At 36.9% G+C, this 288,358-nt stretch overlaps 5 protein-coding genes and 5 long non-coding RNA genes across 22 annotated transcripts; 4 read left to right on the top strand and 6 right to left on the bottom strand.

The window, feature by feature from the left end:
* Positions 1–12,989: 12,989 nt before the first annotated feature.
* On the bottom strand, positions 12,990–14,163 carry LOC141913851 (uncharacterized). Its single transcript, XM_074805015.1, has 2 exons — positions 13,768–14,163; positions 12,990–13,655 (listed from the first exon to the last, which is right to left on the bottom strand). The coding sequence occupies exons 1-2, from the start codon at positions 14,161–14,163 to the stop codon at positions 12,990–12,992; spliced, it is 1,062 nt and encodes a 353-aa protein (XP_074661116.1).
* Positions 14,164–80,276: 66,113 nt separating this feature from the next.
* On the bottom strand, positions 80,277–82,751 carry LOC141914091 (uncharacterized). The gene is made up of 4 exons (XR_012620692.1): positions 82,665–82,751; positions 82,117–82,285; positions 81,830–82,032; positions 80,277–80,381 (listed from the first exon to the last, which is right to left on the bottom strand). It is a non-coding gene; the product is annotated as an uncharacterized LOC141914091 (long non-coding RNA).
* Positions 82,752–88,286: 5,535 nt separating this feature from the next.
* On the bottom strand, positions 88,287–249,222 carry LOC141914281 (uncharacterized). 13 transcript variants are annotated; one of them, XM_074805555.1, is made up of 9 exons: positions 248,103–249,222; positions 247,794–247,912; positions 246,985–247,098; positions 243,211–243,324; positions 100,347–100,460; positions 95,277–95,390; positions 93,718–93,831; positions 91,264–91,377; positions 89,623–89,743 (listed from the first exon to the last, which is right to left on the bottom strand). In XM_074805555.1, exons 2-9 carry the CDS (start codon positions 247,831–247,833, stop codon positions 89,646–89,648), a joined length of 822 nt encoding a protein of 273 aa, XP_074661656.1. In that variant the 5' UTR covers positions 247,834–247,912; positions 248,103–249,222; the 3' UTR covers positions 89,623–89,645. The 13 variants fall into 13 exon arrangements, with proteins under 13 accessions (XP_074661655.1, XP_074661656.1, XP_074661657.1 ...); XM_074805556.1 differs by having other exon boundaries at positions 247,794–249,222; XM_074805558.1 differs by lacking the exons at positions 243,211–243,324; positions 246,985–247,098; positions 247,794–247,912; positions 248,103–249,222 and adding exons at positions 101,223–103,921; positions 104,113–104,459; positions 105,241–105,614.
* LOC141914153 (uncharacterized) lies at positions 108,764–114,605 on the top strand. Its single transcript, XM_074805420.1, has 3 exons — positions 108,764–108,867; positions 109,934–110,283; positions 113,643–114,605. Exons 2-3 carry the CDS (start codon positions 110,062–110,064, stop codon positions 114,603–114,605), a joined length of 1,185 nt encoding a protein of 394 aa, XP_074661521.1. The 5' UTR covers positions 108,764–108,867; positions 109,934–110,061.
* LOC141914152 (uncharacterized) lies at positions 181,660–188,515 on the top strand. The gene is made up of 9 exons (XM_074805419.1): positions 181,660–181,678; positions 181,802–182,043; positions 182,110–182,276; positions 182,343–182,535; positions 182,635–182,877; positions 182,950–183,083; positions 185,702–185,763; positions 187,601–187,687; positions 188,376–188,515. Exons 1-9 carry the CDS (start codon positions 181,660–181,662, stop codon positions 188,513–188,515), a joined length of 1,287 nt encoding a protein of 428 aa, XP_074661520.1.
* LOC141914317 (uncharacterized) lies at positions 192,113–192,839 on the top strand. Its single transcript, XR_012620770.1, has 3 exons — positions 192,113–192,141; positions 192,570–192,618; positions 192,704–192,839. It is a non-coding gene; the product is annotated as an uncharacterized LOC141914317 (long non-coding RNA).
* On the bottom strand, positions 193,593–197,350 carry LOC141914005 (uncharacterized). Its single transcript, XR_012620679.1, has 5 exons — positions 197,222–197,350; positions 196,809–197,107; positions 196,077–196,171; positions 195,856–195,963; positions 193,593–195,188 (listed from the first exon to the last, which is right to left on the bottom strand). It is a non-coding gene; the product is annotated as an uncharacterized LOC141914005 (long non-coding RNA).
* On the top strand, positions 206,044–216,592 carry LOC141914151 (uncharacterized). Its single transcript, XM_074805418.1, has 5 exons — positions 206,044–206,279; positions 214,466–214,601; positions 214,688–214,883; positions 216,157–216,303; positions 216,396–216,592. The coding sequence occupies exons 1-5, from the start codon at positions 206,044–206,046 to the stop codon at positions 216,590–216,592; spliced, it is 912 nt and encodes a 303-aa protein (XP_074661519.1).
* LOC141914033 (uncharacterized) lies at positions 233,903–234,899 on the bottom strand. The gene is made up of 3 exons (XR_012620685.1): positions 234,603–234,899; positions 234,055–234,223; positions 233,903–233,970 (listed from the first exon to the last, which is right to left on the bottom strand). It is a non-coding gene; the product is annotated as an uncharacterized LOC141914033 (long non-coding RNA).
* A 700-nt stretch (positions 249,223–249,922) lies between the features above and the next one.
* Positions 249,923–250,912, bottom strand: LOC141914129 (uncharacterized). Its single transcript, XR_012620726.1, has 3 exons — positions 250,831–250,912; positions 250,376–250,543; positions 249,923–250,184 (listed from the first exon to the last, which is right to left on the bottom strand). It is a non-coding gene; the product is annotated as an uncharacterized LOC141914129 (long non-coding RNA).
* Between the last annotated feature and the right edge of the window lie 37,446 nt (positions 250,913–288,358).

Below are 288,358 nucleotides of genomic sequence, written 5' to 3'. Positions count from 1 at the left end.
CTATATTTTTTCCTAAAATTCAGGATTCGATATTATTAAACTAATTAACGTTTTCAAACTTGTCATGTCAAATAGACCTAATATGTATGAGACTGGATGCAAAGTCAAATTAGTCCCTAATGACCGTGATTATAGGCGGATGAAACTGACTAAACGGTGGAACTGGATAACAAGTCAAAGCAAACAAGACTGTAAAACTTGATTCAGGGACACGTGGAACAAAATTACTGTAAAACTGGGTCCTTTATAGAAATCATATATTTGTTGAACTGGGTGCAGCTTCAAACCCTCAAGATTGTGAAATTGGATTTATTGACTGATAAAATCGAGTCAATTTTAATCTATGTTACTTTAGAGTTGCGATTGACGACTGCATTAACTCTTTTGGCTGAAGAATATTGGGTCTTACATTGATTCAATGTGAATGATTGTGTGTTCAATGAAAAAAAAAGAAATATAGGCTGAATTGATATATACTATTATAGGCTGAATTGGTAATGCTAAAAGTAAAATAGTCTTAAGATTGAAATATATTATCACTGAGTTGGTTCAGACATTTCCAAGTAGGTTGCCTTGAGAACACACATCTTTAGTATGAATGTAATTTTTTTGTATTTCTTTTTGGCGGGAGGCGGGTTACGGGGCCTTCCGCTGAGGATGCATAACTCAAGATGTGCCTTACATTCACTCGCACATATGGCTTATTAATTGCTAAAGGTTAACCTTTCGGGCTGAGTACGCATGGCAAATGAAATGCAAATGAATACCATCATACGCGTGGCTCTAACATTAGATATAAAAACGGGTGACGTGTTATTGTACAGGAATTCAACGGGCTGTTACAGAAAAATACTTGGCACACATCTTAGAAAAAGTTTTCTAAAAAAATCTCCAAACACAATTCACATGTCAGAATATTGGAATATTGTTGCGAAGCGGCAATTAGTTTCTACAAATATCGGTTTTTGGTCATATTCCATTAAGAATACGACCAATATGGAATATGACCAATTGATTACTGATTATCATTTCATTATCCCTACTGTTAAAAGGGTAACGAAAATAGCAAATGACACTTCAAACAGCCTATTGTAGGTTTCAGTTAGCAAAATGTTCATTAATTATAGCACGTCATTAGAGTCACAAGTCGTTCTTTTAGAACCTTTGTTATTGTCGTCCACTCCATGAAGAATTTCGCCAAATTAAAACAATCCAACATTTTTCAACTGGATTTCATCCGCTTTTTTGCTTGGGCGAAATTCGTTGCATTATACGCATCATGTGGGGCTATGGAGAAGGGTCGATTCATTGGGGATATATTTCCGAACTCCTTTTGTGCTCATTGAAAGCATAAACAGTAAAACAACCCGATCGTCGATTTTTCTACTCGCAGTTTTATTGAATATAATCATTAACACGAGATTTCACGATATAGTGACAAATAGAAATCGTATTCGAGCTATTTCATAGTCAGTTACCTGACAGCGGTTCAGTTTCGTAATCGAATATTTCCCAAATCACCACAAGTATATCCGAATATAAAGCCTTATTACCGACGATTAGCAACAAGATAAGCCTTTACAGTTGCCACTGCAACACTCACCATCATGGCCACACATTCCGGCTTTTAATTGGCAACCTATATTTCAAAAACATTATGCAATCAAAAAAGGAGTTTTGAAGTAAATTGATATCTTATTCAAATTGTTGAAAAATCTAACCCCTACGCAATATTATCTTTAAAGGACCATTCATCAAATTGTGTAATTAATTTTCCCAGTCGTCACTCACCTTCTGCAAATGACGCGACACTGACCACTATCACAACAGCAGCACATACGCGACTTATTAGATAAGCGAGCATTTTCAAATTTGCCTAGAATTTGAATTGATTATATGAGCAAATTGGCATTTTAGGAAATCCCATAGTCTGGTCATTCAATAGCTTTCAATTGGCTCTCATCGATTAACCATTTCTCAGAATCGTTCTTGCAACCCGAATGAAGTTCGATGAAGCCCAAAACTACGTTGCATATCCAAATGAAAGGTCCAGACCGTATAGCATCGATTAAACCGTAGATGACTGCAACTCCCTCCCCCTCCCCCAAAAGATTTAGATTTTCTTCATCATTTTTCTTGTCAAAGTTTTACACACAAATAATCATTGATCACAGTCATCAAAATGAAAAAGTGTAATGCAGGTTTCGATAAAGCAAAGCGTATTGAGCTGTATAGATTTGAATTGTCGGGTAACGATATTTCCATTTCATCCCGCTTATCGTTTAGGCTACAAAGACAGGCGTTATAGGCAAAGTTAGCGCTACCACTACTTTAGACCTTGCAGTAATCATTGTCAAATGATTACTCCAAGTTTAGACGCGCGTTCGCTGAAAACTCATGTTTTCTCAGTTTCAATAAAAGTGCTTATTCGACGGTTCACCAGAAAGCCATGATGAAATCATGTTCGATTGTTTATCCATACACAGGCTTTTTCTAATAACTTGGAAAACGGTTTTTTTCAAGAAAGAAAATAGCAGGTCAAAGGAAATAAAATTAAAAAGAATTTATTACAGGCGTTTCACAATGGATAGGAATAAGAAAAACAATTGAAATGTTTTTATTTGGCAGAAAACTACAGAAAACGATAAAGTGGGTGAAAATAATGAAAATAATGATCGATTTGATGGGAGAAATGAAGATGAAAACTTTTTGCAAATTTCGAGTTTGAAAAAAGAATTCTGGAAGGCGTGTTCCAAGTATTCAAAAAGGTGCCAAAATAAACGTTTAATTGCGAATAATATAGATTTCATCATCTCTCATCATTTCTCATCACTTACCTTGGTCGCTTCTTCCGAAGTATTCAACTTTCGAAATGAAAATGTCTCGTTTTCTCGAGTCAGACCTTGTCGATGAATGAATAAAACGTATTGCTTGCGATAATATATACGTTTGAGATAGAAATTGAAATTATAGCAATGATTGCACAGCATGATGTTGATTGGAACTGATATCGAGGTCTTTTTCAATTTCTATCAATACGCACCTGGCACTTGAATCGATCTACGCGCATCGCCACTTTACTTAGGCAAAGTATAAACTTGTTCAGTGTCACAGGCAATTATTATATTCAAATTTCATAAATTATTGGAAATTTACTTTTAAATGCCATTTCAATATTTTCCCTGATGTATTGGTACGTAAAAGCCTAGCCTACATCGATACTGCGTTGGAGACATCTAGTTTCAAGGCAGTTTTCGGCACATGAGAGCAACTGGCTTGATACAATCAGTTGCTCGAACGTTTCGATGTGAGCTAGCTTATGACTGGTTACCATACATCTATCTCCAGTTCCACACAGTTGCCCATGATCTACTTTTTAGCAACTAGTTGTACTCAGTTGCTGTCATATATGTCGATGTGAGCGCTCCACAATCAACAACACATGGTTGTAACTGACAAAAAACAAAGCAATTTGTCACGTGACTTGTGATGCCCTCAAATAAATTTGCTAAAACACATTTCAGTTGCAGTTGCTGATGTACGCGCTAAGGACCTAGCGACCGACATGAGCCACGCAGTTGCTGGCTTTCATGAGCTTTTCGATGTGCGCGGGGTACTCGCTCACTAGCAACTAGTTGTCTCCATTTGCTTTGTCGATGTATGCTAAGCTTAACGCGTCATTCTGAATCCAGTTCCACAGTTGTGAGTTAGAGTTAAGTTAGCTCCGAGTTAAAATCAATTCATTTTCAATGTTAACTCTGAGTCAGATCTTAACGCAGAACTGTGGAGCTGGGTCCTGGCTAGTAACGTACCGGGCTTACATCTGCGATCATAAGTGACCACATATTCACTGTCAGCTGGTCATCAAATAACGGTGACTATAACTTCGCCCAGAAACAATGGTCCATCAAATCTTACAGAAATTATTCCGTCAGATTGTCCAACAATAGAATTTCATTTGATAGAATGTATGAAAACGAAACCACAAAGTTTCGGCTGTTGACTAACAGCCATTATCAGTTGGAGACGGAAGTAATGAAGCATAAAACCTCGTTGAATGTTTGAATTTTTTTGGGCAAATTTAGACTAATATGAAATCGACGAAATGGCATATGCTGTACATTTTAAAGCCACCTGCCTTTCTTTTGTTGAGTAATTCTCTGGCCCGGAGAGTGGGGGTGGACACGTTGCTTGCGTTTGGCATTACGTGAACACAGAAACTTGTTCAACATTAGTTTATTGGGGCCCGAAACTTAAGGGGCAGACAGTGAAATCAAAGTTAAACAACGCGCTGATATTCGTAACCGTTTTTACATTAAAAACAACGTATATCATAGTCACAAAATTCAAACTAAAAGTAAAATAGATATCACAAAGAAACGATAGATTATCAAATGAGGGATAGGATTGACTAGAAGGGTAAAACTTTTACAACTTATACCCCGCCCTTGTTTTCACCATAACCCAAATACCACCCTAGCGAAATTAACAAAACAATGACAATTAATCTATTTTACTTATACATTTTGTATACTGGCATTTCTTATAATAACGTTTGATAATGAAAAATATAGATTTGAATATTACATCACTGCGCTTACCTTGATCGCTCGTTTTAACGTATTCGGCTCTCGAAAAAAAAATTCGTTATCTCGAGTCAGAACCTGTCGATGAATGAATAATAAATATTGCGTGCGTTTATACAATACCACTGAAATTATACCAATGATTGCACAGCTTGATATTGATTGAAATTTGTGTCGATGTTGAATCGATCCGCGCGCATCCTAGAGCTTTTGAGTATATATAACTTATCGATCTCACAGGAATTTATCATATTTGATTAGCTGTCGTTTTTCAAAATTTCTGAATATTAATTTGTCATATGCTACTTCAATATTTTCGCTGATGTACTGTGTGTGTATAGAACGTATGATTCTTTTCGGCCTTATATCTGCGATTGTAAGTGACCATGGAATCCGATGGTTGTGTGGATTGTAAATTTCAAGTGCGTGTTTTTGTCGACCACTGGGAACGACATGCACAGTTGTCACACCTTGTTTTAGCCGCCATCTGGTGATCATTAACAGTGCTTTTAATTATGCCAAAAATTAGTGGACTGTCAAATTTTTTATTTTTTCATTTGTCTTACTAATTTGCAAATAATCTTTTTTTTCTTAAACACGATAATCTTCAATTTCTACGTCAATTCGTTACCGATCTCCTTGAGCAATGAACCAAAATGAAACTGAAACATATCCATGCGACGGATGAGGTCAATTAGGTGAAGGTAAAACTATAGTAAGATAGTTATACGTTATAATGAGAATCATGATTTCTAAAATCGTAGTCGTATAATCAAAGGTAACCTCTTGGATGAGCGATGAAGTTCAGGGAAAGACTAGTGGGACTGCGGTTTCTATAAATAAATGAAGGCGACGAAAATAGAAAACTGCTCATGAACCAAGTTCCACTTAATACTTGAGCAATTACTCATTGGTTCGAAGAATACGCAAGTGGAAAAAAAATCATTTACCTCGTATGATGGAGTACGTATTTATCGATCTGCATATCATAGTCTATTAATCAAGGGGTTTTGCAGATGAGGTTCCTACAATTACTTAAACAATTGACCATGAACCAAATCCTTTATTTGATTCAATCTCCAGTTCCAGGGTTATGTGGGTGTTATTTTTCTCTGAATCCAGTATCCACAGTTATGTAGGTTTTATTATTATTTGTTGAACCATTTTTGTTTTGATTTGTTCATGCTATTTGTCGCTGATTCCACTTCCATAGTGTGGGTTTGATTTGACTGTAGAACCAGTTCCACGGTTTGGATGGTCTAATATGTCCATTAATCCAGTTCCACAGTTGTGTGTGATAAGATTTGATTGAGTTCAACAGTTTTGATAATTTTTGTCTTAGTGAAAACATGAAAACTGGATTCGGAATCCAATAATTTGATATGGCTGAATACTTCTCTTAGTTAACTATATAATTTTGGGTCCGGAATTTTCAGTAAAATATAACGGACGAAATAGTTTCATATTTCACGCGTTTCCACTCGGGATTCAAGTACTGAAATTACCACCTGACTACTTTAGAGAATTGATTAGAAAAGTAAATAGTGTATACGTGAGCGAATTTTCTATATAAGCGTTTCTTCATTGAATGCAGCAACCGAACTCTAACACGAAGGCAAAACTGTAAGTAGATAACATGCGCGCCGTGATGGCAACTGGGTGATATAATTGTTCATCGACGTGGCATATCGTTTAGGAATATGTAGTAAGTAATATGTATCAGTATGCCTGGATTTTATTACATAGAAATGTTTATTTTTGGCTGAATTTATTTTATTTCTCTCGTAATTCATCATACACGGATACTGTGTTTCTTCTCGACGTAATCACATTTTCTCGCTATGGTTTGCAGCTAGGCACAGGTAATGTGAAATGAAGAGAACAAAAAACTATAGAATATTGTTACGTACATCGATTGAAGAAATTATGACGAGTAGGAGAAAAAAAAAACGTTTTTATTTCTCTCTAAACTGGGTGGTCACTGTGCTAACTTTTGGTCACTGGTGTGTTGAAAGGGCTGAGAAGTGGCCTCTGTCCTGGAAAGTTTTTAGCGGCATGACTAGCTGTTCAGTGGTCGGTAAGTTACTAATGACCATTGCTAAGGCAGTGTGCCCAAATGAATCTCCAACGATCACAACCCGTTTTCGGTCAACTGCATATGGAAACGTTACTGCTACGATGTTGTAACGCGCTATTCTCCATTGTGAAATTTGCCGTGTTTTGCACCTAAATCGACTTCACTACCTTTATTCATTGTTAAATCCTCGCAAAAATATAATTAATGTTCCCCAGGTTGTCTGCTTTCGTTGGATACTTAACTTCAATTGATAATGAAAATAATGGCGCTGCTTTCTGCTTATAAACTTTTCAAGTCAGAGCCATTTTACTATGTATCGGAGGAAAAAGTGCATTTGGGCAGCTGGTTTTTACAAGCTTGACAGCTTATATAAGGATGATTAGGATAGAACACCAATGAAAACAGTTTTTAACGGAAAAGACAAGTGGCTTTTATATGATACAAGTTTGGTGGCTGTATCTTAAATAGCCAGTTTGTGCCAATTCTTAAAGGAGTTTTATCACTACGGCTGCACTCAGTTACTGTTACTGCTGCGCACAACGCGACTGAAAGGTATGTCTGTTGTGTGTTGAACCATGCTTCCATTGATAGCAGAAACGTTTCTATATGAGTTGTCAAACGTCGAATACCGGTAGCACTGGACATGTAATGGTTTAACTGACCACAGTTCACGCATGACCACTGACAGACCAATAGTAAATATTATCCCTGTCACATTATTAGGCCCCGGCCTAGTGTACCAACAAATGTGTTCTAGTGAACCTCCGGACTAGTGGTCCATCGGACAAGTGGACCCGTAGACCTGTGGTACGCTACCGACTTTGTATATCACATATAAAGCCCAGCACGCGCGAGATCTAAAGGCACTGTTTTTTTCTCAAGCCTCATCATTCTAAACTAGTAAATTTTCTGAAAACAGGTTTATTTGATGATAGCCTTTTGAAAACTGTTGAATAATCAGAATTTGGGATTGCCCACAATGCTAATATATTTAATTGAAATTCTAGGCATCGAAAATGCTTGCTTATTTAATGACTCGTGTATCTGCTATCGTTGTGATAGTGATCAGCGACGCGTCATTTGCAGAAAGTGAGTAACGAACGACCTGGAACATAATACATAATTTCATATGATTCAATGAATTGAAATTACACTTTTCAGTAAACATTCAGCAGCTGTTTATAGATTTAACGAAGTAATTTGACGAATTACATTTCGAAGATAATATTACATATCAATAATTATATTCTGACAAAAATCTACTTCATTGACGTGTAATATGTTTCATACGTAAATGTATTTCCTAAACTCATGTATTGATTTGTTTGTCATACATCCGGGAGTGGGGGTTCAATTATACCTACAATGTAAATGAAAAATTGCCTTACCTCGAAATTCCGTGTTTGATTGCATACTCTTTTTTACGAAATATAGGTTGCAAGATACGAGGCGTAGTTTGTACGGGTGATACTGATTGTTGCACTGGCAATTGTACCATCGGAACTTGTTCGTAATCGTTGGCGATAAGAGATTCTAATGGGATATACTTGTGATGGTTTGGGAAATCCGATTATGAAACTGAACCACAGTCAGGTAACTGACTGACTAGATCGCGTTCGCTAAAAAGCTCGAATTGAATGTAAATTTTTAGAATGTAAATATTTAGACGTAAAATCGTGTGTTATATTAACATTCAATACATCTGTGAGCAAATAAACAAATGATTGTTTATCTTTCGAGGGTAAATGAGGATTGTTAAGTGATCAATAGGATGCGCCGTTCCATTAGCGACAAGAAACATCAATCGCCTTACAAATTTTCTCAAATCAATTTGTCTTCCCTGATTTACATCATCTCTCGTTTTTAACTGTTATTCACATATTATAGTCATTTTCTTGAAAAAAACCGATCGATTCATGGTCAGATATGTGCGACTATTCCTATCAAAGATGACGAAAGAATCACACGATAAACGTGGTTTTCAAAAAACCGATTACTTGATCTATCTATGTGATAGATTCTAAATGAGATTCTAATTTGCCGGTAAGAAACGTTTGACAATATCATAACTAAACTATGTGAATGTTATTCCAAACTTGTTTATCACGGTTTATGCACAGGGGCTTTTCACGATTGATAATGGATGAGACCAATGATGGGGGTACCAGTATCCCTGCAACTGTATAATAAAATAACGAGGGTGGCAACAAATTGTCAAATCGTCATCCAAGATGGCGGCCGGAAGTGACGTCATCCAAGATGGCGGCCGGTAGTGACGTCATCCAAGATGGCGGCCGGAAGTGGCGGTTAAAATTCAAATTTCAAATTTTTGGCGGGAAAATTCTAAATTTTCCGTTAAATCCAAATCAAATTATTGACAACAAATCCAAATCAATTTATTGGCGGTTTTAAATCCAAATTTATTTATTGGTATGATTGAATCCTAGATGGCGCTTACGCATTCCTATGCGTGTTTATGGGAAAAGTTGAATCCTATTACGAGATCCTATGTGTACGTGGAGGTGAGGGGGAAGTGAAGTTAAATCCTAGATGGCGCTTTTCCCTGAGTACGGGCAAATTCGAGACAAAGAAAACCAAAAATTAAAAAAACAATGTAAAACAATAAAAAAACATTTTATTCACCGTTAAAATTTACAGTTTAAACACGGTTAAAATCCGAATTCCTTGGCGCACGAGACGTGAATATAAGCGTCGCAGCAGTCTGTCTTTTGTTTAGTTATTTCCAAACACACTAAACACGTGTTGATGCCACAAAATAAAGTTATGCAGTAATAACAAAAGTTTTCTTCATACCCTTCATACGTTTTAAGTTCGCTTAAACAGGGCCGGCATATAGTTTTATCACAACAATGAAGCAAATCCTCTTGCGCGTGACAACGATAACAGTCTTTTTTCGCGATATGTTTGATAATCCTAAAATGTACCATGCAATTCTCGATAGGACATTCGAAATCATGTTGAACGCCTAACCATCGAGCGTTCACTAGCCAGCAATCTTCACAAATCGGTTTCCTGCAACACGTCGTTACTCGAAAACTACCGTATGTAATTGTCGTATTACAATATTTGCAAATCGCAAATCCGGTAGACCAGTCGATATCTTCAAAGTCGACATGATTTATTTCATGTTCCGTGGTAGTTGATTTTGTTAGGAAAATGTTTTCCACGGTAAAAAAATCGCCAGACATTTTCGTAAATCACGTCTCGTTTATGCGAGTGTAAACAAAGCGAGTGCGCAGTTGAATCCTAGATGGCGCTAGTCCGTAATCCTATACAGATGCGTGCGCATGCGTGCGTTTGTGTGTACGTGTGTAAGCGAGTGACGTCATCCTAGATGACGCCATGATTACATAATCCTATGCGAGAGCGTGTATAGAGAGGGGAGCGGGGTAAAATCCAAGATGGCTTCTTTTGACGGCTATTGTGAAATCATAGACAAGTTTAGGCGAACATATTTCGTAACAACACGTAAAACCATAAAACGAGTTCGGGCAAGTCATTTCTGACAATAAAAACGCGTTGCAAATCCATAATTTAGTCATTCTGCTCAGAGACTTTGAACCGTCAACATCATACAACATCATCGTAATAATGGATTCGGCCAGCGGACAAAGTATTTTAGAAATATCTAATACACCAGTTAAAGCAAAGTCATCGCTTCAATCTAGAAAAAGAAAACACCCCTCGCTGAAACTCGACTTTAGTAAGTTTCTACTTATTTCCCGTATTCGAAACCGTCAAATATTAAGACATACGTATACTGATATATGATATTTTATTGTTCTTTTAGGTTCGATCGTTAATGACAACGCTGTCGCCGGCCCGTCGAAAAGTGCGAACTTGCGTAACACCTGGAACAATGACCCCGAACCCCATTATCTAGGATCTCTTGTTTACGCGAGTGCGAAAACGTGGCAGGGGGTAAAACGTGTAGATTTACGGTCGTACGAGTGTTGTGAACGAAGAAAACAACTGTATCCCACTAAAAACGGTATTTCGCTCGATCTCCAAGAGTGGGTGCATATAGATTATTGTAAAGCCGATATCGAACACGAAATTGCGCGCGTTAAAGAAGATATCGAATACGTGGGTGTAATGACTGTTGGTCGTACGAACTTTATCAAAATATATAGGTCTAGTCACGATCATCGTATTTACGTAGATATCCGAAAATACGATCTATTCGATGAACCTCTCACTGTTTCTCCGACTAGATGCGGAAACTAACATTGGAACAATGGAAAAAATTGAAAGACATTAATTTCAATGACGATATACCCGAACTAGCCAACATGACGCCCTGTTGGTATGATTCCAGTCACTCGAATCAGGAATACAGGTGTCCGTACTGCGCAAAAGACACTTCTGGAGTACGAAAAACACCTGAATACGGTGTAATGATCACCCAAGTATAATTAAAGTAGTTTAAAAGATATTAATTAGATAATATTTATATCATAACCGAACAACAAAATGTGTAAAAAAAATACATCAATTTATATACGTTAGTTTGCGTTAAACTCTTAGATAGAAATAAGTATCCGAAATGACTAATCCAGGACTTCATTAAGATCCGCTCTAACCAAAGAGGATTAACTAAAGTAGTGAGTTTCTATCTTTTATGAAATTTATGGTTTTTTCGTGTATAGGTATATGACCTATGTTTATCTACAATATTTATAAAAATATTTATGTTTTTAGGACTAAATAAAACATTAATTGAATAAAAGATTTCATTTTTGAATCATTCTGATTTAACAATACGTTAATCTAGCATTTCGTTGCTATCCAGACCCATGATACGATATACCGACAAAGAAGGCAATTAATTGATTTAGATCAATACACGACCACGATTGGGGAAAATAGGTGTGAGCAAAACCAATTACCAGAAGCATATGGGTCGATAGTATCCAAACACCGTTAATTATATGTGGAAGACGAAGGCAATTAAGTGATTTAGATCGGAGACACGTCCGCGATGGGAAAATAGGTGTGAGGTTTCAAACCAATTACACTAGCAATAATTCGAACATTTTAGTGCTCATAGCGCTGAGGTAATTAAGTTGTTTAGATAAAACCGAACAGATGGTCTTATATGCTGGGTGATAATAGACCAGAGTATCAAAAACACCGTTAATAATATGTGATAGAATCCTCAAATACTTTGAGTAAACTGTTAGACTATAAGAATTAATCAACTAATTAGTCGTCTGACTTAGACCCATAAATAAGGGGGTAGTTTTAGGACAAATCATTTCCAACATGTCTGTGATTGGAGCACGTTGGTTTGAGATACCGGATGATGCCGATGCAGTGCTCGAGTGCGGCATATGCTTCACGTCCGGTCAGCGGTGCTGGCTACTATGTAGCCAGTGTCAATACAGAAACTTGACGTGTGGAAGCTGCGTCTCCACCATAATACGAAGAAACCTTGAACTGGGGCGTGAAGACGCTAATGATGTATTTTTGTGCCCACTCTGCAGAAATGTTGTGCGCTGGGCACGTATGTTTGCGGGGCATATACGCAAAGAAGAACAGAGAATGCGACGAAACCGGCGCCGCCGTCACCAGAGACGGCAACAACAGCAGCAGCAACGTCGATGATGTTGATGACAACACTGCCGAAGAATACGACGACGACGAACTCGGACACTGACCCCTTCCTCAAAAGGTCCTTTTCAGGACCACTTCAATTTTCAAGAAAGAGCCAGTGTTAATTTGCCTTGCCGCGCTTTTTGCTTCAGTTTTTTCTCCAAGTTTTAACAAAACTTTTTTCCTCGGTGATTTTGTAGAATCTAAAAAACGACTAAATTCATTTACATTGTGGTTTTATTATAGAAGCTTAAAATATTTCACGATGAATTTTTTTACAAAATAATCATTATCAGTAGTTTTGTTTGACAATAGTTTCGTAATATCGCGTACATCGTTACCGTGACATAGGTGTAATAGTACAAATATAGCGTAATAACCACATACATCGGATAATACATTTTGATACATCTTACTATTATATTTCCAGTCTATACAATTTTCATCCAAGTATTTTTCTAACATTATATCATAAGTTCGGGGTAATTGTCCGAAGGAATCAAAAAAATAACCAAATCCGTATTCGTTTATATATACAGCTAACCAGTGTTCGCCGGGCTCATCGTGATTATCAGTGTTTACTATAAAACCAGCTGGATAACGCGTTATATTCGGTAGTCCGTCACATGGGAACACACCAACGAAAAACGCTTTCAGACATTCGTCTTTTTTCATAAACTCTAAAATTTGGTTTGTGTACAACATGGTCGTTAATAATCGATCTCTATATGACGTTCTTTAGTGACTTGTAGTAATTCGTCGAAAACGGCGTAAACAATCAAATTCACGTTATGCGGTAAAGCTTCATCAAATCGCATTTCGATTTTTATTGACCCCTTTTTAATTAGTGACAGATGCGTTTGATCCCCATACTCTGGCGATATATTGAATCCACAAATAAAATTACCATTTTTGAAATCCTCACGTTTTATCCCAATTCCTTCGTTTTTATACAATAAGCCCCGGGCTAAATATAAACCGTGATACACTTCGCAACCGTCGCCACGAGAGTCTATAATTAACGGCGAGTTTTGTGCATGGACATTATCAATGGTCACCCCTATATAATTCAATGAATAATCCTTGAAATTGAACGGATTCTTTTTGTAATTACCGCTCAACGCGTCGTCGTCCACTAAAGCTAAAACAATAGCCTTTGGTATCTCGCCGACGAAAACGGAGTCCTTGATAATTGTTCTATGACCTCTTGGAATATACAACGATAATAATTCAGTTCTCGAAAAATAATATTTTGCTGTATTCTTTTCCATTGCTTTAGCATGCGCTACTAAAACAGAACTATCCAGTTCTAGTTTACGAATGTATAGTTGAGCGCTTTCAATCTTTATACGAAAATCGGTTTTCGGCGGGGGAAACTAGAGCAAAACTTTCCTTTGATCGAGTTAGTTTTATTTGTAAATCTGTATTGTTGAAGAAAATCTTATTCATTCTCATTACATCGCTTTACAAGCGAGAATAAGCGCAAACCATTTTACTGCCTTTAGTGTAGTTATTCCTTCTGACCAAACCAGAATTCGCGTTTGGTAAAGTAGGATCGATATTTGACTTTTTTCCGGCTTCGTCTTCGGCATAAAGATCGCATTGTAGCCAGCTGTTGTTTTTAGTTTCCGAGTTGTAATTAACCATATTTTCAGGTTCACACTTGAACGGGTATAATCCACCGTCGTGGGTAACTACTCGGTCATTAAGCATAATTTGTACATCGCTAAATAGACTATAGGCGCCATTGATCATTGAGACAGACTTTTCAGGACCCACATTAGTTCCATCGGCGTTAACTATTTTAAACTGTAGTTTTAAATACGTGACGTTTAAATCTAAATATTGTTCAGTTTTCGGTACTCTGAATACAATCGGTCCCATATCGTTAATCGATGTAGTAGGCTCATACGCTCATACGCTTGAAATTTATCTGTGTTCCGGGAACTGTAAACAGATCGAGTTCAGACTTGACGCAAAATGGCGAATCCTTATGTACTAATAACGACATAATTAGTACGCTTCAGCGGTTGCTTTGGTTTTTCGTACACGTTTTCCGGTTGTTATACGCCTACGTCGTTTACGACCTTTTATTGATTTTGGGGTTGAGGTAGATGGTCTTTTTAAGCTTCGTCTGATAATGCGACCCATTGTTTCGATGCCACGATCTTTGAGGGCTGTCGCGATATTCTTTCCGCCTACCACATCGCTAGCTACGTGTAGACCCGTTCTCAGTAAATGATGAACCGCTTGCTTAGCCATATTTTTTAGTAGTGGAATAGCTGGTCGAGCCAGCCCTCCCAAGACTGATGCAAAGCCTGCACCGCCTTGTACGGGAGACGCCGTATATACATCAATACCCGAACCGCATTGGTTCATGTAATATTTACAAGCATCCCGATCGATTTCGCAGAGAGCCCTCATAGCAATAAATTCTTCTTTTTAAAATGTAAAGCTAAGTTAACTTTTCCTTTTCTGAACACGGGGATTCTCCCGGATTCAGTTCTTATAAAGACTTCTATAGTTTGGAAATTCCGTCTCTGTAGTGGGAAGTATTGTAACTTGGTAAATTCTCGACCAACAATTTTACCAAAATTTCTCGGATTCAAATCAATCATGCGCAAGAGTTTTGCGATTTCATGTCCGACCAGCTGAGGTTCGATAACATCTGTATATATCATTAAATTATGATAATCGACGTTTATATCCGAACTGCGGGTTGCAGTAACCTCGATGTGTTTGTAAACTGTTTTACTATCGGATGAATCTGACAGTATAGGACCATGTATTTTAGAGCCTTGACGATGATCTGTTATATCTTCGTTAATCGGTATATTTTCTTTAAAACCCAAAATCCACGCAATATCACTCGTAAAAGTTATTGTGCAGTTGTCATAAAATCGGATACAAACTTTATGACTTAGTTCATTGAATGCAAGAACTATCTTATTATCCTACCATTTGTTTAACTCTGTTTGTATAGCAACAATTAATTGGGTAATTGTCAAATAACGACCTTCGGGTATATTGAGATAATGAGTTCCTTGCTCAGACGACGTACATTGAAATCTACCATTGTTCACGTTATTGAAATCTGCCATAAAGTTCATTTGCCTTGAAGTGAAATCGGTGTTCGTAATCGAACTTTAAAACTATGTTGCGTATTATCGGGATAAATGTCTACGCTAGCATCGCTTTTGAGATACACGTAAAAATCCTGACTCATGGTAATGTCTTGATATCTCGAGCGTTCACCCAAGAATTGAATTTATCGGGATAGTTATACCACTTTACCGAGTATTGTTTTCGAGCGCCTTTACCTCGAGTTTTAATTATCGACTCGATCTTATACGTTTCATCCTTTTTATTGAATTTTATCAACTCGTAACCATAAAACACGCCATCTATTGTTACGTCTTGTAAATCTTTAATCTTGTATATAGGTGGCTCACGCATAATTATTTTCGTAACGACAAACAACTCAGTACTCCAACCGGGTAAATAGCCTTTTTGGAATTGACCTTTGAGTTCGCTTACTCGAACAGTGTCGCCAACGCGAAACTTAAATTGTACGCGTTTTTTACTACTTGTGCCGTATAGATTCTTGAAAACTTCGTACGCGTTTAACTCGTTAACATCATTTGGAGTCATTTTTATACTACGATGAAACGATTTGTTGTACGACGCTACTATATCTTTAAGTAGATCGATGTACCTGTATGAATTTCTATGCGAAAATATCTTATACATTTTCGATTTTAAAGTACGTATCCATCTTTCGATTAAAGCGCATTTTACTTCGTTTTTACTTTGGAAAAAACGTACGCCTTCATTTCTCAGATACGTCTGCGTTTTTGATCCGATAAACTCTGTGCCAGATTCCGATTGGATTACGTTAGGTTTTCTAATTTTGAAAACCTTTTTAAATCCATCCACAACGGTAGAATTAAATTTATTCTCTAACGGTATAGCGAACGCGTATCTAGACAATACATCAATAGCCGTCAATAGAAATTTGTAACCGTCATTGTGTTTCGAAATATTCGAAACGTCGCACAAGTCGACCTGAAATTGTTCGTTTACTCGATAGGCTATAGTTTTGTTTCTTGGAAATCTTTTCGTACTTTGGCGTGTAAAGTGTAAACTTCTTGGTCGGTCAACCAGTCTCGTATATCCCGTAAAGAGATATTTCTTTTTTCTTTTTTACAAATCCGTAGTAATGTATTTGCGTTTGAAAAACTTCCTTCTTTGTCGACGCCATAATATTGATTCGCCAGGAATCTTTTCTGTTCGGCTTTCATCGATCACAGTTGTGCTACCACAACACGTGCTTAATACGCAATTAACTCGATCGAAACGGCACTCGAAATTCGGCTCCTCCTGCTTCAAACAACAACAAAACGACTTTCGCCAATTCATTTTTATATATTTTATTTACACTTAAATCAATATGCTTTTAATGACTTTTTTATTTGGAACAAAGAATGGCATAAAATAGAATTTCTTCGTAGGCGTCCTGTAAATCGTTGAGTTTTTTGGCACCCGACAATATTAAAGTACCACCGTTATGTACTATAAATTTTATTCCGTTTTCACATTTGTACACAAAACCGGGAAATATTTCAGGATTATAATCGCCGTCAACTGTTTTGGAAAGTTCCACTAGGTCTACGCGTCGACCGATTTTTGCGACTCCAGTCATAGTTTGTATTTTGAAGTTATTCAAGTTCCCCGTGTATCCCATCCTTTGTATCAACTGGCGAATTTCCATTTACGAACAATAGACAGCTAGCTACCTTGTATACTTCTATGTTTCCACATCAATCCGCTAAACTTTCGGGGGTCATAAACGACATTACATAATTTTCTCGCAATATCGGTTAGGTTTAAACGGCAATTCAAATGCGCCGTAGATACAACGTTTACAATCGCGATCATCATTAACGTGCCTGCTCGACCACAAATGAAACTGCTATATCCATTCCACTAATGATATAATTGCAAAACCCGCTGACCGTTGACATGCCCAAACACGAATAATGAAGCCCGCATATATCATATCAATACGCCACGAATGAAGCCCGGTCATTGGTCAAAGATTTTTGACAGTCGTGATTAGGTTATCTAGTCGTTAAAAGGATAACCAGTTTGCGAAATTCACATTGCCATCCCGCACTCCACACAGTCCGGATCCGCTCTGATCATACTTTGGTTTCTTTCTCTTTGGAGACAACGACGTATCTAAATCTACGGTAAGTTCAATACTTCTCTTTAACGTTTTATTCGAAATAAGACTCAATGGTACGTTCAACTCGTTAAATGCAGATATATATTTATCTAGGCCGATATATTCTTGATCCATTTTAGTTTGTACTAACGACATGTGTAAAATATCGTCGTTGTTGCTTCCACGAATTAGATTGTCCTTGTAAATCAGTTCGCCTTTATCATTCCATTTCAAAATTCCTGGATTATTTTCAAAAAATGCTAATAGGGATTTACATTTTTTCCTAAATCTTAACGGTAACCGATCAATAATTTTCTGCGTAGTATATTTGCCCGAGATTTCTTTAATATCTTGTGTCGTTTGGTTAATGTCCTTTTCTGTAGACGATTTATGTATTTCTTGCTGCAATAACTGATTATACTTTAAGTATTTGAGATCGTCGGGTATTTTGTTATCCGTTAGAGGGTTGTAGGTAGCGGGTGTTTCTTTTTCTTGTCGACGCTCCTGACTCGCGATAAAAGCTTGTATCGAGGGTAACATAGAATCGGGTAAAATGATTAACTTTTCAACGTCCTTCATGCTGTTGCCTTATCTACTATTCGGTTTGCTGCGTTCGTTAAAACACTCGTCAGTATAGGTTTCAAAATAGGCAATAAAATGAATGGCAGAAATCCACCTTTTTGCGAAATTATTCCTCGTTTATGTTTAATGGCTATCGAATTGTTGGCCAACATGCGTATGTAACGCTTATGTTGTTTTAACACACGTTTATCTTTGTCGCTATGTTTTATATTCCCGGCTAAACTGTTTGTGGATATCTCGCATACACACTTGATTAAGTCTGACGGAGCCGATTCTATCAACGCTTGACGTTGTTTTTTATTACATTTACCCAACACGTGTAGATGATGTATATATTTCTTCACTCTTTGCAACGAGTTGTTTTTACGCGGAGCCATTTTCTTCTATTAATAGTTAACCGATGAATTATACTTTTAATGGATTTTCTTTGTTTTTTATATTATATGGTATTTATCGCTAGGAAAAATTCTAGTTCTCAAGCCCATCTATCATCAGTTTTCGGTTTAAAATCCAGTAAAAGATAACCGTGGGGTTCCATGGTCGCGTCTCTAAAGGCCGCTTTTATTTCGTTTTTCAAACCGGCTTGTTGAGCGAGAACGCGAACTTGATTTCTATCTCGCGCGTTTTTAAAAACGGCAATATAATGTGAGTTTAAACTAATCGTTCTAAACTCTTTGCCTTTCGGGAAAATATTTTGTACAATCGTAATAACGCTGATGTTGCGATGATGGGATCCTCGTGTGTACAAAGAAGCTAACGCGTTATTACTCCCTACTTCATTCATCAGATCGTCGACTATAATTAATGTACGTTTACTGCCATCTATTTTGTCGTAGAGTTCTCCAGAAAAACCCTCTACAAACTGCACTCCAAACTTTTCCAATTCATTGAACATTTCGGGTTGTGCCTCCGCGTAACACCAATATATCTTATCGGGATTTTTTTCGACAAGATTCTCCGTTATAACTTTTTTTGACAAACACACTTTTACCGGAACCCGTCGGTCCCGCGACTATCATTGTTAATGGGTGGGATAAGTATCTCGGGCCATAATACTCTGCCATCTTAATGTTTTAGTGTTTTCAGTGTTTTAGTTGCGAATGAAAAACACTTTTAATAGAAACAAGGGGGTGTCAATATTTAAAAAATACAGTACAAGCATTTTATTGTTTACTAAATTCTTTATTTTCACTAAACGAGGTTCTTACAATTTTCAGTTTTCTAAAATATGGTTTGCACTTTTTTAATAGGAAAATACTACGGTTTTGACAAAATAAGATTAGTTAAAATTACGGTTTGACTATTTTTTCGATTTTACCTATTTGAGGTTTGAATATTTTTCGATTTTAGTTATTCGAGGTTTGAATATGTTTTCATAAACGCTATTTGACTTTTTTCACACGTTGATATACGTTCTTTGAATGAAATATTTACATTCCGGTTGAAGATCAATCACGTCTAAACAAAATATAGCGCCAACAATTGTATAAAGGAATCGCTCCGTCATGTTTAATTCTTTCAAAACTATGCATAATCCATCTGGTTCGTCGCAATCTACAAAATCTCTGGCTAAACGTTGAATATCTGTTAAATGCCTTTGACTTAGTAACACTTGGTGTAATCGCGTGTAATCCAAAATCGTGAACAATAACCTTCGTAATAGTCCGTCCATTGTACTTGATAGTCGACCCATAATTGACTTGTAGACACTGAAGATTAGTCTCTTTTAAAAAAATAACACGTATTCAATCTTTTTTTTCTTACAGAAAATGTATTCATGCCAATACTGCCCGTTGACTTTTGCCAATGAAATCGCATTGGGTCAACACCAGCAACTTCACGCTGGGAAGAAGGGGTTTAAATGCTTAAGCTGTTGCAAAGCATTTGCTTGTGCGCGCGATTTGACGCAGCACACGGTCATTTGTATGGCACCCCATCCGATGCAGCAACAGGCGTCTGTAGCTTCGGTCAATCCGGTTAGTAGATTAAAACCGTTCATTTAATTACTATGTGGTTGAACGTATTATTAAATACCTATTTTTTATTTTCAGCAAATATGGGACTGCAAAATATGCGGTCTTAACTTTGATAACCAGCAAACGCTGACGCGACACATGGGTTCCCATTTTGGGACTTCTGATTGTCAATGCGTCACAAGTGGCAAGGTGTTTGCACGCAAAGACCACGTGAGGCGACACGCCAAAACGTGCAAGGGATACGTTGCCAAACACGTATCACTACACGCGCAACCTGGCATATCGGATGCTAAACCTGTAAGTAGTGATATTATGCGTTACTAAAACCCGTTAGTCATCTTAAATATAATCCGGGTATTTTTTTCTATTTTATAGCATTCTTGCGACAAATGCGGAAAAACGCTATCCCGTGAAGATAGCTTGGTGAGGCATATGAGAACATGTAAGCCTAAAAAGACATCGGTCTTACCACAGCCACCACCGCCACCGCCACCAGCCGTACGGGAGTTTACATGCTCGCGATGTTCGGAATCGTTCCCATCAATCGCCGAGTTAAGAAACCACAGCGAGGTATGCGCGCCACGGCCCCCAACATCGAAGCGTCCTATTGACGATATTGATGATGAGGAAGAAGTATCGTGTTCGAAGCGCCCTCACTGTGAAAACCCCGACGAGATAATACGGGGCAATATTAAATTGGTCAGGGTAAGTAATCGAATACATCAAAATCGTTTAACATAATGACGAACAAAATGAATAAAAAAGAATATTTCCATTATTTTACAGAACGGCGTACAACACAGTAAGAAATTCAACATGAAAAATGAGTTGTACAAGGTTACCGTGATACCACATGAGGACCCGATTAACGACCAACTCGACGCGCGGGATGCACAAGCCACCGTCTGGAACTATCTAACCGACGTTTTAGCGGCTATAAGTGAAATGTTGGACGCTCGTTCGAATGACATGATCCGGATATCTATCGAGCACGCAGAACTCAATGGAAACATTGAATTTCCATTCGTACCGTTGGACGAACTAACGGTAGAATATATACTCGATAGAATAATCTGTGTTCTACAGTCGAATGAGGATTTGTCTTTGGATTTTCCATTGTACATTCATTCGAATGCCGCTAGGTGGTACGCATCGTAAACGCGTTGAGGTAAATTTCGAGTCGTTTAGACAAAACAAACCATGTATTGTTTCGATCGATAATGACGATGATTTGTGTCTCGCTAGGTCGTTAGTGGTGGCGAAAGCGCGTGCGGATAATGACCCTCGTTATGACGTTATTCGTAAATGCAACCGGTCATTACAAAAGGGTGCGGCAATTACCTTACACATGAATGCCGGTGTGCCCCTAGGCAAGTGTGGATTGCGCGAATTGGATGCGTTTGCGAAACAATTATCCGATTACTGCTTACTTGTTGTAACTGGTGATGATATCGCTTATCACATTTTATACGAAAACAATCGCAATGTGCTGGACGACCACGGTGTGAATACCAAAAAGCTTATATTATTATATACGGATGGACATTTCGATGTAATTACATCGATGGCTTCATCTACCTGTCGTTCATACTATTGCTACATTTGTAAAAAGGGGGATACGAATACAGAACGACATCGCTGTACCGATAAATGTAGACTTTGCTTTGGGGATTGCGTAGAACAACGGGGAAATTATTTGTGTATAAAATGCAATATCTATTTTAAATCGGAAGCGTGTTTAGCCAGACACTGCAGACCAAGAGCAGACGGGGTAAGCGTATGCGATTCGAGAACGAGATGTTTTCAATGCGGGTCTATTGTATCTAGAAAGAAACTTGATCCTAAATCTCACGACTGCGGGCAGAAATATTGCAGTTCTTGTAAAGAGCGAAAGCCTAGCGGCCATCTTTGCTACATCGGGGTCGCCAAAAGTCAGGATCACGTGGTTTCTGAGGAACAGGGTAACCCTCATACACTAATTAACCCGTATTTGGATGCCCACAAGGCTGGCGATGAGCTAAAATATAGAAAGTTCATCGCATTCGATTTCGAAACAACGACTGTGGAATCGAACCACGTTGTAGTATTGGGTATAGCGCATAGAATATGTCAAATGTGTAAATGGTCGAAACGGACCCCTGACTCGGTTTGCGATTATTGCGGTAAACATGAACACATGTTTAAAACGGACTCTGAATTCTGCGAGTGGTTGTTTACGGAAGAGAATAGGGGCGCCATTGTTTTCGCGCCTTTTTCAATCCTTTGACGGTTACTTTATTCTTCAATATTTGGTGTCACAAGGTATATTACCAGATATTGTACCAAACGGCGGGAAAATAATGACTATGACCGTCACACATTTGGATATATAGTTTTTGGACACATTCAATTTTCTACCGATGAAACTCAACACGTTGATTTCGGCTACAAGTTTTCGTTCAGAGATAACTGCTGAGCCATTTGAGTGACCTATCATTAATGATGTTTCCTAATAGCCTGGTTAGTAATGCCTGATGTTGTGCCTTATCAAATGCTTTGTCGAAATCCACCGTTGAACTGGATTCTAAGACTGTGCAGAAAACCCGTTATCGCTGCTTTGCAGCTATATTTATTATTATTATTTTCTTCCACACTATTTTTACCAAAAGAACATAGGCTTTGTTACCTTACCGCTGTTTCATATACAATCCATATAATATCGTTCAGCTCACTGAGATCTACAAATAGCCCGCGTGTTTTTTCACGAATCATCGTTACAAAAGCGCTGTCGGGCCGTAAACATCGAAAATTTAGCCCCATTCAATGGGGCGACATGTTTTTCGAGTCGTCATCCCGAAATCAACCCGCAGGCCGACTGTCACTTCGATTATCAATTCAAGTATAAATGAACTAATTTATTGCCGCAGACTTCAAATTCAGTCGCGGTCTTCAAACAGTGATTTTAACAATAGCCCATTTTCCTCATCAAATCATATTACCGATACACTGGAAATTTACTACTTTAGATTTTAAAAGCACTGTCGAGCCGTAAACATCGACGAATCGACGTGTGTTACTACATCGTCGTTCCGGGGATCAGCTGCGAGTTTCTCCTCATCATGAGAATCAAATCGAGTACAAATTAATTTATTACTACCAGTAATTTGGCTGCGGGTTTCAAGGAGTTAGTATAACAATACCTATTTTTCTTTACCGAATTAACCGAGTATTTACTAAGATAAATCTTTAGTGTACCGAGGAATCGTTGGCCTAAACTAAACACGCCGAAGAGATATAGCGGAGAAAAGCTTTTATGTCGACGAGGTATCAAAATAAAAGAATATATTACTTTATTCGGCCGCGGGCTTCAACCTCTATATCAATACCATCAATACTCTATATTTCCTACCGTACATACCGATCATTGTCAAATGCACAAGGTATTCACTAAATACAAGTATATAACACATAATCCTTTCCGTATGCTGGACTCACACTTGACATTCGGAGTAAGCGTTCTCTGTGGGGGAAAGGGATCGTTCGCTGTGTTGCTTGAAGTGTTTATCGAGTTTGACGCGGCTTTAGGCCTACCGGTACTGAGCTTAACTGTCTCAAACAAACACAGTACAATTGTTGCGTTTATTAACGGACTCATTGGATTGAACTTCAAAACAAAATTTACGATATTTAGGTGGGTTGTTGAATTCAATGGGCCTACGACCAATCTGTCCGGATGTTAGGCCTACGCATATACATAGGCCTACATAGGCTAGTAGCCTCTACTAGGTTAAGCGTTCGCTGTGGGGGAAAGGAGATCGTTCGCTGTGTCGCTTGAAGTGTTTATCGAGTTTTACGCGACCTTAAGGCTTTAGTATGGTGGCTGATAAGGGCCATGCGTAAAAAAACACGTATAGGCAAATGAGGGCAACATTATGACAAAACGACAAAACTAAAAAAAACGCGACAAAACAATAATTTTGGTTTTGTTGCCCGCGGCAATTCATTATTTTGGTTTTATCGCCCGCGACAATTCATTATTTTGGTTTGATCGCCCGCGACAATTCATTAATTTGGTTTTGTCACCCGCGACAAAACAATATTTTGGTTTTATCGCCCGCGACAATTCATTATTTTGGTTTTATCGCCCGCGACAATTCATTTTTTGGATTTGTCGCCCACGACAATTCAATATTTTGGTTTTATCGCCCGCGACAATTCATTATTTTGGTTTTATCGCCCGCAACAATTCATTATTTTGGTTTTGTCGCACACGACAATGGCGACAATTCAAGATTTTGGTTTTATCGCCCGCGACAATTCATTTTTTGGATTTGTCACCCACGACAATTCAATATTTTGGTTTTATCGCCCACGACAATTCATTAATTTGGTTTTATCGCCCGCGACAATTTTTTTCTCTTTTTGTCGCGGTTTTATCGCCTGCGACACTTCAATATTTTGGTTTTATCGCCCGCGACAATTCATTATTTTGGTTTTATCGCCCGCGACAATTCATTATTTTGATTTTTGTCGCACGCGACAATGGCGACAATTCAAGATTTTGGTTTTATCGCCCGCGACAATTCATTAGTTTGGTTTTGTCGCCCGTGACAATTGAATATTTTGGTTTTGTCGCCCGCGACAATTCATTATTTTGGTTTTATCGCCCGCGACAATTCAGTATTTTGGTTTTATCGCCCGCGAATATTCATTATTTTTGTTTTGTCGCACACGACAATGGCGACAATTCAAGATTTTGGTTTTGTCGCACGCGACAATGGCGACAATTCAAGATTTTGGTTTTATCGCCCGCGACAATTCATTATTTTGGTTTTATCGCCCGCGACAATTCATTATTTGGATTTTTGTCGCACGCGACAATGGCGACAATTCAAGATTTTGGTTTTATCGCCCGCGACAATTCATTTTTTGGATTTGTCGCCCACGACAATTCAATATTTTGGTTTTATCGCCCACGACAATTCATTATTTTGGTTTTATCACCCGCGACAATTTTTTTCTCTTTTTGTCGCGGTTTTAACGCCTGCGACACTTCAATATTTTGGTTTTATCGCCCGCGACAATTCATTATTTTGGTTTTATCACCCGCGACAATTTTTTTCTCTTTTTGTCGCGGTTTTAACGCCTGCGACACTTCAATATTTTGGTTTTATCGCCCGCGACAATTCATTTTTTGGATTTGGCGCCTACGACAATTCAATATTTTGGTTTTATTGCCCGCGACAATTCATTAGTTTGGTTTTGTCGCCCGCGACAATTGAATATTTTGGTTTTGTCGCCCGTGACAATTCATGATTTTGGTTTTTTCATCCGCGACAATTCATTTTTTTGGTTTTATCGCCTGCGACAATTTATTATTTTCGTTTTATCGCCTGCGACAATTCATTAGTTTGGTTTTGTTGCCCACGACAATTGAATATTTCGGTTTTGTCACCCGCGACAATTCATTATTTGGTTTTATCGCCCGCGACAATTCATTCTTTTGGTTTTGTCGCCCGCGACAATTCAATATTTTGGTTTTATCGCCAGCGACAATTGATTATTTTGGTTTTATCGCCCGCGACACTTCAATATTTTGGTTTCATCGCCCGCGACAATTCATTAGTTTGGTTTTGTAGCCCGCGACAATTGAATATTTTGGTTTTGTCGCCCGCGAAAATTCATTATTTGGTTATCGCCCGCGACAATTCATTCTTTTGGTTTTGTCGCCCGCGACAATTCAATATTTTGGTTTTATCGCCAGCGACAATTGATTATTTTGGTTTTATCGCCCGCGTCAATTGATTATTTTGGTTTTATCGCCCGCGACAATTAATTTTTTTGGTTTTGTCGCCCACATTATTAGCTTTTGAATAATTAGGCCAATTAATAACGTAATAAAGACTTATGCTTTCGCCTATTTTGAAGTCGATTAATCTGATATAGTATGGAAGCGATAAAGGGCCTCGAGTTGTCATGTTCAAACTCGACAAGTCGCCATATTTATGTCGATATATCGCGATATATCGTGTCAAGTCCACATGAATATGTCTACATATCGTGACGTTTTCACGACAAATTTCGCTTATTTGCTCATTTTCCACGGGACAAGCCGTCATTTGAAGACATGTCTAAATGTAAGATGAGGACGCCAGTAATATGACGACTGAGTTTCAAGTTGTCGTGAATATGTCGACTTGTCGCGAGGAAAGTGGTCGAGAAAGCGAAATTTGTCGTGAAAACGTCACGATATGACGACATATTCATGTCGACTTGACGCGATATATCGCGATATGTCGACATAAATATGGCGACTTGACGAGTTGGAACGCGACAACTCGAGGCCCCTTATCGCTTCCGTAGCTGAGCCATTTGAGTGACCTATCATTAATGATGTTTCCTAATAGCCTGGTTAGTAATGCCTGATGTTGTGCCTTATCAAATGCTTTGTCGAAATCCACCGTTGAACAGGATTCTAAGACTGTGCAGAAAACCCGTTATCGCTGCTTTGCAGCTATATTTATATCAGATATTTCCGGTTTTGTATTATTTACCTCTGACATATTAGATTCGTGTCAGTGTACATCATTTTCCAGGAACAAATGAAAATTGACCAAGTAAGAGCTACTTCCGGTTTGTTATTAGGACAAAAGGCTTACTTATGGTTGTCGCATTGGTTGTTTGTTTCAGCCCATTATGTGATACAGTCAGAATACATATGAACGACCTATATGCATTTATACTGTTCCGCGGTCCCTTTCTCTATTGTCTTTTTCCTCTATTACAAACTCCGGTCCCTGGCGAGAAAGTCGACCACGAACACAGAAACCCGAAAACCAAGGAATAAAAGGAACTCCGGATTTAAATATGATAATACTCAACTGTAATTCTACAATTTAAATGAACTATAGTCTCAACAATTTATAAAATTCCCTACCTTTTAATTTAGAATTTTGTTACAAATCCCGCACACAAAAAGATGCAATTCAACCGGATAGCCGAAAGTTATCTGTTCTATAGTCTTCTAATGCTTCGACTGAAAATGCTTTCTAAAAGAGTCCGCTCTCTCTCGAGGTGCGGCCCCTTTTATACGGCTGCGTCCACACCCAAGAAAAATCCAGAACCCTGCTTGCGGCCAGCCGTAAAAGGGAACGAGCAACCAACGCAGCACCACGACGCAGAGCTGGGGTCCTGATTCCTAGACTTTTCATTCGCTGCTAACTTTAACCCGACCCTCGACGTCATGATACCTGCCGGTCTGCTCTCCTTCTCAACCGCACCGAAGAGATTACATATATACTATTTTTCCAACCCTCGAACTCATTTATTTTAACTTATCCAATGATTACAATTCCCACAATGAATGGTATTTAATTTCGTCTAAATAGTAATATACAATGTAAGCCGAAATATCATCTTTCTTATTTATATTCTTTATCATTGTTAGTACATTCAAATTTAAACACACAAACTCTTATTAATTAAAATAATAAAACTCTTTAATATTAATTTTTAATATTACTCTTTGATATTACTCCTTATTATCGAATTATCAGACTAAGGGTCAGCGAGTGTTTCATAAGTTGATTTCATCATTGCTCATTTCCACGAATTATTCTCATGACTACAGCGCGCGATTACCTTCAAAGTGATTTAGAATGCTCGTCTGATACAAGTATAAATGTTTCAGACAAACAACCATTAAGGCGGATAATGTATTATTGTACATAAGGAACAATGCGTGTGTTCTCCCAGGACATGCCAAGAAACCTACGTATATAAATCGTTTGATCTTTTTGAAAGTAAAATTCAGCTGCGGATCATCACTCCCCACTCAGCTTAAAATTTCGTCCCGAAATTTTGAATTTAGACAACCTCTGAAACACAAGCCGACACCTCATGAAAAACCCTGAAAAAGAAAACAGCAACAAACGGATGAAAAACTCCAAATCGCGTCTTTTTCCCCAAAGATATTAACTAGACCATATTCTAAAACTACTCGTTAAAGTTCATAGTAATAACACGCACTAAAAGTTCAGGATTACAGTTCAACAAAACCACAAATTAAAGTTCAGGATACCCGCTCGGAAAATGAAAGTATCTTGAGACCGCTGCCTCCGCTAATACCGTAAAAAGTCTAGCACTTAACACCACCGCAATTACGAAGTTTGAAAATATACCGCATGAAGACGCAACAGCAACCACAACAACACAGTACGCCATGGACGGACGAATGACGTTATCCAACGCAGTTCCTCGCAGCCTAATAATACACCATCCAGCGCGAAAACACGCAATATCAATGGCTTCAACGTAGAACCAGATTTACGATACAGCAGTCTATAACTTCTCCACAGTTTATATCGCAACATACGAGTCGAAAATACCACAACGCTTGTAGTACAACGAAGCTGAATACGGCGCGCTGGAACATCGAGTTCATACATCCGCCATTTAGATCGGTTTGACGCAAATGTCGTCGGCAAATTTCACGATTTCTTGCATGCAGCCAGGTGTTTTGCCCCCAAGGAGTTATCACAAGTCCGTGAGAATAACGATTTTCGCAAGAGGGACAACACCATTAACACTGGCTGACTGCATGACTAACAAAACACTGATACATACATCTCCAGGCCTACGCCTAAACGCAACTGTATAGGCCGGATTTCTTGTCATCGACGGCCTTGCATCTTTAAAAATGGACGTGGCTCCGAGTGTCTTATGTCCCGACCATACCAGTTGTTGGCTCATGCTGTTCTATGCGTCCAGCAATAGAGTCTCGGGATACCTCCAAACAAGTCCCAATCTCCATATGGTCACTATCAGGGAAGTACCCCTCAACGTCTATCGCAGCAGACAGGAAAAAAAAACGGTCTTGCATCCAAGTGCTGTCGTGTTGGTCGGTCTCAAACCACTCGAAACGGGTACCCTACAAGCAAAAGACAACGACATTATTACATAACAATTAGAGACAACGACAGTATATTATACAAATTCCATAATCATATTACCAGTCTAGTCTATTATATCGACATTCTTAACAATGAAAAATAAAAGAAATAGAGCCTTCTGTTTTAACCATCTATCTATCAATTTAGTCAACAAAACTTCGTCGCTATAATGACCCTACTCGTTTCATTGTTCGTTTAATTAATTGTATAAATTAATGCATAAACGTATATCCAACATAAATATTACCTAAAGTAACCACTTAGATACGCATAAAATATCATATATGGTTATTATATATCGTATAACTATCCGTAAACGAAAATGACATGATCAGCCTGATCAAATAACAATTGCAAAATAATCTTATCACGACTATACTTACAAAGCCGTCTTATAAATTCAGGAAAAAGTGCCCATAGGACACTCCTGCCAGAATATTAACATCGCGAGGAGATTGTCGGTATTAATTCTTGATTTGCAAATGCTTCGACCCATTTTGTAAGATAATCATCAAAAACTAGAATATACTTATTCCCTGAAACAGTTGTTGGAAATGGACCACATACATCCATTGAGACCCTGTCCCATGGTCCAGTGACAGCGATCGGATTAACTGGGGCTCGTATGGGCTTTCCCGGCTTATTTTTGGTTGCACAGTCTCTACAAGATTTGATCCACTTTTCCACGTATTTGTACATACCCGACCAATAATACCTAGCTCTTAATGTCTCATAGGTCCTCTTATGTCCCAAGTGACCACCGGTCATTGAATCATGACCTGCTTCTAGAATTTCGGTGCGCATATTTTTGGGGATCACTAGTTGTCGCGGACCATCTGCCTCTAACGCACTCTCAAATGTTTTGTGACTTTCTCAAAATGTATCAAAAATTTAAGTAATTTTTAGTTCATAAGTCTTCAAATATTCATAAATGAACAGTTAAAAATTGTTGAAACATGTCGACTCAGCCGTAAAATCAACCCATTCACAGTCCCGAATGTGGGATAATGTCGGGCTTTAGAGAACATAATGCCCCCGAGGTCTTCACATTTACAGATAAGATTATGTAAGCGTGTCGCGCGTTACACCGGATAGGCACACAATAGAAATATGAGCCGCACGTTCATTTGATCATCACCAATTAAGAGGACCGCTATTGTGAAAATTGACTGCGGGAGGAATATTCCTCCCAAAGTCAATCGATGGAAACTTGACCAAGGGGTCTGGTATTCAAACAATTGACTTTGGGAGGAATATTCCTCCCAAGGTCAAACGAAGAGAATTTGACCTTCAGTTCTGATATTCAAAGTATCGACTTCGGGAGGAACATTCCTCCCAATGTCAATCGATGGAAACTCGACCAAGGGGTCCGATATTCAAACGATTCCTCCAAAAGTCCAACGAAGAGAATTTTACCTTCTGGTCTTTTATTTAAAGTTTTGACTTAGGGAGGAATATTCTAAACGTTATAACATGAACTTTTAGAATTATAGGTATTGATGCGTTGGGTGTTATTTGTTTTTCTTTTTAAAAAACAGTACCCAATGAAGCCAGGTAGATTTAGGAATTTCAAATGTTACGATACACAATATCCTAGAGCATGAGATGGTATGACGCTTACATATAATCTTAGAAAACTAACGGATAGATTTAGTATTTTCTTTCTCTAACAGTAAATTGCTGTAACTTTTTCGACAATCTCTTGAAATCAGATCTAATCAGTGCGCTTCTCATTATAGAATAAACACGAAGTTGAGAAATCGTTATTAAATCACGTGTATAATATAGAAATTGAGTTTAGATTTTACAGGGGACTATATAAAGATTGGTTATAAATTTTCACAAGACAACTGCGATAAATCTAAATAGTAATATGGCTCGAGTTTAGCTAATTTCATTTTCAATGGACGTAATTTGATAAATGCATTCTTTAAATGGAAATTTCATTTACCGATCGATACAAATCATTGAAGTTACACGTACATAATCGTCATTCAATTATAAAGCTGATACATTTAATTCGTCTGAAATTTTCTCTCATTATTAGAGTGATTAGGAGATTCGCGTGTCGCGTGTGATAAAAGAAATTCGAGTCTTTCTTTCATTTTAAGGTCGCAAATTAGCCATTGTCCTAGTGTGCATTTTCTCATTTATACAAGTGTATTCGATGTTTCACTCTACACTCTTTTATATATAATTCCGAAAGTTAATTAGGAGGTTTATACTGCTAACCGAACTCAGTTTCAATTCAGTTCAGTTTTAGTTTATATGCATTGTGATTTATGAAATAAGAGAAAATACAATCCAGCCTACTAGCCACTGAACGTTATCACCCAGAAAACGTCCGGAATTTACGGAGAGAGAGAAGAGAGAAAAAAATTGTTATAAAAATATCGGATAAAATTTATTCTAAACATAAGTTACTAAGCCCAGGACTCCGGATATCGGGATGAGATGTCTGAGGCAGATTTCTCCCATTGTCGCACATCCAATAATTACTCATGTGACCATTGTGTTTAAACAACTCTCACAATCAAGCTTAGGATTAAGTGACCTGCGGTATACATGCTTTCGTATTGATTCATGTAGCCTTATATAGTCCTTACATTGAAATTAGTAGATAGAATCATCGACTCTAAACGAATCAATCCTTTTAGAGTCCATGATAGAATGCATCTTACTTTTTCTAGACGAAGATCTGTCTTGATTGACATACCATGGGTTCGGAAACTAGTTGACTTAAAAGCACATACACATTAAGTCGCTATCCTAGTAATTAATTCGACTTAAAAATCGATTGATTATTATTGAAATAAAGAAAGATGAAAAAGAAAATCATCGTTTTTAAGGATAAAGGTTTCGTTGTTCGTGATATTCAGCATACACCAATTTCCAGTTGAATATGAAAATTCAAAGTTATTACAAAAGGAGCAAATTCTAATATTCATTTAGCGGCAATTTTTCCCTAGGCCATTTTTTCCGTTCACCCAAAGATTGAAATACTTCATTAATACTAAATTAATACTAAAAGTTATCGCACAGGACAAATATATCGCTAGGAAGTTCAAATATATTACACTAGCTTTGATTTAAGCGATTTCAAATTAAAAGTTTTTTTTATTTTCAATAATTTTCGCATCGCACAGCGAAATATATTTTTGCTTTACGGGTGCCTCATAGGCCTGTCATCGCTACATTGTTCATCATAATGAATTCTCTTTAATTGAGCAATATTTACTTAGGGCTTAATCACTGACTTTCTATAGATAAAGAGCTATACAAAGACTAACCCCATAAAATTCAGTGGCTTGTTATTGTCAGCCTGCTTGTAAGCGTGCTTGCAAGCTTCGCTAACATAAACGATAAAGTTGCCCTTTTTACTGAAATCTTGACGTATCAAACCATAGATAAATAATACTAAAAAAATTGCAACAATCATTATTTCGCAATCGGAATTTATCCTGATTTGAAAGGCACTTGTTGACATGTGGGGAAAAATTGAAAATTTTCACAGAAATCAATTTAAAACGATTCCAGTTAGTTTGGACTAAATTTTGCAATACAAACGAAAAAACAGGCCAACAGCAGCAAATCATAACCTCTTCAATGGGATTTCTCGGGGGATTCTTAACGGGGAATGTCGACCATTCCCATGTAAACGAGCCAGTAACAAAAACCCTTTGGAAACATCAATTATTCGCATGTATCAATTTACGCTTCTTCTGATTATACTGCCTAATCAAATATTGCAATGGCAGCTGATGATGTGTGATAGAAATCATGGAGATGACGAGTTGATTGAGCCCGAGGCGCACAGTCAATAGTAGTTGAATAGAAACTACAAACATAATGCATTTTCTTTAAAATTGTTTCATCTATAGAGATTTATTACAACTTGTCAACAGTTTAATTTCTATAATGTAATGACCTATGTATGGATATATTTTTGTTTTTTGTTTTACGCGTGAAACTGGAGCATAATACCTCCGCCCAAACATTCCACGCCCATGATACCATTTAATGAATCCGAAATATATCCAGGCCCAACATCTAGAGTTCATGCTAAATGATGAAGACTAGGAATATCTTAGCAATATAATTTTCGGAAAGAGTTTAGAATAGCAGGCCAGACTCATTGTTAGGATCCACCATAGTTCTATAGTGAATTGATTACAAGTAGTTAATTCAACAAAACAAAGTAAATTGTTCATAATTAGTGCATTGCCAAGACCATTATTCAAAATTACTAACTACATCTATGGTTAGCGGCAAAAATCATCTGGGTAAAATTCCCCGATTCTTTAGTGTAGATGGAAATCCCCCTCCTTTTGAATGGATTGTAGATACAATCTTAAGGTTAATTAATTCATATCAGGGAGGTGGCACCTCCCTGTTCATATTATGCATTCATATATCCAATTTATTCATATTTTACTGTGAAACACCATAATGATATCATGAGTATACAAACTATAGTATATACTATTTGAATTAAACCATACTACAAAATTAACATTGTTCATTACTACTAAATGGGTAAATCAAGTGATCGCACAGCTTAATGAAAGGGTTCATCGCACATTTCAAATATATTACACTATCTTGAATCTAAAATATTTCAAATCAAAAGAACATTATTTCTAATAATTTTTGGCATCGCACAGCTGAAATATACCACAGTTAAAAGTCCGCAGTTCAAAAATACTCCTGTTCGAATCTTTAGATATTACAAAATAAAAATTTATCATTCTTATCAATTCTAACAATTTATTTTATGCTAAGAGTTTTACTTAAGAATTTATCGCAACGAAAGATTTCATTGCACAGTTCTAACATATTTCAGTCTCATAGCAAATTAATAAAATTGGAGAAACATTTTGCTTTGAAATGTCTTTGAAAATCACCGAGTGGGGATTTTTACCTACTTTGAATATTTTCGGTTTTACACAGGGGATATTTACCTAGGGGAATTTTACCAGGGAGATTTTTACCTACAACCATATTCTTATGTTTTTTTGAATGGTTGAAGGTTTTTTGAGGGAGATATTTTGGTTCGGATATTCTGGATATGGGACTCATTATCATCTCTAGCTACGGTAGATACTTTTCTCATTGATTATTCGCTACGATATTTATTACATATCACGCAAATCCGCATATACGCTTGAATTTATACTGTTAGCAGATATCACAAAGTTTGCTCATTTTGTAATAATTTTGAAATCGTCAAATTTTATTGCAGAGATTCCCTGATATATCACGAGTAATGAAACAGATATCTCATTTAAACGTAGATTTTTCTTTTATTTTGAAATCCATAGCAAACATTTATAGGAACCTAATGTTATTGAGCATAAAGCCTCTGACCCTCCTTGCATTTATACATCGAGAAATCCAACTCTAAACTATAAAAGGCTTTTCATCATGGTGTAATATAGCTTGTCCAACAGGACGCCACTCAGTCATTACGTAAATTGTGAGAGGTGTTTATACATAATAGTTCCATGTGCAATTCATATATTGGGATCACAATCGGAAAAGATCTGCTTAAAACACTTGAACACCTTAGGGAGTTTGTGCTTCTTGATTACTCGATTAGCAGTGACACCGCAGATAAAATTCCCCCTTCAAAATCGCCCTTTCCAATATTTAATTAAAAGCCATTCGAAGCAAGATATTTTCTCAATTCTTTTTGAATTTATTCATAATTAATAGCTATTTCTTAATAGTAATACATGTAATATCATTAGGAATCTGATTTTATGCACTTCTAGTTGTAAAACGTAGCTGTCGGATCTACGAGCAATTATCTCATTAATGAGATAATTGCTCGTATGTCGGATGGATGGACATATTGGTGTGTACCGGTCAACAGTGTCTGTAATCAAAGATGCCATTTGATATCTGTCGAATTTCTATGAAAGAGTACAAACAGAAATATAAACCGGGCTATACAGGGTAGAAATCAGAAGTTAAAACTAGGACAATGGCTAATTTGCAAACAAATTTGCTTGAATCAGGGTCCGACTTTAATTGTTTTCATGGCTTACCAAAGAGCGCGCTGATTTTCATGTTCAAATTTATTTCACATTCAAATGCAAACCCATTCATTCGATACTAAACAATGCTTGAAGAGACTCTAAAACGAGTCCATACTTAAGCAAAGCGAAGTGACTGACTTCCAGAACCAGTTTAAATTAACACGCTCTAATTTGACTCGGCTTAATTTGACTCAGGTCTGGTCGGACTATTTGGTCGGGCAATTAGGCATTGGGTCGATTTGGCGCCCATATCGTTTGTTGTTTCTTTTCGTCAGATCTCTCCGCCCTACCTTCAACTTATTTTTTATTATCCACGTATTTCAAATTCGATTTCTTCAACTTGTGTTAATTTTATACCCATGAAAAGCACACTGGTTACAATTTGCAGCAGTGGGCTATATAATGATGAGTAATATTGATTATTAATATCAATATCAAATGTGAATTCGCAGTTGAAACATAATTGATTTGATCAACAATATAATTTGATGTAGACTTCCCAGCGTGAATCAATCAAGAAAAAAATTTAACTAGTCGTCTCAGAACAAAACAAGAAAAAGGAAGATGCATTCTAACAACTGATTGCGATGTGAAGACTATATTAGGCTCATTATTAGAACCTGTACTACAGCTATTTAACTTTCTAAAATTATTTGTCGCAGACCCTCAAATACAGTGTATATTAACAATCAAATTGCCTAAATATGTCTGGTTTCGTCGCTATAGTATACTATTTATTAAAAACAATTACATCAATATCATTTATGTAGACCTATCATTCTAAAAGCTCAGGTTTTTAGCGTTAGAGGTTTGGACGAATATTCATCCCAAAGTCAATATTTCGAATTATCAGACCTAGGTCCATTTTCCTTCGTTTGACAGTCGGAGGAATATTCCTCCCGAAGTCGATACTTTGAATATCAGAACTAAAGGTCAAATTCTCTTCGTTTGACCTTGGGAGGAATATTCCTCCCAAAGTCAATTGTTTGAATATCAGACCCCTTGGTCAAGTTTCCATCGATTGACTTTGGGAGGAATATTCCTCCCGCAGTCAATTTTCACAATAGCGGTCCTCTTAATTGGTGATGATCAAAGAACGTGCGGCTCATATTTCTATTGTGTGCCTATCCGGTGTAACGCGCGACACGCTTACATAATCTTATCTGTAAATGTGAAGACCTTGGGGGCATTATTTTATCTAAAGCCCGACATTACCCCACATTCGGGACTGTGAATGGGTTGATTTTACGGCTGAGTCGACATGTTTCAACAATTCTTAACTGTTCATTTTTGAATATTTGAAGACTTATGAACTAAAAATTACTTCAATTTTTGATACATTTTGAGAAAGTCACAAAACATTTGAGACTGCGTTAGAGGAAAAAGGGGGAAATTCCCTTTTGAGCAGTTCCGCCTCTACAAGATTCTTATGGGTAAGCAGGTTTCTTCACAAATCATGCTACTTAATTCTTTTTCAATGCTTGGAAATTTTTTACACCCTTACTTTATATGCTAGTTTTGCTGGAATTTGCCATTCTCAAATACAGGTGTTGCTTGCGGCTACCCTGACTCAAACATGTCAACACCCGTTTGAAAATCATGTGAAAAATTCCACCCGACATTGATCTATGACAAAAGTACACATGGGTACTGCTTAAAGCTAAATTGTATCCAAGTTCAATTTCAGATTTATTTCACGGAAAGCATATGACAGGCTTTGTACAGATATTAATAGAAAAAACAAAAACAAACAATAGAATTTACCATTTTTAAACAAGCACAATCTATAACCAGAAAGAAACTTTCCATGATGGGTTTCTGTGTAATTGTTTCTGTTTCATTCACCGAACTCGCTGTCAAAAAGGCGATTCTCGATATAAATAGTAATGGGTTTTTTCCCACGGGATACCCGCTTTGGGAAAGGCACCTGAATCGATGCTACGAGTTCGAATCCCAATATTTAGACGTAATTTATTATTCTTTGAAATAAATTCTTAGAATTTCTATTCATGATAGGATGTGCAGGTTTTGATTTGGTAATAATGTTAATAAAAGTTAACCTCTTAAGGTATTGTTTTCTATCTATTATTTGTGACGGATTAGTTTCGATGCTCCTCACAACCCGCCCCACCACGTGTCACTTATTCACGGACACGCGGATTGTATCATTTGTAATAGGCCTACCACATGAAAGAGTCCATGGCCTACCGTAGAATAGTAGGGCCTACCGATCACGCTATGTGCGATGAAAGTAGTGTTTGAATAAAACAAATTTTTAATGAAATAAACATTATTTATCATAATTAATCAATAGATCAGGTGCCGCCTAAATAATTGTTTGTTTCGTGAAATTTGTACAAAACTTTGCGACTTCGTCATGTCTTGTGACCCTGAAAATACTAGAAGAATCATCGGTAAGCTTATAAAACGGCGAGGTCAACATAGTAACAACAACTTCGGGGATTGAAAAAAAAAACTCGAAAGAATTATTTCTTATACTGATGAGTTATACTGATGGGGAGTAGCGACCGTCATTGACACCGGTTATTTATCCATTCACTATCAAATGTGACGAGCCCAATAAATGATTGCGCATAGATTCGGCTTCTCAGCATTTAGCACAGCAGTTCCGAGAAGTGTTAAGACCGATCAGCGCGCGCGCTATCTAAAACCGGTGCTAGTACGATCAATATCTACAGGTATATACGTGTTCAGTATTACACAGCGAGTACCAGTATGTTGATCGAGCGTCGTCGTAGCAACGCGCTATACAGCGGCTTGAACTAGCGAGTAACGTTAATTATCTTTTAACCAAATTAGAGCACTTATAACCATCGGAATCAAATATAAACCAAGCTGCACCATCTACATCAAGTAGAGAATACCTGTGTGAAATTACAGAATTGTCGGTCCACACAAACAGCTTAAATCGTGTCATATAGAAACATCCACAGACAGACAGACAGACATGACGACGATGCCATAGATGGGTTCGTCTGACGACGAAACCCATCAAAAAGAGAGAAAGAAAAGTAGCTTTCTCAGTGGGATCCTCGGATTGTTGTAAGGTTTTAGAACCACAAATCGGCTGGATTGAGGTCATGCAGAAAATGGGGTAGAGAATTCACGTGTCAAATGATATTATCTACTAGCTTGCGAAATATGGTCATGATGTCATGCAAGATGGTGATCGTTTATGATTCTGATCATAATTGTTGACCCATATATACCTTAGTGCATTCATTTTGCATGTGATGATGTCAAACATCGATACAACATGTTTATTTGTGTATTTAGGCATTACTTTTCTCTACTTTCAGATGTAGCCACCAGGAAGTACCGCATTACTGAAAAAGACTAAAATATGCTCCATACAGAAAGGGAGGGAATAAGCAGTGGAGTTCAAAGCTCTGCAGCAGTCATGTATATTATATAGGGCATCATGTATATTCTTAAGCTAAGCTCAGGTCGACTTAAATCGGAGACCATTCCGATGAGATGATTGGTTCATAAGTCGACCTGAGCTTAGCTTTATAGTTGATTGTTTTCGTCCCAATTGGGGCACTACCTGTTATTTCTATTTGTATCAACACATCTTAAATTGCATTTTTGTTTTGATTATTTTATTGTCATGAAGTAGGGTAATAAATGATTGACCCCTTCTCTCCACCAGGGGAAGTAATTTATTGACTCAAATACAATCTCCCATTTATAATGGTATGTACATGTACATATTGACACCACGATCAAGTAGCTTATGAGATGTTCTATGATTGTGGCAAGTTCTTAAAAGTCAATGGTTTCTGTATATATTGTGTTTTCAAGGAGGCGTTTAATAATAAAATTGTCAGATTGTCAATCATGTCACCTGTGGGCATGGTGTCCTCGAACTTAAGAGATTGTTGTGTAATCTGAATGCTACCTTTAACAAGCAATATTGAGGCTCCCTTACAGAAAAAAACAATTTGGTTATTTGTAGAAATAAAGGTTTTTTCTCGACTATTTACAAGAATAGTTCGATCTCAAGCACTAGAAGACTGCCTGTACGTTATTCTGATTACTTTACGTAAAAGTCATATCAAGTTCAAGGAGGGATATATGCATGTCTATTAATGTTCGAAGTTGATTCGTTCGGTTTTGGTTCGTAACTTCGCTGGTATTACCAAATCACTTTTGCTCAATGCATATTTGTGTACACCGGTAATTCATTGTTTTTGTCCTTGGGGACAGAATTTCGAGATGAGTGATGTATGATCTGAATACTACATTTGATTTCTGGCCTTATTGGTGAATGCAATTGGGTTAGCAGACCGGTCGATTGGGTAAATGCGCTGTCATTGTCCGTCAAACTCAATTTAATTGTATTTTGTAAACGAAAGTCAATTTTATCAGATCTCAAGCACAAGGATACTGCTGTTATGTAATTCTGTTTTATTTTTATACAATTATTATGAGATTTGTAATAATAATCTTTATTTTACAGAAGTTTAGGTTTTTGATTGGTGATTTTGGTGCATTCTTAGCATCAACGTTGGATTAACGTTTTTACGTTTGAGATAAACGTCACCCAACCTTTCATTTCAACCTGAAAATAAACGTCAACTCAACGTTTCTTTTAAACGTCAACTCAACGTTGAAAAAGGACTCGGATGCAACGTTTTTTTAGGACCTTGATTCAACGTTGATGACTTACGTCATCTCAACTTTCATTTTAAACTGGAAATAAATGTCGGTGCAACGTTTCATTTCAACGTTTTTTAAACATTGAAATTAGGTTGATGTGTTAGCTGGGTATGTCCTCTGAGACCGTGTGTCTGTGTCGTAATGTGTAATCTTTGTTTGTCTCTTCAAATGGCGGTAATTGTTGTTCGTCTCTTAAAATTGCGGACGCCCTGCAGGTGCAACGTCGATCTCTCCACTAATAGAAATAGTCGCATATCTCAGAACACGAATTAATCGGTTTTTTAAGAACATGACTAAAATTTGTGAATAAAACTTAAAGACGAGAAATAGAGAACTGATGTAAACCATGGATGACAAATTGATTCGAGAATAGTTTGACAATTGATGTTCCCCGTCGCTAATGGGACGGAGCGTCCTTTTGATCACTTTACAATCTATTCAACCTCTAGGCTAAAGATAAGTAATCATATGTTTATTTGCTTACAGTTTTATTCAATTCGAGCTTCTTTAACGTACACGAAGTAGTCAGTCAGTAACCTGACTGTGGTTCAGCTTCATAATCGGATTTCCCAAACCATCACAAGTATACCCGATTATAAACCCTGACCACCGACGATTATGAACAAGTTCCGATGGTACATTTGCCAGAGCAACAGTAATTAGTACGGCTAGAACAAGCTACGCCTCGTATCTTGCAACCTATATTTCCGAAAAAAGGTATGCAATAAGAATTGAATTTTGAACCCCCACTCCCGGATATATGACAAAACACTGTACGTCAATTAAATACATTTTTAGTAAGAATATGATTATAACTAATATTACTAATACTTATTAAGTAATGTTATCTTTGAAATGCAATTCATCAAATTACTTCGTTGATTCTATGAACAGCTGCTAGATGTTTACTGATAAATGTTACTGTAATCCATGGAATAATATGAAATAATATTATATTGTGTTCCAGGTTGTTACTCACCTTCTGCCAATGCCGCGGCACTGATCACTATCACAACAACTGCAGATGCACGAGTCATTAAATAAGCAAGCATTTTCGTTTCCTAGAATTTGAATTAGATATGTCAGCATTTTGGCAAGTTGAGGAATCTCTAATTCTGATCAACAGTTTTCAAGAGGCTCTCAGAAAATTAACCTGATTTCAGCTAATTTATTGATACATTAATCAGTATATAATTGATTCGTGTATCAATATTCTTTAGTTATTTGTTTTCCTTATTTCATCATACCCGTGCCATTATAAAGGTCGCCTATTGGCTGCTGGCAAACCATAGCGGGATTACAGTGATTACATTCTCACAAGGATGGATCTGTACTCTTATAGACGTACGCCGCGCGTTCTTTCTCATACTTTTGTAATAAATACAAGTGTCTTTGTTTTAAAATACAGTTATACTAGCATTATGATCTGTCAATGGTAAGATACCTCGGGTACAAACGAATTAAGGATAATGTGGAAAAACATTGCGAGACTAATGTAATATATCAGTAGTGTTGGTTACCCCGACTATAGTATTGTGCTGAGTTCCTATGACAGGCAACGTGTATTCAGCTCTCAGTGGCGGTTTGTGTATAAAAATCATATTGATTGGATGTTGAAGTGTGTCTATCCACTAGCAGACAATTGATGCTCATACTGGGGCGCCAATAAACACATGCGAGTGGTGGGTTAAGCAACGCCTAATATTATGCAAAAGATGGTCGGAGCGTCTTAGCCATAATACGCGAGGCAAGCGCGCGCTGGCAGAACACAGTGTCTCACACTGCATACAATAAATTTTTTTGAACCAAATAAACTTTATCATAGATTTTCATTTAAGTGATTATCCGTCCAATTATTATGAAAAAGTCCTTGAAAGTGATACGCATTGGTCAGTCGAACTTTTTGTAACAGGCCATAATCGATCTGACGTATTTGTTCCTAGCATACCACTGTCTGATGCGCCCAGTCACCGTAGTGCCCGTAGACCCAGTTCCACAGTTCCGAGTTAAGATGAAAAGTTGAAAATGAACTGATATTAACTTCACGATCACAAATGTTGAAGGCAGTTGTTAGAGCGTACAGATCTGCATAATTAAAAGGGTAGTAGAATGAACAATGTGTATATGTTTTCATTGATATTTTAAAAAAAACTGTGCCTCGAAAGCACAGGACCTTTGTTCCTGTAGTAGCTTAATAGTACAGCTAATTACTCTAGTACTGATTTAAAGTTTGTGATCGGCTTAACAGTAATACTAATTCCAATAAATTAGTCAACGTTAACTAATGCAATAATTAATGGACTTACTATGAATTTCCGTTGATTTGGTAAGTGAATTATAACTACTCGATGACATTTTTTGAACGAATAACTATGTGGAAGGGTGGCACCGTCGCTTCCAGTCAAACATTGGAGCCTATCATCCAAATTTCTCGAAGTTCATAAGATATTTCAAACGTGAACAAGCGCTAGCCGAATTGGCAATTAAACCAGATGATTGGTGGGCAAGCGCTTCCGCCAATACGTTGAAAGTACCAAGATCACGTGTTTTTTGAGACGGAAACACGGAGTGTATTATGTAACATTATTACGTAACATAGTTAATCATTAATAATTCATTATAATCTTAAGTACACGTGATTCGTTTGATCAATCGTTTCAAATTAGTTCCTAAGCCCTCACACGTCCTCTTTATAACACCTCAATGATTTGATTGGAATTCGGTCCTCAGCTCAGATATAAGAAAAATTAAGTATGAATTTTATGCAGCATAGATCTTAAAATCTCCATCAGTTAAAACCTATAAATACTTAGAATATACATGTACTACTATTCTAGACGGCATGATCAGTACCACGTCATTGTATAATCATCACCCACTTTCTATCACACCACGTTTGTTATCTACTTACGGTTTTGCCTTCGTGTTAAAGATCGGTTGCTGCATTTAACATAGGTTCCTTTATGTAGAAAATTCCCTCGTTAATTTTACACTTCAAATATTCATACACTATTTACTTTTCTATTCAATTCTCTCAACTTATCGGGTGCATATTTCAGTACTTAAATCCGGAGTGGAAACGGGTGAAATATAAAACTATTTCGTCTGATATATTTGTGGATTTTTCAGAATCCGATATTCTCTAGTTAACTAATGAACGTATTCAACCATAACGAATTAAACTCACATATTTGTGGGACAGGATCTTCAGTCAATATTTATCCCTCAGAATGGCGGTTTAATCTTTGAATCCAGTTCAAATATTATGCAGGTTTAATTTCACTTTTTAATCACTTCCACAGAAAGGGGGAATTTTTTCTCTACTCCAAATCCAGTTCCACGGTTTTATCCGTTTGATCTGAGAGTCAAATTAAGTCAAAGAGTCAAATTAAACCAACGACACCGAGGAACTGGATTCAGAGAAAAATCAAACCAAAAGAACTGTGGAACTAGATTCAGACACAAAAACCAACAAAATTGTGAAACTGGATATAGAGTTGAATTTGAATTTGGCTAATTGTCGAACCAGCAGGATATCTGTGATCATAAGTCTACGAATTCTAAATCATACACATTTTAACGTCTTATTATCTGGTTATAGTTTTGCCTTCAACTAATTGACCTCATCCATCACTTGCTAGAGAAATATATAGGTCTGACATTCGCAATCACACCCAGCCTAAAATTGATTTATCGAGTCCAGTTTCGCAGATGAGGTTCCAAAATTTTGTACAACGTTTGACTCGGGTCTAAATTGACCTAGACAATAGTATACGGGTTTTAGGGTCTAATAATTGTCACTGGATTTAATTCAAAAGTGTTGTGGGTTGTACACTCGAGACCGCTTGCACAGCAATGTGGCTTTAATTTGATCGAGTGAACTACGTTCATTATTAATTAACTACAGAACTACAGAAACGGGTAGAATATTTTCCCAAAAATATCGAAGTCCTGAAAATCAAATCAAATCTAACCGAACGAGATTTGGACTTTCCTGCAACAGCTCAGCTGGCTAGAAATATAATCGAAATTTTTTCCCGGTATTCGAAAAACGCCAAATGAAAAACACCGAATCGGAAAACGCTTTTCGAGTAGGCCTACCGCTTTTTTCCACCGCTGTGAGAAATCTTAATAATACTATTCTATTGTATGAGTCATTTTGTGTTTTCTCTTAGTTATTGAAGCCCCGAGACGACAGCTTGAGTTCATGAGTTCATAACTTTCTGAGTTCCGAAGTTCATGCATGAGTTCCTGAGTTGTCCGTTGTCAGTCTCGTTTGTTTGGGAGTGAAATATTCGAAATAATCTCAAACATCATTTAGCGATCCCAAAAACAAACGTGTTCCTAAAGTAAATCAGACTCTATTGGAATCACGGCGATATGGTCATGATGGTGGTGGTGGTGGTGGTGGTGGTGGTGGTGGTGGTGGTGGTGGTGGTGGTGATGGTGATGAGTTGTCTTCGCTGTCGTGTTGTCGACACCGCACCGGATTAAAATTTCTCTTATTTACTCCCACCACTACTAATTACCACCTTAAAGGATTTAGTTAATTACCCACCCCTCCTAATTACCACAACTAAGGATAAACTTAATTGCCACCACAAAGCATTTACTTAATTACCGCCACTGAGGATTAACGGACCACCACCACCCACTGTGACGTTCATTGTTATCAGAGGGATTAACGACTTTATTAGGGTAATTACACCACCACCACACCACCACTACTGTGTTCACCCAACTACGGGTACCTCAACACATACTACTCATATGATTATATGCCATAACCTCATCTACCTCAAGTACCATTTACTCAGACTAGAGTGATTGAACAATTGATTACCTTGGTCTAGTTTTGTACCGGTACCAGTAATAGATTCTAGATTTTCACTTCAAACGTCCAGTTTTATATCATTTTTAAATTCTAATTTTAATTTGTTCTCTAAGTGTGTTTTAGTTATATTATGTCTTGGTTTTTTAGATTTATCTATATCATATTTTACAAGTTGGACAGTAGTACTTCTTATTTACTTCCATTTATTTAACAAAATTTTTATTAAAATTGATTTTACATATTTTTTTATTCGAAATCTATGTCATGGTGCCTTTTTCATTCTTACCTTTTCATATGAAGTAGAAGTCACCAGAAGATAATTCTTCAATATCTTTACTAGGTAATCTGTGAAATCTATCTGGTAGATATGTTATGAATTAATATTTGTTACCTTTTAATCCTTCATATTCTAGATGAATTGTTATTGTATTACCATATTTATTAGTAGTTGTTTAGATATAAGTAATTAAATATTTCTTATGAATTGTTAACTCCGCTAATTTTTTTGAATTTATTATCTACTGATTTAGCATTTGTAGTAACTTTTATTCTAGCTAAGGATGATTTGTTGTTCTCACTGTATACTTGTTTACTCTCCATTTTAATAACACATTTTTCATCAATATTGATTTCATTAATATAATATTCATTTATATAATTTTCATATACATGGAATTACTAGAGTAATTAGATAATAGTTGATTCATTTCAAAAGGTGAAGGGTTAAGTGGATGAAAAATAAAATAAAATTCTACTTTTTATGAGCTCGACCCTTCGACCTTTAAAAATAACTTTTAATCTAATCATAATATAATCGCATGATTTTAAAAATAAATCTTATTCCTCTTTCTGTTATTTTATATTATATTTTAAAACATATGCATTTTTTAAATTCAATTTCTTCAATTACTTTAAGATTTCTATCTTATTTTAATAGTTCTGATTCTTCATTTGATTTAAATAATTCATCTTCTAAAGTGTTAATTTTATGAAATCTAATCAGTTTATCGTGCGCATTTCCTATACCATTAACTTCTCTAATTGTCGTTTACTTATTATTTCTCTTATTGCTCTATCAGAAAATATTTAAATCTTGATCTGTTGCATCCATTAATCCATTCGGTAAAATTTTTTCAATTTGAATTTGTTTTGATTTAGGTTTATAAGTTTTTGAAGGTATATTCTGTTTATGAATTGTTTCTGTTTCTAAATTAGTATCAAATATTTCAAATAATTCATCAATTCTTTGAATTTATACTTTTTTATTTTTATTCATTTCTGTTTCAGTAACTTTTTCTATTTCATTACAATTATTTATTTTCTTAATTATAGATTGTTCTAAATTAATAAAAGTTGATTCTGCTAATATTTTGTTTTTATTTTTTTCATGAGAGATATTAATATAATAATCATCTTTCAAATGATTGTAATATTCACCATCTAAAGATTTCAATTATCTTACTAACAGCACTCTATCATAAAATATCCAGATTTAATTGTGAAGGTCGAATTAGACCCGAGTCGAACGTTTTCCAAAGTGTGAACATCTTCGACTGCGAAACTGTAATCGATAAATCTATATCACATCAGTTGGCATAATCGTACTAATGTACTTACATATATTGAACAGATGAATTGAAATCATTGATTTTACATTGAGAGTTATTGCTAAACGTCAGGCATATATATATTACAATGGTAACTGACAGATGAGGTCAATTAGTTGAAGGATAAACTATAATTAGATAATTAGAAATTATGATGAGAAGTATGATTTTATGATAAGTCGTAGTCTTGTGACCAAAGGCACCCGGCTGGATGAATGAGGATTTTCATGAAAAACCAATGTGACTGGGGTTTCAATAAATAAATCAAGGCTTACGTAACATAATATTTTCCCCGGATCCTACTATTTAATTTGACTCAGTTTTGTTCGTTTTATTTTACTCTGGATCCAATTCTCTGAATTCCATAGTCATGTTGGTTTGTTGGTTCTGGATCTAGTTCCACTGCTGTATGGGTTGAATTTGACTCCGAATCCACAGTTATGGGAATTAATTTGACTTCGGATCAGCTCCACAGTATGTAGAAATAGTCGAGTAAGTTTATTAGATAGCTTGATAATTGTGGCTCCTGAATTTTCAGTAAAATATATCAGACGAAATAGTTTCATATTTCACTCGGTTCTACTCGGGATTCAAGTACTGAAAAAAACAACCGACAAGTTGAGAGAATTGAATAGAAAAGTAAATAGTGTATTACATATCTGAAGTGTAAAATTCGTGTGCGAATTTTCAACATAAAGGTTTCTATATTGACTGCAACAACCAAACGTTTAACACGACGGCAAAACTGTAAGTAGATAACATACGTAGTGTGATAGAAAGTGGGTGATGTTTGTACAATGATCATACCGTCTAGTATATTAGTATATTCTAAAAATGTCTATTTTTTACCGATGGTGATTTCAATTTAAGCTGCCTAAAATTCATGACAATTTTTCTCTTCTTAACGAAGGGAGCAACTAATTTCAATCCAATCACTCCCGTGTTCTATAAACAAAATGACTTATTAATGATTATCTATATTACATATATAAAGTCGTGCACTCGCGGAAACAGGAGACGGAAACATGTATCCGTTTTGCTGTGACGCCAATCGCGAAAGATGTGGCACCCCGCACTCAGGGCCGGAGAAACACTTCACCACTATGCTTATCTTGTCCTCTTGAGTATCAAGTGGACTAGATTAACGTAGCAGGGTCAATCTAAAAACATATTTAAGACATGAATTACCAATCCATGTTCGAGTTCCCGCTAACTAAAAGTTTTGTTTTTCACAACATTTTGACTTAGATAAAGAATGAATGAGCAGTGGCACCATTGGTTTATATACAGAATCACGAGTATAATGTGAAAACTGTGTCAGACAAGTTATATACATTATTATTATTATTATCATTAAGCATTTCATGTTGTAAGAGATATGAAATATTATGAACCATTCGATATGAAATTGTAGATATATATGATTATAAAATATGCAACTTAAATCAGGGTGACATAAACCTGACATGTATCTATAATGTCAGATGAAATATTTCATAACGCTGGTAGCCATGTCGTTGTTTGTGACGTCATGCATATCGCAGGATAACCGTAGTAAGTTTCAATGTACTGAAACTGTGTAATACGCCCGAGTGTTTGACATCAAATATTGTTTTAATACGTCACCGACATGTTGCATTATAATTTCTTTTGTCCGATTTCGATAACTCCTTTTTCATATTTTAGGGTCATCGTGCGGTAAGTAAGACTACGATTACTGTTTTAAGTGTTTATTTATTGAAATTCCGTATTCAGAATATATTGTATACATGCTAATGTTTAAAGTGAAACCACTTGTAAAAATTCGCGAGACTGCGTACGGCGATAGCCCTTGGAGACTGGTGTTTGTTGCCAGTGAAGGGACTAATAAAGGTGTTTATGAAGCGTGGACAAAACCATACAATGACCAATGCCCGCCCAGTAGACCCGAACCGACGATAGAATGTAACTTTGTTTGGAAGAGTCCTCATGTGGATGCATGGGGCAACATGAATGTAAATGAATGAAAGAGGTCAGTGTTTTAATCACGTGGTGTTGATAGTTCGACTTGGCGTCGTTTTCACAATTATTGTCATTTATAGGAACATTTGTTATTAAAAGATATAAAACTATCGTGAAAACCAACCATTATAATATTGGTTCATTGAAATGACAGTTTAATTTACATGTCTATCTAGGTACAAGTAGAGCTCTACCAGGCTGGAAAAACCGTTGCCTATGTCAGATTTAATGGAGCGAGTTCTTCAATGACTAATTGGTTCAATAAGGAACGATTGCTAGGTAGTAGTTGGAACGATTTATCAAATGAATCAGAATCTAACATTTTTTCAATGGAAGGATATAAGTCTCTTCTACGTAGTATGTCTCACTAGCTACGAAGTAGAGAAGGCATATTATCATTGTTTAAAGGAACTAGGTAAAAAAATTTCAACGAAAAATAAAGGGGCAAGCCAGAAAAGGGAAGCAGGCAGGGCCCCGGGTCCAGAAGGAATGGTCGTAGCCTCTATAATTGCTCATTACAACAGGCTTTTTGTCCAACGCGTTATTCAACTCGATCTAAGGCCCAAATTTATGCGATCTAGCAACTAAAATATATGAAATTACTTACCTTTATATCAAAATAATGTAGATAATGAGTGACAAACTGAAAAACGGCGTGAGGTTCGACGGGGTTCGGCAACGTTGAAAATGGTGGACGGATCTCGTTCGCTACGAAACCGAACGCGATAGCCTGTACCTGTCAGGTTCGAATCCCCATGCCGAACTTTCTCGTAAATCCATTGTTGCGCATGACAGCCATCGACGCATTGTTGAAGCTCGCGCGCTATTGAGTTTTGTGTTAGTGATTTGATTTAAACGGCAGTTAATCTTCCATGATGTTTTATTGTAAAAAGTTGAGTATTGATAAATTTACTTTAGAATAATGTGATTCTCGTGATGTAAAAATCATTTACCGACTGCAGAGAAAAGTTATTCCAAATTAACCGTAAAAATTGATCGGTAAAGTCAAGTGTTTTTCCCATTACGGGCACGCGTTGAGTGGTGTCTTAGTGTGTTTCGCTGTCAATAGATGGAGCAAAAATGCATTTTATGCATGAGTTGACTATACAGTCGCCATATACGGGTCTCTACGGTCACAACGGCGTAAGACAAATTCGGATAGTCGCAGATTTGATTTTTCCATTTTAGAGCCAAAAACCGGCCTTTCTGTAAAAATCAGAAAAATTTTAAGGTTTTAAATGGACGCTTAAAATCACAAATTTGACGACACCGTGGACACGCCACGCAATTTTTGCCTTAGTAAATCCTATGACATCATCACCCTTCCCATTTAATAAAAATCTCCTCTGAAATAGGCTCGTCCCTCAGAATATAATATTCTCAAATGATTTTTTCAACCGTAGGCCCTAATTTTCTCGGTTTCCGTCCACCTCGTCAATGCCGATACCGCACCTTCCCCCTCATGACCCAATATAAATCATTTCAAATACTTACTGATAATTATTAGACCGATAATTACTCTAAAAATGATAATTCATGTAGTATATTGCATTCAAAAAAACTGTTTTCATTCAAACACTGTATTAAAACAAAACGTATAGCGCGAGCGCGCGCGCGCGCCCCAATATATGAGCACTGGATGTGCTGCCAGCATGGTGACTAGAGCGTGTATGTGATGGTGTTTGTAGGCCTCTATACATCAGTAATCTGCATATCGAGCGCTTAGCCCCGTGTACACTGACTTACACTGACATCACGAGGCGCTGACTGTTGCTACGCATTGAATTGTCTTCAGTAAATAAATGTCCGTACACCATACAACTCGGCGATAATCGATAACATTAAAGACTTCCAAAGACAGGCTTTCAAATTTAAAGATTCTAGTATTTCCCCAGCAACATAATTCAAAAACCTTCATGGAATTTAAAGACCGCTACGGACCCTGGTATTAGGCTATTCCATCAAATTTTGTCCAAAAGCAGTTTTCGAAAAATAAATCCTTTCCAAAATTGTTAATATTGAATCCACCATCTGATCCAGATAAATGTAATTGAGAATACATGTAATATAAGCAAACATTTTATTTTTAAAAACAGAAAAATAAACATATAAATACAAACATTAGTAATTATTTTGAGACAAAATACATAACACAGAATGGACAGAATACATAACACAAAATGAAAGACAACTTCATCAATCAACATCAATATACTCTTCTCTCATGAAAGGGGTCATGCATTTAGTATGTCTTATGTATTTAGAGATCTCAGGACCCACCCTCTCCGAGCCATGCGTATATACATACTAAATCGATGGTTCCACAAAATCATCACATTTTTACAACAATTGGTCAAATTCCAGATAATTTTTGGAAAAATAATTTAAGTTCATACATGTTCAAATTAATTTCTTACTACATGTACAAAAATTCTGAAAATGGGTGTCTGCACCTTCAAAATCATCGCATTTTTACACTATAATCAAAATAATTTTGGAATTATGCATGTCAAAATCCCGAAATCAGGAAAAATTGGCAACACTCATGAAAGAAAGAAAAGGGCACCACTCATTCATGATGGCTATTTTCTTAGCCCAACCACTGATTCGCAGGGCTTTCGTACCTCATTTTGAATTGCTAGGCTTTAATAACATTAATAATCAATTTAATCTCTCTTTTCATCAAGAATAATTTATTCAAGGGTTCATAGGTTCTACGCATACTTTTAAGACCCATTTTCAAAAGATCAGACCTTAATCCCTCAACACTTTCAGGTACAGGATCACATGGAACACAATTTTCCTGTATCTCCTGCAGTATTCTACGCTTTTTTCTTTGAGCCCGGGAGTGCTTTTCCCACAACCAGTAATTTGATCAGTTTTCTTATATGCCCTTTTCTTTCTTTCATGGCCAGAGTCCTTTAAATGTTCTATTCTTTTCAGGACCGTTTATACCTCCTTAGTTGAATCAGCCTTACAGGTCTTAGCCATGTGTACCTTTTGATAATCGCATTCAACTTTTCTATCCCTTGTCCTGTATACCTTTTGAGCGGACCAAATTTGTCCAAAAAGAAAGGTACATCGAAAAGAAGCGCATGCATATAGGGTGTGATATTGGCCTTCTTGTATCCCTTCCTTTGAGAACCAAGACTGAGAAAATCAGTGATCCAATTTTTCACATTTTTAAAGAAAACCAATAGTTCTGGTACATGTGTATCATCAGACAAATATTTGTACAAATCAAAGAAATTAATCCACAGTTGTAATACATCATGTTTTGTCTGTGCATGCATGACATCTGACCCCTGTAACATCTGAGGTAGAAGTGTCATAATGGTTTTTACATCGGGTCCTTGAACAGATGTCCAATCAAGTTTGCCAGTACCTTTATGTGTTAATGGATCTCTGACTTCCCATATCCTGAAAGTCACACCACATGAGTTTATCAGTTTACAAAGATTTTGTAGTTTATCTCCTATTAGTGGTTGATTAGCAGTATCTAGCTGGCCAAGTCTGGCAAAGTCATCAAGATCCTTAACATCAGTGATGATATTACGCAATAATACATCAAATATTCTTAGTAATAGATGAAGCTCATCAATAACAATGTTTCCTGGATCTATCTTTAATATATGTAGATGGTCTACCCCGTTTTTGGATTCAAGGGCATCATTCACTAAATTATCATAGGTTCTGACAAGAGGATCTTGATGAAAATGATCCCAATTATGATTACACTCATGTCTGTTGTCTTTGTGCACTTTGCACCATGGACAACTTTGATTGGCTGTACTGCCTTTTAAACCACACAACAGTTGTAAAAATTTCATATCGCCACCTAATACAATTTCAACCTCATATGATAGACCATTAATAGCCATTTTCTTTTGAATCAATATTTCATTGATTTCTTCAATGAGTGGCTTGAGACCATTCTTGATAGAATCATACGATTCAGACTGGTTAAGAATTGCAATAGGAATAGGTACACCTGTGTTTGCCCCTTCTTTCAGAATGGCAAGTGACATAGTTAGGAAACTACTAACACGACTCATGTTTGCTCCATCACCACGCAATTTTATGACAATTTTCTCAGCAGACTGAAGAGAAGGGTCATTCTTAACCAGAAGAGCTACTTGCTCATGGAAACTTATGTAAGCTCCTGGTATTCCCCCAACAGCCCTATGTATGGAATATATATCTGACAGAGATTCCCTACATTGAACTATAAGTGACTTCTTTGGTAATTCTGAATCAAGAACGGTCAATTCATGGTAGGCAGCATCGCTGATACAAAATGAGTCTAGCACATACAAAATATTTTTCAATTTGTCCTTCACGGAGTCTGACAATTTCTCATAACTACCTATGTTCCTGCTGTTGTCAGATTTAAAATTGATATTATGCTCGTTAGTTCCACTAGTTACAGTCAAGGAGTCAATTTCCAAGCCATATGTTTCCATAAACCATAGAGCCCTTTCAATTTCCCCATGTAGCGAATGAAGTCTACGCTTTTGTTGCCAATCACTAAGATCATGAAATAATTTCCCACTATTTGTCTTGATAGGATTGTTATAAACCTTGTCTAGATAATTACTTAATGATGAGCTCAATCTTTCAATTTCTATTTGCTGTTCCTGACATTTGGTAGACAAGGAGTGGGTACTGTTTTGATATTCAATGATTGATTTCAAAAGTAGATCAATCCTTCTGTGTAGGTCACAGTTTTCAGAGGTCAAAATTTTACAATTCTGAACTTGCCCCCCAACATCAACTAGTTCATGGGCATATATGCCCATTGACCACACTTTAGCATTCAGTTCCATGTACCTTCTACCGGACAAGTTCTGGTACTTGTTTTTTACAGAGGAACAGATTTCTTTGATTCTTTGATTCAGACGTTCAGTATGGTGCAACTGAACAAAGTTTGGAAGGGCTACATTCAATAATAAAACATAGCTAGCATCTTTGTATTTTTGCTTGAAGTTTAGAAATTCTTTGATTAGACCATAGTCCATTTGTAAGCTAAGTACAACATCAGCAGATGTACTGAAACTACGTGTAACTAAATTCAATTTGTACTTATATTCGATATCTCCAAGAGACATATTGCAAGTTCTAAATATGATTGTAAACAGAAGTAAATAACTAACACTCCAGTTCTGTAGTGTCATAAGTACAAAAAATACAAAACCAGTTCTGCAGTTAAACCTTGCCTAACTCGGACAAACTGGGACTGGCAAAATTGGTCCGAGGTAAGTGAAGTCCAAATGAAGGATAGGAAAAATTACAAAACCACAAACTGCAGTCGAACAATCGCAAAAAAAGACAACTACAAGTTCTGATGTCAAATATTCATGAAAAAAAAACACAAATACAGTTCCAATCTGCAGTCTTAAAATGAAATTCTTGAATAAATGACCACTCACTACAGCTTGACATTAAAGTCAACTAAGTTCAATACAAACTACGAATTTTCATCATTCAATGTCGCCGTATCGCACGCAATAGTTACACATCGGACGATTATTTTCTCGAGTGGGTGATTGTTCCCAAAATCAAGATTTTTGTTCTCATTTACGTAATAAATTCTTCGACTAAACCATAGTTTTGCTTTTAATTCTACAGGGAATAGTATTCTGAGTCCCTGCCCATGTTTATTGATACGATAATTCTAAGCAGCGTCGAGTTGTAACTTATCAAAGTCGCGTTTTTGAAGAGACAAGTATCCATTTTTAAGAAGAGTTCCCTTTCCGTAAAAAACATAACGATAAATATCCAGCGGAAATTCGATGTTTGCCCTTACTACTCATTCAGTTAGGACTAATCTTCTAACAGCTTCCGAAAAACGATCGGACCAAAATGAAATTCGTGTGGGTTCAATATTTGGTTCCTCGTAATTATCAATAAAATGACGTGGCAGATGTGAAGACGGCTCCCAGGAACAATGAGTTATACTATAAGTTTCCCACTTGACAAGAAAGAAAACCTGAAAAATACAACAATTTGTTTGTACCAGTACTTCAGCATCTTGATGACATTTAGATCTTATGAAATAAATTATTTGATTCTTATCAGCGCCCACTCCGAATTGTAAACACTTAAGATAATAGTGACACATAGCACTCAAATTAGTTCACATTTAATGATTATTGAAAGCTAGTTCAGTTCAGCAAACATTGACCCACTTCTGTTCAGTGACAAGCGGTTTTGGTTTAAAAAAAATCGCAACCTCAATGGGCCTTGCTATTGTGACAGAGTCGTTTTTAGATGAATATGACGGATATAAAATCATCATAAATCAATATTATTTCATACAAAATATAAACCTCCCTCTCCGATATGTTGATCACAACTGATGAGAATCAAGTAATTTTTTATGGCCTGCAGAACGTGTGGTATCACTTAACAGTCACCTCAAAGTTGATGAGGGTTTTTCATTATTCATTATTTTCAGCCACAAAATAGGCAACAGTAACAAACCGAAGAACCTTCACAGACAAGTAGGCCTGCATACGAATAATATGTGCTATTATATGCTGTATTTATTCATAGGAGTTCTATACTTATTCGAACCCTAGACGCCATGACCAGCATGAGAGGGGAGTATCTCCAGATGAAAGGCGATCTCTACAGAGATGAAGCGGAGGGAGCGTGATTTGTTACCGCTGCCACGCCCCGGGACATTACGCCCGTAACTGCCCTACTTACCTGGCAAGTGGATCAGGGATATCAGAGGCGCCCAGATGACAGGAATCTTAATAATTCCAGCCCGGCAAACTCAAGACGTTATTACAACAATAGAAGATTTAGCAATCAACGCCCAGGTTTGAATTGGCCAAATAAGGGAACCGCCATGGGACCTCATCCTGTAGGAGACCAGCAAGGGTGGGGTCGAACAACCACAAATGGTCGCCCCAGTGTAGCCAACGAACATCCTATGAGGAATGGCCGCCCAGTGACGAATCGACAATACGGCCCGCAACAAATGCGTCGCTAGGGGAATCTGATTTCTGGTGGGATGATAGTCACTACTATCAACACTGGTATTACGATGATTCTTCCTGTAGAAATGGTGATTCTTATAATGAGGACATGTATTTGTCGTCGCAATCGTGTCTAGATGATTGCGAATTTTTTGATCCATCAGAATATGTTCAAGACTTGAAAACTGATTGGACTTATTCTTATTATTTTGATGAAACTGAACTTAAAGATTATTCTGGAACGTTGAATTTGAAAATGACTTAAAAGAAGATGAAGTTCGATTTGGGGATAAATTCTATGGAGAAGGGCATAAAAAAGTCAATTTTTGTGATCCGGTGGTTATAGATGAGATTCAAACGAAAAAAATGATGCCTTAATGTGTGTTATGATAGTAGGCCGCGCTGCAGTCTGAATGTCGATCCGGGGAATTCGACGACTGGCGACGGTATGCGGGAACAGGGTTCTCCGATAATTAAGGGGCATGAAGTCGCGCAACAGAGTTGCCCTGCGACAGTTGAATCAGCGGTACAATGCGAAATTATGCCATCAAATAAAATTGATCACAAGGTAAAATACTCAGAGAGTGGTAAAATACTAAATCAGGGTGTGGTCGAAGATACAAATCAGTCCGAATTGAAGTCACCAAGGTCAGCGGAAGCTGCCTTCTGCCAAACAGGACGGCAATGGCAACTGTTGCTAATCGGGTAGTTGGTCATCATTCTGGTATACCACTTAATATTCTTATTGACACCGGCGCGGAAATATCAGTTTTAAATAGTGGTTGTTTACATAGAAATCCGCAGATTCAGTCAGGTGAAACGCGAGAAGGACTATTCAATTCCGCTCGTTGGGTAGATGGTAGTAAGTTTAACTTGCGAGGATTAGTAGATATAAACTTTCAGCTGGGTAATCTAGATCTCATCCATTCTATGTATATTGTCGATGACGTGAGCTCCGATGTTATTCTCGGAGCAGACTTCCTAGAACAGCAACATGCTGTTATTGATTACGGCAAGAGAGCTCTCCTGCTGCCAGGTGCCGACACAATCCATTTTAGTAGCAATACAGTCAATCTAGGAAAACCCTCGACAGTTAAAGTGACCGAAATGACAATTGTCCCACCTTCGTGTGAAGTAATTGTGAACGGGAACTGTTAGTCGGACAAACCTCCAGCGCCGTTTGCTGTATTTGAGCCATCTAACCATCTTCGCACTCAGGATTTGTTAGGCGCTAGGTCAGTAGTTGATGTCACTTCAACAGGGATTCCCATTAGGGTCATGAACCCTACATCCCGACATGTGACCTTGTATGAGGGTACGTGCTTGGGTCATTTATGGACAGAGGGATGGACGGTCCATCAGCCGCTGTCAACTAAGGGGGATTTTGGCCAGCTTCCAAAGCCACCAGAGGTCAATTTTACTCAGGTTAACGAGCCGCAGACATCAGCTGACATAGGATTGCCTGAGATCGATCTAGTCTAGTCAGACCTATTTTGATTTGTATTCCGTGGTCCTTATGCCGGTCCCAATAAACGCCACATCATATAACACTTCAATGATCGTGGGGACGCCCCGTATTTTGGCGCGACCAGGGATGGTAACTATTATACAGAAATGGGCCATGATATCTTTTCCACTTGTCATGTTACCGATGTGATGACTTGCCAGCAGCGCATCTCCATGCGCGAAATTACCGTTGATTCGTGCCTAAGTAGTCTTTTCTTCGACAGGCCCTCACGGGTGTTAGCGCTATGTCACATAAGGTACGAGGTCGGGGGCCTCGCCGAACTAGCGGCTGATGTGGGCGACGGCTATTTCCTTGTATCAGGCAGTGATGACTTTTGGACTCTCGCATGCCCCGGCAAGTCACCACAAGCGATTCCAGCATGTCGTTTTTGCTTGATTAAAATTGGTTGTGCATGTGCATTGCGGGGTTCAACGTTTTATGTCCCTGGTCGAATTAATAAATGCATAAAAAAGGACACTGTAACTATTGCACACGCTGTGAACCTTCCCGTCCTTCATAGTTTCTTCGGGAAAAATGCAGTTTCAAATGTTACTGGAGCCACGATGTTCCAGGGTACACCATACGCACCGCTGCCTGTTTTGGATTTTAAAACCAACAATTGGTCAAAGGTGGCGGCAGTTGATACTAAATTTAGTATGGATTTTAAGAAACTGGCCCAAACTGTCAGTCAAAAGTCAAAACTTTACCGTTCCCAAGTCGATGCATTATTTGATCACCAGGAGCCAGTTATTTCAAATGGTGGTAGCACTGGTTGGATGACTTGGCTTGCAATAGGTCTATCCGCAGGTAGCATGTTACTGTCGATATTTGTTTTGTTAAAATCTCAAGGATTAATACCAGTGTTAGGAGCAGGATTTCTTCCGCCCGCTCAAGCCATGGTCACAATTCACCCCTCTATTCACGATTTACGTTCTGGAGGTTGGAATAATTCAGTTATCAAGGAAGTGGTCGTGGCTGAAAATATTCGGGTGGATGTTTTTGTTAATCGTAGGAATTTTGATAATTGTTTTTCGACCATTGTTACGTGCTTTATTTTATAGATGCAGGCATTGTTTACCTGCAGCATGCTCGCCTGGTATGTATCCAGTTAGATTGATGCTGCGAATTAAGAATGGAATACATAGGCTCGATTTACCTTTACTAACGCTGTCTGGATGTAAATCTGAATGTTATTTAGAGCCACCAGCTCTTACTAGAGTCGCCTTACAGGTCACTTGTGGGGTTGCTCGATTGAATTTAACTTGGCACGAAAAACAAATGACCTGTTCACAGGGGACGGTTTATAATTTACCAAAATCATGCTCGGTGCCTCTGAAGATAAGTCTGTTTGAAATGAGGCAGATGTTATCGGTATCTAGTAAAGCAATCATTGTGGCTAGTTATCGTTCGTTGAGTGTGGAACTGAGAGAAGCGGCGAAACTCGTAGTGTCATCAGTTGAACCTGAAATTGTCGCTGTTGACGTTGAAGCTCAGACCGACACTCAACAACCGAGCATTCTGGTCCTAGAATCGTCGTTGGCCAATCATTTGCCATCAGGTCCTCCGTCCTTCGACATACCTAGGCGATCGATGTTGGCAAATGAGGGTCGTCTGTATCCACGTCTTTATTGAGATTTTGAATCACTTAGTAACATCGCATTTGGAGGAGTTAGTGTTATACTCTCCTCGCGATGTTAATATTCTGGCAGGAGTTTCCTATGGGCACTTTTTCCTGAATTTATAAGACGGCTTTGTAAGTATAGTCGTGATAAGATTATTTTGCAATTGTTATTTGATCAGGCTGATCATGTCATTTTCGTTTACGGATAATTATACGATATATAATAACCATATATGATATTTTATGCCTATCTAAGTGGTTACTTTAGGTAATATTTATGTTGGATATACGTTTACGCATTAAGTTATACAATTAATTAAACGAACAATGAAACGAGTAGGGTCATCATAGCGAGGAAGTTTTGTTGACTAAATTGATAGCAGTAGATGGTTAAAACAGAAGGCTCTATTTCTTTTATTTTTCATTGTTAAGAATGTCGATATAATAGACCAGACTTGTAATATGATTATGGAATTTGTATAATAGACTGTCGTTGTCTCTAATTGTTATGTAATATTGTCGTTGTCTTTTGCTTGTAGGGTACCCGTTTCGAGTGGTTTGAGACCGACCAACATGACAGCACTTGGATGCAAGACCGTTTTTTTTCCTGTCTGCTGCGATAGACGTTGAGGGGTACTTCCCTGATAGTGACCATATGGAGATGAGGACTTGTTGGGAGGTATCCCGAGACTCTATTGCTGGACGCATAGAACAGCATGGGCCAACATCTGGTATGGTCGGGACATAGGACACTAGGAGCCACGTCCATTTTTAAAGATGCAAGGCCGTCGATGACAAGAAATCCGGCCTATACAGTTGCGTTTAGGCGTAGGCCTGGAGATGTATGTATCAGTGTTTTGTTAGTCATGCAGTCAGCCAGTGTTAATGGTGTTGTCCCTCTTGCGAAAATCGTTATACTCACGGACTTGTGATAACTCCTTGGGGACAAAACACCTGGCTGCATGCAAGAAATCGTGAAATTCGCCGACGACATTTGCGTTAAACCGATCTAAATGGCGGATGTATGAACTCGATGTTCCAGCGCGCCGTATTCAGCTTCGTTGTACTACAAGCGTTGTGGTATTTTCGACTCGTATGTTGCGATATAAACTGTGGAGAAGTTATAGACTCCTGTATCGTAAATCTGGTTCTACGTTGAAGCCATTGATATTGCGTGTTTTCGCGCTGGATGGTGTATTATTAGGCTGCGAGGAACTGCGTTGGATAACGTCATTCGTCCGTCCATGGTGTACTGTGTTGTTGTGGTTGCTGTTGCGTTTTCATGCAGAATATTTTCAAACTTCGTAATTGCGGTGATGTTAAGTGCTAGACTTTTTACGGTATTAGCCGAGGCAGCGGTCTCAAGATACTTTCATTTTCAGAGCGGGTATCCTGAACTTTAATTTGTGGTTTTGGTGAACTGTAATCCTGAACTTTTAGTGCGTGTTATTACTATGAACTTTAACGAGTAGTTTTAGAATATGGTCTAGTTAATATCTTTGGGGAAAAAGACGCGTTTGTTGCTGCTTTCTTTTTCAGGGTTTTTCAGGGTTTTTCATGAGGTGTCGGCTTGTGTTTCAGAGGTTGTCTAAATTCAAAATTTCGGGACGAAATTTTAAGCTGAGTGGGGAGTGATGATCCGCAGCTGAATTGTACTTTCAAAAGATCAAACGATTTATATACGTAGGTTTCTTAGCATGTCCTGGGAGAACACGCGCATTGTTCCTTATGTACGATAATACATTTTCCGCCTTAATGGTTGTTTGTCTGAAACATTTATACTTGTATCAGACGAGCATTCTAAATCACTTTGAAGGTAATCACGGCGCTGTAGTCATGAGAAGAATTCGTGGAAATGAGCAATTATGAAATAAACTTATGAAACACTCGCTGACCCTTAGTCTGATAAATCGATAATAAGGAGTAATATTAAAGAGTAATATTAAAAAGTAATATTAAAGAGTTTTATTATTTTGATTAATAAGAGTTTGTGTGTTTAAATTTGAATGTACTAATAATGATAAAGAATATAAATAAGAAAGATGATATTTCGGCTTACATTGTATATTACTATTTAGACAAAATTAAATACCATTCATTGTGGGAATTGTAATCATTGGATAAGTTAAAATAAATGAGTTCGAGGGTTGGAAAAATAGTATATATGTAATCTCTTCGGTGCGGTTGAGAAGGAGAGCAGACCGGCAGGTATCATGACGTCGAGGGTCGGGTTAAAGTTAGCAGCGAATGAAAAGTCTAGGAATCAGGACCCCAGTGGTGGTGCTGCGTTGGTTGCTCGTTCCCTTTTACGGCTGGCCGCAAGCAGGGTTCTGGATTTTTCTTGGGTGTGGACGCAGCTGTATAAAAGGGGCCGCACCTCGAGAGAGAGCGGACTCTTTTAGAAAGCATTTTCAGGGGAAGTATTAGAAGACTATAGAACAGATAACTTTCGGCTATCCGGTTGAATTGCATCTTCTTGTGTGCGGGATTTGTAACAAAATTCTAAATTAAAAGGTAGGGAATTTTATAAATTGTTGATACTAAAGTTCAGTTAAAATTGTAGAATAAAATTTGAGTATTATCATATTTAAATCCGGAGTTCCTTTTATTCCTTGGTTTTCTGGTTTCTGTGTTCGTGGTCGACTTTCTCGCCAGGGACCGGAGTTTGTAATAGAGGAAAAAGACAATAGAGAAAGGGACCGCGAAACCCGGGAACTCCGGAATAATATATAATAAATTAGCTACTTTAAATTCCAATTTAAATAACACAAAACATTTCTGAATTTCTTATACGATAGTAATATATATAATTTCTGAATTATGGATGAACAGATCATAGAGGCCCAAGAAACCTATGATTTTCTGTTAGAAGTATTTACGGATGGCCTAAACGGTCTCTATTGGGCGGAGCAGGATGCGAACGCATCGGTTGACGAGGAATCATTTGAGCTTATTGTAAATGCTAATGGGCCAAAATTAAGGCACCTTAATATAGTAATATTAATATAGTAATAATCGACGACGACGACGACGACGACGACGACGACGACGACGACGACGACGACGACGACGACGACGACGACGACGACGACGACGACGACGACGACGACGACGACGACGACGACGACGACGACGACGACGACGACGACGACGACGACGACGACGACGACGACGACGACGACGACGACGACGACGACGACGACGACGACGACGACGACGATCGGGGATCCGGGTACGGCTGCTGATAGTTCGGTCAGCAATGACACAGTCATGCGGGCGCAAGGGCGCTGACCGGGCTTCAGGAGCATATGGGCTCAGCAGCAGCGTTTGTAAATTACAGCCTCCTTCCGAAATTCACAGGCCGGGACAATGAAGATGTGGATGAATGGTTTAGGGGATATGATAGACCACTGAGGACTAAAAGAAACAGATTTTCTGGTTTCTGTCCGGACCAGCTTTGGTCCTTTTCAACGATCTGCACATCGATCAAGAGACTGATGCGGCTGGCAACTTTAAAATTACCCCTTGGGATGATATCGTTGCTGCTTTCATAAAACTGTTTAGCCCGACAACTTGGGCCATAGTCAGGGAATCTTCCCTGACAACCATGAAACAGGGGGAGGGGCAACCGATTGACCAATTTGCTGAGGACATCGATCGGTTGGCCTCTAGCTTAAAGTTCTCTGATCACCAAAAGAACATGTTGTTAATTAACAACTCGAAACCGGGAATTTCCTTTTATCTGCTGTCCCAGCGGCCCGCTGCTTTTACAGATGCCTGGGAGGCGCGCAGGTAGGATGGCAGAACACATAGAGAAAAAAAAAGAAAACTGCCCCCTCGGTTAATCAGCTTGAGGCAAGCCCGAATCAGGAGGTACGAGAAGTCGTGGCTGCATTGCGTGACATGTTTAAACAACTCATTTCAACTCAGAATAGGGATTCGAACCCTAGACGCCATGACCAGCATGAGAGGGGAGTATCTCCAGATGAAAGGCGATCTCTACGGAGATCAAGCGGAGGGAGCGTGATTTGTTACCGCTGCCACGCCCAGGGACATTACGCCCGTAACTGCCCTACCTGGCAAGTGGATTAGGGATATCAGTGTCTCCTTATTCCTCAGAATATAGACGAGTTAGGCTTGTGTTTAATAACAGAACTTTATTTACTCTATGTACAACATAATCTACTGCTCACAGCGTGCGTGCGTGCGTGCAGCTTGACAAGAGAGGTAACCCTGAATCACAAAACGTACAGTAAACGCCCACTGAAAAAGGCGCGAAAACCGATTACCCGTGAAGCGTGTCGGAATACCGACACACTCCGGCCCAAATAAGTTGAATATTAATAAAGAATAGGCCTTAATTTTAAATAATAGATTACATACAAACATACAACCATACAAACAGATAAACAAAGACATATCTCATCACACAACAATGTAAATAACTCTTAATCTTACAAATTTCCCAAATGCTTGCAAACGATATTATTTGCGGCAAGACGGCAACCTAATTATCGAACGAATTTTTAATCAATTCTCTTGCCCGTTTTGCGGCAAGACGTTCCCGGGCGAGCATGCATATTGCACCTACACAAGTGCCTCCATCGGAATCGACCGTATTTATCTCGTTAACTGAGTCAGATCTAGAAAACTCGAGGGGATATAATTTAGTTATTGGCCGATTGGTCACACCTGTTGACGTGCGGATATCAACATGCCTAATAAGACCGTCGCAACCAGTATTAAGGCGTGTGACAACTGCAAGTCTCCAACTTAACCGAGGACCTTCGTTGTGCACAATTACAACATAACCCTTCTTGATACTTTTAACCGTGGTACCAGAGCGAGTGTGTTTCTCTCGTAAAGCGGTCAAATATTCATTTCGCCAGCGGTTATTGAAATGATGTAGTAAAAAGGCACGATGTTTTGCTCTTTGTCGTATGACAGTAGCATCAATGAAATCAGGGTCTGCTAATTCATCGAGATCAACGATAGGATAGGGAACAGTGACGATTTTTCGACCTTGAAACAATTGAGATGGCGTGATGGCATCTGGATCTCTTAGATCAGTCGAAACGTGTGTCAAGAGTCGGTCATTTAGCATAGATTCTATCAAACAAAACAAACAAAAGCGTTTGTAATTCATCTCGGTCCAGTTAATTTTTCCGCATGACTTTCTTAAGTAAGGTTTTTGTCATGCCGATTTCCCTTTCCCAAAATCCACCAAACCACGGTGCTCTTTTCGGTATGAAAAACCAAGAACAACTATTTTTAGCAAGATGTGTTTTGATGGCGTGGTTTTCGATGAGAGATTTGATTATCTCAGCCGAACATTCGAACATTGATTGATTATCAGACATCATGAGAGAGGGTACACTACGACGACTACAAAAACGACGAAAAGCTAACAAATGAGTGAGTCGTCATGTTAGGTGTCAGTTCTAGATTGGATGCATCTTGTTACAGCACAGTTAAACAAACAGATGTAAGAATCTTCTCCGCTTCGACCTGTTATTTTGCCGGTATAGTCTACCCCAGTAATTGCAAATGGAGCGGCGCTTTGAACTCTATTTGTCGGAAGAGGAGGTGGATTTGGATATGCATATGGAAGCTTTTTGCAAGGGATGCAGCGATTAAGAACCTTTTTTTGTGAGTTGAGTCAAACATGGAATCCAGATATATTGCCTTACTTTAGCGACAGTATTGTTATCCATGAGTGCAGGATATCTTCGTGAGTCTGCAGAACGATTAGTGTTGATAAGTGATGATGTCGAGAGAGTAAAATAGGGAATTTAGTGCGATCCTGTAATTGTGCATTATGAATGCGACCCTGCGATCTCAATACAGAGTCTTTATCAAGATATAAGCTGAGTTTTTTGATACGATCGTTCGTTTTGTGTGTAATAAGCAATCTGATCTCAGAGTCATAAGTTTGTCTCTAACTGCATTTAACCCAACAAGTGAAAACTGTTGTCAGTTCAATGAACGTTGGAGGACCTGTTTCCACAGGTGATTGCCCCCTACAAATGGTCAGAAATCTGAACACAAAAACGGATGTGACAAGTAAACGCCGTAGACTTGAAAATTCTTCAACGTTCATGATTGCGTCAATGCGATGTGAAAAATTAATCAGAGTGGCAAACGAAGATAAATCGCTGTCTATCACCCGTACCAAGGAAACTGATGTCAATTGGCTATTGAAGTCAACCAGGAAGGATGGACCCTGCCACCTGCCACCGCAACAACCTCTACTTACTAAATCTGCAGGATTATCTGATGATGAACAATGTTGCCAAGAAATTGTGAGGTTACCCTTATCAATCTCAGAAGCGATCTCCTTCAAACGATTAGTCTTAAACTGTCTCAAAATCTTATCACCAGTGATCCAAGCAAGAACAATTTCGCTGTCTGAAAATATGGTTGCTTGTAGCTTTAAGACTGGAAACTACGTTTGAAAGTAAACGCATACCAATGCAAACAGCCATCAATTCTAGTCGAGGGATAGATAATTGTTTGATCGGTGCTACTCTGCTCTTGGCGGTTAACAATGAAACAGATGGACCACAGCGTATATAAATAACAGCCCCGTATGCGACCTTACGAGCATCACAAAAGACAAAATACTCATCTTCTCCAGAGAGAGAAACACTGACGCGGGAACTTCAATTCACTGAATTTACTGAAATCAAATATGATGCTGAACCATTCAGCTTGAAGTTCTTCACCGATCGGATTGTCCCAGTCACACTGTAACTGCCACAATTTTTGAACTAGCAACTTTCCTCTAAGTGAAACCGGTGATACTAAACCTAAAGGATCGAAAATCTTCGAAGTGTCACTTAAAACCTGACGTTTTGTGACAACAGATGCATCAGTATTAAAATGATTCCTCTGAAAGAACATCTCATCAGTTGTGGCGTCCCACATCATACCAACAACGGATGTGTTGCCTGGATCATGAATGCCGTTTTCTTGAGCGATCTTAACAACTTCAGAAGAATTTGAAGACCATGCTCGTAGATTGAACCCACCAAGCTGAAGTAAGCTCCTAGAAGTAGAAAAGAAATCTACTGCCTTGGCTTCAGATTCTAAGCTGCAGTAGACATTGTCGACGTAGATGTTCTGCTTGATCTGAAACTTCACATGGATTTAATTTGATGTGCTTCAATATTGTTGCATTGAGGATAAAAGGGCTACAAATTGCTCCAAACAGAACGACACGAAATCTCCAGGTAATGAGTCTACTATTTGGATTAGCTGGGTCTTCTGACCATAAAAACCTGCAAAAATCCCTGTCATCTGGATGGAGATCAACCATGAGAAATGCCTTCTCAACGTCCGATACATTTGCGATGGAATGTTGTCGGAAACGAAGCAAAATACCAAAAATGTCATTTTGTAACCTTGGTCCAGCTTCAAGACAATCATTTAGAGAAACTGAATGTTTTGAACCTCTACAAGAGCAATCATAAACTATGCGAACTGGTGTAGATGCCGAGTTACGATAGACTGCATGATGGGGAATATAATGACATGCACCTTCGGCCTGAGCATTGGAGACTACCTCGATAAAAGCACGTTGACACTGTTCTTCGATGATAGATGCATACTGCGCGAGATGACCTGATTTAACTAATCTATCAATTGTAGAACGAGTTCGATGTAAACAAATGCTATAATTTGTCGGTAATTCTGTGTGGTTCAAATTCCAAGGAAGTCTAGCGATGTACTTTTTATTTTCGTGGTTGTAAGTCAATGAATCTTTACAATAACGTTCAGCTGTTAATACCTCATCGTCAGAAGCGAGTGTTTGATTCTAAAGATTCTAAAGACCAGAAATCATGAAATTCTTCTAACTGCACTTCGACCTTGGATGTAGACTCATCAACTGTCAAAAAAGAAGCTGATAAAGGAAATACAGATGGAGTAGATGGCATCGGACCTGATATTAAATGTCCAACCCGACTAGGAATAACGACAGGTTGGACCTCATCACCACAACAGGTAAATTAAAACCCTTTTCTATAAATCTATAGTAGAAATCAGAACCTATCAACATTCCAACATTGAAAAGTTTTTCAGCATTGATAGGATGAGCAAGAGTGAGTTTCTTTATTATAGGATAATGTAATAAGGTAGTTCTATCGCCGAGAAATATTGGTCTCGCAACTTGACGTACGACTAAAGCTTCTATTTCTATTGTTGAATTGTCAGAACAAACGACCTTCACCCTTACTACATCTAAAACTCGGAATTGTGGTTCTAACTCTTTCCCTCCAAACCCACTGACGTTAACATTTTCAGTGCGAATGGACTTCAGCCCAAGCGTATCTACTAAGTGACGATTTATGAACGAACGCTGTGAACCGTCGTCAAAAAGGACACCTGAATCATGTGAGTAAATACAACCAGAAATGCGTACAATTGCGGTCTTTAATAGAATCGAAGCATTAACTGTGTTTACTACCCTACTAGAAATGCTTTTTGAATCAGTTCGTTTAACTCTATTTGTGTCGTGTTCGCACTCGATAAATGAGACTGAACTATTATTAGAATTCTGAAATGAAGTGTTTATACCGGAATCTAGCCGATTTTCAAAATTCGATCTTTTTGCTTCAAACCCTTCACATATACTAGTGTGGTGTTTTTTGTTCACACCTGGTTTCAGATTTGCAATCTTTGATAACGTGATCATTTCGCAAACAATTAAAACACAAACTCGATCTTTGATTATACGTTTTCTAGCCAGAATTGAACTACATTTCATACAATTATTTGAGGAGTGATCACCTTTGCAGTACGCACATTTCCTATTGGAAAATGGATAAAGCCTAGATTTACCAGTAATTGTGCCAGTAGCTACAAAAGAATTAACCTCGTTTCGTTCTTCAAATGAAATATTTCTGCTATCTGAGTAACATAATTCTAAGATGTCAATTTCATTGTTTAGACATAATAGAAGATCCACCAATGTCCAATCGACGCATTGTCGACCACGCGATATATTTTGAACGGTAGATGACGGTAACTTTTCGAGAAGAACCGGCACTAACAAATCATCATACGAATCTGGTTGTTTTCCTAGGCTTTCGAGCGAACGAATGTAGATGTTAATATTATCGTAAAACGAACGCAATTCCGATACGGATGATGACGGTTTTCTGATGTTAGGAAGCGCTTTCATGTAAACTTTTACGAGCTTTTGCGGCTTTCCAAATCGATCGATGAGCAATTCTACGGCGTGGTTGTAACTATCTCCTGATAACCCAGAAACACACGACAACGCGGTTCCTGATAAACACGATTTCAGATACGCAAATTTATTAAGTTCTGGCAATTGGACATTATTATGAACGCACGATTCAAACGAATCCCAGAAATTTCTCCATTGTAACGGATCGCCATTGAATTTCGGTAACGTAAGTTTCGGCAACTTTACTGACGAACTGAAACTACTGGTTGGGACGCAATGGTCGGGTATATTTCCCTGTTTAATTTTACGTATTAACGCCCGCGCTTTCCACAACGCTTCATCTGCGGATTTTTCTTAGGTTTCGTGTTCCGCCCAGCACGATTCTAACTCGCTGGGATCCACAACATTTACAAATTCTTCGTGGTTACAAGACAACGTATGGAATTTCGATTCTAATTTCGTTGTAATGTCTTCCAACAAACTGGTATCGTCGGAATGGGCAGACACTAAACGATCACGTTCGTTGACGTACCTTGTTACTGCTCGTCTGATTCCCGTTCTGTTTGCCTTCAAACGGAGTTTCTCGTCTGAAGATGACATTTTTAACGTTTCGAGGGACCATTTATGTCTCCTTAGTCATCAGAATATAGACGAGTTAGGCTGGTGTTTAATAACAGAACTTTATTTACTCTATGTACAACATAATTTACTGGCCACAGCGTGCGTGCAGCTTGACAAGAGAGGTAACACATAATCACAAAACGTACAGTAAACGCTCACTGAAAAAGGCGCGAAAACCGATTACCCGTGAAGCGTGTCGGAATACCGACACATCTTGTTGACTGTAATAAGAGTAACGAACCGCACACGTTTGACGCGTCCAATGTTCATTTTCCCATTTTAATTTTTTTCCAAAATTTTCTTCGTAATAAAACATATCTATCATTTTGAAAAGTGGAAGTTGTCGCAGAGTTTTTCAATGACACTTCTTCCTTTGAACGGCGAGGTTTTATTTTCTGTTTCAAACATATAATACGTAAATCGCAATTTACTTCCTGGTAGACCGGTAGACGACGTTTTTGTGGATTTCACGGTGCGACGCATATATTCATTTAACACCGTGCACCTTTTATATTGTCAGTTATATAACACAATCCTGAATAGAAACACGTTTTTTTAACTCATGTGACAGAACATTCAAGTATAATACATAAGAAAGCAGTTTGCTTGTACATTGTAACATCGTTTTGCGGCGTTAAAATCAACTTTCTTAAGGTTTATTTTCGCTCTGCTATTGTTTTTATTTGCGTAACGAAGGTCACGTATCTCCATCGCTAAAGGTAAGAAAAACACATTCTATTCTTTCTTTTCGTTTTTTTTATTATGTTTATACAATTCACTATAGTTATGCTAATATAGAATATTAATACTTTGTTTCTCCTAATCGGCTGAGGGTCACATTCCTAAAATATGATAAAATTTGTAATGAGTTCATTTCTATAACTACCGAGTCTGCTATTGTTAGATTGATCACGTTATAAAAAAACAGTTATGTACAGGAGAGATAGGCGGACGGTCAATTTATAAGCTCTGCAGAAATGAGAAACAAGGTATCAATTTTTAGCCAGTGTAAATTAAGGCTTATTCGGTTGACCCAGTTCTTTTTTTCAATTGTTGAAGTTACTGAAAAGCTTATCTGGTAGCTATCATAGAATCTAAGGTACATGTATTTTATCATAATGATTACGATAACGATCCTAAACTGACCACTAGTAGCCCCTAGACATCACGGTGTTATCATCCATGATATTTGTATGTATACTATTTCTATTATAGGCTTTGTGCGGTTACAGTATGTATAGGAAGGTAAGGATTAGCACCTACATTTTGTGGGTCGATTCAGCCTGTGAATTCAGTTTTCATTGGTTTAAGTGAATGTGGCAGATAAGTGCCACCATACTGATACGTGCGTTTTGTTGATATAATCCTGAAGCCGGGTCGTGCTACAGATATAATTCTACATGCTCATAATCTCGATCGCGGTTTAACTGGTTACAAAACGGACTAGAATATCTAAAACTTCTTGCCCACTCACAGCGGTACCTGCAATATATTCTAAATCAGTGTTCATCTTCATTACAGAAGTGTTTGATGTTGGTGTTGTTGCTAATGACGCAGTGCACAGGAATAAACGGTAAATTAAATTTGCTACAGTTTTTCGTAATGTCGTTTGGGAAAATGGGAAACGGCTATCTTCGAATTTCCACTTGTAAATTGGTTATTTTGTTAATTGTTTCTAGGACAGCAGCAGAACTGTATAGACGCAGCAGATACGATAATCACGGCAGTTGCAACACCAGAGGCCTTTTTATGAACCAGCAAAATCGAAATAGATTAGCTATTTAGATTATATAGCCGATTAGTGTCAATTAGCATAACCGAGTATGTTGGTTGATAAAAACGCCAGCCATAGAAATTATCCAATATGGCGCTGGTGCGAAATTCGAACCGAAGAAAAAGGATATTAACAATTGCATTAATATTAATGCAAGACAGCCAGTTGGCTTCGCTACCGCAGGTTTATCTGGAGAAGCAAGTGGAGGAACTTTTGAACTATACCGCATCTGCAAATACCGTTCTTACTTATAGTGAAACGATAAAACATTTGAAATTAAAATGCAAGCTGAGAGTTGAAAATTACTGTTGCTACACTGTTGCTAAATATTGTGATGACGAATTTCGAGCGAGATTTAGGATGTCGAAACAAACTTTTAAAGTGCTTCTTCAGTTCATGATTCCTTATATCGATGCAGAAAATGAGATTCGAGATTATAAACTTACCATACAGAAGGAAAAGCAGTTATTAATTTACATACATTATGCAGCCACATCAGATCCTTTAATCAGAATTGCTGATCTGTATGGAGTATGTGAAGCAACAGTGTTCAATATTATTGGTGAGTTGTTTTAATTAATGTGCATTAAATTTATAAAAGAATATTATAACTATGCCAGTCACTAAAATGATACAATACTCGGGGTCTCATGACTGTGAATATGTATTGCTTTTAATTATGATACTGTTATTTCAGGGTTTATTTCGTCGGTAATCGTGAAGCACGTAATGGATCGAGTAATCAAGTGGCCACAAGGTGAACGTCTGACTCAGGTGATGGCTGGATTTGAAAAGAAAGCAGGATTTCCAAAAGTAGTGGGTGCAGTAGATGGAACGCACATACCAATTAAAGCACCTGTCAAAAGCCCTGAATCCTATATTAACCGGAAAAAGTTCCATTCATTAAATGTGTGCGCTGTGTGTGATGATGAATATCGGTTCACTCATGTAAATGTTGGATGGCCTGGATCTAGCCATGACTCCAGAGTCTTTAAAAATACTGAAATTTGGCTTGCTGCTGAGGACATGGTTAAAAGGAGAATTCTATTCCCTGAGAGCTCACATCTCCTTGGAGATTCTGCTTATGAACTGAATGACTTTACTATGGTACCATTCAAAGACACTGGACATTTAACTCGGAATCAAAAAGACTACAATTACAAACATAGCGTTTCACGTGTTGCAATTGAGAATACCTTCGGAATCCTTAAAGGGAGATTTCGAAGATTAAAGTACATCGATATGCATAATGTGGATAGACTTATTGACTTTGTAATAAGCTGTTTTGTATTGCACAATGTGTGTCTTGCAACTGAAGATAATATCGATGAACTGTTGAGGGAGGGTCGCGGACTTGTTGCGGATCACGATATGCTCGATATTAATGAGGCAGTTAGGCCCAGTGCAGATGGCAAAAGGCATGCCATTGCAATTATTTTGTCTACTTTGTGAGATTGCTGGGTTACGCACAGCTCACTTACGATCATAACTGTTTAGATAGATTAATTATAATGCAGCACAGTCTGTCCTGATCAAATCTTAAAAACCCGAAAATACATATGTTACTTGCATTACTAAGAATCCTCTAGGTCATTTTTGATTTTCAAGAATACATTTTTTTCCATTTTAAGAAAATCTTTTGTTCACTTTAGTCAACACGTGAGGTACCAGTATAGCATCGGTGCAATAGTAAATGGTTAAAGGTTTTTCATGCCACATGACAGGATGACCAATGCCGTGTGATATGACATTCTTTCTGCTCGAAGTTAAGGAAAACAATCAAAGTATGCAAATTTAACAAATGATTTATTAACAAAAAGTAAAATCACTAATGATATAGCTTTATCAAACAGTATATAAACAAATGAACCAACATGTCCCAACATTTGGATAAGCACATAATGTTATTAAGCTTTACAGCTGCATCAAGAATATGCAATTATAAAAACATACTCCGAGAGCTTTCTGACAATATTAAAGTTTTACACCTTGTCAATTAGACACTTAAGTAATTCAAGTTTTTTCTGCTCTGATGCCTCCAATAATTCTCTCTGTTTTCTCATCTCCTCAAAAAATTTTTCCTGGCTCTGTTGACGAGATGCTTCCATGTCCTCCAACACCTTCAGGAATTTAGACTGTCGCTCTGACATACGTTGCTTTTGGCGACATCGTTTCGGAAGAATATTTGGGACGGGGATATCTTCCTCATCGCTAGAACTAAAATGCGAGTATAAGTATATCTAGCAAAAGCAAAAAAAAAAAAACAGAAAAAAAATAAAAAGCAATAATAATACATCGCTTTCATTGTCTGGTAGCCTTATATTCAAGAAATGCATAGTTCAGTTTACCTCTGTACAAAAACGCTGATTTTCTATGGCATAGTAGATGGTTCTTTAATCACGACTTTTTTGCTGGCTTAAAGACGGTAGTTGGACCGCTGGGCAGCTGTGTAGAGGTTGCTTCGGTAGCGACTCCAAATACGTATCAACAGACTTTTATGATAGAGGCATCCGGCTGCAGCGAGAATTACATTATTCATAATATTAGATGAATTCAACTTATTGTCACTGATTATATCTTTAGTTTCAATTTATTATGTATTTTTCATGATATAATAATCATTAGTCTTAGAAAACAAAACAAATACTGCTAGAAAAATCGCAATCGCTCCTAAAACCACGCTGTCTTCTACATGGCGTTACAGGCCCCAAATGTTCTGCAGTCAATATGGCGTGAGAGGAACCGAACGGTTTTCCGTACAAACAAATGAATAATTGTCACATGTTATCGTAAATATTCAAAGATCTATCATTCTACCTGGATTGTCTTTCATTTAGACTTAGAAAAAAGGCAAATATTGTTTCAAAAAGCTCCTAAAATCACGCTGTCTTCTAGATGGCGTGTCAGGCCCCAAACGGTCTGCAGAATAGCTTCAATTGAGACATGGCGTGAGAGGAACCGAACGTTTTCCGTACAAACAAATGAACAATTGTCACTAATTATCATGAATATTCAAAGATTTATCATTCTATATTAAGGTTTGTCAATCATTTAGACTTAGAAAAAAGGCAAATGTTGTTTCAAGAAGCTCCTTAAAACCACGCTGTCGTCTACATGGCGTGTCAGGCCCCAAACGTTCTGCAGCCAATATGGCGTGTCAAGCTTCAATTGAAACATGGCGTGAGAAGACCTGGATTATTTTTCGTTCAATCAGTAGTACAATAATCAGTATGTCTTAGAAATAGGTTTATAAATCGTTGTTTCTATTTTGTTCATATGTAAAAATATACAAAAATTGCTTTGGTAATAAGTTTAGAATAAATAGAAATTCATTACACATTGATATACCGGTACTTGAAATTATCTCATTCAGGTTTTACACGTCGTATCTGACTAAATAACGTGGTCCGTTCGACGCGAACATATATCTTCGTTCCGCGTGAATTATATATAATCTGCATTCTGCTCGGGGCTTGTTACGCCCTTTACGGATGAAACTCCATGGCCGAAATACCCAATTCCTTTTCGGATCCAAGCTCCAGGGTCGAACTAAACCCATAAAACTAACGACGACACCAGACGTATAATATTACAACGTACGTACATTTATTAAAGTAATGTGGCTGGGACTGACTGTGGTCAGTAAACAGATATTTTATACGTACAGTTTATAGGGGTAAGTCAAGTATAAAAACTGAATGATTCACACTGAACAGACTGAAGTCAGTATACCATATAAACACTATACATACAATAACTATACAATAACTGGGTAACACGCCTTGTCAGATATGGCGTGACAAGCCCCAGGGCCTGTTACGCCATGTTTAGCTGATTCTTAAGATTGAATACACTCAATTTTTCAGTCGGCGACGGACGTTTATCGTTGTTAGTGATGTAATATGTAAAACAAATACAGGAAACTATCCAATTTTGTTTTGTTTTAGCGATGCAGCGGAACTAATGAGGAACATTTTAACATGACCGTAGTACTGTAGCGTAATGGGGGAATTATAAGCGGGCACGCAGCGTCCGCTCCTGTGTCGTAGCGCGACACAAAGTGTCCTCAGGGAAACGGGTTTGCACGCTTCCGGTCTCGTGATCCCTCGAGTTCCTCGTGGTAGCATGAACGGCTAGGGGGAAAGTGGACGTCGCTTCATAAGTTCGCTAATGTCGAACGGATTCTAGGAAAAAGTTGAAATCAGAAGTGGTTGGAAATGCCTCGGAGAAACGGACCAAAGCCCAAAGAACGAAATTCAGAGATGTACGTATATCTCGATATGTCCACGATAGTGGCTTTAATTAATATCTTAATGTAAATAATGCAATTATAACTTTATGATGATTAGATTAACAATGATCAAATGAAATAGAGTGTTAATAACATACAGGGCTGGTGACACACAGTCAAAAGACACACGGTCTCGAGAGGACACACAGTCCCACAGCCTCAAAGTACGACTGATCTTGCAAGATCTCAAATAAAACACGGAAATGAAGGATAATAAATCTTATTTCAATACTATACACCGAGTCATGTTATCTGATGAAAAAGGAAGCCATCAACTGAGGAGACTCCTTGAAAGTTTGACTAATTCTACTAGTATCTACAATATATCTTAAGCGTGCGAAACGCGATCAATAGGATAAGATTTCGTCAAACAATTATACAAAGTGTCCTCGGACGGGACCGAGGGCAAAACGCGATAATACGGGAACTAATGATGTTCGACCACATGATTGGCTTCAATGTTTAATACAAACAGTTAATAACGGCGCCCTCTGACGGAACCGAGGGTGAAAAGCGATAGGACGCTCTTATAATATACAACAATAAATTAGGCCCATCAAAACAGTAGATAGAAATAACAAACGGGACCGGTTCAGGACACGGCGGCTTCCCTTCCAACTCGTCGACCCATGCAATCTACTCCGGTCAGGTTGAGAGGGAAGACGAGAAGGTCCGCGACACCGCCGGTCCTTCCCCTGTCTCGATAAAAAGGTAAAAGGGGAGAATCGAATCTCCACGCGTTTTACCCTCACGGAATCAGAATGAATACCCCCATAAACCAACCATTCAAAACGTTAACCGCAACCGGCCCGGAGTCAAGAAATTCCAACAATAGATACCTGAGACTCCCCTCGCGAGCGGAACCTAGCGGGGGAAGCCCGATAAATAATACATTTGGCCGCGAACGCAATGGAACACGGAATATACAATACGGAAAAGACAGGATTGTTTACATTCAAAGTCCGGTAATAGGGTCGAACAAGTTCTAAAAGAGGGTGGGACCGGAGTTGGACTCTGTAGCAGAAAGAACCCCCGCTGTTACGCTACAAAGCCCCTTCTAGCCCCGAACGACAAAAAGGTTAGAATTCATCAGCACTAGATGGTATCACATAATAATTTAAAGAGACGTTTTTCCTGCGCGGACAACATCCCGCACGATTTCGCAATATGTACAAGGAAGAAGCTCATCTGACGGATGTTCAATACGGATGGTACTGTTGAGTAACGTATGTTCGTGTACTGCGATACGACGACGCGGGTCAGGTAGACACTCGCATGTCTCGAGGGGGATCAACCTGTACGTTTCTGGACGAAGCGGCATCGAGTCCGGAGTCTGCGATGCCGAGACAGATTTGGTCAACGGCAGACCAGGAAACAACAGCTGGAGTAACTCGTCGATGTCGGGTATTTTTAGGACATCTCCGTAGTCGAGTATCGGTTCAGTCGCGTCGGTAGGCACCGGAGCCGCGGCCGGCTCTGTCATAACGATCCGTGGTGGTGTCGCTGGCACGGCGGACGCAATATCGGCGACGACTCTCTCGGGTGGCTCGGTCAATGGCGACTCTGTAGCCGGCGAACGTTTTGAAGCCTGGCTCGACAGCGCTTGTGCAGAGGGCCCGACCACGTATGAACTTGGTCTCGACCGGCGTCTAATCAGTCCCGATAGCGAATCGCGGTTAGAAGTGACGTCGCGATAATGTGGAGACGCTACATGGCGGTGAACCGTCGCGTCGTTGGTCGTTTCGAAACCGCATAGTAAACATGGGTCTCTTAACGGTTAATCGTTAAAAGCTGGAAAAACCGGAAGTTATAGAAGCTGGAAAAACCGGAACTTATAGAAGTATTAACGAAGTTTATGCCGTTAATGGAGTGGGGGAACTATCGATGGTAGAACCTTAAAAAGATGAGTTAAATACAAATAAAGTTTTGACGTAGAGAGTTGTTTATTTGCTGACGTCCTGAGTCAGAATGTTTGATTTTCCTTCTCAAGATACTCAGCTGGCCCATCACCAAGGGGCGGGTCAACAAACAAACAACACTCGTTGATTGGTCAAAACTAAGTCCAACTTCTCAAAACAATAGATTGATCTGCTAATTGTACATAGTAACCGTCTAGGCAGAAACAGATTGAGCATGCTCAACAGGTGCAAAAAAAGCTGGTAGACCTGTGAGATACTAACAATTAGTTGAATAACATGATATTACTAATTAATGGTGACTGGAGACAGAGCGTCCAGTGTGAAAAGTAAGAAACAAAGGTTTAATTCTCAAACAGGTTGACACTGTCTATACTTGGTAACGATTATGAATAATGTACAAAACGTGAAATGATGGTCTAAGGTGTGAATAATGAATGGCCCTTCTGACATGATAATTGTTGATATTTGAGGAATAAAATATAACTAATTTTGAAATAATAAAATACTAAATCACATTTTGAGGCCTAATATAATGGTTAATGGAAACCGGCCTTTCCTCTGATAATACTCTCCCACACTCCGGTTAGAATTTACTTTATACTATAAAAGTTAATTCTAGCGAATACTTGAAAAAGTATTCCAGAAAATAAAAAAGTAAATAGATATGTTACAAACGTTATGAGTAGATGGCATACATATCAAAATTATATGAGGCGAGATATAAATAGTCATGACGAAAGGATAATACAATGGATTAGATACATTAGGATTAACATACAAACAATGAAATAAGAATAGTGAGTAACTGTGTGGACCAGTTATACTAATATACACCAAAATAAAATATGAGCTAATAGTCTTTTAGTCAATACACCTATTAGGTACTAGAGTCCAGTGATATCATAAATGCAGTACACATGAAGTTTTTTTTGACTAATCAATGAACGCAACAGGTGGAGCCGAAGGTGGTTTACCTGCGGGTTTGAGAACTGTGTAAGTGTTACGGTGTACCAATATAAGGTATGCAGAGTAGGGATGATTGACGAGATGATTAATCTGATGGGCTTGAAATATAGAGATTGGGATACTAGAGGGTACAGGTATAGTAGATCCTGGAATCAGGTTTGTGACAGTACAACTTTCAATCTTGAAATGAAGCCTGGGACTTATGAATCAGATAGTGAAAAGTTATGTAGTGAAAATGTATGTATGTATGTATGTATGTATGTATGTATGTATGTATGTATGTATGTATGTATGTATGTATGTATGTATGTATGTATGTATGTATGTATGTATGTATGTATGTATGTATGTATGTATGTATGTATGTATGTATGTATGTATGTATGTATGTATGTATGTATGTATGTATGTATGTATGTATGTATGTATGTATGTATGTATGTATGTATGTATGTATGTATGTATGTATGTATGTATGTATGTATGTATGTATGTATGTATGTATGTATGTATGTATGTATGTATGTATGTATGTATGTATGTATGTATGTATGTATGTATGTATGTATGTATGTATGTATGTATGTATGTATGTATGTATGTATGTATGTATGTATGTATGTATGTATGTATGTATGTATGTATGTATGTATGTATGTATGTATGTATGTATGTATGTATGTATGTATGTATGTATGTATGTATGTATGTATGTATGTATGTATGTATGTATGTATGTATGTATGTATGTATGTATGTATGTATGTATGTATGTATGTATGTATGTATGTATGTATGTATGTATGTATGTATGTATGTATGTATGTATGTATGTATGTATGTATGTATGTATGTATGTATGTATGTATGTATGTATGTATGTATGTATGTATGTATGTATGTATGTATGTATGTATGTATGTATGTATGTATGTATGTATGTATGTATGTATGTATGTATGTATGTATGTATGTATGTATGTATGTATGTATGTATGTATGTATGTATGTATGTATGTATGTATGTATGTATGTATGTATGTATGTATATATATATATATATATATATATATATATATATATATATATATATATATATATATATATATATATATATATATATATATACATATATATATACTTAAAAACGCCCACTTAACGGGACTTACATATGAGACCTGCAAATCGGGCCCTAGTAGAAGGACATGTTTTTGAGCTACCAATGAAAGTCAAATCGGTATAAAACCACCTGAAGAGACGATGTATCACTTCAGTTAGTCGATGTATTGCTTTCCCTTTATGAAAATGACTTTTCCTTTCAGACCGATTTTTTGGGCCTGTCCCCGTAATCCCTTTGGGTCTTTAACCCTTTCACACCTAAAATTTTTTATTTAAAAAAAAATATTAAATTTCCGTTAAATCATCATCAAGCTAACCATAACACCCCCGGCAGCTATAGAAATGAACAGAATACATATTCTATTGCAGTTTACAAAATTACTCGGCCAATTTAAAAGGAAAGATGGTATCATTATCTTAGCCTTAGAGATCCTTAGACCAACGAAATGATTAATGATGAACTAGTTAATTCTGGGCTTGGGTAATCTAAATAAAATGCCGCTGACACATAATGCAAGATTGCTGAGAATTCACAAATTGTTAGTAGAGGCTAAATTTGTCACGTAAGAAAAATCATATCGTGACGTTGGCATACAATGGTGCGCGCCGATTGGCCGTTCCGTCACGCAAATGCTTTAAAGGTGCGGCCGGAACTGCATCCGAAAATCTGCATCCCAATTGTATCTCATTTTGGAGTTGTGTCATGCAGATATATGTAGCCTATATACTTTAGTGTTACCCCTTTATCCTGATGCTGTTTCATTGTTTGAGGCCATATTTTATACGGAAATATTATTTTGCAATTAAATGGAGTGATAATTATTTAGATCGTAACTTTTCTGCTTTCTTTTTCTTCTATTTCGTTTTTCATTGGTCATCGTTCGTATCAAAGCTTGCTCAATTCGAATCGGTCTATCCCAGCTTGAAGCCAAAATAGATGCTGGATCAGTCGGATTAATTTGTTTTTTCACCCATTTTAAGAAAATTTGACTATATCGAACGTGCAGGTATCTGGATCCAGGAAATCTGGGTAGCCGCTCTATTTTTGTGACGGTACCGAATTGGCTGCAACGTGATTCCATTGCAGTTTTGATTCATTCATCGCTGATTTTGTAATACAGTCTGGAACAATTCTAGAGGCCAAATGCTCACAGTACTAACAGTGCTCACAGTTGATACTTTTTACTGATTCAAGGGGACTTGTCAGTTTAAAACCAGTAACCATGGGTAGTGTATTAACATATAATGATTAAACATTATTTTTTCCAACAAATTTACACAATTTTACTGTGTGCAATGGAGAAATGCAACAATTATTGTGAGTACATTATTGCCTTTCATTTTTCGTTAAATTTTAACATCTGGATATGTGCAAAAAGTGCAAATATTGAAGTAATGCTCTCTAATAATATGATTTGTTGATAGGATCATGTATCCGTAGATAGCTTTAAATTAGATGAAAGTGGCAGAAATCCCTTAAAATAAGTGCAATATCATCAATATCAATATAATATCGATATCATCGAGCCAGATTCATCTTACGAAAATGGTACACGTGTAATTGTAAATGAAAATACACGTGTAAAATTGGCCCAATTTTACACGTGTACTTTATCCCAATTACACGTGTACTTCATCCTAATTACACGTGTATTACACGTGTACTTCATCCAAATTACACGTGTACTTCATCCTAACTACACGTGTAATTCATCCTTATTACACGTGTATTTCATCCTGTATTACACATGTACTTTATCCTAATTACACGTGTATTACATGTGTACTTCATCCAAATTAAACGTGTACTTCATCCTAACTACACGTGTAGTTCATCCTTATTACACGTGTATTTCATCCTGTATTACACATGTACTTTATCCCAATTACACGTGTACTTCATCCTAATTACACGTGTATTTCATCCAGTGTTGCACGTGTACTTTATCCTAATTACACGTGTATTTCATCCAATATTACACGTGTCTTACACGTGTACTTCATGCTAAATACATGTGTCTTTGATTGCCATTTTTTGTTGAATTCAAATCAAACCACCATGTGAGGAAATCTCCTTAATCTATGTGCTGTTTAGAATGAACACTCAAGAGATTCACATTTTCCATACTAACTGATTTATTCATCTTCATAAATTTTATAAATTTTTGAGTAATTGCATGTCTTATGTTGGCCTCTTTTGCACCCTTCTCCTTTCGACATTGTTCTGAAATGATAACCATTTGAAAAAAATTAAGCAAAAGTATACAATGATTTCTTTACGAGGATAAATAAATCAACTTCAGCTGCTTGGGATGATGATTACATTATATAGCTTTTTCTAACAGTCTTCTGCATATAACAGCTAAGTTTTTTCACTCTTAATGACTTGATTTTAAGCCATATGGTGAAATGCTTGACAATCTGGAAATTTCAATGTTCAACGCCACCTGATGAAAAACAAGGGGTCTAGGGACACCATGCCCGTATGGTTACGAATGCTAAACAATCAACATAATGAAATAGAAACAGGACATTGAAACTCACCACAATCATAGAACATGTCACAAGCTACAATTTTACAATTGATCGATGTTATAATGTATTCATAGGTACAAAAATAAATTAGACAAATTGAATATAATTCAATACTCAACTCCCCCTGGTGGTGAGAACAAAAACCTGGGTAACCCCAATTCCACATGAGGTGAATACTACAACAGTGGTAACAATTATCAAATATCAAGACTATAAGTCAAAACCTGTCGATATTTTCCTTCAAAAACCTTCTTCTATCTACGAATGAGAACTGATGACACCAAGATGGCTGCCAAATGTGTCATGCTTGACTGATCGAAAAATCTGTCTCGTATGTTTCAGATTGTTAAGAAATGTATACCCATCTCAAATTTCAAAGAAAAATTGCAAACCATTAGGCAGCTACAAGGCAAAAATGACCTTTTTGGGTACAAAAAAGGTCACATGATGGCCATCTTGTGTCAAGATGGCCATCTTCATCTTCAAAATCTCCTTTGAAAACTTCAAAAAATTGCATAAGTGATGATTTTGGGGAACGAAAATGGCCAATGCAGTTGGCCATCTTGATTCGGACCAGTTTTGGGCTGAAGACATGTCTAGGATAGCTATGTGTGTAACTTAAATATCAAGAGTATTAAAACTTCCCAAAATACTGGATTCCATCTACAGACGAACAAAGGGTGAATGCAATAGCCCGTTTGTTTGGACTTACGTCTCAAATGGGCTAAAGCTGGGGACACATTAGGCAATTTCGTCGAGCACTTAAGTTGTGCAACAAAATCGTCGGTAAAATCACCTAGTTTGTCAGGGTCTGCGCCGACTGAATCGCCCGAATCCAACACATCCTGCGACTGAATCACCCAACGCATCAGGCCACAGTGATTGTGCGCCTTGAGCGCCATATTAAACGTTAAACCCTCCCCTTTTCTGACCAAGTGCCCTTTTGAATCACAGGTGAAAAATTCCACCCTATGATCAAAGTGCACAAACCCCATACAACCGTTTCACACAGGGAGACCTGTATTGACTAGTGCCCTTTTCATAAGAGCTGAACCCTCGTTCTTCCAGCTTGGATCCGCCCCTGTAAAACAACAACAAATGAATGCTAGCCATTATATATTGAATTCATGTACTTACGTATTATTTAGCTGACCCGGTTTGGGTCCAACTTTTTTCCTCATGGAAGACTTTCATTGCGTCACATCCAGTCCAATGCCTTGACAATTAGTTCTTCTTTTAAATGAGTGGACAACAGCATGCATGCACCCAACAGTATTAGGTTTTCCGACTAATCAGCGTATGGCAGCAGCTGTTGTATCATCCAATAGTGAGTAGGCATCCTAAAATGAGAAGAATTTACAATGCTTACGCTATAATCTTTACTAAAACCATTCCGACGCTCATATAATATATAATGTAAATACCTGATTTTCATCACGCTGTCGTTGTTGAGAAATCAGTGGAGAATTGAAGGCTCTCTCGCGCTAACATCGTTTTCCAACAATCCCCCAGTGGACACATTTTTAAGCCAAAAAAACGTGAATTCCAATTTTATAGTGTCTGTCCTTGGATCAATTCTTATTGGTGTAGACCCTATAAAGTTTGAAAAAAAATGGTCAAGAATTGATTGCACTAACGTCGTTTTTGCCCCCAGTCGAAACTCCGACAGCGACCTAATTTCATGTCCAGCATACAAGTTTAATGGCGATGATGGGCGCACAACAAAATCTAAATGACCCTGCAGTTTTTAGATTGGATGCATAAACACCAAAGACACTCCATTTTTATCCCTCACAATTGGAATGATCATTTACAATTTTTTCACTGGACATTCAATCATTTAAGGCCTACTAATACTATGCTAACTAATTCAAATTCAATTCAATACTAGGTCATGTTGCTTTTCATTCAAATAAACATATTCTTTTAGTGACCTATAAACCTTTACTTTACTACATAACAATAATCATACCTGAACAATCCACAACGCGTCCTTTATACGCGGGATAATAATAAATGGCCTTCGACTTTTTTGTTCTTCCACTTCCATTCCATTCTAATGAATCTAATTCAATGATCCATTCAATGATCCACTATGTGTTTGACCTCAAACAAAGAAGCAGTGTCACTTTCGGCCCAGTTGTCAATGATCCCCTTTTATGGACTGATTGTCATCCATTATTGCGTTTTGCAATCATTATGAGAATAGAATAGATCGTGAAAACCTGAGAAAACGTGTTGCTTAACAATGGCAATATGGCTGCCACCGCGCAGGGGTGCTTGGGAGTTTAATTGAAATAAATTATTTAATTATTAATAAGTTTTATGTCTGCATTTTAGTTCTATTAGAATTAAAAAATAATCGTGTTAAGTGATATTTAATTAGCAAAAATTACTTATACTAAGGGTTATTATGAAGCTAAGGCAAAATCAATTAAGTAAATTGAAAATAACGATTCAGTGAAGAAATGACGCTCATTTTAATATACGCTGTATTATAAAAATAGACAAAAAGGTGCATGAATAAGGCCTCTAACTATTTAATTCAACATTTAGATGAGATTATTTTGTCTAGGTTGTTTTTCTGTTCATGAAAACCATTTATCTAGAGCTCGTCAGTTCGTCAGTGAGGGTTTCATTTTGGTAGTGTTCCAAAATGGAAGACAAATAACACAAAGATGCGCTTTTTAGTGGAAAATTACCCGTAAATATCGATATACACCAACCGAATTCGTCTTTTGCAAGCATGGAGTTTGAAAAAGAAATTGCAAGTAAAAAGGCCAGTTAAAATACGCGAGTAGGCCTACATGTTAAACATTTGAAGGTAAGATCATTTTAAATGTAAGCAAATCGAATTGACTTTATTGGTCCTTATCAATATCAATAAACATGTATATTATTGGTTTGACAGTTCAATAAAGTTGACAGGACAAACAAGAGACATGGAGAATTATGCGATTGCATAGGTCAATTGTTTAGTTTAATGTTAATGTTGTTAGTTGATCTTTTTATCCAGGTCCGATCTGGTATGTTATGCATGAGGTTTACTGTTCATCGCAACAATAGGCTACAAAATCGCTAGCTGGAAATCAACCTACGTCGTATAGGCCTACTGTAGCCTTAAGTTCTATATGGGTTCTATTTGGGAATAATTTAATCTCAAATTACTTTTTGTTTTGTAGATGGTAATATGTTGCTAAATGATGGACATTTCGATTTTTCAAGAAGTGGATTTTGAGAATCTGGATTCCTGGAAGATTTAAGAATTGAAAATGGCCACAATCCACCAATAATGCAGACAATGGTTATGACAACGTAAGTTAGTAATACAGTGCCTTATGACTAAAAATGCAATCTTAATTGCCAATCTACTCATCCGATATGAACTTGACCAATCACAAAAATGTTTAATCTGTTTTGCAGCCACAGCTCATTGATGGAAATAGATGATCCTCTCCACACAAATGCTGAGGTGAACCATCGTGGGGCTGTTACTACTATTATGGTGTTCTCCCTCAAAGCTGGATCCACATCAACTGTTTTGACTGGATTGTTGGATCAGTTGAATTTACTGTTACTGAGAAGCGGTTCTACGCAGTTCTAATTAGCCTATTTTCAAAAGATTTTCTCTATGTCCGGAGGTGAACAAATATTACTGCCCTGTATATAAGACATTATTCAAAAAACTGCAGGTATGATACAAATGTTCATTATGTGTTATACAGTATGATAAGGCAACATTAGAGGAAAAAGGACATTTTTTGTGTACATGCCCGTTAATGAACAACTGAAAAGACTCCTCGGCTAAGAAGAGCTAGCTAGCAAAATTAATGAATGGGCCTACAAGGAAAGCAGAAGACTTCGAGCTGGTGACAGCAATATATTCAACATTTTTCATAAATAACATTGTAATTCGGGGCTTGGGCAGTCCCCTAAGCCTCTAGTTATCTTGATAATAAATGAAAAATATCCAAAATTTTTTGTTCAGATCATGATTTTTGTGAAACAGTTTTTGGATTTATTCAAGGGGCAACAAAGACATGTGCTTCATTCATACAGGATCCAATCTAGTCAATACAGGACAAACAACATGACTTTTTTGACACGGCATCCTGGAAAAAACTACTAAATGAGGATCAAACAATTAAAAAGACAGGAGATTCCTTCAATTCCTCGAACATTACATGCACAATCTTACTTTTAATAAAATCATGTGAAGCTAAATGATGTAATTACAAATTTAATTGCAGTTTACAAAAGTGACCAATTATGAGAAACAAGGTACATGTATAATTTTTTAAGCCTAGTACATGCATCCAGATTGCACGTGTATTTCAGAAGCCACATATGAATTTACACGTGTTTTTAAAATACACGTCCTAAGTTACACGTGTATTTAAAAATACACGTCAAAAGTACACGTGTAATTTCATATTACACGTGCATTTAGCTAAATACACGTGTACCATTTTCATAAGGGATCCTACCAGGCCTTCGTTATGCGACCGGTTGACGATTTTGTTATACAAATATGCTGTTTCATGTATTGTTCATTTTGATGAAAAAGGTATGGCTGATTTATTAATGGACAGACAAATAAATGAATTTAGACTCGGATATTGCGAAATAAGTCGACGCTTTCGTAACAAATATATACTCCACAATAATCTGATACAGTATTAGTCGGTCATGTTTTTATACGAAACTGATCCATAGGACCATTACAAACACACATACACACACAGTCCCTCGAATATTGGGTTTTCAATGTGTTATAGCCCATTGCATGCCATTCCACATGATAAATAGAACGACCATTTGAGACCTGGGACTCAAGCACCAGCAGAGAATTCGGGGCACGACAGTCCTTATTGGGTCTTGTATAAAACTTAAATAGCATACCGGTATATCGGGTACCCGGTATATGATTTCGAGACCAACAGAACGGTGTGTTTCCTTTGTAATAGTCATCTCCATACACCCCCGATACACAACCAGCCTCGCACCCTCCGATACACCACCGGCCTCGCAAACAGACGACGCTTTTCAAAAATACCGAACGCGAACGCCTAGCTACTCGATCAGGGACGTGCCACCTGCGACCGTAAAGCGACATGCCGCACCAATAATTGAATAACCCAAGACGCCATAATAAATGTTATTCTGCATTTAAGGGGGGGGGAGTATCAAATTAGTCCGAATTGCAAACAGCAGCATTTTGTTCTGAGGCACAAATACGGTGATATTTAAAGCAGTTGGGATTTTCTGTGTACGGGCCACATGCAACAAGAACAAGTTTGAGTTTGGTCATATATGAGCTGTCCAATTTAAGTTGTTGTAAGCATAGCCCTTTGACAGTGAAATGCCACAATAATAACCACTGAGATAGTCTTAGCTAATTAAAGGATTGCTTAATATATGTCGAATAAACACTATAATCCGTGTATACTGTAGATAAATGAAGAAATCCTACACTTCAAATTTAAAATTATACGATCAAATTTATTACTATGAAACCACAGCCATCATCAGGTGGAATGACCAGAAAAACAAGTGTTTACGGTAGGCGGCCGCACTGAACCAGGCAGGTTTTTTTCATGAAAGTTGCCCAGTAAACGGATTTAAACAAATCTAAATCTTCGATCCAATTGAACCATTTGTTTTCGATTTTGATGAAGTTTTGACTCAATAGTATCAATCGTATACCCGGTACCTAAGATGACATTTTCATTACCAGGCGGATCTAGGAAATTTGGAAGAAAAGAAAATGTATTTTTAAAAAAATTAGCTCTTATGGCATCTAGAAAATTGGTCAAAGTGGTCAAAATTAGCTCTTATGGCCTCTAGAATTCATCTAAGATGTGAATATTTAATCACGAATCCCCGATGTCGGCTGTGTATCCTGATATTACTGTACGGTACATAATTTTATATATATTCATATGGTAGACTTTACTTACCTATTGGGACCTATATGGTTTCATACTAAAAATTATATATTCCATAGATTTAACAGACTTATTGGGTGCCTCAAACTGCGGAAACATTATGTACAGGTCTATTGGGTCATCACCTTATGAGTCCCAAGTTTGAACTGCTTATTCAAATTAGTAAATTAAACATTATTTCGAGTCAAAGTTTAATTGTAGTGACGACCCAGAAGTGGTTCTAATCTCTTAAGAATTACAGTGATGGAGCTGTCGTCATAATGACGATCACCTAATCGGATTTTACAATCTTAAAATTTCGTCTTGTACGTTTTCTGTAGCGCAGGTGATCAAGTCTTAGGATCAACTTCATTGTAACAAATGATTTCAAATATCAGAAGCCCAATGCGTTTAATGATTCAATTAAATGGTATCGTGCTGATTGGATGAAAGTTGGGGTAAATCATTGTATTGTGATCTTATTCTTTTTGAATTGGTCATTGGTGGTCAATGGTCAATTTATGAATCTTCAATGGCGAATCTTTTCTAGTTTCACACCAAACGCGATATAGCGTTCTCATGTTCGTGAAATTGTAATTCGTCAGTAGTGGTCAGTGTTGGTCAGCTTATGAATTTGCAATGATGAATACTTGGTAGTTTGTAAACAAACATGGCTTGAGAAATTTCCGGTATTCGAAGTCTGAATCGTTCAGACTCGGGGATCATATCTCAATTGGTCAGTTTCTGACCATCACGGTGTCAGCATTGTGGTCGATAGCTTATATGAAACATTTGTAGATAACCAACGAAGGGGCCCAAAAGCACAAGCCAATTTCCAGTGATGTGATCCAAAAAATGCCCTACTGAAAAAAGTAGTCTCTCAATTGTACGAAACCAAATCGCACTGGAAAATTAATTTAGAAATTGTCGACTGGTAGCCACAGGCACTGGTTTTTTCTACGTAGTCTCTCATTTCATATCATACGATTTCCCCCGTTTCAAACTGTTGAGCTTATGAGATAATATTAAACAGACATATTGGGGCCCTCAGTAATAACTAATATATTTCTTTTGATATTTGTACCTATCTGTTGGGTCCATCAAACAGTTGGTTTTCTGTAGTAACTAATATATATCACATGATACATGATTGTACCGATCTATTGGGTCAAATATGGTCTTATATCAAACTTATACATTCCGATACCCATATGGAAGACTTTAATAGACCATTCTAAGTGGTTTCCTGTGAAATAATTGTTTTATTTTCTGTTTTCACGGTACTGCATTGGCATAAATCCAAGAGAATGGAAGGGATGTATGGATTCATGTAATATGGCATATTCAAGTGCCGCTGCATATCCACATGGAAACGTTTGGCAATGTGAGGATGTCCCTGCACTGTTCCTTCCTTTGAATTCACCAAATTACTAAATCAACTCAGCATAGTCATCAATATACATGTAGTTTATCCTTCAAAATCGAAGAGTGCTTGCGCATACACGTAGGCCTTAATCCTATAATTCCACTATGTCTTGTATTATCGAAACCTATATCCACCCCATCTGACAAAGTTTAAATCAAACTTTGTCAGAAGGGGTTGAGAATTGAATAGGTTTCAATTGTTATCATTGGCTAATCGGGATCAGTTCAATTTTGATCTCATGTTTGTCTATACATCAATAATTAGGAATTATCCAAGTTTAGCGCAGTCTAATGTGTATACGGTTCCTAGAAAAATCAAATCGATATTTGGGTAAAGCCTGTGAATTTAACACAAACACTTGGATTATACATCATTATAAGTTTATTTGGAATCTTTCTCTTTTTTATAATTTTCTTTGTCAGCATTTTAGTGGCTTCGTCCAAAAGTTCACAATAAGCCATTCTGTTGGAACGAATGCAAGATCGTATGAAATATTTTATCTTCATCTGATGACCAGCGCCTTCGTGTTTTCATTCTGCCTATTAAAAGAAAGAAAATTCATTTATTTCTATATTTGGTTTAGGTTAAAAAATGATACTTTGTTTCTCTGCAGCTGCCGGGAAATAGTGTAAATTCCTATAAAATTTGTAATCAGTTCATTTCTATAGCTGCAGGGTCTATAATTGTATGCCTGATAGTGATTAGAAAAATAATGTACTGGGTAGATAGGCTGCAGGGTAAATTAACTTTAAGCTAGGTAGAGCGGAGAAACAAGGTATCATTTTTTCCCTTAATTGACCAATTTGAATACATGACCCGTCAAATTATATAAAACATACGTGCACAGTCAAAGTGGGAGGCACTACTTGTTCAGGTACTTGAGCTATTTAAATTAACCTTTTTGAAAGTAAGCTACCTGGGTAGGGATATCAAAATTGTGACATTGAAACTCGGGAAGTGCACTATTATATTGTATGTATATTAAACATCGCCTCAGCCTGGCAGCATATCGAAAAAGGTATGACCTTTAAACTTTATATATTCTTTATGATATACTAGTAAAACTAAACTGCTTTCAAATGTTATTACGGTTAATTTCAACCATTGATATTTAGCACTGCTTGGTGGCCATGATGAATAATGCATCCCTGTAAAACTTGATGTACATGTTCATAGGGACATAATCTGCAACTTTGCACTACATCATAATATTGAATTTCGACCCGAGAATAATCTGAAGAATATGTATTGGTTATGTTTTAAATTACAATTGCTCATGTGACCTTGAAACTCAGGACGGCCATGTTGCATCCGATTGACCCAAAATCTCTCTCATGCTGACGCACCCTTCAGGAATGCAATCTGATAGATCAAGCAGAGTGTCCTCAATATTTCCCTTGAAAACTTCAAAAATAAGTAAAAAATGCTGATTTCAGCAAACAAAAAATGGCCGCCAGTCAACCATGTTGATTCTGACTAAGCTAGTATTTTGTAAAAAAGTGTATCTAGGGTAGATACATGTATATAAATAAATTATATCAATTGCATTAATATATTTTTATAAATGTTATAGGGCCTATTACATTTTATAGATTATAGATTATAGATTGTACCTATCTATTGGGTCAATCAAACAGATGGTTTCCTCTGTAATAACTAATACATTCCACATGATAGTTTGTACCGACCTGTTGGGCCCTAATAATACAAAATAATCCATATGATAGATTTGACCAGACCAATCTAACTTTGGGTTTACTGTGTTATAAATACATTCTATCATAGATTTCCCTCAAACGGGGCATGTGAAAAATAATATATATTCAGTATGAATATAGACTTTAACAAACATATTGGGTCCCTCAAGGTGATTAGTAAGTACTTGGTGAAATACCTGACAATCTGCAAATGTCAAGAATTACCATTACGATAGAGCATTTCATGCACTGGCACAACTTGCAATTTCTTGTGGTAATAACGTCACATTTTTTGGTACAAAAAGGTCACAGGACGGCCATCTTGTATCCGATTTTCCCAAAATCTCTCTCATGCTGACGCACCCTTCAGGAATACAATCTGATAGATCAAGTAGAGTGTCCTCAAAATTTCCCATGAAAACTTCAAAAATAAGTAAACTAACAGTCCAGTGACACCATGCCAGGTAGTTTCAAATGCTCAACAATCTAACAATTTCAATATTCAGCGCCCCTGGTAACCAGATACAAAAACCAATGACCCTGAAACTCACCACAATCAATTAGAATAAGTCAACAGCTACGATTTTGTAATTGATTGTGATAACAAAATATGCCTCGTTACCGATTTAATATGGAAATACTAAGTTATTCTACTATTCAATGCCCCCTGGTGACCATATGCAAAACCCAATGACCTCGAAACTCACCACAATCAAAGAACATGTCATGAACTACAACTTTGCAATTGATCATGGTAACAAAATATGCCTAGATACCAATCTATAAGGAAATACTAAGTTATTCTACTATTCAACGCCCCTGGTGACCATATATAATAACTCATGTCCTTAAAACTCACCACATACATAGACGATGTCATGAGCTATAACTTTGCAATTAATTGTGGTAACAAAATATGCATAGGTACAGACATAATATAGAAATACTAAGTTATTGTATTATTTAACGCCCCCTGGTGACCATATACAAAAACCGATGACCTTGAAGCTAACCAAAATCATAGAACACCTTATGAGCTACAACTTTCAATAGATTGTGGTAATACAATATGTTTAGGTATCAATATCATGTCGAAAATGGAAAATTTTGATAATTAAGGGATAGGAGCACCCTTAATACGACCAGTCAAACTGCGCAGTATTAATAAACCATCGTTTTTATATCCACTTTACACTGTATTGAAGGATTGCCAAAAAGTTTTCATTTTCGCATGTTGAAATGAGAAAAAATAAGCCATTTTTGAAATTCTAACAATATGCGTCCTGAGTTTCCATACCTACGAACCATTGATTTTTGATGATTTGATTATAATTTCAAATGGTAGGCGCGGAAACATATTGTTAAAATTGATTTACGGTCAACCCCCAATATAACAGTTTCACTGGTAGTATGAAGATCAAATTCAGGTATGTGTTCAAAAGTTTTAGAGAAATATCCCAAAAAAATTGACTTTCGTTCCCTAGTGGGCTAAAAAGGTATGAAATAACTAAACTGATTTACCATCGGTTGCGGAAAGTTGACTCATATCTACCATAAGACTCTCTCTATGTGATTCAACTGCGGATTGATTGGAATCTTTCACACCAATTGTATCGAACTTGGTGGTCCATTTTCCTGTGAAAATTAAAAATATGAACATGCATAAGCAATTGAGTAGTGGTTGAAATTGAGACCAAAATTGATATTTTTTGGGTACGAAAAAAGGTCACAGGACGGCCATCTTGCGTCCGATTGACCAAAAATTTCTCTCATGCCGATGCACCCTTCGGGTATACAATCTGATAGATCAAGGTAATTGATCAGAGTCTTCAAAATTCCCTTGAAAACTTCAACTAGGGGTCCAGGGACACCATGCCCACTTGGGAAGTGGTTCCAAATGCTCAACAATCTAACAATTTCAATATTCAACGCCCCCTGGCAACCATATACAAAAACCAATGACCTTGAAACTCACCACAATCATAGAACATGTCAGCAGCTACGATTTTGTAATTGATTGTGATAACAAAATATGCCTCGTTACCAATTTGATATGGAAATACTAAGTTATTCTACTATTCAACGCCCCCTGGAGACCATATTCAAAACCCAATGACATCAAAACTTACCACAATCATAGAACATGTCATGAACTACAACTTTGCAATTGATCATGGTAACAAAATATGCCTAGGTACCAATATAATAAGGAAATACTTAGTTATTCTACTATTCAACGCGCCCTGGTGACCATATAGAAAAACTAATGTCCTTAAAACTCACAACAATCATAGATGATGTCATGAGCTACAACTTTCCAATTGATTGTGGTTACAAAATATACATAGGTACAAATATAATAAAGAAATGCTAAGATATTGTATTATTCAACGCCCCCTGGTGGCCATATACAAAATCTAATTACCTTGCAACACACCATAATCATAGAACATGTTATGAGCTACAACTTTCTAATTGAATGTGGTACCAAAATACGCTTAGGTATCAATATAATGTGGAAAAACTTTTTCCCATTTACGAATGAGTACTGGTGAGACCAAGATGGCCGCCAATTGCGTCATAATTGGCTGATGAAAAATACCTGTCTCAGGTATAAAACATCCCTTTCCAAAGAATACCCATCACAAATTGCAATGAGAAATGGCAAACCAGTAGGAAGCTACAGGACTCAGAATTCGGGCAAAAATTAACATTTTTGGGCACTAAAAAGGTCATAGGACGGCCATCTCGAGTCCGACCGACCCAACTTTTGTTATGTTGATGGGCCCTGGGGGGATTCACATATATCCGAAAGATCAAGGTAATTGATCGAAGCGTCTTCAAAATTTCTCTCAAAAAGATCAAAAATGTGTAAAAAGTGCTGATTTTGGCGAACAACAATGGCTGCCAGTCGGCCATCTTGATTCTGACAGGGCCAGTTTTTGGGCTGAAGATGTGTCTAGGGTAGATACATGTGTATCCCAAATATCAAGACGTTACCTTGAAGCGTCTTCAAAACTTCCCAAAATAACTGGATTCCGTCTACAGACGGACGGACAGACGACGGACGAAAAGTGAACGCAATAGCCCGCTGGGACTAAAGTCCCAAGTGGGCTAAAAATGAGTAAGAAAGTGCTGATTTCAGCAAACAGAAATGGCCACCAGTCAACCATGTTAATTCTGACCAAGCTCAGTTTTTGGGCAGAAGATGTATCTAGGGTAGATACATGTATATAAATACATTAAATCAATTACATTAATATATTTCTATAAATGATAATGGGCCTATTACATTTTATAGATTGTACCTATCTATTGGGTCCATCAAACAGCTGGTTGCCTGTGTAATAACTAATACATTCCACATGATAGATTGTACCGACCTATTGGGTCCTTTGTCTTATAGTACATAATAATCCACATGATAGATTTTACCAGACCAATCTAACTGTGGGTTTTCTGTGTTAAAACAATACATTCTATAATAGATTTCCCTCAATTCGGGGATTCCTATGTGATGAATAATATACATTAATATACATTAATGTTTTGAACACATACGTCTAATTGGTTTTAATACGACCAGTGAAACCGTGCAGTTTTAATAAACCATTGTTTTTATATCCATTTTACGCTGTATTGAAGGATTGCCAAAAAGTTTTCATTTTCGCATGTTGAAATGAGAAAAAATAAGCCATTTTTGAAATTCTAACAATATGCGTCCTGAGTTTCCATGCCTACGAACCATTGATTTTTGATGATTTGATTATAATTTCAAATGGTAAGCACGGAAACATATTGTTAAAATTGATTTACAGTCAACCCCCAATATAACAGTTTCACTGGTAGTATGAAGCTAAATTCAGGTAGGCCTACAATGTGTTCAAAAGTTTTAGAGAAATATCCCAAATAATCGACTTTCGGTCTAAAGTCCCTAGTGGGCTAAAAAGGTATGAAATAACTAAACTGATTTACCATCAGTTGCGGAAAGTTGACTCGTATCTGTCATAAGACTCTCTCTATATGATTCAACTGCGGATTGATTGGAATCTTTCACACCAATTGTATCGAACTCTGTGGTCCATCTTCCTGTGAAAATTAAAAATATGAACATGCATAAGCAATTGAGTAGTGGTTGAAATTGAGACAAAAATTGACATTTTTTGGGTACGAAAAAAGGTCACAGGACGGCCATCTTGCGTCCGATTGACCCAAAATTTCTCTCATGCCGATGCACCCTTCGGGTATAGAATCTGATAGATCAAGGTAATTAATCAGAATCTTCAAAATTCCCTTGAAAACTTCAAAAATGAGTAAGAAAGTGCTGATTTCAGCGAACAAAAATGGCCACTAGTCAACCATGTTGATTCTGACCAAGCTCAGTTTTTGGGCAGAAGATGTATCTAGGGTAGATACATGTATAATAATACATTTAATCAATTACATTAATATATTTCTATAAATGATAATGGGCCTATTACATTTTATAGATTGTACCTACCTATTGGGTCCATCAAACAGCTGGTTTCCTGTGTAATAACTAATACATTCCACATGATAGATTGTACCGACCTATTGGGCCCTTTGTCTTATAGTACATAATAATCCATATGACAGATTTTACCAGACCAATCTAACTGTGGGTTTCCTGTGTTATAACAATACATTCTGTCATAGATTTCCCTCAAACTGGGCTGATTTCAGCGAACAAAAATGGCCACCAGTCAACCATGTTGATTCTGACCAAGCTCAGTTTTTGGGCAGAAGATGTATCTAGGGTAGATACATGTATATAAATACATTAAATCAATTACATTAATATATTTCTATAAATGATAATGGGCCTATTACATTTTATAGATTGTACCTATCTATTGGGTCCATCAAACAGCTGGTTGCCTGTGTAATAACTAATACATTCCACATGATAGATTGTACCGACCTATTGGGTCCTTTGTCTTATAGTACATAATAATCCACATGATAGATTTTACCAGACCAATCTAACTGTGGGTTTTCTGTGTTAAAACAATACATTCTATAATAGATTTCCCTCAATTCGGGGATTCTTATGTGATGAATAATATACATTAATATACATTAATGTTTTGAACACATACGTCTAATTGGTTTTAATACGACCAGTGAAACCGTGCAGTTTTAATAAACCATTGTTTTTATATCCATTTTACGCTGTATTGAAGGATTGCCAAAAAGTTTTCATTTTCGCATGTTGAAATGAGAAAAAATAAGCCATTTTTGAAATTCTAACAATATGCGTCCTGAGTTTCCATGCCTACGAACCATTGATTTTTGATGATTTGATTATAATTTCAAATGGTAAGCACGGAAACATATTGTCAAAATTGATTTACAGTCAACCCCCAATATAACAGTTTCACTGGTAGTATGAAGCTAAATTCAGGTAGGCTTACAATGTGTTCAAAAGTTTTAGAGAAATATCCCAAATAATCGACTTTCGGTCTAAAGTCCCTAGTGGGCTAAAAAGGTATGAAATAACTAAACTGATTTACCATCAGTTGCGGAAAGTTGACTCGTATCTGTCATAAGACTCTCTCTATATGATTCAACTGCGGATTGATTGGAATCTTTCACACCAATTGTATCGAACTCTGTGGTCCATCTTCCTGTGAAAATTAAAAATATGAACATGCATAAGCAATTGAGTAGTGGTTGAAATTGAGACAAAAATTGACATTTTTTGGGTACGAAAAAAGGTCACAGGACGGCCATCTTGCGTCCGATTGACCCAAAATTTCTCTCATGCCGATGCACCCTTCGGGTATAGAATCTGATAGATCAACGTAATTAATCAGAATCTTCAAAATTCCCTTGAAAACTTCAAAAATGAGTAAGAAAGTGCTGATTTCAGCGAACAAAAATGGCCACTAGTCAACCATGTTGATTCTGACCAAGCTCAGTTTTTGGGCAGAAGATGTATCTAGGGTAGATACATGTATATAAATACATTAAATCAATTACATTAATATATTTCTATAAATGATAATGGGCCTATTACATTTTATAGATTGTACCTATCTATTGGGTCCATCAAACAGCTGGTTTCCTGAGTAATAACTAATACATTCCACATGATAGATTGTACCGACCTATTGGGTCCTTTGTCTTATAGTACATAATAATCCATATGATAGATTTTACCAGACCAATCTAACTGTGGGTTTCCTGTGTTATAATAATACATTCTGTCATAGATTTCCCTCAAACTGGGGGATTCCTATGTGATAAATATTTTATATTCAGCATGATAGACTTTAACAAACATAATGGGTCCTTCAAGGTGATTAGTTAGTACTTGGTGAAATACTGAACAATCTGGAAATGTCAAGAATCACCATTACCATAGGGCATTTCATGCACTGGCACAACATGCAATTGTTTGTGGTAACAACGTCATATGTCTAGGTACTAATATACTGTAGTACCATATTCTTCGGCTAATTTACGCCACCGGTGAACATAAACAATGCCTAGAAACTCACCACAATCTTAGGGCAATTCATGTTAGAGCAAGTCATGAGGCCAAGTTATTTACTGCGAATGAGAGAAATTGAGATAAATGATCGAAGCGTTTTCAATATTTCCCATGAAAACTTGAACTAGGGGTCCAGGGACACCATGCCCACTTGAGAAATGTTTCCGTATGCTCAACAATCTAACAATTTCAATATTCAACGCCCCCTGGTGACCATATACAAAAACCAATGGCCTTGAAACTCACCACAATCATGGTACATGTCAGGAGGAATGATTTCATGGATTGTGATGACAAAATATGCCTTGTTACCAATTTAATATGGAAATACTAGATCATAGAACATGTCATGAACTAAAACTTTCTAATTGATCATGGTAACAAAATAAGCCTAGGTACCAATATAAGGAAATACTAAGTTATTCTACTATTCAATGCCTCTTGGTGACCATATAGAATAACTAATGTCCTTAAAACTTGCCACAATCATAGATGATTTCATGAGCTACAACTTTCCAATTGATTGTGGTTACAAAATATGCATTGATACGAATATAATATGGAAAGATATTGTATTATTCAATGCACACTGGGCCATATACAAAACCAATGACCTTGAAACTCACCACAATCATAGATCATGTTATGAGCTACAACTTTCTTATTGATTGTGGTAACAAAATACGCCTAGGTATCAATATAATGTGGAAAATTTTTTTCCCACCTAGGAATGAGTACTGATGACACCAAGATGGCCGCCAATTGCGTCATAATTGGCTGATCAAAAATACCTGTCTCAGGTATAAAACATCCCTTTCTTAAGAATACCCATCACAAATTGCAATGAGAAATGGCAAACAAGTAGGAAGCTACAGGACTCGGAATTCAGGCCAAAATTGACATTTTTTGGCATTAAAAAAGGTCATAGGATGGCCATCTTGAGTTCGATCGACCCAATTTTTGTTATGCTGATGGGCCCTGGGGGGATTCACATACATCCGAAAGATCAAAAAGTTCCCTCAAAAAGTTAAAAAATGTGTAAAAAGTGTTGATTTTGGCGAACATCAATGGCTGCCAGTCGGCCATCTTGATTCTGACAGGGCCAGTTTTGGGGCTGAAGATGTGTCTAGGGTAGATACATGTGTAACCCAAATATCAAGACATTACATCGAAGCGTCTTCAAAACTTCCCAAAATAACTGGATTCCGTCTACGGACGGACGTACGCTATGACGGACAATGGACGAAAAGTGAACGCAATAGCCCACTGGGACTAAAGTCCCAAGTGGGCTAAAAAGGTTCAAACAATGTCTAAAAGTGCTGATTTCAAAATGTATCAGAATAACTGGATTCTGTCAAGCTCGGGACAATGACACAAAGCGGATGCGATAACCCGCTTAAGTCCATTTCATGTGGCTAAAAAGGTATGAAATAACTAAACTGATTTACCATCGGTTGTGGAAAGTCGACTCATATCTGTCATAAGACTCTCTCTATGTGATTCAACTGCAGATTGATTGGCATCTTTCGCACCAATTTGTATCGAACTCGGTGGTCCATCTTCCTGTAAAAATTAAAAATATGAACATGCATAAGCAATTGAGTAGTGGTTGAAATTGAGACCAAAATTGACATTTTTTGGGTACGATAAAAGGTCACAGGACGGCCATCTTGCATCCGATTGACCCAAAATTTCTCTCATGCCGATGCACCCTTCGGGTATACAATCTGATAGATCAAGGTAATTGATCAGAATCTTCAAAATTCCCTTGAAAACTTCAAAAATGAGTAAGAAAGTGCTGATTTCAGCGAACAAAAAAGGCCACCAGTCAACCATGTTGATTCTGACCAAGCTCAGTTTTTGGGCAGAAGATGTATCTAGGGTAGATGCATGTATATAAATACATTAAATCAATTAAATTAATATATTTCTATGAATGATATAGGGCCCATTACATTTTATAGATTGAACCTATCTATTGGGTCCATGAAACAGCTGGTTTCCTGTGTAATAACTAATACATTCCACATGATAGATTGTACCGACCTATTGGGTCATTTGTCTTATAGTACATAATAATCCATATGATAGATTTTACCATCAGACCAATCTAACTCTGGGTTTCCTGTGTTATAACAATACATTCTATCATAGATTTCCCTCAATTCGGGGATTCCTATGTGATGAATAATATACATTAATAGGCCTATACATTAATGTTTTGAACACATACGCCTAATTGGTTTTAATACGACCAGTGAAACTGTGCAGTTTTAATAAACCATTGTTTTTATATCCATTTTACGCTGTATTGAAAGATTGCCAAAAAGTTTTCATTTTCGCATGTTGAAATGAGAAACTAGGGGTCCAGGGACACCATGCCCACTTGGGAAATGGTTTCAAATGCTCAACAATCTAACAATTTCAATATTCAACGCCCCCTGGTGACCATTTACAAAAACCAACGACCTTGAAACTCACCAAAATCATAGAACATGTCAGCAGCTACGATTTTGTAATTGATTGTGATAACAAAATATGCCTCGTTACCAATTTAGTATGGAAATACTAAGTCATTCTACTATTCAACGCCCCCTGGTGACCATATTCAAAACCCAATGACCTCGAAACTCACCACAATCATAGAACATGTCATGAACTACAACTTTGCAATTGATCATGGTAACAAAATATGCCTAGGAGCGAACTCTTTTATCAGATCGAAGAATCCGTTTGCCTCCAATCGTACTCTTTTATTGGTCACGTGACTTTTTGGAGTCTCCGAAACCTCCTATCTGTCGAGGTGGTGTGATTCGGATTTTGTGTGGAGCCAACCGGAGATTTCGGACGGAGACTTCGGAGGTCATAAAAGAGTACGCCCTTGGTACCAATATAATAAGGAAATACTAAGTTATTCTACTATTCAACGCCCCCTGGTGACCATATAGAAAAACTAATGTCCTTAAAACTCACAACAATCATAGATGATGTCATGAGCTACAACTTTCCAATTGATCGTGGTTACAAAATATGCATAGGTACGAATATAATAAAGAAATGCTAAGATATTGTATTATTCAACGCCCCCTGGTGGCCATATACGAAATCCAATTACCTTGAAACTCACCACAATCATAGAACACGTTATGAGCTACAACTTTCTAATTGATTGTGGTAGCAAAATACGCTTAGGTATCAATATAATGTGGAAAAACTTTTTCCCACTTACGAATGAGTACTGGTGACACCAAGATGGCCGCCAATTGTGTCATAATTGGCTGATGAAAAATACCTGTCTGAGGTATAAAACATCCCTTTCCAAAGAATACCCATCACAAATTGCATTGAGAAATGGTAAACCAGTAGGAAGCTACAGGACTCAGAATTCGGGCAAAAATTAACATTTTTGGGCACTAAAAAGGTCATAGGACGGCCATCTTGAGTCCGACCGACCCAATTTTTGTTTCGTTGATGGGCCCTGGGGGGATTCACATATATCCGAAAGATCAAGGTAATTGATCGAAGCGTCTTCAAAATTTCCCTCAAAAAGTTCAAAAATGTGTAAAAAGTGCTGATTTTGGCGAACAACAATGGCTGCCAGTCAGCCATCTTGATTCTGACAGGGTCAGTTTTTGGGCTGAAGATGTGTCTAGGGTAGATACACGTGTAACCCAAATATCAAGACGTTACCTTGAAGCGTCTTCAAAACTTCCCAAAATAACTGGATTCCGTCTACGGACGGACGGACGGACAAAAAGTGAACGCAATAGCCCGCTGGGACTCCCAAGTAGGCTAAAAATAAGCCATTTTTGAAATTCTAACAATATGCGTCCTGAGTTTCCATGCCTACGAACCATTGATTTTTGATGATTTGATTATAATTTCAAATGGTAGGCACGGAAACATATTGTTAAAATTGATTTACAGTCAACCCACAATATACCAGTTTCACTGGTAGTATGATGATCAAATTCAGGTAGGCCTACAGTATGTGTTCAAAAGTTTTAGAGAAATATCCCAAATAATCGACTTTCGGTCTAAAGTCCCTAGTGGGCTAAAAAGGTATGAAATAACTAAACTGATTTACCATCGGTCTCGGAAAGTTGACTCGTATCTACCATAAGACTCTCTCTATGTGATTCAACTGCGGATTGATTGGAATCTTCCACACCAATTGTATCGAACTCGGTGGTCCATTTTCCTGCGAAAATTAAAAATATGAACATGCATAAGCAATTGAGTAGTGGTTGAAATTGAGACAAAAATTGATATTTTTTGGGTACGAAAAAAGGTCACAGGATGGCCATCTTGCATCCGATTGACCCAAAATTTCTCTCATGCTGATGGAACCTTCGAGTACACGATCTGATAGATCAAGGTAATTCGATCAGTGTCTTCAAAATTCCCTTGAAAACTTCAAAAATGAGTAGGAAAGTGCTGATTTCAGCGAACACAAATGGCCACCAGTCAACCATGTTGATTCTGACCAAGCTCAGTTTTTGGGTACAAGATGTATCTAGGGTAGATACATGTATATAAATACATTAAATCAATTACATTAATATATTTTTATAAATGATATAGGGCCTATTACATTTTATAGATTGTACCTATCTATTGGGTCGATCAAACAGCTGGTTTCCTGTGTAATAACTAATACATTCCACATGATAGATTGTACCGACCTATTGGGTCCTTTGTCTTATAGTACATAATAATCCATATGATAGATTTTACCAGACCAATCTAACTGTGGGTTTGCTGTGTAATAACAATACATTCTATCATAGATTTCCCTCAATTCGGGGATTCCTAGGTGATGAATTATATACATTCAGTATGATAGACTTTAACAAACATTGGGCCTAATGGGTCCTTTTAGGTGATTAGTTAGTACTTGGTGGAAATGTCAATGTCAATCTGTCATGTTGACTCATCTGTCATGTCTCTCCATGTGGTTAACCTGTGGATTGATTGGAATCTTCTGCACGACTCGTACCGAACGCGGTGGTCCATCTTCCTATGAAAATAAAAAATATGAACATGCATAAGCAATTGAGTAGTAGGCCTAGTTGAAATTGAGGCCAAAATTGACATTTTTTTGGTACAAAATAGGAAACAGAACGGCCATCTTGCATCTGAAAACATTCGGTTGGTTTTCACGAGCTCGGTGATCTAGTGGGATGACGCTGCGCTAGTAATTTACTTGCCCGGGTTTGAGTCTCGCTCTAGCCGCTCTATTTTCTCTAACTCTGTTCTCTACACTTTCCTTGAATTTTCTAAGTTGCGCACCTCCGTGCGCATGTGCGGCGTAAATCAGCCAATCAGCGACAATGTACGTTAAATAGCGGAACTAAATGTCGCAGCCGAAACACTCCAATCCCTCTTAGGGGACCGGCGGCTGCTGTTCAGGGTCGTTCTGCTTTTGCCCGGAACTTGTTGCCAAGACGTCCCCTTCTACTTCCACTCTCTGTAACAGTAAAACGGTCAATGTCGGTCGACGTCGGTACTCGCGTTGAGAACGGACAACAGTGCTTAATTCAGTGAACTCCCTACACAAACGTTATCGGTCGTTGTCGGCCCTCGTGTTGAGGACACTAGACTCGTCTTTCCCACGCGAACAATGTCGAGAGACGTCGGTTCCCGCGTTGAGAACCGAACGGCGGCATTCTCTTAAGCGAACGTGAACGGTAGACACGTCTCTCTCGCACAAACGATGTCAAGCGATGTCGGTTCTCTCGTTGAGGATCGAACAGCGGCGCCTCCTTAGCGAGCTTCTCGCACGATCGATCTCGGTCCTCCCGTTGAGGAACGAACAGCGGCATCTCCCTAGCAAGCCTTTTGCACGATCATAGTCGATCCTCTCGTAGAGGATCGAACAGCGGCGACTCCTTAGCAAGCTTCTCGTACGATCAATTTGGAGACATCGGTCAACATCGGTCCTCTCGTTGAGGGTCGAACAGCAGCGCGCCATTAGCGAGCATCTCGCACGATCCATGTCGGTCCTCCCGTTGAGGATCGAATGGCGGCGTCTCCTTAACGAGCTTCTCGCACGATCGATGTCGGTCCTCCCGTTGAGGATCGAACAGCGGCGTCTCTTTAGCGAGCCTTTCGCACGATCGATGTCGGTCCTCCCGTTGAGGATCGAACAGCGGCGATTCCTTAGCGAGCTTCTCGCACGATCAATTTGGAGCAACGTCGGTCCTCCCGTTGAGGAACGAACAGCAGCGCGCCCTAAGCGAGCTTCTCGCACGACCGATGTCGAGCGATGTCGGTCCTCTCGTTGAGGAACGAACAGCGGCGTCTCCTTAACAAGCTTCTCGTACGATCGATCTCGGTCCTCCCGTTGAGGAACGAACAGCGGCGTCTCCTTAACAAGCTTCTCGCACGATCGATCTCGGTCCTCCCGTTGAGGAACGAACAGCGGCGTCTCCCTAGCAAGCCTTTTGCACGATCAAAGTCGAGCGAAGTCAGTCCTCTCATTGAGGATCGAACAGCGGCGACTCCTCAGCGAGCTTCTCGCACGATCAATTTGGAGCAACATCGGTCCTCTCATTGAGGGTCGAACAGCGGCGTCTCCTTAACAAGCTTCTCGTACGATCGATCTCGGTCCTCCCGTTGAGGAACGAACAGCGGCGTCTCCCTAGCAAGCCTTTTGCACGATCAAAGTCGAGCGAAGTCAGTCCTCTCATTGAGGATCGAACAGCGGCGACTCCTTAGCGAGCTTCTCGCACGATCAATTTGGAGCAACATCGGTCCTCTCATTGAGGGTCGAACAGCAGCGCGCCATTGGCGAGCATCTCGCACGATCGCTGTCGGTCCTCCCGTTGAGGATCGAACAGCTGCGTCTCCTTAACGAGCTTCTCGCACGATCGATGTCGGTCCTCCCGTTGAGAATCGAACAGCGGTGTCTCTTTAGCGAGCCTTTCGCACGATCGATGTCGGTCCTCCCGTTGAGGATCGAACAGCGGCGTCTCCTTAGCGAGCTTCTCGCACGATCAATTTGGAGCAACGTCGATCCTCCCGTTGAGGAACGAACAGCAGCGCGCCCTTAGCGAGCTTCGCGCACGACCGATGTCGAGCGATGTCGGTCCTCTCGTTGAGGGTCGAACAGCAACGCCCCTTAGCGAGCTTCTCGCACGATCGATGTCGATCCTCTCGTTGAGGGTCGAACAGCAGCGCCCCCTTAGCGAGCTTCTCGCACGATTGATGTCGAGCGATGTCGGTCCTCTCGTTGAGGAACGAACAGTAGCGCGCCCTTAGCGAGCTTCTCGCACGACCGATGTCGGTCCTCTCGTTGAGGGTCGAACAGCAGCGCGCCCTTAGCGAGCTTCTCGCACGACCGATGCGAGTGATGTCGATCCTCTCGTTGAGGGTCGAATAGCAGCGCCCCTTAGCGAGCCTCTCGCACGATCGATGTCGATCCTCTCGTTGAGGGTCGAACAGCAGCGCCCCTTAGCGAGCTTCTCGCACGATCGATGTCGATCCTCTCGTTGAGGGACAAACAGCAGCGCCCCCTTAGCGAGCTTCTCGCACGATCGATGTCGAGGGATGTCGGTCCTCTCGTTGAGGAACGAACAGTAGCGACTATTTCAGCGGACGTGTACGGTGGACACGCCAGCACACTCCGCCTTGGAAGACTCCAACTCCTGCTCCTGAGAACTAGAGATTAAAATAAAAAGCATAGACTGATAGAATATGCCAGTAGTTTTATTACGACTGTCTCCCCGAACAACCAGTTTTCGACTGGCTAAACAACTCTGGAAGACGACTCCCCTCTGCCTGCGGACTACCATCCGGACCCAAGATGGCAGCACCATCCAATACCCGACTGTACAAGTTAAACTACCTACCACATAAACACTCAGCCGTAGGCCTATACGACACGTTACTAGATCTTGGTCTTATATTTCCCAATAAAATCAACTTAAGGTCTTAAGTTCCAAGTTAGTCTGAATACCAGTCGTTGTTACCGAATACCGGTTCCCTACAACCAACGGCTAGGTACTAGACCAGTTCCAAGTGGGCTAAAAAGATATGGAATAACTAAACTGATTTACCATCGGTTGCGGCAAGCTGACTCATAGGCCTATCTGTCATAAGACTCTCCATGTGGTTCAACTGCGGATTGATTGGAATCTTCCACACGACTTGTAGGCTTATCGAATTACTTTATAGGCCTAAAGCAATTGAGTAGTAGCTAAAATATATACATGATCAGGGATGAAAACGGCCCATACTGAAAAAGTTGGAAAATAGGCCTAGGCCTAATGGAAAAAAAATTTTTTGGGAAACAAAAATCAGTAACTTTTAGCCAAAAATCTTACTTTCTTTTGGTCAAAATGTCAATAGTTTGGGCTTGAATTACAGCCGCTCTTTGAATGAGATGCCATATTGGTTTCTCCGACTCCACAGTTGTGCTAACTACTGCCAAAAGCCGGCTTAGGGAGCACTCCTAACTACGGAGCACTCCGATGTGAATCCTTAGTTATGCCATCCAATATAAGCCTAAAAGTTCCACCATAGACCTAGGCCTATCTCTTCACAATCACACCCCCAAGATAAATTGGCTGTGACTGTGTTGGACTACCGGTGCCGACCTGATTACACCTGCGGTAGGCCTAAAAGCCTGAATTAAAATATCATGCCAAACGAACGAAATCAAGAGTAAAAGTCGCCCCAAATATGTCCGGTTTGTTTAGGCCTACTACGGTCCATGGGTGTATTGTTTGGCAACTGTTCAGTGACATAGAATTGGCCTGCTGAATTGAATTATTCAAAGAACATTCAATGAATCTATTGTTAACGTTAGGCTAGTTAACGATAGCCTAACCTGTCAGTGGTTTAGTTTCACGATCGGATATTTTCACAAACCACACGTTGATATAAGCCCATCCGATTATAAAAAGCTTACCACCGACGATTAGGTAACTAACTCAGTTGATACGAGCAAAAAGATTTCATTTATCAATAGTACTTACCCAACAAGCCGTGCATAAACGCTAAACATAATTCCGAATCGAAACAACGATAATGGCCGCCACGTTGATGTGATCCTTGAATCTGATTGGTCGAGTCATACGAATCAATCTGATTGGTCGATAGATATATATCAAATCTGATTGGTCGAATCATACATAACGTTTCCGGAGTTCACCACCAGAGGGGTGTTGTGTCGCTACTCAACGACCCAATATGCGTTTCTGCCACATACGATATAATAATGTATGGGTGCTAACCACATCAGCTAAATAATTGGGGCCAAAATTATTGGGTCCTAGTCCCAATAAATAGAAAATGACCCAATACGACAGAGAGGCCCCAATACTCCGAGTCTCAGAATCACGCATGTCCCGATAAGTTGGCGTTTATAAAACTATATATATATATATATATATATATATATATATATATACATATATATATATATACGGTACAGCCTAGATAAAACCTCCCTTGTGGCTGCGACTAAATCGCGACTAAGTATTTTGGTGCGTCCACAAAGCTAACAAAAGAGACGCGCCTTAAGCGCGTCTCTCGCTGCAAAAATCGCGACTTAAACGCGTTCTGCAAAAAGACGCGTTCGCGATTTTGCGCGTTTCGTTCTGGCGAGCCAATCAGAGTACACGACGTTGTTAAGGCGAAAGATAATTAATTCCTTGTTTCTCATTTCGGGCTTCCGGTCGCCCACGTAGGAACTACCCCATTCCTTACGTAGCTTCCCTATACGTAGGCCTGTCCTCGGAACAACAAAAACAGACCTGAAATATAGAAATTAACTGACTGCAAATTTGATTACAGTTCATACTTAATAGATGTACACGTACCCGGCCGAGTAGGAGAAACAATTAGTAACATTTTTTTGCCTTAACGCTCCTGTTGCATTGGCCGCTTACCGCGCACACTTGTTAGAGTTATGCAGTAGGGCGAGGACGCGCACGCAGAAAAAAAGAATGGAGAATATTTTACAGGCCTGGGATCCGGTAACTGGGGTATGGTATTCGGCACTCGCCACCCCCAAAGATGACTCCGATGGTTTGTTTGCGGTTAAATTCTCAGGATTTAAAGGGAAACACAGGGAAGCGATTCTCGAAAAAAGTAAGTCATGGATACAATCGTAGACCTACTCGTCACGGTTCAGGTGGGCTTGTTTGATGTGATAGCATGTGTAGGGTTTTTGTTGGACGGGCGATGAGTGCGGGCGATTGTAGTGCCTAATCAACAAGCAACTTGATTGGCCAGGTCTGCATTATACCAGGGAAGTGTGATGAGATGGAATTCGGACGCTATTGTGCAGCTCTTGTCGAATGTGCGTTGTAATTGCCCTAAAGCCGATAACGGTTCGTCGGCGAGCGCTTTGTTACGTAACGCGCCGATAAGCGATAACCAGCGAGATCGGGAATCTACGTAATAATTCAGTTGTTTCCGAATATCGGTTTTTCATCCCATAATAAACTTATATAAAAATTCCTCTGTAAACTGGTTAAACTCAAACCTGATTTCCCCTCATCAATTTTAGTCGATCAACTTGTATTCACAATTGTCTTAAATTTAAGTGCCCCCTAGTTTGTCTCTTAACTGCTTCTCTTTAATCTGTTTTAGCGTGTAACTGTTTCTACGTTAATTTTCCTTTAGTTTGTATCATCTGTGATTACTTGAATTAGTCTCTTTGTCTCTGGACTGTATATATCTCTCATAATTTCTTTAGTATTCATTATTTCTGAAGATGACTATTAGGACATAGACGAAACGTTGAATATACTACTAACATTTTTGGACTTTTTCGTTATCATTGTGCGATCTCTACATCGCTTCAAACGGATATAGTGTTTTATCAATCGTGATATCGGTTCTTTCCGCTGTATTAAAATGGCAACGGTTGTCAACGAAATTATAAATGATGACGATTTTGACGAACTATTCTTTGATTGTGACGAATTGGTTCAGATCGATACGGAAATATTAAGGGAATCCTCTGGATCAGGATCAACTAATTCGGCCGATTCTAGTGAGTTTTATTCCTTTTGAATCAATGAAATATCGGAATAGTTTCCACCTAATTGCAGGCACTTTATTCTTTCCTTTTCTTTTTCATATAGCTACTTCTCAGGCTCAGCTGACCAGAGACTGCGATCTGAACACGAGAAAACACACATACAGGTATTTTTTACATTTATTTTTATAATCAATACAATCCTTTTAGGTTATAAAATAATAAACGAATACAGAAAATAATATATAAACATAATATAAAAAATCCAGATAAGTACATGTTAAAATAATAATCATTATTATTATTTTCGCAGGAACACTATATATTTGGAAAAGGCTATGACTGAAGTGATTAACCATCGAGTATTTAAATTCAGTTCAAATGGAATGGCAGCAGTACATTATGGAAAATCGATCGATAAAATTTTGACTACAAATACGTCGCCGTCCAGACTTGGAATTAACCAGTGGTTTACATGTCCATTGTTTTAATTTGATAGTCACAGGGACAGTTTTTTTAACGTTTTTGTTCTTACGCCATTTTTGTAATTTGACACGACACATATTAGATATATATCGGGTACTGTTCAGTATCATCATCAAAATCAATGTTGAACAACTCCTTCACATGGCTTTTGAAATTATTTTTATCGATAGGACGACGATCCGGAGGTTTCGCATTTTTTCCACACAATCGACAAAGATCCATGACTAAAAACAAGAAAAGGTTAATTAAATGAGATTGCTGATGCTATTTAGGCAACTTGGTTTATATGGGGGACAATAACTTGTAGGCCTAATGTAAGCGTTATTAAGTAACATTATTATGTAGTAAATACACATTTTAAAGATCACTTCGTGTATATGTTTGTGTCGTAACATAGCAACATGACGTCAGAAACGAAAGCTGCGCGAGTCTGGGCCGAAATATTTGACATCTTCAAGGCCCAAATAACGCTAAACCCGGAATTGGAACGAACTGGCAAAAACATATGTTTAACACATAAAAACAGACTTTAATCACAATATAAATACTTAATGTTCCGATACCGGGTTTCGGAGATATAGAAGAATAAAAATACATACCTTTTTGGACAAATTTTACGAGAAATTGTTGAATTTCAACCGATTTTCTAAAGAAAAATATGTGTATACACAGCCACTTCCACGTTGTTCAATGAACTGCAGTGCGCATGCGTAGTATCGATCGCAGAACATTTATCGGGCTAAAACTATTGCGGGTTGTTCTGCGACCAAATCAAAGTTGATGTTGACTGGTGTTCAGCTGGTAACACACACTCGATAAGCGTAGCTTACTGCTGTTGCGGTAACCTTTGATGTACGGGCTGAATTGAATAGCCTACATCCGGCAATTAAAAGCGTCCGTATTCCATCTCATCACACTTCCCTGATTATACATACAGTATTTGGGATTCGAACCGTACTACGTACGTTTATTGTTACTTCGTGGGAATTCCCTGTAGAGGGCACTGGTATTCGCTCGAGGCTTTCCTTCCGACGATTTGATTTGTTTTTGAAAATTTCAGGAAATGACCAATTACCGGGTAATTTTAGTTCTTTTAGCGGATAAATTGGCTAAAGAATATGAACACAAGGTATTTCTTAGTCTAGTATCTAGCCATTGTTCTTGAAACAACGTCTAGGGCCAGGCAAAGTGTCATATAGAGGTTAATTTTTGTCCCGAATTTTTACTTGGACGACCGAAGCTTTGAGCATCTATTTCAGCCCTTAAAACACAATCAACCTCCCTCAAACTTACTGTTCTTTAATCCGATGGATGTTGACTGTTGTTATGGCATACATTTATAATCCAAAGTATGTTTTGATGACAGTAGTAACTAAAAACATTTGGCTAGTCGCCTCAAAAAACTGTTGAAGTGACAAACATGGCAGCATTGAGGGCAAAAACCGTAATGTTTCCAATGTCTCCATTTTTAACGCATGCGCATGATGTATGTGTTGGGAAAATTCTCTGAAATTCTCTAAGTCCAGAAAGCAGTCGAGTGCGCAGGCGTCACTACATGTCATTGAATGTCAGTTTTTCAAAAGTGGGTCATGTTAGTACGCTGCTGAAATGAACCTGCGTGAACTTTTTTTAACTGGATGAGGTATTCTTTTTTTAACTTATAAAGTTCCGATAAACAATTGGCCATTAAGGACCAGTATTGGCGGGCGTGACGCTTTACTATATAAAAATAACAAGGCATGAAACGTATTTGCCTGTGAGTGTATTGATGCGGTGGATACCACTGCGCATGCGCAGCAACTTTCCGAGCTCTCGTGAGCTGTCAATCAAAGTATGTAGCAGATATTATAGTTTTCTTTTTATGTCAGTACAAAAATTATTGATTTTCTTATCTATCTATGTAATTCTACTAATTGTATTCGTGTGACAGAATTTTTAAAATGAAAAATCAATTGAACTTGAACTGATCATGAACTTCGGAAAGTTGCTGCGCATGCAGCAAGGTATTTCTGTATTATTTCAAATTTATTTGCTGTTTAAATTTTAGTGCCATTCTCGCGAGATTATCAACAACCCCAAAGTAAAATCCAAGCCAGTTTACAAGCCCCTGTGTTATAAATCGGTGTTTGTGGCGGTTAGAAATGAAAACTTAGCCAATCAGAAGTACAACTAGGGAATTTCTCATTTACTTTTAGATCACATTAGAGAGCCAGAAGAAGAAAGATTGATCGCAAGGAATACACTCAAAGTGAATAGATTAGACCTGGCAAGACTCCTCAAAGATGATGGCATCACCTACCGCCGGGAGGATGATTCGCACGATATGCACGACAAAATTATATCAAACGATCCGTTTAAAGGTGAAGTAATTCTTGCTTCTTCAATCAGGGAATCAGTCCCTTACGAACGAATAAAAACTATTGTCGGAAAGTCTGGGACAACAAAGACTAACAGCAGATATAATGATTTCTACACCATCGATGAAGAGGATGCACTTTACACTAGCAGTGCAAAACTAAATCAACCCCCCAAAAAGAAGAAGAAGGTAGGATGCTGCTTAAGTTAAAAGGCACGTGTTTTTCATCTCAATGAATTTATTGCTGATTAGACCACCTAAGTCGCAGCGGGGCATTGCATTCACTTTTCGTCCGTTCATCTGTGCAGACGGAATTCCAGTTATTTTCCGAAGTTTTGTTCAATGGATTGGCTTGATTTAGTTTAGCCATTCCCCGAACTCCTTGACCTCAGGAGTCGTTGGAGTCGTTACAAGCAGACCAGAATCAGTTCGGGCCAATCACAGTGCTTGTAGGCCTTACAAACGACATAAGCTTCTGTTGGAATTCCCGTTAAATGGACCAATCAGCGAACATTTAACCAAACAACAAAGTATTTTGCAAATCGATATATGACGTCATGCGCAAAAGCGGCAGTAATGAAATCATTCGTCGTGAGGCCAGGGGGCTGGTGGAAGCGAGTTTGTGGAGTGAATGTATTACATTATATAGAATTTATTTATTGATATTTGTATCAATTATGTAACAAAAATCAGTTGCAAAATTGTAGCGCATGACATATTCTCTCGTTGTTGTGAGTTTCAAGGTCATTTGTCCATTCTTAAAACTTTTAGCGCTGCTGCAACTGAAGTTCAGTGGAGCTGATGGGTTTGGTAGATCATCCGTTGTCGTCCGTCCGTCAACTTTTGCTTCAATTTGGTACTAGTGCTACAGTTCTTTTCTGATCTTGATCAAACTGTATGAAGCTAAAATAGGCCAAGCACTAAGTAGTTATCAGAGATGCTAGTTTTCCGGAAATATCCGGAATTCCGGAAATTTAGGATCGCCGATGTCAATTCCGGAAATTTGGTGAGAATTCCTCGCGGCGACCAGTAATGGCACGGACCGTAAAAGCGTTCGTTTGCTTGTACTCGTCGTCGCTTCTGTGTTATTTTATCTTGGTCTCCGTTTCCGAGGAAATCTGTGGTATCTGTGCGTGCGTAGGTGGAGCGCCACTGTTGTGACGCCATTTCCAATTATCTTTACGCGCCGTTGTACATCGTCCCGCTGACGGCCAACAATGTGAAGATGCACGTGGTAATAATTAAGATGATATTTAATAAATATCATCTTAATTATAACAATGCGCGTGCTATTTCCTGAGGCACGCAGCTTTGTAACTTTCTTTTTGCCTGCAGCTGTCAAGCGGGACGGTCTGCAAAATGAGCACGCACGGAAAGATTGTCAGTCGGGAGTCGGCCGATATAAAGGCAATTGACAGCGGTATAAAAAATAAATTTAACTGGCACTGGCTAGAGTGTAAGGACAGTAACGGGGACTACTTATCGAACTACATTCGTAAGTTAGACTTAGCTGGCGTGGCGTACTGCGTCGTTTGTAAAGACCAGGTCAAATACGGTAGTGGCGAGAAAAAAGATATTCTTCGTCACCCGGATAGCGCGCGGCATAAGAAGGCAGCGAGGGATGTGAAGCACAACGAATGCCTGCCGTCGTATTTTCAGATGAAAGATGCCGATCGTGATACTGCATCTCCGGTGATGCAAAAACGCAAAATTTTTCCTGGGGGAGAATTTTTCTGACCCTCGTTCTAAATTCCGGAATTTTGGTACTTTGGCCCTAGCATCTCTGAGTTATAGAGCCGTTTTCCCCACTTGACCTTTAGGGGGCGCTGTACAGGTGGGACATAAAATCTTTATAATACCACCGGTCTTACAATTATTAATCTTAATCTTAATCCTTTCAGTACTGACCATACTTAGCAGAAATAGAATTTTTTTGTAATTTTACTAAAACCCCTGGGGCAAGTTTTATAGACTTGTATTAACTATAACCCGGGGGTTTACTCAATTCATTTACAATGAGTTAACCCCCCGGTTAAAGTTGATACCACTATAAAACCGAGCCCTGGTATACAGATACAGAAGTGTTATGAAAGGGGTACTATACCACAGAGAGCAATGTAGTGGGCAAACATTTTGGTGATATAAGAATCAATTTTTATACTAATTATGTGCATCACGTGACCTAATTAGCATAATTTATATAGTTTTTCAGAAATTTAAGCTAAAAAAAATATTCGGATATTTTACCAATTGCTTAACAAAGCCTCTTTTTAGCCCACTTGGGACTTTAGTCCCAGCGGGCTATTGCTTTCACTTTTCGTCCGTCCGTCCGTCCGTCCGTCCGTAGACGGAATCCAGTTATTTTGGGAAGTTTTGAAGACCCTTCAATGGATCTTCTTGATCTTTGGTTTATACAGGTATCTACCCTAGATACATCTTCTGCCCGAAAACTGGCCCGATCAGAATCAGGCCAATCAGAAGATGGCCGACTGCCAGCCATTGTTGTTCGCCAAAATCAGCACTTTTTACACATTTTGAAGTTTTCAAGGGAAATATTGAAAACGCTTTGAGCATTTATCTTGATCTTTCATATATGTTTGTTTCCCCCTATGATGCATCAGTATAGGAAAAAATTGGGTCGATCAGACCCAAGAGGACCGTCCTGTGACCTTTTTTGTGCCCAAAAAGGTCATTTTTGCCCTGAATTCCAAGACCTGTATCTTCCGAATGATTTGCATCTTCCGAATGATTTGCCATTTTTTCATTGAAATTCGCGATGGTTATACCTAAGGAGAAGGGCTCTTAAACATGTCAACATGTCAAACAGATTCTTTGATCAGTCAAGCGTGACGCAATCGACAGCCATCTTAGTGTCATCAGTCCTCACGAAAAGGTTTTTGGAGGAAATTATCGACAAGTTTATAGTCTTGATATTGAATGAATAGTATCACTGTTGTAGTATTCATCTCCGCACGTGGAATTGGGGTTATCCAGGTTGTTGTTCTCACCACCAGGGGAGTTGAATATTGAATTTTATACAATTTGCCTATTTATATTGTTACCTATGGATATTTTGTAACTACAATCAATTGCAAAGTTGTAGCTCATAGCATGTTGTATGATTGTGTTTGAGTTTCAAGGTTGATGGTTTTTGTATATGGTAACCAGGGGGCGTTGAATAGCGAATAACTTAGTATCTTCCTATTATATTTGTACCCAGACATATTTTGTAACCATAATGAATTTTTAAATTGTAGCTCATGACATTTTCTATGATTGTGGTGAGTTGGAAGGTCATTGCTTTCTTAATATAATCACCAGGGGGCGTAGAATATTGAAATATTCACCAAGTTTCTGATTGTTTAGCATTTCAAACCACTTCCATGGACTCGGCGTCCTTGAAACCATAGTTATTTAAATTTGCAATGGATATACATGTACATTGGATTCTTAGCATATCATTTTAATCAACTTCCCAAGTGGACACAGTGGCCCTGCACCCGTAATTAATGACCTATATTATATCATTGCGTCCGTGTTATTTTTAGGTGTCGATTGTGGCAAGTGGCAGTGCTGATACTTCATCTGTTACAGAAGAAGATATCAAGAAGATGATACTGCAAGATAGCCCCCTTAAAGTTAATCTCTCAGAAACGGAGCTAAAACAAGTAAAAACTAAAGTTGAGGATTTCCAAAACAAGAGCAATGACGTGCAGATAATAAATCAACTTAAGGTCACCAACTCAAAAATGGATTTATTACTGGAAATTGGGCAAAAATGTCTTGATATTGTGTCTAATTCTAAAAATATATCGTTGCCAGATCCAAGAAATCAATCAGCAGATGAACCATCTGTAGAGTCCGATTTAGGATCAGATTTCGATTTTGGTGACTCCCTCTTAGATATTCCGCCTTGCCTATCTATAACCACAAAGCCATCAACTTCAACTACTCATACAAGTAGTATCCCGACGCAGTATCCCGGTAGTTGTATTAATTTTTCTTCCCCAAACTATTGTCACGCGAGCACACCATTTGCACCATTACACATAAATGATAGCAATAATTCGGAAGTTATCTTAGAATCTCTGAGTGAGTCATCATCAACAATCGATAGGTCTGGTCCTAATGAAGAAAATCATTTCAATATCGGGATGATCTCTTATACGCCCAATCATTCGTCAATAATCAAAAGTTTAGATTCGAATTATGAATATATTTCATCTGAAATTTCGAAGATTATGTTCGACAAAAGTAAACATTCTAGAACGGCATTTGTTGCTAAACTGAAAACAATTTTATTTCCAGATGTCAGTAATATCGTCAATAGAAATGTAAATGGCTTACAGCGTAAGGCAAAATTAGATGATAGAAAAATAGCATACATCAAAGAAAAATGTTTTAGTTACTTCCCATGTCCACCAGCTACTATGGAGATAGTGTGGAAAGAGTGTGTAAAAGCTATCGATCGAAGAAATCGTCAGCGTTTGAGAAATTTGGTAGAATGTTAAACTTTCCATTTAAATGTGAAGCGAAGATTTTCAGATAGTGTGCCTGAATGGGTAAACATAGATGAATAGAGTTATCAGGCAAGGGCTGCTTGTTTTAGTAAAAAGCTTTTTGATATTTTAGTAAAAAGCTTTTTGATATTTTAGTACTCTTTCATATGAGGTTTTTATATACATCTAGGGGCCAGTTGCTCAAAAGTTGGTTAAAGATAACCGGCAGATAAATAAAACAGTAACAATAAACTTTTATTTGTCTTCATGTCAACAGTCCACTTGGTAGCTTTAACCAACTTTTGAACAACTGGCCCCAGGTATTGCCTTATGAAATTAATTATTATCGTTCTACTTACTTCCCATGTCCACCAGCTACTATGGAGATAGTGTGGAAAGAGTGTGTAAAAGCTATCGATCGAACAAATCGTCAGCGTTGAGAAATTTGGTAAAATGTTAAACTTTGCATTTAAATGTGAAGCGAAGATTTTCAGATAGTGTGCCTGAATGGGTAAACATAGATGAATAGGTTTTTATATACATCCAGGGGCCAGTTGCTCATAAGTTGGTTAAAGATATCCGGCGGATAAGTATAAAAGTAACAATGAACTTTTATTTGTCATTATATCAACTGTTTTTTCCAAATAAAGTTCTGTTTTTACGGATCTATAATTTTGAAAATACATGGTTTTCTGATGTTGAATATAATCTTGATACTGGTGTCTCTTAAACTAGTGGATTTGCCTGAATTAGTTACTGATTCAACCTTTAAGGACTATTGTATAGTCAAAGCCAGGTTAATTTGGATCATAGAATCAGTCTTCTTTTGAGAAATTTAGAATTGAATATTTTACTTATAGGTGAACCACAATCAGTATCCAAATCAGGTCAAAATCTAGATAAAGCGTGTTTGTAATAGAAATGTGGAAAGGAGCTGTTTCTCAAATTGCCTGCCAGAAGTTTTGGTCTAGATCCAAAAACTCTTATTTTCTTATAACTAATGCCACTCAAAATTTTAAAATTTCTAACATCCCATGTTCAAAAAGCGGGTAGTTGAATCCAGCTGAAATAGGTTCATCCCATGTTTACCTCCAGGTAAATTGACAATTTCCATAGTATTTCTATGAATTTGTCCATTTGTTCTGATCCTATTCCGTGCAATAGATGGCATCCTGATCGATTATTGGCTGTCAAAATTTGATGAGGTTTAATATAACCTCAGTAACCTTATCAAGGATTTGTAGAATTTAATTCTGAAATGCGGTAGAACTCACTTAATTCTGATATTGAAATCCAGATTTTTACTTAGTCGGGATGAAATTATTGGTACTATCAATCAGAAACTATGTAAACTATTGTTCATTATTCAGAGAAATCTGGACAGTCCCTAGACATCAGAAAAAAGTGAGTTATACTGTATCACAAATGTCGGAAGCATTGAAGGAAGTTTCCATTGGATTGAGTCGACTGTACATGGATTTCAAGTCAGTAACATATTTATTCAGGTCCTTTGAGTCTTAAGAAACAGCTGGGATCCATAGTTACTGTTGTGCATGTACAGCCAGAGATGACAAAAGGGTTAATTCCAACTGCAGAAGAGACTAGAGGACAAATGTAATGAAATATATAGTTTTTGAACCAAAGAGTAACTTGAATATTTTTTTTCAAAACAAGAGGGTCCTGTAAAGTCGAAGTCGCTTAAGTTGTCAATAGCTGGGACGATCATTACGTTAGCGAGTAATCCAAATGACATAGAACTGAGTAAATTAAACTAGAATACGACTTATCCGAGTTGGACTATATGGCCGATGTAGGTGAAGGAATACTTATTCTTAAATGGACCTAGTTTGAGAAGAGTCTGATGTACATCGAAAGTCAAAAGCAAGAAATTAATCTAAACATGATTAAATGACAATGTTGGTAGTTAATTTATTTTGACTTGTTTGCATAGCAGGTAGAGCATCTCAAAATTTCGATGGTTGCTTCAATTAGAGGCTAACTCGCAGAAGGGGGTGTAGGGTTGAAGGTTTCCCATCGATTGATCACTACTATAGGATTCGAACCCGCTCTCATAATGGGCGACTTCATATCAAATTGTTTTAATAAAATCAATTAGAGTTTGATAGGTTTTTCAAATTAATTTTTCTATTCCATTTTCAATAAAAAGTTGTTACCAAAATACATTCATAAGAACTTATCCTTAGCGGAGCGCAGATGAGTGACGATCGATCGCCGGTCGCAGCGATTAGCAATCGCGTGCGATTCATTATCCAATGATGGGTAAAACCAGGGACTGTGTGCACGTGCATGCGACTTGCGAGCGGCGATGAGAGCGATTGATAACAAAATGGCAGACATCGAGGATGATTCCTTCAATGCTTTGTTGGGAGCTTATTTGATTTTGTTGTGTTCAGTCGAACGCTCTAAATACTTGGTTCGAAGTTGGATATCAAGCAGGCACAGCCGTGGGCTTTATGGGCTGTGTGGCATATTTTTGTAAGAGAAAATATTCAATTACATGTAATTATGTTCCATGAAAATAAAGTCAATGAATCTTAGCTTCATAACAATCTCATAAATGACCTGGAAGATAGATAGCGTATCCTTTATTGGAAGTACCACGTGATGTATCGGTGGTCGCTGATTGGCTTAAAATTATTTTTCCATCGTGTCGCTAGCTCCCACGACTGATGAGCGATTTCACTGCGACGTGCGATTTTCCGTCGCACAATATTAACATGGTTCCCACAGAACAGGGAAATTGGGAAAAACTTGGGAATTTTGAAATAATAATTCCCGGTTTGGAAATATTTGGGAATTTGAAAAATTCTCATATCAGGGAAATATTTGGGAAATTCATTACATTTCACGTATTGCATTTGCCAAGGGCAACTTTCTTCAGCAGTTTCCCTTGAAAATCACCTTTATCAACCAGTCACTACTAAAATGTTGACTGTAGCATGACAATATGTGTTCATTTGCATTTGGGAAAATTGAAAAGTCACCCATGAAATACTTGGGGAAAACTTGGGAATTTTGAATTCATATAACTGTGGGAACCATGTATTAAACATCCTATTTCTCGAATCACACTAAAATCGCACGAAAAAATCGCCCGTCGTCGCCAGACTTTTGTCTTTGTTCTCATTAGAAAACCAATTGTTCCAACGTTTTCTTTGGCATGTTTATAATCGTATGGTGCGGTGGGGGGTATACCAAAATAAGACAGTAACTCTAATTGACAAAACAATTGAAAATTTTGAGATGCTCCTTTATGTACATACATGGACGACTGCCTACAAAATACATTTACCAGTACTTCATCATGTTTAATAACCTGATGCTCTGCCGTAATTAGCAACAACAACTGGAAGTACTTTGTGTAAGTGTCTAATATATTTTTGACAGGTTTCTGCGGTCACTGTTCTCCAAAACTGACATATACCTGCAACCAATTGTTCTTTCGTGGTGGGTTTAACATGACGATTCACGTGTTGTTTTAGTGCTGCCCACATTAGCTCAATCGGGTTAAGGTCTGGAGATTCCGGTGGGGTCGGCCAATGGTGGATGTCGTTGTCTCTGAGCCACTGAGCGGTCGCTCAAAATCAAGAGAAAAATGAGTTTATTACACAAGGAGATACTGGAATTATTAAAGTGACTAGCAACATTTGAATTAATAGAATTATTGAAAGACATACAAACACTACATTGGGAGGTGGTATGAAGGCAATGTATTAATGAGAACAAGATACAAGATGAATGGCACGTGGTGAAATGGGGGACCCACAGTGCTACTGTAGGGCAGGCGATGATCCGCCAGGTTTGCTAGTAGATAATTAGTCGTCCGCGTTTGATTTCTTCTACATTTCAATTGAATTTAAATGATCTTTTCTCTGAATCAATTATTCATGAAAACTATAGCCTACCGATATCCGAGTAGAGGAATGAAAGTATTGTTTATTTGGTGGGTGCTGTGATAATATATAGATTGGTGACGACCTTCTGCTTATCACACCATCTGGCGGGGCTGGTTTTGCAGGTACCCCATTGTTTGTAGGCCTATGATACTGAATAAATATGTACGTACCTGGATGTGTGCTTAGGATCATTGTCTTGCTGGAACCTATGGTGTTCAGGATACTCCCTCTGAATGAATGGTATGAGATGGGTTTCGAGTATGTTTTGGTAGAAGTCTGAATCCATTATACCTTCAAATATGCAGATATTTGTACATCCTCGCATGGAAATACCAGCCCAAACATGAAGCTGAAAAATCAAAGATTAAAATGCTATTTTAACTCAATTCTGCACACACTTGCCACCTATCAGCTAAATTGAACGCAATAACCCGCTAACAGACTAAAGACAATGAAGTTGTACGTGACATCCAGAAAATCAAGTATTGATCGTCAAATAAACATTATTTAAAGCTCGCCAGCGATTGGCTCTATCAAACGATTGTGAATATTGCAATCAGATGAGCGAACACTCTGAACTTCGGTATGAAATCTAAGAATTTATTTGAATACAATAATGTGTTTGCCACTTAAATCACTTACTTTAAGCGGATGCTTTGGTCGAGGGATTAGTTGCCTGGGTTCGCCAACTTTTCGAAAACATTGGCCAACATTCTGTCCTAGAGGAACACTACATTCATCAGTCTCATTAACTGCCAAGCACTGTACAGCAAAAGTATATCTCACAATAGTGTTGACATGCCTGACCAATTGGCAATATCTCGTTCCTGTATAGCGCCATCCGAGATTTCTTCTGACACGTTTGATGCTAGAAATCAAAAATTGAATGTCGTAATTCAGTTGAAGTGCACGTTGAACTTCCCTTGCAGTACGCTCAGGATCCTGTCTCATAAACCGGTCAATAAAACTTAAATGATGTAATCCTAATTTTGGTTTTCTACCTGTTTTAGGTAGATCCAAAACACTATTGGTAGTTTGAATTTTCTGGATCAATTGCCGCAATCCTTTCTTGCTAATCACTATTTCTTCCTGAGCTAGGGCACTATGAACTGTAGACAGTGTTGAATTTGGTTGTTCCCAAAGAGTACTAGCTCTTTGTCGCTCGTATAAAGACAGCCTACCCATTCTAACAAGCACTGACAGTCTCGGTTCCTGAACTTCGCTGAAAAAGCTGAAACACTGAAACGCTGAATCGCTGAAATAAAAACGCTGAAATTTCAGGGAATTTCCGAAAAACGCCGAAATTTCAGGGAATTCCCGAAAAACGCTGAAATCGTGCTAGGTACCGACAATACACGTTTTGAAATAATTTCCGGGCCGGTATCCGCTGCCGAGTCCTGAACCGTCTTTTAGTCTCCACCTTCGGTTACAGAGACATGCATGGGCAGTATGTGTGGAGTATACTTCTAGAGGGCCACTTGTTGAACAAATTAATTCGCTTGAAATCCGGATTTTTAATGCATACAGGCAGCATGATGAGGAAAACCCATTCACAAACCGAGCAAGCCAACTTAAACACTATGCTCAATATTCCAAGAATATGGTTTACTTCTATCGTTCATGTTTAAAACAGGATTATAAGCAACTTTTCTTTTGTCAACACGTTGATGGGCGACGGACTATGGTATTCTCTGAAGGAGGTAAATTAAATTTGACAGCTAGTTATATAAATGATGCAGCTTTTGGACAAAAGGGATCTAACTAAATTTCTTTTTAATTCACCGTGGAATGGAATGGATTGACGCCAATGACATGCAGTAGGCCCCTACTTATAGGTCATACTAATTAGCGTCAACCAATTAATCTAAATCGGGCAAACCATTCAACAACTGTAATTTATTTGCTGTGTTGTGATAATAATAGGTTTTTTTTTTTTAAATGACATACCAACTGTTAGAAAAATGTACCGATTCTTATTTTTAGACTACTACGGTAAAAGGAGGAGTCATAGATAAAGTTGATTTGCTCAGCTGGACACACTTCTTGTCAAGTACATCATCTCAAGTATTGGGTGTTTTGTAAGTTTGATTTCAGTATTTATTTACTAAGTGCTGTTCCCTCGGACCTCAGTGCTTTTAAACTAGGCCCACCCCATAGGCTATATCTCCAGAGTGTGTTAGCCACTATTCTTTTATTTCCTACTTTAAATGCACATTTTTTCTATTTTTAGACTCGGGCTAAGAATGTGCAAATTTGAGATACTGAGAAATCAGATGGCACTAGTTAACTTGAACTGCGAAATTTGCAGCAGGATAGCTGAACGACACAACTTTTAAAAACAAAATGGCTATTCGAATGCTATTTCAGTAATAACTTGATTCAACCAGAGAGAAATAAGTCAATTGGGGATGTACAGTACACCCACTTTACTTCCCCGTTTTCCTGGTACCAAATTTTTTATCTTAAGCTAAGCAATATTCTAAGGTATGCTAGTGAATTTCATTAGAATATAAAGCAATGGAACCAGAATTCAAGCCCGAGTTAAGCGAACTATTGATTCTGATATAATGTAAGAACTGATTTCTTTTGTGTATTCTTGTAGAATGTGTTAAGTATTATTTTAAGCTGTTAAATAATATATTTAGACAAACGTCAAATTATTGGATCTTTCTTGTTGACTCGTTTAATTTTGTGAGTTTAGAGTTCCAGTCAATCCACAATGTGCAGTGCCTAGCCTTCATCTAGTACTAAAGCCAAGCCTGTGTATGGGAAAACGTTGTTCGACTCTCATAAGCCAGACAAATAAAAACTTGCAATACATTGCAGATAGTAGTCTCCAGCAAGTAGACAGAGAAAGTAAACCAGGTTTTACCCCGTACCCTACCCGGCATCTTCACCTGTCAAGGGATTCGAACCCACTACACTAAAGCTGTTCTCCGAACCGCTTGACCTCGAGTCGTTACTAGCCGACCAGAATCAGGTCGGGCCAATCACAGCGCTTGTTACAAACGACATTTGGCATCTATGGAATTTCCCGGTAAATGGACCAATCAGCGAACACGTAGCGAAAACGGAAGTATTGTCGCGTGTTGATATATGACGTCATTCGCTAAAACGCCGGTAATGAAATCGCGCGTCGTGAGGCCAGGGGGCAGGTGGAAGCGAGTTTGGGAGCGATACTGGTCTCCTGGCAAGCGAGGATGCCTACCCGGGAACGAAAGACACTCCAAGACTCCTTCCTTGAAGAGATTGTAGAAATATGGAACCCAATCGTAGTAATGCTAAGTACAGTATACTATGACGGTTGAACCTTTATTCACACCAAAATAGAATCAAAGTAGTCATAAGTTCCATGATAGCACTTAATTTGGGTTATCAGGTTCAGCCTTACTAGCTGTACTTTCATTCAGCTACTACTTTTGTATGAGACTTGGCAATGATAAGTTGGAAGAAATCACCAAATATAAGAAAAAATATTGAGAATTAATATTACTGTAATTAAGAATTTATTCAAATGAAGTGATAATTTCATTGTTAGATCGTACCGGTATATGCATAAAACAAAAAACACATCTAACAATCCACGCAATCGATCAAGTCGAACATGACGACGACCTCAAGGCATGTCTCTGTAACCGAAGGTAGAGTCTAAAAGACGGTTCAGGACTCGGCAGCGGACACCGGCCCGGAAAGAATTTCAAAACGTGTATTGTCGGTACCTAGCACGATTTCAGCGTTTTTCGGGAATTCCCTGAAATTTCGGCGTTTTTCGGAAATTCCCTGAAATTTCAGCGTTTTTATTTCAGCGTTTCAGCTTTTCAGTGTTTCAGCTTTTTCAGCGAAGTTCAGGAACCGTGACAGTCTGGTTGCAAAACTGAAAGTGAGTAAAAGAATATGATGAATGACTATCCAAGATAAAACAATTGAAGAAATGATACCACAAAAAAGAATGAGGAATAAAACTAATTTGTGTTGAAGTTGATTGGCTTATCGCACTTATGTATCATCCATGGTTGCCAGGGTTTGATTCATTGCAGTTCCTTCTATTACGCCACCTACGAGTGCGAGCTGATTGAGGCCTGTGAGGCCCACCAGTTTATTACGTAGCTGCCTTAAGACAATACACCGGGGGGGGGGGGGGCGGCAATAGGGGTTATGAATTCACATTTTCAAATAGGATAGGCCTATTGCAAAAATATATTGCCTAAGCTCAGGCAATGGAAATAATTGCTGATTTTCAGGGTAGTTGTAGTTGGCATCGAACCCTGGCAAGCGAGGAGGCCCTATCAAATATTAAAATGGTATTGATCACAAACAAAAATAAATGTGTAGGCAGCCTGTTTCGTAGTTAGTTATGGTATCATGGTATTTTGGTGGTAAGCTTATATTATAATCGGATGTGTGTGAAAGTATTCGATCGACATCATGAGGAAACCAACGCAACATGTCATAAAAAAGCAACAGTCCTAAAACATCAACACGTGAAAGTTACCTAACCTGTAGATACCTGCTGGTAAAACTGCAGATCCGCTTTTATTAGCCGTTGTTGTAACAAATAGTCAGGGTTAACATATGTTTCCTACAACACTATGAATTCATATCATATATTACGTATTTCTGCCATCATACCACCTTTGATTGTAAATTTTATTTCCGGATCCACAAGATTTAACGACGACCTTGAATTGAATTGAACATTATTGACGACTACACTTGCCGCAGGTGGCACTTACGTATGATGATACTGAATAAAATTTAATTGATAATTTGTTCATCGCGATTAAACGCGAGAGGGCAAAATAGTCGCGACTTTTAACACGCGATTTAGGCGCGTCTTATACGCACTCGCGTTTAATCGCGCCTGGAACAAGCGCGCAACGAAGTTGCACCTGCGTGTAAAATAATCTTGTTTTAACCGCGGTTTAAACGCGTTTTGTGGGAAGTTTTATCTAGGCTGTACCGTATATATCTTACCTATCGGTATCTCTTGTTACCGATAACCTAATTGTAAACGATTTGCCTAGCTCCTAGAATCCGGGATATAAAAAGTATACTTAACTTAACTCAGTACTTTGTCCCTCGTATTAGTTCTGTGGAGCATTCGCACCATTATACAAGTGTGTTTAAACCTGGGGTAAAACATATCGGGCCAGTAGAATGCAGATATCAGAACCGGGTTGGAGTTAAAAGAGATAAGGCTCACATTCGAGGGAAACCTCCACCGTTGCGTGACAAAGTTGTGGTTAGTAGGATGTGTGATGGCAGTGACCCTGTGCTCAAGAAGCATTATGGGCACCCCAGTCATACATACCACAGGAGCCGCATTAAAAGTTAATAAGATCCGCAGGGGCATCGTTGTAAATAGTCGTGCATGAAAAGAATCGTGTTTATTTAATAGAATTTTAAGTTGTGATAAGCGGAGGGTGTGATGGCAGTGACCCTGTGCGCAAGGAGCATTATGGGCACCCCAGTCATACGTACCGGCACCACGTGTTGAACTCGGACCCGGGGCTAGGGGAAATAGTCTGTCAAGACATGTGGGCATGTCAAATTTAAAATGCCCAGGCGGGGGGTCAGATATAAATTGTCGAGATAAATATTGAAAATAGAGTTCAGGTAGAAATTTATTGAGGTATGAGGTATAGGATAGAGCCAAGTGTGGATTTTTGTGTTGAAAGATGGGCGGTCATTTATAAATAGTCGAGAATTTAGAATATAGTTAACCATAAAAGCCCAGGCGGGGTAGGACAATTTTACGATTGTACAGATTTAAACTCATTAAATCATTCATTCGGTAATGGTATCGGTCGAACTTCCATGCGCAGAGAATTGGCTTTTGTTCTTTTGCTTTCAGGGACACTGTTACAATAGACGCAACAGAAGATTGATTAATTTTGGAAAAGCTGATCCTCTTAGGTTAGGGCTAGAATGGTCACCTATACATTTATTCCAATCCGTCCCCTCCCTGAACAAAGTCTATATCTAGGCTGGGATGCATGGTAGGCTCTACTTGACATGCGCGCGCGACTGCTGACCAAAAGACCAGGAGCTGATGACCAACCACCGTGGATTACCAAGGAATAAGATGTACCAGCCCCCACATCGAAGTCCACGATGAGATGAACCAGGATGATCCACGTGTCAAGTAGGGAGTTGGAACGTCCAGTTCTACTGGAATTGCTGACGGATAAATGTATTGGTTTCCTCTGGAGACTACACTCCAGCACAGAAAAGCAGGAGTTTACCCTCTTCTGATTTTGGATGTCAGATTTAAGACTAGGTTCTAGATTTTTGGTTTTGCCTTCAACAGAGAAGCACTGTATATAGTTAATTGTATCGAGGATTAGCGGAATCGTGTGTATAGTCCAAAGCAATTGTCATGTGCGTAATGTTTTTTTCGATTTCCATCCCTCAAGGATTTGAATTGAATTGAATATTTTGTGCGTATGATTTCTTTATTTTTGTTGCGAGACATGATGGTTTCCTTTGTGAAGTACCTGAGGACAGGCACTTAATTAAGCCCAGGCGAGTGTTACGATTTAGCTATTTTGGCTAAATAGTAATGCTGTTTGTAAAATATTTTTCATGTAACTTTAGGGCAGAACATCTGCTGTGTGTTTATAACATTTAGTGTAGATCGACAATTAAGACCCTTCAAACTGGCATCTTTAGGCTTCATTGTTCCAATTCATAGTATCCATTAGGCTTATCATTATATAAGCATTGGTTGAAACCATGGTCTTGAGTGGCGATCTCTCTACTTGTAGAGATTTATAGAGTATTTTAGTAATACTATTGTATATAGAATGTTTGGGAGTTTATTTAGTAATTAACTAATGGAAAGGGATTGAGACTTGGGGTGATATTCTGGGGATAAAAAGGGTTAGTTCAGTAGATTCGGGGAGAACGAGACCAAGTAAGAGAGGAGAAATAGTAGAGTAGTAGAGAGAGGATAACCGAGAGATCAGATCGGGATCGTACGGGAGATTAGCCGAGGGATTGGATCTGGATCAGACGGGTCGACTATAGGATTGTAGCCACACCATGGAAGAAATTATATATCGGATAATGGAATAAACATATATCATATTATACCAGATAAAGGCAAACTACTGAGTTAAGTTAAGTACACTTTTTATATCCCGGATTCTAGGAGCTAGGCAAATCGTTTACAATTAGGTTATCGGTAACAAGAGATACCGATAGGTAAGATATATAACATAAGTCGTTCACTTAAGAGATATCGTAGCGAAAGCGACGAAGCAAAAAGAAAACAACGACCACTAAGATCGAACGACACTTAAAATCGTTTCACTATCACGATATGTAACTCCATATTTTGATTAATTAGACTGTAAGTAATCCCCTTCAAGACAAGCTGCACTGACCCCCCAGATTTTAGAAATAATTTGTATTGATCACAGGGACAGATCAATCAACAACCCATGCCAGCATTTTGACAGCAAAAGCAACATGCTTCAAGATGAAATTTGTTGAAATGCTAAGAATCTTCCATCCAGTGAATACCAGATTTGCAAAATCCATTGCATCTCCACTGAATACACAAACAATTGTTCAAAATAACAAACTTTTCAACAGAATGCTGTCACCATATATCAAAACTCTAGCTAAAAAGCCCAGGGTTTTTGCTTTACTTTGTCAGCGATATGAAGTTGGCATTGAGCTAATTCATGTAAAATCGCGGTACGTTTTTTTTTTATGTGAGCATTTGTTTCATTGGTTCTCGGCTTAAACGACGTATAATCGATGCGATTGAGGTATGGCGAGCTACCATCGATGACGTGGTCAACATTGTTAGAATTCTACGAAAAACCGTTTTTGGCGGAACATTCTTAGCTCTCGCGTATGAAATTAGACTGTTGCACACACAAACACAGGCGCGTACAGTATACACTACTATAGTGATACGGTAATGCTGCTTGCTGGCGCGTTTGACATTTCATCAGCAGAAGATGAGCGCTGTGTTTTCTGTTTGATAGAATTTGTGATAAATTGTAATTTCTTGTGACCTGAAAATACTAAGCAGCAAACTATAGGTATAGGTCGAGGTCTGGATATTGTAGTGGTAAATTCCAGGGTTTAAAATGATCTAATACGCCGATTTTTTACTGCACTGGTATTTTAGCTTCCGCGGCCATACATTCATTCACCCTCTGATATGTGACATCATATGATTTTTATTTGGATATTTTTTCATATTATGAAAAATGTTTCTTTGAAAATATAAAATAGTTTCCATGCCGCGCCTACCTGTACCCTACAAATGTTGGATGTGGACCGTAAAAAAATGTATATCTTTGGTCTTATTTGACTACAAAATAATCCTTTAAGAAAGTTAAAATGCAATATCTAAACTTGTAGAACATTGAATTCACGAATTAAAAAGATTTTCAAGCTATGCCCTTATTCCAAACAACCTCTAGCTTTCAAGGTAAACCACACTTCGCCAATGGGCAATTTCTTTCATTTTTTCAAACATGCCACCCAAAGATTTTGACTGGGGATGCCTCTCGCTCATGTTACTTACGTATTTGTTTCGGCCTGATGAAGGACTCTGAATCTTCCGAAGACGGTTGTGCGCTGATCATGGTACCGCTACTCAATAGTTCACCAGCCATGTGAGCACTCGCCATGGCCGAGGGGGTCATCTTACTTATCGGTGATAGGTCGGATGATGATGTGGTCTGTAGATTTCGACTGGTCAGCGTGGCGTGTAGAACACGCGGCATTCGCTGACATGATTCAGGCTGCTCTGTACTGACCGTTTAACATCAGAATGTTGGATTGCATCCGAAAACTAGGGTTCCACGGACCTTTTAAACTTTTTTAAAAAAATCACAAATTCCAGACAATTTGGGAAAATTTACAAGATGGCAAGCATATTCAACAGATTTAGACAGATTAATGCTGAACATACAAACCTAGCCAATCGAGGAATGTTGTCAGAGGAACAACTCGACTCCGAGAGGGAACTGATGTCACCTAAATATCCCGAACTTGATCCAGTACTTCCCAATGACAATGAAGACGATGACGGAGGATCCGTTTGCGAATCAATTATTTTTTCCTAAAACCATAAAAGTTGATGAATATGAGGGTTAAAATTCAGGGTTCGGTTCATCGAATACATGTATACCTAACCCCAACAGATGACAGGGATTTGAACCTGCTGGAATGAATTCCTCCTGCACAGCTAAGTCATGATATCATTATAAGCAAATCAGAATTTCACTTCCGCCCGGGTTATTCAATTTAGGCCAATAGGTTACTAATTTGTCTAAGCAATTGTACAGCAGGTTTGGCTAGGCCCACAAGTACACATACGCGCACTAAAGCTAATCAGACAGGCAGGGTCTTGCGATGCCATCAGGTTTAAATCCCTGCCGAGGATGAGAGATGGTGAAAGGCGTACCTCGACAACTTGCGATGTCAACATTTTTTACCCTTGAAAAAACATTTACTAATTCGCAAACTAGTTATTTCACTTCCACATTGGAGTCACAGTTTTCATCCTAGAAATATCAAACATAGGCCTATACTCGAGTACAGCAAATTTAATTCATGCATCACTTAATAACCAGCAGTTTTCATTTTTTTTTCTTTTTGCTTACCCTGACTCATTTTTACGACATTGAGCGCGAGTTTCAGGTTTCAGGAAGTACATATGATGTCGTACAAATTTTACAGAACTAAATCTGAATAAGGTTGAGAAACATATAAATGAAATGAATGAAACAAGCAGCCTGTCGGCAGATACAGCTCCGCTGTTTAATGATGAGATTTTACAAGGACCACTTGCACAGCACGCTCAAGTGTTCAAATCCAGAAAACGGCTTTAACTTTTTAGCCCTTGACCCATAGTTTCTACATACCAAGTTTTGTCAAGATCAGATAATTGTTGTAAGACAAGTAGCAATTGAAAGATTTTACAAGTGTGACCTGCACATCATCCCCTAGAGGTCAAATTGGGAAAACGGCTCAATAACATTTTAGCCCTTGACCCAAATATCAACATAGCAAGCTTTATCAAGATTGGATAATAATTGTAGGACGAGTAGCGATTTTAAGATTTTACAAGTGCCATACGCGTACAGGACCCCCTAAAATTTGGAAGGCGGCTTTTTAACTTTTTAACCCATAGTATCTACATACCTAGTTTCGTCAACATCAGACAATAATTGTAGGACTAGCAGACTTAAATATTTTACAAGTTTGACTTGTACAGCGCCCCCTAAAGGAAAACGGCTCTATTTCATTTTGTTCCTTGGCCTGTAGTGACTATATACCAAGTTTCGTCAAGATCGGATTGTAATTGTAGGACGAAAAGTGATTTAAAGATTTTACAAGCGCCACCCGTACAGCGCCCCTTAGAGATCAAATTGGGAAAACGGCTCTTGAACTTTTTAGCGCTTGGCCCATATTAGATCAGAAAAGATCAGAAGAGAATTATAGCACCAAAAAAGCACAAAATGTACAGACCTCGTCCGTTGTTGATGAGAATCCTTCAAATGCTCGCTATAACGAAAATGTAAAAAGGCATTGATAAAGAGGCAGTATATCAATAATAAAGGTTCAGTGGCCCTGTGGCTCACCATTAAATCATTGAGTGCATATATTGTCAAAAATATTATACTAAATATAGCTGCAAAGCAGCGATAACGGGTTTTCTGCACAGTCTTTAAATCCTGTTCAACGGTGGATTTCGACAAAGCATTTGAAAAGGCACAACATCAGCCATTACAAAACAGGCTATTAGGAAACGGTATCAATGATAGGACGAAAACTTGTAGCCGAAATCAACGGAACGCCTCATCTTGGAATAAGTCAGTCTAACTAGTGGAGTCGCAAGGTACTATCCTAAGTCTTCTTCTGTTTAATGTCCTGACAAATGACATGCACAGTAATCCAAAATAAACCAGACCGATTAAATTTTTTAAAACTACCTTAACGCGCCGTTCTACCAAAAAACCATTCTTAGTAATAATAAATAACAGAATAAAACCAGCAAAATTTGGAATAAAAAAGTAAGTCGATGTTTCAAAAGAAATTGAACATAAAATATTAAAATTAGAAAAGATAAAGATTAAATACGGAGAAAAAAATTTGAGTTACTGTGACGTTAGTACAATGAGAGAATTTAAGGTATTTTTACCTAATAAATGGGTTTCATTAAGTAAAATAGGAATTAAGTAAATAGGAATAAAAAGATTTAGAAGGCCTTAAAATAATCTATCACGGAAGCAAAGAAAGATCATCATGACTTAGAAATTGTTGAATAAATAAAAAAATAAAATAATGAAATGATGAAATTAATTAAATATCATGAATCCTAAACGACTCATCTGGACAATGCAATTGCTCCGCGTAGATAGACAAAAGTAGTGAGATATTTAATTGATTAAGAATAGAAATATTGTTAAATAAATAAAATTATTTTTTGCCTTCTTTCTTAAATATTAATCCATTTTTTATTGTGCATTTTGGAATTTCAGAAGTATTTTCATTTTCATTAGTAGTTTCAGAATTATTAACAACACAAATTTTATTTGATTTTTTTTACCAACTAAATCCAATCAAAATGAATACAATCTCAAATCCAGATGTAAAATATAAATATTTATCAAATATTCTATTATTAGAAGGAGTAGGAATGACAATATTTTCACCGTTATTATTACCATTTTCATTATTCATTTTTTCTTTTTTAGCTTTTTTAAATTCTCTTGATTTATTTCCTAATTGCCGAGAACATTCAATTTGTTTCTGTATTCTCGGCTTTTTCTTCACAGTTAATTCCTTCAATTTTATTGTAGAAAAATTTTTACTTTCAATATTTGAAAATGGTGATAAGGGTCTATAATGGGATTTAATTGTACTTGTTTGGGCATTTATAGGGTTATAAAACTAAACCAAAGTCGTCAAATCCCGTGTAACAATTATATTCAATAAATTTGCGAGTAATAAATCAATGATCGGCTTGTAAACTGTTCATGGTGATTCTTGGATGTTGAAATATGTTCAAATTGATCGATAACGGCCATAGAGCTATTTTAACAAAACTAATTTTTCTAACTCGTCTTTCGGGGAAGCTCCAGCTACGATTAAATCTTGAGTTATGCAACAATGAGAAAGCTAGTAGTTTTCAGCACGTTTTTTCTAAACGTAGACGATTTTATTCTTTAGATTCTTAATCGAGTTGCTTGGGAATTTGCCTGCAAGATGTATCAGGCTTCAAGACTCGTCTCAAACTCAACTGCTTGTTCATGGATTTACATTCTATTTATATAATACTACAAAAGTTGACAGACATGTTTGAGCACACAATTAATTACAAAACAAACTGTTATCACAGGTGTCGAATTGACAGATGTCTAACTCATTGTGTGAGTAATAATTAATTAATGCTGAATTAAAACAACAGCGCGATTAAAAGTATACATGTATATTATTTTTGCTAAACTATTGCTAACTATAACTGACCTTGGCAGTTGAATTGTATCGGTAACAGCAAGCCCAATTTATTGTTCCCAAGAGACCTGCTCATGCACAGACAATGTCTTTCGCTAGACGTAAAAAATAAAAGTGATAAAAGCCACGTTGTCTATCATGAAATGAAGAGAACCTCTACTTGAGAAAAAAAAACAAACACCGCACCTTAAGAAATTAACAATTTCTGCATCAAAAATAAAAGTTTTTATGAGTCAAATTGTATAACAATTTTCAAATATCTCAAGTTTAGATTCAGCGTTCGATTCACTGCATGAGTTGACTGAACTGAAAATCGATCCATTAATTGCCCATCATTACCTAGCTGCATATGACTTGTATAAGAAATGCCAAACTATTTTTTTCGAAGAAATATGAAGAGGAGATAAGTGATTATTTTCCAGTTCGATTATTTTCCAGTTAGTGATTCCAGTTCGAATAAGCGCGAGATTGTAAAAGAATTTCCGTCAGCATTTTTACAATGCCCCCATTTTCGGCGTAGACTGAAACGTGGAAACGGTGGTGAAATTTCTATTCCGGTGTCTCGATGTTCATCAACAATTAAATCAGACATGTATACCCTAGTGGAATCTGTAGAACTGATTGTTGGTGACAAAATAGCGGAACGGGATTTTACAAAAACGACAATTTCTCAAGAAGGCGAGATTGTGGAAGAGACTTAAACTTTGACCGGTCGGTGAATTCCGCTCGTTAATCTTCGGAAAGATTCAATAGTTTATTTTTCGGAACTAGGACTCCGATGCTTATTTTGACTTTCTTTCGCGTGATGAAATTATTTCTAAACTGTTACTTTTGAAATGTGATGTGGATATTGCTCCTAAAAAAACTCCTCGTTGATTCGGTCAGGATTCGCCACCTGATAATATGGCATGATGAAAGTACGATTGCGAATCGTTCACATATATTACATACTGTTTCTTCCATATATGACCCTGTATTTTTTCTAACTGATGAGGAATATTTACTTAAAAGCGGAAAATCTATTGATGTGCAAGCTCTTGTAGAAAATCCAATGTTATACATATTTGGTCGTTGTCGTGCGAATGAGTAAGATCAGCTTGATTTTACCACTGCTCGACAGGAATGTTTGAAAGAAATGTCGATCGCGCTCAATCTTCCCGATGGGACTCCAGTTCGTGATGTCATACGCCCTTTCCATGGACATTCACCGGCTCAACAGTTTGAATTTGGACATCAAAAAGGTGGATATTTTCCGTGTGTTGATTGTAAATTGAATGCGAAATTATTTAACTTTTTACCTGCTGCATTGAAAGCTAAATATATATATATATCGGCCGATTAACGGATATGCACTCTAAATATATATCCGCTTAGTTCACTTCTAGACCACCGTAATATTCAATATGATGAAAACTCAACCAAGAGCGATCTAACCGATCTATTACGTGACGAACTTTCAGGTATTCAGCGTGTGCCATATTTATTATTTTTTAATCACCGCGAAACACTATCCTCTATGAATATGGATACGTACGAAAATCTTGGTTGTGAACCTCTTCATACGTGTAAAGAACATTCTAAGAATGTTTTACTCGAGCTTCAACTTCACTTGCCTGAGAATGCTATGAAATTATATTGTGCCGCGTACAATGCATTATTTTCGGGCAAAAATGTTTATCGTGGATGTGACTATAGAGAAGCCGTTATTTCTCTTTATTGCGTTATTAATCGTTTATATTCACAGGATCTTGTTAGCACTGATGTCGAACAATTACTTAAAACGCTTGTTTTAATTAATAACCGTTGTATGTATATATCCGAAAACAATCGTGCGCCAAGACTACAGTTCTATAATCTAACTTAATCTCTAGGCCTAAACTAACGCGTTCACACGACGAAACTTATACCGGTCTAAATTTTGTTCGGTCCAATTTAGACCGGACCAAGCGTTCACACGGGAAAAATACCGTTCAAAATTATACCGGTCAAGTTAGAGCTTCGGATTGTATGCCTTTACGGGGCTAAACACGTATCTGCTAAAATTTCTGGTTATTAGCGCGTCAGACTTTATACGGCAGTAAGAACGATACGTACACACTATTGTCCGAGAAAGTAGGTGACATTGACCAGAGGAAATGAACTGGAACAAAAGTTTATTATGGGGAGAGAAACCGAAAAGGTCACCATTGAGACACGAATTGAAATGCGAATTATATGTCCACGCAGTGTTGATGAATAAGATCTTGCAATTTGAATAAATCGTAAATTGTAATATTAGGTTAAATTAGCTGATATTTATACGGGAAAATATTCCAATTAAAGAACAATTAATGATTTATGTAGTAGTAGTTTATTCTTAATCAAAGTGTGTACTACACTTGTATGACAGATAATCAAAATTACAAATCTTAACAAAATAATTTAATACAAAATTACAAGTTGAAAAAAACAGAAATATCAAGTAGATGGGGGTAGCTATTTTTACTCGGTTTCGTCGCCTCGAAGCATTACCTTGAGATCAAACATCTTCCAACAGATCTAAGTTTTCCGATTGAATTAGTAGTTAGAAATTGAATAAATTTTGCCATGCTAGAATGCCATGCGTTCTAAAATAACGAGGTAAGAGATTACTTCGAAGCGAGTTGTATGAGGGGCAGGACATGAGAACGTGATATTCGTCCTCAATTTCGTCAGTGAAGCAAGTTGTACAAGTGCGGTTATCTCTCGGCGTTAAGGGCCTGGTCCATCTACCTGTTCCAATGCTAAGATCGTGACTGCCGCATCTAAAGTTAGAGATTAGGTTAACTATTTTTGTGTCATTAATGTCAAGGTTGTAGGGTTCCGTCAGTGTGACCGATGTCCTCCGATGACAGCGACAGACAAATAACTACAACACACGATGACCAGACATCGTACCAATTTTATTATCATAAACCGCGACGACCGCGCACGCCATGTAACCGGAAGTACTCTCCTCAATACGATTTACAATTTATTGTTAATGATACCGATACAATGATAGATAGCGCTTCCAATCAAGCCCACTACAACTTCTCGTTGATGTATTGTGAATACGAGTCAAGGAAGTCATCAAATACGAACTGTACCCCTTGTGATAATGTGCACTATCACCTTGGTTTATATAGCCGTCTTGCCACTATAGCCGTCCTGTGTCGCATGTGGTGATGTAGTGAGTACCACAGGTAAATGTTGTTGTTGGACCAGTTAATGCTGCAGCTAAACACCACATCGTCGTCACTAACATAACTTGTGGTATATTGTACGCCTTCTACATCGTTTCAGTCCATTGGTTCATCTCTTTTGACAGAATTTCTCCCGATGGTATTTTGGTCTTGAATGCTGCCTGATAATTTTTTCTGACGCTGTAGTTTTCGTTTTGGTTGCCATTCTGAGTGATGTTTAAAAGGCACGGGTATATGGAGGGTATTTATATCAATTTGTCGATAAGGTTTCTTGAGGTTTGATTATTGAAGCAATTCTGTACCACTGTGAATTAGAAGAGAGTGGCAAGGGGGTCACATCCCTGTTTTCCTTTTGGTACTCTTTCCCTGAAACCCCAAAAATTGCGGTTCCCGAATGTCAGCACTAGAAACAACTTAAATCCAGGCACTCATTGTATAACAACTTTCATAATTAAGCCTCGGACTCTTAAACGAATTCATGCATGCTTTAATATAGGCTCTGATATAAAGGATGTCGTCTCGATTTAGAACATGTATGCACACTGGCCCCAATGAAATTAAAAGAATATTTATAGAGGAATCGGCGGTTCCTGAACTTCGCTGAAAAAGCTGAAACACTCAAAAGCTGAAACGCTGAAATCAAAACGCTGAAATTTCGGGGAATTTCCGAAAAACGCCGAAGTTTCAGGGAATTCCCGAAAAACGCTGAAATTTAACGGTCGTTTCAGCGTTTCAGTGATTCAGCTTTTTCAGCGAAGTTCAGGGCCCAGTTCCACAGTTGTGAGTTAGTGTTAACTCTGAGTTAAAGTTAGTTCATTTTCAATGAGTTAACTCAGAGTTAAATCTTAACTCAGAACTGTGGAACTGGACCCAGGAATCGAGGAATCAGACAAAGGTTCAAGGTTAAGTAATTCAACAACAAACACCAGAAAAACAAAGGAAGAAAAGAAAACAAAGATGACAAACGACAAACTGGGGGTAATAAAACGCGAGTTTTAAGTTATTTAAACAAAGCCCGAAACCATAGTGATTATAAGGCAGGGAGGGGGTAATCGGCAGACGTCATTGGCACTCTAAGTCATACTTGACTCAAGTAAGGAATCGTATTCGCCACCGTAAAAGCGCGCCGGTTTTGCACGAGCAAGCATGGCTTAGCGCAAGATCAGCAAATCTTTTCACATTGACTTCGAATACCTTCTGTTGTCCGTTAATGAAGAATAATTAAGAAGATGGTTATTTTTCGTTCGGTTACGGGCGTTCCGCTGGGTGGCATATGGGTCCGGTTAACGGTCATTTTCCAAATTAAAATTATCTGAATTTTTCCCCATCTCTGCCATATCCAATTACAGTCCTATGACATGTAAATTATAATGACGAATGTTTGATAAATGATGTGTGCTAAGTTTCCCCAATTCATCTTATTTAAATCATCAACTGCTGCGTGACTCGCTGGTCACAGTCTCCTCATAACGTTTACTGTCAGCCACCTCTGTTGAAGACTACCCACATTTAAAAATCCTGTATCCACCCCTGAATGTTTCATGCGGGTCTAAATTTCGTCTGCCCACCAGGAAAACTACCGCAAGAATTTTGACGGCTAAGTATAATGAGAGCAGGTGCGGGTCCAGAGGGAGACGATGACAGGGGTCAAGACAAAGCAGGCTGAATCATCCCTGAATATCGAGGAACAGTTTCGTCGATCCTGTCGATCTTGTTAATTCATTCATTTTCAATTTCCATCTATAGCGCTAGCACTTTTTTATCGGCTTTGTTCATAACGATATGTGATAAACCCGATTACCTCGCCACCATCGATTCGTAGTGGCAGGGGCTGTATATTGCAATGGCTTTGCACTAAAATAAAATGCTATCAGCGAAATTTCGCTAGCTGAGAGAAATTTAATTTCAAACACGCATTATCATCTTTTACTAGCGTTCCTTTAAATCATCCGGCAAAAGAGCTCGATAAGCTCGATTATTGGGCCGCGTTTATGCCATTCAATGAGTGGATTTTATCCTGTAACATGATGGTTTTATAACATATGTGTCGGTATTCCGACACGCTACACGTTTTCGCGCCTTTTTCAGTGGGCGTTTCCTGTACGTTTTGTGATTCAGTGTTACCTCTCTTGTCAAGCTGCACGCACGCACGCTGTGGGCAGTAAATTATGTTGTACATAGAGTAAATAAAGTTCTGTTATTAAACACCAGCCTAACTCGTCTATATTCTGATAATACATGTCAAACGTGTAATGTGATACATGTCGACGCTCCTGTGATAAAAGAACAAGCACCTAACACACAACACATCGGAAGCAAACATTAGTTGTGTAGGCTCGACCCTGATGATTGAAGGTAAAAGGTGAAAATGAAAAAATACTTTCTATTGAGGAAATATTTTAGGGGCCTATTTTCTCCGCGTATGAACCTCTGTGAAGTGTGTTAGAGAAAGCCTCCGTACTTTAGTGTCTTAGAAGTGTCTTTAGATGAGTCTTATACTGCTAGAGAAAGTGAATCACAATCGGTAAAACTATGCGTGTTCCATAAACCTGGTGTATAAAGGGAAAATAATCTTGAACCAAATGCCATCAAATTGAACAGCGGTTCACACAGTTTACGCTGATGAGCTGAATGGAGGTTTCCGTAGTAGTGCACCAACGTAGTTGTGGTAGTGGTAGTGGAAGTGGTAGTGGTAGTAGTGCACTAAAAGCAAAAATCTGGATATAAATTGGTTCAGTAAATAAAGAATAACTCAATCGTAATCTACACTTAGGTCAGAAATGAATTAGTGAATATTTATTTGCAATAACATACACGTATTATACGTTATTGATTGGATAAGTTTATTCAATTAATCATCGTATCATTTGTTATCTAGTAACCGATCGAAAGTGAGCAGTTCGTATTCAGACAGATCGTACGTTGGGCCATTTCAGCTGCAACAGAAAACAAAATATAGTATCAATCCTAAATCAATCAATATCGGCATCCAAATCACCTGCTAGGTACACTGACGTCAGTTGAACGTCAAGATCATTCCGGATTCTTAAAATCATGCTCTATTGAAATCTTCAGCTTTCCGGTGAATATGGAGAATGAACTATCGGTTGTGTGAAAATACGGTATATTGAGACCCTGTGCATTGCGTAGAATTCTTACCTGTCTCTCGATTTAAAAAGACAATAAATACATGAAGGCACTAGATGATGGACTAGTTTATACGTAAAGACCGCTGTAAGAAACTTATTGATATTAGTAAAATTAATAAATCTACCAAGTTTAAACAGAGGGGCCTAATGTGCAAGAAATGGGGCATTGAATACAACGCGGATTGCTCTTTTTTGAGGAATGATTAATCGATGGAGTCGAATAGGGTAGGTCCGTGCCCATACAATGTTGCAATACAGGAAATAAGGGAGTGCAAGAGAGTAATATAGGATAGGTAGAAAACATATCGGTAGAACTCTACGGGCTTTGTACATAAAATCAATCGCTCGTGAAACTTTACTAGAAATATAGTTTATATGAGGAAACCTATGTAACTTGCTGTCAATTAACACACCTAAGAATTTCGAGGTATCACTTCGTACAATAACGACATCATCTAAAACTATATTCAAATCCTGGGGTATACGAGCATTACCAAAGATTATATAGCTTGTTTTATCTATATTTAGGGAGAGTTTGTTTAATCTAAACCAGAAAGAGAGCCGATTTAGTTCATTGTTAATTGTATGAACGAGAGCCATTATTGCTGTAAAATATCGTAGTGCTAAAGTTCTAAATAGCTTTTAGCCAACGGTTAACCAAGAATTCTGCGACTAGATAATCGTCTCACTTAAAGCATAACGAAGTTAAGGGAACCTTAAAATGACATGACTGATCAAGATTTGACAACCCTTAAGAATATGAAGCTGTTTTTTTTCAGTTGGCTTCAGCCCAGTCATTGATTGTCACAGTTTTTTGTATGCGTGTGAAGAAAGATAAGACGACCGCGGAGGAAGATCTTACCTTTTGAAGCTTTGGCCTTACAACTGTAAGACCTTCTAATCCTTTCTGCATCCCAAAAACTGATTCCGACTTTTTTATGATCTTTCCAATAAGCCAGGGTTTGTTTCTCCGCACTGTCTGGGTATTCCTTCTTTAAAGCTTCTAATATTTTATCTCTTACCTCGGTTAAGAGTTTGAACTTCAATGGATAAACCATGACGGAAGAGACATCGAGAGGGGTACCAACCCAGTATTTACTCCATTTATCTATAGAGTAATTTGAAAAATAATTCTAAAACATCCCTTGATATTTTCCAGCAAGACATAGCAGAAATATGGTTTGTATATCAAATACTGTAAATGTAATAGGTAACCATTTTAGATAATTATTGCACCGTATATTAAAACACTGGTAACTCTTAAGATACCTCCAATATCTGAATACAACGAATTACGAAATAACAATTCTTAGTAGTGAAAGTTTCTTCCATAGCAATTGATTTTCGTTAGATTTCTTTTCAGAATATATTTTTCTGGATCCATGAATTTAATGTGGCCATCTAGTTTTTATGATAAGCTTTTTTTACCTGCCGGTTCCTTCAGTTGCAGGTATTTCTCCGCACCAAATTTTTCCCATTCATGACGATACCCGAGTGTATGCAGGATTTCGTGATAGAGCAAATGACTGCCGAATGTGCGACACCGATTTTTCAGGCCAATACGACCACCACTGTTCAGGCCCGAATAGCCGATGGTGCTATAACACCTACTATAAGAAAAAAACAAAGTGGTGTTACTAAGGAACACCGATTCTGGGATGTTATGATAATTATAATTCAAGACTTGAATAGTCGTAACCGTTGCATCCAAAAGGGATAGTTTGATAGATGTCCATCACATTTAGTGAACAACAATGGATTCACCGGAGTATATTGGAGCCTCTGGGCATTTTGGAAAAAATAGATGCATTTTGATAGTGTTTTAAAATATAAATTTACTTTGAAAGTTGACAGGAGCACGCACTTCTTTATAGAACGATGACTACACTCAAACTTGGTGAACGGATAATAAGATAAAATCCCACTATTTACAGATTAAAAGATTAATTCTTTTAATCTGTAAATAGTGGGATTTTATCTTACGCACTACTTTGTCCACCCCCCCCCCCCCCCACGTCCAAATTTGCATTACTCAGGCAGGACGTCTTAAGTATCTATAGTCTTATTAAAAAGACAATTTCAAATGCCAATTCGTTATGTGAGCGCGGCTACCTGAATGCATCGTCCAGGGTTACACGTACCCTGAAGTTGCAGTTAACAAACGGTAACCATTCACTCCAGTGGTGTTAGTTATCTCTATAAAATTCAAACATCCGGCTTGTTTGGAAATCTGTGCGAACGCTTTACGTATATCAGCCTTATGCGAGTCATCTGTTCAAAATATGTTTAAAAAGCCAACAATAGAAATGAAATACGTATGCCATCCGTCCAGTTGTATGACGGATGCCATCCCCAGTAAGACGTTAAATTCCATCATTTATATCTGATTATATAGGCAGGTTTTGTGATTTATACAAAAATAACTGCATTGCAAGTGTAAAAAACGAAGTTGAAATGATTTTCATCATCCGATGTTGGTAATAAGTGAAAATATAACAATAACCAACAAACTTCACTGATAACTATTGCGTCTTATACAGTGATATAACACGTTGTTTAATTATATTCATCGTTAAGTTGATTGTTTAATATTCATCAGATTTTGAGAATCTGAAAGACCTGCAGCCTGCAATTGCTTTGAGAATTTTCCTTCAGGTTCATTCGGTTATTTCAAACAACTTACTGTAGGAACTGTCAAAAGCGTATCGTATATTTCCACCGGGCCAAGTATTATCGGGAAGTTCATATGTCTGAAATAACAATGATCAGACTTGCATCCAGCAAGGAAAAAAGAAAATAAAACGTTAATAACAATTAGGGGGGGGGTATTTAGCCGAAACGTTGCTTGAAATACGATCATTTTGATATAGAATTTCTCATTTTTGGCTAAACAGCTGGTCGAGATCAGGAAAGCAATGTAGATTTAAGATTGACACGAATGCTAAGCCTATACTAATTGATGCATCATTGAAAAAAAAAACACTTTAAATTGCCTATAAATACTACTGTGATAATCAGATCAGCAACCAGCCATATCAGACTAGCAAACGACGTAATAATTTGCTAAATATTTACCATGTTCACCAAACTTTCATAATCAGGTCTGCTTATCGCTACCTCTGCACCCTCTATTGGTCACCACGAAATACAAAAAATACAACATCAAAACTTTCAAAACCGTCATTATCGACTACATGAAGAAAATCACGAAAGAAAATGCGTCCTAGCAATATATATGCAGAATGAATAACTTACCCAAACCCACAACGAAAACTGCCATCGACAAACATACAGCTATCAAAGATTGGTCCATGCTGTGCATTCGTTTGGAATATAATCGAATAAATTGCGTTCAAATAGGCAAAACCAGCGACATAATAGCAATCACATAGTGGCAAAACAATGGAGTAAATAGCTTTCAAAGGGATTTATTATTTGCAGCTGAAAACTTACGACGGTGGAGGTAGATATAAATTCACAATAGAAATAGTGAACTCATTTTAATGAGTACAATAATAAGTGTATATTGTAGACCTAATAGGATTGTGTGTAAAAATGTCACTCGTTTTGTACTCATTCGACTTGTTTATACTATTGTAAACCCCTTAGTTCACCTGTCTTCAATTTCGCACTTTAATCTATGCTTTCATCACACTATTTTATAGCAAATGTATTCAATTACACGTATTATATCAGGTTATCCTAAATGAAATTAGTATTGAGCCACTCCCATTTGTATCTAATTTTTATCACTTCCGATAACTGGATTAATCTCTATGTTTTGGATAAACGTTACGGTTGATTAAGCCTACGTACATAGGTTTCCAGCTGGCACGTGTAGATTGTAATAAAAAGTGACACATCATTATGAATCCGTTTTTACCCTAACACTAGTTAACAAACGCACTCCATAACCCCGCGTGTCTTTTTGTAAACGCTTACTATAAAATGTGGTAATGATTGCTAGCGATTTGTCATTAAACATAGTAAGAACATAGTAATAATCGATATTTATCCTGATCGTTAAGAGAACTTATCAAACTGTGGTGAGAGTATTTACGCGTACACCTGGTCAGACGTGAGCTATGAATGGTGCAAATGTTTGATAAAATAGTAAGATCTCTGCGTTAATATCAGGATAGAATACTGAAAAAGTGATTCTAAAACGTACTGGTGCGATTCGCAAACATCATCAATTTACCATTTCCAACAATCAATGCCTCTTATCATTTCCTTGTGATATAGATAAATTACCCGTATTGCACTTACATGATAGATGTCTGGCTGTCTGACAAACTAAAAAATTAAAGATCAATGCCTCAGGGTTGCTATGACTGTTTATCAACGCTGCTTCCCGATTGACAAGATCACATCATCGATAAAACATCATTCTGAATGAAATTTAAATTGAATTTCAATTTAAACATGTATGCATTCGTAATTCCACTAGAATTATTATCAAACTAATATAACTGACAAACTTAACCATTTACATTTACAAAGTGACAACCTTTGGACTTTTAGTACCGGTACCTTAATTAATTGCATGGTTTTCGTTGAAAATGGTTTTATTTCATTTATGTTCAAACAATTCCAATGTTTCTCTCCTTATTGATCAATAATTTTTAGCTGCGGTGCCCTAAATTCTAACCTACCCTTATCATATATAAATATGTTTTTTACATTTACCAATGCCAGTAATGGTTTGAAATTGGTTGATCAACGGCAATATCTCGTGTGGGGAAAATCAGTGATAGTATGGGACAGAAATGATTAAAGAATTACGATAAAAACGAAATGGATTTTTAATAGAGAAATATCAAGGGCGCATTTAATGTTTGCACACATACACCTCGATTTTTTCTTCGATGGTGAAGATCATTTTGTGATGTGAAGTGATATAAGATCTCAAACTGCAGTGTCCGGTCGGAATGGCTGACAACAAATGAAACGAAAAATTGTGGAGAACCAACATTTAAAGCGCTTAACTATAATTCTCTGTCTCGCGAACTAATTAGACCCATTTCTATATTTGCTGTTAAATACTAGTGAAAAGTGGTACGTGACCAACATAATATTTGACTTGATTTGACGTCTATTTCTATTGATAATCAGCTTAAATGTTTTCTGACATTTACCAGAAAACCTCATTTCAATATCGACTATTATATTTTTTTTCATTCCACAGCATTATGCTAAAGATCAGTCTTGCTTACTTTTCACGATTCAACGTTATAAAAGCACTGTCGATTTGTAAAACATTTTTTTCATATGGATACATGGGTGGGTTGCGGTAACTATACGACGCGAAAAGAGCGACTAGGACAAATTAATCTATAAACGTGTATTGCATCCGCATACCAGAAAATGCGCTGATCGCTGCAGCTACACATGTACGTTTGAGCTGAATAACACAAACCTACGAGCAATAATCTCAACCTGAGATAATTGCTCGTAGCATAAACACATCAGAGATTTTATAGATTAGTGCACCTGCTGCACTCAAACACTTCAATCACGAGATGAACTCGAGAATACATTTACTAAACATTGAGCGATTGAACTGAACATTTCTGAAGCCGAATGCACTGGCTGCATTGCCGTATACAGATATGAGTCGATTGAACGTGTGAACCGATATAAATGGACGGCAAAACATAAGTATCAACTCACTGTTACACATTTTTTCATTATCATTGTGGGGTATATAAACAAACGACCGGTTCTTAGAGTAAGACTGTAAATTTAGTTGAGTACACAAATGTACTGCATATTGTTGTCGAGAAAAAAAAACAATTAACAACATATTGCTGCACTAAGAATATTTCTAATCCGTCCATAACATATGAATATTTCCAAGACGCGCCTCCGGTGTCAACATTATGCTGGCTATGTGGATCCATAAGGGCTACCACGTAAAAATACTGATGTAACAAGTCTAGCCAAAGTCTGCTCTGAGGATACTGAAGATATGGTCCCCTGGTAGCAGTGGCATCAACTTGATAAAGTCTCGTGACGAGGCAGTTTGTGCCGAGGAAAATAATTTTTATTGATGACGCGATGCAAACACACTTATCGATTACCTTTTTCCTATCCACATTATGAAATTGAAGTATTGTAATAAGCAAAGATTTAGTTTGGCAGGTCATCTTGCTTTGGAGTCTGTTTATCAACGCATCGAAGCAATACAGTCTAACTTGTTTATGTCTCAGATGCAGCGGGGCAGGGCAGTCATTGTATTGCTGACTTATCCAAATTACACTAACACAGCCCAACGTGTTTCAGTGTGTAAACTACGTCGTACTCGGCATCATAGGACAGTGAGAAATTGAATTTTAGCCACCTGAGCCCTCGGCTTGATTCGAGCGAAAGACCTTAAATGACTTCACAGATTTTTATTATGAGTCTAGGATTTTCTAAATTTTTGAAGAATGCTTTCTTTGGTTTTGAGATCAATTCAAATTCACTCTTGAATACATGAAAATTAGTTAAACTACTGTATCGCAGAGCATAGACAACATTAAGCCATGTGGAATTGGTATTTTAAGGGCTAATTCAGTTTACTCCAAATCAAGTCTGATAAACTTTAAAAAGCTTCATATCAAGGGTATGTCGCTGGACTCTTGACGCCCATGAATTATCATCCCATTATAACAATGAATCCAATTCTGCATGTACGTTGAGCACGACTTATCCAAATATTGTAAACATGGCAATTGAAACAAGAAAATTAATTTAAATAAATTATTTGACGCCTGCGAAAAAAATGTAGAATTTCTGGGATAATCTAATGTGGAATTGCAAATTTAAAATCGAAATTTTAAGAAATTTGGGGAATTATGGGATTTGGCGATTGGGTAGATGATACAGGTCTTCGACTGTACTGAGTAGTGGTTTGATTTTTTATTGAAAATAGTCAATGCAACTTCATTGCCTCCATGGTTGAAGAACGAGCTCTTCTGATGTCTGCTTCATCATGACTTTGAGTATATCGTCTGGTCTAGCAGGACGGCCGGGTCCCCGGGCCCGAGTTTCGTAATTAGTCTCATCATGACAAAACATTATATTGAGAATATAAATGATGATTAATTCTAATATTGGAATACTTTGAAGTCGATGAAACGGGGTTAACTAGTAATATATATGATAATTCATTAATAATTGTTGTTAAGATGATAATGGGTTAATTGAAATGAATTCACAGCCCCCGTTATAAGAATCTTTTGATTGAAATGAGCTCTACGCCTCAGTCGTGCTAGGAGAAAAATGTCGCGATGAATGGAAATGGTAAAGCCACTAGGGAATGGTAAAAACACTGTATCACCGTTCTTCCAAAGTTATTCTAAACGATCGGATTCAGTAGTGACTTAATTTCAATTCCACGTCTATAAGTCCAGTACGTTAGTCAGAACGATGTGTTCTATGCATGCAACGCACACGAGGTGACAGTTCATTAAAATAATTATATCCTGTTATCGAAACATACTTATAGCTATATCAGTGTAGATATCGATTCGCGTGGATCAATTTTGAAGAGCCGGGTGGGAATTGATTAGACACATCGACGTCAAATTCAATCAATATCAAGTTGTACAATACATTGGTACATGTATAATTTTTCACGCAATATGTTTTTTTTTATTCGTCGAATACGTATTATTTATGCTCGGAAAAACGAGATTGTTGCATTTTAAATGGTAAGTACGTGGTAAATAAGAGGCACCAATAAGATTGCTCGTTGTGTAATCGGTCTTTTCACGGAAGAACTGAATTGGAAAACCCGGGCTTAAATAAAACGGGATCTCTGATTAGCTAATATTCGGTTTTCGTATTTAGTCGACTAGTGGTCGGAACTATTAACCGAATGCGCTTGATTTTCGAACTATTTCCGCAATATAGTTCATACTAACGGACATTCGGTTTCGTTTAGCTCAACTATAGTCGACTAACTCAGATAACCGAAGGTGGCCTAAGCTGCGCGTGTAGCTAGCTTCGCACTCGGTATAGTGTGTCAAGGTTCCGTACCACAGCATTTTCGATGCTATAAAGTTCGAATCCCTGACGGGGAGGTTGCATTCTCCATATCTGTGAGCCATAAACTTCTAGAACCGTGTGTCGTGGGATAGTCCATGTCAAGAGTACCGGATTTGACCATTAAAAATGAGAGATTACTGTGTTAGAAAGTAGGTTTTTAGAACTATTCATGGTTTGATCTCTAAATAACTTCAAGGATGAAATATAAGTTCAAAGTACAATATTTCTCCAAATGAGAAAAAATATGCCTTTCGATTACAAATCTTCATTTTCGCAATGCAATGCTAAAGCAATAACTTCCGCTCAAAACGTCTCTTGGAAAATGCAAGGCAAATCAATCCTATAACAATATTTTATTTTCAAAAGAAATGGATAATCTCGATATTTTATTGTTAATAAATCGTGTTATCAACCCATTATATCTGTTTTGCAGCTACATCTATCATCATATACGTATGGAAGGATTACATTATTTGATGTGGCACAGATCAATACTTCGAGGCATGTGTAGAACCACCTGTTGCAGTACATCTGCAATAGAATTTAGATCAGTACATTTAAGATAAGTCTATATGTTCCGCAATGACCTAAACGCGGTGCGCACCCTAAAACGTTCCGTCAAAATAGGAAATACATTAATTTACAAAACGTTGGAGTAAGCGTTAACAATCAACACCTTCGACGCACATGGTATAACAAAACACGAGGAACAGTTGTTGGGCTCTGGAATCCACATGGTGCAATAGCAAACTCATTCATTCGCATCAATTTTTGTGTCATGTCTTGTGATGCAGTTATGTGATGCTTGCTGATTGGTTTCTAAGCTAAAGTTGTGCAAGACAAAAACACGAATCGCAATCGGGTCGAAAAGCGTTATCGACGCAACAAAACGTTTTACACAGTTAATCAGTTCTTGTTTCGCAAAACCTTTTGCTGGTTATTATATCCGGTATATTTCTGGGGTGTTAACTTCAAAATATTCTACCCTTTCTACACATGATTGCCTCTAACCGATGTCTAAAGGCATCTGGTTTGGTGGGATATGGGGAAAATGTACATCAAGCACAGTAAATGTACCCGTACAGAATTTAGTAAGCGTAAGATTAGCAAAGATGGTTTTCAATATTGCTGTAAAACTTGTTTTAAACTATATACCAAACAATACCGAGAAGATAATATAGAACATTATAATTATTATATGACAAAATATATGAGAGAAAGATATCAAACAGATCTTAATTTTAGATTGAAACAATGCTTAAGATCTAGATTAACACAATTATTCAACAAAGAAACACATTCAGAAACACTATCTAATTTATTGGGTTGTTCAGATGAATTTCTCAAATCATGGATTATATTTCAATTCGATGATAAAATGAATATAGATAATTATGGGGATTATTACCATATTGATCATGTGTTACCAATATCTAAATTTAACATGAATGATGAATACAATAAAAAACTTATTTGGGGTTGGAAAGAAAATCAAATCAAATCTAATAAACTAGATTTACAGTTATATTTAGAACAGTTAACAAAGGCAAAGAAATTTATTGATCAATGGAACAATAATCCAAATAATGAACGATACGTTGAGGAATTTGATATCTAGGATCCGAAATGACTTATCTGGACAGTTATAACTACTGCTCCTAATAGATGGTGCCATAAACGGCACCCACACAGTGATAAACAAAAGTAGTGAGATGGTGCTGTACAGCACCCACATGGTGATATCAAATAGATTTTAAATAAAATATAATAAAAATTACATACCTTCAACTATCTATTATTTCTATTTTAATTTTTAATATTTTTTTTTCAAAAAAGAATACTTTATATCACAAATAAAAAATACTAAAAAAACAATAACTAATACTAGAATTCTTTAGCTTTAACTAGCTAGTATCATTTGAAGAATACTTATAATACTATTCTTATTAAATTTCTCTAATATAAATGTCTAAGAAATCGAATAAGAATAATGTTAAAGTTGAAAAAACTTTGGAAGATTTAGGCCTAACAGATGATAATGATAATGTGGCAACTAAATGTGATAATAAAATTGATAGTAATATTGATTACGAGTACTATTTATATTCTAAGCATCAACTCGAACTATTGATTGCGAGTGGCAAATCTAAAGAGTTTATTGGCAAAACAATAACTTTTCAAGAATTAGATAATATAAACAAAGAAAAAGTAATCAAATATTTTAAGATTTATGAAGAGTCAAGATTAGCTAGAATAAATGATTCTATTTCTAATGGTATTATCAAATGTTATTCAAAATTATGTAACCGGCTAATGCCAATTAATGATGAAAATAAATTATATAGTGATTTAAAAAATGACTTCTTAATTATGACTGAATTACAAAAATGGGTTGGATACGCTTCATTCCAATTAGGATCGGTTATGACATTGATTTCTACTGGAGTTATAACATTTTCGAATATCAAACCTATGGAAAACAAAGATAAAAGTAAATCAGGTAAGAACGAAACAGATGTACTACAACCAAACCGCGAAACAGAAGATGAATCAGAACAAAAATTAAGTAAAATAAATGAGTGATGATGGTGTCGTTCAACACCCACACGGTGATATTAAAAAAAGCCTAGATCTGAGAAACAAATTGAATGGGCAAAGAAATTAGGTAAAAGATTTGCAGAATTAAAAAAAGCTAAGAAAAAGAAATTAACTGATATAAATGAATCTGGTATTAATTCAAATAATAATCCATCTAATTCTTATAATGCTGGAAGTAATAATAAATTATATATTACAATTGGATTAATCACAGTAAGTATATTCTCTGGTGTAATATATAAATATAAATTTAATAATAATGAAAGTGATAATGATAATGATGAACGGAAACTTCGTTACCCATGTACAGACAATAAACCACCAGAAAATAAATCAAATGAAAATAAATCTAAAATATTATTAATGGATTAAAATATGATGAAAAAAGAACAATATTTAAGAGATTTATATTATAACCCAGAAAGTGAAGTTTCATATTCAAGTGTTTCGGAATTATGGGATAAAATTAAATCTGATAAAGAAAAAATAAAATATAGTGAATTAAAATCATGGTTACAAAATCAACCAACATATCAAATTCATAAAAAGATGGATAAAAAATATTTAACAAGAAAAGTAATGGTTTCATATATTGACCAACAATGGCAAGCTGATTTAATTGATATGAAAAACTTAGAAGAATATAACAAAGGATATTTTGGATACTAAATGTTATAGATATATTCAGTAGATACGCATGGAGTATCCCGATTAAAAATAAAACTGGTATAGAAGTTACAAATTCTTTCAAATTAATATTTAAAGAAGCTATCCCAGATAAAATACAATTTGATGAAGGTAAAGAATTTTATAACAAACATTTTAAAAAACTATTAACTGATAACGATGTAGAATATTTTTCAACACATTCAGATAAAAAAGCATCTGTTATAGAAAGATTTAATAAAACATTGAAAACTAGAATGTGGAAATATTTCACCGCTAATCAAACATATAAATATATCGATGAGTCTATAAATATATTAGATGATTTAGTTAAAGGTTATAATAATTCTAAACATAGTTCTATAAATATGAAACCTATACAAGCTAGAAAAGAAGAAAATTCAGAAATAGTTTGGAATAATTTATATGGAGCATTTGTTACACATGATTTTGGAGAACCTAAATTTAAAATAGGACAACATGTTAGCATTTCTAAATATCGAAAAACATTTTATAAAGGCTATACCCCTAATTTTACTGAAGAAATATTTAAAATTAAAAAGATAATATTAACTAAACCATTTGTTTATAAATTGTTTGATTTAAAAGATGAAGAAATATTAGGTTATTTTTATGAACAAGAATTATCATTAGTACCAAATCCAGATGAAATAGAATACAAAATAGAAAAGGTATTAAAAACTAAAACATTACGCGGTAAGAAATATTCTCTGGTGAAATATAAAGGATATGATGATAAATTTAATGAATGGATTTTATCTAGTAAAATTAAAAGAATAAATGAATAAAGATTTGTTTATATTTGAACCACATAATATGTTAGTTACTGGAGTTACGAATTGTGGTAAAACACACTTCATATTAGATTTATTAGAAACTATTTATAAAAATCATTTCGATAATATAATATTATTCTGTCCCACTTATGAAATGAATGAAACGTATAATAGAGATATAGTTTTTAAAGATAAAAAGTTTATTATATTAAATTCTAAAACAGTGAAAGATAATTTAGATAATTGTATAAAAATTGCATTAGATATTTATAAAGGATCTAATACATTATTTATTATCGATGATTGCGAAAATTTACATGATTCTAAAATTAGAGAAAGTGAGTTGTGTTATTTAGCTTTCTCTGGTAGACATTTTGGGATAACAACATGGGTTTTAAATCAGAAATATAATTCAATTGTGAAAGATTTTAGAGAGAATATAAGATTTCTAGTTTTATTTTATAACAAAGATAGAAAATCTATGCAACAATCGTTGGAAGAAATTCAAATTATACCTCCTGAATTACACGATGAATATATGAATAAATTAAAAAATAATAAAAGTTCCAAATTACTTCTGAGACTACAATTTCCCTATGAATATAAATTTATAAAATAAAATCCTAATTTGGAATATTATAGAAACTAATTTATATATCTATGTACTAGACGTACGAGTAAGAAAGTAAGATTCTTACCTTTTTACTTTCTTGGTAAGAATTTTGGATTCTTACGTACGTCTAGTCCATAGAAATATGAATTATTAAATGAAATATATAATAATGAATATATCATATATTAAAACTATGTTTATAATTTATGATTATAATTTATGTTTATAATTTATATTTATAATTTATGTTTATAATTTATGTTTATAATTTATGTTTATAATCTATGTTTATAATTTATGTTTATAATTTATATTTCTTGGCAAGGATTTTTGGATTCTTACTTTCTTACTCGTACGTCTAGTGCATAGATATATAAATAGTTTTATAGATATATAAATAGTTTTATAATAATTATTCTAATTTTGTTTCTAATACATTTATAAAATCATCTTCGTTTATATCAAATTCTCCATAAGTCTTTGGTATATTTATTGAGTTTAGTCGAGCCATCATTAATCTATAATCGGTAGGCATATTAATTTTTTCTTTCATTTTTTCAAAGTTTTCATCAAAATCATAATAATAAAAATCAATATCATATCCAAAATTAATTATCAAATAAGTTGAATCTTTTCTTCTCAAATATAATAATTTATACATTTGTTCAAGATTATCGTTTGCATAATCTAAAAATTTACGTAATAACAAACTATAGAATATTTCATATTGGTTAATATTATAATCAAAATATTTGATATATTCTAAAGGGTTATTTAACAATGGTAACATACCCACTTTTTTATAAACATTAATAAGATGTAATTTTGATTTATAATGAGTAATTTTATCAACAGGTTCAATTTCTTTATTACAATAATCACATATTAATTCTTTTTCATTTTCTATGTGCCACTTAGATTTTTTATGTTTAGAAAAATTACTTTTAGAAATATCTAAATTACAAATGTTACAATGTTTTTTAGAATCATCAATTATTTCATTATCTGTTATATCATTATCATTAGTTTCAATTAGGTTAACATTATTTATTACATTATCTGTTATATTTTCTATGGTATCATTAGTTTCAATTGGGTTAACATTATCTTTTATATTACTAAGTGATATATTATTATCATTATTATTCTTTTCTTTTTCTATATGTTTCTTTGATTTCTTATGTGATGCCCAATTTTCATATGATATATATTTCTTACATACATCACAATATTTTTGATTATAATCTTTTTTTGATTCAATATCATATATAGAGGGTATATTATAAGATGTAGATGCTGTTACATCTTCTATTTTAGTTTCAATATTATTACTATCTTCTATTTTAGTTTCAATATTATCTTCTATTTTATATTCAATATCATTCTTATCTTCTATTTTAGGTTCAATATTATTTTCTTTTTTTGTTTCAATATTCTTATCTATTTTACTTATTCTATATTTGAATTGATTAAAGTAATCTCCAAAATATCTAATGTATTCATCAAGGTAATATATAATATATATCTGATATCATTTCACTTGGAGTTTGTATTTCATATATTCCACCTTCCATTTATATAATAAATTTTTATTAGAGTTAAAATTTTACATAACTAATACATAATTAATACATAACACTATCTAATTGTGAATTTACAATATTTAATTGCGCGTCAGATATAATATAAATGTGCATTTTAAAATTTTTGATTCCTTTATTCTTTGTCATGAATAATTGTATTCCATCTTTAGTGTTCTGTAGTTTTTTTCCAGAACCATGTAATGAATTATCCTCTGTTGTTCTAAAATCTAACCATAATGCATATTTATTACCGGTATAATAATTTATTTGATTAATATTACAATCTTCAGATGATTTTATTTTTTCATTCATAAAATGTTTTTTAATTTCTACCCATTGATCTATCATTCTCATTCCTTGACAAAATATTTTATTCGCTATTCCTTCGATAGTTATTTCTACTTTTGTTATTTCAGGATTATAATAATTATCAACATTTATTGCACCATTAGAATATGTTGCAATAGTAAAAAATATTAATATACCTTTAATAGATCTTCTAGGAAAGTTAATATTCTCATTAATTATTTCATCATTTGCATTAATAGTTACAGTTTTAAATTTATCAATATAATCATATAATAATGAAAATCCTTGATTATATTTAGTTTGAATTATACTTGAAATATTTTCATCTGTATCATATTCTAAACATATATTCGATAATTTATAACTCATATCTTTATTAACGCTAGATAATACAATTTCATTTACAGGAGCAAATGTTATCTCAAATATAATATCTTCTTGAATTGCGTATTTATATAAAGGTGCATTATTATTTATCAATTCAAAATCTAACGGAATTTTATATTTGCTTCCATATATACTTTTTATCAATTTATCTACATCATTAGTTAATATTGCGCTATTAGCTTCTGATCTTAATTTATTTTGGTTTTCTGATTGAATTCCTTGAAATATCATATTATTTCTATTTTCTTTAGTTAACCATAAATCTTTATAATGTGAAAATAAATTATAATCATCTAATGAGAAAACTGTTTCTGGACCAATCTTTATTTTTAACTTTTTAATCAAATATCTTCCAACATTATCAACAACATAATTATTATTATTACCGATTACTTTTATATCGGCCGATAAATAAATACTATTTGGAACATAAAAAGTATTTTGTGTTAATCGAGGGATTCTAACGTATAAAGTTTCATCGGGATTAATATTTGAAGGGTTATGAGTAATTATATGATGTGTGATCTTTCTGCTTTAATAGCATTAGATATTCTATGATTCTTAGAAGGATTGATATAACTCCCACTCATTTATTTAACAAAAAAATTAACTATTTCTAATGTCTATCCGGAAGAATTCCAAACAGTTTAGCTAAAGGTTTTCTTACTAGAAATCTATGTTGTTCATTAGTTAACTTTATTCTTATTTTATTCGAACTATCACTTTTGATGAATTTAATTTCAAATCGAGCAGCTGAGCCCATTTTTAAACGAGCTCTTTTATTAATTTCTTGCGCTAATGTTTCTAAATTATATAATCCTGGTTTTAGATAAAGATGAAACCATTTATTCAAATTTCTAAAATAAATTTTAAAAGCTAAATGATCAAGACTTTTATTCGATATATTATGAAAAGAATTACATAAACTTATATTAACTAATTTTAAATCTACACAATTCTTGAATTCTCTATCTAATTGTACTAATGAATTATGAGATTTATAATTTGTAAGTTTTCTAGAATCAACAAATATTCTGTATTCTTTTAATTCCGCCATTTATTTTACATATTTTCTTATTCGAAATCTATTTCATGGTGCCCTTTTTCATTCTTACCTTTATATATGAAATATAAATCACCAGAATATAATTCTTCTAGATCTTCACTTGATAATCTATGAAATCTATCTGGTAAATAAGTTCTGAATTTATATTTATTTCCTTTTAATCCTTCATATTCTAAATGAATTACTAATTTATCTCCATATTTATTAGTAATTGTTTCAATGTTAGTAATTAAATATTTCTTGTGAATTGTTAACTCAGTTAGTTTTTTAAATTTATAATCTACAGATTTGACGCTTGAAGTATCTTTAATTCTATCTAAGAATTCACTGTGTACTTGTTTACTCTCCATTTATTATACAAATTTTTATTGAAATTGATTAACACGCTAGAATCCTTTTCATAATCTCATTTTCTTTTGTTTCTTCTCTTTTGAATTTTATATATTCATCTAAATTGCAACCATAGGCAACTGTGTGGATTCCATCATCTAAAATATATCTTTTATCATCAAATGGGTTTAGACTTATCTTCTCTATCTCTTCAATATACATTTCATGATCTTCAGATCTTAAACATTTCATTTTATGTTTTCTAACTTCTTCATTAAATATACAATTGATGTAATCTTTGAAATGAATGTTCTTTTCAACAACGCTTTTGGTAATTCCTTTTAACTTTTTAGCTTCATGAGTTTTAGTTTTATAACTATACATTTTAGATCTAATACCAATGAACTCTATCATTTCTTCACCACCTAATTCATCCTTAAACTTCCCAGGAACTTTTTTATTATCATTGGTAAACAATTCATGATTTTTAGGATAGTTACTGAAATCAAAATGATGTTTTAATGTTTTTAAATCATCTGTTATATTATTAGTTTTTATCTTTAATATGTAACTGTCAGTATCAAAGTATAGAATTTCTATATGCTTTTCTCCAAAATGAGGTTGTAATACGTTATAGTAAAATTGATACATTAATAATTTTGAAATTTCTAAAACTGCAGCTCCAACATAAATCGGTTTATTAAATTTCATTGAAGTTCTTCTCATCTTAACTGCTGCTAAATTTTCATCAAATATTCTGTTACCTATAAACTTAGGATATGATTGTAAATGCCTTATCCTTTTACCATTACTAACTAACTCAATATCATTTCTATTTCGTATGTTTTCACAAGTCTTACCATAGAACGCATTGTTCATTAACTTAAAAAAATCTTTTTCAAAATCAGTTTTAGATTTAGTTCTCTGTGTAGTATTAAAATCTATATATTTTTCTAACCATTTAGATTGACTGAATGAAATATATCTATGTACTTTTTTTAATATCATTCCTTGATTCAAATAGAATTTTAACATTCTATAATGCACAACGTAATTATATTTATCTTCTTGAGTTACCATTAACTTTTCAGTATGAATATGATTATCGGGTTTAATTCTTTTTTGATAATTTGATAATTCTTCATGTTTAACAGTTTTATGTTCGGGACAATATGCTAGATTTCTAGATTTGAATTTAATATTTTCAGGGTATTCTAAATCTACAACGAAGAAGTAACCAATATCTGAATCATCTGCAATATCTAGGATTCTTTTCTTCCAATCAAATTTATCAATTTGTAAAACTTCAGTTATTTCAAACATCCCATAAGGTTGTGGTTCCATCATTGCCCAACCATAAAGATTATTTGCATCTATGTATAATAATTTATATCCAGGATTATCATTTACATTGAAATATCTATCACCCAATACACCTGAAACACCTCCTCTTATAGATTTTTCAAATAATAGTAATTGATCTATATTTGTTAACAAATCCATTTTTATATCTGTAAATTTTAATCCACAATCCCATGTTAATCCTGGTGATGAATAACAATGACAAGGATCAATATTGAAATATTTTAGGTTTACATCTCTAAACTTTTCGAATATATCGGTTAATAATAATACATCTGATTTTAAATATAAATCTACTAATTGCCCATGATTTTCTATTTTGAAATGATTCCAAATATTCAATGTTCTATTATAGACTTCATCTTTAACATATTCATTTTTTAATTCATCATAAAATTGTTCTTTCAATAATTCAGTTATTTTAAAATTATTATGATTTTTATAGAAAGAATATGGAATTGCTCCTTTATATCTCATTAATTTAAAATCATCATTATTTGGGTAGTGTTGTTTTAATATTTGTAATTCATCATCAACTAATGATTTTGATAAGTTATCTAATGAACTATTTAAAAATCTATATGAATCTATAAATCTTAGACAACCAAATTGGAATGATATATAATTCTCAGATGTTTTAGCTAACATTCTAAATTTATAAGTTGGTATTTTATCTTTTGATCTATTTGAATTTAATATTTCTATTTCATTATTGATATCTTCTATTTTATAACATAGCTGTTTGATAAATAAATGTGCATCATATCCTGATAGATTATGAAATATAACTGGTACAAAGTTAATTTTCTTAGCTTGTAAGTTACAATTCTCATGTGCAGCGCCTCTAAACTTTCCATTCAAATGATCATGGTCTCTTACTTTTTTATCTTTATAATTAAATATCTTTTCACAATAATAACATTTATCTGCAAACGCAAATACTTCTTTATCTTCTTCTGTCATTATAATTTCTATATTTGTATTCAATAATTTACTAAATCTTATTTCATATTCAATTAATAAGTCACAAAAATGATTAATAACATTTTCATTTCTATAATTATAATATTCACTTTCAATTAGTTCTGGATAATCAGATTTAATATATAACCCGAAAGCAGCAGCTGATTGATGAATCTTTTTAATAGTATTTGTTTTTGGTGGTTCATCTGAAAAATCATTTTCATTAGAATTTAATTTCTTTCTTTTATAATATATTTCTTTTCTATCTTGATCAGTTAGTTCTTTATTTAATGATTCAAAATCTCCATATATTACAAATGGTACTTTATTTTTGTAATCATATTTTTTGAATTCTAATATTTTATCTTTTTCATTTGGTAAAACTAATTTACAATAATCATGATTATCACATAGTTGTTTATGATTTAATAATGTACTTTCATTACTGAATCTATGTAAACATTTTCTACAAAGATATATTTTATGGTGATCATTTTCTGATTTGAAAAAATAAATCGATTTGTTTAATCCACATATAATGATTCTCATAATATAGTATATCTATAACATCGTTTGAATCATAATCTTTTGATAGATATAAAGGTTCTAATGTATAATGTTTTATATTGTTACCTTTTGTATTTGGTAATTTAATTAAATCAAATACATTTATTTTAAGATTATTATCTCTTTCTATTTTTGGAATATTTTTAATTCTAACAGGATACTTATCTATCTTATAATTATTTTCAAATTGTTTATAATTTGTTAATCTATAAGTATGTTTATTATAATCTTCAACTGGGTGTAAGCAACTTATAATTGTCCATAGAAAACATTTATTATCAAAATTTTGTACATTTATTACAGCATTAGTTTTAAATGGTAGTTTAATATAACTTGATGCTTCAATATCTGGTTCTTTATAATATGATACATTATTTTCATCAATTGGTTTCGATTTAGTTAACTTATTATATTTTGTGTTATAGACATGTAAAGTCATAAATATTATTTCATCAAATATTAAACCTGATCCTTCAAAATATTTCTCTTCTATTTTACTTTTTATTTCATTATAACATTTATATAATTTATCATCTATATGTTGTTTAGATATAATATGTTGTGAATGAGAATTTATATTATATATTGGTTTATCTTCAGATTTTATAAACTTTACTTTAACTGATATACTAATTTTAGGATATTCAACATCTGTAATTATTTTTATTATTTCTTTCATATTTTCTAAATGTTTTTTATTTTCTTCTAATGTTTTACCTTTATGAAATTTAAACTCGATAGCTGCTGGACCAATATCACTTTTAAATGCTTCGGTTATCTCTATATCTTTTTTATTATCTAATGAATTAATATAATTTCTTACATCTTCCATGTATGGTCTTTTATTGTTTAATTTATTTTTTATGCTTTTAATTGTCTTCTGTTTCTTATCGTTATCATTATCAAAATAATCTTCACCTAAAATATCATTATTCTTATTTCTAATATGACTTATAGATTTTAAATGTTCTTTATAATATCTTTTATCACTGAATGATTGATTACATGTATCACATTTGTATGTTTCTTTTTCATTCTTTAATTCTTCTAATTTAGTTTCTAATATATTATCTTTATATTCTAATTTCAATTTATTCTCTAAATGTGTTATAGTTTTATTGTGTCTTGCTTTTTGAGACTTATCTATACTTATCTTACATGTTGGGCAGTAGTACTTATTTGCTTCCATTTTAATACTAAATTTTTTATTAAAATTGATTTTAGAAGTTCAATGATTTAAATGTTATTCATTTATATGAATATTTTAAGAGTAATAGGGATAATGGGCTTTCAGGTTAAAGGTTGAATGGTCGAGTTCATTAAAAAAACATATATTAAAAGTAATTAAAAACTATAATATATTTTCATAACCGCGTGCATTTCAGTTGAATAATAGAATAATAGAATAATTATTATTATTAAAATATATTTGATTATTTGAATTTGTGTATTGTAAATAAATCAATTGGTCGCGGAGCGGAGCGGTAGCGAAGCGGAGCGACCAATTGATTTAATACAATATGCATTTAAAATTATTAATATCTTAGAATAAATATTTAGTTTTAATATAAAATACACACGGTTATGAAAATATATTATAGTTTTTAATTACTTTTAATATTTGTTTTTTAATGAGCTCGACCGTTCGACCTTTGGCCTGAAAGCCCATTATCCCTATTACTGATAATTGATAACAGTACTAGATTAAATGGAAAGGACAAATGTAGAATTCTTACCAATTTTTATGTCCTTTCAATTTTTCGATGACCTTAGTCCTCGCATATTGGTTGACCAGAAAATGGGGAACAATTTGGGATGATATTGCAGGCTTTTATAAAACCTCGATAGTAACATAACAGTATGCAGTGTCGCCTATACTACTTCCGGCCGTCAGTAAAAATATATATTGATCAAGATCCTATTTTAATATCATTTTAGATGTGTTCAGTTGCAATGAAAAAGGTGGACACTGTCATTCTGAGGTCAATTCCTGCAACCCAGCATCGCTTTGTTTCGGAACGTGTACATCATAGATTGAGAGAAGCTAAAATAGTTGGTGGCCAGTTTTTATAATCGGATGTAGGTTTTTGGTGGTTTGGGGAATATCCGATTAATGAATTGAACCACAGTCCGGTTATTGACTATAAAACGTCAAATTTCGTGTTATAATTGGGTTAAATAAAACTGCGAGTAAATAATCAATGATCGGGTCGTAACTGTTCATGATTTTAAGGTGAATAGCTTCGTGAAATACGAGGTTCCCTCTCAGTGGCGAGGACCAAACACATCATCCTCAATTCAAGTTCCGCATATAACTCATTACCAACTTTTTGGAACATCGCTATGTGCGCATGTGCAACAATGCAATAATAAAATTTGGCTCCGCGTCATTGAAAATGCTATAGTCGTTGTGAATAAAATTAGAGTAGATGAAAATTGATTAAAATAATCTTCGAAGTGCTGATAGATTCATGTTGTGGCTGTCTTTCTGCGTCGAATGGACTAATTTTGAAGAATATCTAAGGAATTCTACACTTTTACTTTTGATTATGAAAAAAATGGACAGAAATCCTTCACATTTGCAAGAAAACCATGCATTTTCGAGCTTTCGGTACGATTTTAAAGCGTTATTTAAAAACAATAGAGGATGATAGAGTTAAAGTGCTGATAGATTCCGTAAATATAAGATATTTTTACCAATCCCTGTTGATATTGAGCAAATCAAGATAATGTTGATGATTTACATTTAACCGCGAACTTAAGAGTAGGGGAGGATAGCTCGCGCTGGCGGGTCACTATAGTCGGCGGACAATTCGTCGCGCGCGTTATCGCTTATTTCTTTTTTAAACCGCCTTGTCTCCTTGGATAATACTTTAATCATCCAGTGGCTGATAGATTTAAAAAACCCTTGGGTTATTATCGAAAATGGTCAAATATCGGCTTTAAAAAGAGGTATTTTAAAGTGAAATCCGAAATTTTCTCATTTAATTATTGTCGCCATGCACTGAAAAAGTCAATAAAATGTGTAACGAATAAACGATGTGTGGGCTCGCGTGTGACCCAGTTTATGTTCAATAAATAATACGCGCCGTGCTGTCAGTTCAGATGTATAATTGTAATTATAGACTATCACTGTATCAAAACAATGTTACAGTAGAGTACTATTCATGCAGTCACAATGGCCCAGTTTCAGTAGGGTACAAGACTTGCACTTGATAGATCAGAAGTTCAAATCTCGCATAGTCACATATTTTGTACACCTCCGATAGTTCCACGGGGAAGGTTTATATATGTTCAAACTAAATTCCATAGCTAATAGATTGAACAGTTCTGGCTTAAAAAAATCAGCCGTGGTTTCCACTTACTCACAACGTCAGCAAGCAGCTAGAATTTCAGTCAAATCAAACTATCCCAGATGATTTAAAGTCTGACTCTGACTTTAAATCATTTGATACTTCAAATGCAAACAAATGAATGGATATTAAATTAAGACAAAAAAAACCAAGAAACCGAAAAAAAACATTAAAATCCTGATCCGACTTGCCGGCTCGACGTTTCTTCATAATATTAAATCATTCAGGAAGAGATTGGGAAGACAATTTATTTATTAATATTAATCTTTATTTTAAACAATAAAAAACAAAATAAAATCACCAAATATTACAAATATATAAATCTGGAAAAATAAACACCGAAGAACTCAATTTATAACAAAGATAATTTCTCTAAACAATTTGACGTGAAATACAGACAGAGACAATGACAATTAAACAAAGCCTTGGGAAAAGATTTAACTAGAATCGCAGTAGTTGAGTATTTAGGCTGTCAAGGTCAATAAATTTAGGCTAATTTTCATTCAACTCTCGCCTCATTAGAAGAAGCTTTTTCAATCGGTCATAGCTACGAAGGTTTGTCTTGAAACCCATATTTTCGAGTTCAGATTTTATTCCAGCTACAGTGTCTGGTACACCCTCTGTGACAAGCACTGTACTTTCAATTTCGTCCGAAACTTTTGATTTCTTTCGTTTCGCCCGTTCAGCTTTTTCAGTGCACCAGTACTTTTCATTTCTCTTAACATAAGCTCTCTTATTACGGGCATGGCCTTGACCGGCTAAATACTCAACTCGTTTTATAACATTTAGGGCATCAGTTGGCCCATCCGCTCTGTTACACTTCTGGAGATGAATTCTCTTGAGAATATCATTAACCTTTTCAATGCCCTGGCCACTATAAGAACACAAAGAACCAAAATTGGATAACATATACGGCACATGATACAGCATAATATGCATATAAGGAGTAATGTTGCTTTTCTTAAAACCTTTTCTTTTGGCTCCTAAATCTAAAAATGCTTCAATCCAAGTTTTAGCTCGGTCAAAAGCTGCTGTACAACTACAAGACCGGGAATCAAAATAGCTAATGAGATTATGTAATTTCATGAAATCTCCGCATAACTTTAACATTGCTAATTTTGTATCCTCATGTACAACATAACTTTCACTCTGAAATAAAAAGACATGAACATAGGAAAAAAACTGGTCGTTAAAGTTATTTCTATGGCCAACCCAAGCGACCCACCTTAACCCGTCAAGGGATTCGAACCCACTCCGCTAAAGCTGTTCCCCGAACCCCTTGACCTCACTAGTCGCTGGAGTCGTTACTTGCCAACCAGAATCCGGTCGTACCAATCACAGCGCTTGAAACAAACGAAATAAGGCTTCTGTTGGTATGCCCGTTAAATGGACCAATCAGCGAACGTTTTACCGAACAAGGAAGTATTTGATAGTATATCGATATACGACGTCATGCGCAACAGCGCCAGCGATGAATTCGAGCATAAACAATTAAACAACCCGATTGTCGATTTATCTACTCGTAGTTTTATTGAATTTAATCATGAACACGAGATTTCACGATATCGTTACAAATAGAAAGCGAGCTATTTATTCATAGTCAGTCGGTAATCTGACAGCAGGTCAGTTTCGTAATCGGATATTTCCCAAACCACCACAAGTATATCCGATTATAAACCCTTATTACCGACGATTAGCAACATGATAAGCCTTTACAGTTGCCGCTGCAACACTCACCATCCTGAGCACACATTCCGGCTTTTACTTGGCAACCTATATTTAAAAAACACTATGCAATCAAAAATGGGGTTTTGAAGTAAATTTACATTTTATTCCAATTGTTGAAAAATCTAACCCCAACGCAATATTATCTTCGAAGGACCATTCATAAAATTGTGTATTTCATTTTCCCAGTCGTTACTCACCTTCTGCAAATGACGCGACACTGACCAAGATCACAACAACAGCACATACACGACTTATTAGATAAGCGAGCATTTTCAAATTTGCCTCGAATTTGAATTGAATATATGACAAGTTGGCAGGTAAGGAAATCCCATAGTCTGGTCATTCAATAGCTTTCAATTGGCTCTCAGCGATTGTCGGGTAACGATATTTCCATTTTATCCCAATTATCGTTTAGGCTACAAAGACAGGCGTAATTGACAAAGTAAGCGCTCCAGAATATATAATTTAATAGATATGTCCCCACGACTCTTCCGTATAATCTGTTTGAAATGCACAGAAGTATGAAAGATGTTACTGAGGGTCTTACTCTTCTTGATTACTGATTAATTCGAAAAATATTTTGATGAAATGTCGCGTTAAAATCCAATTGATTACTGATAACACTTTCGAAAATTGCAGAAAACGATAAAGAAATTGGTGAAAATAATCATCTATTCGATGCAAATGATAGGAGAAATGAAGATGATGACTTTTTGCAAATCACGAGTTTGAAGAAAATATTCTAGAAGGCGGAATCTTAGTATTCAAAAAGGTGCCCAGATAAACGTTTAATTGCGAATAATATAGATTTGGCTATCTCATCACTTACCTTGCTCGCTTCTTCCGACGTATTCAACTTTCGAAATGAAAATGTCTCTTTTTCTCGAGTCAGAACTTGACGACTAATGAATAAAACGTGTTGCTTGCGATAATATAAATGTTTAGGAGAGAAATTGAAATGATAGCAATGATTGCACAGCTTGATATTGATTGGAACTGATATCGAGGTCTTTTTCAATTTCTATCAATACGCACCTGGCACTTGAATCGATCTACGCTCATCGCAATTTACTCAGGCAAAGTATAAACTTGTTCAGTGTCACAGGCAATTATTATATTTATATTTCATGAATTATTGGAAATTTAATTTTTAAATGCCATTTCAAGATTTTCCCTGATGTATTGGTACGTAAACGCCTAGCCTACATCGACATTGCGTTGGTGACAACTAGTTTCAAGGCAGTTTTCGGCACATGAGAGCAACTGGCTGGATACAATCAGTTGCTCGAAGTGTCGATGTGAGCTAGCTTATGACTTGTTAGCATACATCTATCTCCAGTTCCACCCAGTTGCCCATGTTCTACTTTTGAGCAACTAGTTGTACAGTTGTACACAGCTGCTGTCATATCCGTCGATGTGAGCGCTCCGTAATCAACAACACATGGTTGTAACTGACAAAAACAAAACAATTTGTCACGTGACTTGGGATGCCCTCGAATAAATTTGCTAAAACACATCTCAGTTGCAGTTGCTGATGTGCGCGCTAAGGACCTAGCGACCGACATGAGCCACGAAGTTGCTGGCTTTCATGAGATTTTCGATGTGCGCGGGTACCCTCTAAAACAGGGAACATATTTCGAACTTAATGAACATGCATACACTAAAAAAACGTGTTCACATCTTGTGAATGTGTTCTGAGCGCTTCTATACACCGACTCAGAACGCCTGCGGGAAACCCATGAATTAGCCGTGTTCTCAAAATGTCCGATCCGTTACAGAACATCGCTTGAACATTTTTCAAAAGTCATGTGATTGTAGGACGCCATTGTGCAGTCGGGAGAACTTTTGCTTTCGTCAGCGAGAATATTTTGGTTAGGGCGGTAAGTTTTGTCTCTCTGTCATCTTCTCCCCTTGCCTTACGTTAGGCCTATGCTGTGACTTATTTTTTCGCCGGCACGGCAGTAAATGATCATCGAATCGAGTGAGAATGACAGGGACTCGACGCTAAAAAATTCCCCCCGGCGGCCTACTAGCGTATAGTAATAGTATAATACTACTATAGGCTATAGGCTGGAGTCTAGAGGGCCCTAGACTTAAAGAGACAAAGATAATGTTTTATCTTAGGCCTATGGAATTAAGGTATCAGTTTACCGTCACCGCCCACGTAGATGGCCGGGTCCCGCATGGAAATTTTCATTATTTTTCATCTTTTATGTTCTAATATCCAGAAAATGAACATAATGCACCAAACACATAAAAGTCATTGATAAAAAGTTTTTTAAAGCAATATTTAATATGTAGATTGGCTTTAGAAGTTTGGATTGCGATGTTTATATCTTGAAATTTAGAGATTATTATTGGAATATGAATGCCTTGTCATCTATTTTATTTTGACAACTGAGCTACCTCTAGCGCCATCTATCAAACATTAATTGAAGCTGTCATTTTTAAAATTCTAGGTAATTAAAGATGTTAAAGGCCCTATTAAGTATCAACTTTTGACTTATAGGGTGACGGTAAACTGATACCTTACTTCTATAGGCCTTACATTGATTTTTGGGTATATTTTTCTTAAACTTATGAACACATAGTCATAGGCCTACCACCTCCTCAGTCTTTTTAATACAACCACAGTTAAACTGTGCAGTCTAAAAAACCCATCTATTTTCCTAGGCCTTGGCCTAAACCGAAACAATTTGAGTTTAACAAACTGATTTCAAACAAATGCGCCTACCTACATGAAATGGCAAGTTGGGTAATGTTGAAACATGAACTGTTGGTAATGGTAAATATCAAAATCGGATTCGAACCTAAAGGATATAATATCCAAGAAATGGCATACGCTGCTCTGAACCATCGTGGCCAGCTGAGAACCCTTGTGAAATGTAATTGAATCATATTTTGAACCAACCCTTACCCCATTTCTTCACGTTTACAGTATAATAGGTCTATAGCAGATTGGATAAAGTATTCAACATTGCCTAAATTGCCATGAAATGAGCTTTGCAGTTGTTTGTTTTAAGATTTGAAAGTGGTTTTTAGGATACTTGTATGCTCAAAATCCATTCGTTTAGACGGTGGACTCCAAATTTCTTGTATCAAGCATGCTAAAAGTGAGAATTCTGTGTCAGAATTTAATAATCATCATTGATATTTCAGGTCTTAGGGCTTTGCTCTTATGTTTAAAAACAATAAACTTCTGCGTAGTTACCAATGGGTGCAGAAATTCACTTCAGACGCTCAAACGATTTTATAAAGCCTTAGAGTTTTGTGCATATTTATCTCTTGATGTAACTGACTATTTGTGTCCTAATAGCCATTATGTGATACGTGTGTGGTCATATACAGATCTATGTGTTTTGATAAACTTTATTACACTCTTGAGATGTGAATATCAGATTAGAAACAAAGCCTAAAGTGGTAAGTTTAACATTCCATAAAATGCTGTGGCATGGTAACATCTGCAATTACTTTAACAGGGATCCTTATAAATTCCAAAAACATTTGTTGGCGAAACACAAAAATGCTCCAAATTTTAGAATAAACTGTCAATTCTGTGGGGCCACATATGCTAATTTTTCATCCTATCGTACTCATGTAAGCAGGCACCATAGAGTAGAACAAGATAATGTGAATGAACAGGAACCTGTTAATGATGCTGGTACGCACAATGAAGATGAGGGGATGGAAATAGACAATTATAATGCTGACGTTGAGCAACATGCTAATTTCAAAAAGCGTATTGGGCAGTTTTTGCTCAGTTTACGTGAAGGTGCTCAATTGAGCCATCAAGCTACCCTAAGGGTTATTGAAAATGTGGAAGATTTATTGCAGGATATGAATTTCATTATAAAAGAAAACCTTTTTTAATCAACTTCCTAATTTGACTGATGAGGAAAAAGATATTGTCAGTGGATGTTTTGCTGATAGAGAAAACATTTTTGAAGGTTTAAGATCGATTCATAACCAGGATAAATACTTTTCTGAGGTTTTCGATATAGTAAAACCAATTGGAATTGTTTTAGGTTATCAATTAAGAAAAATTAAATTCAAAGGGAAGTTTCGGTATAAGAGAGTACCTGCAATAGGATATTATATACCATTACTCGAGACCCTTACAAATTTACTCAATCAGTCAGATGTAAAGCAATGTGTAGAATCTGGTCCGTATGATAGTGCAAATGAATATTTACATGATATGTGTGATGGAAAATTTGTGAAAAATCATCCTGTTTTTATTGCAAATCGAAAGACATTGTCTTTTCTTGCATACGATGATGACATAGAAATTGTTAATCCCATTGGGACTCACACTAAAAAGCACAAAATCGTTCTTTTTTGTCTAATGCTGTGCAATATTCCCCCAAAGATACGTTCCAAATTACCAAATATAGTGTTAATTGCAGTGGCAAAGAGGAAAGACATAAACAAATTTGACAAAACTTTTAAGAAACTTCTAGCCAATTTTGTGCATGATCTACTAATAAATGTTTTCGTACATTATATGATATCAACATTAGGTTTAGAATGATATCGTGATTTATATGCATTAACAATTTGCTGTTTTTCAAAAGACTGTGGCGCGCAAAACCCTCGTGAGTAAATCTGATATGGAAGCATGCATGAAACATATGTACTGAACGACGCGAGGCATTTAACATATACGCCTTGCTGTAAAATCTATTCAGTATCTTTTCAGTGACAGTCGATTCTAAAAAAACGCTGAAATATGCAGGATATTTCAAATAGGAATGGATGTGCTAGATCCTTATAACCAAAGTAGTTTGAATCCAACGCAATCTTCAGATTCTGTCGATGATAAATCTTGATTTTCAAACAAATATTTTTTTTCTCTAAATCACAAAATAAGGCATAAACACGACACTACGCGATACTTTGCACGAATCACTACCTATGCATTATATAATATATCATGCATTATATATAATATGATTAACCTTAGATTTGAACATCCAAATCTCTGGTGAATGGCTCTGCAAGGAGGCTGAGGAATATATCAGATAGGCGTATCAATTGAATTTGATTTAAGTTTCATTTTCTGAATATAAAATAAATAAATTGCGGTTTCAATTTAAATTTAATGACTTTCAGCATGGGACCTGCGTAATTATAGTAGCGTGAAATACAATTTCGGAAGCGCGTCCAGTATAGTTAGGTGGTAGTAAAAATGCAAATATCAAAAACTTTATTGTGATCAAATTATTTTATTAACACGTTTCATAACAACGCTCCTTTCTACGCAGCTATGGATTCAAAATTGATTAGAATCCAACGTTTCAAAAATCTCCGAACACTTAACAATGTTATATGGGTGTTTGGAATCTTTGATCATAAAGTATATTGGCGATCATATACAGAAAAAAATACATGTTTGACGATGAATATTCATTAAATTGGAAATTTGGATTTGAATATTTCCGCGCGTATTTAACTCGCTTTTGTCGAGTGTATGAGCTTCGATGGTAAGATGACCTCATAACATATATAGCAATCATTGAACAAACTTAAACGAGGATAACTGCAAACACGTGAATTTCGGTTGCTTAATCATTTTTTCTTGAGTTGATTTACGCACGTATTTTTACTGCAAGATATTTGAAGTATTTTCGACTCGCTGAAATGAGTAGCAGAAGCGGCAGTAGCGGAGACGTAGAGAGAGAGAGACATTTTTACGGTCCAGCGGTTCCAATAGAGGCATTGCTAATAACGTTATTCAAAAACCTGTTCAGGAAAGGGACCATAAGGCATCTTCCCAGGGCAGGGAGGGGTCGCAGCCTTGGATAATGGCAGCCTTCCTAGGTGACGGAAAACACTGATTTCAAACCCGGGCAGAAAGGATAATGGCAGCCTTCCTAAGTGAAGGACATCACCGACCTCAAAACCAGGATAGATCAAATCCTTAAAGCGCTACAAGGCAATTGACCTGCATCTGCTCCAGCCTCCAGCTTGTGGTCCCAGTGGCACCAGATGTACCATGACTGCTGCAGACGTGAGAGTGGGTCTTGCTCTGCACAAACAACACCCACTTACAATACGTGCAGGTCAACAGCTTCTCAAAGCTTTTTTTCACAAGTCCTTCGGCGATGGAGAAATACTGACGGTAGCAGGTGGAGGATACTGCTGGAAGCTACAAGGCAAGACTCTACACGTAAGGCGATCTGGATAGGATGGTCGCTCAGCCAAGAATCGTGACAGATTCGTATCCTGTCCCGATGTCAAGGCAGGCCTCTTTAGGATTAACGCTGCTCTCCTTGAATGAGGAAGAGACTAGAAAAGATGTCTCAAACATCGCCTGTCACACCTAAACTTATCAGGCAGCCGCGCCTGGTTAGTAATCCAATCATGCGGTAGAAACGGTCAGAAGAAACTATATTTCGCATCTTGGAATGTCAGAACACTACTCGAAAATGATCGTCAGTTAGAACGCAGAACAGCGATCATTGCTAAAACACTAGAAAAGTATAGTATCGACATCGCAGCACTAAGTGAAACGAGATTTAGTGGGGAAGGCAAGCTGTCAGATTCTGGCTACACTTTCTACTGGAAAGGTCTACCAGAGGGTACCCCAAGGCATGCTGGAGTTGGCTTTGCCATCAGAACCGACTTGATGAAAGACCTAGAGATAGCCCCAGAAGGGATATCTGAACGTCTATTGGTACTACGCATAAAGTCGGGCTCGCATAACGTGACCGTTCTGAGCGCATATGCACCCACAATGATGCACAGCGAGGACACCAAAGAGGAGTTCTACGATGGGCTAAACAGAATAATCACGGTAACCCCTGAAAACCACAGATTATTTCTCATGGGGGACTTCAATGCATGAGTTGGACGTGATCATGCCACATGACCTAAGGTACTGGGCCATCATGGAATCGGCCACTCGAACACCAATGGTACACTCCTACTCTCCACCTGCTCTCAGCATAGTCTTGCCATGACGAATACTTACTTTGAGCTCCCTGAAAAAACACAAAGCGTCCTGAATGCACCCAAGGTCTAAATACTGGCACCTGATTGACCACATCATCACACGCCAAAAAGATCTAAAGGATGTTTGCATAACCCGAGCGCTGCGCGGCAGTGGTTGTTGGTCCGATCACCTTCTCATTAGAAGCAATGTCAAACTCCCACGGACAGCGAAACCCAAGCGTCACCAGCGTAACACTGCAGCAAGAAAGTTAGGCTTAGAGGTCCTGAAGGATGAAGAAAAGCGCACAGCCCTTCAGAACAATATCGCATCCCTTGAAGACATAGAAGCATCTAACACAATTGAAGATGCCTGGAAAACCTTCCGTGACTCAACCAATAAGAAACGGTACCAAACAGGGCTGTGTCCTAGCCCCAACCCTGTTTGGGATTGTCTTCTCACTGATGTTACACCATGCCTTTAATGCACCCGTCAATGAAATCCCTGTACCCCCCTATATAGGCATTCGACATAGATAGGCCTACGACTCATACGACTGTCATTCGACCTCGTATGCCTTACTAATAAAATTCCACTGCGATCGTTTGAAAGTCGTATGTCTCTCTTCAAAACAGCAAAGATTTTCGAATGGATATCGAGTTGCAAGCGAATGGATGTCTAATGGTGCATAGATGAAAGCGATTGGATGTTGTATGCCAGTAGAATGCATTTCATGATTTGGGATTCGAACCTTATACATTTGATTAGACTGGTTCCCTGTCGATTCTGTTCAGAACTGAAAGTAGAGACCGGGGACCAGTCTAACATAGATGTCGCATCTATACGGACAAGATCAATCCAATTTACGACTCATCCAAAATGGCTGAACTTGCCGAATTGCCGATGAGGTAATTTCTTTTTGCTTTTGGATGCATGTGATGGCAACTTCTTTATGAATTGTTATAGCCTACTTTTAAACTAGAATAAGTAATTAATTGATATGTGCAGCGTCAGATAAGCGGGCGTGGTTGTCACCATCCTCTACGTATCAGATTTAATGCAAGTCCCAATCTCAATATTCAATTTAATTCAATAATAAAAACTTTAATGATTTCATTAGAAAAAGTCATGTCTAGGCCTATATTTCTTATATTTCGGTGTTGGTAACTAGATTTTGGATCAGTTTCACGATTGGTATTCTTATACAACCTAATAATAATAATGATAATAGTCCAATGGCATAAGTCTAGTATAAAAAAGGCTACCTAGTTTTTCAGCCTGGTAATGGTAGGCCTATTGGTAATCCCTGTGTGTTGGATTGGTAATCCCTGTGTGTTGTTGATTTGATTGTTGCTTACACCCCTGCCAGAACTTTGTAAAGTATGATTCAAGGGTCGGTTTTTTTTATCCTCTCCTTCACATGCAAGAATAAGATACATTTTCATGAAACTCTGGACTCTCGTCTCAGACGGTATCTCAATGTGCAGGCCTAGGCTTATTATTGGAGATCCCGTTGTCGTCTGATTAATCAGTTGCTCCCTGTGGTGGAAATTTTTAAACTATTTGAAGTTTTAAATTTTAGATTTCGTCGTATATGGAACGCCCCTATAACATATCTGAAAACATGGTATTAACTTATAAATTTTTTTCAGGTTTTTCCGGGTACAAATTGGAGATGAAAGGAAAATAATGAAAGTAACATGTTACGACGAAATCGTCCAAAAAGGTATCTAAATGTCACTGACATTAGTATTACATTGTACAATATCAAAATCACCATAGAATTAGGCCTATAGTTGACATAGCTTCATGGCTTGAATTTCATACTATTCTGAGAATATCGCTGATGATTATCCTTTGGTTTCCTGTACCTGTTACATGAGCCAGCCACCAAAATTATCTCTAATAGGCCCACTTTAAGATTTCTTCTATATAGGCTTAATATGTTCATTTTTTAGCTGCGTCTAAGCTGAATATAGAACCGCAACATGTAAGAGTATATCTCTCAGATAGAAAAACTCAAATAGATGACGAATCATTCGATGTCATTGCCAATGACAGTGTTCTCGTTATCGATGATATAACTACATGTACAGTGAAAGAAGATTCTAGTACTACATGTGGTAGCACCATAATTCTAAGTGAAGATGAAGGTATGTGTTCAAGGCTCCATTAAAATTCAGATAGGCCTATGTAGGATAAACTGCATCCGTTTGATTTGTATATTTTGTGTCACGTTTTTGTAGAACCCTTTGAGATATTGTCATGAAACTTGGTACACATGTTCAGGGTGATCCCTGTTGTTTGCTATTTAGATTCAAGTTGATTCGATTATCGGTTGCACCACCTTGTTGGGACTTTGTATTTTGTGATATATATGATACATTTAAATATAGGCCTACAATGTATTTTGATAAATGTGATATATTTTCTGTATTTTTTCTCATATTGCAGGTTCTGACCCTATTCTGGAGCCGAGACCAATCATGTTGTTGAAACAACAAAAATTACCATACAATTTAATGTCATGGGTACAGAAATCTTCAAAGATATATCCTGAGACGGGAAAAATGCGAATTACTATAAACAGATTAACAAAACGTGTGAGGGATTAGCTTTAGATCAACCAGACCTATTGGATAAAAAAGGTGAATTATTAACTAAGGCAAGAAAAATTGTAAATGAGACATACAAATTTCAGAAAGGTTATACCAAATCAAAATTGGTAGAGAGACCCGAGAATCCAGGAAAACGAAAACGGTGGCTTAATAACGCTGTAAGGGCTGAGGTCAAAGCTGAAAAACTGAAAAAAGTTGAACATTTGGAAACAGACATTAAAATTTTAGAGGGCTCGTTAAAGTCAAAAATTGCCCATGAGAAATGGGAAGATGCCCAGTCTATTCAGGATAAAATTAAGGTTTTATCAAGTGAAAAATTTGGGCTTATAAGAAAATGCAACTTAATCAATAAAGCTGAGAGAAAAGCGAAAACTGACAAAAAGTGCTTAGCTAAAAGGAAGTCCTGTACTATTACAAAGCCGAGTAACAGTACCAGTGGTTCATCCGATGATATAATTCCTCTTGACCAGCAGCTCATTCCAGAAGCAACTTCAGTGATAGAGGTTGCTACAACCGATATTCAACCGAGTACTTCTGGCCATCAGAGCGATCACAACTATGTGGACTTTTCTGTCAATGAATATCACAATGATTATGATACTGATGACCAGGTAAGTCAGAGTATATATTATTCTGAACGAAGTGGTGTTCCTCTCATTAATGGTGATGTCAAGATCTCTCCATTTAAAAAATTAACATTGGATAAATTCATATCAGTAACAAGTTCCATTTGCAAGTCAGAAAATCATGAAAACTGTTCTTGCCCAGAGAAATTAAAAGTTGCTCAATATATCTTACAAAATCAGCCTGTAACCATGGAACAGATTAGAAATGTTTGTAAAAAGAATTTATCACCCCACAATTTCGATATGTTCTTGTTAAGATTGCCTGTAGTTATTTTGACATTAGGAAGGGATAATCTCGGTGTTGTTATCAATGGTGCAACCACCAAATACGTAGTAGAAAAAGATCCAGAGATCGATTACTCCAAGCTTTATTTAACACTAGAAAAACTAGGGCTGATACAGAGACAGAAGCCAACATCCTCGTTTACTGGTCTTACCTTAGAAAAACTAAGAGACTTGAAGGCACTAGCATCTTCGGAAATTGATAGACAACTGATTTCCTATGCAGCCACTACTGGTCTAGGCACTCGTAAGTCGAGAGAGATTTTTCATGTTACCACTGATAAGAGGCGCATAGATGAAGCCATATTCGAGCATAAGAAATTGGTTGGTATTTATAACAAGTTAGCCATTTGCGAAGACAAAGTATTTCTCAGTGCCAATGGTATCAGTGATGATGAAAACTTACTGTATAATATGGACTCAGACACAGAAATAGGGAGTATTGTTGATGAGGATTCAGACAAAAATGATGGCAATTTGGAGGACAACTCGTTTCCTTTGGAATTAAGTAGCTCATCATCCGAAGAAGAGACTGTCGACTGGTCAAATATGAAAGGTGTATCAGATCCTACTTTCCGTAGTATTGTTATTAATCATCGTAAGAAGATTAAAGCTAAAATGCAGCGACGCATTCAGCGCAAAAAGTCCGAAATGAGAACATGTGGGCGTAAATACAGGAGGAAAGCTAAAACAATACTACAGCGACATCCAAACATTGGACAGTTCATAGAGGAATGCGTCAGAAAATCAGGTGTGGGAGCTGATAAGTGGAGATCCTCCGGAAGCCTTACATGGGAAAGAAAACACATAGGACAAAAGATGACATTCGAGAAACTACGGAAAAAAGTGTCTGAAGAAATTAATGAAAAAATCAGTCATGGGACATTAGTCCAGTTATGTTATCCAAAAAATAGAAGGAATAAATCGGCTGAAAGGTATAAAGGGGTGGCAAATATTCGAAGCAGGAGAGCCAGGAAGGGGTTTGACATCAAGCTCGATGTCGATGAAAAATGGTCAAACGCTCTTTATAAAAGTCTTGACACCCTTCAAAAAAATAACCCCAAGGAAATACTCTACATAAACCGTGACGACACAACTGGTCACCGACTGGACACCTTGACCACATCAGCAAAGCACAGATCTTTGATGGTTCAAGACAACGTAGACATGGCAACCAGGACTGATTTTACAAATAAAGAACAGTCAGTAATACAAACTTCATCATATTATTTTGCTGGGCACAATGATTCTACTGTTGATGATCAATATGCTGGTGTGGTCAAACTTACAGCGAAAAATGCATCTCAGCATAGTGCAGACCTCAGAATGTTGAAAGATCAACCAGAATTTAAAGGCCGTTTCGATAAACCCATTGATTGCATACGCGTTGATGGGGGCAATGATGAAAGTCCTTCTCACCTAGAGAATCAGTTCATCTGGGCCGAATGGCACTTGGAACAAAGTAAGTTGGTAACCATGGTAACCACTCGCTGTAGTGGAAACAGTTATTTAAACGAGGTTGAGAGGCTGAATGGAGAAATCGGCAGGGCAGCAACTAATCTATTTATTCCATCCAACATTCTTGGACGAAACAAAAATCCTCAAACAGGAAAGATAGATGATGAAATGGTTGCCAGAAATCAACGTGCTGCTGCAGACTATTATGTTGAACGTGTAAATGGTGCTTTATTTAACAACAAGCCTATACTCATGTATAATTGTGCCACAGATCAAAGGGCAGTTGATTATCAGGAACGCAGGGATTTACTCCTTAATTTTCTGAAATCTGGAACTGAAGCGAGACAGCGGTTAATTGATCAAAGCAATGGCCAAGAAAGCGATTTACTCAACCATTTTGCTGATGTATGTAAAATTATGTCTACACACCAAGTTCAACCTTCCTCCAAGTACACCTATATTCTCATGTGCTGTTTCCAAAAGGAATGCATTCATCCAATGTGCAGCAGATATTCAGATAAGAAAATTGAGGACTTCTCTTGGTTCAAAGATGGCCCTCCTATAAACTTCATACCGTGGCCATTGAAAGATGAGCAACGCTTACCTGAAATGTGCAACAAATGTAAGCCAGTATGCACGGGACACTATCTACAATGGGACAAGTTGTATGACATATGGCGTACCAACCAGAAAATAGATCCAAATGATACTTTACCCAGCGAAGTATTGAAAAACTATTTCAAAAATGAAACCAAAAAGATTCGAGGGCACGCACAGGTGAAACCAGTTGATTTCCAGATAAATGACCAAAAAGCCAAGGAGCTAGCTTCACGCCTCTGTATCAGCGAAGCAATGGTCAAATATGAAATAGAACATCTCAGGCTTGTAGCTATTTCTAGGTCTCAAGGAGCTATTCAAGCTGCATTAACACGAGCAACTCGTAGGGATTAAAAGTTTTATAAATTTTAAAGGTTAAATTATCAATATATATGTTATTATGATAGTGTGGATTTCTATACCATTGACAAAGAAATTCTGTGATTGTGTGCATGGACCCGACTTGAATATTTTGGAAAAATGTCAATGTTTTCGGATAGTCCTGAAGAGCCTGTAAAAAATATTTTGGATATGTGGAAATTGGTTCATGCATCGGGTCACTGAAACCCATCATCCTCTATAGCTTAATAATTGGCGGTAAACTGATGTGATTGATTACTGTCATTTATTTTGATTTCAGACATGGGCATGATGTGGTAAAGTAAGACCTTTGAAGCCTCGTATCAACCTTAAAAAGTTGTGACTGTCTCAATTTTGTCAGTTGATGGTTCAGAATCACAGATTTATACTATTCTGGCTTAGGATTAAGCATTTTTAAGCCAAAATGGGCATTTTCTGTTTTGGCGACATATTCGCCTCTCAGGGAACTGCCGCCTATACATGTATGTTGTGCAAGGATCGTGCACTTAATTTTTATTTCCAGCCCAAAATAGATATTTTTTTCTTTTCATAATTTTGGTGACGTAACTTCTCAGGGAACTGTGAGAATACATGTATTATGTAATGCTCTTGAATTCTAATACTAAGATTACTGTATCATAACCTTGGATGTGAAATTCTGTATTGTGAAGTGTAGTGTTACCATTGGTTTAATATCCGTGATGAACAGTGTGAGGAATCTTATTAATTGTATACTATTTGATATCTCTTTTATATTCTGCATTTGAGCATATGGTAGGGGAAGATGAGTAGAATCGAAAAAGGGTGATACTTACTCATGACCAAGGATTCAACTGTTGCCTGTCGGAAGTGGGATCTGCTAATTGGGTAAATTTAAAGTTCTTGGTTAAAGTATTATACGTACTCTTAACATCTATCAAAACAAGTGACAAATTTAAACAGTTTTAGCCTATGCATTTTTCTTGAACTGTGAAATTGTAGATGATAATACGTTCTGGCAGGAAACAGTTGAAATTTAAATAATTGATAATTTTGCATTTAACCAATTAGAATACAATAAGATTTGTTGAATTTATATTTTAATTTTATAAAATTAATTTTATGATGCCCCAATGGGGATTCATTTTAATAGATGATCAATAAAGTTTCATACCGTAGTTATATTAACTCTAATTTTCTGACAGAGAAATTTTTCATTCTGCTGACACAATGCAGGAAGTTGTGTCAACCAAAATCGGTTAAAATGAGAAATAATTAACTCCTTGCATTGTGTTTCGGCCCTATTATGATAGAGACATCCAAGAATTAGAATTAAGAAATTAAATTTGAAATCAACTTTGCCAGAAGCTCTGTAACTTTCTAGAGATTGAAAACTATTGTAGTATAATTTAAATCATTTCATGTCTCCATCATAGAAAGGTGGTTAGGGTGCTTCATCGAGCCGTGGGCCAGCTGTACATGCATTAGTATACGCATCTATTATAGTGAAGAGGTAACTATAACTAAAATATCATCAAGACAACAATATTCTTTGAATTTTATTATCTATCTAATGGATATACAGCATCATCATCAGAGCAGAATAACTCGATGATTATAGCACAACGAAGGTTAGTTTAATGAATGAGATATTATTCTAGTAGCTTTCATCAACTGGTTGTCCAAGCATCTAGCAAGAACAACAAGCCTCTAGGATATATATCTTCGTAATGTAGCCTTGTGTTTATCATTTGCCAGAAATAATTCATGAACATTTTGGGGCAATTGTGATAAACACCCACTGAAATGAAGAAATGATATGTATTAATTGGCCAGACTAGAGCCCCTAGGCTACATCACTGCAAAAATGGATGGATGTTAGTGTTATTAGTAGCATGCTGAAAAGGTAGGGTTTTGTTTGTTATCTGCTGGAACTGCTGGCATGAAGAATCTTATCAGCTAAGATGCGGCTATGTACCCCTGCCTCGGGGTCATAGAAGATGATGTCGAATACCTGTAGAGTATGCCTCTTTAACTGTTCTACTAGGCCTGCTATGATCGCATGACTGTCGAATGGCCTACACAGGTGATTATGATGTTGAGTCGAACCATGAGCGAATGGCATGTGTAAGTTATATGGCAAGGAATCTTACACTGGTAGAATACCTGACTATTTAAAATCACACTCTGGTGAAGGATTGTCGAATGCCTGACGTATGAAAATTATTTATAATCGAATGCCTATATAGGGGGGTACAGGGATTTCATTGACGGGTGCATAAAGACCTGGACACGGGTGTCTTCCTGCAAGTTCGAACCGATGGCAAACTGTTTAATCTCCGTCGGTTCTCTGCTAAACGAAAGGTGTTCGAGATGATCATTCGCCATCTACTGTTCGTTGATGACTGCGCTTTGTCAGCTCACACCCCGGAAGAAATCCAGCTTCAGGTTCACTGCAGCAGCAAAAGCATTTGGACTGACTACAAGCTTCACCAAGACTGAAGCGATGTTCCAGCCAGCCCCAGGGCAGCCCTATGTACCACCAGCCATTACCGTCGATGGTCACACCCTGAATGCAGTAGATTGTCCTGATTGTCTTGCTACTTGGGCAGCATTATGAGTCATGATGCAAGCCTTGATGCAGATATTGCCCTACGCATTGCCAAAGCCAGCACTGCATTCGGCAGACTCAATAAGAGACTCTGGAATGATCATGGCATCAGACTGTATAACAAGATCCATGTGTACCAAGCGACAGTACTCTCATCCGTGCTATTTGGCTGCGAGACCTGGGCAATCTACAAGCGCCACATTAAGCAGCTTGATAGCTTCCACATGCGTTGCTTAAGGCGCATCTGTGGAATAAAAAGGCAGGACTATGTACCGATCACAACCGTGCTTGAGAGATGTGGCTGTACTGGCGTAGGCAAATATCATGAAAGCTCAACTCCGCTGGTGCTGTCACCTTGTACGGATGGATGATAGCAGGATACCCAAGGCCCTTCTATACAGCCAACTGCGTCATGGCCGCCGTAACACTGGCCGCCCACGCCTCCGCTTCAAGGACTCACTCAAGCGTCAACTCAAAGCCAGTGGTATGGACACTTGAGACATGGGAACGTTCTGCCCAGGACAGATTGCTCTGACGCACCCACTGTCATAATGCTGTCGTATCCTTCGAAGCCGAACGCATCAACAAGCTCAAGGACAAAGGCAAAGCTAGAAAGGCTGCTGCTCATTCATCATAGTGATGAGAGATTCCAATAATAACGAATATGCAGTTAGTTTTTTTCGATTTGATATTACGATTCGATATTCTAGATTTCGTGTTTTGACCCGCTAATTTTCGTCACAAATTTTGATCAAAATCATTTTGATCAGATATAATTGTTAACCTAATGTTGCCAAATACTCTATTTTACATAGAAATTGATGCTCTTACTAAATCCCCATATTACAATTCCCGCAACACAATTACAGGCTGCTGCAAATAACTCAATTTACAATTCAGAATTTTGAAATTCAGCAAACACTTAGGTTTTAATAGATAACTGCTTGCTCATGATTGATTTTTTTAAAGTCCAAACAAAAAATTCTACTCACACACGTCTCCTGTCTTGTCTCGGAGTTAAAGATTCACCAAATTCCACAAATACACACACTGAGTTCCCAACCTTCAAAGAGTCCACCGCTGACCATTTTTGCGAGTATCAATTAACGAAGTTTGGTAAGTTGACTATTAGTGATCACAAGATCAAGATCGCATAATTCGGCTATTCCACTAGTGCAGTTAGTTCACGTGTAGTCCGGTTAGTTCACTAATAGTCCGGTAAATTGACCGATATGTAGAACTGATATCAATCCACATGAATTTCACTTGAACACCTGCACGTCCAGGATTCACGATGACGTTTACAAGAGAGTCCTAGAAGAAAACATGAAATCTTTAGAATCCCACTGGTGAATACGTTCATATGCAGAGTGGATGAGCAGTTTAGGGCGGATGGGTGATTAAGGGAGCAAATGATTACGGTTATGTGGCTTTTTTACATAAATTGTAGAATTGGGTCCAGGGAAAAAAACGAAAGAAGTATGGTTCGTATTTCCGATGACCAGTAGCAGGTTTAACGGAGACCCGGTGAAAAATTGATATTGGTTTAAGGAAAAGATCTCTTCGTGGGAACGAAACCACTCGCCCACACCACTTGCTCTTCCATCTTAATATTCTCGCTCTACCTCTATACATTTCGTGGACTTGTCTTGGAAAGCCCGTCGCGGAACCTACTTTACTCGTTGTCATGGAAACTCACCAACCTGTCCATTGTTGTGTTGCTATGGCTACAAACATGTCGTCTGCATCTGCAGGTGTAAAGACGGGTGACTGCTTTCACATAATATGAATGTAAACGCCTGACATGCGGCTTCGCTTTCAGATGATGAAAAAACTGGGTTTTTCGGTTACCTGGAAACCTAGCATTACAGGATGCTTTGCAACATAATCTAAGAAACAATGTTAAAGGTCAAGTGCCCTCTAATTCCTACGTTAGAGTATAATATGTTGATTGATAAAACATTGAAAAATGTTTAGGAACTCTGAAAAGTTCTGTTTAAAGGAAGAGACAAGTTTAGCTTCTTCCATAGTATTTTAAGTTTATTCAGTTAAGGTTGAGAAATTGTGTACATGAGAATTTCAAGTGGTTATTAGTATTATGTCTATTTATCAGAAGGTATTGCTGTGGTTTCTAAGAAGTTGCAGCCTCGTGTTTGCGAAATAATCGCCACGCAGTACAGTTAGTTCATTTGACGTTTACATGACTTTTTTGTACTTTTGGCTTTTGTGCAAATCTAACTTGAAAAAACTGTGCTTGTTTGCAGTAACATACGTAAACCCGAATATTGCGTCGGCACTTGCCAGGCTCGAGGAGCAATATACTAATGGAGACGAGGATCGTAAGTAACATCATATTCCACTGTAGGAACTTACTTTATTGTATTGCGCTTGAACATAATAACTGGCACTTATTTTCAGTGATGGAGCGAATGCGCGATAAAATGATGCAAAACGAGTTGATCGGTACGCGAATTGAATGCGATTCGAACACTTTCTCGTTTCATTTTCTGATCTAATAACTATTTGAAGTTTTATGCTTGAAGATTAGTTTGTTTAGTGTTTCCAGCTTGTATTCGTGAATAACCGTAACCTAATATTGCATTATAGAAATCAATTAAGATTATGTAAATACGTTTATAGCCGGACTTTCAAAAATGGTAATAGTGACATCCACGCCGAAAAAGCCAGGCGAAAACGAGTCAACAGGGTCGACCGAGAATACGATACGAACCGAAAAAAGGATCAAAAGGCATAAGAGTGCGTAGATATATTATTGTTATCCATGGACTGGCCCTCTAATCGTTGAACGTTGTGCACCTCCTAACCCGAACCCCCTACCCTAACTTTGTGCACCTTCTACTTACTGAAACTACTTACCCTAACCTTGTGCACACTCAGTGGACCTTGCGCACCTTTTAATCCAAAACCCCCTACCCCTGTGCACCGTTCACTGATATTAGCCCCCGGCGTTTGTGCACCTTATACTTACATTACCTCGCAAACCCCGACCTTGTGCACCGCTTTACCCTAACTCGCTACCCTTGTGCACCGTATACTGATATTAGCTCCCGGCGTTTGTGCACCGTTTACTCCCTAGCCTTGTGCACATTCTTTTTGAAACTTGAACTACTAACCCTAACCTTGTGGACACTCAGTGGACTTTGCGCACCGTTTGACCCTAACCTTGTGCACCATCTACTTAGAAATCTTCACTAACCCTAATTTTGTGCACCCTCTGCTTATTTTTCATACATTTTCACGTTCTTTATTTCTACAGCGGCGCAAACATGCTTGCCCCGTTTGCACGCGGCCAAAGACACACATGCCGCAGCACCTCAGAGTCGGCCACAAGTGGGGGCGTGTTCGATCCAGAAACTGGAATCGGAGAATAGAGGAAGACGTCACAAAGACGCAATACAAGACCATAGCCCCATATAACAAGCGGAGATAAATGGTTCAGTGTAGAAAATGCGGATTTCCTTCAAGCCATTCTAAATGTCTATCGCGAGGTAACATCAGATGCTATTGACTTTGCAAATGAAAAAGTTATCGAATTACCATCTTTCGTTTTTATCTTTAGATCAGAGCAGTGATTCCGTGAAAGATTCAGATTCGGAAGTGAAATATTCTGATTCAGAAGTGGAAGAAACTAGTCCCAAAGATAGAGATGAAAGCAATGAAGAAGAGAAGGCAGATGAAAGTAATGTGGAGGAGGGTGAGGTGACTGAGGAAAGTGGTAAAGAGGAGGAAGAAGAGAAAGAGGAAGACAATGTTAAACGAATGAAGAAAGTCCATCCGATGAAAAGGGTAAGTCCTACATATTTTACTCTTGTGTTTGTTCGTGATGACCTATTTTTTATTTGTCTGATAGATTTTGATGAGGAATTCCTACAATGGCTTCGCCCAATGGCTGAGGAGAAGAAAACTTCAGAGGCTTATGTGCGCGATAGTTGCCAGTTGCTGAATTTTTGCAATGGCAAACTAAAGCCTCAAAACGTAGTTGGAAGCGGAAAAAGACAGCGGTAACACCCCGGGGTCACTGAAGGCCTATGTTCATACCATAAAGAATTGATTAATCCAATTCATTCTCGATGTGAGTATTAATGCATGGACCTCCCTCTACTCCCTCTAGGATGTTGCACCTAAAACCCTTCCCTTGTGCACCGTCTATTTCCCTTCCCTTGTGCGCCGTCTACTTCCCATCCCTTGTGCACCGTCTTCTTGGAAAACTTTTTACCCTAGCCTTTCCCTTTTGCACCGTCTACTTTCCTTCCCATGTGCACTGTCTACTTCCCTTCACGTGTGCACCGTCAAGTAAGAAATCCGGCACACCCGACATAACATGCTACATATTGATGAAACTTTTGATTTCCAGCGTGGACACAAGGTATCGGGTATTCGACAACACACATTGAATCGTGTCGAAATGCGTCTAGCTACGTACGCCCAGAAGTTACGAAAGGATTCAAAAGCTAGGCAGCACGAAGTCCATGACAAGCAGCAAAGTGGGCATACATACATACATACATACATACATACATACATACATACATACATACATACATACATACATTGCATGCAAGGACTAAGGATGAATTTTTCCTGTTAACACATGTTTAACCTTTTTTGTAGAACTACTGCTTGACGGTGACGACGTGAAGAAAATACTGCAATCTGAAACATCGAAAGCGGCAGTAGAACTTTTGCAGAAACGGACGGCTTCACTGAATGCAGAGGAATACGACACAGTACGGAACTTTCTCTTGTTCGTGGTTACAGCACTAGGAGCGAGCCGCCCTTCGCTTGCCGTAGGCATAACATCTAGCACAATAAACGATGCAAAGGAAGATGCTGACAGTACATATACGATCAAAGTATAGCCCATTCATTGTTCAAAGTATCTGAACTATTCAGGGATTATTATCTTTTTTCTTTTTCAGGTTTTACCGCACAAGACAACGGCAAAGTACGGAGCCGGTTTGATTCATCTTGAATCCGTACCATTTGCATTTCTTAGATCATTCGCCAAGCGATACGCCAAAGAACCGGACAAAAAGATTTGGCGAAACTACGAGGGAGGTCTTCTACCATCCGATTACCTCAATCGGTCAGTAATTTTATCAATCATTTTAGGAAATGAAATTCAGCAACTAATTATTCATGATATGTTCAGACCATTACAACAGTACGTGAAGTCAACAATTGGCAAGAGACAGGTGACTCCTGCGATCCGAAAGTCTATCATGACTGCTATGGCGGACAAGAATCCGGAGTTGCGAAAACAATTGGCCCACTATATGCTGCACAGCGAAAAGACCGCATATAGCTTTTGCAACCTGAAGGATGGCCACAAGGGGACCATCGATGTAAGAAAGGCAGTTAAACGGACATTCGGGGTAGGCATATTGGCTGTAGTAGACACAATTTTGTTTCACCAAGCATAACCAGTTCTTTCTTTTTGTCAGCTCGAAACAGGTGTGTTGAAGAACAAGGCTAGAATCGAATCGGAGGCTGGAACGAGTGCCCCCGGAAGACACAGGCACAGATGTCGGCACCAAAGATGTCGAAGTCAACCAACCGAAGATGTCAAACGAGATCAACCAACCGAAGATGTCGAACGAGGTCAACCAACCGAAGATGTCGAACATGACAGTTCTGATGGAGAACAGAATGTGACCGCCTCATCAAGTACAACCGATGTATCGGTGGTAAGTTCATTTTTATTTGTTTTCGCCAACCAAGAAAGTTCCAGGATCATTCTTATCCATTTTATTTTGCAGTGCGTAAGAAAGCGAACCAGATACACGACCGATGAGGTGAAGGCGATTCGCGCCGCATTTAAAACGTACTTACCGGCCTGGAAAATAATGCTAGTCGCTGAGAAAATCAAAGACATACAAAGAATCGTGAAAAAGTATCGTGTTGAAAAATTGAAATTGAGGCAGTACCTCAGAAATGTTTAAATGAATGAAATAGACATATCGAATTTCACTCTTATTGTTATCACTTTTCGGTCATCAAAGGAGGATTTCTAGCAAAAACCAGGAGACATCTGAAAAATGAGGAATTTTAACGATTTTGATCCTAAAAAGAAAATCACTAATCCGGGATTCGAACCGGATTGAATAGGGATACTTCTAATGGGATGGACTTTAGACACATTCTACTTAGAGGCTGTCAGTATAGGGATCCCTCTAACCGGATTGCTTTTCTGCACACTCTATATCAAAAGCCTTTTTCGAGTACTCGGTCCCGGGGCCGACCCCTGGGGTCTAACGCGTCGTGCTACGCATGCACGGACTCCTAACGAACTCGGGCGGCGTCTAGAGGCCTCGTCCGCTACTAACGTGAGCTGGGTCTCATGAATAGGCCGGGTACCGTTTGGGAGGGTTAAAACATTTTCAGTGCTGTAAAATAAACGAAATATCTCCGGAAGCATACGTCAAACGACGCCCATTTCTCGTGTGTAGATTCCCTGTGGGGTCCTTAACGCGTGACCGGTAGTTCAAATCTCCAAACCCGACACCTCCGGCCGGAGAGCTGTTTCGAGAAATCGATTTGGCCCTTACGCACATCGACCCCCCACCTTTTACTCATCCCTATTAGCCTGCAAGCCGGTGTTGCCAGTAGGCAGTCCGAACGGTTCCATCTTGCATCGACATTATATCACACACCGTTTCCGATGTGTAATTCCTCGACTTAGTGGTCAGCCAAGCAAAGGTGGCGTTGCCCCTCTCCGCCTACCATAACTTCCCGTGGATCGTCTTTGCCCTAATTTTGGCTCGGACTTCCCCGGTGATTCTGGCATTGATGTCGTTCTTGGTTGGCAAGATGTCTGCATCCTTCCTGTCTCCCGACCAGTGGGTGCGCTCCGCGCCAGCTCGCTTAAACACTACACGGACCACATTGTCATTGTCTTTATTGTACTTAGCCAGGTAGCAGAACACATCCGCCAGATTCCTGGCGAACGGGTACTCGGACTGTAGTACGTACTTAGAACTAGCAACTGGAGCGCTCTCAGATGTACGTGCTCCCTCTTCCCTACACTGGCAGTGGCGCATTGTCTGCCTCCTCCGTCGTCACTCCGCCCTTACGATCCATGTGGGCTTCCCCGCATTTCTCGTAGCCTAGTTCCTTCCCACAAGCTTCCGCAGCATCTCCGCAAACTCTGGCCGCCACATGCAGCGTGAGTTCGTTGGACTGTATGTACTTGATGTCGTACTTGATTTTCACGTGGATGCGTCCCGAGAAAATCAATTAGAAATAAAATCAAAATTGCGTTTGGCGTCGCGAGTTTTTATCTCAACATTAATTCGTTTATGCTAAAGGAGGTGTTTACGTAATCACTGTCTGATTTCATGAATTTAACGCAGCTTTGGAAGATGTCCTTTTTAGCGAAAAAATTATTTTTTTTTTTAAATGAAATCAGGTGATTCATCTATATCATTCTTTTTCTGTAATCCTTAGGTCGAAACAGTACGCGCACATACACCCGGGACATACACATTTACTAAAACTATAAAAGCATGATATACGACAGGAAAAGTTGTCCATTTTATCCTTTTAGGTGTTTTTGATTGAGAGATCATCAGTTAAAGAAAAGGTATTATGACATTTGCTGATATCTGAACAAAAACTATTCAAAATTCATCTATTATAAGTATAATACTACACTGAATTGTTATTTCAAATGTCTTCCTGCCATTTCATATGCAATGTTTTCAGGATATTGTGTCCACCGGCTGATTACAATTACTCTCAGAATGTGATGTTAAAATCAATAAATAATAAAAATCAATCAATAAAAGACTGCATAAAAAGAAAATACGTTACATTGTCAAAAAATCTTAAGATAACGAAAATAATGATTACCACCATGATAAGCAACAAAATGGCATTCAACCATGTATAAGCTTAAAATGAATAGTTGGTTTTTTAGAAAACAAATGACAAAGTAAGAATATAGCTGCAAAGCAGCGATAACGGGTTTTCTGGATGTATGTGATCGAAAGTAAAAATTAATTACCGGGTATTCGATGGAAAAAATAAAATGAGATGATTTGGATATTATCGGAGCAATCCTCTTTTTGGTTGAATGGTCTAACCCCAGTATAGTCCCCCGTGATTTGGAAATTCTCGGAGCCCTCCTTTATTTACTTACTAAATGACGTCACAAACTGTTATTTCGCCGGTGCTTGTTGTCTAACAATTTAATTCAATTCTTTATTTACAGTAACCTAATAAGTAATTTTAAGTTTCAAATAGGATGGAAAGTACATTCAGACAATCTGTTGGTTCAGAGAGACCGTTATTACAGTATCAATTTATACATTTCGTTTCGAAGCTGTCAGTTGCCGAATCTGAATGAAGATAAATTTTATTTGACGAAATCGGCGGAAAATATATAATAATAATCAACAGAATTTCAAGAGGGTTTTCGACGAAAGTCAGAAAACCCTAAAAATTCGTCGTCAATCGAATTAATCGTATAATCCATTGAAATTCATCAAAATGTGTATATTTCACTTTCAGAATGTTCACTAAATTCTTGTTCCTCGCCTTGATCTTGTTTATTGTCATCGGAGCTATTGAAGGTATATGTATATAACCTACTTATTATTAGAGAGAAGTTTTGTGTACTCGGAAGTGGAAATACGGTGTTGTCATATCGCGGAAAGACGGAATCGCGGAATTTTCCAAAAACGCGGAATTTCTTCATTTTTACTATAAATACTATACGGGTTTTCCCACGGGGATACCCACTGTCGGACAGGGCACCGGACCCAGGTTTTCAACACCGGGAATTGGTATTTGATAATTTATTATATCGCCAGTCAACAACTTAACGATACTGTTCCAAATAATGGAGAACCTAGGCAATACGTGCTTTGCGAATTCAGTGATACAGAGTATCGCTGCATTAACTGAAGGAATACAAATCGATGGTACGTAAACGTAGGATTTTTGATGACACCATGGGTCATTCTCAAGGACTCACTTCCGAGTTAAGATTTGACTCTGGTCTCTGAATTTAAAACATTGGAAATGAATTGATTCTAAGTAACTCAGAGTTAACTCACAACTGTGGAACTGGATCGATGTCAGACGAAAATAAATAGACATTATGTATATTTCATTCTGGCTTAGGATTGTTCATGCGTGTTGTGTGTCTACATTGTTGTTATAAGCGAAGAATGTGGTTTATCTTTTAGAATTAAATGATATGAAAGATTATAAAATGGTTTTGTTTTTTTAATCTTTACTTTGTGACTGCTATAACATATATGTTCCTATGCTGATTATTTGGATCAAAAGAATCTTATTGGTACCGGTACTGGACGGCCGTAAAATTATAATAATTTCAAAGGAATTTGAACCGGTACTTTTTTGGTCGTAGGAATTAATGTTTGCAACCATCTACAACTACGGTCCGACACCGCGAACGTGCTCAATATTTATCTGATAATATTCGTTTCTGAAGTTCTCAAAAAGTCGATGAACTTCGATAACCGAAGTTTGCCTAGTAGAAATAGACATTAGGTTCCTGGTCTTTTTCACCTGACTTGATTCTGACTTCTTCTACAGGTGGCAGCCAGTCAACGGTGTCGTAATATAATGATTCCATATAAAATTGCCTGCAAATAATGGTATTCGAACCTAAGTCGTTGCATCGATCGGTCCGGTGCCCTGTCCGACAGTGGGAAAACGCGTTTACTATTTAAAGTAAAAATGAAGAAATTCCGCGTTTTTGGAAAATTCCGCGATTCCGTCTTACCGCGATATGACAACACCGGTGGAAATAGTATTGCATGTCTGTTCATATATTTGAGTTGACCATGTTGGCTTAGTGGAAGTCGTTGATTATCAATTATGTAGTAATGGCATTCCTCACTAATTCTGATTATATTTGAATTGATTCAAAACGGTCAATTTTCAAATTTTGATGACACCGTCGTTTTTTTTCTCATCAGGGTGTGGGAACTATCTCGGATGTTATAAGGACGGCCCTTAAAGAGATTTTACTAGTCGTGCAGCCGATACAAAGAAAAGAACAATCCAATCATGCGTGCAAACATGTAAGGATAAAGGTAATGACAATTCTACTTGTATCTTAGACCAAAAGACTATGAGAGGTAAAATGACGAGATTTTGAATTTGACAAGTTCGCCATGGATCACAGCCTTAAGCTCTGCAATGTACCACAAATTGAAACAAAAGTCATTTATGATTAGTGTCTTCCTTGAAATGCGGCGACACAGACAATCGCAACTACTTTTTCAACTATATCTACAATAAAAACTTCGATGAGGACCGTGTTAACAAAGTTAAACTAATAACTACACATAGACTTTTCACGAACCTTTAGCCCCTCACACCTTTGTTTTTCCGATGAATAATGGTTGGATTTACTCAAATTTATCTTTTTTTCAGGATACAAATTCGCTGGACTTCAGGCTGGTTGGCAATGTTTCTGTGGCAATCGTGTTGGCAAGTATGGACCAGCACCAGAATCTGAATGTAACATGAAATGTTTAGCAAACCCGAATGAAACATGTGGAGGTGGCTATTGGAAGAATTCCGTATACGTTACTTCAATCATGTAAATATAAGATGAATTCGATGTTCGTCGATTTAGAACCTCAATAAAAATTGATTAAAAATGCATGTATTATGTTTTCTTTGATCAACTTCAATTGACGTCAGAGACGGGGATGAGTCCTTTGTGCTGGATCTAAACAGGGCTACCCCATCACCGGAAAAATTTTTTTCCGATAAAACAGTAAAAAAATCCAGCAGCAGATGAACCAGAAATTTCCGTTTAGAAATCCGTTTTATATTAGGTCGTTTTATAATCATAATCCGATAGTCAAAAAATCTGAAAACGGATTTATCCGTTGAAAAAATGCAACGGAAAATCCGTTGAATTACAGATTTCTGGTTCATCTGCTGTCGGTTTTTTAAAATGTTTTCATCCGATGTATCCATGAATTTTCCGTTCTAAAACGAACTCCTTCCGCGCCTAAAGCGAGCAAAAATCCATTGAACAGACTGTCACGAGGTACACGTGACCGAGAGTGACTCCTCCGAAAAGGAACACCGAATTACGAGATAACTCTTAAATATAATTACAAATAGTTAAATTAACACAAAAAAAACGGAGAAAAAAAAATAAAATAGAAATACTACAATTTGAATCTGATTGAAGGCAGTGGTCACATTGAAGATGGTCGTTTATGGATCAGCGGAGATATCCGTCTACTTGAGAAAAGTTATTCTGATGATAAGGCGACGTCCGTATATGACGGCGTTTACGGTGACGATAGTCATCCGGGTCAGTTCGGTTAATAGCTGATTGCTGACTGCTGACGAATCTCAGTCGAGTCGGATGTAGTGATATGAGTATTAATGATTACAATATACTATTGATACTAACAACAGCAAGAAGAAGGAGCTGCAAATATACACATAACGAACATTTACAATTCAAATATACATATGATCACAAACATATTGATACACCGGTCACAATCCTCTCTTTAATCGTTATCTATAAAATACTTGAGTAAGGCCCTGGCGAGAGAACGTGTCCGTGCACAAATCCGAATGAATAAACTGAAATACAGGATGATAATATTGAAGATAATATATTTTATTTACCTTGAACCTGAGAATGATTTTCCTAATCCCTATTATATGAATCCCTATCGTTCCGAAGCTTCTCCTGTCCTGCTGTCGACACTTGTATTACTAAGGTACAGATTCTCCCGATTGACTGCTCTCTCAAGATGCGGGTCCCTTTTATAGAAAGAATCGGCATTCTTAAAATACCGACTCTCCCACTCGACTTTTGGCAAGGAGCAGCAACCTTACTGTCGTGACTGTTTTGGTCATATAGAATTTGGCCTTAATGATTCGCTGATCTAAAATTATTTTCAAAACTGATTTGCTAAACTAACTTTTTCCTTCCAACCCTCCTGTCATGACGCGTTGTGATTTACTCACTCCTTGCTAGTCGTTGTTGAGAGAGCAGCTATTGTCTGTGAATTACCAACGAGCGCATACAGACAACAGAAACTTCAGACAGCTAGTTTTAACATTTAACACAAATTAATTTTTCTAAAACATTAGCGGTTATTAACAATTTGTTCTTAAACAACATCTAGATTACTCAAATTAAATATCTTTTCAAAACTTTGTTTTCTTTTCTAATTACAGTACAAATTCATTGTTTCTTTTTTAATTATTATAATTAACTACGATTCGGAATACATTGTGATTGATTATCAATTCTTAAATTATTTGAAATACTAATACTAATTATTTTATCTACAATTTAACTAATTCTATTTTAATACAGGATCAGCAAAACAACCACATCTTCCTAAACTTCCGGTTTTTCCTTTTTGGGAAAGTAGCCGGGAATATCATCAAGTATCAGCGTGATCCCTTCACGAGCCTCATTATAAATACACTCCATTGTTCCGACCCAACCAAATATGGTTCCAACTATTTAAAAGTTTTATATAAAGATTTTCTGAATGTTTGCCAGATCTCACAGCAGAAGAACCGAGAAAGAATTGTTGTTTATAGACTGATTTATGGTTTGCGTTGGTAGATGAAAGCATCAAACAAGAACTTTCGTAATTCTTACTACTAGTACGTTCTTGTCTGACGGCTTTAACGTAACCCCTACGCATACGGAAACAACATTAAGAACATTTCTAAATACTACGAAATATTTTCAAATACTACGAAAATCTAGCTGTGGATCAACACTCCCTATCCAGTTTAAATTTCGTCCCGAAATTTTTAATTTAAACCAACTCGTGAATATCCCGCTGATACCTCTAGAACAAATCCTGAAAAAGAACATTAGTAAACAATTCATTATAACGAGTAACTATTTCTTAGAGTTCGACACTACAACGCATATTAAAGTTCATGATATAGTTTATCATAAAACCGCTTTTAAAGTTCTGGATACCCAATCGGAAAAAAGTTCATTCGAGACCGCTGTCCCCGCACACTAAACAGTCGAAAGTTAAGCACAAAACAGTTCACAGTTTGAGTTTAGAATTTACCGCGAAGTGACGCAACAGCTACCAGACACAACAAGGTACGTCATGGACGGACGAATGACGTCATCCACCGCAGTTCCCGCAACTCATACCGCTAAATCGTTCAGTACGGCAATCCGCATTCTTTCTTTACTAATACACGCTCACTGGTACACATAGACGTTACAGTTCTATGGTGAATATCGGAGTCTTTTCTCCACAGCTAGTATAAAACAGTAATGCATTCGCATCGTACGGCTTGAGCGAACAACATTCCATCGAATGTTAATGTAACTACACGGCAGCCATCTTGAACACACTCGACTTCATCCCGCTAAAATGTCAACGGAATTTCTCATTTTTTTCTGCTCCTTTCGTATCGCGTTGGCCAGGTGTCTTTGTTCACCCTTCATCACTTAAGTTTGTGAGTATATAACAGGTCTTCGAGAGTGACAAACACCACTAACAATGGCCAGAATCGCATGACTAATCATCGAGCATGATTCCATCCCGTTGAACGGCAACGCCCTAGATCGTTGTTGTAGGCTGTATATAGTTGTTCCTTTTTCCTCGTTACTTGACGAATCGGTGAATTAATATCACCCATCTCGACCAGACCATACCAGTTGCTGGTTTTTCAAACTATCAGTTGCGTCGAATAGAGTTTCAGGATACCTCCCAACAAGTCCCCATCTCCATATGGTCACTATCAGGGGGGTACCCGTCAACATCTATTGCGGTTGACAGAAGAAGGCATTCTTCCATCTTAGTGCTATCGTATCTTCGGCGGTCTCATTCCAACACATCCGATACGGGTATCCTACAATTAATATCATACTAATACAGAGATTATTCAAACATATACGAACAAACAGTATTTATTCAAACAGTATTTGTTTCATTGTTATTATTAACAATAACTTCTTTTTTTTTTCCTTTTTCCCCGCAATGATAATTAATGACTTTTCTTTAAACTATCGGAAATAAGTACCGGATACTTTAATAATCAGGCTAAAGCCGATGTCATGTCAATTACAATTATTAATATCAGCAATTGTCACGATTATCCTTATTTCCGTAACTCATGACCAGGCCATGAGTTCACTCACTGGCGAACTAAGTATTATGATACTAAATTTTCATATTTCTTATGTAATGATATCTTAATCACTTTTACTACTATAAATCAAAACTTCCCGATAATTCAACAGGACATACGCATCCTGATTCAACTATTAAATAGATTATACTTACGACTAATAATACAACTAATTCAATTTTGACACGGAGCGCACCCGGGCGCCCTCGTCATAATATTTAAATTTTAATTTCAATACAAATATGGATACAGTCTACTGGTATCAGCCAACATAGAATTCCTGGGAATTCCTACCGAATAATCCGGAGGCAACAGCCCATCACCAGGAGGAGCTGTGAGTGCCAGTACACCGGGCCCACGTTCAGTCTGGGCCTCATCATCTATTACTACGATCTCGGGCTCCACTGACGAAACTGTCAGCTGAGTCGCTTCTCGTAATTCAGTACTAAAAGAACGATACACCGCGACAACCACTACCTTACTCGGAACTGATACGAGCTGTCTCATCGTGAAAACACGGCTCTACAGCTCTTCTACGAAGTTAGAAACTTGACCTTTTAAACGTTTCGGCGTGAAAGTCTTGTTGATAGGCTAAGGCGCGCACGTGACCTAACGCGCACCTGCTGGTAACGCTTTAAAGCTGAAGAAACCGGGCTTTGGCATTCGTATTTGAGCGTACATAGTACATGAATGGATAGGCATATATTAATTCGTAACCAGTATAGATCGCTTCCTGAAGACCCGAGGTACCTCGCGGTATATTGTTTGAGACTTTAGTTCGTGGTGGAGAAACCGTGACAACCTGCTCCGAAATCGTAAGTAATTTTTTGATAATTTAGGCATCTCCAAATGCCAAGCTATTCATAGTTTAATGCCAAAGCGAACATTAAAACATAATACTTCATAGTGGATTCCGATTTAGCGAGGTAGATCATAAAAAGATGAAGAAATTGACATACAATAACCCCTATTGACGAATTAGGGCTTCAGAGATTTTTTGACGCTCGTAAATTTGTACCTCGTAAGAATTCGACCGATTTTATAGAGCGGCCACTTTCCGGCCCCTAAAATGATTTCCCCTCCCATGTATTTCCTCTTGGAGTAGAATAATGGTGCTCTCCTATTTTTTTACAGAAATTTGATATATAAGAAGCCCAGAAATACCCGATGAAAAGGCCTAGAAATTTTATTTAGTGAAATGAAGTACATTTATTTGACCAGATATTTATTCTTTCATTTTTAGCATGATTAGTACTGACCGTTAGGAATGTCTGCTGCTGAGCAAGCCACTGGTAAATATATCAAATTTTTTAAACTTGAGATTAAGATTAAGGCAATATGAAAACATTAAGATGCACTATATTTCACTTTTTACAGCATCAAAAAAGCGCTCAGTAAATCTCACTACCAAGCAAGGTGCCCATTCGAGAAAGAAGTACTTCGGAAGTTCCAGAAAAAAGCGTAGGAGTGAGTCTTATATCTATATTTTTTGGAATGTTTTTATTAAAGAATTAAAATTCATTACACATGTTAGAAATTTTGGTTATTCGTTAGTTGATTGTGAGGTTTACAAGTTTTTTTATATTTCGAACTCTGATTGAGTGACTGTCAATCAAATGACTTAAATGAAAGGATAACGACAATGAGGATAATGCAAGTATAAGTATGAGGATAATGCAGGTATGATAAATATGTTGTTCTCTATTAAACCCCTGAGGCCAGTTTCAGTTTCTCTGTTTAAGGTGGTACAGGTTTATTCGGTACAGGTTTATTTTTTACTAACATCTGCAAAAAATATGAGACAAATATTTCTGATTCTGCTCAATTCAACACATATTTCATTCAAATAATGAAGGTCTTTGAAAGGACCCATTTTCTACAATCATATTTATTCTTCCCTCTTAACATTTCCCTAGGAACAAAAACTAGGGACATAGTTGCAAATTCAACATTTGAAGAAAGCCAGAGTAGTGAATTTACGGAAAGAGAGGAAAGCTCGACTAATGACGATATTTTGCTGGAAAATCCACTCGAGATATCTGCTGTTGATGGTGTAGATGGTGTAGATTTGTCTGATATTGATGTCCTCCTCCAGTGTAGTGATCTAAATTCGGTTTCCTTATGTTCAATATCACCTGTTAAGTCTCATTGTCAATGTTCTTGTCATCCTGATTTGATTACCATGAAAGAGAAAATCGATGAATTATCCGACCAAATTCGACAGAAGAATGAAGAAATTCAAAATTTGAAAGCGAAACTTGAGCAAATTTATTCACAAGATTTATTAAAAATTGACACAGATTCATCAAACTTAGAAACATTTGAAGCTACTCCCCTTGTTACTAGTTTTCGCAGTAAAAGCAGTTGTTACACCAAATTAGAACATCCAACAATTAATTCCAGTTCAGCCTCAAAGAAAACTCTTGACTCGAGAGCAAGAAAATTGAAACTTGTTTTGGATAAATTATCCTCTATTTCATCGTCAGGCAATGATATGGCTGTAACATTATCTTGTTTCATGAAAAGGTATCCTGATTTAGTCAAAAAGGCTCTGGAGTTGGCCGGTATCGCAACTGTAAATCAATTAGATCCAACTCAAGTAATAGAATTGAAATTAAATTTGAGACTACCGATGAATAAGTTACTTGAACTTAAAAAAATCTTGAAACATTACAATATTCAGATTTTTCCGTCTAGTCGAAATATTAGACAAGAGCTTGCAGCCAGACAAGAGTCGTTTTCTACATTCATTGAAGCTGGTGAAATAGAACTGGAAATTAATAGCAGAACGCATGAAAAGCAATTGTCAGCGTTTGTTTCTGTGACATCAATAGAGCTATTAATACAAAAGTCAGTAGAAAAACTGATAATGAAAAATCAGTTAAATAGGTCCCCAGAATTTCATGACGAAATATGGGCAAAGATCGGGGTGGATAAAGGGGGCGGTAGTACAAAGATGGTACTAGCCATCATAAACGGACCATCCCCGAATAGTCCAGATCAAACGCATTTGATCAGTTTTTATGAAGGGGTTGACTGTTTGGAGAATTTGAATAAGGTTTTTGGAAAATTCCAGGGTGAAATTTCAACTGTCAAAACCATCATCGTTTTTGATCAAGAAATTACCGTTAGACTATTTCTAATGGGGGACCTTCATTTCCTTTGCCAGATGATGGGCCATCAAGGCAGCGCATCATCTTATCCATGCCTATGGTGTGAGGTAACACTCCATGATTTGCGCAAAAAAGATGCAACACCTCATACCCCAACATTCAAGCAGTACCAATCGCGTTCAATCGGGTCCTATTTAAGGAATGCACAAACTGCTGAAGCTACACCACGGGTTATTGGTGCGGAGACACAAAATATTCAAAGTAGTATGCTTTTCAAGCCCTCTGATTTAGGCCATCTAGTTCCTCCTGGTCTCCATGTTTCTCTTGGCTTAGGGTTAATGTTCTTCGAGATGCTAGAAAAACGTTGTTGTGAACTTGATGAATCTTCCCTCGGAGAACGTTTTCCCGAGCAATGGGAAGCATGGAGAGCAGCTTCAGCATCTGTAACTAGCTTGCAGGATGAACTGGATAGCCTAAAACAGAAGTTACAATCTTGTCAAGAGCTAGTCGACTTATTGAAAAATGCAAAGAAAAAACGCTCTAGTCCATTAAACTGTGGGGCGCCGATTTGTATAATTCGTTCTATTGAGAATCCGCAGCCACATATATATTTGTATTGCACGAACTGCGAAGCACCATACCACAGCCAATGTGTTCAATCTGTATATGATCCTGATATTTCTGATAGCGATTTCCTTTGTTTGAAATGTCGGCCACTTGCGGACAAAAAAATAACACCGGATAAATTCCTGAAACAAGCAGACGAAAACATGAGCAAAATCAAAGATATAGAAATTCCATCAATAAAAGTACTGTTAAATCCGAGAAGAACCAAGCTTAACCAAATATATAAGGACATAACCTTAGAGATGGGACCAATACAAAAAGATCTAAATGAAAATCTTAAAAAGATAGGAGTCGACAGACAGGCATATCACTCGAATAGCTTTGTAGGAAACCATGTACACAAGTTGTTTAAAAAGGATGAGGAAAATGGAATTAACAATCCACAAATACTATTATCCTGTCTCAACAATTATCCGAATGACCGAAAGTTATTTTTGGATCTTTTCGAGAAGTTTCAAGATATCTATCAAGTATATTCAGCTTGTCGGTTTTTGTCCGAACCTGAAATAGAACATGTAGTGAACAGTATTCATGAATTTGGTACATGGTTTCCTCAAAATTTCCCCACGGCGAATATAACTCCCAAATTGCATGTTTTGATCTATCACGTGCCTGAATTCATCCAAACATGGAAGTCATTGGGGCTCTTTGGAGAGCAGGGGCTTGAAAGCAAGCATGCGAGTATGAACCAAGATGCCAGAATCTATTCCTGTTTGCGGAACAGAGTAGTCCGCACAAAATTAATGTTTTTGAATCAAGGTCTCTACTCAACAAAATCACTGCACTTACACAAAATAATCCGGAAGTGTAACTGTGGAGGATTCTTCAAGAAAATGTCACCATCGAGTAATACACGAACTTGCCAGAAATGTAGCAATGTCAGTGATCAGGTTTAACCTATAATGAGAAATATTTCTTCATGAGCTGAATATGCATTGATATAAGTTTATTCATCATACTTGTTATAATGTTTAAAAACTTAAAATGCCGAAAATTTTGAGGAACTGTACCTTCGAAGCTAGCTTCCCAATCAGTTCCAGATTCTCTAATTAGTTTTTGTTCTATGATGTAAATCACTGTTGCACGTCATAAATTTATGTAATTTCTGAAAAATAAAAGAAAAAACAAGCTGAAACTTATAACCAGTTTTAGTTCATACTTAATTACTGATTCTCATTGACAGCCCTGCCTGATTCGGTCTTAAGTGATGACGAGAGATAAAACAAAATAGGGAGGGCAAGGGAGAGAGATGTAGCCTACAGCCAGCAAGCCTCTGATAGGCCTACCGCCCGCCCGCATCAGTATTAAGCTAGGGACACACGAGCGCTAGCGAATTCGCCGGCGAATTCATACACCCGATCGCCGGTGTAAATAATCGGCCGAAAATATTAAACATGTTTGATACGGGCGATTCGCCGGGCGATCGAGTCGGCCGACGAAATCGTCGTCGCCGTGAGTGGCCACACGAGCGAATTTTTCGGGCGATTTATAAATTCGCCGCGATCGGGCGAAAATACGCTTGTGTGCCGCTACATTTAAGGATTTTGACAGTATAGAAAGTATGGCGGTTTATAGAGGATAATTAACTATACATTTGAATAGACGTGTACTACAAATGAATGGAGTTTGTGGACGTGATGTATAGGTAGGCTAGTAGCCTAGGCTATCGGCAGCAAATCGAACGAAGGTGCATACATTCTGGCCTCATATTTTGTTTATTCATATAGCAATAAAGTACTTACCGTGGGTGAACTCATGCTTTATCCTTTATACGTGATTTGATCAGCGGCAGTTTTCAATAAAACTAATTGAATTTGGATTGAATCGCTTTCCGGTGACAAGCTGTCGTTTCATTCTTCCATTTGAAAGCATGATGATCTTAAAACAATAGTAACCGTCGTATCCTAATAGTTGATCATTGTTATTTGGTAGGAAAACACATTTTTGGGTGTAATTTAAAGACATATTCATCTTCTCTAGCTGTCATCACTTTTTGTTTACAATCCGCCATGATGTACGGTCACATGACTCCGCACGAAATCTAATTTTATAAAATACCGTAATATCAATTTATTTATGAAAAGAAAGTTTAAATATCGTATATTAGCAAAATACAATTGAATATTCATCACAAGACTAATAAAATATAGCTTACAAACTTATTTAATATGAATCGGAAATCATCGACAAACGCCGATGACTCCGCTGGCTGAATATGCTACAGGTGCGCGTTCGCATACTAAGTAGGGTCAAGGTTGCTTCAAGTTTCCTCGCTGTACAGCCGTGAAAAGACTAACCCGTAGGGGCACCGAGCAAGACGTCGGCAGATTGTACATCGTTCCTTGCGAACAAGTCAGTTGCTTAGTCTGCCAGGTTAAGTTCAAGCGGGCGACTCCACAAATGACCCGTAATGCAACCTTAGTGAGAGCTGGAGGTTCAAAACGACATCTCGTTTCACAACCGGACAATGTTAGTAGAGGCAAGTCCAATGTCTGAATTCCATTCTTAAGCCTTATGGCTAGCCTAACCGGATATTTTCCCGGTGAACAAGGTGCAGGCAAACAGTGTCGGCACCTGTAGCACATAGCACGCAATAAAGGTCTGAACACAATTATAACTATACCTACTACAATAACTAAGAACAGGACGACATCGACGCGCACATTTTTAGCCATGACAACTTCCCGAATGACTGTATTATTCCAGCCCCCTCGCTGTAAATCATGAATAGCGGGGTGAACAGTCACCATGGCCTCAGCGGTCGGAAGAAGTCCTGCTCCCAGAATTGATAAGGATCCTTGCGACTTAAGTAAAACAAATATCGAGAGCAACATGCTGCCCGCCGAGAGACCAATAGCAAGCCAAGTGAGCCACCCTGTACCGGTTCCAGACGAAATAACAGGTTCAGAATGATCAAATAAAGCGTCTGCTTGCGATCGGTACAGTTTAGCGTCAGTTTGAACGGTTCTTGCTAACTTTTTGAAATCCATGCTAAATTTAGTGTCCACCGCAGCCACTTTTGACCAGTTATTAGCCTTGAAATCCAGACTAGGCAGCGGTGCGTATGGCGTTCCCTGGAACATTGTTGCTCCAGTAACGTTGGACACTACGTTCTTTGAAAAGAAACTATGTAGGACCGGTAAATTAACAGCGTGCGCAATGGTCACCGTGTCCTGGTTAATACATTTGTTAATTCTACCGGGCACAAACAATTTTGATCCACGCAATGCACATGCACACCCAATTTTTACCAAACAAAAACGACATGCTTTTATTGCTTTTGGTGACTTGCCAGGGCAGGCGAGAGTCCAAAAATCGTCAGTGCCTGAAACAACAAAGTAGCCATCCCCTACGTCGACTGCCAGTTCGGCCAGGCCCTGGACCTCATACCGTATGTGGCATAATGCTAGCACCTGTGAGGGTTTATCGAAGAAAAGGCTACTCAGGCATGATTCTACGGTTGCTTCGCGCATGGACACGCGCTGCCGGCAAGTCATCACATCGGTTCCATGACAAGTAGCAAATATATCGTGACCCATTTCAGTGTAGTAACTACCGTCCCTAGTAGCGCCAAAATAAGGGGCTGTACCAACAATCATTGAAGTGTTATAGGACGTTGCGTTTATTGGCACTGGCATTAAGACAACCGAGTATAAATCAAAATATGTCTGACAAGATTGCAAGGGGATTTTGATTGATATGTAAACAAATTTATCGGTCTTAGTAAAGCACACATCCTTAACTATGTAATAATAGCCTACATCCCTATTAGCTATTGAAAACCCAGAATGCATCCTATTTAATTTTTCGGACACATCGTCAAGAACCTTCGAAACCATTTTTGGATTAACCAGGGCTCTAGGCAAATATCCCTCCAATAACTTTTCAACCCCCTGCAACCACTCACTGGAAACTGCCGTCAGTCGTTCCACTAGGATGTTATTTCTTATTGTCATGTCAGACGCTAATGCTAGCATACTCGCATCGACACTTTGCTTTAGCAGTGTCGTTCGAATTGATTTAAGTTCTTTTGAATTGGCCACGTATACAGAGGTCAGGCTGCTGATTCGTTTGTCAGTCGCGTTAATAAATGAAGAGAGTGCCCCCTGTATGTGGGTGATTTGATCCGAATTCAACTTGACTATTTTTTCTTCTTTTTCGACGTGATTTTCTACTTGCTGAACTTCATCTTCGGTAGCAGTACCGAACAAGGAAGATGAAATCGATCCGATAAATGAAAGTGGTGCACGTTTGACCCTGCGCCCACTGGCGTGTCGTTTCTTTCGTGAGTCGATATCTGCAGCATCAGGTATCATTTGTCTCATATCAGCCAATTGTCCCCTGATATGGGTCAACGTGTCTAACTGTAGGCGATGCGCCTCACGAAACATTTCCAAATAGCCGGAGCAGTGAGAACGAAGTTCTGGCTGGACAAGAGAACAGCGTAGCCGCAAGCCTTTACTCGGGGGGTCATTAACAACTAGCCATGGTATAGCGAACGTGTGAAACCAGGCACTGTCGCCATTATGGACTCCTCCAATCCGATGAAAGGCGACACCATAGTTTGGCCTCAAGACCGTCGAGGGCATCAGACAATAGGCCGACGACCATATGGCCACCAAGATTACGACAATTTGCATCCTGAAAAATAGGGATAGCAAGAATCAGTAATCTCGAAACCACGTACTAGTCGTCTCTTTCTCGACGTCTCTTCTTATTTTTACGAGTTTTTCGCTTCACTTTAGCGGCATGGTCATCCCAATAGGCTCGAATGATTTCAGGAGGCAGGTTTTCGGCTGGCTCAAACGTGTTCTCATTATCGTCATAGCCAACCCATTTTATAAGATATTTCAGAATGCCTTTCTCTTTTTTGTGACGAATCACTCGTTCTACGTAATAGATTGGCTCAACCGGATTCGCAGGCTGATTTTGATCGCCCGGATCATCCGGTGCGAGGACAGGCCCCTCCTCAGGTTGATCCCTGTCCTCCCTGTCAATAGGTGGATTCTCAGGTATGTCGTCCGCAAGCGGCCTAATGTCCGTTGAAAAGAAATGCTTCATTCTATTACAATGTACTGGGACGGCCAACTCTTGATTCCTCTCATTCTCCAAAATGAAAGATACAAGAGAAATCTGTCGGACAATTCGATAAGGGCCCGTCCATTGATGAAGCAATTTCTTACTAAGCCTCTTTATTTTCTTTGGAGTGAATAGCAACACTTGATCACCTACTGCGAAATTTGGGGGAACGGCAGTCCTGTCGAAACGTTCCTTCATCTTCTCCTGCGCCTTTTTGATATTAGCCTTGGCCAACTTTCTGGCCTCTTTCAACTTTGGCAACATTGCTTGGACAAAGCCTCCTGCATCAAAGTAAACGTCCCTCGGATTAAGTAAAGCAACGTCCATCGGCAACCTCGGTTCTCGGCCATACATGAGGTAGAATGGCGAGTATTGCGACGTATCCGAAGCTGGACTTACCCGATATGCAAATAGAATGGGGTAAAGGTATTCGTCCCAATCGGTTTGGCGTTCATTGCAGTACATGCTCAGAGCCTTGACAATCACAAGATTCATGTGCTCGACTTGTCCCTGAGTTTGTGGCCTATACGCACTGGACCGTGCCCGTGGCGTATTACATAGCCGCGAAACCTTGCTGACTAATTTACTCAGGAAATTTGTTCCGCGATCACTCTGCAAGACAGAGGGCGCCCCATGGCGACAAATGATTTGTTCATAGAAGATCGTAGCGACCGTCGTGGCTTCTTGATTAGGCATAGCAAAAGCTTCAACCCACTTTGTAAGATAGTCGACAAAGACCAATATGTATTTATTTCCCGAGTCCGTTGTTGGAAAAGGACCACAGACATCCATTGAGACTCTATCCCACGGCCCTGTGACAGCTATGGGGTTAACCGGGGCCCTAATGGGCTTCCCTGGCTGATTCTTAGTCGCACAGTCCTTACAGGATTTAATCCAATTTTCAACGTCTCGATACATACCATGCCAGTAATACCTTGCTCGCAAGGTTTCGTAGGTCCGTTTGTGACCCAAGTGACCGCCAGTCATTGAATCATGACCAGCCTCTAACATTTCCGCATACATACTTTTAGGTATGACCAACTGACGAGGCCCATCAGCCTCAATTTTCTTTTTTGAGTCCACATGGTAAAGAACTCCATCATCGTCAACAAAGAAGTAGTCTGACTGCAAGATAATTCTCCGGGCTTCCTTGTCATCATCTGGCAAGGTACCGTCAAGTAAATAGTCTATAAGACACACTAATTGTAAATCAGACCGCTGGAGCTCGCCCATGTTGACGGGCACAGGCCGCTCATTGTCAGCCTCGAGAGCACACGTGTCGATAGTGTCTTCCATACTATCAGAAATGGGATACGGGCGACGAGAGAGCCCATCGGCGTTCCCGTTTGCCTTGCCTGGACGATGCGATATGGAGTAGTCAAATTGCTCTAAGTAGAGTGCAATACGGCCAACACGACCCGAAAGTGTTTTCATGGTGTGAAGATACCGTAAGCAACTGTGGTCTGTGATTATCTCAAAATGATATCCCCGTAAGTAGGGTTCAAACTTTTTGACTCCTGCTGCAACAGCTAAGAGTTCACGGTCCGTTGTAGAATAATTTTTCTCCGCTTTATTCAATCCTCGCCCCGCATATGCAATTGCTCTTTCTTGCCCATCCTGGACCTGCGCCAGTACCATGCCGATACCTTCATCGGAGGCATCAGTATATAATAAAAATGGCGATGCCCCATAAATGGGGAAGGCCAATACTGGGGCTTCGAGCATCGCTTGCTTTAGGGTGTCGAAAGCCTGTTGACAAGAAGCGTCCCATCTATACGGCACGCCTTTCTTAGTCAACTGGTGTAAGGGGGCCGCCATAGTGCTGTAACCTTTACAAAAACGCCGATAATAATTGGTGAACCCCAGAAAACTTCGTAGTTCTTTTAAAGTCGTGGGGACAGGCAATTCCTGTACGGCTGCTACCTTTTCCGGGTCAGTAGCGATCCCGTCCTTTGATATTCGATGTCCAAGGAAGTCAATGGTTTTGACAGCAAACCGACATTTCTTGGGATTTAGGCGAAGGCCTGACTCACGAAATCGATCGAAAATTTGAGCCAGGTGAATTAAATGACCATCAAAAGAATTCGAGTAACAGATAATATCGTCCAAATATACTAGACAAAATTTTCCAACCAAGTCTCTCAGCAGACCACCAGTCAACCTCTGAAAGGTAGATGGCGCCGATTTCAGACCAAATGGGAGTACCTCAAATTCCAAAAGAGACGACTGTGTTATAAAAGCAGTTTTATCCCTACTGGCCTCGTCAACTTCAACTTGCCAGTAGCCACTCAGAAAATCAAGTGAGCTAAAGAATGTAGGTGCCGCTTGACCAACCTGAGCCAAGAGATCATCGATTCTAGGCAGGGGAAAAGAGTCTGAACGGGTGACAGCATTCAATCCCCGATAGTCAACACAGAATCTCCACTTGACATCTCCGTCCGGGCTCTTTTTCCGAACGAGAACGACCGGGGCAGCCCATGGGCTAGTACTATGCTGTACTATCCCCATGTCTAACATCTGTTTGTCATGCGTGTCAATAACTTCTTGCATGGCCGGAGAGGCTCTATAAGGCCTTTTCCGAATTGGGGCCGCGTCCCCTGTGTCAATGACGTGTTTGACTAAGTCAGTTTTACCAAGTTCGTCCGGTGTTCGTGCAAAAAATGTCCCGATACGATCGTATTAGTTCAAGAAGTTTCGCTTTCTGTGATGCAGAAAGGCTCGAGTCTGACATATCTATTTCCGGTATCCCAATGTCAGCAGATGTCTGAGGGTAGTCCACATGTGTGCCAGACACCTCTGGAGGTCGGGTCAGCTGTCCCGAATTCCCTTCATTCTTCAGGGATTGGTCAAGTGACCACCCATCTGTCCATAAGTGGCCAAGACACATATCCTCATAGAGGGTGACATGTCGTGACGTGGGATTCATGACCCGAACTGGAATGCCTGATTGCGTAACGTCGACAACTGACCTTGCACTCATAAGATCATGTGCCCTTAATTGATTTGCCGGCTCAAAGACTGCCATCGATGCTTGTGTCCTGTCAATCGAGTATTTTCCGTCTATGATGACCTCACATGAGGGGGGAATGACAGTCATTCGCGTAACCTTGACGGACGAAGACTTGCCCAAATTGACAGTATTGTTGAAGTAAATTGCATCGGCCCCTGGTAACAAAAGGGCCTTTCTTGCATAATCAATAACTGCCTGGTTTTGTTCTAAGAAATCAGCTCCAAGAATTACATCGGACGTGATACCGTCTACCACGTACATAGAGTGCGTAATTTCCAAATTGCCTAACACAAAATCCACAGAAATAACTCCTCTCAGGTTAAATTTAGTTCCATCTACCCCACGGGCAGATTGGAATTGACCGACCTGCAAAGGGCCATTTGATATCTGAGGATGAGTCGTAAAATAATCGTTCGATAATACAGATATTTCGGCGCCCGTGTCGATCAAAATACTTAACGGTGTCCCCGAATGGCTACCTGTCACTCGGTTAGCGACAGTTGCCATGATCGACGGGGAATAAACCTCTTGTTCAATAGGATTATTCTGACTAGAAAGAGACCATATGTCGTTGGTTGGCGTGTTACCTAACGTCGTCGTAATAGGTGGAAGTTGTTCCTGACAGTGTATAGTAGGTTGAAACTCGGAGTTCGAATCTCCTATTCCAACATTGTCGTTGGTTGGCATAATCGGTTCAGACGTGGGGACAACCTGACCTCTGTCCTGTACGTTGGACATTTCATTACCGATTGGTTGATGAAACCCGCTCGTATTCGAGGTGACAGGACGATCCTGTTCTTTTTCGAATAACTGACAACAATTTTCCGATGTTGACACCTGATTTGATACATTTGATACGACAGTCTCCGTATCATGATGATCATTACGACATTCCGACCGTGACCTGTTATTACTTAAATCAACTGACACTAGGTCACATTGTACCGCTGATTCGGAAGTTACCGGGTACTTATACTGATCAAGAGTGCGTTCGTGACAATTCAATTGAGACTTCTTATCTCTAAAAAGGTCATCTTCTGCCGAATCCGTCGGACCATTAACCCCTCTAGGTTGTGACCTATTTATACTAATATTGTCACCCGAGCACGCCATATCAGCACGTACCTCCTGCAATTCAACCGGATCGCTAAATGTGACCCTCCTGTGTCTTTTTACAGGCTCTCTAGTAACCGACAACTGGGAATTATTCATCCAGCTGTCCTCAAAATTGGATCCCCGATCCATATAAAAATTTCCATCAAACGACAACTGGGTATTGTCCCTCCAGCTCTCCCCAAAGTTACGATCTTGAATGTCATAAACGTCATCGGCAGCCCATGAAGGAGTGTGATAATCAATAAACTTATTTAAATGTAAAGGTTCATTGTCATCTAAGTAATCTACATTACAGTTCCCCTCAGGTTCAAAATAAAGAGAAAATGAGTCAGCTAGCATGTTGCCCTGATCAAATGACATGTCGAATATATCATCCCTATCGTCCTCAAAATAATCATCAACATCATCAAAAATATAATCGTCAATTACTGGACTGTCATCGTCATATCTATGATATGAATATGAGTCGTCCCACCAAAAATCACTCCTTATCGCCGAATCAGGCGAGGGCTCTGTTGACCATTCATTGCGCGACCCCACCCTTGTCGGTCCATAGGATGAGGTCTCCGGTCGTTTCCCTGACTAAATGTTCGATTAGCCCCTTGGGAGCCACGCCCAATATTCTGTGGCCGAAACTGACCCCTACTAGCATTTTGGGGACGGCGATTATCACGCTGAAATGCGTCCCGGTTTGGTGACCTTTGTTGGTCGTAACGCCACGTCGGGCAATTCCTGGCGTAATGACCAGGGGCGTGACATTGAAAGCACACCACCTGGCCATCCTGTGACCTTTGTAATGGGCGGCTTTCGCTATAAAATGTGGCTCTATCATTCCGCTGAGTACGGGTAGACTTCTGGATGTCCATAATTTGGCGGAACATGTCCCGTAATTCAGCCATAACGTCACCCATCGCTTTATTTGGTTCGGTCACAATTTGCGATACCTTGGGAAACGACAGAGCTTTACGTTGTTCGATATGCTCCGCCATTCTGGCTGCCTCCCATGCATCCCTAAATGTCGTCGGACGCTGTGACAACAGGTAGACAGAGATGTCAGGGCGTGAGTTGTTAATTATTAACATCTTTTTCTGGTGGTCCGAAAATTTCAAACTCGAGGCCACACGATCAATCTCTTCCGCAAACCTGTCGACCGGTTGTGTCTCCCCCTGTCGCATCGTCGTCAAAGCCGACTCCTTGACCAAAGCCCACGAGGTGGGGCTAAATTGCGCGCAAAACGCACGGACAATATTTTCCCAGGGAGTGACAACTTTGCCACCGGTCGCATCGGTTCCCTGATCAATTCGAAGATCATTAAATAAGATTAGGGCCGGGCCAGCCAAAAACCAATACAACTGTTTCTTTTTAGCGTCATCGTTCCAACCCCTTAGATCGGCCAAACGGTCAAATCCTTTGAACCAATCAGAGACGCACTGGTCGTCTCGTCCCGTAAATTTAGGGAGCAAAGAGAAATTCATGAACGCCGTGGCTGTGTCCACCTGTTCGCGAAGGCCAGAGAGGGCCTGCAGAACAGTGTCGTTGCTTACAGCGGATCGTTCCCGTGAGCCACCCGCACCGTACGTCGTCTCCCCTCCAGTCGACATTGTATATCTTTAAACGAATACTAATCTAAAATAACATTTTTAAAAATTTCCAACCCAAAAAACAGATGTAGGTTCGATTCCCCATCCTGGCTGGACGGTTTTAGCAATTCACAAGGTGGAGGGTTCGAACCCCTCAATGGCTGTAGTGCAGCCCCATCGGTGTCGACCTGCATGGCGAGTGGGTTAAAATCCCACAGAGGTCCCCGACACTCCTCCGGTATTACACATGAGCGTGCAGTGGTGGGTTTGAATCCCACGACGGCTCTCGAAGTTCCTCCGGAATCTCAAATGGTCGTGCACTTCGAGGGTTCGAATCCCGCAATGTCTCAACAGGGACGACCGGAGGGGGCAGTGGGTTCAAATCACACAATGGTTCCCGAAACTCAACCGGAATTTCAAACGGTTTGGTATTAGGTGGGTTCGACCCCCACAATTTCTTTTCGTATGTTGAGTTGGTTGTAGTGCGGCGCTTCTTAGAGGATGCGTTCCTCGCACCACAGTGGGAGCATACGAAAATATGTACCATTTGAACAAAACTAAACAATTAATGTAAAAAGTTTATCGTAAACCGAAGATTATTGATTTCCCGGGTTTCGGCACCAGTGATACACCGGTCACAATCCTCTCCTTAATCGTTGAATATAAAAACGTAAAGATCGGTCCCTGGCGAGAGAACGTGTCCGTGCACAAACCCAAATAATTAAATTAAAATGCCGAAATTCTGATTGAATATAATAATGATAAAATAGATTTTATTTAACTTGATAATAGTAATATCTCCAGATAGCACACAGTCCAATTCCTAACTCTAAATTCCTATTTTACACTACTGTTGGTAACCCGTCTTAATTCTGGTATTTCAACCCAACTCTCAAGTATCTTTAACGAGCGTCCCTGGTAAGTCTGCTTTCTCAAGACTGCGGGCCTCTTTTATGGAAAAGATCGGCATTCCTAGAATGCCGACTCTCCCGTTCGACTTTTGGCAAGGAGCAGCAACCTAGCTGTCATGACGGTTTTGGACATGTAGAATTAGCCTTAATGATTCGCTAATCTAAAATTATTTGAGAAACTGATTTGCCAAAGTAACTTTTCTTTCCAACCCTCCTGTCATGACGCGCTTTGATTTACTCACTCCCTACTCATCATCGTTGAGAGAGCAGCTATTCTCTACGAGTTACCAACAGACATGTACACCAACAGAAACCTTAGAGAGCTAGTATTGATATTTGCCACAATTAAACTTCCATAAAACTTAAGCGATTATAAAGGTCTTGTCCTTAATTAACATCCAGGATACTTAATTTAGATATATTTTCAAAACTTAGTTTTCACCTAGATTATGGAACAAACTCATCGTTTCTTTTTCCAATCAACAATAGTAAACTTTTGATTCAGAAATACAATGTAATTAATTATCAAATCTAAAATCATTCTATACTTATTATACCAATTTTCATTTATAATTTTACTAACTCTATAATAATACAGGATAAAGCAAAACAACAATGTCTTCCTATACTTCCGGTTCTTCCTTTTATAGAAAGTAGTCGGGAGTATCAAGAAGTAACAGCGAGATCCCTGCACAAACCACATCATCAAAGCACCTCATCGTTCCGACCCAACCAATTACAGTTCCGTCTATCCTTAAGTTTAAAAATAATTCTGAATGTTTGCCAGATATCGCAGCACAAGAACCGAGGAAGAATTATTTTTACCCCTGGCTGATTTATTGTCAGCGCTGATAGATCAAAGCATCAAACAACAACTTGCACACATCGTTTGCTGTCTGATACCCATAAAGAAACCACCAACGCAAACAAAAACCATCATTACAAACATTTTTCAGTTACTACGGAATCTTGCTGCGGATCAAAATTCTAAATGGAATTTGAAGTCAAACAAATTTTAGAAACACACGAGGCCCTTCCCAGGCGTAGGACCGGTGGTCATACCGACGATGTGGGTGACGGAGATCAATATGGAATATCCTTACCAACAAATAGCTATACCGAAGGCTAGGAAATCATAAACAGCTAAAAACCCGATGAATGATTTATTTACTTGTAGTTTTATTGAATCTAATCATAACATGAGATTTGAAGAATGAGTTAAAAATATTATTTCAATTCGCGATGTTTCAAATTCAGACGGTAACCTGACTGTGCTTCAGTTTCATAATCATATGTTCCCCAAACCACCACAGGTACATCCGATTACAAACCAAATAATCACCAACAATTAGGAACATGTTCGCGCGGAACAATTATTGCTGCAACAGACAGCGTCAATATTGCACCACATGGCCTTTGAAAGGCAACCTATATTTCAAAAAAGCATGAAATTCTGAATGGAAAGAGCATTGAAAAAGTGAAAAAGTAAAAAGAGAAATACATTTGCCCTTAGTTTTTAGAAAAACTCGAACCCCCATCCCAGTTGTAGTACCGGTGGTCATTCCGACAATGTGGGTCATAGGGATTCATTTCGATTATTCAGAAATACACATATGTATACATGAGTCTAGGAAATGCGTGTTCATAAGAACAATATTGTACGTCAATTAACTTTCATCAGAACACAAGTTATTTATGATATATCTGAAAACTAATTCATCAAATGAATCCGTCCAACTGAAAAATCAACTTCTGAATTTTAATTGATAATTGCGACTTCAATCTATATATTTCACGAAATCCTACGTAATTGCGTAAGATTTTCCCAGTTGTTACTCACCTTCTGCTAATGATGCAACACTGACCACAATCACAACAGCAGCACATACACGATTTATCAAATACGCAACCATTTTTGTAACCTAGAATTTGAAGGGAAATATATTAGCAATCATGCATTTGGGAAAATCCAAAATTTTCATTCTTCAACAGTCTACATCAGGTTCTGTCAGGTGAATGAACCTTTCGTCAGAAAATTTTGATAACAATTAAGCGGCCACATTTGGCAATTTAGCGGCCACATCGCTTGCGTTTGTCATTACACAAACACGGGTGCGTTTGAAATCACACAAGCAAGTTTCTGTCTCAGTTTTTGTGTGTGATTATGGCCTTTATATATAATATTGGGATAATCGCGTGAAATTATTTTTTGTTTTTTTCGTAACGCCAGCGTTGTTAGATTGAAATTAGTTTCCCGGACGAGGCGTTGTTTCTAAAACACCAGATTCATTTGAATGAATGTGATTCCTTAGGCCTATTAATGTAGGTGTCATACGTATTTGATTAAGAAATGCGTTTTCACCTGATCGCGGTACGAATTGTATAGCGGGACTTCTCAATTCGCCGTGGGTAACACTGTTACCACTTTTCTCTACTAATCGTTGATACCCAATCTTAACCCAAAACCACCCATACCGTAGACGAGCCGCGATTGACCAAAATGAATACGTCCACTAGTTTAAACAGGCGTTTGATTCTCAATGTGATGAAATTAATGAAACGATTAATCTTCTTACTCTCTAAGTTTTACGATTATATGGTGTTTTGCTTACCAAAGTCGATTCTTCTATCGTATTAAACTGTCGAAATGAATATATCTCGTTTTCCCGAACCAGAACCTGTCGACGAATGAATGAAACACGTTACGTGTGATATCTTATTTGAAATTTGCTGAATTATACCGGTGATTGCACAGCCTGATATCGATTGGAAACTGATATCGGTGATCTGTTGAGCTAAATCGATACGCACCGGGCACTCACTTGCCGTGGAACATAGTTTGAATATTCTTGCGGTTGCCTAGTCCAACCCCGCCTACATTATTCAATCCATCACCGGTTTTCCTTTGTAACCGTCTAGGTAGCACATATGTTGACAGGAATCTTCAGAAGTTGGGTTCGTTTTTTGTTTTGTTTTTTTGGTACAGCTCTAGTTCTTTGAAACAGAATTGAAGCATTTTAGTTACCTCAGTCTGTATGATTACAGTAAGTTTTAGAATATGAATTATTTTTTTTTTAGATATGCATGCCCTTTTACAAAATGACACATTTTTAGGTCCGTTTTCCGAGAGTGGGATTCGTCTAAAGTTTGAATTATCTTGCTTTACATTTGTTCGTTTCGTGAAGTGACTCCCGTGAGAATAATCTGACTGGAATCATTTCTTCAATACCCACTACCTACATATAGATGTGCCGTGGAGAATACGAGAAGAGTTCGATTATTATTAGTTCGACCATTGAACTCCAGCCGTGTGTACATAGTTCAATACTGCTAGACTGCACGATCACGTCACCACGCGCTTAAAGTACGTGTGTTTTATGAATACAAGCAGACGAATTTAACCATCTGCTGCATGTTTGAACTCCGGTTACTGACACTACGTGGTTCCGGTCTAACTAGCCAAATATCTAACCTGGATTGAAAAATTTCGACTCAAGCAAGTTCTACTGTACTAGCACTATATCAAACCACTTAGCCGTTGAAGTCATTGGGACTCGGGCCCAGTTTTTCCTGTATGATGGCATTTCTATGACACTCTCGTCGTGGCAATTTCAGTTACCGATGAGTCTATGAATCTTTTCGGGTTTAACATCGTCGTTCCATCGAATCCGTGCACTGGACACGAGAGATGGACTCGGAAGCTGCGTCCATATGCTAACAAAATATATAGTAGTACAGTTTTGATAAACAATCCTCTGTTTGGACAAAAGTCTAGGAAACCGATAGGGTTGAAAGGTAAACTAATATATACCCGGCTATTGATTCTCCGGCCCTGAGTGCGGGGCGCCACATCTTTTGCGATTGGGGTCACAGCAAAACGGATACATGTCTCAGTCTCCTGTTTCCGCGAGTGCACGACTTTATATATGTAATATAGATAATCATTAATAAGTCATTTTGCTTATAGAACACGGGAGTAATTAGTTGCTAATTACTAAGGGCAGAGGCTCGTTCGAAGCAGAAAGTCTTCGAGGTTGTATTAAAGCTTATTTCATGTGAATCGGTTGAGAATTTTTGGAATTACAGTCGATTGAAGTGGAGAAGTCATTGTCAGATTGAAAATTTGTTGCCACCCTTGTTATTTTATTATACAGTAGCAGGGATACTGGTACCCCCATCATTGGTCTCATCCATTATCAATCGTGACAAGTCCCTGTGGATTCAAGGGCTCCGTCCGGGTCAATGGGCGGCTTCATTGGACCTGAAAGATGCTTACTTTCAGGTTCCAATTCACCCAAAATCTCGGCGATTTCTCAGGATAAAGTGGAAAGGCCGCCAGTTCCAATTCAGGTCTCTTCCATTTGGCCTCAGTACGGCCCCGTGGGTTTTCACCAAGTTGGTCAAGTCAGTTCAGAAGGTACTTCAGTCAAGGGGTGTTCGACTGTTCGTTTACCTCGACGACTGGTTAATAGTCGCGAATTCGGCACAGGAATGTCGGGAGGCAATGACCTCAGTCTTGGACTTAGTCCATCAGCTAGGGTTCCGCGTACACAGGGAAAAATCTCAGTTGACGCCGGCCCAACAGTTCACTTATCTCGGCATGGACTTCGATCTCCGAATCGGCAAAGTCTTTCCGTCTATGGTTCGAGTAACCAAACTTCAAGAAGCTGTAGCGGGAGTGTCCACAACCCCGAGAACAGCTCGTTACTGGTCACGGCTTCTAGGCTCCATCAGCTCCATGGGTCTGGTGGTGCCCTTAGGCCGCCTCAGAAGCAGGCGCTTGCAACAATATTGGAAGGTCTTCTGGTCTCAGTCGAAGGGCAACTGTGAGGCCTTGATTCCCGTACCTCCAACCGATCTAAGTCCGGATCTTCAGTGGTGGGCGGTGGTTCGTGTATTCACGGATGCCAGTCACCAAGGATGGGGGGCACATCTGGAGAACCGAGTCAAAGCCGGGAGATGGTCTCGCTACGAGGCCACCAACCACATAAATTTCCTAGAAATGCTGGCCGTGTGGAAGGCCCTGAAGTTCTTTCACAGGAGAGTGGAGGGCCACCACGTTTGGTTAGCCACAGACAATTCAACAGTGAGGGCTTACCTTCAGAACCAAGGGGGCACTCACTCAGAAACCCTCACAGGTCTGTCGGCCAAAATTCTTCTTTGGTGCCAGACAAAGGGCGTGTCCCTGACTGTGGCACATTTAGCAGGAACGTGATGGCCGATGCTCTGTCTCGTCGAGGTCAGGCTATTGCGACAGAATGGGTTCTCCACCAAGAAGTAGCCGATCGGGTTCGGGGCATTTTTGGCAATCCGCTGCTGGATCTGTTTGCCACCCGGTTCAATCGGAGGTGTCCTCTGTTTGTGTCCCCGTTTCCAGACGCGGAAGCGTGGGGGTCGATGCCTTCTCTCTGGACTGGTCGGGGATGCATGCGTATGCGTTCCCGCCCACACCAGTCCTGCCGCGCTTACTGGATCAAATAGAGAGATCAGTCAATTGCAACATAGTTCTGGTAGCAACATGTTGGCCGGCTCAGAAATGGTTCCTACCACTTCTCAACCTACTGTGCGACAACCCCAGGATTCTTCCGAATTTCCCATCGCTTCTGTCTCAGGGGAACTTTCGGCATCATCCAAACAGCCAGTGGTTAAATCTGCTCGCCTGGCCATTGTCCAGCGATCCTTGTCAGCTTCAGGCTTTTCAGAACAGGCTGCCTCCTTTATCGCAGGATCTAAGCGGCCATCAACAAGTACCATTTACGATGCCAAATGGAGTCATTTTGCGGATTGGTGTGCTGCAGGGGAAATTGATCCATGCTCACCCTCTGTAGCTCAATTGGCAGATTTTTTACTGCACTTATTTGTAGTAAAAGGTTTGCAGGTCATAACTATTAAAGGTTACATACATCTCATACATTGCGTGCTTCTGGATGGCCAAATGTAGCAGGGGATCATCGGATATCACAGCTGGTTGCAGGGTTTTCTATTTCCCGGCCTCGGGTAACAAGGACAGTTCCACCATGGGATCTGTCTGTAATTTTGAAGAAGTTAATGTAGGCTCCATTTGAACCTCTTTCGGCAGCGTCATTTGCAAATTTGTCAAAAAAGACTGCGTTTTTGCTGTTCTTGGCTTGCTCAGCCCGTCGCTCTGAGATTCATGCGCTTTCAGTCCGACAAGGTCATATTGTCTTTGGGCCAGCGAATGAATTTTTTTCGCCGCGGCCTGCTTTGGAATTTTTGGCAAAGAACCAACGACCAGGCTCGGTTGGGTGTCAATGGCGAATTGAAGCCCTTAAACATCGAGTGGAACCGGGCATCCCGGACAGGACTTTATGTCCTGTGCGGGCGTTGTGTTTCTATTTAGATCGCTCTGCTTCACGGAGGGGTTCACGGGAGCGGTTATTTATTCCGCTGCTGGATCACCTAAAGGGGGATATTTCGCGGGACACAGTGGCCCGATGGGTCTCTTCACTGATCAAGGACATTTTATTGAAGGAGAATCTTTCCTCGGAGGGAGTGGTTTCTCATCAAGTGAGGTCTATGGCTGCTTCCTGCGCAGCCTTTTCGGGTGCTCCGTTGGAGGAAGTCTGTCGCGCAGCCTTTTGGAATTCACCGTCGACATTCACGTCATTTTATTTACGGGATGTTTCAGGCCAGTTAGGCTCATTAGCTTCACTTGGTTCTGTTGTCATGGCTCAAGGTGTCCGTTCTTTCCGATCGGACCCTTTAGTGTAGAATATTTATGTTGCATTATCAGGATCACAGGGGGTGTATCCTTGTACATAGTTTGGGGTCATATCTGCAAGTACTAATTTCGCAAAATTCTGGGGGCCCCTGAGCTGGACGGACTCACTGTGGCCAACCGGTCTTCCCTGTGCTACAGTGCTCCATTCCGTGCTTGGGTAAGTGCTCTCTTTTTCCCTCTTACCTTGCGTTTGAGCGGTGGTTTTTCTATCTACCTTTCCCACCATCCTTGTGCTAGGCTAGTCTAGCAAAAACTTGGAAAGGGTACAGTACTCGACGGAAATATTACAATTTTTGGAACTAAAATTTGTATTTCCGAGTAGTACTTACCCTTTCATATGGTGGGAATCCCGCCCACCTGCCCCGCATAGCTGTTTTTTTTTTGGTCTGCTATGACGTAAAAATATGGCGGATTTCGCCGGTGGCTAAATGCAATACCGCAGGGCCGGGTCGTATAGAAAAACCATTGGCGATCAATCCAAATTTAGAAAATATTGGCAAAAACCATAGGAAAGGGTAAGTACTACTCGGAAATACAAATTTTAGTTCCAAAAATTGTAATTTTTAATTCATTGTTGTTTATTTGAAAGAAATAATATTCGATTGTCACTAGATCGTTTTCTTTACGAATATTTTTTTCATAAGTGAATATAATTTTTTTCCGAATGTCTGAAATGCCATATTCTTCACATTGTCATCCATTTATTTTCAATTGTCTATCAAAGGCTTTTTGTGCGTTACAGTATACCTCGCTTTACTCGGACATGGCCAACTTGGACTTTTTACTGACTCGGAGTAAAACAAAATCACTGACTTTTGACTTCCTAACGCATTTTCCTATCCTTATCTCGGATTTTGTTAGTTTGTCCAAGTTAGGTGAGGTTGACTGTAATACAAGTTACGATTCATGGTATCAGTGATTTTTCCTTTAAAAACTAAACACGTCGGAATTTGTGTTTTAGTCAGAGGAAATCTAGTCGAACGCCTCTCGATGGCTGCGAGGCATTCAGAGTGGTAACGAATGAATGCCCGAATCTTTTGGAGCCAGGGTCTATCAGAACATCTGCTCTACGTCGATATCTGGCCACTACTTCACAGGTTAATAGCCTTTTCATAAGTTTTTAATTTCACTGTTTTAATGATTATCAATAATCTAATCATGGTATCCCTTTAATTTTGTTCAGATTCTAGACATGAAGCCTGAGGAATTGAAAATGCTCTGTGACCATATGGGACACGATGTCAACATACATATAAACCATTATCGTCTTCAGTCATCACTATTGGAGAAATCAAAAGTAGCTCGGCTACTTATTGCAGTTGAAAATGGCCAAGTAAAGGATTTTAAAGGAAAGAACCTAGATGATATAGAAATCGACAGTAAGTCATTGTTACTATGTTACTATGTAGTCAATCAGCTATACATGAATCTGCTGTACCTGGCAAATGACTACACACAATAAGATATTAGAAGAATGGGGATAATCTGTCGCAGACATTGACATCTGCATCAATCTGTGTATAATTTTAAAACTTGCAGTAATGGGCTTTTGGAGACTTCTGGAAGTCCATTATTATACTGAGGGTTTAACCGGGCCCTATAAACATTTTTTAGCTCTCGAGGAACGAGAGAGCTATTGCGAACGTGTCGGCATTGTGTCGCGTATGTTTACCGTGAACCAAAGCACACCATTTTTACAGTCATCGAATTAACGAAACATCCGATAAATGGGGTTAGATACGCTGCAAAAATAGATCCGGCAACTTTGTATTCAATATTTCTAATTATGAATATGCGCGTTTTTCATACAGTGAAATAAGTTTTTTGAATGAAGTAAACTTTATCATAGATTTTCATTGAAGTTGTCGTATTAAAAAGTCTTTGAATGTGATACACTTTGGTTTGTCGATCTTTTTGAACTTTTTAACCGGCCATATCTCACTCTTAAGTTTTTAAGGTAAAACAAATCGATCTGACGTATTTGTTCCTGCCTACCACTGTTTGAGGCTCCAGTCTCACCGTAGGGCCCAGGGCACCAGGTGAACAGATCTGCATATTTAAAAAGTAGTAGAATGAATAATGTAATATGTTTTCATTAATAGGCCCTATTATTAAAAAAACTGGACCTCGAGAGCACAGGACCTTTGGTCCTCTAGTTTTGCATGAGCTTGCATGAACCACCCACCCAGTCGCGTAGTCGTTATTTTACGCCTAAATTTCAGACTGGCGCTCAGTCGGCGCTTTGACCGCTCAGTACTCAGCAACTACACATCAGGTTTCAATAAATAAATTATACCTACACTGACCTTGTGCTTTTCAGTGTTTACACTTACAAGACTGTGTTTGAAGTTAAAGTGGCTAAAATTGCCTCCAAAAATATTTCAGTTCCTCTTTTGTATTACTCACAAACGCTTCCTCGCGAGACTCACTTGCTTGAAAAAATCAATATCTTCTAAAAAAATCTATACCTTAGCAACCCAAAGCCATGCAAAGAAATACTCTTGTTTCTCATCAGCCCTTTTTGGAATAGTGACGAGGGCGGCAGGTTTTTATTTTTACAGTGCTCCATACTGACATAGATTGTCTAGATACATGTATTTGTATTTGTATTTGTTTTATTATCATTCTAATTTCCCTTCATTCTAATTTCAGCTCTGCCTTTGCATTCGGCTCAATTTGACGAAGCAGAAAACTCAGATACAACCTCTGGTAATGTTGAAAAGTTAGTGGATAGTGCAGTGAAACCTGTGTGTGCATCTACATCTACCATTTCTATCACAAATGAACCAATAAGAAATGGTAAGTAAAATTAGAACGAACATAATAGAAATAGCTTTGAAATAAATATATTGATCGGGTTCTGGTTTGACTATTTGTTATTTTTTGTTCAGTTGTCATCAGAAAACGATGGTCAGATGAAGAAAATACAGTATTTTTCAACATTATGAAGGATTACATCGAATCGAAGAAGATGCCTCCCGCATCTAAAATCAGGGAAGTTTGCGATAAACTAAAGGGAAGAACAACTGCCCAAATAAGATCACGGGTTCATAATTACATAACAGGCAAACAAAAATGTGTAGTTTAGTGAAGTGAGTAATTGACATCTATTGTGTTGTACTGGTTTAGATTTTCCAACGAATTGCTATATTAGATCTTTGATCCAGGCAATGAACTACTAAGTACTGTTAGCTATCATCAGTCTTGATTTTTAGCGACTGCATCTGATGACTATGAATTTTTAATTTGTGTGAATAATCAATTTTTGGCCCACTTGGGACTTTAGTCCCAGCGGGCTATTGCGTTCACTTTTCGTCCGTCGTCCGTTCATTCGTCCGTTCGTCCGTAGACGGAATCTAGTTATTTTGGGAAGTTTTGAAGACGCTTCAATGGATTGACTTGATATTTGGGTTACACATGTATCTACCCTAGACACATCTTCAGCCCAAAAACTGGCCCTGTCAGATTCAAGATGGCCGACTGGCAGCCATTGTTGTTCGCCAAAATCAGGACTTTTTACACTTTTTAGCCTATGTCAACGGTCTGGTCGATCGATAATCATTCGTATGCTTAATACACTACGCTCAAAGCTATTTTTAGCACACACAAACGCAATTTCAGTAGCCTGTAATTTCACTACTAATGGGCGAATTGAACGGATTAAGCAATAATATATTTCGTAATTTGTTTTTCTTTATGGTGCGCAAAGTTGAAAGCCGTGGGTTTCATATTTTTTGAGAAATTAACCAAAAAGTGTCAAAAATTCGATTTATCTGAGCACGTTTTTTTATGCAGCATCTTTAATTGTTCAAAATAACACATGTGAAAATTCAATGCTATTTGCGTCGGAAGAACTTTATCTCGTCAAGATCCAACGTTTTGTTCGGTAGTTATGGGCTTTCAAAGACGAAACTCGGTTTCGTCAAAATCTCAAAATCTCGGTTATATAAAATTTGTGTTTACCCGGTTTGAACTCCATCATGACGTCATAGCATTCGTTGAATATGTAAATGAGGTGGCACAAAATGGCGGCGCAATTGAAGCGGTTCATATTCATCATTTCTAGCGAAAATACTGATACTCAAGGCGTATGATATAACGATTTATTGTGTGCGATGTGTTCAATGATTCGTCCAGTTTTGAAATCCTGTGCATAAGGTAACGTTGCATCAAGATATCTGACAAAATTCTGGTTTCAAATTGTGGAAATTTACTTCCGTGTTCGCCACACGGCTGATTCGATGTCGATGATACTAATCAGCTGATAGCATCGAATTTTTTTAAAGATGAGTGATATCTACACGACTGGAATAATTTGTTTATCATCATTAATTGATGTCATTTTATTGACGTTCGCATTAACGATCCGTTTTGGAGCCTGATTATTTGTATTAGTTTGTTAATCGCGGCATAGTGATGAGCGTTCGCGTTGAAAACAGTCGCGTACAGTCGCGTAGACAATATAGCCTTATCTCGTGTCACTGCGTGTATGTATCAGCTATAGATAAAAAGCGCCAATGTGCAGGTCGCACGTAACAACGATTCTGAGTGAAGATGTTGCTTGCCTGCCTAATTAAAGCAATCCTATCGTGAAATTATTAAAAACCATGTCAGTCGATAAACTTTATTTCGTTAGTAACCGGCACACTGGCCTCAAATTTTCATTGGGAGCTTCTGTCCTAATTAGGGCCGTATGATAATGAAAAACCTCCGATGAAACTCAGGCTCTCACTTTGCCGGGTCATTCATAGTTGTAGTTGTCATTCTACGTAGAATGCGTATATTTGCGTATGGGGAGGGGGTTGCTTCAGACAATTTCGTACGTACGCATGCGATAGACCTATTATACAAACAGAAGCTTGTTTACATCATACATGCATTAATAAAGTGTTATTAATAAAGCGGGTCAATTGCCTATAGTGTTGTTCTTATTGTTCCGTTTATTTCTGACACCCAACAATATTGGTTCCGAGACTCAAGGTCACTAGTATCGCCGCGTAGTTTGATATATCTCAACACGTGGCATACTCAAAGGGGGTAGGTGTCAGTTTTAGTACAGCTCGTGTCACATTAGTGCGTACGTACTCAAAGGGGGGGGGTGAGTCTCAGTTTTAGTACACTTGCGTACATAGGGGGAGGGGTAGAAAATCGGAGATTTTGTGCGTACGTACTTATCAAATGGTCCCTTATGCATATTTTGTAACCACAATCAATTGCAAAGTTGTAGCTCATAACATGTTCTATGATTCTAGTGAATTTCAAGGTCATTGGTTTTTGTATATGGCCTCCAGAGGTCGTTGAATAATACAATAACTTAGTATTTCTATATTATATTCATACCTATGCATATTTTGTTACCACCATCCATTGCAAAGTTGTAGCTCATGACATGGTCTATGATTGTGGTGAGCTTAAAGGTCATTAGTTTTTTCTATATGGTCACCAGGGCCGTTGAATAGTAGAATAACTTAGCATTTCCTTATTATATTGGTACCTAGGTATATTTTGTTACCATAATCGATTGCAAAATTGTAGGTTATGACCTGTTGTATCATTGTGATGAGTTTCAAGGTCATTGGTTTTTGTATACGGTCACAAGGAGGCGTTGAATATTGAAATTTTAGATTGTTGAGCATTTGAAACCACTTTCCAAGTGGGCATGGTGTCCCTGGACCCCTAGTTAGCAACTGCATCTGATGACTTAACAAATTTTTGATTTGTGTGAATAATCAATTTTTAGCAACTGCATCTGATGACTTAACGAATTTTTGATTTGTGTGAATAATCCATTTTTAGCGCTTGCATCAGATGACTTAACGAATTATACTTCTACTTTTCAATCTAAATAGCCATTGGGTTCATGGAATACGTGGTGTTGCTGCCACATTCTAGTTGTAGTTTAGTTTGCTGTATCATTTGAGTCGTTAATGTAGTCAAATTCAAAACTCGTTCTCTACATAGTATATATGTACCTTGTTCCATTTATCTAAGCATATAAGAAATAAAATAAATGATGTGACATTGATAAGAGATCTTTTTAATTTTAATTCAGTTTTCCCTAAAGGCAGAGTCGCAAAGGAATGGAAATCTACTTGTGTGAAATCTGCAGGCAAAGAGGTGGATTTAGAATCTAGGAAAATTTCCCCAGTCAACTGCCCCAATTTTTAATGCCTTGTCAAGAAAGCCAGCTCCATTTTTTACATGTGACCAAAGACAATTCATTCATTAAGTAATCGAAATGTGCAGCGGTCAATCTGCTGTCTGTATCCACCCACCTCAGATAATCGAGAGACTATTATCCCTATCCTATTAAAAACTGATCATCAAGACTTCGAGGTTAGCCAGGATATCACCAATACGCTGAGGATTTCAGGCACGACCATAGCCTATAACTTTTAAGATGATATTAACAACAAACATTGCCACCGTTGCAAAGCAAAACTGAATAATAAAGCACGGGTCTGGGAAGGTTATCTATCATTATAATACAAGTAGATTGGCCTCATAAAGTAATGATATTGTATTGCGTCCATCACAAGAAAGTTACTGTATCTCAAACATAGACAGCTCTCATCTTTCATTATCTTCTCACTGTGAACGAAAGAGATCTCAGTCTAAGTGAGAAAGCTAATTTCTCACTTATACTGAGATTTCTTTCGTTCACGGTGAGAAGATAATGAAAGATCCTGTTTCTTGTATGTAACGGAGGACAGGTGGTAAAATGTGTAATTTCACAGTGGTGTCATATATTAGCACCGTAGTTGTAACGTATATGTACGGTTCGAATCCTTTTTACAGTTAAAATTAAAAATTGTTATCGACACTAAATTATGAAATTTTAACGTCAAACATCGTCATTTCAATGGCAATATTTTCGACAGACATTCGCCTTCCTCTGCCCTCAGTTCGAAATGATACACAAGTGTTATTGACAGGCTTTCGCAAACCTGACAAAAACCTGTCAGGGGCGGATACCCCCTAAAATAAAGTAAAATGTTCGCAGAAGTGCTCAGAATGCACTAAAATGGCATTAAAATCCAAAAGAGCCCCCCCCCAGACCCCATGCTTGCATGCGCCCAAAATGATGGTTCCCTTATGTCCAACTAAGCGAGGTACAATTTTTCCTCCCCCCCCCAAATTCAGACCCTAGATATGCCCTACCGATCGTCAGGATATCGAAAAGGTCGACGTCGATCGTCCAGGAGCGGGTACAGATAGCAGATTATCAAATCTTAAATCAGTGTTGAAATTTAATTAGCAGTACTCAGGTCCGTATTTAGCCAGGGCCTTCCAGGGGGGGGGGGGAGCGATATAAACTACAAATGGACCTTAACCATGCCAGTAAAGTCAAGTGACGGCTCAAAGTTTTGATGCGAAGTCAGCTCTCATTTGGCTTTCAATATCTTTTAATATGTGGCACTCTGATAAAATATGAAAATGACATATGCAGAGTATAGCAAATAGATCGACCAGTTTTTCTTAGGGACAATTGTTTTCATAGGTTAAATTGCGGTCCTTTTCTTTCGTGGGGGACGGGTGTGTTCGTATCCGACGCACCCCCTGGCTACGGGCCTGGTACTAGTTAGCTAATGTTTGTGCTCTAGTTAGCTTTGTCGAATTGATTGGGATTAGTACCCCGGCAGTTGCATTATCAACGGTGATTTGCTTTAATCCAAAGCTTGAAAAGGTTTTGATCAATAAGAAATGTACAATTACGTATCACAATTATCCCGATGTCGGATTTGTCTTCATCCAGAGGCTTGTTTGTGAATTATGTAGCATCTTTGCAAGGCTAACCATGAACTCGGTGAATTAATCGCGTGTTTGTTAGCTGCAGTGGTTTATACATACGAATGTATATTTCATATTCACCTATGGGTTGTGTACCAATTTACCTACGGGGTGTATATATTATGCAAATGTACAACCAATTTACCTACGGGGTGTATATATTATGCAAATGTACAATGTACAATGTACAATGCCAGCTCATTGGTAGGTCCTAAAATTGGACCCCCTAAGTTGGTTTGATATCATCACCCCGTAAACATACTCTTATATATATATATATATATATATATATATATATATATATATATATATATATATATATATATATATATATATATATATATATATATATATATATATATATATATATATATATATATATATATACGGCTGCTTTTTCCAGGTTTGGGCCAGCTATACCACTGTTTTTAAGGTAGCATTTATGAGTATTAGATGCTGGAATATCCTGATGGAAATGGAACTAAAAGCGGAAAAACAACCAGTAAGTAATTCTCCTGGTTACGGAAGCCCCTAGGTGACATACGAGAAAACCTTTTCACAATTTCGACTTAATTAGTCGAATTTCGACATAATAAGTCGAATTTCGTGTTAATTAAGTCGAATTTCGAGTTAATTAAGTCGAATTTCGAGTTTTATTTTCATGTCGAATTTTGACTTAATTAACACGAATTTCGACTTATTAAGTCGAAATTCGACTTATTATGTCGAAATTCGACTTAATAAGTCGAAATTATGAAAAAAATTATCTCATATGTCACCTAGGGGCTTCCGTACCTGGTCGCGTCTACGGGGCGCAATTCTTTGTCCCCTTGATATCTCCGTTGGAAAGACCCCTTGACCTCCGACCCTGAGCGAATGACATCGATGCCAGCAGTAACGCATATAAACCGGCTCTGAAAACCGACGTAAACTTCCCTGCCAGGGACAGTAGCACGCTCTCGCTCGCAATCACAGAGATCTTGCGATGAGGACTCTAAAACGCAAAGCTGACCTAAGCCGGTTTTAACGAAGCGCCTATTTGCGCCCTGTTCAAGCACAAGTCGACTACGCCCACCATATTTTTGAATCAGACCTGTCAATATTGATATACACAATCATTATTCTTCGCAGAGCCAATTTTCTCAACTGCACGAACCCCAAAGTAAAATGTCTTGCTGAAAAATCGCATTTATTTTCAAGGTATTTCAACCGTTCCAAGGACTCGGCGAAGAGAAAATTTATCGACTACTGATGGAGGTGAAAGACGGGTATTTGACTTTCCCGGAATGCAGTCGAAAGGCAACGCAGACAAAGAAATTTGATGTGATCAGGGCAACGTTCGTGAATATCACTGGAACCAGAGACTGGGTCGAGGCGAAGAGACGATTTTCGTCCTTTACTACAGATGACATTTTAAAAGGATTTTTAAAAGACTTCCCTACAAGTGAGTATCACGCATTTTAGAAGAAAAGTAAATTTCTAGATATGAATATTTTTTCGTTCGTTATTACGTGTATTTTGCAATATCTATCTTTATCATTCATCTTTCTATTTCAATTTTACAGGCACAAAGTCAAAGAAAGCTATTCCAGCTGCATTTTTAGATTTTTGTCGTCGTGCTTCAGAGTCGCAGAATGCCTTGTCGGTTGATATAACTGTAAAAGTGGGTGGTGTCGACCAAAGTCATTTGTATAAACGTATCATTCGGAAATACAGTGATATGATTGTGAAAGATATTTCCGAAAATGAAAGCAGCATTGAACCAACTATGGCATCATCTTCAGGAATGGAGTCCCCGAATTCTGGGGTGACGTCCAAGATCATTCCGGTGTGTCGACCAGCATTTGCGATCGAAGATGACGATGATGATGTCGCACTCAGCCAAATGTCAATGCCCTGAATCCACTGAGATATCTTACTTTGATCTATATATACTCGCAGAATACCTGCGGAAACCACGGACGTTTTCAAACGTAGAACTTTTCTATTTAATCAATTCACTGCTCATTATTACATTGTCTAGTAGCCCGTAAATATTACTGTATAAAGCAGTATCTATTTCATTCAGGTTTCATACTTAAATTTGATAGAAAACTGAACTTGGGGGTATAGGGAGAAAAAGCAAGACATTTATATAGATTGTATTACCGGATTAGCGGTAACAGGTAAAAATCCCCCGGTAAATATCCCCCATCCAGGGATTTACGGGGGATTTGGGCCTACATTCCCGTTTAGGTAATCATCCTTACGCCGGTATACGGTTAAAATGTCCCCGGAAAAAATGTCCCAGGGAAAAGATATCCCCGGAAAAATGTCCCAGTCTATCATCACTAAATTGGTAATGTAGTCAATTTCACATCATAATAACACCAGAGAACAAACTTCGTAATACATTCTTTGTTACAATTTTAACTTTTGATTACAACTAATGGCTCTACTTTAATTTTTTTGTACTATAGATTTGACGTATCATGTAATGAGTTCACATGTTCTCAATAGGCAAAATCAGTTAATGCCGAAATTCTAGGCCTACAATTCTCATGGTCACTCAATGAATTTTTTTTAATGCTTAACGTGCAATTTATCACAATAATTACCAAGTTTGTTCTCTGGTTATTTTGATGTAAAATGTACTGAATCAGTAATGATAAACTGAGACATTTTTTTCTACCTTATGGGATTTTTTTCCGGGGACATATATTCCGGGACTTTTTTACCTACATTCCTCTACACCATGCATATCCCGATGATCGTTGTATGTGGAACATGCTATTGTTTATTAAGATTTAAGTAGTGTTTTACGGTAGGGTTTACATTTATGGGCACCACAATTATGCAGGATTAATACTTGCCCCTGGGCTAAATTGAATCTTATGGATTTATGATAAGATGAAATAATCTTATTTTCCACAAAAAATTTGCCTTGACAAAATTAGTTTCAATGGTTTAGTGCACGATATCAACATAAGCATTGTAAGTGACAAGCTAAGTCGATTTAACAGCAGCAGCAATAGTAGCAGCACCCTTTTAGCGGCAGTTTCACGAATAGATGAGTAAAATGGGTTTTTTCAGAATCTTGCCAAAATTGTTTCAAGAGCGGTAAGCGGGAACGCGATGAAAAATTCATGTGTGTTTAAAGACTAAACAGTACTGTGTATATGAATACAGCTTGGGTTTCTGAGCGCTTAGTGATTCCTAGTCTGCGCATTCGCAATTAAAGAACACTGCACCTCCATCAATACACATATGAAAGAAAAAGATAGATATCAATACATTTACACACATCTCACAAAAAGTCGACCATATATTCATTCCCGCCAGCGCGGCTCTGGGGTCATTGTTTATATGATCGTATTTCTGTATAACTTTCATGACTAAAAATTATTGTATTCAAAAGCGTTAGGAAATCTGACCTGACTGTCTAGGATTTTTCAGTCTTAATTACAGTTTAAAAAAACAATTGTTATATATTATTATCATTATTTTAACACTATTAATGATTAACATTATCATCAATTGTATTGAAACTTCATGCAGAACAAAACAGTAACACTTTTTGAATTTGTCAGTGAAACAACAGCTTTTATAGAAACCTATTCAATATAGTGGTGGTCTCAAATCTTCTCCAACTTTTGTAGCATGTAACATTTAATTATCGGAAGGTCTATTTGAATTGAACGAACTGCCGGGGATGTTGAAGTGGGCGAATGTTAATGGGGAATTTTTATATTTTCATTGTTGATGGTAAAATTTCATACATGTATATATAAATGTATATTTTACACGTCGATTGCTATAACTACTCATTTAAAATCTGTATTTTGCAATAAAATTTAAATTTTTAATTTGAAATAAGGTTGAGGATTTCTTTTCTTTTTTGTCTTGTTAGTTGGATGAAAGCACACCGAAACCAGCTGATTTTATTACTTGATTGAAAAATCACTCAAAATTCATTGGAAACAAACAATTCGCTAAAAAAAGTTCCAGCTCAGTCCACACAAATTGAAAAATAAAATACGTGAATGGTTATTGCGCCTCATGATTGTTTGAACAGTTTCTATGTTTCGAAATACGTTGATATTTACAGATTTGTGACTTTATGTGTACTGTCTGTCATTTAATCCTAAGACTTCTCAACTGACAAAATGCTGTTTAAACAGATGGCGGAAAAAGTAATACAATACCATTCCACGTAAACGGTACATTCGAAATTTAGATTTAGTTCTTTCTAAAGGAACCAAGGTGATCAATAAGCAACAGTTTCACAGATATTTGGGTTAAACGATACATTACATGCATGAATTTCACCGTGTCTTACAGCAGACGAATTAAAAAAAATCACGAGATTCATTTGCAATAAAATAAGTATTCATTTACGATAGGGTGCGATAGGAAGGAAAATGATCGGTCTCATCTCCGAATTTGTGTTTTAAATGCAACCTGTTCGTTGTTATCCAAATAGTTATTTCGTCGAATAGAATATGGCACATAAGTCATTAGTTGATCTGATTTTTCGAAAAATCTGGCTTGATAAGAATTGTTTTTTTCTGATAGTTGAAATACCGATGATTACGTATCAAGTTTGAATCTATCAACGCAAGCAACGCACTCCAGGCACACCTTGTCGTAAATAAGAACGTCTATGGTTGTTTATCGTTTCAACAGTTGGGCTGTTTTATTCCTGTATTCTAAGCAGCTCCCAAGTAACTAAAGAGAAGAATAAACTAATTATCTAGAAAGTACAAGTGCAAGGTACAAATAAATGTTTTGATTAAATAAATAATGCATCACTAAGAATAGGCCGTTTTAACGTTGTATTTTTCTAAGGGAATTTGAAAATTGCCGAAGCAACTAAAAACGCTGACACACCGAAAACACCTACAAATAGATTACTAAGAATTTGTTCGTTTCACGGCGGGAATCGTACATAAATCTCCTGACGGGACATTTTTACCGCGATAAATGAGTTATTTCTCAGCGCTTTCTAAAGCACCTTGGCAAATTCATAGTTCGCAGTTTCGAATGTTCTCTTCCTGTTAGGACTGATATTCTATATCCATGCATAAATATTAGTGGGACATGCGACGGCCCTGCTGGTGCAAACCAATGTATAAAGTCCAGTCGGGAGAATCTTCCCTTTCTTTAGGGTAATTTAGTCTTTCATAAATCAAGAAATTACTTAAATTGGACTAATCATCGCAAGCAGCAAAACAACATAGCTACGTACGTGTTATCTTACCGTCAATCATTACATGAAATCGCCCTTCAATCTCGATAGCAAATTTACATTTTGCATTTATTTGGCTGTATTGATTAAATAGGCTTTAGATTTTGATTGAATTTGGTGGTTCGGCGACGTTCGAACACCGTAGCGCGCAGTCGCCAGAGTGACAGAAACCAGTCGAAGCGTATCAGACACGGACTAGCACATCACACATAGTCTTTTTCCTAGGAAAGTTTTCAAAAAGCGTAACGAATATGTAACGAATATATAAGTAACTTGATACCATATCTTTTTCCGAATAACAAGCCAAGTTTTGCTGGTTTATTAGAGTGAATTAGAAGCTTCAACAACCTGAAAAAAGACTTCTAGATAGCCATGCTCCTTATCTGCTTCAGCTACGAAAACGGGTATAAGATGGAAACCTTCAGGGTCGTAGCCTATTATATCAGAACCGTCATACTCGCTCAAAAAGCCATTTACTTATGCGCGAATACTTAGCCTGCATGAAAAATTATTGTTCCAAGCTTTATTTCACGTTACTCATTGAATTGAAATACCAATATATTTAAGACTGGTACACGTTGTGCTCCATCTCTTCTATAGCCGATTCTTATAAATTTGTCAAAACCGAAAGGGGATTTGTCGAAACAGGCAGATCAAAGTTTGCAACAAATTTCATTTTTTTACAGTCTCCATTCCTATCCGAATTGAGGAACTTATTATAGGACTTAATTGAAAAATTTTAAAAGTTAATCTGTGCCAACAGAAAAATTGATCATTTTTAGCAAAAAGGGATTGAAATTTTTCACTTACTCATGTCAAGCCATATTGTATGTTTTATTGTAATTATTGTAATGTTTAGTTTTTGCTCTGCACACATTTTCTTTATTGAGCAATGATTTGAATTGAAATTGCGTATGCACTTTTTACTGAAAATGTGTCCAATACACTAAAATCGCCTTATTAGGCATATCATACGGTATTTTATCTAAAGGTGATTTAAGGCATGGTGCCTTTTTAAAACATAACTCTCTACCCGTAATGCGATTGCCTTTATAATTTCAAAAATTACTACCCTCGACGAAACTAGGTCGCGGTCTGCTGCCTCGATAGTTGGACCCCGACTAAAATGGGAAATAAATAGACTGAGAATCTGTGATGAAACTTACATCAACTTGAAGTGATCGTCCATAATTCTAATTTAGAATTAGGAGTTTAGAAAATCAATCATTGTATCGTAATGGCAGTAAAAATGTACTGCACAAAAACCAAAAATTGTCTATGTCCCAAACCATGAGTCACAGATATGGCCATAAGCAGTCCCCATCAAGATCAAAATAAAATGGGTCGAATCGACAGAGTGAATTCAGTGTGGAATTATTCTGAGTTTTAAGTCAGACATTTTAAACTGTTTCAGGCTGAGGCGGACCCAGTGGGACTTGTGAGATTGATTGTACTAGTCGATCAATTCATGAGTGCTCCTTTTCATTTTGTTAATAACAAAAATGGTGCATTTCACTGCAGGAGAGCACCTAAAATCGCGTTTTTTGGAACAAAGTGCCCTTTTCAAGTGTTGAACATTAGAAGATGTTTAGATTAACTCAGCGGGTCCAGCTGCTGAATGAAGTATTGCTTTGTGGCTGAAATCAGATAAAAAACGATTTCAAACGACGAATATTGTTTCAAATTCGTTTGGATTTTATGCATAAACTTGCCAACAAGATTAGCCGAAAGTCGCATGGATGTTACATCTAATGACATATCTATTTCCCAAAAAAAATTTGGGTATTTTGTATTTTATTGATCAAGAATCGACCGCGTTTAACTGGGGACTAATTCCAGAAAGTATTGAGCTCCGGGCTTACATGTAACTGTCGATTGGTCAAAATCATCTCGCGTGTTACATCGAAAACGCGTACGTGATAAGGTCAATACGGAACTTGCATCCTTGGTATTATATCGTGTTAGGTACCCAGGCCGTAGTAACGAATCGTAAGGGGACACACCTAAGATAATATGAAGATTGCCGATGAGTACCATTTTTACTCATTTTTGTTCCCTACTAGTAGAACGCTTTGAAAAATCCTGGGTGAAATGGTCCCTGCATTTTTAGCCAACACTGACCGAGGAAGAACTAATTAAGGAGTTCGAGTGTCAGGAATATCGAGTGCTAGCTGTATACATTTAATGCCAACGTAAACTTGATAAAAATTTCATTCGCAATTCATTTGGCAGTTTTGGTACAAAGGGATTCTGTAAGCGTAGGAGCACTTGAAAGATTAACCCTGTATCCAGGCTCGTGGAAGGGGCTGGGGGACTCACAATCCCTACTTATTATTGATGATGATAATAATAATAATGATAATAATCTTTATTTTCATTGAAATTATAACGTAATATAAGACTCAGTTTTTTAGATACATAGTTAGATAGATATATAAATAAGTTATAGAAGTTATAATATCGATTAAGGTGCCACAGAAGCAACATGCTTGTAATAAGGGATTATTAGTTTAAAGATTACTGATATAAATTGCGTAAAGCCGTATACTCCATTTGACTCATTGTGCCCCGTAATATAAAGGACTATTTTAGAAGATGAGAGTGATATATTCTATGAAACAGAATTCTATTATCGTTGCGGGAATCGAAGAGCATACGTGATAAAATACGTACAACCATAATGTTCACTTTAACTAAAACTCGACTGGTTGTTTATACATGTTCGTTACGGTCACATCGCAGAGGCTACATTTTGAATTCAATCATTTCAAGATGCCTCGCGAAAACATTTGGCAGGAGCTTGTATCCGCGTGAATTTAATATTCCATTATTCAATTTTGTTATGGCAACTTACATTTCATTTTATAAAAGAGTTCATTGTTATGAAAGAATTATTGTAATACAATTGGATAAAGAATATACTACAGTATGTAAGCTAAATATATATGAGTAATTTCGTGAGGCACACTGTTTCTAACGATTTGCCTCTATCCATCAAAATGTTGACAGCACTGCCTAAGGTTTATCCAACCAACGGAGTTGGCGGAAAAATACATGCGCAGAGAGAACGAACCAAAATTTCGCGGGAAATATTGAATACATGAACATTTTTAATAGCTGATTGAATTTTCGCTGGAGAATGGACGTCTTTGACATATCGGGTGAGTTTTGCTATCATCTATATTTCAGGTTGCTTCGTATATTCTTTCATTCATCATCATTTTATTTCCTAAACAAATTATAAAACGATCATGTAGAAATATTATTTCTTATGATTAAATTAGTCTGAGGTAATTTTAGAAAAATACCTTAATAATACAAAGCAAGTAAATGCTGAACGTTTCTTTTGAAACAGTTTAAAGAGGAGCCATTTTTTATGTTAAGTGGTATATTGTTCCAAATCGTTGGACCTTTGATTCGGTTTGATAATATTTTGACAGTACACTCGATATAGAAGATATAGACATATGCATATTATATATATATATATATATATATATATATATATATATATATATATATATATATATATATATATATATATATATATATATATATATATATATATATATATATATATACTTAAAAACGCCCACTTAACGGGACTTACATATGAGACCTGCAAATCGGGCCCTAGTAGAAGGACATGTTTTTGAGCTACCAATGAAAGTCAAATCGGTATAAAACCACCTGAAGAGACGATGTATCACTTCAGTTAGTCGATGTATTGCTTTCCCTTTATGAAAATGACTTTTCCTTTCAGACCGATTTTTTGGGCCTGTCCCCGTAATCCCTTTGGGTCTTTAACCCTTTCACACCTAAAATTTTTTATTAAAAAAAAAATATTAAATTTCCGTTAAATCATCATCAAGCTAACCATAACACCCCCGGCAGCTATAGAAATGAACAGAATACATATTCTATTGCAGTTTACAAAATTACTCGGCCAATTTAAAAGGAAAGATGGTATCATTATCTTAGCCTTAGAGATCCTTAGACCAACGAAATGATTAATGATGAACTAGTTAATTCTGGGCTTGGGTAATCTAAATAAAATGCCGCTGACACATAATGCAAGATTGCTGAGAATTCACAAATTGTTAGTAGAGGCTAAATTTGTCACGTAAGAAAAATCATATCGTGACGTTGGCATACAATGGTGCGCGCCGATTGGCCGTTCCGTCACGCAAATGCTTTAAAGGTGCGGCCGGAACTGCATCCGAAAATCTGCATCCCAATTGTATCTCATTTTGGAGTTGTGTCATGCAGATATATGTAGCCTATATACTTTAGTGTTACCCCTTTATCCTGATGCTGTTTCATTGTTTGAGGCCATATTTTATACGGAAATATTATTTTGCAATTAAATGGAGTGATAATTATTTAGATCGTAACTTTTCTGCTTTCTTTTTCTTCTATTTCGTTTTTCATTGGTCATCGTTCGTATCAAAGCTTGCTCAATTCGAATCGGTCTATCCCAGCTTGAAGCCAAAATAGATGCTGGTTCAGTCGGATTAATTTGTTTTTTCACCCATTTTAAGAAAATTTGACTATATCGAACGTGCAGGTATCTGGATCCAGGAAATCTGGGTAGCCGCTCTATTTTTGTGACGGTACCGAATTGGCTGCAACGTGATTCCATTGCAGTTTTGATTCATTCATCGCTGATTTTGTAATACAGTCTGGAACAATTCTAGAGGCCAAATGCTCACAGTACTAACAGTGCTCACAGTTGATACTTTTTACTGATTCAAGGGGACCACAGACTTGTCAGTTTAAAACCAGTAACCATGGGTAGTGTATTAACATATAATGATTAAACATTATTTTTTCCAACAAATTTACACAATTTTACTGTGTGCAATGGAGAAATGCAACAATTATTGTGAGTACATTATTGCCTTTCATTTTTCGTTAAATTTTAACATCTGGATAAGTGCAAAAAGTGCAAATATTGAAGTAATGCTCTCTAATAATATGATTTGTTGATAGGATCATGTATCCGTAGTCGCGATAGCTTTAAATTAGATGAAAGTGGCAGAAATCCCTTAAAATAAGTGCAATATCATCAATATCAATATAATATCGATATCATCGAGCCAGATTCATCTTACGAAAATGGTACACGTGTAATTGTAAATGAAAATACACGTGTAAAATTGGCCCAATTTTACACGTGTACTTTATCCCAATTACACGTGTACTTCATCCTAATTACACGTGTATTACACGTGTACTTCATCCAAATTACACGTGTACTTCATCCTAACTACACGTGTAATTCATCCTTATTACACGTGTATTTCATCCTGTATTACACATGTACTTTATCCTAATTACACGTGTATTACACGTGTACTTCATCCAAATTAAACGTGTACTTCATCCTAACTACACGTGTAGTTCATCCTTATTACACGTGTATTTCATCCTGTATTACACATGTACTTTATCCCAATTACACGTGTACTTCATCCTAATTACACGTGTATTTCATCCAGTGTTGCACGTGTACTTTATCCTAATTACACGTGTATTTCATCCAATATTACAGGTGTCTTACACGTGTACTTCATGCTAAATACATGTGTCTTTGATTGCCATTTTTTGTTGAATTCAAATCAAACCACCATGTGAGGAAATCTCCTTAATCTATGTGCTGTTTAGAATGAACACTCAAGAGATTCACATTTTCCATACTAACTGATTTATTCATCTTCATAAATTTTATAAATTTTTGAGTAATTGCATGTCTTATGTTGGCCTCTTTTGCACCCTTCTCCTTTCGACATTGTTCTGAAATGATAACCATTTGAAAAAAATTAAGCAAAAGTATACAATGATTTCTTTACGAGGATAAATAAATCAACTTCAGCTGCTTGGGATGATGATTAAATTATATAGCTTTTTCTAACAGTCTTCTGCATATAACAGCTAAGTTTTTTCACTCTTAATGACTTGATTTTAAGCCATATGGTGAAATGCTTGACAATCTGGAAATTTCAATGTTCAACGCCACCTGATGAAAAACAAGGGGTCTAGGGACACCATGCCCGTATGGTTACGAATGCTAAACAATCAACATAATGAAATAGAAACAGGACATTGAAACTCACCACAATCATAGAACATGTCACAATCTACAATTTTACAATTGATCGATGTTATAATGTATTCATAGGTACAAAAATAAATTAGACAAATTGAATATAATTCAATACTCAACTCCCCCTGGTGGTGAGAACAAAAACCTGGGTAACCCCAATTCCACATGAGGTGAATACTACAACAGTGGTAACAATTATCAAATATCAAGACTATAAGTCAAAACCTGTCGATATTTTCCTTCAAAAACCTTCTTCTATCTACGAATGAGAACTGATGACACCAAGATGGCTGCCAAATGTGTCATGCTTGACCGATCGAAAAATCTGTCTCGTATGTTTTAGATTGTTAAGAAATGTATAGCCATCTCAAATTTCAAAGAAAAATTGCAAACCATTAGGCAGCTACAAGGCAAAAATGACCTTTTTGGGTACAAAAAAGGTCACATGATGGCCATTTTGTGTCAAGATGGCCATCTTCATCTTCAAAATCTCCTTTGAAAACTTCAAAAAATTGCATAAGTGATGATTTTGGGGAACGAAAATGGCCAATGCAGTTGGCCATCTTGATTCGGACCAGTTTTGGGCTGAAGACATGTCTAGGATAGCTATGTGTGTAACTTAAATATCAAGAGTATTAAAACTTCCCAAAATACTGGATTCCATCTACAGACGAACAAAGGGTGAATGCAATAGCCCGCTTGCTTGGACTTACGTCTCAAATGGGCTAAAGCTGGGGACACATTAGGCAATTTCGTCGAGCACTTAAGTTGTGCAACGAAATCGTCGGTAAAATCACCTAGTTTGTCAGGGTCTGCGCCAACTGAATCGCCCGAATCCAACACATCCTGCGACTGAATCACCCAACGCATCAGGCCACAGTGATTGTGCGCCTTGAGCGCCATATTAAACGTTAAACCCTCCCCTTTTCTGACCAAGTGCCCTTTTGAATCACAGGTGAAAAATTCCACCCTATGATCAAAGTGCACAAACCCCATACAACCGTTTCACACAGGGAGACCTGTATTGACTAGTGCCCTTTTCATAAGAGCTGAACCCTCGTTCTTCCAGCTTGGATCCGCCCCTGTAAAACAACAACAAATGAATGCTAGCCATTATATATTGAATTCATGTACTTACGTATTATTTAGCTGACCCGGTTTGGGTCCAACTTTTTTCCTCATGGAAGACTTTCATTGCGTCACATCCAGTCCAATGCCTTGACAATTAGTTCTTCTTTTAAATGAGTGGACAACAGCATGCATGGCACCCAACGGTATTAGGTTTTCCGACTAATCAGCGTATGGCAGCAGCTGTTGTATCATCCAATAGTGAGTAGGCATCCTAAAATGAGAAGAATTTACAATGCTTACGCTATAATCTTTACTAAAACCATTCCGACGCTCATATAATATATAATGTAAATACCTGATTTTCATCACGCTGTCGTTGTTGAGAAATCAGTGGAGAATTGAAGGCTCTCTCGCGCTAACATCGTTTTCCAACAATCCCCCAGTGGACACATTTTTAAGCCAAAAAAACGTGAATTCCAATTTTATAGTGTCTGTCCTTGGATCAATTCTTATTGGTGTAGACCCTATAAAGTTTGAAAAAAAATGGTCAAGAATTGATTGCACTAACGTCGTTTTTGCCCCCAGTCGAAACTCCTACAGCGACCTAATTTCATGTCCAGCATACAAGTTTAATGGCGATGATGGGCGCACAACAAAATCTAAATGACCCTGCAGTTTTTAGATTGGATGCATAAACACCAAAGACACTCCGTTTTTATCCCTCACAATTGGAATGATCATTTACAATTTTTTCACTGGACATTCAATCATTTAAGGCCTACTAATACTATGCTAACTAATTCAAATTCAATTCAATACTAGGTCATGTTGCTTTTCAGTCCAATAAACATATTCTTTTAGTGACCTATAAACCTTTACTTTACTACATAACAATAATCATACCTGAACAATCCACAACGCGTCCTTTATACGCGGGATAATAATAAATGGCCTTCGACTTTTTTGTTCTTCCACTTCCATTCCAATCCATTCTAATGAATCTAATTCAATGATCCATTCAATGATCCACTATGTGTTTGACCTCAAACAAAGAAGCAGTGTCACTTTCGGCCCAGTTGTCAATGATCCCCTTTTATGGACTGATTGTCATCCATTATTGCGTTTTGCAATCATTATGAGAATAGAATAGATCGTGAAAACCTGAGAAAACGTGTTGCTTAACAATGGCAATATGGCTGCCACCGCGCAGGGGTGCTTGGGAGTTTAATTGAAATAAATTATTTAATTATTAATAAGTTTTATGTCTGCATTTTAGTTCTATTAGAATTAAAAAATAATCGTGTTAAGTGATATTTAATTAGCAAAAATTACTTATACTAAGGGTTATTATGAAGCTAAGGCAAAATCAATTAAGTAAATTGAAAATAACGATTCAGTGAAGAAATGACGCTCATTTTAATATACGCTGTATTATAAAAATAGACAAAAAGGTGCATGAATAAGGCCTCTAACTATTTAATTCAACATTTAGATGAGATTATTTTGTCTAGGTTGTTTTTCTGTTCATGAAAACCATTTATCTAGAGCTCGTCAGTTCGTCAGTGAGGTTTTCATTTTGGTAGTGTTCCAAAATGGAAGACAAATAACACAAAGATGCGCTTTTTAGTGGAAAATTACCCGTAAATATCGATATACACCAACCGAATTCGTCTTTTGCAAGCATGGAGTTTGAAAAAGAAATTGCAAGTAAAAAGGCCAGTTAAAATACGCGAGTAGGCCTACATGTTAAACATTTGAAGGTAAGATCATTTTAAATGTAAGCAAATCAAATTGACTTTATTGGTCCTTATCAATATCAATAAACATGTATATTATTGGTTTGACAGTTCAATAAAGTTGACAGGACAAACAAGAGACATGGAGAATTATGCGATTGCATAGGTCAATTGTTTAGTTTAATGTTAATGTTGTTAGTTGATCTTTTTATCCAGGTCCGATCTGGTATGTTATGCATGAGGTTTACTGTTCATCGCAACAATAGGCTACAAAATCGCTAGCTGGAAATCAACCTACGTCGTATAGGCCTACTGTAGCCTTAAGTTCTATATGGGTTCTATTTGGGAATAATTTAATCTCAAATTACTTTTTGTTTTGTAGATGGTAATATGTTGCTAAATGATGGACATTTCGATTTTTCAAGAAGTGGATTTTGAGAATCTGGAAGATTTAAGAATTGAAAATGGCCACAATCCACCAATAATGCAGACAATGGTTATGACAACGTAAGTTAGTAATACAGTGCCTTATGACTAAAAATGCAATCTTAATTGCCAATCTACTCATCCGATATGAACTTGACCAATCACAAAAATGTTTAATCTGTTTTGCAGCCACAGCTCATTGATGGAAATAGATGATCCTCTCCACACAAATGCTGAAGTGAACCATCGTGGGGCTGTTACTACTATTATGGTGTTCTCCCTCAAAGCTGGATCCACATCAACTGTTTTGACTGGATTGTTGGATCAGTTGAATTTACTGTTACTGAGAAGCGGTTCTACGCAGTTCTAATTAGCCTATTTTCAAAAGATTTTCTCTATGTCCGGAGGTGAACAAATATTACTGCCCTGTATATAAGACATTATTCAAAAAACTGCAGGTATGATACAAATGTTCATTATGTGTTATACAGTATGATAAGGCAACATTAGAGGAAAAAGGACATTTTTTTGTGTACATGCCCGTTAATGAACAACTGAAAAGACTCCTCGGCTAAGAAGAGCTAGCTAGCAAAATTAATGAATGGGCCTACAAGGAAAGCAGAACACTACGAGCTGGTGACAGCAATATATTCAACATTTTTCATAAATAACATTGTAATTCGGGGCTTGGGCAGTCCCCTAAGTCTCTAGTTATCTTGATAATAAATGAAAAATATCCAAAATTTTTTGTTCAGATCATGATTTTTGTGAAACAGTTTTTGGATTTATTCAAGGGGCAACAAAGACATGTGCTTCATTCATACAGGATCCAATCTAGTCAATACAGGACAAACAACATGACTTTTTTGACACGGCATCCTGGAAAAAACTACTAAATGAGGATCAAACAATTAAAAAGACAGGAGATTCCTTCAATTCCTCGAACATTACATGCACAATCTTACTTTTAATAAAATCATGTGAAGCTAAATGATGTAATTACAAATTTAATTGCAGTTTACAAAAGTGACCAATTATGAGAAACAAGGTACATGTATAATTTTTTAAGCCTAGTACATGCATCCAGATTGCACGTGTATTTCAGAAGCCACATATGAATTTACACGTGTTTTTAAAATACACGTCCTAAGTTACACGTGTATTTCAAAATACACGTCAAAAGTACACGTGTAATTTCATATTACACGTGTATTTAGCTAAATACACGTGTACCATTTTCATAAGGGATCCTACCAGGCCTTCGTTATGCGACCGGTTGACGATTTTGTTATACAAATATGCTGTTTCACGTATTGTTCATTTTGATGAAAAAGGTATGGCTGATTTATTAATGGACAGACAAATAAATGAATTTAGACTCGGATATTGCGAAATAAGTCGACGCTTTCGTAACAAATATATACTCCACACTAATCTGATACAGTATTAGTCGGTCATGTTTTTATACGAAACTGATCCATAGGACCATTACACACACACACATACACACACAGTCCCTCGAATATTGGGTTTTCAATGTGTTATAGCCCATTGCATGCCATTCCACATGATAAATAGAACGACCATTTGAGACCTGGGACTCAAGCACCAGCAGAGAATTCGGGGCACGACAGTCCTTATTGGGTCTTGTATAAAACTTAAATAGCATACCGGTATATCGGGTACCCGGTATATGATTTCGAGACCAACAGAACGGTGTGTTTCCTTTGTAATAGTCATCTCCATACACCCCCGATACACAACCAGCCTCGCACCCTCCGATACACCACCGGCCTCGCAAACAGCCGACGCTTTTCAAAAATACCGAACGCGAACGCCTAGCTACTCGATCAGGGACGTGCCACCTGCGACCGTAAAGCGACATGCCGCACCAATAATTGAATAACCCAAGACGCCATAATAAATGTTATTCTGCATTTAAGGGGGGGGAGTATCAAATTAGTCCGAATTGCAAACAGCAGCATTTTGTTCTGAGGCACAAATACGGTGATATTTAAAGCAGTTGGGATTTTCTGTGTACGGGCCACATGCAACAAGAACAAGTTTGAGTTTGGTCATATATGAGCTGTCCGATTTAAGTTGTTGTAAGCATAGCCCTTTGACAGTGAAATGCCACAATAATAACCACTGAGATAGTCTTAGCTAAAGGATTGCTTAATATATGTCGAATAAACACTATAATCCGTGTATACTGTAGATAAATGAAGAAATCCTACACTTCAAATTTAAAATTATACGATCAAATTTATTACTATGAAACCACAGCCATCATCAGGTGGAATGACCAGAAAAACAAGTGTTTACGGTAGGCGGCCGCACTGAACCAGGCAGGTTTTTTTCATGAAAGTTGCCCAGTAAACGGATTTAAACAAATCTAAATCTTCGATCCAATTGAACCATTTGTTTTCGATTTTGATGAAGTTTTGACTCAATAGTATCAATCGTATACCCGGTACCTAAGATGACATTTTCATTACCAGGCGGATCTAGGAAATTTGGAAGAAAAGAAAATGTGTTTTTAAAAAAATTAGCTCTTATGGCATCTAGAAAATTGGTCAAAGTGGTCAAAATTAGCTCTTATGGCCTCTAGAATTCATCTAAGATGTGAATATTTAATCACGAATCCCCGATGTCGGCTGTGTATCCTGATATTACTGTACGGTACATAATTTTATATATATTCATATGGTAGACTTTACTTACCTATTGGGACCTATATGGTTTCATACTAAAAATTATATATTCCATAGATTTAACAGACTTATTGGGTGCCTCAAACTGCGGAAACATTATGTACAGGTCTATTGGGTCATCACCTTATGAGTCCCAAGTTTGAACTGCTTATTCAAATTAGTAAATTAAACATTATTTCGAGTCAAAGTTTAATTGTAGTGACGACCCAGAAGTGGTTCTAATCTCTTAAGAATTACAGTGATGGAGCTGTCGTCATAATGACGATCACCTAATCGGATTTTACAATCTTAAAATTTCGTCTTGTACGTTTTCTGTAGCGCAGGTGATCAAGTCTTAGGATCAACTTCATTGTAACGAATGATTTCAAATATCAGAAGCCCAATGCGTTTAATGATTCAATTAAATGGTATCGTGCTGATTGGATGAAAGTTGGGGTAAATCATTGTATTGTGATCTTATTCTTTTTGAATTGGTCATTGGTGGTCAATGGTCAATTTATGAATCTTCAATGGCGAATCTTTTCTAGTTTCACACCAAACGCGATATAGCGTTCTCATGTTCGTGAAATTGTAATTCGTCAGTAGTGGTCAGTGTTGGTCAGCTTATGAATTTGCAATGATGAATACTTGGTAGTTTGTAAACAAACATGGCTTGAGAAATTTCCGGTATTCGAAGTCTGAATCGTTCAGACTCGGGGATCATATCTCAATTGGTCAGTTTCTGACCATCACGGTGTCAGCATTGTGGTCGATAGCTTATATGAAACATTTGTAGATAACCAACGAAGGGGCCCAAAAGCACAAGCCAATTTCCAGTGATGTGATCCAAAAAATGCCCTACTGAAAAAAGTAGTCTCTCAATTGTACGAAACCAAATCGCACTGGAAAATTAATTTAGAAATTGTCGAGTGGTAGCCACAGGCACTGGTTTTTTCTACGTAGTCTCTCATTTCATATCATACGATTTCCCCCGTTTCAAACTGTTGAGTTTATGAGATAATATTAAACAGACATATTGGGGCCCTCAGTGATAACTAATATATTTCTTTTGATATTTGTACCTATCTGTTGGGTCCATCAAACAGTTGGTTTTCTGTAGTAACTAATATATATCACATGATACATGATTGTACCGATCTATTGGGTCAAATATGGTCTTATATCAAACTTATACATTCCGATACCCATATGGAAGACTTTAATAGACCATTCTAAGTGGTTTCCTGTGAAATAATTGTTTTATTTTCTGTTTTCACGGTACTGCATTGGCATAATCCAAGAGAATGGAAGGCATGTATGGATTCATGTAATATGGCATATTCAAGTGCCGCTGCATATCCACATGGAAACGTTTGGCAATGTGAGGATGTCCCTGCACTGTTCCTTCCTTTGAATTCACCAAATTACTAAATCAACTCAGCATAGTCATCAATATACATGTAGTTTATCCTTCAAAATCGAAGAGTGCTTGCGCATACACGTAGGCCTTAATCCTATAATTCCACTATGTCTTGTATTATCGAAACCTATATCCACCCCATCTGACAAAGTTTAAATCAAACTTTGTCAGAAGGGGTTGAGAATTGAAAAGGTTTCAATTGTTATCATTGGCTAATCTGGATCAGTTCAATTTTGATCTCATGTTTGTCTATACATCAATAATTAGGAATTATCCAAGTTTAGCGCAGTCTAATGTGTATACGGTTCCTAGAAAAATCAAATCGATATTTGGGTAAAGCCTGTGAATTTAACACAAACACTTGGATTATACATCATTATAAGTTTATTTGGAATCTTTCTCTTTTTTATAATTTTCTTTGTCAGCATTTTAGTGGCTTCGTCCAAAAGTTCACGATAAGCCATTCTGTTGGAACGAATGCAAGATCGTATGAAATATTTTATCTTCATCCGATGACCAGCGCCTTCGTGTTTTCATTCTGCCTATTAAAAGAAAGAAAATTCATTTATTTCTATATTTGGTTTAGGTTAAAAAATGATACTTTGTTTCTCTGCAGCTGCCGGGAAATAGTGTAAATTCCAATAAAATTTGTAATCAGTTCATTTCTATAGCTGCAGGGTCTATAATTGTATGCCTGATAGTGATTAGAAAAATAATGTACTGGGTAGATAGGCTGCAGGGTAAATTAACTTTAAGCTAGGTAGAACGGAGAAACAAGGTATCATTTTTTCCCTTAATTGACCAATTTGAATACATGACCCGTCAAATTATATAAAACATACGTGCACAGTCAAAGTGGGAGGCACTACTTGTTCAGGTACTTGAGCTATTTAAATTAACCTTTTTGAAAGTAAGCTACCTGGGTAGGGATATCAAAATTGTGACATTGAAACTCGGGAAGTGCACTATTATATTGTATGTATATTAAACATCGCCTCAGCCTGGCAGCATATCGAAAAAGGCATGACCTTTAAACTTTATATATTCTTTATGATATACTAGTAACACTAAACTGCTTTCAAATGTTATTACGGTTAATTTCAACCATTGATATTTAGCACTGCTTGGTGGCCATGATGAATAATGCATCCCTGTAAAACTTGATGTACATGTTCATAGGGACATAATCTGCAACTTTGCACTACATCATAATATTGAATTTCGACCCGAGAATAATCTGAAGAATATGTATTGGTTATGTTTTAAATTACAATTGCTCATGTGACCTTGAAACTCAGGACGGCCATGTTGCATCCGATTGACCCAAAATCTCTCTCATGCTGATGCACCCTTCAGGAATGCAATCTGATAGATCAAGCAGAGTGTCCTCAATATTTCCCTTGAAAACTTCAAAAATAAGTAAAAAATGCTGATTTCAGCAAACAAAAAATGGCCCCCAGTCAACCATGTTGATTCTGACTAAGCTAGTATTTTGGAAAAAAGTGTATCTAGGGTAGATACATGTATATAAATAAATTATATCAATTGCATTAATATATTTTTATAAATGATATAGGGCCTATTACATTTTATAGATTATAGATTATAGATTGTACCTATCTATTGGGTCAATCAAACAGTTGGTTTCCTCTGTAATAACTAATACATTCCACATGATAGTTTGTACCGACCTGTTGGGCCCTAATAATACAAAATAATCCATATGATAGATTTGACCAGACCAATCTAACTTTGGGTTTACTGTGTTATAAATACATTCTATCATAGATTTCCCTCAAACGGGGCATGTGAAAAATAATATATATTCAGTATGAATATAGACTTTAACAAACATATTGGGTCCCTCAAGGTGATTAGTAAGTACTTGGTGAAATACCTGACAATCTGCAAATGTCAAGAATTACCATTACGATAGAGCATTTCATGCACTGGCACAACTTGCAATTTCTTGTGGTAATAACGTCACATTTTTTGGTACAAAAAGGTCACAGGACGGCCATCTTGTATCCGATTTTCTCAAAATCTCTCTCATGCTGACGCACCCTTCAGGAATACAATCTGATAGATCAAGTAGAGTGTCCTCAAAATTTCCCATGAAAACTTCAAAAATAAGTAAACTAGCAGTCCAGTGACACCATGCCAGGTAGTTTCAAATGCTCAACAATCTAACAATTTCAATATTCAGCGCCCCTGGTAACCAGATACAAAAACCAATGACCCTGAAACTCACCACAATCAATTAGAATAAGTCAACAGCTACGATTTTGTAATTGATTGTGATAACAAAATATGCCTCGTTACCGATTTAATATGGAAATAATAAGTTATTCTACTATTCAATGCCCCCTGGTGACCATATGCAAAACCCAATGACCTCGAAACTCACCACAATCAAAGAACATGTCATGAACTACAACTTTGCAATTGATCATGGTAACAAAATATGCCTAGATACCAATCTATAAGGAAATACTAAGTTATTCTACTATTCAACGCCCCTGGTGACCATATATAATAACTCATGTCCTTAAAACTCACCACATACATAGACGATGTCATGAGCTATAACTTTGCAATTAATTGTGGTAACAAAATATGCATAGGTACAGACATAATATAGAAATACTAAGTTATTGTATTATTTAACGCCCCCTGGTGACCATATACAAAAACCGATGACCTTGAAGCTAACCAAAATCATAGAACACCTTATGAGCTACAACTTTCAATAGATTGTGGTAATACAATATGTTTAGGTATCAATATAATGTCGAAAATGGAAAATTTTGATAATTAAGGGATAGGAGCACCCTTAATACGACCAGTCAAACTGCGCAGTTTTAATAAACCATCGTTTTTATATCCACTTTACACTGTATTGAAGGATTGCCAAAAAGTTTTCATTTTCGCATGTTGAAATGAGAAAAAAATAAGCCATTTTTGAAATTCTAACAATATGCGTCCTTAGTTTCCATGCCTACGAACCATTGATTTTTGATGATTTGATTATAATTTCAAATGGTAAGCACGGAAACATATTGTTAAAATTGATTTACAGTCAACCCCCAATATAACAGTTTCACTGGTAGTATGAAGCTAAATTCAGGTAGGCCTACAATGTGTTCAAAAGTTTTAGAGAAATATCCCAAATAATCGACTTTCGGTCTAAAGTCCCTAGTGGGCTAAAAAGGTATGAAATAACTTAACTGATTTACCATCAGTTGCGGAAAGTTGACTCGTATCTGTCATAAGACTCTCTCTATATGATTCAACTGCGGATTGATTGGAATCTTTCACACCAATTGTATCGAACTCTGTGGTCCATCTTCCTGTGAAAATTAAAAATATGAACATGCATAAGCAATTGAGTAGTGGTTGAAATTGAGACAAAAATTGACATTTTTTGGGTACGAAAAAAGATCACAGGACGGCCATCTTGCGTCCGATTGACCCAAAATTTCTCTCATGCCGATGCACCCTTCGGGTATAGAATCTGATAGATCAAGGTAATTAATCAGAATCTTCAAAATTCCCTCGAAAACTTCAAAAATGAGTAAGAAAGTGCTGATTTCAGCGAACAAAAATGGCAACTAGTCAACCATGTTGATTCTGACCAAGCTCAGTTTTTGGGCAGAAGATGTATCTAGGGTAGATACATGTATAATAATACATTTAATCAATTACATTAATATATTTCTATAAATGATATAGGGCCTATTACATTTTAAAGATTGTACCTATCTATTGGGTCCATCAAACAGCTGGTTTCCTGTGTAATAACTAATACATTCCACATGATAGATTGTACCGACCTATTGGGCCCTTTGTCTTATAGTACATAATAATCCATATGACAGATTTTACCAGACCAATCTAACTGTGGGTTTCCTGTGTTATAACAATACATTCTGTCATAGATTTCCCTCAAACTGGGCTGATTTCAGCGAACAAAAATGGCCACCAGTCAACCATGTTGATTCTGACCAAGCTCAGTTTTTGGGCAGAAGATGTATCTAGGGTAGATACATGTATAATAATACATTAAATCAATTACATTAATATATTTCTATAAATGATAATGGGCCTATTACATTTTATAGATTGTACCTATCTATTGGGTCCATCAAACAGCTGGTTTCCTGTGTAATAACTAATACATTCCACATGATAGATTGTACCGACCTATTGGGTCCTTTGTCTTATAGTACATAATAATCCATATGATAGATTTTACCAGACCAATCTAACTGTGGGTTTCCTGTGTTGTAATAATACATTCTGTCATAGATTTCCCTCAAACTGGGGGATTCCTATGTGATAAATATTTTATATTCAGCATGATAGACTTTAACAAACATAATGGGTCCTTCAAGGTGATTAGTTAGTACTTGGTGAAATACTGAACAATCTGGAAATGTCAAGAATCACCATTACCATAGGGCATTTCATGCACTGGCACAACATGCAATTGTTTGTGGTAACAACGTCATATGTCTAGGTACTAATATACTGTAGTACCATATTCTTCGGCTAATTTACGCCACCGGTGAACATAAACAATGCCTAGAAACTCACCACAATCTTAGGGCAATTCATGTTAGAGCAAGTCATGAGGCCAAGTTATTTACTGCGAATGAGAGAAATTGAGATAAATGATCGAAGCGTTTTCAATATTTCCCATGAAAACTTGAACTAGGGGTCCAGGGACACCATGCCCACTTGAGAAATGTTTCCGTATGCTCAACAATCTAACAATTTCAATATTCAACGCCCCCTGGTGACCATATACAAAAACCAATGGCCTTGAAACTCACCACAATCATGGTACATGTCAGGAGGTATGATTTCATGGATTGTGATGACAAAATATGCCTTGTTACCAATTTAATATGGAAATACTAGATCATAGAACATGTCATGAACTAAAACTTTCTAATTGATCATGGTAACAAAATGAGCCTAGGTACCAATATGAGGAAATACTAAGTTATTCTACTATTCAATGCCTCTTGGTGACCATATAGAATAACTAATGTCCTTAAAACTTGCCACAATCATAGATGATGTCATGAGCTACAACTTTGCAATTGATTGTGGTTACAAAATATGCATTGATACGAATATAATATGGAAAGATATTGTATTATTCAATGCACACTGGGCCATATACAAAACCAATGACCTTGAAACTCACCACAATCATAGATCATGTTATGAGCTACAACTTTCTTATTGATTGTGGTAACAAAATACGCCTAGGTATCAATATAATGTGGAAAATTTTTTTCCCACCTACGAATGAGTACTGATGACACCAAGATGGCCACCAATTGCGTCATAATTGGCTGATCAAAAATACCTGTCTCAGGTATAAAACATCCCTTTCTTAAGAATACCCATCACAAAAAACAATGAGAAATGGCTTTCTATTGTAATTGTGATAACAAAATATTCCTCGTTACCAATTTAATATGGAAATACTAAGTCATTCTACTATTCAACGCCCCCTGGTGACCATATTCAAAACCCAATGACCTCGAAACTCACCACAATCATAGAACATGTCATGAACTACAACTTTGCAATTGATCATGGTAACAAAATATGCCTAGGGGCGAACTCTTTTATCAGATCGGAGAATCCGTTTGCCTCCAATCGTACTCTTTTATTGGTCACGTGACTTTTTGGAGTCTCCGAAACCTCCTTTCTGTCGAGGTGGTGTGATTCGGATTTTGTGTGGAGCCAACCGGAGATTTCGGACGGAGACTTCGGAGGTCATAAAAGAGTACGCCCTTGGTACCAATATAATAAGGAAATACTAAGTTATTCTACTATTCAACGCCCCCTGGTGACCATATAGAAAAACTAATGTCCTTAAAACTCACAACAATCATAGATGATGTCATGAGCTACAACTTTCCAATTGATTGTGGTTACAAAATATGCATAGGTACGAATATAATAAAGAAATGCTAAGATATTGTATTATTCAACGCCCCCTGGTGGCCATATACGAAATCCAATTACCTTGAAACTCACCACAATCATAGAACACGTTATGCGCTACAACTTTCTTATTGATTGTGGTAGCAAAATACGCTTAGGTATCAATATAATGTGGAAAAACTTTTTCCCACTTACGAATGAGTACTGGTGACACCAAGATGGCCGCCAATTGTGTCATAATTGGCTGATGAAAAATACCTGTCTGAGGTATAAAACATCCCTTTCCAAAGAATACCCATCACAAATTGCATTGAGAAATGGTAAACCAGTAGGAAGCTACAGGACTCAGAATTCGGGCAAAAATTAACATTTTTGGGCACTAAAAAGGTCATAGGTCGACCCAATTTTTGTTTCGTTGATGGGCCCTGGGGGGATTCATATATATCCGAAAGATCAAGGTAATTGATCGAAGCGTCTTCAAAATTTCCCTCAAAAAGTTCAAAAATGTGTAAAAAGTGCTGATTTTGGAGAACAACAATGGCTGCCAGTCAGCCATCTTGATTCTGACAGGGTCAGTTTTTGGGCTGAAGATGTGTCTAGGGTAGATACACGTGTAACCCAAATATCAAGACGTTACCTTGAAGCGTCTTCAAAACTTCCCAAAATAACTGGATTCCGTCTACGGACGGACGGACGGACGGACGAAAAGTGAACGCAATAGCCCGCTGGGACTAGTGTCCCAAGTAGGCAAAAAATAAGCCATTTTTGAAATTCTAACAATATGCGTCCTGAGTTTCCATGCCTACGAACCATTGATTTTTGATGATTTGATTATAATTTCAAATGGTAGGCACGGAAACATATTGTTAAAATTGATTTACAGTCAACCCACAATATACCAGTTTCACTGGTAGTATGATGATCAAATTCAGGTAGGCCTACAGTATGTGTTCAAAAGTTTTAGAGAAATATCCCAAATAATCGACTTTCGGTCTAAAGTCCCTAGTGGGCTAAAAAGGTATGAAATAACTAAACTGATTTACCATCGGTTGCGGAAAGTTGACTCATATCTACCATAAGACTCTCTCTATGTGATTCAACTGCGGATTGATTGGAATCTTTCACACCAATTGTATCGAACTCGGTGGTCCATTTTCCTGTGAAAATTAAAAATATGAACATGCATAAGCAATTGAGTAGTGGTTGAAATTGAGACAAAAATTGATATTTTTTGGGTACGAAAAAAGGTCACAGGACGGCCATCTTGCATCCGATTGACCCAAAATTTCTCTCATGCTGATGGAACCTTCGAGTACACGATCTGATAGATCAAGGTAATTGATCAGTGTCTTCAAAATTCCCTTGAAAACTTCAAAAATGAGTAGGAAAGTGCTGATTTCAGCGAACAAAAATGGCCACCAGTCAACCATGTTGATTCTGACCAAGCTCAGTTTTTGGGCAGAAGATGTATCTAGGGTAGATACATGTATATAAATACATTAAATCAATTACATTAATATATTTCTATAAATGATAATGGGCCTATTACATTTTATAGATTGTACCAATCTATTGGGTCCATCAAACAGCTGGTTGCCTGTGTAATAACTAATACATTCCACATGATAGATTGTACCGACCTATTGGGTCCTTTGTCTTATAGTACATAATAATCCATATGATAGATTTTACCAGACCAATCTAACTGTGGGTTTCCTGTGTAATATCAATACATTCTATCATAGATTTCCCTCAATTCGGGGATTCCTAGGTGATGAATTATATACATTCAGTATGATAGACTTTAAGAAACATAGGGCCTAATGGGTCCTTTTAGGCGATTAGTTAGTACTTGGTGGAAATGTCAATGTCAACCTGTCATGTTGACTCATCTGTCATGTCTCTCCATGTGGTTAACCTGTGGATTGATTGGAATCTTCTGCACGACTCGTACCGAATGCGGTGGTCCATCTTCCTATGAAAATAAAAAATATGAACATGCATAAGCAATTGAGTAGTAGGCCTAGTTGAAATTGAGGCCAAAATTGACATTTTTTTGGTACAAAATAGGAAACAGAACGGCCATCTTGCATCTGAAAACATTCGGTTGGTTTTCACGAGCTCGGTGATCTAGTGGGATGACGCTGCGCTAGTAATTTACTTGCCCGGGTTTGAGTCTCGCTCTAGCCGCTCTATTTTCTCTAACTCTGTTCTCTACACTTTCCTTGAATTTTCTAAGTTGCGCACCTCTGTGCGCATGTGCACCTCCGTGCCATGTGCGGCGTAAATCAGCGACAATGTACGTTACATAGCGGAACTAAATGTCGCAGCCGAAACACTCCAATCCCTCTTAGGGGACCGGCGGTTCCCACGTTGAGAACCGAACGGCGGCATTCTCTTAAGCGAACGTGGACGGTAGACACGTCTCTCTCGCACAAACGATGTCAAGCGATGTCGGTTCTCTCGTTGAGGATCGAACAGCGGCGCCTCCTTAGCGAGCTTCTCGCACGATCGATCTCGGTCCTCCCGTTGAGGAACGAACAGCGGCGTCTCCTTAACAAGCTTCTCGTACGATCGATCTCGGTCCTCCCGTTGAGGAACGAACAGCGGCGTCTCCCTAGCAAGCCTTTTGCACGATCATAGTCGATCCTCTCGTTGAGGATCGAACAGCGGCGACTCCTTAGCGAGCTTCTCGTACGATCAATTTGGAGACATCGGTCAACATCGGTCCTCTCGTTGAGGGTCGAACAGCAGCGCGCCATTAGCGAGCATCTCGCACGATCCATGTCGGTCCTCCCGTTGAGGATCGAACGGCGGCGTCTCCTTAACGAGCTTCTCGCACGATCGATGTCGGTCCTCCCGTTGAGGATCGAACAGCGGCGTCTCTTTAGCAAGCCTTTCGCACGATCGATGTCGGTCCTCCCGTTGAGGATCGAACAGCGGCGACTCCTTAGCGAGCTTCTCGCACGATCAATTTGGAGCAACGTCGGTCCTCCTGTTGAGGAACGAACAGCAGCGCGCCCTTAGCGAGCTTCTCGCACGACCGATGTCGAGCGATGTCGGTCCTCTCGTTGAGGAACGAACAGCGGCGTCTCCTTAACAAGCTTCTCGTACGATCGATCTCGGTCCTCCCGTTGAGGAATGAACAGCGGCGTCTCCTTAACAAGCTTCTCGCACGATCGATCTCGGTCCTCCCGTTGAGGAACGAACAGCGGCGTCTCCCTAGCAAGCCTTTTGCACGATCAAAGTCGAGCGAAGTCAGTCCTCTCATTGAGGATCGAACAGCGGCGCGCCATTGGCGAGCATCTCGCACGATCGATGTCGGTCCTCCCGTTGAGGATCGAACAGCTGCGTCTCCTTAACGAGCTTCTCGCACGATCAATTTGGAGCAACATCGGTCCTCTCATTGAGGGTCGAACAGCAGCGCGCCATTGGCGAGCATCTCGCACGATCGATGTCGGTCCTCCCGTTGAGGATCGAACAGCTGCGTCTCCTTAACGAGCTTCTCGCACGATCGATGTCGGTCCTCCCGTTGAGGATCGAACAGCGGCGTCTCTTTAGCGAGCCTTTTGCACGATCGATGTCGGTCCTCCCGTTGAGGATCGAACAGCGGCGTCTCCTTAGCGAGCTTCTCGCACGATCAATTTGAAGCAACGTCGATCCTCCCGTTGAGGAACGAACAGCAGCGCGCCCTTAGCGAGCTTCGCGCACGACCGATGTCGAGCGATGTCGGTCCTCTCGTTGAGGGTCGAACAGCAGCACCCCTTAGCGAGCTTCTCGCACGATCGATGTCGATCCTCTTGTTGAGGGTCGAACAGCAGCGCCCCCTTAGCGAGCTTTGCGCACGATTGATGTCGAGCGATGTCGGTCCTCTCGTTGAGGAACGAACAGTAGCGCGCCCTTAGCGAGCTTCTCGCACGACCGATGTCGAGCGCTGTCGGTCCTCTCGTTGAGGGTCGAACAGCAGCGCGCCCTTAGCGAGCTTCTCCCACGACCGATGTCGATCCTCTCGTTGAGGGTCGAACAGCAGCGCCCCTTAGCGAGCTTCTCGCACGATCGATGTCGATCCTCTCGTTGAGGGTCGAACAGCAGCGCCCCCTTAGCGAGCTTCTCGCACGATCGATGTCGAGGGATGTCGGTCCTCTCGTTGAGGAACGAACAGTAGCGACTATTTCAGCGGACGTGTACGGTGGACACGCCAGCACACTCCGCCTAGGAAGACTCCAACTCCTGCTCCTGAGAACTAGAGATTAAAATAAAAAGCATAGACTGATAGAATATGCCAGTAGTTTTATTACGACTGTCTCCCCGAACAACCAGTTTTCGACTGGCTAAACAACTCTGGAAGACGACTCCCCTCTGCCTGCGGACTACCACCTGGACCCAAGATGGCAGCACCATCCAATACCCGACTGTACAAGTTAAACTACCTACCACATAAACACTCAGCCGTATACGACACGTTACTTGATCTTGGTCTTATATTTCCCAATAAAATCAACTTAAGGTCTTAAGTTCCAAGTTAGTCTGAATACCAGTCGTTGTTACCGAATACCGGTTCCCTACAGCCAACGGCTAGGTACTAGACCAGTTCCAAGTGGGCTAAAAAGATATGGAATAACTAAACTGATTTACCATCGGTTGCGGCAAGCTGACTCATATCTGTCATAAGACTCTCCATGTGGTTCAACTGCGGATTGATTGGAATCTTCCACACGACTTGTAGGCTTATCGAATTACTTTATAGGCCTAAAGCAATTGAGTAGTAGTTAAAATATATACATGATCAGGGATGACAACGGCCCGTACTGAAAAAGTTGGAAAATAGGCCTAATGGAAAAAAAATTTGGGGGAAACAAAAATCAGTAACTTTTAGCCAAAAATCTTACTTTCTTTTGGTCAAAATGTCAATAGTTTGGGCTTGAATTACAGCCGCTCTTTGAATGAGATGCCATATTGGTTTCTCCGACTCCACAGTTGTGCTAACTACTGCCAAAAGCCGGCTTAGGGAGCACTCCTAACTACGGAGCACTCTGATGTGAATCCTTAGTTATGCCATCCAATATAAGCCTAAAAGTTCCACCATAGACCTAGGCCTATCTCTTCACAATCACACCCCCAAGATAAATTGGCTGTGACTGTGTTGGACTACCGGTGCCGACCTGATTACACCTGCGGTAGGCCTAAAAGCCTGAATTAAAATATCATGCCAAACGAACGAAATCAAGAGTAAAAGTCGCCCCAAATATGTCCGGTTTGTTTAGGCCTACTACGGTCCATGGGTGTATTGTTTGGCAACTGTTCAGTGACATAGAATTGGCCTACTGAATTGAATTATTCAAAGAACATTCAATGAATCTATTGTTAACGTTAGGCTAGTTAACGAAAGCCTAACCTGTCAGTGGTTTAGTTTCACGATCGGATATTTTCACAAACCACACGTTGGTATAAGCCCATCCGATTATAAAAAGCTTACCACCGACGATTAGGTAACTAACTCAGTTGATACGAGCAAAAAGATTTCATTTATCAATAGTACTTACTCAACAAGCCGTGCATAAACGCTAAACATAATTCCGAATCGAAACAACGATAATGGCCGCCACGTTGATGTGATCCTTGAATCTGATTGGTCGAGTCATACGAATCAATCTGATTGGTCGATAGATATATATCAAATCTGATTGGTCGAATCATACATAACGTTTCCGGAATTCACCACCAGAGGGGTGTTGTGTCGCTACTCAACGACCCAATATGCATTTCTGCCACATACGATATAATAATGTATGGGTGCTAACCACATCAGCTAAATAATTGGGGCCAAGATTATTGGGTCCTAGTCCCAATAAATAGAAAATGACCCAATACGACAGAGAGGCCCCAATACTCCGAGTCTCAGAATCACGCATGTCCCGATAAGTTGGCGTTTATAAAACTATATAAGGTAACGTGGGGTGACTTGGCCATATGTCTTTAAAATCAGATATTCTTAATCACTTGATTGCATAATCATTCCCCCAATTATTATGTTTGATAGTATGGACCATAGGTTATCTTGTACCTGTCATTAGTTAGCCAAAGTGCTATGGATGATTTGTATAATCAGGAGTAAACGGGAATTATTGTGTGACCAAGTCACCCCATACAACATGGGTGACTTGGTCAGTGCATGGGGTGAATTGGTCATATTAGCTATAATACATGTATATGACAACCCATGGCCCTACCCTCAGGAGAAGTTTTATTCTGACCGGTGTAAAATGTTTTTACCCACCGGTACCTTGGTCAAAAGATAAAAAGGATGGTTTTGCGATTGCAGAGATCTCCTATAAGCTTAGTAGAAGTGTTCCGCAATTACTTCTGCAATCATAGGTTACTTGTGGACCACTGACCATTATACTGAACAAGATCATGCTGCGACTAAATTCATTGTTGTTAATGACTAGTAGGCTTGGGTAGTAAATGGGTCTGTTTCTGGATCCCTTGATTAGACAGTCACATGCAGAAAATCCTGTTTTCCGATATAATACAACGGTATGCTAGAATAAAAACGCTACAAATAGGGTGTAATGTTTGTGGTGTTTTCATTCTAGCATAATAACTTCAGGAAACCTTGATAACTCTGACGTTACAGGGTTAAATCCCATGCTCTATAAAAACCATAGTCTGAACTGAAAATGACTCTCTCTTGAATAAAAGTAATGAAGGCTGATGGAATGTAATCTTTCAAACAGAACCTTGCTATATTTTTTTATATCTGACAGAATACCTCATAAATCTATGCTATATACATGCATTATCAACTTTTCACATAAGTACAGTTGTGTGTTATGCCAGAATTTATTCAAATCTATTCATAGACAATCTTATTCAAGAACACTAAACAATCAAATTTTAGTAAAATTCTAACGATCAACAAAACATGAATAACGGCAACTAATTGCTATATAACGATAAAACACAAGTACGTAGAACAATATTATTCACCATACTCATCACACCATTTCGAAAAACATTTCTCTATGAGGGCCAGCTTTTCTGATGTCACACCTACAAATCGTGAACCAACATTGATGATATCTGACTCAGAGATGGAACAGAGAATATCTTCCTTACAGGTTTCCAGAATATCATCCTTAGGTGGTGACGAGAACCTATTCACCCCATGCCATCGTTTATACTTTAAGAATACAGTTGGAGAAATTGCTGGACTTGATTTCAACACTGTCGTGACATACCACTTTTGATTATAGACTGCAATAACAAATTTTCCAATTTCATACTCTCTAGCTATCATGTTCTCCATTTGGCCAATCATATCGCTATCATTTTCCAGTTGACCGATGTCGTCATCACTATCATCATCAATTTCCGGTTCTTCTTCATTACCATCTTCAGAATCAGACACATTTTCCTTGTTTCCGTTCACTTTTTTTCTTATTTTTGAGTTTGGTTTCTTTTTTTTAGCTCTCTTCTGTTCTTTCTTTTGTTCTTCCTGTTCGAGCCGCTCAACAACGTCATTTACTGTGAGACATTCAGCAAATTTCCTGTCTAGTCTTTTTCTCTTCTTCGGAGGCTCAGGAGCAGAATACTTGAAATGATCAAGCAATGCCTTCTCAAGACTAGATTTTGGACTGAGGACATCAGAGTTTTGCGATCTTTCCGGACGAGGGGTGATGACGTTGCTACCAGGTGGCTTACTATGGACTTCAGCAGTTACAGTGATTGTACTTGGGCCTTCTCTGAATTGTGTACTCGAGCGTAGAAGGTCTCTCGGTTGAACGGATATATTCTCACGGGATCTTGAGGCATCAGTTCTGGTTATCTCGTTGTCGTTAGTTACAGTTTCAGTGGGAGTTTCAGGCAAAGCGCAAGATGTCTTGAGTAGTTCATCGCCTATCTTGGTTTTATCAAGCGGGTATATTCCACATTTCTCAAATGCGTTGATTGCATTCATTCGCGACATACAACTAGATTGGTGGACTTTATTCAGGAGGGAAGGGAATGTAGCTTTATCTACAGATTTAAACCTAGTTGATACGTAGTGTTCATTTAGAACCTTCCGCCAACTTTGTTTTAGCGCCTTATATACCCCTACATCAAGTGGTTGAAGAATACTACTAGTGTGCGCTGGTATGCAAAAGATGATCACATCATTCTGCATAGCCAGGTTCAGCACATCCAAATTGATGTGAGAATTGTGTCCATCATATAACAGTAACTTTTTTCCAGGTATGGTTTTGGTCTCTTCTAGAAAAACTTTCTTAAACCATTCAGAAAATTGAGGAGTTTCCATCCATCCAGAGTCTGATACGTTATATCTCGCTCGCTCAGGCCCACCAGTGCACCAAGACTCATACAAGTTCTTTGCTTTGTAGACAACATAAGGTGCTAGAAAATTACCATCAGCAGAAAAACATTCAACAACTGTGTACATAGTTTTGGTACTAGAACCAACCGTTACGTGTGGGTTTTTATCACCTCGTCGACATAGGACTTTTTTCGAGCCAATGTCAGTTTGAAAGCCTGTTTCATCCATATTGAAGATATGACCTGGACTATGCAGCAGCTGGTTTTCATCTAACAGTTTTTCTAATTTCATAAAGAAATCATCCACTATTTTCTGAGAACATGCTTCGGCACGATTGAGAGGGAAATTCTGTGCAATCCGACGCGATATTTTAGACTTATGGCGCTCTTCAAATAGTCTCATCCAATCCAACCCTGGTAGATCGCCTTTAAATTGGTTTTTTCTTCCTAGGCCTCTTATAAAATCTCTCACGATCAATCTTATATCATTGCGATCTAAACCAAAGCCCCAATCGCTGAGGATTTGCAACGAATGAACAACCAACTCCTCTTCTTCCGCTGTGAGAACTGTCTGTCCTCCTGGTTTTTTTATTTCTTCGCCACGTCTGTATGCCTCCAGATGTCTACGTAAAGAAGTACGACTAACATGGAATAATTCTGCTGCTTTCTTTTTTGAGAGACCATCTTCGCAGGCTTGAATGGCCGCCTGCATATCACCAGCATCATAGCAATTGTATGGGCGCCCACCAACTTTTTTAACATAATCTCGTGGCATCCCTGAAAATAAAGACGAAAAATACTTAGATAATAAGGTATTTTGAATGTAGGTAATAATCCCACCGGTAAATATCCCCCCGGTAAAAATCCGACATGGGAAAAATCCCCCCCCCAGATCAGTTTTCTATCAAACTTAAGTATAAAACCTAAATTAAAACAGATAATAGTTTTTACAATACTACTTAGGGTACGTAGATATTTCACCATTACAAACTAGATTTCTTTATAGAAATTATCAAAACTACGATAATGTGATTTTTATGCATGTTGGTAGCTAAAAGTCACAGAATAATGTCATTTCTATGCACGTAGCTTGGTAAAAGTCACAGATTATCCAAGGTGAATATTGTGAAAAACGCCATGGAAAATGTGAAATTTTTGAAAACTATTCAAGTTTTTCAACATAAGAATATAGAAGTATTTTTATTGAATTTTGCTGTGAAATCAAATTTGGGGGGGGGGGTTACCTGTTTACCTGTTACCAGGTATTGTACTACAAAAACAAATTTGTGATAGTATACAGTAGGCTAGATCCCAGTAGACCTACCGATGATTGCACCTTATCAGCTTATAAGGTTTAGCACATCAGTTATTATCCAAGAGTTTATACATAGACCACTTGTTATATAGGTACAAGCGTGGGGTGACATGGCCACCGTGACCAAGTCACCCCAAAACAAGTAATTTCTTGATTACATTAAAGTATAAAATACCTTGCAGAAGATTCAATTTCTAAATTATACGTCACTAACTAACTAATTATAATGACACATAACAATTCAGTTCCAGTGCTCATGATTACAAGTTTTTCCTACCTTAATTCCTTGACTTCACAGCGTGAGTTTGCAGTCCGCCATTTTGAATATCTTCAAGTCACATGACTGGTCATGTGACTTCTTGACAATTATCAATTTATAATACAGTACGATCATGACAATAAAACTATATCACAAAGAAAATAATAAGCACAGTTTGATTTTTTGGGTCGTGCCTTCTTAATTTTTTATTGATTATGGTGGCCAAATCACCCCAATGGCCAAGTCACCCCACGTTACCTTATATATATATATATATATAGTTAAGGTATATAAGGTATATATATATATATATATATATATATATATATACATATATATATATATATATACCTTTTCGTATAGATGTGAGCCGGTTTCCGGATTTTGAGGTTTATCTAGAAATCCCATCCCATTTTCCTGAGATAAGTCCTAAAACAAGTCCTAAGAAAAACGCTAATTCAATATTTGTAAAGTTTAACAAGTTATCACTAGGCATCATGTATCAGTAGGCTTTCTAACTCAAATGTATGCATAGCTTAGCCATGGGAAAGTGAAGGTGGGTCCATTTTAAAAATATAGACTTAGCTAATCATAATGAGTGGTACTAACCATTTTGTCATTTGGGTCAATGGGAATTTGATTAATAACTCTGGACGTGTATTATTCATAGCAACCATTGTTTTTTTGCTAACCAGTGAAGTGGTTGAAATTGTCCAGGCGATAGTTTTATTACCCTAATACTATCTTTAACAAGTCCCCAATGAAATTTTCATTGAAAATTCAATTTGGAATTTAGCCAAATCGAATAGCATTCGAAGGATCCGACTTCAGAGCGGAGGCTAATTTTTTATTTCATGTACGATGACAATGGCTATAAGTTTCAAATATCCGCTATGAAAAGTTTTAATTTAATTATGCTTTTAAATATATTTTATTCCTTGTAATGTGCATTGTACGTTTGCGTTTGTAAAGTTTAGGTGAATAATGTATTTGTGTACATTGTACTTTGAACGTTTTACTGTCCTGTTCAAGTCAATTGAAATGGAGGAAGTTATTTCGATCTATTTAAGATCTTATCACGCCTTATCTAACCTAGGATGGAATTAGTATCGGCACTAGTGTCAATGTCGCTAGCCTCTACTATGGTACAATATATTCATTAATCCAATCAGCTGCTACATCTGAATTCAGACTTTATTTCCAATCTTGAAACCTTAGCATCCACAAAATACACCAACATTTTTTTGAGTTGATCGGAGAACCAAGATTTTGGGGTACATTTAACCCCCGATAAACCACCATCATATTTACAGCAACCCCCTCCTGCCGCCAGGTTTTCTCAATGTACATCTCTATACAAATACGTAGTAAAGCACCTCCAATACACCGCCATACACTCTATACCATGTAAAACGTTCTACACCCATGTGGGCGGTATATAGGGAGTTGACTGTTCGTTGTTTCAAACACTTCTTGCTGGTTGCATTTGAGTTTCATGTTTACTGTTCATGAAATAAAGTTGCTGACAAGAATTATTATGGCTACCATATCTTTGTATAGAGGTATTTAACCTTTTCTTTCTTTGTCCACAGCGATCTCCTCCAAATGTGTCCCCTTCACGTCAAGTAGTTGTCTATTTTGCCACTCGCATCTGTTGTCTGGTAATCTATAGTATTGTCTGTGCACCTTCATACCATGACCCGTGGTCTTTCAAATTCAATACCTGCGACATCGAACTGTAATGTCACTTTGAAAATCTGTACCACTTGTAATTGCCACGGAATTCTCGAAGAGTTGTTGTGTCACAAAGTTCTGCTAGTAGTTGGTGTGTGACTACTTTCTCAACCAATGGTGTTGACGGGCTTGTTCATTTGGGTTGTCCTAAGCGTTCTCCCTTCTGAGGGTAATATAAGTTATAACAAGTTTTCTTATACGACCACACTGCTTCTTTATTTTCTTCTCCTTAGTGTAACATATCTCTCTGCTTTATCGCCCAACTCTCTTTTTGTACTCTCTAACTTTAAAAACCTTAGACTTATATACTAATTTGTACGTTTCTCACATTCCTAAACTATTTCCTCACCCGCTTCTAACCTTAACCTATATGGTATTTTCAATACCCGCTACTTCCATTCTACTCCCTCTTAACCCAGGTTAATCATCCCTTAAAAGTCCTTATATTTTAGATATAGCAACTAAATAATCTTCCGTCTTTCTCACAAACTCCCAATTAATCTGAGCCATTTGAGTCAGTAGTGATTTAATAACATTCGTCACCTAAATTGGTTGTATGACATTCAAACAAACTGGGTCTGAAAATCACTTCTTTTGGGTCTGCTGAATATCAAATAAGTCTGGATCGGCATACATTTTCCTTAACAATTTAACAAGTGGCCTCAACGTAGGTGTATAGAAAAAAATCGGGCATGAGGTATTAGTAGGAAGTAATGGGATCTTGATGACCTCGATACAACATATAACTCATTATCTGAATGGGGTATAGAGTCCCTTTGAGAAAGGGGCTGCTGGCTCTGTACCTTTGTTGGCAACTGACTGTGCTGCAGCTTTAAACTGCGGCTTTTTCTACCTTAATTAAAGAAGGGTATAAGTCATTTGTATCTATGAATTATTGCAAATGTCAATTACATTCAACAAGCGAGGGTGATAAATGTTCATAGGCCACTAATTCAGGTAAGGGCCTATATCAAGTGCATATTTAACGCTAGCGTTTTGCATAATTCATGAGCGTTAATGGTAGTCTGCACTCCGAACACATTCTGAGGGGTAATCATATACCATTTTTTTCATCGTTTATTAATTCTTTACCTCGCTAAAGTAATATATTATCAATTCCGAGTTTACACATACACGGCAGATTCCCCCTTATTCATTACGGATGATTTCGGTGAATTTCACTAAAAATTATTCGGAAAAAATATTCGTTATACCAATTCTCAACTCGGTGAAATAGAAAAATTCACAATGCCGAGTTCCCAGATTCTGAACCGGTGGAATATGAAACATCAAAACGCTACTGAGTTTCCCAATTATCAATTCTTGTCAGCAGTCTCGTGCGTTTAAGAAGAACCTGATTGCGCACAGCGCTACAAGTTCGACAATCTTCATTCATGATCGCATGTTTACTCTGAAGGCCTTGTTCATCAAGAGTGTCCTTGCCCGATCTTAACTCTGGAACATGATATATATGTATCTGCGTTCTTGCTGTTATTGTCGATGCGGTAAATTTAGTTGGAAACAATCAAAATCATGACGATGATGTTTCAAGCTGTTTATCTCGTCTTGAAGAAAGTGATATGCTGTATACAATGCATACATGTCACTGAATTGTGTGTTAAGTGTAAGTAATTTAAATTTTTCTGATGGGAATGGATCAAAAAGACTCAATAACTTCAAGGAGTTTTTAGAATGGGCGTGGATCTTCAATAATTTGTGTACATGATTACCAGTAAAACTATTAGATTGCCAGGCAATACCATTTTCATGCAACTTATTATCAAGGGCTATTTATATTGGACCCATATTGAATTTCCGAGTGAATTGATTTCGGAGATGATCGATCAGGCAATAAACGAATTTCTAGGGCGCTTTGATAACAAATGGTAAATCACCTTCGGTTTGAAATATCATTACCATAGTTGTTGAAATCCTTTTGCCAGTAGTATGGCCTACACTGGTGGTGGTGAAATACATGACTGCTGCCCTGACGAATAACAACACATTGTTCGTTATGTGGCGCATTACCATTTGAACAGTACACATTGATTTGGTTTTGGGACATCTATTACTGGAATCAAACAAATAGCGCCGGAACAGTTTGAAGAACTAGAAGCTTTTTTTCTTAGCAATTTGTGAGTTTTAACACTGAAGATTATTTTTATTAAGGTCAGCTTAGCCAGCTAATCTTCAAGTTGCCCATTGTTCATATAAGATTGAATCTCTCTCATTTAGCGTTGTTTTGTCTACGTAGCTCCCGGTAGCGTTGTTCAACCAATTGCATAATTTGCTATCCAATTCCTATGGACATATGAATGGATGGGGGTACGAAATAAGTAATTTCCACTGGTGGTAAAAGCATGGGATGATTTACGCTGTGACTCCATTGGAATGCAGCGTTTAAGTCTTGTAAATATGTAAGTGATATTTTGGATACTATGGCGCAGTCCTTTTTTGTTTCGCAAATCGTCGAGAGTTACATGACACTAGAGCCACGGGTATGTCGATGAACTGCCTGTATGCCCCAGCATGGATGTTTCCGATGAGAAATAGCCTCAACATATTCTGTATGACTACATCCTTCCACGCCAAACATCAATTATCCAGACAATCGATCTATGTTTGAAGCCGATAAATTTCTGAACTATACCATCCAACCTTGCCCAAACATCTTCTAAGGAAACTAAACGCACCTTCCGTTTTTGGAGGTTGAACCAAATTTTGCCTAGCAACACCAACATACTCTAAAATGGCAGCTGGTGTGGATAATTTTGTCATGTCTGGTGCCGAGTTCTCTTCAGATCCATTATCTCAATCTAAGCTTAGTGACGCATATGATTCTGAACTTGAGACAGATAAAGGTCCCGCACGAAAAAAAGGAAAACATTTGATTTTGATAGAAGAAGAAGATTTTTGTGTATAGTTAAGGAAACTACTTATTTTTCATGAAAATTACCAGTTAAAAGGTCTTTAGAAATTTCTGAAAATACTTAAACCATAAGTAGCGAAGTTTTCGTCACTCTGCTGTGCCCAGGCGTCCGCTAGACGGGTCTGCCTAGCTCAACCGCACTCGGGTAGTTAAATCGGCTAGGAGACTCCTGTCTTCCCAGGAAAATTAGTAGTTTAAAATATATAAAATTTGTTCGTCTTATGTGAAAACTATCGTTAAAAAGCGCTTTCGCAGTATGCTCTCCTCCAAACAGTCGCCTCCCTACTCCACGTAGCCTTAATCTGTGTGACCCGGGTTATGGGCTTCCCTCTAACGAACATCTCGGTGTTGATTACTCGGCGGATATTGCTAACCCCATTCCAAGTTCGCTTTGCTTCCATAGCGCTGTCCCCAGTCATCTCAGGAGCTAAATGCGAGTCATGCCAGATCTGTCAAACTAGCCATATGCGTAAGTGTCGACGGTAACGGAGGTCAGATCCTGATATCTAATTAGATATTTATGCAGCAGAAAAACAACGGAAATCCTCATTCTATCAGTGCCAGAAAATCGAATAAACGCAGGTCCTGAAGTTTGATTTGAATGTTAAATGGTCTTTAGAATTTGTATTTTCTTTTAATTATAAAAACAACTTTCTAGATGCCATAAAGGCATCACGTCAGCATACGAATTACTCCTGCATACTATCTATCAGAAATCTCGTCCCTTCAAGCCCAAGAATATTTACAAGTATATTTATACGACCCGAGCCGGATCATCTTCTGACACGTCGTGCAGAAGAGACGACCAAACGACCGATTTGGTGAGATCGTGTCTTTTCTAAGGTCGACATTAATAGACGAGCATTGAACATAAAGACGCGAGAGCTAGGATGGACGCGCGGCTAAGAAATCTACGACAGAGTGTCAAGTAGTTAACTACGAGCGTTGTCATTAATCAACAGTTAAGAAATATACGACGGAGCATCAAACAGTTAATGACGAACGTTGTCGTTACTCAACGAACGACGTGTATTGTCGATATTTTACGACGGCGCGCCAAATTGAAAATCTCGACGTAAACGTTCGGATACGAGACTGGTGACGTTTATCAGGCGTAGCAACGACTGCGTATTTGAAAGAGGAGTTACAACTGTTAAATATAGAAGATTGCAATAGTCGGAAGAGATAAGAATATATCGGCATAGGTCTACGAAGATAGCACGGAAGATATACTATTAAAACGACGATAGCGTTAGGATGACACCGCCAAAGGAGATTCGACAGACGACAAGGTCACCTAGGATGGACTTGTGAATAATTGGCAGTATTTACATGATTGATTGCAGCGTTAAGGACGAGATTAGTGATTGCCCGTGACCAAAAACGCTGGCTCCGGGCGCAACGGCATCCGTGATTCGCTGGGGGAGGAATGTTAAAACCACTCCAGCGACCTTGAGTGAACCAGTAGACACCCGGAAGCCCATGACTTAGATGAGGAATCGAATCGACTTCTTACATAATCTGTCGGTTTGACGTTCGTTTTATTCAGTACGAGACGTATTCAGTTTGGTTTAATTCGTTTAAATGAGCTCTGACAGTTTCGACCTTTGATCTGAAAAGACACTTACCTAATTAATCGCAGCTTTCATAAGCCGCCATCGGGTTTCCGCGGAGTTTTTGCTATACCACCATTCGCTTACGAATATCTTCTTGAACTGTTCGGCTGATTTTTCTCGGGCCTCATCCCTGCATCGGATTGAATCAACGATCTTCCCTGCAACGCAATGGTTAAGCAAATGGCCCACCATATTCCCAAGACATTCCAATTCCCATGACAAGACGCCGCATTGTCCGAGCATTCTATGATACCCGGGAGATATCATATTTTTTCGAAAGTTTGCCTCCTAGGGCGTGTAATTCCAGGGCTGCCTGGCGTTTAAATAAACGTGTCCGCTAGACACTGTCGTGTAACTCATTTTTCATCCTGTCGAATAGTTCGACGATATCCTATAATCTAAGTAACGCGCTGAGCAGAACGTGACTGGCACTTCTGACACAGGAAGTTTCCGGATTCTCGTCGTCGTCTTCGTCGTCTTTAGCGGTGAATCGACTTATTTGACGAGACGGACATCTTTTTGTGTGCCGCCACAGCGATGATGAAGACAAAATGCTTTGCAATACTGGCACGGTATGTGGTCGAATGGATCGGTGTTGTCACCCCGGCAGCTAACGATAAGGGTTCCTTCCTTACTTTTCAAGACATTGATGTTGTGTAGGAAATCCCTTCATTTGTTAGTAGTTTCCATTCCAATCTTCGAATTTTTGATCCAATCGGCAATTTCATAATACGCTTTACTTCCTCCTTATCCAAATGATTATTCTCTAGATGTCGAGAAATCTTAGTAGATGAATCGGGAGAGTATAAACAGAAATGCACTCTATCATATCGCTTGTTCTTTCGCTTTTGACAGGTTCTATTACTTGGAGTATAACTATGAAAATACTATGAATTTCGGTGAATTCAAAAATATTTGCAGTATCAAAGAGAAATAAGGTTACAATAAATACAAAGTCCAATTGTTCAGGATGCTCTCTGTAAAAGGCGAAGTGCGATCGGGTCATCGCTGTGTACAAAGAAACACCAAAACACCGGTACTATCGCTATTCGTTTTCAAGGGGGTTCAAAAAGTCCTGGTTATAGAATATACCATTTGAAGGTTTGAGCGCATCGAAAACTTAGTTTGCCAAAAATTATTTTTCTTTTTAATTGTTCGTGTTATGCTCGATGAGACGGCTGTAGGACTAACTGCGTAGATACAATTCTCACAATTCTGACACAGACACAGAATTGTGAAACAATTCGGTCAACAGTAAGGATTGATAATAAGGTTGGCAATGGGTCGTTGAATTCACATGTTTATTCGCAAGGTTCCGCAAGTACAGCGGGGGTGGTCTCCGCGGGAACTGCGTGTCCGGTACGGGCGTTGACGTTCGAGCAAGTAATGATAAATTCAAAGGTTCTTCGATACCTTCTAAGACGATTTATGAAGAAACATCGAAGCTGCACCGCACAGCTGATTCCGGCAAAGGAATGTCTAAACAGTCGTATAATGTCGGAGTTACGATAGGCGGACGCGACGAATTGGCTGGCGGAGGAGGCGAATACTCTCTTGTGGAGCCAGTTTCATGGGCTGCTGAGTGCTTGTCACTAGTGATATGATCAGTAGGCGTAGAAACATTACTGGTTGAGCAACTGATCTCGTATTCATAATCTCTTCATCTATAAATCATACAATTAGAATTCAAATAGACATGGCCCCTTATTCCAAGCTGTAAGGGTGAAATATAAACTAAACAGTATATTTTTCTCTTACCTTTAGCTTTTAAAGCGGCCTCTAATTCACGTATTTTAGCCCTCATTCGTTCTATTTCAGCGACTAATTCCGTACGCTCGCAAACTCGCGGTTTATCTGTAAAAATAATACCAGAAATAGATCTTTATGAGATATCCTCAGTGAGGGCCGTTTCTAATCAAGAGGTTGCTTGTGCCAGTCATCATCAGCAAAAACAACAAGACACCCCTTACGAAAATGGTACACGTGTACGGTACAGCTTAGAATTAAGGTTCGAATCCCGAAATTATTAAAACAATTTTTTTAGGCATAACATGCTTACAAACCTTCATTGTGATGATGTATCGTTTATTTGCTTGATCTAATAAGGCTTCGTTCATTTAAACTGCCCAATATTTTTCCATTGGGCACCAAAGGATGGCCACCAAAGGGCCGAAGACGAAATGTATGTACGACCTCCTGTAGCTTCAGCTTGGACGTTTGAAAATGGAACAATGCTCTTAAAACATGTTGTTAGATGGAGATGGAACAATGCTCTTAAAACATGTTGTTAGATGGAGATAAGAGATACGTGCCCATAAGCCAAAGTGGGTTAGGGTAGGGGTAAATATTGTTAGATTTGAGACAAGATATACGTGCACATAAGCCAAAAATGAAAAACGGCATGTTACGGGTAAAGGTATAGAGGGCGCTACGTCAAAGTTAGGAACCATTTATTCAATACACACTTGAAAGGAGTCCTTTGCTATAACCCTACCTGATTTCGTGACTGTCAGTATCTGATTAAGTGCGTTCTTGTCTCTTCAAAAATCTACTATCACTAGGGTTAACCGTAACATTAGACACACGTGCACATAAGCCACATGTAATTAAACGCGTAAAAAACCGCTCCTTACCCTTGACAACAATCAATTATACTTTGCTGACATCTGAAAACATTAAAACATTTATTATAACCATATCTTACCTCATAATGTCTAACTCGCGTAGAATATTCCTAAAAACAATTTGGTTTCTTGTGTTCAGAATGAGTAAGATGTTTACGGTACAATGTTGACACAACTCCTTCAATCCAGGGACTGATGAAACAAAGGTCGAATCCCATAAAGAGATAAATTTTTCTTCTTCTTTGGAACTTCACATAAAAGGTTGATATCGCCACTTCTGGTCTTTAGGGGCCTTAAAACATTAGGTGAACATAAGGTAAATTATGAACATTGTATACTATCGCATCGGGAGCATACAGCTCTGAATAATGCTCCACAAACGTCACCAAAAGATCATGTGCATATTTAATAAAATCATGATTCATACATAATCTTGGGCAGCACAAAATGTTTATACTAGTTGATTGCAAGAGAAAATTTTTGTAAAATTCCTCGGGTATTAGTTGATGTAGAGCAACTACTCCGGTATACAATAAAAAAGACGATACTTAGAGGCTTTCCAATACGCTAGTTCATTCATAGACCTTCCCTTACGATTGAAATCAGAAGCGATAAAACTTACAAATGAGAGTAATCTATCAGATATATCAATGATAGTATTACGACCGATACGATTTTCTAAGGGTCCTTTAACCCATGTAGAAATGAGCCGTTCCATTACTCCTAAGCACACAAGATGCATGTAGTCTAAAGGAAATCCAGACACCATTCCAAGGTCAAGTTCAGTAAGGGGTGATATAGAAGTATGATGGTTTATATCTTTCATTTGAATGAAATCGAAGTCATTCCGCGATCGATCATTCAAACTTGGAAACGTCATCCGATGACTGGAATACTTTCCCTTGGTTGTACATTCTTCACAATCATAATACCCAGTGTGTGATTTAATACATTTAACAAATTCCCTTGCTGTGGCATCACATATGAAAGCCTGTATTTTCAAAGTAAGAAGGATATTTTCATACACAAATCCCTTAAATGGTTATTAACTTACCTCATAGACTTTGAACGCATTTTCGCTTTTTTCACCTAACACAGCCATAAGTAGGGGAATAACACCGTGCACTTGTGGTTCGACACATTTCATTTCATTGCACTGTTTTTCGATCACGGCAATCCAATCCTCCATTGCAGTGGATTCATTAGCGATTGACTTAACAAACTTCCAAATGCGATTAGCTTTGTTCCTGGCATAGAGCGCCTCATTAAATAAGTCTCTCGAATTGACCTGCATGAGCGTATCAAAATGGTCCATTAAAACTTCATAACGGAAAAGAAATGGGCATTTATCTACAACTGGCACAACCCCGCCCTGATTACGGTTGATACATTTCCTTTGCGATGCGTACGTAGCATTCATAGTCTGCCTAATCGTTTGAAGATCAGATGTATCACCTTTTGAATATAGTTCCTTCAAAAAAGTTTGTTTATCAGCTTGCGATTCCGCGGTCTCGCCCTCTAGTAAACTGCATTCCCAGTTCACACAGCCATACTTATCAGTAGCATTTTTCTTCGATTTTCTGTTGCCAGCGTTTTCATCCACACCAGCCCTGGACCTATTGCAATTGACTATTTGCCAATAAATAGCCTTTGAAAGAGATTGAGACCCATCTCCCAATGGTCTCCCCTGTAAATCCGTATCTTTTAGACACGGATACCAGCGTGTTACAGCTAACGCGATTCTCCTTAACGAAGGAAAACCATTGTCGATTTTTTTGTCCACGATTTCGCTTGCCATTATGTTTTTTAAGAACTTGACTTGAGACGGATTTAATATTTGATTACTTTCCAACGATTTACTAATATCTGACGGGAATTTCGAAATCGGCATCCGAAATTCAAATTCTGGCTCAGAATCCATTGACTCAGTGGACGCCGGCGAAAGTGGTATGGTGGATGATGGTGATAACGGCATAGCTGATCCTGGTGAAAGTAGTAACGTGGATGCTGGCGACAGCGGTACAGTCGAAACTGGTGAAGAGGGACACGCAGCAACCAGCTGTGTTTACGGACAATTGGACTACGATTATTCGACTTAGTTGCATAAAGTGCCGAACTAGTGTCGTACGTTGGATATCGTGATTTGAACAATTTGCGAACATCTCTACAGCAATACTAAGAATAAGCTTCGCGCACTCATCGTGACCTTTTAGGAAATCGATATTTTTTGGTATCCGCGAACAAATCTATCGCGCGCGATCGTGACCATCAACCAAACGTGGAGTCATCAGGTGGGCCTAGAAAGCACACAATAATCCAAGGCAATCCATTTCATCTGGGCATGCGAAGATCCAAGGCAATAAATCATCTCTTGTCTGGGGTAAAAGTTGATCGGGGCATGCAACAATCTGAGACAATTGTCCTGGGTCAAATTAAGTCCGAGGCATGCCATAAACTGAGGTTATTGACTCTGGGGAAAAGGGAACCGCTACTTAATTACAAGTCCAAAATTAGCTTTTTGATTCAAATGGTTTGTAATTAGCATGGATACATTTTTCTCCCTCGTCAAAGAGGCATCTAAGCTGAGCATGCATGTAAAAATAAGTGATTAATGCTAATTTAAAGAAAAAGTTATTATTTATCACCGGCACTATGAAATATTCATAAAGCTTCCATTACATTTCTGATTTATTATACATTACAGATCATTAATCACTGAAAGAATGTTTTTCAAGGGTGACAGATGAAGTTATTCATAAGTAAGATCATTTTATTTATTCACCGTTCTAATAATACAAACATGTACGCCTTGCTCGTGGATAAGAATATGTGTAAATGATCAATAACACTATTTTGACTTTCAGGTTTGAAAGAATTTATGAAGTTATTTTCCGAGAATTCTGATTTGAGAATAAAATTAGATTCATCAAGTGAAAAAGTATTGGGATGGAATTCAGTGAAGATACTTTATTCATGATCAATAAATACCCACCTAAGATTCTGAGAGATTCGTTGACTACGAAGCTTACAAAGCGTAATGTACTCAGTGTAGTGAGTGAAGTGTATGATGTCACCGGTTATCTCGGTCCGTTTTTACTCCTGGCTAAAGTCAGAATGCAAGAAATATGGAAATTAAATTTGGATTGGGACGATGATTTACCCTGCAGCATCAAAGAATTCTGGATCGAATTTCTGAAAAAAATTAAAAGCATTGACCAAGTGTCAATTAGAAGAAGCTTAACTCCTGAGGATGCGATTGGAAAACCTACGTTACTAATTTTCTGTGATGCAGCGCAATCCGTATACGGAGCTGTTGCTTACGTGAGATGGCAGATATCAAATGGAACATATGAATGTCGATTTGTCTGTTCAAAAAATCGTGTTAGCCCATTAAGAGCGTTAAGCATACATCAACTAAAGCTAAACTCATGTGTAATTGGAGCACGGTTACATGATAGTATACTTTCTGGATCTCGATTGGACTTCGAAAAATCGATCTTATTTACTGATTCGAAAATTTGCTTAGCGTGGATTCAGTCCGAGTCTAGGAATTTGAAACCATTCACTCCAGTAAGAGTCGGAGAGATTCATATGCGAACGAAAATTTGCGACTGGTATCATGTACCCAGCTCGTTAAATGTGGCTGATGACCTTACTCGAGGTTTATATTTATCGCAATTGTATGGTCGTTGGACGACTGGAGACTCATTTCTCTTTCGACCCGAGAGAGAGTGGCCATTCAACGTGGGTCAGGATCACATTTAATTGAATGATGGTGATAATCGGGTACTGCATGATTCAATTATCAAGAAGGCTGCAGTAACAGTCACAATCATCAACCCACCAGAATTTAACGAAAAATTCTCATCGTTTGACAAAGCTATTAGAGTGACAGCATATGTATTGCGTTTCATATCTATTGTGAAAAATCAGATGAAAGTTGAAAAATCAAACATTCCAGTCGATGAATTTAATGTCGCAAGAGAGAAACTGATAGTCTTATCTCAGAGAACTCTGGAGATGAAGAAGCTAAAATCGTTAACGCCTGAGAAAACTGACAAAGGAATCATCGTAGTAAGGGGACGAACTGATTCATACGAACATTACCGTCCACCAATATTACCGTACTCCGCCTACCTGTCATATTCGATAGTACAGCAGTAATTGGAAAAGTAGGCTTTCAGATCAGAGGTCGAAGGTCGAGACACCACTCATCACCACAAGTAATTTTTTCCCCTAATAAATGGGAGATAGAAAAGCATTCTTAGTAACAATAAATAACAGAATTAAACCAGCAAAAAACAATTTGAAATAAAAATGTTAGTTGATGTTACAAAAGAAATTGAACATAAAATATTGAAATTAGAAAAGATAAAAACTAAATATGGAGAGAAAGTATCAGCAAATTTAAGCTACTGTAATGTTAGTACATCGCGAGAATTTAAAGTATTTTTTCCTGATTAATGGGTTTCATTGAGTACAGAGGAATTAAAAGATTTTGAAGGATTTAAAATAATCTATCATGGGAAAAATGAAGACGGTCATCATGATTTAGAAATTGTTGATTAAATACAAAATAAAAATAATGAATATCTAGAATCCAAAATGACCTTAGTCGTTTTACGAACAACTACAATCATACAGTCAAACATCTGTTACATGTTATTATAAGAGAGTGCTTCATTTGAATATTGATCAATCAAACAGGTGTTGCACAACGTTGTTGTCATATTGGATAGCTAGCAGTTATATAATAAGCACGCAGTACATACAACACACACAGGATACATTCTCTCTCTCGTGATTAAAAGGAATATTTCAGTGTTTTTAAGGTGAGTTTTAGCAAAATTGCCCTATCCTCGACCTACAGAGTTTTCAGGGGATAAGCATCCAATTATTGAAAGGCGCCACGGGACGCTTATCCCCCGTCATTTCTACTTACACCCCCGCGACCCACGTCAACCGGGATCTCCTTCAATGATTGGCAGAAATCACATTATATTAAAGGCGCCTAATGTAATTTCTACCAATATCGAAATTCGAAACCGAAGGAGAAACCCGGAGAGTGGACGAAGGTGCATTTTCAAAATGCCTCTGCTGGCCAGAGCTACTCCAATGTTGGAATGAATTGCCTTATATACTTAGCTAAAACACCTAAGTAAATGTTGTTGGTGCTAAAAAAATATGTGAAATTTGAAATTATAAATTATTCCGAATGAAAAGAATATAAGAATGAAAACTGATAAATGAATTATGGATTTTTAACTTAATTATGATATAATTTTTAATCACTATGTTAATTGATTAACAAATTCAAATATTCATTTTAGCATCACACCCATCTTTCAATTTAAGAAAAAACTAATAATAAGAAACGACTGTAATACAATATTCAAGTAAAAACAAAATAAATTAATAAACATAATGAATATCTAGAATCCGAAATGACTTATCTGGACAATTTAATTGCTCCGCATAGATAGACAAAAGTAGTGAGATATTCAATTAATTTTAAAAAAATTATTTTTTTTTGCTTTTTTTCTAAAATATTAATCCATTTTTTTTATTGTCAATTTTGGAATTTCATAATTATTTTCATTTTTGATAGCAGTTGTTTCAGAATTATTAATATCATGAATTTTATTTGATTTCTTATACCAATTACACCCAATCAAAATGAATACAATTACAAATCCAACCGTAAAATATAGACATTTATCAAATATTCTATTATCCGAAGGAGTAGAAATAACAATATTTTGACAATTTTTATCACTTCTTTTTTCTTTTACAGCTTTTTTATATTCTTGTGATTTAATTCCTAATTGCCGAGACCATTCAATTTGTTTCTGTGATCTCGGTTTTTTCTTCACAGTTAATTCCTTCACTTCTTCCACCTTGTTCATTTATTATGGAAATATTTTTACTTTCAATATTTGAAAATGTTATAACTCCAGTTGATAATAATGTCATAAATCCACCTAATTGAAATGATAAATATCCAATCCATTTATTTAATTCAGTCATAACTAAATAGTCTTTTTTTAAATCGGAATATAATCTATTTTCATCTTGAATTGGTAGTATATAATTACATAATTTACTATAACCTTATACTACATTTTCTGATATCGCGTCATTAATTCTAGCTGTTCTCGCGGCTTCATAAATCTTAAATAATCTAATAATTTCATCTGATTTCATTGTATCTAATTCATTATAAGTTAAATTTTTACCGACAAAATTTTTACATTTTCCAGATGCTATTAATATTTCTAATTGATGTTTACAATAATAAAGATAATATTCATAATTATTATTTGTTGTAACATTATTTAAAGCACCATCATCTGGAATTAATTTGTTTTCTGTTATTCCTAAATCATCTAAAGTTTTTTCAATTGGAACATCACCATTTTTAGATTTTATTTTCTTTTCACCTCCGATTTATATAACAAATAAATTAGTTGTGATGTTGCAACTAGAATTCAACTAGAATGTAACTAGAATTCAACTAGATTAACAAGCTAGTTGAAATATTGTTGTTTTTGTTTATTTCTTCTTAAATCTAGTTGATTTTTGTTCCAACTACTAATAACTAGAATTCAACTAGAATGTAACTAGAATTAAACTAGATTAACAAGCTAGTTATAATATTGTTACATCTAGTTCATTTTTGTTACAACTACCAATAACTAGAATTCAACTAGAATGTAACTAGAATTCAATTAGATTAACAAGCTAGTTGAATTTAAATAAATTCATATTTAAATGGGTGTTGTAATCTAATTAGTAATTTTGATCTTTTAATATATTTCAACTTATCCATATATTCATTATGTAAATCATGTGGAATAATATCATTTTCCTCAAGTGCATTTTTCATCGATTTTCTATCTTTATTGTAGAAACTAGAAATCTTATATTCTCCCTAAAATCTTTAACAATTGAATTATATTTTTGATTTAAAACCCAAGTTGTTATCCCAAAATGTCTGCCAGAAAAAGCTAAATAACATAACTCACTTTCTCTAACTTTTGAATCATGTAAATTAGCACAATCATCTATAATGAATAATGTATTTGATCCTTTATAAATATCAATTGCTATTTTTATACAATTATCTAAATTTCCTTTTACTGTTTTAGGATCTAATATAATAAATTTATTATTTCTAGTAATATTTCTATCATAAGTTTGATTAAATTCATATGTTGGGCAAAATAATACTATATTATCAAAATAGTTTTCATAAACAGTTTCTAATAAATTTAATATAAAACAAGTTTTTCTACAATTTGTTACGCCAGAAATTAACATATTATGAGGCTCAAATATAAATAATTCCTTATTCATTTATATATTTTTAATTTTACTTGATAATATCCATTCATTGAATTTATCTGGCCATCCAACCCATTTTACTAAAGAATATTTTTTTCTTTTAATAGTTTTTGTTTTTAATACTTTTTCAATTTTATATTCTTGTTCTAGATTTTCAGTAGTTAAACTTAATTCTTCTTCATAAAAGTAGCCATCAACTTCTTCACCATTTAAATCTTCTAATTTATAGACATATGGTTTTGTTGTTATTACCTTTTTTATTTTATATATTTCTCTAGTAAAATTTCGATCGTATCCTTTGTTAAATATCTTTTTATACTTAGAAATTCTAACATTTTGACCAACTTTAAATTTAGGTTCACCAAAATCATCTACAAGAAATGCTCCATATAAATTATTCCAAACAATTTCAGCATTTTCAGGTTTTCTAGCATCAATAGGTTTCATTCCAATAGAAGAATGATAAGAATTATTATATCCTTCTATCAATTTGGGTAAAACATCAATCCATTTAAAAGTATTATTTGCTGTAAAATATTTCCACATTCTTGTTCTTAATGTTCTATTAAATCGTTCAACAACTGCAGCTTTTTTATCCGATTTTGTTGAAAAATATTTAATATTATGATTATCTAAGAGTTCATGAACAAGTGAATTATCAAACTCTTTTCCATCATCAAATTGTATTTTTTCTGGTTTTACTTTATCATCCGAAAGAAATTTTCTTAAAACATTTGATGTTTGTACAGCATCTTTTCTATAAAGTGGGAAACTCCATACATAACGACTAAAAATATCAATTATATTCAATAACCACCAATAATCATCATTATCTTTCTTAACATTTTTCATATCAATTAAATCTCCTTGCCACTGTTGATCTACATAACTTACCATAGTTTTACGAGTTTTATATTTTCTAACAATTTTTTTATGTGTTGTATATGTTGGTTGTTCTAACATAAATTCATTTATATCTTTATATTTAACTCAATTTTGTGGGATTATCTTATCTAATTTATCTTGTTTTACTTTACTCCATATATTTTTGGTAGAAGAATAAGCAACCGAACTCTCAGGGTTGTAATATAAATTTCTTAAATAGTGTTCTTTAGTATTAGGAGTTTTTTTACCACCCATTTATATATCCTTAATTTAAACTTTATATTTCTAATATTGAATACTATCTAATTGTGAATTTACAATATTTAATTGTGCATCAGATATAATATAAATGTGCATTTTAAAATTTTTGTCTCCTCTTTTCTTTTTCATTAATAATTGTATTCCATCTTTAGTATTCTGTAGTTTTTTTCCAGAACCATGTAATGAATTATCCTCTGTTGTTCTAAAATCTAACCATAATGCATATTTATTGCCGGTATAATAATCAATTTGATTAATATTACAATTTTCAAATGATTTTACTTTTTCATTCATAAAATGTTTTCTAATTTCTGGCCATTGATCAATCATTCTCATTCCTTGACAAAATATTTTATTTGCTATTCCTTCGATAGTTATTTCTACTTTTGTTATTTCAGGATTATAATAATTATCAACATTTATTGCACCATTAGTATATGTTGCAATGGTAAAGAATATTAATATACCTTTAATAGATCTTCTTGGGAAGTTAATATTCTCATTAATTATTTCATCATTTGCATTAATAGTTACAGTTTTAAATTTATCAATATAATCATATAATAATGAAAATCCTTGATTGTATTGAGTTTGAATTGTGCTAGCAATATTTTCATTAGTGACTGTGTTATATTCTAAACATATATTCGATAATTTATAACCCATATCTTTAACAACGCTAGATAATACAATTTCATTAACAGGAGCAAATGTTATCTCAAATATAATATCTTCTTGAATTGCGTATTTATATAAAGGTGCATTGTTATTTATCAATTCAAAGTCTAATGGGATTTTATATTTGCTTCCATAAATCTTTTTAATCAAATTATCTGTGGCACGAGTTACTATTGCGTCATTACTTCCTGATCTTAATTTATTATGGTTTTCCGATTGAATACCCTGAAATATCATATTATTTCTATTTTCTTTAGTTAACCATAAATCTTTATAATGCATAAATAAATTATAATCATCTAATGAGAAAACTGTTTCTGGACCAATCTTTATAGTTAATTTTTCAATCAAATATCTTCCAACATTATCAACAACATAATTATTATTATTACCGATTACTTTTATATCGGCTGATAAATAAATACTATTTGGAACGTAAAAAGTATTTTGTGTTAATCTAGGGATTCTAACATATAAAGTTTCATCAGGATTAATATTAGAAGGGTTATGAGTAATTATATGATGTGATCTTTCTGCTTTAATAGCATTAGATATTCTAGAATTCTTAGAAGGACTTATATAACTCCCACTCATTTATTTAACAAAAAAATTAGTTATTTATTTTTTATTATTTTTTTTTCTTGATATCTTTTTGATATCATATTCACTAACCCAAAAATAATAGCACCTGCAACTGTAATTAGAAATAAAATAATATGTTCAGCAGCGAAGTTAATAATGTTTCCTGCAGATTTCAATATAAAACCAACAATTGATGCAATAATTCCTGGCAATGCTGCAGCGGATTTTTAAGATAGTTCCCATAAATATTTTGCTAATTTCTTTAAACCATCTTTAACTTTATCTTGTATAGAATTATTATCTGGGGATTTATCTGGTTTATTTGGAGTAGGAGTAGATTTTAAAGCATTTGATATTGCTAAACCAATGGTTGTAAATAACATAGTTACAGCTGTTAGAATTGAAAGAATTGTTATTCCTTCAAATTTAAATAATAATGTTATTCTATCTTTCAATGATATTTTAGAATCTGGTTTTATTAGATATCTTTTAAAAACATCTTTTAATCTATTAATATTATAATCATATGATTTTAACAATAATTTAATTTCTTCTTTCTGTACTTCTAAATTATCTTTTAAATTATTAATTTCTTTTTCTAATCGTAATTCTTTTTGCCTATATTCGATTTCATCAATTACTCGATGATCTAAATCAGACTTTAGTTTTTCTATTTCTTTATTTGCATTAGTTAATTCTTTTTCCAAATACATAATTTTTTGATCTCTTTTACTTTTATTATGTGCAATTTTATCAGCTTCATTTCTTATACTAATAATTTCTCTAATTGCTTCATCAGAAAATATATCTAAATCTTCTAATTCTTGATCTGTTGCATCAAGTAATCCATTCGTGGAAGTTTTTCAATTGAAACTTTATTTGATTTAAGTTTACTAGTTTTGGAAGTTATATTCTGTTCAGAAGTTGTTTCTGTTTCTGATTTCTTTTTGATTATTTCAAATAATTCATTAATTCTTTGTTTAAATACGTCTATATTATCATCTATTTCTTTTTGTGTAACATCAGTTATTTCATTACTATTACTTATTCTTTTAATTTTATCTGGTTTTAAACTTTTCAAAGTTGATTCCGCTAATATTTTTTTATTATTTTTAGAAGTGATATCAATATAATAATCACCTTTCAAACGATAATAACATTTACCATTATCTAAAAATTTTAATTGATATGCTAAAAGTCCAACGTCTTCATCATTTATGTTAAGTTTAGATTTTTCAATTAAATCTTCTAATTTAGGTATTTTGTTTAAATTATCTAAATCTTCTTTTACTAAACCTGGGTCTAAATTTTCAGGATTTAATGGTGATTCTGCATTTTTAATATAATCAGGCATATTTAAATTATTATTATATCCGTGCTCATTACCATCATTAAAACTTCTTTCATCAAAATCAGGTGGTTGTTCATCACTTATACCAGGTTCATCAAAAGGATCCATTCCAATATCTTCTCCACCTTCTACATCCATTTATATAATAAAAAAATTAAAATTTAAAATATAATATTCCTCCGATTACAATTCCTATACAAGTTAAAGCTAATTTAGTATTTTCATGGGATTTATTATCATCATTTAGTTTAATTATATCATGTTGAATATTATCAGTTTTTATATTTTCTGTAGTATTGTAATCTTTTATTTTGGAATCATTATCCAATTTAATATTCTTAGTTTTAGTTTCTGTTGATTGAATATGTTTTTTATTTTTTTCACCTTCCATTAATTTTGGAGCAGTAATTATCTTTTTATTTATATCATTCAATCCAAATGAATTATTTATTGTTGCAGTTTTAATTAGATTATTGTAACCAATTATGTTTCCCATCTTTAATACTAAATCATTAGAAATAATAAATAGATTAGGGCCGATACAATGATTTAATCTAATATGTGATTTATCTAAATAATTTTGATATCTTACAATGTTTTCTGGAATCGATCTATTTTTATCATTATGAATGGATCTTCAAATAATACTTTAAATTGTTTTTGTGTATCAAATGATGTATTTAAATTTCCAATTATTGTGGATTCTGTTTCAACTTGCGCACCTAAAATACATATCAAATAAGTTCTAATAGATTGATTTATTCTTTCTATACTTGATTTAGTAAAACCTTCACTATTTTCTAAAATGAAATAAACCCAACCATTATTGTTTTCTTGTTACATTATCATAAAATGTCGGTAATTTATTGAAATTTAATGTTTCTAAATCCTTAGTTTCTATTTTACCATACTAATTTATTATTATAGATATTATAAAAACTATTAGATGGTATGGGAAGTGCACAATATTCTGCAATCTTTTTAGGGCAAGGAAGTGATCTTATTGTTCCAATTTTCGTTCTAAAATCAGAATTATTTATATCTATATTATATTCATTACAAATTTTATAAAACTTTGACAAATTAATATTATTATCTAATTCTTTAAAATACCTGGTAAATCCTGGTAAAGGACACTCTAATTCATTTAATATTAATCTTATTTGAAAGTATGTATGAAATCTAAATAAACTTTGAATTAATTTATATTTATAATTATTCAAATGATTATTCCAACTAATTCCACAACCTGTTGTTGCACAATAAACAGCTAAATTTAATTGGTTCTGCCAATACTTCATATAAGATTTTAATAACCATTGTTTTTCATCTTTCAATTTTTTAAAATCAATTAAATATACATGAAAAATATTTTCCATCTTTGGATTGAAATTATTAGTTTCAGTAACATAAATTTCTAAATTAGTTAATGAATCTAAAACTTCATTTCTATATGTAATATCTTTATTAAAATCTATTGCTGGAATATTATATTTAATTGATTTATTATATTGGAAAGCTTTTGGAAAACTATCTACCATTTATATAATTAAAAAATTAATAATTTATTAATTCTTTTGATAATTTATCTTGTTCTTCAACTGTTATATGGCCATTTAAACTTATTATATAATCTAGTGTGTTCTTTAATTTATTAATTTCTTTTATATTAGTTTTAATTTTTTCTTTATTACTTTTTATATTTAATTTTGAACTTATACCAGTTAAAACACTTGAACTTAATCCTAATACGCCAATTGATATAGCTAAAAGTGTTAATGGGCTGAATATTGCTAAAAATGTTATTACAGAACTAATTGTAACCGAACCACTTATAGTTAAATAATATATAATTTTACTTTTTAAATATTTTTTCTTTTTTATCTTTAAGTCATTTTCAAATTCTAATATTTGTTTTTCTAAATATGTTTTTTATTTAGTTTTATTTATATCATGAGTAATAATATCAATATTATCAACTTTATCTTCCATTTATTTAGAAAAAAAATTACTAATAAGTAAATTTATATGCTACAAATATAGCAATAACTGTTCCACCTAAAATCCATATTATTTCATATTTCTGTTGTTCTTTACTTGGGGTATAATAATCTGATAATTTAGGTTCGTATAGATGTAATTTTTCTTTATTGGTTACTGCGTTATATATACTCATTGCATCATCAACTGATAGAAAATCTCTATGTGAAATATTCTGATCAATTAATTCTTTATTGATGTTATCCATATAGTTTTGTCTCTTTTCTCTGTATTCTTCTGCAGCTTTATCATATTTCTCTAATGCTAAGTTATGTCTTTTTTGTTCTGTTAATGATCCATTTTTATCAATATGTTTAAATAAATAACCACCACCAGCAAATGCAAAAGCGTTGACATTTGCCGATCCTATAATAGTTATAATTGCAGAAGCCATTTATTTAGCAAAAAAATTATGCATTTATATGGGAGGAATATATTTTTGTTTTTCCAAATAATCAATAGTTAAATTAGATAAAGTAACTGCTAACGTTATTTTTAAAATATCATTTATATCAAATCTATCAACATTAACACTTCCCATTTTAAATACTTTTTTTAATACCAGTGAATAACCAACAGTTCCAAGTGATAGTAATGCGCCATTATATAATCCAGTTATTATCCACTTATTATCACTCATTTATTTATCAAAAAAATTACTATCATCAAAATATTTAGTTAACTTATTTATGATTATTTCAACATTTATTTCATTACTAGTTTCATTTGTATATATTTCAATTATTATTTTTTTAATATCATCGATGATAAAATCTTCATCTAATTCATAAAATCTTAAAGATTCTCTTATTAAATTAGTAATCTTTTCTACATTTAAAGTTTCTTTATCTATTGTTGTTTCATACTCAAATGTTGTTTCATTAGAAAATGCAATATTTTTGATATGTGTGATTACATCATTAACATTAAATTTCATTTCTTTCTCACGTTTGAAATCAAACCCAAAACATATACTCGGTCCAACAGTTATATTCATTTATATAATGAAAAAATTACTCTTTACATCTTATAATTAATTCATATATCACAGGAAAGTTATTCAAATCAATTAAATAACCATTATGATTTCTTATTTCTAATTTAAAATTATTAAATTTAGGAATGCAAGGTTTAAAATCACATTCAGCTAAATTATAATTTATTTGCGTTCCAAATTGTTTAACATTCTTTAATGGTAAAATGTTTAATATACAAGAATTACAAGTTATATCTTTAGTTGCTTCAAATGTTTTTGTTGGGTCAATTAAATTGCAATAAATATAAAAATGTGTAAAAGGTATTAAGTTTGATCTACCGTATATGTTTTCTCTAATATCTTTATCTGGAGGAATTCCTAACAGTTTAGCTATAGGTTTTTTTTACCATGTAAAGATATCTTTCTATTGTATGTTGATAAAGTTTAAAATAATCATTATCAAACTTTATTTTAATTTTATTAGAGCTCTCACTTTTTATGAATTTAATATTAAATTTAGAATCACTACCTAATCTAATGCGAGCTTTTCTATTAATTTCTTGCTCTAATGTTTCTAAATTATATAATCCTGGTGTAAGCATGAGTTGAAAATTTTTTCTTTTATCCTTATCAAAAATAAAAAGGCTTCTATGTTCATCAGTTTTATCTGATATATAGTAAAAAGAGTTACATAAACTTATATTAACTAATTTTAAATCTACACAATTCTTAAATTCTCTATCTAATTGAACTAATAAATTATGTGATTTATAATTTGTAAGTCTTCTTGAATCAACAAATATTCTGTATTCTTTTAATTCTACCATTATTTATAACATAAAAAAAATTACCGCTCATCACTAAAAATTAATTTCAATAAAATTTTTCCTTAATAAATGGATGAGAAGATAGCATGTGAAATTTGTGGTGAACTTCTAAGAAAAAGTAATATGGCTCGACATATGAAAAAACATGATGAAAATTATAAACCCCCTAAACTAAACTGTCCAAAATGTAATAAATTATTCTCAAGAAATTATGTTAAAAAACATTCAGAGAAGTGTAAAATTAATGGCGCAACGGCTAATGTTGATAGTAACGAAAGTAATAGTAATTCTGTTGAAGTAGAACCTGAAGTTATTTGGAAAACACCTTTCTTATTCTATGACAAGGATAATATAAAAGATCATTTCTGTGAGCCTTGTCGAATAAAATATAGCCCTGAAAATATAGAAGATTGGGAGAATCATCAATTTCGTAAAGCACATATAGATAAAATTTCTAATAAATTTGAAACGAGAAAACGTTACCAGATAATAAAGAAACAGTTGAAAAGTTAGAAAAACAATATAATGAATTAACAAGAAAAACATATTATTGTAAATATTGTAAATTGATTATTACAACAAGTAATTCAAATCTACATAATAGAACAATAAAACATAAAGAAAACGTAAGAAAATACGAAGAGCTTAATGAAGATCTATTACCAATAAATTATAAACAAAAATGTCCACAATGTAGTTATGCAACCTTAAGACAAGAAGGTACTGTGTTATTTTGTAATGAATGTGGATGGCAAAAGAATTTATGGAGTGAAGAAAAAACTAGAAATTTTCTCATAGATCCAAAAATAAATTATCTAGATGAAATTGAAAATGAAACATTTTCTATAGAAGATCATACACCAGAATATATGCAATGGCTTGAAAATATGAAAATAATAGAAAATAGAAATGGTGAAATAACTAAAAAAGATATTATAAAAATAATTATTCCGTCAACATTTAACACAAAACATAAGAAAATGTATTTATATTTATTATTTAACGATTATTATGAAAAACCTAAATTAACAGAAGAAGATATGGAAAATATAAAAAAAACATTCAAACAAATATTAATATATCATTTGGAAAATAGAATAACAGATTCAATTAATTATGAATTCTTTTTAAATAAGATTGTAAATTATTTAAACATAGATATTATAATTCCATTTGATGAATTAACAAACAAAAAGTAACAAAGAGAGCGAGATGAAATGTGGAACAAGATAGAACTTTATTTGAATGAGAAAAATGGAATGGAAGAAGAACCTGAACAATTAAATGAAAATGAAGAAGCCAATAGTGATTTCGAGTTTGATGATATTGATCCATTTTAATAACCATAAGGTAATGTTTTTATACCATCATCTAAAATATGCCTTTTATCATCAAATGGATTCAAACTAGTTTTTTCAACTTCATTAATGTACATCTCGTGATCTTCTGATCTTAAACAATTCATTTTGTGTTTCATTACAATTGAGTTATATAAACACTTTATATAATCTTGAAATTCTATATGTTTATCAACCACATGCTTTGTTATTCCTTTTAACTTTGTAGCTTCATGATCTTTTGTTCTGTAACTATACATTTTACCTCTTATCCCAACAAATTCAATCATTTCATCACCCCCTAATTCATTATTAAATTTACCAGGAATTTTTTTATTATCATTGCTAAATAGTTCATGATCTTTGGGATAATTGCTAAAATCAAAATGATGTTTTAATGTTTTTATGTCTTTTGTTATGTCATTTGTCTTGATTTTTAGTATGTACGCATCAGTAATGAAGCAAATTAATGGAAATCCACAGGTGAATGTGCCATCTTCGGTTGATAAATCATAAACATAATCTGTTGGGTTATATATTTCAAATAAATCTTTAACTTCTTCCGTTAAATCTTTTTCTGTGTGGCTTAAATTAAAGCAATTTCCTTTAGATTTAATCAATCCAATATTCATATTGAAGCCTAATGAATTACATAATATATTTAACCCCGATAAAGCAACTTTTCCTATCCGTGCAAAGGTTATCTTTTTATCCTTTGTAAATTTTTTAGCACCATCTGCTGCGTAGAATCCAATGAAGATCCATTTTCTTAAATAATTTTTTGCATTTAATACATAATCTGGAACTATCTTTTCTTTTGTTGAAGTATTACTTTTCACTATTGCATGAATATAGAATTCATCATTATATTTTATAGCAAAATCTTTAGGATTATTTACAAGTATTCTATAAACTGCTGATGATTTCATAACATCCATGATTCTAAATGTTTTATGTGAATAAACTTCTTCACAGAATTTCTTAATTCTTTCTAATAATTTTAAGTCTTGATTGCATAAATACCAACAATATTTATTACCCCAAACATAATTATACGCACCTGCTGAACCATCACCCATGAAAAATCCTTTGATAAAATATTCTTTTTCTTCTAATGTTTCAGGTTCTATATTATGAATATTATCAATAATTTCGTCGAATGACATATGATTCATTCTTTGGAAAAATCGTTTATGTAATAATTCATCTCCAATGTTTATATCAGTTGGTTTTATTTCATCGCCAATTCGTTTAGTTAAACTATGATCTTCTGTAACATCTACAAACCCTAATTTAGTTCTAACTCTATAGAATTTCTTATTTGTTTTATGCCTAATAATATTCTTTAATTTTTTCAATCCATTTCTTGTCCAAACATCCATTAAACCATTTATTTGTATTAATTCTTTTTCACCATATGAAATATAACATTCATTTTGTTTGGGAATTATTTCTAAAATTCTTCTTATCGATATTTTATCATAACATTTTAATAATATTGGGGTGTCAGCTGTTACAGAATCAAAATATAATATTTCAATATGCTTTTCCCCAAAAAGTGGTTGTAAAACATTATAATAAAAATCATACATTAATAATTTTGATACTTCTAAAACAGTTGAACCAATTAATATAGCTTTATTAAATTTCATTGACGTTCTTTTTAATTTAACTGCTGTTAACTAATCTTCAAATCTTTTATTTCCTAAATGTCTAGGACTTAATTGTAAATGTCTTAATCGTTCAGAATTATTTACTAATTCAATATCATTTCTATTTCTAATATTTTCGCATGTTTTACCATAAAAACTATTATTCATTAATTTGAAGAAATCTTTTTCAAAATCTGTTTTTGATATGGTTCTCCGTTGAGTATTGAAATCTATATATTTTTCTAACCACTTCGATTGATTAAAAATTCAATATATCTATGTACTTTCTTTAATTTCATTCCTTGTTTAAGATAAAATTTTAACATTCTATAATGAACAATATAATTGTATTTATTATTTTGAGTAAGTATTAATTTTTCTGTAAAAACATAATCTTTCGGTTTTATTTTCTTCTGGTATTCACTTAAATAACTATCATCTACGGTTAAATGTTCTGGGCAATAAGGTAAGTTTCTTGTTTTAAACTTTATATTTTCAGGATATTCTAAATCAACTACAAAGAAATAACCAATTGGTGCTTCATCTTTTAAACTCGCAATTGCGCTTTCCCAATCAGTTTTATCATCATTTTCAACTTCTGTCAATATAAAATTTTTGTATGGTTGAGGTTGCATCATTGCCCAACCATATAAATTATTGGTGTCAATATATAATAATTTATATTCATCATTTGCTTTAAAATACCTATCTCCCATAACACCACTAATTCCACCTCTAATTCATTTTTCAAATAATAAAACCATGTCTGGTTCTTTTAATAAATCTAATTCTACATTTGTGTATTTTAAACCACATTGCCAGCTTAAACCAGGACTAGAGTAGCAATAACAAGGATCAACATTAAAATGATTCAAATTAACTTCTCTAAATTTTTCAAATATATCAGCCAATATCATAACATCTGATTTTAAGTATAAATCAACTAATTCACCATGATTTTTCATCTTAAAATGGTTCCAAATATTTAATGTTCTATTAAACACTTCATCTTTCACATACTCCTCTTTTAATTGATCATAAAATTGATCTTTTAATAATTCTGTTACATTAAAATCATTGTGTGTTTTATAAAATGAATAAGGAATTGCACCTTTATATCTCAATAATTTAAAATCTTGTTCATTTGGATAATAATATCGAGTTATTATAAAATCATTATCAACTAAACTTTTTGAGAAATTATCTTATGAACTTGCAAGAAATCTATAAGAATCTAAAAAACTAATGCAACCAAATTGAAATGAAATATAATTTTCGGATGTTTTAGCTAATAGTTCTTACATTTACACCATTCATAGCATTATATTCTTCTATTTCTTGATTAATTGCGCCCAATTTTCCCGATAATTGTTTTATAAATAGATGGGTATCATAGCCTGATAAATTATGAAATAATATTGGTACGAAATTAACTTTCTTAGCTTGTAAATTACAATCTTCATGAGCAGCTCCACGATATTTTGAATTTAAATGATCATGATCTCTTACTTTTTTATCAAATGAATGAAAACGTTTTTTCACAACAACAACAATGAGTTGCATAATTAAAATCAATTTCATCTTCTTTTGTCATAACTATTCTTTTATTTTTGTTTAATAATTTTGCAAAATCACTTTCAAATTCAATCATTTTGTCACAAAAATCATTAACTACATCTTCACCTCTAAAAGAAATATATTGACTTTCATATAATTCAGGATAATTTGATTTCATATAAATTCCATAAGCAGCAGCTCTTTGATGAACTTTTTTAATTGTGTTTATAATTGGCGGATCTTGTGTTGTGTCTTCATTTAATTCATTTCCTTTATCCATTGATTTTAATAATTGCTTTTTGTTATATATTTCTTTTCTATCTTGATCAGTTAATTCTTTATTGAACGATTCAAAATCCCCATAAATTACAAATGGAACAATATTCTTAAATTTATGATTAGTAAATTTCAATTTATAATCTTTTTCTGTTGGCATTATAAATTTACAAAAATCTTTATTACCACATAATTCTTTATATTTTAGTAAAGCATTCTCAGTTCTAAATTTAGATTAAAATTTTCTACATAGATAAATTTTATGACTGTTAAAATCACTTTCTGTGCTAAAGAATAAATCAATTTGTTTTAACCACATATAATGTTCATTTTCATCTTTTTTGTAATATAACAAATCTATAGCATTTTCATCATCATAATATTCTGTTAAATATAAAGCTTCCAATGTATAATCCTTAATATTTTCACCTTTTGTCTTTGGTTATTGCATTAATTCGAATACATATATTTTTAAATTATTAATTTTTTTCTATTTTGGGTATCATTTTTATAGTTATTGGATATAGATCAATTTTATATAATGTTTCATATTTCCGGTAATTTGTTATTCTAAAACTATGCGTGATATCTTCTGTTGGGTGTAAGCAACTAATAATTGACCATAGAAAACATTTATTATCTTCATTTTGAACATTTATTACTGCTTTTGTTGTAAATGGTAATTTAATATAAGATGATGCTTTTTTATCCTTTTCTGTTGTAAAGCTTGAATCATTTTTAAACATTGTTTTACTTTTTGATGTTTTATTCCTTTTTGTATTATAAACATTTAAATCTAAAAATATAATTCCATTCAATGTTAAACCAGAACTCTTCAATATGACGTCTAAATTCATTAAATATTTTTTCTAACTTCTCTTTTATTTGCGTTTTTGAAATTATTTCTTCAGAGAGTGTTTGAATATTATAATCCATTTTCTCTTCTGACTTTAAAAAACTTACTTTCCCAGAGATACTAATTTTTGGATATTCAACATCTGTTATCAAATCTAGTATTTTTTCTATTATTTCATTAAATTTACTATAATCTTCTATTGTTGTACATTTAAAAAATCTAAATATAATAGCTGCAGGACCAATTTTACTACGTAATGTTTCTAAAATTTCAATTGTATCTTTTATTTCTAGTGAATCAATATAATTTCTAACATTTTCCATGTAAGGTTTATTTGAAATGGATTTAGTTTTTTAAGTTGTTTTTTTTACTTGTTGAGGTTTATCTTTTCCTAAAACATTATTACTCAAATTTTGATGGTGTTTTTGTGATTCGAGATGTCTTTTATAATTCCTTTTTACTATAAATTCATTATAAACTTCACATTTTATTTCATCCACATTCATATCATCTAATCGTTCTTTTCTTTCATTGGAATTTTCTGGAGTTTCAATATCTATAACATTTTTTCTATGATTTGCAGATTTTTCATGTTTAGATTTATTAGATTTATCGATGTATTTTTTACAATATGGACAATAATATTGATTTTTATTAACATTATTGTTTTCTGTCTGGTGTTCATTCTCCCCCATTTATAAGGAAAAAAATTACTTGTGGTGATGAGTGGGGATTTACTTCCCCTTGTATATAACAAGCACGCTATTAACCGTTCTCACCCAAGCCTCACAGCATCTATTTATCCGAGCACAGTTGACACGCTATCACTGTACTACAGTAATAGCACACGCGTTAATAACCGTTCTCAGTAGCGACACACTGTATCGATCTATCCACGCGAAGTTGTTGTTACGCGCACTCACTGTATATGTGTATCACAGAGCAATCGTCCGTTCTCACTAGAGCCTAGCTGTGATGAGTGGTGTCTCGTACTCTCGTACTCTGGTATGAAAACGCCATTTCCTAATTACTGTAAAATACTGGAAAAACGGACCTCTCTTCCAACGATCATCACTAAATAGGGAGGGAATCATCTGACGTATCTTCAGGCGAAGGAACATCAAACGAGACCCTATAATGGTATAGTAATAAAATGACGGACAAAACGACATAAAATAACATAACTGGAGCTAACACAATATGTCACAAACCGCTAAAGGCACACCTAGAACCCGGAAAAATGGTATTCCTTTCAGCTGAAACCGAGGAATATACTGTCTTTTAACCTGGGAAAAAGTTACTTACTGTATTTAAGCCTAGCACGCCATAACATGCTGCGATTTTGCTTTGAAAGCTTGAAAGATCCTACAAGGCTAAAACACAGTAAGTGGGTTTTAAACTATTTTTGTACGAAAAGTACGTTAAAAATAAATAATTACATTAGAATCCTCGCATGTCATATTCCAGTTTTTAGTTCCAACCATTGGTTTTTCTGTTTTGACTTTATTATGAGAACCTAAAATTGCAATTTTCTCAAAACTTAATATAAAATATAAATGGCTCTAGGGTATAGTGTAGTAGTATATTATCACCTTTACAAACACTTAATGTTATCGTCTCATAAACATTTAATTTCAATATAACTATATATTTTAGTTTCTTTTTCATATTTCTTATAATTAGATAATCTATACCTATGTTCAACAACTTTTGTTGAATATCAATAACTTAATATTGCCCATAAAAAACATTTTATATCATCATTTTGAACATTTTTTACTGCTTTTGTGTTAAAAACAGTAATTTGATATATAATGAAGCAACAATATAATTCTATGTTGTGTATGTTGAATCATTAACGTTATTTTTTCTAATTTTATTATAAATTTGTAAGTAAAAAAAAAAATATATTCCATCTAATGATTAACCAGATCCTTCGTAATATCTTTCTTCAATACGTGTTCTAAAATCTGCAAATAATTTCTTTAATACATCTTCTATTTGAACATTTAAAATAACTTCATAAGAACATATTTGAATCTGGTGCGTTACTTTTTCATTAGATTTAGTAAATGTTACTTGACCAAAACTAAGTTTGGAATATTCAGCATCTGTTACAAAACTCACAATGTTTTTCATTATTTCTAACTATTTTTTCAAAATTCTAAGATAATCTTCCTTTATGAAATCTAATAATTAATGCAGCTGGGCCAACTTTACTTCTGAATGTTTCAATTAATTCGATATCATCTTTTATAGACAATGAATTGATGTAGTCATTGATATTTTTCATGTAAGATTGGTCTTTATAAGCAGTTTTAACGACATTTTCTCTTTGTTTTTTAACACCAAAATATTCTTCACCTAAAATAATTATAATTATATTCATTTTACGTTATAGAGAATCTAAATGTACCTTATAATTGTTTTCATAATGTTTTCATCACAAATATCACAATTAATTCCACTCAGTTTTATAGAATCTATTTTTTTATTTTTTTTCATATAAATTTATTTTTTCGTCATCAATTACATTTTTCTGATGTTGACATGATTTATTATGAAAAGATATATTCGATTTACTAACATATTTATCACAATGTTTGGAGAATATTTTATTTCATCAACATTTTTAACTTGTATTTACATCCTCCATTTATATAGAAGAAAATTACCCCATATATTTTACCCAACATTTTTACCCAAAAACCTACCTAGCCTCATACTTCATACTTCTGGCCTCCAACCCCCAATTTCCCTTTACTCACGGTGCTTGAGGTAATTTTCTTTCTAAACTACAATTTCTCGCTACAATCATGTAACATTCATTCAGTCCCCCGCCCATTCAGACTCTAGTGGGTGCGATGTAGGCGTAAATGGAGCATTCCGATAGAAAAATATAGCTGCAAAGCAGCGATAACGGGTTTTCTGGATGCATGTGATCGAAAGGAAAAATTAATTACCGGGTATTCGATGGAAAAATAAAATGAGATGATTTGGATATT

This window comes from Tubulanus polymorphus, chromosome 12 (assembly GCF_964204645.1).
Source record: "Tubulanus polymorphus chromosome 12, tnTubPoly1.2, whole genome shotgun sequence".
Taxonomy (NCBI): Eukaryota; Metazoa; Nemertea; class Palaeonemertea; order Tubulaniformes; family Tubulanidae; genus Tubulanus; species Tubulanus polymorphus.
Note: the sequence above shows the minus strand (reverse complement) of the source record. Positions and strands in the feature narration are given on the sequence as shown.

What these genes read in the sequence shown, in the direction of transcription:
- LOC141914281 (XM_074805553.1), bottom strand. Translation starts at nt 248,034, where the DNA reads ATGCAAGATGGCCGTTCTGTTTCCTATTTTGTACCAAAAAAATGTCAA. An exon ending in TCAACTTTCCGCAACTGATG is followed by an intron (nt 100,461 to 243,210) that starts GTAAATCAGTTA and finishes TAATTTTCGCAG; the next exon opens with GAAAATGGACCACCGAGTTC. An exon ending in TCAACTTTCCGCAACTGATG is followed by an intron (nt 91,378 to 93,717) that starts GTAAATCAGTTT and finishes TAATTTTCACAG; the next exon opens with GAAAATGGACCACCAAGTTC.
- LOC141914153 (XM_074805420.1), top strand. Translation starts at nt 110,062, where the DNA reads ATGCACGACAAAATTATATCAAACGATCCGTTTAAAGGTGAAGTAATT. An exon ending in CCCCCAAAAAGAAGAAGAAG is followed by an intron (nt 110,284 to 113,642) that starts GTAGGATGCTGC and finishes TGTTATTTTTAG; the next exon opens with GTGTCGATTGTGGCAAGTGG.
- LOC141914152 (XM_074805419.1), top strand. An exon ending in GCCACAAGGGGACCATCGAT is followed by an intron (nt 182,536 to 182,634) that starts GTAAGAAAGGCA and finishes TCTTTTTGTCAG; the next exon opens with CTCGAAACAGGTGTGTTGAA. An exon ending in ACCAGCACCAGAATCTGAAT is followed by an intron (nt 187,688 to 188,375) that starts GTAACATGAAAT and finishes ATCTGATTGAAG; the next exon opens with GCAGTGGTCACATTGAAGAT.
- LOC141913851 (XM_074805015.1), bottom strand. Translation starts at nt 14,163, where the DNA reads ATGGGACCGATTGTATTCAGAGTACCGAAAACTGAACAATATTTAGAT. An exon ending in ACACTAAAGGCAGTAAAATG is followed by an intron (nt 13,656 to 13,767) that starts GTTTGCGCTTAT and finishes GTTTTGCTCTAG; the next exon opens with TTTCCCCCGCCGAAAACCGA.
- LOC141914151 (XM_074805418.1), top strand. Translation starts at nt 206,044, where the DNA reads ATGGCGAGTGGGTTAAAATCCCACAGAGGTCCCCGACACTCCTCCGGT. An exon ending in ATCTGGCCACTACTTCACAG is followed by an intron (nt 214,602 to 214,687) that starts GTTAATAGCCTT and finishes AATTTTGTTCAG; the next exon opens with ATTCTAGACATGAAGCCTGA. An exon ending in AGATGATATAGAAATCGACA is followed by an intron (nt 214,884 to 216,156) that starts GTAAGTCATTGT and finishes TTCTAATTTCAG; the next exon opens with CTCTGCCTTTGCATTCGGCT.